Below are 288,358 nucleotides of genomic sequence, written 5' to 3'. Positions count from 1 at the left end.
TTTTTAGAGCCTCAGTTTTGTATTGGGTTGGTGGCCCGGTGATCCCCTCCCAATTCCTCACATGGCAGAGTCACAGCATGTTAACTGGAACCCACAGCCTCTCTGAAGGCAACTTTCTTGCCACCATCCTGCTCAGAAAAATGCCTCTGGGTACCCAGAAGCCAGGCCCCAGCAAGCAAAGGTCTCACTTGATCAGGCAACAACAGGTGCCCAATGGGGATTCAGCCATGCCCCCCTAGGATGAGGTGATCTTTTCCCATTTGACTCTTTGGTTCCTGGCCTTGCCATTCATCCTTTCATTCATCCTTTTGTGCCCATCCCTCCAGTCCTCCCCAGAAATAACACATTCTGTGGAAGTAGACAGAATGGTTTCTTTTCTCTTATCATCATCATTTTTTCCCTTTTCGTCTGCTTTGCCCACTCACAAAATCCCCCCGCCCCTACTCTGTGAAGCCACCAGCTTCCACGGCTTCTTTTTCAGTACTAACAATCTACTTACACTTCCTGATTGAGATTCACTGGATGCCTCAAAATGATCCTTTAACTTATTTCATAAATCTTGTCTCAAAAATAAAATTCTTGAAAATCAGGCAAAGGCATGTAGACTAAAATTCTAAACTACGTAACATTTAAGAGCATGAGCTCTGGAACCAAATGGCCAGAGTTTTCACCCCAACTCTTTTACATCCTAGCTCTAGACCTCAGTTTCCTCATCTGCAAAATGGGGATAATGATAGAACCTTCTTCAAAAGAGAGTTACATGGGTAAATGGATGCATTAGATGTAAATAATTTAGAACATGGGCCACAAATGTAGTGAGTCTTCAATAACGATATATAAAGCTATTTTTATTTTGACTTTCTTTTGTATTTTTTGTAGCTATGCATGTAGCCACTACTCAAAAACTGATCATCTGGAGAGAGAAGATGGCAGAGGAGGAGGATCCTGGGCTCACCTCATCCCACAGACACAAAAGAGATCAACTAGACGTTATGCAACTAACTCTGAATACAACCTGAGGCTGACAAAGCCGACTCCACAACTAAAGACATAAAAAGGAGGCCACATTCAAACAAAATGAGCTACTGGGACTTCATCGAGATAAACAAGCTTCTACACAGCAAAGGAAATGATCAGCAAAACTAAAAGGCAACTGACAGAATGAGAGAAGATATTTGCAAATGGCATATCGGATAAAGGGTTAGTACCCAAAAGCTATAAAGAACTTATCAAACTCAACACCAAAAAAAACCAAGTAATCCAGTGAAGAAATGGGAAAAATACATGCAAACCTGTGATATGTTCACAAAACAATGAAGCCAAAGAAATCTGAGCACAATACTGAAGAAAGTCATCCAACCACAAAGGAAGAGAACAAGAGAAGGAAAAGGGAACAGGGAACTACAAAAATGACCAGAAAACAGTTAACAAAATGGCAACAACCACATACCTGTCAATAATTACTTTAATTGTAAATGGTATAAATACTCTAATCAAAAGACATAGGGCGACTGAATGGGTTAAAAAAATAAGAAGACATAGATGACTGTAGTTGCCTATGAAAGACTCAACTCAGACCTGAGGACACACACACACACCGAAAGTAAAGGGATGGAAAAAGATATCCCGTGCAATTGGATACAGACAAAAAGTTGGAGTATCAACACTTACATCAGACAAAATAGACTTTAAAACAAATCCTATAACGAGGCAAAAAAAAAAAAAAAAGAGACAAGAGACGTTACATAATGAAAAAGGGATCAATCCAAGAAGAAGCTATAGCAATTGTAAGTATCTATGCACCCAACATAGAACATCTAAATATATGAAACAAATATGACAGGAGAAATTGCCAATAATGCAATAGTAGTAAGGGACTTTAACAGAAAATCAACAAGGCAACAGCAGCTTTGAATGATACATTAGACCAGATGGACTTAAGAGATATACACAGAACATGGCATCCAAAAACAGAAGGATACACATTCTTTTCAAGAGCACATAGGACATTTTCCAGGATGGATCACATCAGGCCACAAAAATAGGCTCAATAAACATAAGAAGATTATAAATCGTATCAAGAAACTTTTCCAACCACAACACTATGAACCTAGAAATCATCTCGTAAGAAGAAACAAAGCCACATACGAGTAGGCAACCAATGGGTCCGTGAAGAAATCAAAGAAGAAATAAAATGCCTAACAACAAATGAAAATGGGAACACAATGGTTCAAAATTTCTTAGGACACCGAAAAAGCAGTTCTGAGAGGGAAGACGATAGCAATACAGGGCTACCTCAAGAAACAAGAAAAATATCAAACGATCTAAATGTCTACCTAAAAGAACTAGAAAAAGAAAAATTAAGAAACCCTAAAATCAGCAGTAGGAAGGAAATAATAAAGAGTAGAGCAGAAACAAATGAAATGGCAACTTAAAACACAGTAGAAAGTATCAATGAAACTAAGCTGGCTAACTGAAAAGACACAATCTATAAACCTTTAACCAGATTAGCCAAGAAAAAAAGAGAGAGAACTCAAAATAAATGAAAGAAAAGTTAGAACTGACACCGCAGAAACACAAGGTAGTTAAGAGACTACTACAAAAATTATATGCCAACAAATTGGACAACCAGGAAGAAATGGACAAATTCCTAGAAACAAATAATCTTCCAACACAGAATCAGAAGGAAATGGAAAACATGAACAGATGGATTACTACTAGCAAAACTGAATCAGAAATCAAAAACGCCTAACAAACAAATTCTAGGACCATAGGACTTCACAGGTGAATTCCACCAAACGTTTAAAGAATTAATTACAGACCAATATCCCTGATGAACATAGATGCAAAACCTCTCAACAAGATATTAGCAAGCTGACTTTTAAAACACATTAATCACCATGGTGGGTGGAATTTATTCCAGGGATGCCAGGATCATTCAATATCCACAAACCAATCAACCACAAACACCACATTAACAAAACAAAAAACAAATTTCATATGATAATCTCAATACATTCAGAAAAAGCATCTGACAAAATTCAATATCCATTCATGATAAAAACTCTTAACAAAATGGATACTGAGGGAACATACCTCCACACGATAAAAGCCGTATAAGACAAACCCACAGCTATCATACCCAATGGTGAAAAAATGAAAGTTTTTCCTCTAAGATCAGAAACAAGACAAGGATGTCTACTCTCACCACTTTTATTCAACATAGTACTGAAAATCCTAGACACCGCAGTTATACTAGAAATAAAAGGCATCCAAAATGGAAGGAAAGAAGTAAAACTCTATTTGCAGATGACATGATAATAGAGAAACTCCTAAAGACTCCACCGAAGAACTATTAGAACCAATTAGTGAAATCAGTAAAGTCGCAGGATACAAAAATCAATATGCAGAAATCTGTCATATTTCTATGCACAAATAATGAACTAGCAAAAAAGAAAAAAAATTCCACTTATAATAATATTGAAAAGAATGAAATACTTAGAAATAAATGTAACCAAGGGGTAAAAGACCTGTACTCTGTCAACTGTAAGACTGATGGAAAAAATTGAAGACAATGCAAATAAATGGAAAGTTATATCATGCTCATGGACTCGAAGGATTAATATCATTAAAATGTCCATACAACACAGATCAATATACAGATTCAGTAAATCCCTGTCAAAATACCAGTAATATTTTCAACAGAACTAGAACACATGACCCCCCAAATTTGTACGGAACCACAAAGACCCTTTTTCTCAAGCAATCTTGAAAAAGAACATAGATGAAGGTATCATAATCCCAGATTTCAAACTGTACTAAACAACTATAGTACTAAACAACTGTACTAAACAACTATACTAATTAAAACAGCACGGCACCGGCACGAAAACAGACATATAAAGCAATGGAAGAGAATAGAGACCCCAGAAATAAACCATTCCTATATGGCTAATTAACCTATGACAAAGGAGGCAAGGATACGTAACAGGTAAAAGTCTCTCCAACAAATGGTTTGGGGACATCTGGACAGCTACCTGCAAAACAGGGAAACTGGACCACTTTCTTACACCCTTTCTTAAACTAACTGGATTAAAGACCTAAACGTCAGACCTGAAAACTCATAAAAGAAAACACGGACCTATTATCTCTTTGACATCAGTCTTGGCAATATTTTTCTGAATCTGTCTCCTGAGGCAAGGGAAACAAAAACAAAAATAAACTACTGGAACTCCATGAAATTATAAAGGTTTTACGCAGTGAAGAAAACCATCGATAAATGAAGAGGGACCCACCAAATGGGAGAACATATTTGGAAATGATACATCTGACAAGGGGTTCACATACAAAATATATAAATAACTCATACAACTCAACACCAAACAAAACAATTCAATCTAAAGATGGGCAGAGGACCCGAACATTTTTCCAAAGAAGAAATACAGATGATTAACAGACACATGAAAGGACATTCAACATCACTAATCATCAGGGAAATGCAAATCAAAACCACAATGAGATGTTAACCTCACACCGGTCAGAAGGACTAGGATAAAAAAGACAAGAAATAGTGAGGCAAGGATGGGAAGGATTGGCAAGGATGCAGAAGAAAGGGAGCCCTTGTGTACTGTCGGTGGGATTATAAATTGGCACAGCCAGAATGGAAGGCACTATGGATGCTCCTCAAAAAATAAATAAGTAAATGTAGAAATACCACGTGACCCAGCAATTTCACTACTGGGTATTTACCGAAAGAAAATGAAAACACCCATGTGAAAAGACACAGGCATGCCTATGTTTACTGCAGCAGTATTTACAATAACCAAGATAGGGAAGCAACCTAAGTGTCCATCAATAGATAATGGAGTAAGAAGATGTGGTTTTCTCTCTCTCTCTCTCTCTCTCTCTCTCTCTCTCTCTCTCTCTCACACACACACACACACACACACACACAAATATTACTTAACCATAAAAAGAGAACAAAATCTTGCCACTTGTGACGTGGATGGATCTAGAGAGTATTAGGCTAACTGAGCGAAGTCGGAGAAAGGCCATGGGATTTCCCCCGTATGTGGAATCGAAAAAACAAATGAACAAAAGAAACAGACTTATAAATACAGAGCACAAATGGGTGGATGCCAGAGGGGAGGAGGGTAGAGGGATGAGTGAAATAGGCGGAGGGGATTAAGAAGTACAAACTTCCAATTATAAAAGAAATAAATCATAGGGATGAAAAGTACAGCATAGGGAATATAGTCAATAATATTGTAACAACGTTGTACGGTGACAGGTGATGGTGACGCCCATGGTGAACGCTGCATAATGTACAGAATTCTTCAATCACTATGTTGCACACCTTAAACTAATACATTGTCTGTCACCTATATTTCAATTAAAAATAAAAAACTGATATCCATCACCTGTATTTCAATTTTAAGAAACTGACCTTCCTTCTTTTATAAATTAATGCAGCAATAAACAATGATGGTTTCATCCAAAACCACCTGCGAGGGTTTAGAGATTGAGGGAGGTGAGCAAAAAGGCAGGTCCGACCCTTGTCCTCAGGTTACCACCTCGGTGCGCAGGCACGAGAGACAGATATGGAAGAGATCTTTGCACCCAGTGCCACAGTGAAAACACAGATTCGCAATTAATTCACGGGAACGCAAGCCTAACCTCAGGAAAGGCTTCGTCCCAGAGAGGGAGGGGGGAGAAAAGGAAATCATCAAGTGGGGTCCTCAGGGCTCTAACTTTCCCCAAATGAAATGCAAATCTGTGTTTAATTTCAAGGATGTTGTAATAGGCAGGGCCAAAGGCAGCAGAACCTATTAAAAGTTTTAGGTATTTATTCCAACTCAAAGAACTACAGTTGGCCTCCTGAGCTCAGTAACTCACCAGCTCTAGCTATTGCCATAGTCTCCGTTCCATAGCTACTCAGCTTTTAATTTGAGTGCAAAGCTCAGGGGGACGAGAGAAGCAGCTGGTCCCTCAGACAGGAGTCCTCAAAGAGAAACAGATCAGGTAACAGCAGAGACTGGCAGAATGCTGCCCTTCTCCAGGGAAGGGAGGGAGCCTGCCGTCAGCCACTTCGTAGATGTTGAAGATGCAGACATAACCCTAGCGACCGCAAAGTAGCCATTGTGTCCAAAGCTAAGAAGTACAGGATGCCCCCAGGGAGGCAGGGTGCATTGAGGGCAGGCCTCTGATAATAATAACTTAGGCCTTCCAAATTAGGACCGAGTTCTTGACTCCGGAAATGAGGACAAGTAGGAACAAGATGTTGAGTCTTAACAGAGCGCTTTGTTTTCTGAGAGCAGAATTCTCTCCGATGCAATCCCCTCCTCTTAAGGAAAACCATACATTTCTTTGGGGTTTTGTAGCAGGGAAAAAAAAAAAACCAACAAAGGCATCCGATGCAGCGCATGGGTCTTAGGCGGCACAAACGCCGAGACCCTCAGGGTCTCCATCTTGCCTGCCCAGGGTTAGGGGCCAAACTGCCTTGTGGAAAAGTGCTTTTCCCCATTTGTGGATCTGGAGAGACTGGATCATCTCCCGGGCACACGTTTAGATAACGCACAAGTGAAAAGCTGTAAGTCAAGACGAAAAGCGTGGCAAATGGTTTGTTCTCACTGAAAACAAAAATGAACTCTGATTTATTTATCCAGGCTTCAACAAAACATTTTTCTTGTCTTTCAGTACTAGCTTTCTCACCCAATTAAAAGAGCACTTGACGAGCAAGGCACGGATGCACAGCAGCACGGCTTTCGCTAGTGTGGAAAGTAAGATGGTCTGAACAACGATGTCACTCCCATCCTCAGTTTCCCCTTCAGAAACAAGGCTCACGGCTGAGACAGACTTTAGACCAGAGGCTTACAAATGACCCTCCCCCTGCAACTATTTTCTGGAGGCCGCTGCTAAAATAAAATGAAGCATTGTTTTCAAATCTGCAGGAGAGTAATTACTTTTTTACTCTTGATTATTTTCCTGTTACAAATGGTCTTTTAATGCCATCTATACCACAAGTGCTATAATTAGCGTGCCTGCTTTTCAATACATTTATAGATACGGTTATGTTAATCCACTGATATTCCAGGCTTTACCTCAAAAAGCTCCCAGATGTTCTGTCCCCTGGTCCAATGGCGATTTCTCAATTTGTGAGGAATCCGCAACGGTGGCCACCCTAACAGACGAAGCACAGTTCTTCAGGGACAAAGACTCTTGTGCCAACACTAATTGCCAGCGCCTACTCAGCTCTTATCACCTGCCAGACTGAGTGGTTGAGTCTTCAGATCAGCCCGACAAAGCAGGTGTGTTTTCCAGGGGGAGAAAAAACGAGGTTCATGAAGTTCAAACACACGTGGAGAGCCACACTGCCGGGAAGAGCCTGAACCTTGATTTAGAACCGAGGCTTTCTGGCCCCAGAGCCTTGACTCAGAGCCACACTGTCCCAAGCAGAGATCGAGCAAACGACCACTGATGGTTTGATCATCGGGACTCAGCCTCCAGACTGCCGATCTTATTCACACTGAAACTCCTTCATCTAACTCAGTGCCAGGCACGTAGTGTTTATGGAAGAAAATAATAACCTCAAGGCCTTTAGCACTTAGAAAATCAGGAAACAGCCCACGAGTCAGGCCGCTGATACTGGAGGCCAAAGTTAGAACTGTGTGAATCAGAATTGCTTTACTTCACATGAGACAGGGAATTTGGCCACCAGGACATGAAAAACATCCATGGTAGATTTCCTCACAATTCTGTGGCTGTGATTTTACTTTGCAACCCCCTTGCAAATAAAGACATCGACTCTGGTCTTACATGCCACCAAGGAACACCACTGTCTTGGGTTGGGCTCTCTAGAAGCAGAACCGGAGACAGGGATTCAGATACAAATGATTCACTGGGCAAGAGCTCTCAAGAGAAATCTGTGAGAAAGAGAAGGGAGGAGGACAATGGAGGGGCAGGGAAGAAACGAGGAATCCAGATGGGTTCTCTGGAAATGCTAGCTTTGACCTGTTCCACAGGGGGCTGTAAGACATAAATAAACTGCGGCAACACCCGTGCCTAAAGTCGGGGGTGGGGGTGCTGGCCTTTTGCACATCCACACCAGTTAGTTATTGGCTACGGTCAGCCCCAGGAGAAGAAATGTACAATCTCCCGTTCCAGGCACTCCCAGCCTTCAGGGGAGACAGCTGTGAGCCTTCACCAGCCAGTGGAAACTGGGGGAGTGGGTTGTGGTTAAGGGAAGTTTGGCTGGGCACCAAGCATCTACTGTAGCTGTTACAGAGACTTGATCGTTCGTTGGATTCCTGTCTACGAAAGAGCAAACATTACGGATTCAACAAAATGCAACAAGTCCCTATCTGCACCGGGTGCTTGTTTTATGCTAAGGCTACAAAAATGAACAAGCCGCTGTCCTTTCTATGGAGAAAGGATATGTATATGTATACACACACACACACACACACACACACACACACACACACACACACAGAATTTCAGATGAGGAGTACCATAAGGAAAATTAATCAGGCCAAGGTTAGAGGGTGATCTGTAGGGCAGTGACTGCTTCAGAATGGGTGGCCAGGGAAGCCCTGTCCGTGGACGGGCTATTTGAGCAGAGACTGAATTGGATGAGAAGGAAATAAGCCACAAGAAGCCCCACGAGCACAACTTTCCTGGCAGAGGGAACAGCAGGTGCAAGGCCTCTACGTTGGAAACAAGCTTGTTAGCATCAGAGCCCTGAGCAGAAAAGAAGTAACTAAAGCACAGGGAGAAAATTCGAGCACGAGTCCTAACACGGAAGTGCAAAATAGAGGGATGACCACAGTCCGTCAGCACAGGTAAAGGCTACGCATCGGTGGCAATTTTCTACATCAGATGCTAAAAATAAAAAGATGAACAAGCTGTGGTCTCTGCCGTCAAGCAGGCCACAGCTTAATCCTGATATATATGCATAATCCTGTGCTTCATATACATATAAACAAAGATTTTAATTCACAGGACAAGTGCTGTGGGCTATAAAAACACCAAGAGAAAAACACTGGATGCTGCCTGATTATGGCAGTAAACACCCCCCAGAGGGGATGGAGGTTTTGGGTAGGGCCTTGAAGCATGGGTAGGAGCTTGCCGAAGGAGAAACAGAGGATATGACATTCCAGGAAAGAAAACAGCATGAGCAAACGGTACTAATCTGTAAGGTCTGGAATATCTAAAGTACACACAGCATATAGAGACTGGTGGAAAGGCAGGTGGTAAGAAGAGGGAAGAGGATTTGCCAATTTACCTGGAAAGGCAAACTCAAGCAGCTCTAAAGCAGTTGCCTGTTTTATTATTGTCCTTTAAACATCACCAGAAACTATTAGGTCAAACTTGGCTCCCAAGACAGCACTTCTCAAGCGTGGTGTGTGAACCACCTATATTGGAATCTCTTCCAGCCGTTTTCAAAATGCAGGTTCCTGCACCCCCACGCCCCTTCCGCTTTTCTTAGAAATTCTGGGTTATCATCTTTATCTAGAGGGCATATGCTTTCTACAATTGAAACATGCCTTCCCAGGTAAAAGCGAAATTGGGCCTCCCATTCTGGTTATTTCTAAGATGGATGTATATTTGCTTTCCACCGTATTTTACAACAGCAGGAAAAAAAGGGTTTGGAAAAAAGCCATTTTAGGAACTGGGAGGAGAGAAAACTTGCTGAGTTCTGTGGCTGGGAAACGTCAGCACCATATAGATTTCGTTTACTCCTCACAACAGCCCCCTGAGTGCCGGACTGCAATTATTCCCATTGGACAGATAAGTAAACCGAGGCTAAGAAAGGTGAAGGCACCCCGTCCAGGTTACAACGACGACAAACCCCTGCAGGAATTCTTGGGCAGAGGGAGCCCGCCCCGTAAGTCCTTCTGAGGGGGCTGCTTTAAAGTCGGGCAGTCGGCCCCCATTTGGACTAGCTTCCCCGGCCATCAAGGCTCCGAGGGGTCTCCTGGTCCCCGCGCCCGTCAGCCAGGCGTCCCCTGGCAAGGAAGTTCACCTGCAAGTGTACCTGCTGCGAGGTCTGCTTTAGGTTCAACGTGCGCATGAGAGCAAGAGACGGCTGGGAATTGGGTAGACGCCTGGAAGCCCCCTGCCCACGGCCCCCAGCCCCCTCAGAGACCAGGGGCCAGGCCTCTCCCTACACCCGCCAAGCTTGGCGGTTTCTGGGCTCCCCGGGCAGCCCAGGCTCGCACATGCGCAGTATGCACCCTGTCGACTCTGCGGGGGCCGCTGGGGTCCTGGGGGTTTGTGGAGCTGCGGTGGGTCCCCCAACACATCTCTACCCTTCTGGGTGGAGGCATCCCACCACCCCGTGCAACCAAAGCTCTTTCTTTTTTTTTCTTTTCTTTTTTTTTTTTAAGGTTTGTTATTTTTGAGAGAGAGAGAGAGAGAGACAGAACCGAAGCGGGTTCCAGGCTCCAAGCGGTCAGCGCAGAGCCCGACGCGGGGCTCGAACCCACGGACCGTCAGATCAGGACCCAGAGCTGAAGTCCGATGCTTAACCGCTTATCCCACTGGGCCGCCGGGCGCCCCCCGACCACAGCCCCCTCGAGGCTCCAGCTTTCTGGTAGCGCGTGAGCACTTACCCGATTTGGACTCGGAATCAGGTAGAAGCCTGTACCCCACCGACCAGTTTCCGTGACCCGGCCTCTCCAGGTGCCTCCCCTGGTCACGCTCGCGGCTCCTCGACCTGAGCAGCGCGTGCCTGCGCAGTACACCCCCACCCGGCCGTCCTTGAACCTTCGGGGGCGGGTGGGGGCGGGGAGAGGCCAGGCCTGCGGCGCCCAGGGCACGCCCCAAACGTCTGCACAGCCTGCTGGGTCGGCGGCTCCCACAGCTGTAAACCGTCCTGAGATTGGCAGCCTGAAGGTGGCAACGTGCCTGGCGGGGTCCCCCGCTCCTCCGGCCTTCAAGGCTCCCAGGTGTCCCTTATGGGAGGAGAGCCCAGCTGGTCGGCCAGGCTTGCCTCCGGCCCTGCCTTCGGGGTGAATACGCGCCTTCCTGTTAAGTTTGGGCTTGGAATGAGCAGATGCCTGACACTCCCAAGATCCAGCCACTGTGTTCCAGCGTCTCCGGCCGCCCAGCTTGTTCCAGATCCTTCTCTTCCCTGACCTGCAAGACCCGCGCACGAGCACTCGGCACCTAGCAGGACCAAGCTTCTTCCTGTCACCGAGCATCACAAAGGTGAGAGATCCAACATACATAGAAAAATAATTACGACCCTGAGCGTCAGGGGGCGCCTGTCGGTTAGGCATCCGAATCCTGTCTTCCCCGCAGTCCATGATCTCACAATTCCTGGGTTCCAGCCCCCAAGTGGGGCTCTGTGCTACCGGCTTGGAGTCGGCTTGGGGTTCTCTCTGTCTCCCTCTCTCTGAACCTCCCCTGCTTGCTTGCTCTCCCTCTCTTAAAATAATGAAAAAAAAATTAAAAAGAAGACACTGAGGGTCTCATAAATACAGAGAACAAACTGGTGGCTGACAGAGGGGAAGGGAGGTGGGGGATAAGCAAAATGGGTGCATGGGGAGTGGGAGGTACAGGCTTCCAGTTAGGAAATGAGTAAGGCAGGAGAATGAAAATACAGCGCAGGGAATGTAGCCAATGGCATGGGAATAGCGTTGGATGGTGCCACACTTGTGGGCACAGCATTCCCGCAGAGACTTGTCAAATCACTGTGTTATACACCGTCGACTAAGGTAGCATTGGATGCCAACTCTACCTCAGTCAAAACTTTTAAAAGACACGGAGGGTCGAAGGCAATTCACCCGAGTGTATTAAGATGTCACCTGCACTACTCTTCAGGGAGAACAAACTAAGTGACAATGGAATAGTAGTGAAGAATGAGGTATTAACTATCAGATGTTTTGCGTGCGTTGGGTTGGCAAAACATTTAATATGAATAGAGGACCGTGAAACACGTTGTGTTGCTGGGCATTGTATGGGAGAAGGCCGTTGGCCAGGACCTACAAAATATCGTAGAAGAACGCACCCCTTGACCTGGAAATTCTATTTCAGTCTTGCAGAAAGACTACCACGTCACTGGCTACTTAAAGTCAGGGCCCCGCGCAAAAGGAAAATTCAGGAACCTTGTTTAAATATGATTAAGAACTTCAACATAGCAGGGTGCCTGGATGGCTTAGTCGATTAGGCACGTGACTCTTGATTTTGGCTCAGGTCATGATCTCGCAGTTCATGGGATTGAGCCCCGCCTCGGGCTGCACACTGACAGTGCAGAGCCTGTTTAGGATTCTCTCTCTCCCTCTCTCTCTCTCTGCCCCTCCCCTACTGGCCCACATGCACCCTCTCTCTCTCTCTCTCTCAAAATAAATAAATAATCTTAAAAAATTTTTTTCAATTTAGCGACAGCAGAGCATTAAACTAAAAAGGGACGTCTTCTGAGCACAAAGCCCTCTTCGAAGGCGTAGATCTCAGGTCTATGAAAGCATCCTGGTTACCGCACGCACCAAATGGCATAGTCTAAGATGTGCACTGTAGACTCGCGTGTAATAGAAAAAGAAAGGAAACATCTTGAATGCCCAGCAAAAAGAAAATGGTTAAATTAATTTTGGAATGAATGCCCACACAATTATTTATTTCCATTAAAAAGAATGAGCTGTGTTTAACCACACTGCTAAATAAACCAAGTATGCCTCCCCCCCAAAATGGCCATAATTAATACTGTTTACAAGGAAAAAAAGAGAGACGTGTGTTCATAAACATCAATAAAGTGCCAGGAAAGGAGTGGATGGACACACATAACTTCTCACAAGGTTGGCAGAGACAGGGGGCTAGGATGCCCGTGTTCTTTTCATTAGTATCATTGGTGTTAGGAATGTGACCGAATACTAAATGTTTTTAACAGAAAAATTATCGTATAAAATTCCCGGATAATTGGGGGAGATAGAGCTAGGCACGCTGAACAAGTAAAAGCAGAGGAAAAAAAGCTAAAAGGCATAAGATTAAATAATAAAAACTCTAAAGATGCTGTGAGACTAAGATTCTCAGATAATGAAAACAAGAACCGTCACTTGTAACTTAAAAGAGCAGAGAAGTTAGAAATAGATACCGGACAAAAATAAATACGTTTCGACAGGTAACGGCGTTTGTAGGGATCAAGTATAACTCAAAGCAACAATTATTAGATGGGGAGAAAGAATTATTTTGTCAGGAAAAAGGTACAAATGTCTAAGAAAGACATAAATGTCACGAAGTTTTATGTACCGAATACCATGCCTTTGAAACGTATAAAGCAAAATTATTAGAAATCCGAGAAAACCGTCCAAAACAGCAGGATAGCTCATGCTCCTTAGATTGATGCTATATCAAATCAGTATAAAGATAGACATACGGTAAAATAATGGCACTGAGAATGCACATTCAGAGGCAGCATAATACAACAGCGAAAATGTGGTCTGCAACCCCTTGGCCTACAGCAGAATCCATTATCTGCCGCTTACCAGGTGTGTGACCTGGGACAAACATTTACCTACCTGTCTGTGCCTCAGGTTTTTCATCAGGTAAATCTGTCCAGGAAAAAAAAAAAAAAAAAAAAAAAAATATATATATATATATATATGTGTGTGTATATATACACACACACATATATACACACACATGTATATTATATATATACACACATATGTATACATGTATGTGTATTTTATATATTTATATATATTTTAATATTTATATATTTATATATAAATTGTGTATATATATATATATATACACATACACACAATAATGCTTAAACTATATAATGTGCTATGTAAAATAATTCAGAATTTTTGGTTAAACGTGTGAAACTCAAGGACACTATACATGATCAGAATTGGTGGCAAAGTATAAAAGTGGCCGCTTACTGTAGGAAGGACTGAAAGATTTATCTCCCATAAAGAGCAGTTCTCAATGATTTGTGAATCCTTCAAACTATGCAAGGGTAAGGATGAAAGCTATTTGAGCGGAAGTGGACAGGGATGGAGAGCTTTGGAACTCGTATGTAAACTGATACGAAAACTTGACAAAGATGTTAAAAAACGCACACGCAATTTACTGGCAAATTTTGATGTAAAATTTCCTAAGGGGAGGGGCACCGGGATGCCTCAGTCAGTCAAGCCCGAGGCTCCTGGTTTCCGCTCAGGTCATGATTTCATGGTTTTGGGAGTTGGAGCCCCATGCAGGGCCTGCTTGGGATTCTCTCTCTCTGCTTCGCTCTCTGCCCCTCCCCCACTCATGCTGTCCCTGTCTCTCTCAAAGTTAATAAATAAACTCAAAAAAAATTCCTAAGGAGGTAAAGAGTACACTTACGATGAGCACTGAGTCACGTATAGAATTGTTGAATCACTGTGTTATACACCTGAAACTGACAGAACGCTGTGTGCGGAATTTTAAAAAATAAAATAAATACCTGACACATATTTTACATAATGCTTTTCTAAATAAAAAAAATAAGTGACGGGGCTCCTGGGTGGCTCAGTCGGTTAGGCGTCTGACTCCTGATTTCGGCTCAGGTCACGATCTCACAGTTGTGAGTTCAAGCCCCACGTCAGCTCTCTCTCTCTCTCTTTCTCCCTCTCAAGAATAATTAAAATAAGAAATGTGACATGATAAAAACATCCTAATTAATTTAGGTAAATGTTTCTAACAATATCTTAAAAGTCTAAAACCCCCATTACAATTTTAAGTACAATTTATTCCGAGAAGCAAGCCTAATTCAAAAATTTAACCCCACTAATGTTATCATCAGCTAGTATTTAATACAAGACAGATGAAAATGACAATGCTATTATTACACTAGGTTTGGCCCAACAAACTGGTAAACGTTTCAAAGAACTGTCATACATGATAAGGTGACCTTTAAAACCAATGTACAAGCTCCTCTAAAAGATCACTCAAATGAAGCCACACCCACAGGAAGGAGTGAAATGGTGTTTGTAAGGACCCCTGAGCCAAAGAATGCACAGCATTTGAATAACTGCAGGGGACCCCCTGTGCCTCGGGCCCCCAAGAGCAAAAGGGGAAGATGTGAGACAGGAGATTGGACAGGAAGCAGGGGACCAGGCGAGAGGGCATAGTATTTCCCATGCATGGCTCTCCATAAACGATCCACAGAGGCCTGTTTCTTTCCTGGGCTAACATTAATGTACATTAACTGACTATTTAAGGCGTGGTGTAGTAGGATTTGCCATTTTGTTTCAGTTTTTCACTGAGCATTTTTATCATATGCCCTGTCTCCTCCAGTCATCCCACTTCAGGGTTGCCTCTCATTTCTGTTTTGCAGGAAAGGGTGAATTAGTGATGAGTTGGACGTACATGACCCACTCAGCATAAATCCTGCCGGGAGTTCATTTTCCCAACGGGTTTTTGCAGGGTAACTTGACGTGGGTAGCAGCGTTTCATAACCCTATAGATACGTGTACATAAACATGAGCATGCAAATGCCTATATATACATATCCAGACACCGGTACATGACTGTGTACACGGAGTGAGCTCCACGTACATTCGGTCATGCGCTGAGGTTCCTATCAGTTGCCATAATTAGTTCAAGGAGGCACAGCTAGGCGCAGCAGATTTTTTATGCTAGGCTGCACAAGTCATTTGTCCGATTATACTTGCTTGTTCTTTCTGGGGTAGCATCTTTTGCTCAGGGATGTCCCCGTATTTAGAAAGCAGGTGACTCAAAGGACCATTCTGGAAATAAATGCGGGTTCCAGGTAACTGGCAATAAAGAAGTGGAGATTGGCAGTTAAAAAACAAGAAACGAAGCACTTGTGTTCCAGAACTTTAATGAGTTTTGACCTGTGGCCTCAAAGACCTGCTGTGGCCTAATGGACACTCCTATTGGTGAGGAGTTAGAAAAATGAAAGTCTTACAAACCGGAATTTGACCCTGAGGAGCACACCGAGCTTCCATTTATGAGTCGAGTGGTGTTCACAATACAGTATTTCAGAACATATAGAATTCAGGGGAAAAACTGTAATATTTTTCTTTTCTTCTTTGAAGCCTCCTGAGAGCCCTCTTTGACAATAAAGTTTTAAAACTATTTAGTGATTAAATGCTTCTTAAAACATTTCCAACAGTTCCCCCAGAAGATCTTTGGTTTCCTAAGCCCACTGACCATTTCCATATCATTCGCATTCCTTTTTTATTGAGTCATATTATTATATTTTGCTTCACTTAGGTTCTATAGGTGTGAGTTTCCTAACCAGGAGACGGTGGGTATATGCTCGGGACTTGACTATTTCAGCGGTATTTTTTATTGAAGTGGTATTTTTATAATTGACATACAATGTTATGTTCATTTCAGGAATACAACATATTGATTCAACAATTCTACACATTACTCAGTGTTCACGAGGATAAGCATAGTCACCATCTGTCATAATATAACATTATTACAATATGCTTGACTGTATTCCCTATGTGGTACTATTCCTGTCCATAACATACGTATTTTATAACTGGAAGTTTTTACCTCTTAATCCCTTTTATCTATTTCACCTTCCTCCCACCCACCTCCCCTCTGACAACCACCAGTTTGTACTCTATTTAAGAGTCCATTTGGGTTTTTGTTTATTTGTTTCATTTTTAAATTTTTTTATTTAATGTGTTTATTTGTTTTTGAGAGAGAGAGACAGAGAGAATGCAAGCAGGGGAGGGGCAGAGAGAGGGGGAGACACATAATCAGAAGCAGGCTCCAGGCTCTGAGCTGTCAGCACAGAGCCCGATGCGGGGCTTGAACTCGTGAACTGCGAGATCATGACCTGAGCCGAAGTCAGACGCTTAACCTACTGAGCCATTTTTATTTCATTTTAGATTCCACATATGCATGAAATCATATAGTATTTGCCTTTCTCTGCCTGACTTATTTCACTTATCATAAACCCTCTAGGTAACATCCACGTTGTCAAAAATGATACAATCTCATTCTTTTTTATCGCCGGGTTATATATATCACATCTTCTTTACCCATTCATTTATCGATGAACATTTGGGTTGCTTCTATATCTTGGCCATTGTAAATAATACTGTTATAAACAGGGGTGCATGTATCTTATCAATTTATTAATTTAATTTTCTTTGGGCAAATACCCAGTAGTGGGATTACTGGGTCATATGGTGGTTCTACTTTTAATTTTTTGAGGAACTTCCATACTGTTTTCCATAGTGGTTGCACCAATTGGCATTCCCACCAACAGTGCATGAGGGTTCCTTTTTCTCCACATCCTTGCGAACACTTGTTGTTTCTTGTCTTTTTAATACTAGCCATTCTGGCTGGCATGGGGTGACATCTCATTGTGGTTTTGATTTGCATTTCCCTGATGAGTGATGCTGAGTGTCATTTCATGTGTCTGTTGGCCATTTGTATGTCTTCTTTGGAAAAATGTCTATTTGGGTCCTCTGCCCATTTTTAAAAATTGGATTGTTTGTGTTTCTGATGCTGAGTTGTATAAGCTCTTTATATACATTGGATATTAATCCTTTATCAGAAATATAATTTATAAATATCTTCTCCCATTCCCTAGGTTGCTTTTTTTGTTTTGTTGATTGTTTCCTTCGTTGCGCAAAAGTTTTTTTATTTTGATGGAGTCCCGGTAGTTTATTTTTGGTTTTGTTTCCCTCACCTGAGGAGGCATATCCAAAAATGAGTTGCTATGGCCAATATCAAAGAGGTTGCTGTGTATGTTTTCTTTTAGAAGTTTGATGGTTTCAGGTGTCACATTTAGGTCTTTAATGTAGCCTGAGTTTATTTTTGTGTATGATGTAAGAAAGTGGTCTAGTTTTTATTCTTTTTCATGTTGCTCTCCAGTTTCCCCAGTAGCATTTATTGAAGAGACCATCTAACCCCCAGTGTATATTCTTGCCTCCTTTGTCACAGATTAATTAACCATATTGGTGTGGATTTACATCTCGCCTCTCTATCCCGTTCTGCTGATCTATGTCTGTCTTTGTGCCAGGACCATACTGTTCTGATTACTACAGCTTTCTAGTATATCTTGAAACCGGGGATTGTGGAACCTCCAGCTTTGCTCTTCTTTTTCAAGATTGTTGAGGCTATTTGGTTCCATACAAATTTTAGGATTATTTGTTCTGTGAAGAATGCTATTGGTGTTTTGATAAGGATTGCATTGAATCTGTAGTTTACTTTGTGTACTGTGGATATTTTAACAACATTAATTCACCCAATCAATGAGCATGGCATATCTTTCCATTTGTTTGATTCATCAAGAGACAGAGAGGGCTCGCATAAATAAAATCAGAAATGAAGGAGGGTAAATGATAACCCACATCACAGAAATACAAAGGATTATAGGAGAATATTATGAAACGTGACACGCTAACAAATAGGACAAATTTGTTTGCCCAGAAACATATTAAGTTGTTGTTTGAATACTACCTTAATAATGACCCCCCAAAAAAGGAGTAGAGGCAGGACTTATTTTGTGAAAGATGCTTTCAACGTGCACGAAGGCAGATAGTAAGATGGAAAACGGGCGGGGGAGGGGGAGGGGGGCAGGGGCGACCATTGCACAGTACTGTGTGAGACAGTCATCTCTGTCAACTGAGTCATCAGTCAGCCCATTAAGAATGAGAGAATGCTGGGGCGCCCGGGTGGCTCAGTCGGTTACGCGTCCGATTTCGGCTCAGGGCACGATCTTGCGGTCCAGGAGTTCGAGCCCCGCGTCGGGCTCCGGGCTGACGGCTCGGAGCCTGGAGCCTGCTTCCGATTCTGTGTCTCCCTCTCTCTCTGCCCCTCCCGCGTTCATGCTCTGTCTCTCTCTGTCTCAAAAATAAATAAACGTTAAAAAAAATTTTTTTTAATAAAAATAAAAAAAAAAAGAATGAGAGAATGCTGAGCTGGGGGGAATAAAAAAAAAAAAAAGAACCACAGCAAGGCAGTCTAGCATGGTCCATCCGTGATGTTAATTTCATTTTAATTTGTAGGATTTTTTTTACTTGCAAATTTAATTTGTGTTTTTTTTTTTTTTTACACGAGCAAAGCCATAATTTTAAGAAGTATCTAAAACTTTAAATGTTTCTACTCATTTATACTTTGGCCGTGTACTTTTGCATCATAATAAAACCATCATAAATCAACCCGAGGGGTCTGAAATACATTGTTTTCCCTCAACGGGGTCTCTGTAGTTTGGGTTTAGAAGTCCTGCTCCTCTAGCCGTGTCTTGTCACTTCAATTAGATCTGAAGCTTCTCAAGGGGAAGCTCTCATTTCTGCCTCGATATCCTTCAGGTCAACAGTTGTTAAAACATGCTCATTAAATTACCAAGAAATAAATGAGACATGTTCTTAAAATGTTGTTTTATGATCTTGTGCACGTGAATGCTCCTTCCTGGGGCCCAAATGTTTACTCATGGCATATCATGGCTCCCCATCATGTTCCACCGGTAGGGATAGACGTGCTTGTCTTAACAAATGGAGAGGTGAGGCAAAATTCAGAATAAATTATCTCTAAAGTGTTCTCCAGCCTTTTTAATCAGTCCAATTTGTCCCCTATAGAAAACTGACATGCTAAAAGGTCTAAGTGGCTGCATACATTGATTTCATGGGAGTAAAATTTTGAAAGTCAGAAAAGCACATTCTTACATGCTTTGGTTTTTCTGGAAACTAACTTGAACTGTGTCCTACTTGGCTTTGCTGCAGTGACCCCCAACTCCCAAAGGAAGGACTGTGTTTCGAAGTAGTAAAACCTCTGATTCCCAAGTCCTGACACAGAACGGAATTTCCATGTGGAAAACTGAAACCCACCAATTAAGCAGAGACACAGAATAAAAATAGCTGTCCCATCTCAGCTATCACGCTGTAATGGGACAGGCTTTATAAATTTCCAGAAAGTGAAATAAAAGGATCAGTTACTGAAATCTTAAGGCGGGTGATGTACGATGTCATGTAAATAAAACTTTAAATCGTGAGTCACAGTGGTGCCACTCAGCAAGCCTCGTTGAGGAATGTTGGAGAAGTCCCTGCAGTGGCAAAGTCGCCCACATTATATCCTCAGAACCAATAAAAAAATACCCTGAGACACATATTTGAGTGAGACCAGAAGCCCGCTACTCTGTATAACCCTGCCGATGTGACATACACTATGAAAAATCAGTTCTTCCTCGGTAACTAGACTCCGGTTCAGAAATTCTGGGTCGATTGATCAGAAGGTTAAGCACTGATTTTTGTCTGGGGATTTTGTTTCTGTTTTTGTTTTGTTATGTAAGCTGGCACTGTATTATAATAATTGTATAATAGTAATTATAATAATATAATAATTGTGTAATAATTACAATAATTGTATAACAATTGAATAATAATTATTCCTAACCGTTCAGATACTACGGGAGTAGATGATGGGAGAGTTACAATTCCCCCTCTGTCTTCTCTCGAATCCACTTTCTAGAGCTGACCAACTGTTTACAGTTCGGTTTCATCTACCCAGACCACTGAGCACACACGGAGGTCGTGTTTGTAGACGTGTCGACACGCAGCAGTTAGACTCGCGGCGGGGAAACAGCGCCTGCAAATTAAAACGGCGAGTGGAGTTTATCCCCCTTGTTGCACAGAGTTGCATTCGGTGGGCTTATTCCGGCAGCCACTTAGTGAGCGGGCCCTGGGCTCCAGGCGTCCACCAGTTCAGACGAAGCCGTAGGGTCCCCCCTCACAAGGCCGTGTCACAGGCTGGTGGGAGCCGTCTATGGCAAGGAGCGGCCGGGCCAAAGGGTTTGCTGCTGTCTAAAGAAACGAAAATGCCCTCCCCACCTTCTCCTTGTACAGACTGGGGCTCTTAGAAAGCCAGCGAAGCTGCTGACGGCCTGTTGTGCCCACTGGCGATCAAGTCCAAAGGGGACGAACGGGAGGGGGAGCCAGAGGCGGGACGAGGCACCGCAACCTTGCGGGTGGCCTGCCGTCACCTCCTCGCTGCTGCTGACTTGCTTCTCCGGACGCGGCGGTCACTGTCCCCTTTCCCCCACCCCGTGCAGTGGCCTGGCATCCCTGAGGGCTGTCTGAGGACATTCCATCGGGACGTCCGCTCAGCAGCACAGATCCTGAGTCTCTAGTGTAAGGACACAGCTGGGGACACAGCTGGGGGGGGGGGAGCCCTTCCCCCTCTCCCGTGCCCTGACGTGCTCGTTGCTCGGTTAGAGACGTTTAGGAAGGGGCAGACTTCCCACATGCCGGAGTTTGCTTTAGGACGCTTTCACGATAAGTGGCCTATTGCCGAGCGATGCCCTTTCTTACCTGTGCCATCGCAACGTTTCATGTGTGAGGGTCTGTGTGTGTTCACGGATATTTCGACGGGAAGAGCATTAGAGAGCCAAACCTGCTAAAGATTGCAAGTGAGGCTTTCTGGGCTGTAGGAAATATTTGTTGCTGTTTTCCCATCCATCCCTCTGGGGCCGATAACCATGAGCCAGATAAAGAGAGGAAATGCAATTATTTTTGGTGTTTCTGCGCTGAAGCAACAAACCTCTCTCATGGCCTTTCTGTTGGCTCGGTGAATCTGCTCTGACAATTCTTCCGGCATTCGAGTTTTATTTCTCCAAATGCCACACGTGGAAGCATCTGCAACCCTTTGTCGTGACGGCCTCAGGAGGGGTATTTCCCCAGACACGCTCAGAAGGAGTTCGAGTTCTCTGCCACCAGCCACCAGCCACGATGCTGGGCAGGAGGGGATCCTGCCCACGGTCCCCCGCTGCCCTTCCCTGCTGTCTCCTCTCCTCTTTCCCCACAGCCCGGAGCAGGATGACCAGAGACAGTGGTAGGACATCCGAGACGAAAGCAGGCCTCCAAACAAATTATGTGCTGGAATGTGTTTTATTTAATTGGAAAAAAAAAGGAAAAGAGGAAAAAAATCCTATAATGGCGACGTAGAGACAGAGGAGCGGTTTTAACATTTTCTTGTTCGTTTGTAGTCCTTCTATTCTGTGTTATTCGGTAAAATGTTACACTGTAGGCAGTTTCTCGTGAAGTTATGTCATCTTTACGAAGATTGATATAAATGTCAGCACAGTAATTCATTAAGAGCCTGTTCCGTGGGCAATATCCCATTTGCCCGTGTTTGGGGATATTCAATTTTATTTTATTGTCATGCTTTATAACAGCACCATAAATGATATACTCATGTGTGAGTAACATTCTTATAGTTTAAGCAAAATTGTTTTTAGGTTCCCAGAAGCAAAATTCCTGAGTCAAAGGACTGAACATTTTTATAACTACTCAGATGGATTGTCCAACTGCTTGCTAATACCGTTCATGCTCTCAAACTTTGTGGGGTCAAAAATAACCAAATGGTTATTTTTTTTTATGAGTGAATATTTTTTAGTGTTTTTTACTTATTTATTTTTGAGAGAGAGAAAGGGCACAAGCAGGGGAGGGGCAGAGAGAGAGAGAGAGAGAGAGAGAGAGGGAGAGAGAATCCGAAGCAGGCCCCAGGCTCTAAGCTGTCAGCGTAGAGCCTGACACAGGGCTCGAACCCATGACCCGTGAGATCATGACCTGAGCCGAAGTTGGACGCTTAACCAACTGAGTCACCCAGGCCCAGTGAGTATTTAAAGGACATTTCTTCTCTGTCCTTGGCTCAGTGTTTGGTGCATCACTCGTTTGGACAACTACTGTTGTTCAGGTTTTCATCATTTTGAAATGATCCTGTCATTAAGAAAATATTGCACTGGAAAGAGGAGGTTTGTGCCAATGCCATGGGGACTGCTCGTGGATCCCTGCCTTCCTGAGGATGGTTTTGTTTACACAACGTGAAAGGGCTGTGCAGTCCTGCAGGGTGGAATGCTCACCAGCCGTGAGCAGAGTGCAGGGGAAGGGGCTCCCTGTGCCGTAGCCACTCTGCGAGGGACTGTGCGTCCCAGCCCTGGCCTCGTGTTGAGCCTTAATATCATACCCTGGAAAATAAAGGCGATTTGGAAAATCAAGCAAGAAACTGGTATCAGATAGACACACAGCAAATTGTGCTCCCCGCCCCCGCCCCCCGCCGTTAGGTAGGGAACGCTACTCTTTGAAGGAATTCTATATAAAGTCTTTCAAATGCTCACCCCCTCCCCTCCTGGCTCTGGGAAATCAACTCCATACTTCCCCCTTAAAATCCAGATGCATGTCTCCAAGTCCTCCCCCCCCTTACTTCCTACCACCTGCCCGTCCCTCCCACACGCTCCAGCAGCACTCGTCTGCTCTCAGTGCCCAGAACATGCCAGGCTTAGGGTGGTCTGAGGGTCTTTGCGCTTGGTTTCTCCCGCACAAGGTAACTCACTGGCCACCTCTCTTCTCGTCGTCACGCAGGCGGCAGCCAAGGTGTCCCCGCAGCCTTCTCTGTCTTCCCTGGCTGAGGCCCCTTCCTCCACTGAGGCAATCTCTACCCCACTGCTTGATTTTCCTATCTTCACAGACCCTATCGCTTCCCAGGATTATGCTACTCACAGAGGTGTTTACTTGCTTATCCCAGAAACCCCATTCGCTGCCAAATGCCCAGGGCCCAAAGCACTGCCTGGCACACAGCAGGCACCCACCAGCTACTTCTCGCTCCGGAGCCCGGCGGTAACTCGTGCGTAACATCGTGAGCAACAAAACTTGTTGACTGTTTTTTTCAACCTTGCCGAAGATTTTTTTTTTTTTATTCATCACCAAGAAATTATACGTGGCAGTGCACTTAATATGTCTGTAGCCCTGGTCACACTTCAGCTTTTGCAGCAAAACCCTCCAGATTCATGCTCCAACGGGCCCCGTCTCCACACTGCAGATCACTGATGTGAGAGAGCGTGCAGACGTTTACAGTGACCTCACCCGAAGGGGGAATGGCGATTCTTTTTCTCACCAAGTCTGCAAGGCTTTTACGTAGCCCTATCTTCCCGTGGTTGTGGAGGGAGAAACCAGCGAATTCAGGGGGCTTCTTTCTTGGGGACTTATTGTGAGATTAATCAAAGCTGTACTTTTGTTTGATTTTCGCTCGTGCCGGCCCATCTCCTTTGCCATCACGCCAGCCTGTAAAAATAGCCAGCACATAAATTATGCATCAAGCCTTTAAATATCCTGGTCTTTCTCCTTTCTTGCCCGAGGAGAGAGACTGCAATGCTTTTAGGAAGCACGTGTTGTTTCTACTGCTAGACTTTCTCTCATCGTACTAGACCATTGTCTTTTTTGAAAGAAACTGATGTGGGGTTTTTTTTTATTGTTTTTTCAATGTTTATTTATTTTTCAGAGACGGAGAGACTGAGCCTGAGCAGGGGAGGGGCAGAGAGAGAGGGAGACACAGAATCCGAAGCAGGCTCCAGGCTGCGAGCTGTCCGCACAGAGCCCGACGCGGGGCTCGAACTCACGAACCGCAAGATCACGACCTGAGCCAAAGTCAGACGCTTAACCGACTGAGCCACCCAGGCGCCCCTAAATGTGATTTCTAAAAATTATGGACAAACATACATAGGAACACAAAAGTTCACATTGGAATCAAGCAGGAAAAAGAGGTTAACTTGTGGATGCAATTACATGATTGAGTGCATTTTAAAATATACCCTAAATGAGATTTTCAAAGTCTATGAAAACCATTCAAATAGATACTTCGTGCTTTCTTATTTTAGAACTAGAGGTTCTTAATGGCAGAGGGAAGCAGAGGAATATTATGCGTATGAAGAAATCATATTCTCTACATTTATGTGTGTGTGTGTGTATGTATATATACATACAGATTAGTGCGTGTGTTTGTGTATTTAATTTAGCTACACTCAGAAATGTGGTTCCGAGACTTTTTATGAGGAGTTTTAGCATAGCAAGCAGCAACAGGCAGCCTTCGTAGAAAGGAAAAGATCAGACCACGTTTTCAAATGCCTTCTCATCAGAATCAGAGGTTTATAGTGAAATTCGGGGAGTCTGAACCCAATATCCCACCCTGCAGCCTTTTCTCAGCAAGGTGATGCCGCATAATGGTTTCGAGAAGGAATCTGCTGAGAATCCCAGACCCCAAAGCGGACCGGTCCCAGGAGTCCGTTAGCCCCAGGCAGACGTGGGGCCTGGCTGATTGTTTCTCTCAGACCTGCGGGACCCTCAGCTCAGGAGACCTCCCTGAGCCTGGCTGTGCCGAATGCTACTCCTTCCTGACGCCCCCTCCCTCCGGGGCCCTGCTGCGCCCTGTGACACGGTTCCTCCCACCTGTGTAGACACGATTCTCAGCTTCCTCTTCTTCTCCCTTTCGTGATCCGTCTTTGAGCAATTTGCAGATTCCTATCATCTGTCTTGCTAGAGCGGATCTCTTGCCTAAGCTCCAGACCCACCCCATCCAATGGTGCAGACTCTAAGAGGGTCGTGGTGGTCAGGCGTGACAATAAGCACACGCAGAGAGATCTGCAAGGCCGGTTTGTCCTTGCTGCTCAAACTTTCCAGCACGCTCTGGTCCATACGTGCTGGTGCCTCAGCTGGACGGGATGGCTTTCTCGTCTTACCGCCCCTGTTTCCAGACCTTCGAGGACACCCGCCAGATTCACGACGTTCCATTTCCTCTACGAAGGGCCTTCTTCCTGTGATGCTGAGAAGTGGTTCTCTGAGCCTGACCAAACCCAGAAGGACATAGCAACCTGCTCATCTGTCTTTCCTGCCCTGACCGACATTCCCTTTCTGTTTACACACCCATCATGCCCTGTACGTCCCCCCGCATTCAATCAGGCACAGATCCTCTCTCCTTGGGGGTCTCTTAGGCTTGTCCTCGCCTCCACCTTTCTATTCCCACCCCCGTAGTTCAAACCTCTATCACCTCTTACCTGCTCCCGTATCTGCTCAGCCCCCTCAAGGGGACGTTGTCTATTTCATACCCCTCTCGCCTTAAATTCAGAGGTGTGACCGGCGTCATCTTGCTCTCCAAGGCCACTTACATGCAAAACATGGAAACAGACGCGTTGTTTGCAGGCACTCAGGCAGTTTACCTCCATCCCTCCTGTTCTGAATAAACTTCCGGTCAGCCTCTTCATCAGTCGACGAATAGGTCACCTTCCATGTCCTGACGTCACCCTGGGCGACTTCCGGGTCCACCTGGACGGCACATGAGAGCATCCAGCTTCTCAGTTCCTCAAATGAGCCCACTCCAGTGATCTCCCCTCCGCTTCCTCCTAAGCCTCACGTCCCCTCGGCCACAGTCTGGACCTCTTCTTTTAGGCCTGGACTAATGACACCTCAGCCTTTCAGCGCTATTACTCAGTCCCTAAGGCTTCTAGGGTTTCTTAAACACACTCCGCTAAGAATCATTTTTCCAGCTCTCCCCCTGTCTCTCAAGCCCTTTCTGCCGTCACTTGCCTCAGTATCAAGGTTAGACCTCGGCCACCACCGCTTCGGACACAATCGTACACGTGGCGGTAACTCCCTCGCCCCTGCCTTTGGGTCACCCCTCGCCCCTGCCTTTGGGTCACGTATCCCAAAACAACCCTTGTCTCCATTTCAGTGTCTACACCCAGCAGAGGGATGCCACAGAAAACCACACGCTCATGCAGACCATGGTTTCCAAACTCAATTCTCCAAAACCAGACATAGAGACGCTCCTTCCCACGATGCCTTCCTCCACGCCATTCCACATCGCCCTCCCAGTGGCAGCTCCTGGAACCACCTCCACTGTCGGCTCTTCTACCTCAACACCTGCCTTCTCACCCTCTACCTACTTCTAGAAACTCAGATACAAAGCACTTCAACTCCCTGTCAACCTGCGAACCGAGGCCAGCACTGAGCTGGGCGCTGAGGGTAAAGGGGACGTAACTTGGGGCTCTGGGCCTGTGGACCGCGGTGGGGTCTTGCCGTGGGGGGAGGCACGGGCTCAAGGTCTGCTCTGCTGCACGCCTTACCCCACCTCCTTCATGACTTTGAACTGGAGAACAGAACGGTTGTAGGTTAACGCGACCTCTTGAACGCGTTACGTTAAATGAGATAATGTAGAAAACTGCGTATCTCCACGGTGGTTATTAAACATTGCCGCCCTGCCCTCGCCCTGGAGGAACCCACAGGTCGTTGTGGGCAACGAAGCCAAGCGAACAACCACCTGCGACGTGAGAAGGACGTCTTGGAGGTGTGATCACAACGATGGGAACTCAGAGGGCATGTTGGGGGGTGGGAGGTGTTTGGTCCAGGTGGGTTTGGGTTATGTATTCTTACTTTTGTATCCCTAAACTGTTATACACATGCATGGAGGATTTGCTTGGGTTTGAGAGAGAATTCAGGGAAAGGGGGGGGAAAGAAAAGGGCTGCCGTTCTGAGATCCGCAGGGGTTTTTATGTGATTCAGTTCAGGGAGTCTCGGCATATTTTTCTCAAGCAAACATAACGTGATTAATGTGGCTTATTATTGGAGGAAGAGCTCTCCTGACACAACTGTTGGTCCCCCTCAGATCCCGAGGGCTGCCCGGCAGGAAGCCCATCTCGGCTGGTAATTCAGGAAGAAGAAATGCATTTATAAGTGGCAGTCTTGTTTATGAAGAATCTCGCTGTCTGACCGAGGACAGCAGCGCTCTACTTTACGAAACATTTTGTGAAGCATGACAGATGTCCGTAGAGGGGCTGATGCAAACCTGCGTCTTTCCCTTTGGCTGGCTTCTCTCGGAGCTCAGGGTTCCCAGTCCTGTCCGATTCACCCCTCTGCTGGTGGTCCTGGAGCTCCCCAGGACGGGCTCTGGGCTAGTATGGATGGTGGCCAGAAACTCTTTCTGTCCCCAGGGACTATCCAGTCATTGTCCAGTGTGGTGGATTTCAGTTTTAGCAGATTTCCAACATCCTCCTTGGAACGTCACTAAAACGGATTACAATCCATAAAACGTAACAAGGAAGAGTAGTTCTGATTGGTGCCAGGAAGTAAGACCTAGAACTACCCTCTTTGGAGCAAACTTGGAAGGAAACGGGCGGTGAGTGAGGGTTCAGATGCTGCCAGAATTCGGGGGGGGGGGGGGAAACATCGAAGACCCTCGGGCATGGTGGCCCGAATTATGCCGTTGACAGGAAATCATCAGGTTAGCCTGACCCCCTCCGTCCCTTCCTGTAGATACCTGCCCCTTCTCTCCAAGTACACCTCCAGGGAGGGCGGCTGCTGTACCACAGGAAAGCTGTCCATTCATCCCTCTTTCACGCCAGAGTTCAAAGGTTTCCGTCTTTCTCATCGTACTTTCCAGCCTCTCTCTACCCACGTAGGAGCCTTGGATTCACAACCCTGCTCTGCGGAGATACTCATCTACTTCCTTCCGATGGTTGTGTCTGGGGTCTATGAGGACTTCTGTTCCATCAGTTTGCAGCGCGCCTCCTGCTCTGGGACACCGCAGGCTCTCCCACGGAAACCCTGACCTTCGCCGAGGGCGTGGTCATCCCGTCTAGGGTGACCAACCGTCCACACTTGCCAGGGACTTTTGTGGGGTCCAGCTAAGGGATCTCGGACCTTTAACTCCTCTTCTGTGGTGTGGACCAGGGAAGCGGGATGGAACTCTCTCTCCACCTTGTCCTGCCCTCATAATCACTCTCTCACCCCCCCATCCAGGATACCAAGCACCAGCTCCCCGTCCTGATGGTTACAAGGAGCTAATCCTGTCTACATTATCTGCCTTCCGTCCCGCAGAACCCCCCCCCCCTTGGCAGAGAAACACAAAAGCTGGCTGTCCTTTGATCACCAACAAAGAAAGGAAACCCTAAGAAGGAAAACAGCCCAACTAATCAGCCTGCCTGCCTTATAGGCAAATCATGGGGCACCGTGCCCGATCCGTGGCAAGCGGTAACGACGATTGTTTTTCCTGTGTGCCAGATGCAGTCGACGCAAACTGACACACAAGGGCCTCACAGTCGGGCAAGCGTTGCTGAGTGACTCCTGGCATTAAAAACTGTATCTGGCCTGGCACGTGTCAGGTGGGTCCCATTTTTCTGGAGTCAGGAAGACACTGATAGAAGAAGGCACATGGTCCACAGGATACGGGAGGACAGTGCTTGCCGTGGTCTGAGAGGCTGTGTACCAGTCCGCCTGTGCATGTTCGTGTCTGACGGTTTCTCCTCAGGGATGTGCTCACGTGGTTTCCCACAGACTTCTAAATCTTCCCCTGTGGCTAAAATGAACTCCTTCCGCATGTCTGGGAACGAAGTAAGAGGTTATTTCTCTAGATCTCCCTTTTATTGCTCTCAGTACGTGCTGCAGGGTCTGGGGACGTCTCATCGTCTATAGCTGATGGGGACAAGCTTTTAAAAGTGGCTTGTTCTCTTGCGCTTTTCTAATGAGGTCAATAAACAGATACACTCACGAAACGCTCTCTCTGCACGCTTCTGTTAGCTGTGCATCTAGAGATGGCCCCAGAGACCCTCCCTTTAATTAGATTCAGCGGGGGGTCTAGACCCTTGCACGGTCTGTAGAGTTTCTTGGTGTCCCTCTTCAGGCATGCGCTTAGGAAACTGCACTTAGCACACGACTCCAAAACAAAGCACATTAAAAATTCAGATTTCTTTTTCAACGCGCGAACAACATCGTCACTGAAGCTCCTCACGCGGCTCTGCTTTTCGGATGGTTAATTTCCCAAGGTGAGGGAATTCTGTCCCGTTCGCCACAACTCTGTGGACAAGAGTGACAGCTGACCGTAGCCTAGAGGAGAAACCATAGACCGTGGGTGGTTCATCCATAGGATCCACGACAGCCCTTTCAACTTACGGATCCGAGCATACGCCGAAACAGAAACATCGATTGGAAATCGAGGACGAAATGTATGGACAGCCCTGTGTTTTGATACTCGTGTGATTAAAAATAAGGACGGACTGTTCACCGTGATGGCATTCCAACATCTGAGTCACGGGAATATGATGATTTTTGCCTACCCGAATATTCTGTTTTCTCAATACGGGTCAATTGCCGGTGTGTGACAAACCAGCATAACTACAGTGGAAGAAAATAACATAAATTTGAAGATAGAAGTGGTTTTCTGTTATGGCGGAGAAGGTCTACTGATTCTAGTGCCCAGCGGACCTGGAAGGTGACTCACCATGGCAGGGACTCAGGGCACATCAGATCCAATGGGGCCCCGGAGACCCAGCTTTACTTCCTCACTTCATGGGGAGGTGCTAAAGCCCTCGCCGCCAAATGTCTGGCTCTAAACCCTCCTGTTCTGCAGTGCGGTAGCTGGGTTTTCTGACTCACGTTTGAACTGCTTTCACGTGGATCGCAGTCTTAACGAGAACGGCTCACGTAAGCCCATCAGCTCCTTGCCTGACACACGGTTAGACGCTTTGAAGAACTGAGGATAAATGTTAAATGCGGATGCTACCCACACATAAAAGAGTGGAAAGTCTGGAAGCTCCTGGCATGAGCCAGACTTGGCTCCCTAGACGGACCTATCTGGCTGGGGTCAGGCTGGGATGGTTGGGCTGAGGGGCTCCTCCGTCCACACGGTCCGTCATCCCCCAGCAGGATGGCGGCGGTCCAGGCTTGTGTGCGTGGCTCCCAGAACACGGGGTGGAAACTGAAAATCCTCTTGGAGGCTAGGCACGGAACTCGTGTGCTGCCGCGTTCACCACATTGTGTGGGCCAGAGCAAGCTGCAAGGCCAGCCCAGATTCAGGGTGTAAGGAAACGGTAGCTCTGTTGCTCGATGGTGGGAGCTACAAAGGAGTGTGGCCACTTACACAAGGAAAGCAGTTCCAACGGGAATAACCTAATGTGAGCCTGGGTTCTTCCGGCACCTGGACGGAAGCCCAGATACAAAGATGAGCCGATTAAACAGCTTATGATAATTGAGTCCCGGAGCTGGAATTCAGGCTGGGGCAAAGCAAGGCCAAAACGAGGCTCTTAGCTGTAATTCTTTACCGCTCAAGTCAAAGAGCAGCTCGTCCGAGTTATTCGTATACCCAGACCAGACATACCACGTGTCTTCCCTGGAGCCTCGGTTTATCTGCCAGAGTCCTTATCTTACCCTGCTAGGAGGAAAGTCATGTTCCTACCTTGATCCCCGATTCTTGATGTAAGCTACTTGAGGGCAGGTGCTACTGCTCGTCAGTCACTGCATCTCCTGAAGCATCAAGCATAGGAAGCCCACGGAAATGCACTGGCTACGCTTTTAAGACTTTGTGTGTGTGTGTGTGTGTGTGTGTGTGTGTGTGTGTGTGTGTAGTTGACACACAATGTTACATTAATTTCAGGTGCACAGCATAGTGATTTGACAAGTTTATACAGTATGCTATGCTGGCCACAAGCCTAGTTACCATCTTTCACATTATATCACTATCATATATTATATACCTATTATATACTCATTGACTGTATTCCTTATATATTATATAAATCATCGACTATACCCTTATGCTGTGCCTTCCATTTCTGTGACTTATTCATTCCATAACTAGAATCCTGGACCTCCCACTCCCCTTCACCCATTTTTGCCAAATCCCCTACCTTCCTCCCCTCTGGCAACCAGCAGGCTGCTTTCGTTATTTATAGGTCTGATTCTGCTTTTCGTTTGTTTATTCATTTCTTTTCAGATTCCTCTTATGAGTAAAACCATATGGTATTTGCCTTAGTCTGACTTCTCTCACGTAGCATAATACCCTCTAGGTCTGTCCATGTTGTCTCGAATAGCACAATCCCATTGTCTCGAATAGCACAATCCCATTGTCTCGAGTAGCACAATCCCATCGTTCTTATGACTGCATAATATTCCTCTGTGTGTGTGTGCACTTGTGTATATGTATATACACCACATCCTCCTTATCCATTCCTCTAGCTTGGCTATTGTAAATAATGCTGCAATAAACATAGGGGTACATGTATCTTTTTGAATTCATTTTTTTTTTCATTTTCTTTAGGTAAATACCCAGTCGTGGAATTATTGGGTCATATGGTATTTCTATTTTTAATTTTTTGAGGAACCCCCATACTATTTTCCACAGTGGCTCTACCAATTTACATTCCCACCGACAGTACATGTGTGCCTTCCTTGTTCGCCATATCTTCATCGCCTGGGTGGTTCAGTCGGCTGAGCTGCCAACTTCGGCTCAGGTCATGATCTCGCAGTCCGTGAGTTCGAGCCCCGTGTCGGACCCTGTGCTGACAGCTCAGAGCCTGGAGCCTGCTTTGGATTCTGTGTCGTCCTCTCTCTCTGCCCCTCCCCTGCTTGCGCTCTGCCTCTCTCTCTCTCTCTCCCTCTCTCTCTCTCTCTCTCTCAAAAATAAACATTAAAAAATTTTTTTTAGTGTTTATCCAGGTCCTCTGCCCATTTTCTGGCATTAAGTTGTATGAGTTCTTTATACATATTGGATATTAACTCCTTATTGGATATATCATTTGGAAATATCTTCTGCTCTTCCTTAGGTTGTCTTTTTGTTTTGTGATGGTTTCCTTTGCTGGGGAAAAGCTTTTTATTTTGATGTAGTCCCGATAGTTTATTTTTGCTTTCGGTTTCCTTGCCTTAGGAGACATATCTAGAATAATGTTGCTACTTTAAGACAGTCACATTTAAATTTGTAACTGAATTTGTTCTGTAGTTTATCTTCTATTTAGCTATCTTTGGTGGGCTTTTTAAACAATGTATATCTACTTTACAAAAATAATTTGGAAATTCCTTTTTTTGTTTCATGAAATAATTGAAGTACCATTGGAATGATTTCTTCCTTAAAAGTATAGTAGGGGCGCCTGGGGGGCCCAGTCGGTTGAGCGTCTGACTTTGGCTCAGGTCATGATCTCACAGCTCGTGAGTTCGACCCCCCAGTTGGGCTCTGTGCTGACAGCTCAGAGCCTGGAGCCTGCTTCGGATTCTGTGTCTCCCTCTCTCTCTGCTCCTCCCCTGCTCACATGCTGTCTCTCTCTCTCTCAAAAATAAATAAAGATTTAAAAAAAATTTTTTAATAAAAAATTTTAAAAAGTACAGTAAAATTCTCTGAAACCACCCATACCTTATAGGGAGGCAGCCTTTTGCCCCTTTTTAAAATTTTTTCTATCATAATAAACTTGTTCAGGGGTGCCTGAGTGGCTCAGTCGGTTAACTGTCTGACTCTTGATTTCAGCTCAGGTCATGATCTCAAGGTCGTGAGATCAAGCCCCACACTGGACTCCATGCTTACCATGAAGCCTGCTTGAGATTTTCTCTCTCCCTCTCCCTCTGCCCCCCCCCACAAATAAATAAATAAACGTTTAAAAGAATAATAACAAACCTGCTCAAAATTTCTATTTCTATGAGGGTTGATGGCAGTAATTTATATTTTCCTAGACAATCATCTTCTTTCAAGGCTCTCAAATTTATTGACTAGATATGAGTGAAATTGTCTCCAATCATTCTTTTAATTTATTTCCCATGTATCTGTGTTGACTTCCCCATTATTACTGCTAATTTTGGATATTTGTGCATTGTCTCTCATTTCTTTAATTGTAATTAGCTAATGATTGTCAATTTTGGTATTTTTCCAGAGGAATCAAATCTTGCACTTAAATATTAGCTTTGCCATGTTTCTATTTAATGTGATACTTCTATGCAGTATTATAAAATATAACACTCATACCTAAAGGTTCAAGGTAATGAAATAATGTATAACTTCATGAATTATTATTCAGTTAAAATTTATATAACCATCACTTAAGAAATCGAACATTTCCAGAAACCCAGAGCCCCCAGACATGACCCTTGCAATTTCAACATTATCCTTCCCCCTTAGAGCTAAACACTGACTGTTGCAGTCATCATTCTTTGCTTTGCTGAATAACTTTAGCAACTATGTTGACAACCTAAAAACCATAACTTAGCTTTGCCCCTTTTGGACGGAATGACACAGCGTGTATGCTTAGATTATTTCGTGTAGTTATGTGCAATTGAAGACTGTTAATTTTATTGCTAAATAACATTCCATTGTACGAATGTGCTTTTTTTTTGCTTATTTATCTTTTAATGAGATGGGTAATCTTCTTAACTTTGTACAATGACAAACAATCTTGTGAAATGTGGCCTTCTACCTCAACCCTAATGCGTATCTCCACAGAGATGTCCTTAACCCTTGGGTCCATGGATAGAATTCAGAGAATCCATGAACTTCAATGGGGAAAAATTGCATCTTTATTTTCACTAACTTCAATCTGAAATGTGGCGTTTTCTTCCATTACAGATGTAGACAAAAGAAAAACAAGGCCTATACCTGTAACTTGGTCACAGATAACTTTGTCGTAATACAAATAACAGATATTTTATGCCATGTTATAGTTGCAGGTGTCTAGACATATGTGTTCATTTGTGTCCATCACTATTTTGAAATCATGGTAGTTACTAAACCTACTAGCTGCTGTTATTTAATCTATTAACAAGGATGGACAATTTTTACTATAGCACAAATCTGTTGTTTTAATATATGACAGTGGTTTTCTGACACAATTGTTTTCCTTTGTAAATTCTATGTGAACTATGTATTTAAAATTTTTTTGAGTTACTGTGAAAAAGGATCCCTAGGCTTTATCAGACTGCCAAGGGGTACCTGTCACAAAAATAGTTTGGTATTCCAGGGAATGTAACTGGGAGGAGAATGGAGTTTATATATCAGTCAGGGATGAACTAGGCTAGGCTCTAGTAACAAACGATCCCCAAATCTCCGTGGTTTAAACAGCAAAGGTTTATTTCTCACCCACTCTACATCTCCCTGTGTCTATCTTGGGGAGCTGAGGATCTCACTCAGCAACGTAGAAGGCTAGAGTTTCCGTCACGTAAGAAATGACTGCTGTAGCAAGGAAAATGGAATATGGCAAATTATTGCATTCGACCTTAAGGCGTTCACACAAAAAGGAGTGACACATTTTGCTCTTGGTCACAGTTCATTGGCAAAAGCAAATTACATGATGAGACCTAACTTAAAGAGAGGTGGAAACAAAGAATTCCATCAAGTGTCCAAAAGAAGGAAAAACTAAAACTGTTGGTAAATAGCTTTATTGGCTATCGGACTAGACATAGCTTCAATTTTATGTAATGCCCGGCGTGTTTCAAAAAAAAGTTTGTCAGTGGACGTTCCCATCGGCACTGGAGAGAAATCTGTCTTGCTCTATATGCCCTCAACGACACTGGTATCGTTGCCCTTGTTTTCATTTCAGTTATTCAATTTGTTTTAAATTTCCTTTTCATGGGTCTCTTTACATATGAGTATTAGCCCTTCGGATATCCTGTTTTTTTAAAGTGCCTGTTCAAATCACTTGCCCAATTTTTTTAAAAAAAGATTTTAATGTTTATTTATTTTTGAGGTGGGGGGGAAAGGGAGAGAGAGAGAGGGAGACGCAGAATCCGAAGCAGGCTCCAGGCTCTGAGCTGTCAGCACAGAGCCTGACGTGGGGCTCGAACTCATGGACTGCGAGATCATGACCTGAGCCGAAGTCGGACGTTTAACCGACTAAGCCACCCAGGTGCCCCTTGCCCATTTTTAATTAGATTGTCTTTTTCTTATTTATATTTCCTACATTTATCTAACTTACATTTTATCCTTTTCTGTTGTCTTGTCCTCTGTTCCTCATCCCTTTTGTCTCTGTGCTTACAGAGACAATTGCCTCGCTAATTTTTTTTTTTAATTTGGGGAGGTAGATTTGATGACAGTTTTCATGTCTACCAATGTAACATAAATCTTTTTTATTTGTAATTTTCTCCCATTCCTTCAATCATCTGTTGTGGTAGTTTTTGTTTCACTGGTAGCATTTTGTGAAAGATCTGTTTGGGGTCCTTTTAATTAATTGCTCACAAGTGAATGAGATCAATTCTTCCTGGCCTGGCTAAAAGCAGGCAGCTGATTGAAAAGGCCATCATGTTCCTGACTTTGAGGAGTTCTCATGAAACAGCGTTTTGTGGATGGGAATGCAAATCTGTGGCCTTATCTTCTTCCCAGACCACCAAAATGGGCATCTGTGACTCCCACTGTGAGCCTCTCTTTTTAAAATTGCCTCATGAACACACAGTTTCCTGCATAAATGCTCAAGTATTTCAGATTTGGTACCAATGGAAATCTAGGGATGATCCTGCGGCCAGATCAGGCACCCAGCACCTGCTGTGACAAACGAGGGATTGTTAGTTTTGTACTAAAGTCCTGGCACACACATAGGGAAGTACCCTGATTTGGCTTTTCGTGAGCACTCTCTCTGAAGCGTCCCACACCTCTGTCGTACTAGAGTTGTTTAGCCTATTTACGGTGCAAGTTTTCAGGTGTATCTTAGTTCCATCAAAGACGGAGGCTGTCTATTTCTTATTGTCCTAGTTTTTACGAATACAAAAATAGACAATACCAACTTTACATCATCTTTTTGAAACCAGAAGTTCATCAAAGGTTAAAAAATGAGATGGGGCGCTGGGGTGGCTCAAGTCGGTTAAGCATCTGACTCGTGGTTTCGGCTCAGGTCATGATCTCACAGTTCATAAGTTCGAGCCCCGTATCCAGTGCTTTGCTGACAGTGTGGAACCTGCTTGGGATTCTCTCTCTTTCTCTCTCTCCCCTTCTCTCTCTCTTCCCCTCCCCCACTCTCTCTCTCTCTCTCTCTCTCTCAAAATAAATAAAAATTAAAAAAAAAGACTTCGTGTCTGTAATTGTGTCAATTGATAATAGCAATTTGTGGATCAGGACTGTTAGAGACAGGAGTCTCCAGATTTAAGAATCGGTAGAAACTGAGGGACAATTTAATGTGGTACGGAAGAATTGAGAGGAAAAAACATTCTCATGCTCACAGAATGTAAGAAGAACCTAGATAATTTTCCTCGTATGATATTTAGAGCAACTCAGAGCATATTTCCACATATACTCTGTACTCCTCTGAAATGTGTGTATTTACTGGGAAAAAGATGTCAATGCTAGCTAGGACCTGAGATATTCCAATAAAGACAACAATGTGAGTTACAACCATGATGCTGAAAGAGATGTTATTTCTGTGATAGGAGACACTCCTGTGGACTTCCTTCATTAGAATTCCTGAAAGATCCGTGACACTCTGTCCATCATTGAAATAATCCGACCCCTGACAGTCTGTCTAACTACTTAAGTCACTCTCACCTCGATACTTACGTTATGCTTACACTTACCTCTGCTTTCATTCCATTTAAAACATAAAGTTTCGGGGTGCCTTGCTGGCTTAGCCAGAAAAGCATGTGACTCTTGATCTCAGGGTCGTGGGGTCAAGCCTCACATTGGGTGTAGAGATTACTTAAATAAATAAAACTTAAAAGCATAAAAATTAAAAACTAAAGCATAAAGTTTTATCCCATTTCATAAAGATAGATGGATGAACGCACAGATACGCCCGTGGGGAATAGATCAAAGATCTCTATAAATGAAAGGTGTGGACGATGGTTATTTTAGAAATTCGTAGGATTACTTCTGACTCTGAGAACGACGGGGTAAACGTACCAGATGTACACTGCTTTGTGAAACAGCTGAAAATTAAAAATAAATAAACAGATAAAATAAGACAACAGTTTCCAAGACACCTTGCAGGTGACGTAAACAGCGATCCTTCAAAGAGGGAAAACAAATCAGTTGAGCCCCACAATGGCCCTAGTCTACAACCTGGAGAAAGTTTCCAGGAGTGCCTGGGGGGCTCAGTCAGTTCAGCATCCAACCCTTGGTTTCGGCTCCAGTCGTGATCTTCATTGGTTTGAGCCCCGCATCGGGCTCTGCGCTGGCAGTGCAGAACCTGCTTGGGATTCTGTCTCTCCCTCTCTCTCTGCCCTTCCCCTGCTCGCGTTTTTTTCTGTCTCTCTCAAAATAAAGAAAAAGAAAGAGAGAACGTTTCCAGTATGTGGTACAGGAGGGAATCCAAGCAGAGCCCAGCAGGCTCCCTAAATTGAGGGGATGGACTGGATATTCTTGCGAGATCGAGGCAACTAGAATTTGCAGAACAGAGTCACGGACAGAGAGCTGCACAGAGAGAACATGCATATCTTACAAAGATCCCGCCATCTATCTGTTCAGCAGAGATCATCCCATGGCATGTGAGGAAACTACCAGAAGCCAGGGAAGAGCCATCAGAGAGGATTGGAGGGGAACCAGGCTCTCCCACCCAAAGCTGAGAAGATCTCCCACTGGCCAGACTAGAAAAGCTCCTATTTCACAGGGCAATAAGCAGAATTCACAGAAGGTTCTCATCTTGGTGGTAGGGAACAATTAGCCCCAGACTACATGCTGCTCCCGTCCTAGTCCCACCTAACAAATCATAGAAATAAGACGTAAGTTATTAACGTAAGTTACCTGTTTGTAAGTAATTAACGTAAGTTACCTGTTTGTAAGTCAGGTAACTGTCCCAGGACAGAGCTTAGGAATATTTACAGAAATGCAAAAACGTCCAGTACCCAACAAGGTAAAATTCAGAATGGCTCACATCAATTCTAAGATTACCAGGCACTGCAAAAACAAACAAACAAACAAACAGGAAAATATGACTCAGATGAGGAAGAAAATTAATCACAACTGACACAGAACGGATAAAGATATTAGAAATAGCAGACAAGGAGATCAAAGTTATTAAAACTGAATTCCAGGTGTGCAAAAAGGTAAAAAGATCCCGTTCGAATCTCTAGAGATGAAAAGTCTGACGACCTAGATGAAAAAAAAAAAAAAAACTCTGAATGAGTTTAATGGAAGATTAGATATTGCCATAAAAAAAAAAAGGAAAAAAGATCAGTGAAGTCTAAGACATAGCAACAGAAACTATCCAAAGGGAAATACAGACAGAAACCATCAAAAAATGAAAACACCTTCAGTGAGTTCTGCGGCCCCCAAACATTACAATATATATTGAGGGAAAGGACAGAGGAAACAAGAAAATGATATGAACTGATTTTTCCAAATGTGATGAAAGCTGTAAAGACCCAAGAAACTCGATAAACTCCAAGCACAAGAAACATGAAGAAACCCTAATCAAATTACTGAGAACCAGTGATACAGAGAAAAACCTTAAAAGAAGCCAGAAGAACAACCACCAAAAAAAAAAAAAAAAAAGCCAGAAGAACAACAACAAAACACACACACACACACACAGACACACACACACACACACACACTATACACAGAGGAACAAAGAGAAAAATGACAAACATTTCTCACTGGAACCTGTCTGAAGAATAATAGCGCCCCAAAGATTTCCGTACCCTTAAGTCCTAAACCTATGAGTATATCCCTTTACCTCGACAAAAGAGTCTGTGCAGATGTGATTAAGGTTAGGACCTGGAGATCGAGAGATAACCCTGGTTTATCCGGGCGGGCCCAATCGAACCACGTGTTACAACCAGAGAAATCTTCCTGGCTCTAACTCGGGATGGGACCCGAGCTAGCTGTGAAGGTGGAAGAAGTTGCTCACAAACCAAGGAGGGCAGCGACTTCTGGAAGCTCAGAGAACAGCTCTGAGTTCAGAGCCAGCAAGAAAACAGTAAGCCTGATGCCACCCACTGCCAAAAAGAAGTTCATTCTACAAACGAGCCAAAAGGGCAGGAAACTCTGTCCTGGGGCCTCCGGAAAGTAACACCATCCGCCAACACCTTGATTTCAGCTCCGTGAAACCCACCCAGGACTGATGACTGACCGAACTGGAAAATAAGGGGTTTGTGTTGCCTGAAGTCCGGACTTTATGGTATGGTATGTTACAACAATGGTATGCAACCAATATGGAAACAATGCAAGGGAGAAGAGAGGGGAGCATTATATTTAAAGCAATTAAAGGGAGGGGCACCTGGGTGGCTCAGGGGGTTAAGCGTCCGACTTCAGTTCAGGTCACGATCTCACGGTCCGTGGGTTCGAGCCCCACGTCGGGCTCTGGGCTGACAGCGCGGAGCCTGGAGCCCGCTTCGGATTCCGTGTCTCCCTCTCTCTCTGCCCCTCCCCTGCTCGCAACTCTGTCTCTCTCTCAAAATAAAATAAAGACAAAAGGTATAGTCTACTTTAAAAAAAAAAAATAAAAAAATAAAGTAATTAAAGGGGAGAAAACAGTATCAACACAGAATAATTCAATGCCCAACAAAATGTTTCAAAAATGGAGATAAGGTAAGGTCGACTTCAGATATACAAAAGCTAAAGGATTTCATCACAAGCAGGCCTGTGTTGCAAGGGTTAAAGTAAGTTCTTCTGATTGAAAACGAGAGCCAGCCCAAAGGAAGTATGAGCACCAGAGATGGTCACTACCTGAGTAATTATATGAGAATGTTTTTCCATTATTTAAATCTCTATAAAGTTAAATTGATTGCAGAAACAAAAATAACAACATATTATTTATATGTTGCTTAATATTGTATATATAACATGCTCAAGTAAGATGTATGGCAATGATAACAGAAAAGCCAGGAGAGGGAAATGGAAGTAAATTCCTGTGAGCTTTTTATACAATATGTGAAGTGATAGAATGTCACTTGAAAGTAGACTGGGAAATCCACATGTAAGTGAAAGCATATGGTATTTGTCTTCCTCTGATTGACTTATTTTGCTTAGCATAGTACACTCTCGCTCTATCCACGTCATTGCAAATGGCGAGATTTCATTCTTTTTACGGATGACTAATTCCATTGTGTGTGTGTGTGTGTGTGTGTGTGTGTATATATATATCTTATCTTCTTTAGCCATTCATCAGTCGATGGGCATTTGGGCTCTTTCCATAATTTGGCTATTGTTGATAGTCCTGCTGTCAACATTGGGGTGCCTGTATCCCTTCGAATTAGTACTTTCGTACCCTTTGGGTAAATACCTAGTAGTGAAATTGCTGAATTATAGGATAGTTCTATTTTTAACTTTTTTGAGGACCCTCCATAAGATTTTCCCAGAGTGGCTGCACCAGTTTGCATTCCCACCGACAGTGTAAGAGGGTTCCCCTTTGGAGATTGGCATCTCGCCAATACCTATTGTTTCTTTAGTGTTGTTAATGTTAGCCATTCTGACTGGCGTGAGGTGGTATCTCCTTGTGGTTTTGATGTGTATTTCCCTGATGATGAGTGATGTGGAGCCTCTTTCCATGTGCCTGTTGGCCATCTATATGTGTTCTTTGGAAAAATGTCTATTTATGTCTTCTGCCCATTTTTTTAACTAGATTATTTGATTTTGGGGGGTCCAGTTGTATAAGTTCTTTATAGATTTTGGATACTAACCCTTTATCAGATATGTCATTTGCAAATATCTTCTCCCATGATGCAGATTGCCTTTTGGTTTTATTGATTGTTTCCTTTGCTGCGCAGAAGCATTTTATTGTGATTTATTTCGTGTGGAATCACGAAATTCTACACCTGAAACTAATATTACACTGTATGTTAACTAACTGGAATTTAAATAAAAACTTGACAAAAAAGATAGACTGTGATATTAAGGAGGTATACTAGAACCCTAAAGCAATCAACAATATAGAGCAAAAAGTTATAAGTAACCAATCCACTCAGATAAAAGGGAATCATAAAATTTATTCGACTGATCCAAAAGAAGGCAAAAAAAAAAAAAGAAAAGGAAAAGGAAAAAGGGGGTAACAAAGAGCAGATGAGACCAAAAAAAGCAAGATGATAGTTTTGCACATAATCATATCAATAATCACATTATATGCAAATGAGCTCAATACCCCATTAAAAGCCAGAGATTGTCAGATTGGATTAAAAATCAAGATCTAGTTAATGATACTATATTGTATATTTAAAAGCTGTGAAGAGAGTAGATCTTAAAAATTCTCATCACAAGAAAAAAACTGTAACTCTGTATGGTGATGGATGTCGACTAGAATTATTGTGGTGATCATTTTGTTTTCTATGTAACAAACATCATATTGTACACCTGAAGTTAATATAATGTTGTAATATAATATGATATAATATAATGTTATATGTCATGTTATTTAAAAAATAATTTTAAAAAATCAAGAGGCCGGGCACCTGGGTGGCTCAGTTTAAGTGTCTGACTTCAGCTCAGGTCGTGATCTGATGAATTGTGGGTCAAGACCCACATCTGGCTCCAAGCTGACAGTGCAGAGCCCACTTGGGATTCTCTCTCCATCTCTCTCTGCCCCTCCCCGCCCCCACACACGCACTCTCTCTCTCTCTCAAAATAAATACATAAAATCAAGATGCAGTGATATGCTGTTTACAAGCAACACTTAATATAAAGACACAAATGGGTGAAAGTTGCAATGAAAAGTATGTCATTTTAACACTAATCGAAAGAAAGGATGACTATATTAATATCAAAGCGGACACAGAGAGAAGAATGTTACCTGAGATAAACAATGTAAAACCAAAAGCTGGCTCTTGGAGATCAGCAAAGTTGATGAGTATCTAAACAGACTGATCAGAAGTAAAAATGAGAAGACACATGTTACCAATGTCAGGGATGAGACAAGTGTTGTTGCTACAGACACTGAAGATATTGAAAGGATAACGATGGAATATTTTAAAGATATTAAAAGGATAATGATGGAATATTTTCTGCAATTTTACGCCAATAAATTCAATAATTTAGATGAAACTAACAAATTCCTTAAGGACGCATAGTACCAAAACTCACGCAAGATGCAACAGATACACTTCGGCAGCCAGCACGAGAGCAATGGGCCTCTCTGGGGACGAGTGGCAGAAATGCCACAAGACTGGTGGCAAGAGAAAGCCCCACCACAGGAAGCAGAGGTATGCGCTGGGACCCCCAGCATACACACAGTCCGCGCTTTGGGGAGGGATGGGCAGAAAGAAGTCCCGCGCCTGGAGGCTGGACGTGGGGACTTCTCCTGGGGCTCCCAGTGTTGTGCACAAAACAAAGGTTGTTCCTGTTATTTACAGTGCACCCAGCAGCCAACTGGTGAGCACGAAGCCCCTGGTGAAGATCTTGCAAGGTGCTGGAGGACGGCACACCCTACCCACAGCGGTGTGGGTCCCTCCAGCACTGCCCCTGGGCCACAAGAAGGGGGCCAAGCTGACTCCCAAGGAGGAAGAGATTTCAAGCAAAAAACGATAAAAGCAAGTTCTCTTCCAGAAAATTGAACAGGAGAGTATCCACCCAAATGCCAATCACCTGTTACTAATTGTTGTATGTTGACATAGTGAAATATTACACAACAATGAAAACAGAGGGTCTACAATGGTATGCATCACACTAATAATTCTTACCAACAAATGTTGGGAAAAAGACTCCAGGTACGTTTGCATAACGTACGTGTGGTTCAGTTCAGCGGGTAGAAACAACGCTGATCTGTACTGTTAGAAACCAGGAGAGTGTTACACTTGGGAGGTAGAGGGTATCTCCTGGAAGGAAGCACATGCTGGCAATATTCTATATCTCCATCTGGGTGCCAGATGCGTGCCTGTGTTCATTTTGTGAAAATCTGATGATGCAGACACTTACAATAAATACATACGTTTCTATATATGTACGTATGTTCAATAAAACATTTTTTAAATGGTAGACTCGCAAAGCCTTTTTCAGTTTCAGATGTTCTGTGTTGAATTATGCCTGTTTTCGTTTTTCTAAGCATAAGGCAACAGATTTTCTAGCTTTCATGCTGTACAGATAAGTGGGTCTTTCTTGGAAACGCAACTTTTCCCTCATTATCTCTGTAACTAGATGATCTCTCACTCCACGAGCAACCCACAGAAAATTCTGTAACTTTAATATTTTTCTTGTTCTCTAGTTTTATGGGTAGTTTTCCTTCCTTACTTTGGCTCTGCAAGAGTTTGCTGCCACACAGCTGTGCTAAATCCAAGAGAACGTGACTTATCTGCTCTGTAAACACAGACAAAGCCAACACAGCTGATGTCCAAGTGTCACAGAGGGTGTTGTGAGCAAGAGATTTAAATCTAAAAATCTGAAATAATAAAGCCGTACATGAAATTCTTCAGCTGATTGAAGACACGAGAAGAAACGATTTTGTCTTCAAACAAACGTTCAACTGTGGCCATACATATTTTGTCTAACTTATTTTGGATTTAGGTGGTGGTTTTGCTGAAGAGGTGTTGGGGTCCTTGGCTGACTCTCAGCTGCTCCCAGGGTTTACCCCAGTTATCCCAACTTGGGATCCCAAGGAGAACGACTGTGGTCACAGCCACCTCACCTCCACAGTCCCAAATCACATCTGGCTACTGTGCAACACAAGTTAGACTGAAATGACACAGAGGAGAAAGCAAGACCAATGTATGAAAGTATGTGGCCAAAACCCTAAAAGCAATGATGGATAAGCCCTCCTATTTGTGCCTGAACATGAGAGGCTATAAGTAAATAGGCAGAATCATAGAAATACAACGTTGACTCCATTCTAGAAGGTTTGCTCTTTCATTTGGACATGACCACATGTTCTTAATATTGTGTCATTGAATGTTTAATTATATATTGGACAAAATATTATGTGTGCGTGCATAGCTTACATGTCCTAGTTTTAGCCTCTTTATTGTAATTCATAGAAAATACATGTTAGATCTTCAGATTTCCCTAGATTTTGCTATACTTTGCACATGGTGGTAAGATCTGCATGATGGCACCACCGTATAATTTCTGGATTTGATAATTAATTGGGATTTTCCTTGTTCTTCAGTTCGTAATGCATTTTTTACAAATGTCCTAAAACAGTTGGAAAAAGAGATTATAGATTTTTTTTTTAAGTGGGCAGCAGAATTTTGTGTTTCTATTATGTGTGCGTTCACCTCTTTAAAACAATTATGTAAGCCTCATCGGGGTTTGTTTGTTTTGGTTTGGTTTTTTTTGGTTTGATTTTTTTGGTTTGTTTTGTCTTGTGTTTCTGTCATAGAGATTTGTGCTAATCTCAAAATGGCAGTGATGGTTTTGTTAATTTATCATTTTAATGCTGATGACTTTCGTTTGATATGTTGATATATTGTAATTTTACATAGTACACTTCATCCCATTTTAGTATCATTATGGATTTGAATCTTTGAAAACTATATATGAAGTTACAGTTTTGACAATAGGATTCTAATTTGACTAAGATTTAAAAGGGGAAACCTAGTTTTCATATACTTTTATGGAAAATAGTTAAAGGTAATTTTACTTCATTTTTTGTCCTCCTGACTTTATAGATTAATAGATCTAAAATAAATCTCTACACATTTAAATGTAAATACATAATATAAATATAAACAATAGTATGTTATTATATTATTAATATAAATTATATAAATAAATACAAATAATATCTAAAATAAATAATATTTTATTTAGCAAGTCAAAGTAAACCTTACCTGATGACAGAGACTCAAAATATATAAAGTAAAAATTAACAGCTCCGCTAGGGGAGACTAAAAAATTCACCATCGAAAAACAAACAGAACTTTAAGTAGACGATTCGAACAGCAATGTTGACAAGATTAATCAATAGACATAGAAAATTAGATGCCACACATTTTTTTCACACACACAATTTTCAATGATAGACTACTTTATACCCCAAGACAAATCTCAGTGAAAATGTGTAGCATTGGAAACAATGTGTTCTCCAATCACCAAACAATTAAACTAGAAAACAATTTTTAAAAGGGTAATGAAAAAATGTATATATACATATATGCACACACATATCTATCTGAAATTAAGAAATGTTTCTAAATAAATAATGACTTGCAGAAATTAATATAAAAGTTAGAAAAATATTTAGGTGCAAAATATAATTCAAATACTACATATCAAAATGTGGAATAGACATAGAGCTAACTTTAAAAAAAGAAAATACGAACATTAGAAATTACTAGTGAAATTAACAATGTATTTTTTAAAAAAGAAAATATAGACCACTTCAACAGATGCAGGAAAAGCATTTCTGAAATTAAACATATATTCATGATATTTACTTTTTTTTTTTTTTTTTTTTTTGATAAAGAAGAATAAAAGAAAGAAACCACATGCTATCGGCTGGATGGTGTGCCCCCAAACTCACACTGAAGTCCTAATCCCGGTACCGCAGAATGTGAATATTTGAAGAAAGGGCCTTTAAAGGGGTGATCGAATCCAAGTGAGGCTGTAAGGGTAAGCTACGTCCGATCTGATCGGTGTCTTTGTAACAGAGGAAATTTGGACACAAAAGGAGACACCAAGGATGCGGAGCACAGGGAAGGGCCGTGTGAGCCCAGGGAGAAGGCAACCCTCTGTAAACCGAGGCGAGAGCCCTCGGCAGAAGCAACCTTGCTGGCACCTTGATCTCAGACTTCCGACCCGGGACAAAATAAATTTCTGTTGTTTAAGCCGCCCAATGGATGGTAGGTATTTTGTTATGGCAGCCCGAGCAAACTAAAACACCGTATGTTAAAAAACAAAATAGAACAAATATATTCTTTTATGTTGAAACGTCCAAAGCATTCCGTCTCAGATTAGGAACAAGGCGATGATAACCGCCATCAACTCCTTTACTCTGTATTTATCCAAAGTCCTAGTCAATGTCATAAGAAAGAAACAAAGTGGGTAATGATCAGAAAAGAGGACACACCGCTGATGCTTTTGCAGATGATCGGAGCCGCACATTTGAAAAACCCGAACACGTTATTAAAAGAGATGAGAGATTTTAGCAAGACTGGTTAGCAAGAAAACAATGTCACATTTTATATGCAGTGAACAATTGCATGTAATTTTATGTAATTGAAATGTAATTTTAAAACATTTGCAAAAGCATCAAAAGTATAATATACTTAGAAAAATACCATTAAAATGTTAATTTTCAGACAAAACTGTATAAAACTTTAATGAAAGTCATTAAAGAAGAACTGAATAAACAGTGATGCGTATTTTGTTTCTGGATAAGAAAAACCAATGCCATAAAGATGTCAATACCCCAAACTGTCTAATGGAGTTGATACAATTCTAACCAAAATCCCAAAGCCCTGCCCCTACCCCCAGGTACTATAAAATTTACAAGGAAAACCAAAGAGCCAGAACAACTAAGACATTTTGCAGAAGAACAAAGAGGAAGACTTGCCCTACTGAAAATCAAGGTGGATTTTAAAGCTATAATAATTAAGACAATATGCTAAAAACACCAAGATGGACAAATAGCACAGAATAGCAAATAAACAACAGGAGAGAATTTTGACACATACAGAGACTCTCACATATGTGGAAGCGTCCCATGTTGCACAATAAGCATTTCTGACCAATGGGAAAATGATTGATGTCTTAATGGCCCTGGGAAAATTAGATATCTATTTAAAGATTAGAAAATGGACGGGGCGCCTGGGTGGCTCAGTCGGTTGGGCGTCCAGCGTCGGCTCAGATCGCGATCTCACGGCTCGTGAGTTGGAGCCCCGCGTCGGGCTCTGTGCTGACAGCTCGGAGTCTGGAGCCTGCTTCGGATTCTGTGCCTCCCTCTCTCTCTGCCCCAACCCACTCGCATTCTGTCTCTGTCTCTCTCAAAAATTAATAAACATTAACAAAAATTTTTTTAAAAGATTAGAAAATGGATCCTTTCCGAAAGAAAGAAAAAAGGAAAGAAAAGAAAAGAAAAGAAGGAAAGAAAGAAAGAAAGAAAGAAAGAAGAAAGAAAAGAAAGAAAGAAAGAAGAAAGAAGAAAGGGAGGGAGAGAGGAAATGTGTGCTAATCATGTAACTTACTTAAAAACACCTCTAAGTGGCTTAAATATGTTAAAACAAAAGTAAAATATTTTAAACTTACATAGGTCCCTGGGTAGAATATGGTTTAAGATATAAAAAAGGAGCAAACCACAATGAAAAGACATATAAAATCAACTGCATTAAAAATAAGGTGTTCTATCTAAGTGTTGGTTTCCAAACTGGCCCTCGTACACATGCAGCAGGGAGAGACTGAAGGGACAGTCACCTGCAGGTTGGGAGGTGGCAGGTTTAACAAGAAGGGAACTTCAAGGCCAGGAGGGCTCTGCACCCACTGCTACAATCCTAAAGGTTTGCATACAGGCCTTGGTGGGACCCAGTCATATATTCTGTCCAGATGGTCCCCAAAACACCTTACTCCCTTAAGGCTATGACCTTGGAACAGCTCCTGCTGTGGAAAAGGCGGATGCAGCATTCATTCCAAGGACAGTGGATGAGGTGAGCAGCCTCTGAATGTCAGGGTCCAGCTCCTGGGTCAGCTGGGGTCACATGTTCTTGACCTCCAACAATAGTAAAAAAGGCAGAATATGTTTGCAAAAGCAGAAACTGATAGAGGAATAGTATCATAATTCGAAAAAAAAGTAAGAAAAAAAATTAGACAACTCGGAAGGAAAAGTGTGTGAGAGATAAAAACAGATGAGGAAATCCAAGTGGCGAACAAACATACGGTAAAAAAAAAAAAAAGTTTTAACTTCATTTGTTCTTATCAAAAGCACAATAAGGTACAATTTCACTCCATGTCACTGGAAAAAAATTTAAAGTGCTGTTATAAAACACTCTTGACATTTTTGATATACAACCACAAACACAACTGCATGGCCAGCTACATACACTATTAAAACTCTTGGGGCGCCCGGGTGGCTCAGTCGGTTGGGCATCCACCTTCGGCTCAGGTCACGATCTCACGGCTCGTGAGTTCGAGCCCCGCATCGGGCTCTGTGCTGACAGCTCAGACCCTGCGGCCGGCTTGGGATTCTGTGTCTCCTTCTCTCTCTCTGACCCTCCCCCACTCATGCTCTGTCCCTCTCTCCCTCTCTCAAAAATAAACATTAAAAAAAAATTTTTTTTTAAAACTTAAAAACATTCATTGAGTGAGACGTACAAGAATGTTCAAAGCAGGAAAAAAACTGGAAATCATCCAAGTATCTATCAAGCGCAAAATGGATTAGCAAATTGGGGCATGTATGAAAATGAACGGACTACCGCCACACACATCAATACAGATGGCACCTAAGAACTTACAGGAAAAATGCACATCCTAGAAGAATGTATTTGGTTTCGTTCCATGTATATAAACTACAACAGCAGGCAAAAACTGAGCAATACTTAGCTTGAGGAGACAAAAACGTGTCGAAACCATAAAGAAACCAAGGAGATGATTAACACAACATTTAAGAAATTGTTAACTTAAGGGGGGGGGGGAGTGGAATAAAATTAAAGAGACATACATGAAGTTTCCAAAGTACAGTAACATTCTATTTCTTAATCTGGGTCATGAGTACATAGCTGTTCATCTTAGTATCTAAAATATGTATCATTATAAAAATTATGAAAAAAGTTAAGGACCAACGGCCAATATCCACCAGGTACAAAGAATTTAGGAATTTGAAACCACTCGACCCTTTAAGGAAAACACAATGCAAACAAAATTTTTTCCGGAGTATCCAAAAAGAAAGAAACATTTCCAAAATACTTTTTAAACAACCCTATTTGAATACCAACCTATAAAAGGTAAACTAAAACACAGCAATATGGAAACCCGACCAAATTCGTCACTATTGGTACAAAGTATCCATTAGAACATCAGCAAACAAAAACCAGCAGCACTTGAACCCAACAGCACTTTCCTCCCATTAACGAAAAGATGGCTAAACGTTACGTAGTCTATTAATGTAAGTCATTGGCTCAATAAGTCAAATGAGAAAAAAAAATACGGCTGTATTCATAAGTGACAAAGTCATTCAATAAAACAGAAAAAGAAACAAGAGTGAAAATTTTCAGGTAAGAGAATCAAAATGAATCTTCAGCCCCCCCACCCTCCCCCCCGCCACCACCACCACCAAGAAAACCAACTAGCAAGTATCCAGAGACAAAATACCACTATAAAAATCCCAGGACCTAGGGGTAGGGCTGGAGCACCCCGTTGGATGACATTGATTTAAAGTGCTCACCTGCCGTAGAGAAAGAGAAACAAAGCAAAGTAGGGCAATGTGTATCCACTGACAAGTTATCGCTATTTTTTATTTTATTTTATTTTATTTTATTTTATTTTATTTCATTTCATTTCATTTTTAAACATTTATGTATTGATTTTGAGAGAAAGAGAGAGCAGGGGAGGGGCAGAAAGAGAGGGCAAGAGAGAGAGGTGAGTACTGTCAGCACATAGTCCCACATGGGGCTCAGACTCTAGAACCATGAGATCACGAACTCCGCTGAAATCAAGAGCCCGACGCTTAACCTACTGAGCCCCCCAGGCGCCCCTACCTATCATTATTTTAATACATTTGGTTTTTTAACTTCTAAACTAGAGCTCTAAAGATTTCTTATAAAGGTATTAAAATATAATTTGTATGTGACTTTCATGTCCTAGAATTTTCACATAGATGTTTTTCCTTTGATCCTCCTTGTGGTTTCTAGGTACAGCAACCATTTCTTTTTTTTTTTAACTTTTTTTTAATGTTTATTTATTTTTTAGAGTGACAGATACAGAATGCAAACCAAGGGGGGTGGTGCAGAGAGAGAGGGAGAAAGAATCTGTAGGCTCCAGGCTCCGAGCTGTCAGCACAGAGCCTGATGCGGGGCTTGAACCCGCCAACAATGAGATCATGACCTGAGCCGAAGTCGGACGCCCAACCGACTGAGCCACCCAGGCGCCCCTACAGCAACTATTTCTTTGACACTATCCTATTATGGGCAACAAGACTAAACCACGTATATAATTGAAAACTTTCTATATGTTGTACATATTATTCTATTCGAATTTTTTAATTTACTTCGGTCTGTATTTCCCTTCTTTTTTCCCCCCTTTTATTTTTGCTATCTGTTTTGTAATTTCCTAGACTGCCAACATTTTATTTTTAAGTCTTTCCAGAAAAACCCATCTTGGCTTTCTTGATCCATTTGGTGTCTTTTACTTCCTTGATTTGGTGCTTTTTAATTGTTCATTTCTTCTATTTTTTTAGTTTGCTTTTTTTCTTTACCAAGTCCTTTCAGCAACCTTGCATTTTTATTACTTTCTAGAGAATGCATAAAGTATCATAAACATGACCTTGGCAGGTGTCCTCACGTGCACTTGATGGGCTCCTTTACCTGAAAAAACCTGCCTTCCTTCAGCTTCACAGCAATATCCACTCCTCCTCCTCCTTCTCTGACTCCTGGCTCTTCTTGCTTTGTATTTCCATCCATCACCTGCCGCTCTCTCCTCCTCTGTGTGTGTTTTCATAGATACTAGATCTTGTATATTTGTCCTCCAAGCCTTATAATATTTAAATGTAAATAATATTAATAATATCTCTTATGATCCATCTTTTTGTGGGTTTGCTCTATTCTCAGGTATTTTCCAAACTTGAATAATAACGATTTCTCTCTCTCCCTCTCTCTCTCTGTCTGTCTCTTTTAGAAAGAAAGAGCGTGCCAGCAGCGGAAGGGAGAGGGGTAAAGAGAGAAAGAGAGAGAGAGAATCCTAAGCAGGCTCCATCCCAGCTTGGAGCCCAACGCAGGGCTCTATCTCACGCCCCTTTACTGAAATCAAGAGTCGGTCGCTTAACGGACTAAGCCGGGCAGGTGCCCCTGAATTTGCTTTTTAACTTTTGTGATTACATAGAACCCTAATTAGATTTGTTTCATGGAGGTCCTACCTTTTCAATTTGCTCTGAACATTCCATCTGGAATGTTCCTAAGGACTTATTAAAATAGCAACCTCCCAAGTTTGACATAAGAAGGAATTTTGAAAGCCAGCTTTGAAAAGAGATGTTGAATACCAAATAGGGAGATGGAAGCATGGCTTCAGGGACAACCAAAGAGAAAGAGAGTGTCCCGTGCCCTCTCTGCAACTTTGTCTAGTTTTCTCCAAGCCACGTCTACAGCCTGGCTTTCTTGCTGTTCCGTGTAACCACAAGTCTTAAGCATTTCAAAATACAGGTAAGATGAAAGGCTGTAACAAATACAATGAAACAATAACCAGAGTGGAGAGATTAAGAAGTAAAACTGGAAACTGGAAACAAAACCGGAAATTAAAGTGATTAGAAGAGAATTTTAAAAACAACAAACATATAAATCCAATAGCAAAAAAAATGATGTACAAATAAAACCTTAGGAAGAAAAGATAAAAAGCTGATCAGGCATAAAAGCATATAATATGAATGCGAAACCAATAGAGCATAAAAACTGGTGCCAGAATATTAGTTAAGAGAGAGAAAATGAAAAGTTAAGGATTAAGAATCAGAGGACAATTAACATTTTTTTAAATGAAAATGAAAATCCAAGTGTGTCAAGGGTCCCCCAAACCTTGCTCATGGTTCACGATTCACTAGAATGACTCATGGCACTCAAAAGCTGTGGGCCTCGTGGTTATGGTTTCTTACGGTGAAAGCACAGAATAAAATCAGCAAAGAGAAATGTACAGGGAGTAGCGACCGGGAAAAACCAGAAGCAATCTTCCAGCTGTCTTCTCCCAGTGGAGTTAGTAGATGGGCTTAATTCTCCCAGCAACGTCTGAGGACACGTGCAAAGGTTTGCCAACCGGAGAAGCTTGCAGGAGCCTTGGTGTCTACGATTTTCACTGGGGCTCCGCCTGTGGCCCCCTCGTGACTGACCTTATCTACCCCGTGAGTCCTGAGAGTCCAACAACACTCTCATCAGGCAGAATATCCCAAGGACCCAGCGCTCATTCTCCCAGGAACCAGCCACTGGGTCTTTCTTGGGAACGTACAAGGCTGGAGCAAGCCAGGCCTGCCGAGTTAGCCCTTTCCAGCACAGTAGGGTAGAAAAAAAGAAGAAAAGAAAACGGGAAAGAAGCAAAAAGATGGGAAAACCCAAGAGCTAGAAGAATCAAGTGATAAATCTAAAAAACAAAAAACTCAACATACATCTCAGAAACTAAATCTATCAAATCATGCCAAGATTGTGAATTGAAATAACAATACAGAGAAACAAAAGAAGGGAAGGAAGTGAGGGAAATCAGTTGGAGGCAAGCAAAGGGAGATTCGGGGGCACCCCCTTCCTTCCTCCCGCCTCTCTCCAACGGCACATGCCCAGGAATGTCCTAAGTTCTTCTAGCATCCATCAAGGTGCACCGCCCTGGTCGGAGACACCCCCCTCTCCAGCAGCTCAGCCAGCAACCACCTGTCCTATGCCCACCTTCCACCAGGACTGTTACCACTCTGTTGTGCTTGTAAACGATGCAGCGCGTTGGTGTAAGCATGTGTCTTGCAAGCTGTGGCTTTGCTGCTTCACTAATCATGTTAGTTACATCTGGGCTGTTTTCTCATCATGTTAGTTACCTCTCGGCTGTTTTCTCATGATGCATCACCTGCCCGGAGTCTACCCTTCTTCACCCCCATGTAACTACTTGCAGAAATGCAGAGACTGCCCATTAAGGACAGCAAAAAGCCTAATGAACATCATGTCATTGTAAACAGCGGAGGTCTAAAAGCTTCCATGCTAACCTTCGAGAGCAGGACAACAAAGAGAAAGAGAGAGTGCCACGGGCTTTTGAGAGCCTGTTCCACTCCACTGCAAAGTGAAAAATGCATTTGCTGAAAGCAAACTGTCACCACGTATGAAAAGCTATCAGGGCTCCGAGTCCAATTAGAGAAGAAGAAAAAAATCGATAGCGATTCACTTCCTTGTTAGAAGAATTGATTTTCCGGATAAAGTTCACAATATTCTTAGAGTTTGTCTTAATCATTTTCTGGCAAAATGGCCTGGTTCCAACTCTCCCCAAATTGTATAGTTACATCGAGATCAGTGGTGTAGCAAAGCAGGGAGTTGCAAATCAATCTCACCAAAGAGGACAACACATCCCTCGGACAAAAGGTGGACAAAACACCAGCCAGGCGTCCCGTTCCTGCCAAATACTCAGTTGTTCGTTTTATCTTTTTTAAAAATCGAGGCAAAGACCACCAGCTTCCAGTTTCCACATCAAAGTGCGTATCTGGTTTCAGTTTTCTCGTAATGACAAACAAAGCTCTGCCCTTGAAGCCTGCTGCATTCCAGCTGTGTCTCTCGCTGGTCGCATGACCTTGAGAAAATCATTTCACTTCCCTGAACTGCTTCATCTTTGAAAAAGAGGTTGGATTTGACGGTGTGTGCGCCAGATATGCGTGCGACTGTAAAACAGCGACACGTTTTCCCCGCTGTCCGAAAGTAGAGCACTCTTACGAAATCTTAAATCATAAACTGAAAGAGCGTAAAGCAGAGTGTCCCTTACTTTCTGAAGGTTCACTTCAGTTTCACAAAAGACCTACCTAAAATCTGTCACGAAAAGGAAGGTCCTCTTTGGATTTCTTTTGGGTAGCAGAAACGGGTACCGATGTAATTTAACAATTACATATAATTAAGCAATTATATGTCACACACACCGACCCTTCCCAACCACTCCATGAAAAAGCCAACATTAGAATGCTTTTTTATGCACGCGGGCGCAGGGGCTGAGAGAGGTATAGGTACTTTGTCCAATCTTAACCCTCACCTAGGGCGACGCGAAACATACACTCTTGACCCCTATGCTCCTAAAAAGGATTCTAGAACCAAATAAATTTGGGAAACACCCCATCCTATGGTCCCCTTTTGGCAATTTACATTTCACATCAGCCTATGATAAGTTCTGGGGCATCCCGAAGCAAAGACACCAGTTTATCTCAACATTTCTCAGCCAGTTGAATTCTAGAACTTGCTTTTTCATGTACTATCCAGCAACATCCCAAAGTATAGGGAAAAGAACACTGGACTAAGAATCAGAAAATATTTGCGTTCTTGTCCTAAACATATGCTACTAAATGTATTACTTGCAATTGCTGGGATTTCATTATTAAATTAGTGAGACACCTACCGTGGCAAGACTGGAGGGGCATTAAGCAAAATGCAACAGGGAGAAGCTTTTTTGTAAATAATACAATACTACACAAATACTAAGTGATAGTATCATTAATTCTTTTTTTTAAGTTTATTTATTTTGAGAGAGAGAGAGAGAGGGAGAGGGAGGAAGAGAGAGGGAGGGAGAGAATCCCAAGCAGGCTCCACATTGTCAGTGCCGAATGCGGGGCTCAAACTCACGAACCATGATCATGACCTGAACTGAAATCAAGAGTCAGACACAACCGACTGAGCCTCCCAGACGCCCCAATGGTTTCCCAGCCACAGCCAATACTTTGTCACTCAGTCATTCATAACACTTTTTTTATAAGACCCTTTTCTTTCTTTTTCTTTTATTTTTTTAACCACCTAGTCCACTCCGAAACATCCAAAGAGCAAATAATTGAATCCGTTCAAAGGCCTGTTTCTCTCACACTCATTTGACACGAATCCCCCTATTCAATCTTGATTATTTCAAATAATCGCCCTAAAAATCATTTGTATAAAACACACAGGTGTTAGTTGAGACTGGGTTTTAAAGTTGGCATATACATAAACCTAGTATTGTTCCAACAAATCACATACATGTTACCTGCGTATAACAACTTGGGTTCTGCGGCTCAGCCCATCGCACGTTTTATTCGTGTCCATCATTTCTTGGTTTTTTCCCCTATTGTGGCTGTCATGTTTTACACGTCCTATACATCGTCTAAAATACTGCTATGTCACTACTGTGTGATACCTGAAGATTGAGAATTCGGCATGAGGAAAATCTCTCTAGACTCAAGGAGTTTCAGTGCTCAAAGTGCCATGAAACATCCTGTGTGTGTGCGTGTGTGTGTGTGTGCGTGAACTGTGGTCCACAGGCCAATTCATAATCCTGCCATCCTCCTATTTTTGTACAGCCTGGTTGTTGAGGATAGTTTTTACATTTTTTGCTGGTTGCGAGGGGAAAGGATAAGTGTGTTGTGACAAACGAAAATGGTGCGAAATTCAAATACCAGCGTCCTAACGTTTCACCGGAGTGAAGCCGCACCTATTTGCTTCCTCACTGTCTGCCGTATGGCTGCCTTCACAGTGTAACAGCGGAGTTGAGTAGCTGGGACAGAGAGCGGAAGGTTGGCAAAGCCTGAGACATCTACTATGTGGCCCTTTACAAAAAAGTTTGCCAACCTCTGCCTTATGCTCAGGCTTTTCATCCAACGTGTTCCGGCTGAGAAAGTACAGTTATTCCACTGAACACACATTGGGGACAGATTTGGGGGAGTACGCTGAGTTAGCTTTTTACCTTAACTCACAATGGAGGGCAGTAGGGGTTAGCAGAAATCTCGCAGCTTTGGGCCGGGGTGTGAACCTTGGCTCGGGGTTTCTTAGCATGGTCTGTTCTGGAATATGCCGCCTGAACATCCCCATTCTGCATTTCCTCGTCCGTAAAGTCAGACTCACGAATTGAGCCCAGCGTCTACCACGAAGCAGTCTTCCAAAAAACGTCAGATTACTCTCTCGGGGTCCCAGCGAGGGCGGCAGGGGATACCTGAGGAGTGGACCCCAGAATTCAGTTTGCAGTCCAGACCACAGCACAGTGGGAAAATGAGGAGCAGACCAGCACCCCCCTCCCAGCCCGCTTCCCGCAGCCTATCCACAGCACTTTTGGGTCTAGCGGGCTGCAGAATGACACATTTCAGACCGATCACTCGATTTAGCCCTCCCTTCTTGTAAACAGTGACCTAGCTGCCCGCGCTCCTCTCTGGAAACGTGCTTCAAGCCAGACCCGCAGCCGGCAGCCTCAGAGGAAGAACCGTGGAGAACATCAGTGAGCATCCCTACAGTTGGGGGAAAGGCAGAAGGTGTGCGCGGCTGGTGAACTGGCTTCCCAGGGCTCAGACCGACCAGTCGCATGAGATGGACACTGTCTCTGCCCCCCAGCCGCCCCGTGCAGAAAACACAAAGCACACAGGCTTTGCCTGGCCGGGAGCTCAAGTGCTTTTATGCCTACCTACTCGCATGATTCACGGCTGCCTTCCTGCAGGGTCAGAAAATGTCCAGGGTGGCGCCCTCCCCCGGGCCCCCCGCGGCAGGCTGCTGTACCCACCCCCAGACTTCTGCGAGTGACCGCTGTTGCTAAGGGGCACAGGGGTCCCTGCTCAGGAGAACCGCCCTCCCCCGAAACCTTGCGGTCACGGATGTGCTCCCCTCCTCACTGCAGGAGCAGCCCCTGCCGAGATAACTGGAACAGGGGTGCCGGAGGCTGCACAGGATTGGACGGACCCATGCCCCGGAGGGTGAGGCAGGCCAGGACCGGCCTGGCATCGGACCCGCCTCGGAGCACCTCACTCAGCAGGCAGTGCACACGCGATCGACTACGGGGCCAGGTGTGGACATGGGTGGGGTGGGGAAGAACAAGGGGGCCTGTAAGGGAAGGAAGTCCAAGATTGTTCTTGGAAATTATAATCTTGGAGTTAACGCCTGAAGGCGCGGTAGTGGTTTAAAAGCCAGCACAGAGGGAAAGATGGACCTTTTGCAAGGCTAGGCCAAGAGGAAGGCCAGGGGAACAGCCCTGGCCGGGGAGAATGCTTACAGAAATTCAGCCCCGCCCTTGGTCAACCCGCGATGCTACTTGACCTCCAGCGCAGCACTAACCTGATTCGTAAGGGGGCTGTGCCAGGTCTGTAGGGAGCTTAAAGAGGACAGAGGAGGGACAGCGGAGTCTGCGGATCCTGAGGGCGACTGAATGGGTTTTGCTCCGGTGGCTTAAAACTGATCAAGTACGGGCTTGAGGTGATATCTGAGTGTGGTTTTGACTTGTATTTCCCTGATGAGGAACGACGTTGAGCATCTTTTCATGTGCCTGTTGGCCATCCGGATGTCTTCTTTAGAGAAGTGTCTATTCATGTTTTCTGCCCATTTCTGCACTGGGTTATTTGTTTTGCGGGTGTGGAGTTTGGTGAGCTCTTTATAGATTTTGGATACTAGCCCTTTGTCCCATATGTCATTTGCAAATATCTTTTCCCATTCCGTTGGTTGCAGAAAACAGTGTGGAGGTTCCTCAAAAAATTAAAAATAGACCTACCCTATGACCCAGCAATAGCACTGCTAGGAATTTACCCAAGGGATACAGGAGTGCTGATGCATAGGGGCACTTGTACCCCAATGTTTATAGCAGCACTTTCAACAATAGCCAAACGATGGAAAGAGCCTAAATGTCCATCAACTGATGAATGGATAAAGAAATTGTGGTTTATATACACAATGGAGTACTACGTGGCAATGAGAAAGCATGAAATATGGCCCTCTGTAGCAACGTGGATGGAACTGGAGAGTGTGATGCTAAGTGAAAGAAGCCATACAGAGAAAGACAGTTGCCATATGTTTTCACTCTTATGTGGATCCTGAGAAACTTAACAGAAACCCATGGGGGAGGGGGAGGGAAAAAAAAAAAAGAGGTTAGAGTGGGAGAGAGCCAAAGCATAAGAGACTCTTAAAAACTGAGAACAAACTGAGGGCTGATGGGGGGTGGAAGGGAGGGGAGGGTGGGTGATGGGTATTGAGGAGGGCACCTTTTGGGATGAGCACTGGGTGTTGTAGGGAAACCAATTTGACAATAAACTTCATATATTGAAAAAAATAAAGCAAAAATAATTATAATTAAAAAAAATAAATAAAAAGAAAGGAAGAAAGAAAAAAGACTGATCAAGTACTGCAGGGAGTGGAGGACGTTTAAAGCAGGTGAAGGGGGAGCCATGGAAATAGTCCGTCAGAGTAAAAGAACTATGGCTTCAAAGGCAGGTCGGGGATGCGTCCATAAACCCGTCCTGGGGCAACAGAGACTGAACCGGTGACCGAGGACTTCAGCGGGAGAGGGGGGAGCTGAGTACATGTGAGACGGCACCTGGTTTCACCGGCAGAGGAGGAAGTGACAAAGGGCCAGCTTGCCAGAAAAACCAGGGAACTTGCTGTGGCCTGGAGGAGAATGTTGGCTCCCAGGGAAATGTGCAAACGTAATTCCATGCAACCACCTTCTACACTAGACGGCAAAGGGCGTGCACCTTCTGGGGAGGCGACCGTGTAAGTTGAGGCAATGAACACACACTGGAAACGTGCTCATAAAAGGTCATCTTACCTAAAACATTAAGAAACTAATCAGTTGCAGTATAGTTAGTTATACAGTATAGATACAGTATAGATCAAAGGATCAAAGGATCAAAAAATCCTTGAGATCAAAGAACTGTATCAATGGCGTTGGTAGCTAATTGAGCAGAAACACTGATTTTCAAAAATATCAGTTTATTTGAGTGAAAATGTACCATTTTTATTTCTTACTAACCTACTTTTTTTCCTACAACTTCTTTATGAAACAAGTGTGTATGTGTGAGCTGGCAGGAGAAATAGTTTGCAGTGTTTGGACGAAATGTGCGAGAATTTTGAAAACTAAGTTTTATTATTTCCAGGATGGCTGATAGTCCTCAACTGTACCGAATTACAGTGGGCACAATGGAATCAACAAGAAAATCATTATCTATCACATTGTATTTTTCTGAATTATGTTTCCAGTCATTATTTCTGTGTGTTTTCAGTCATTATTTCCTGTATTTCAGGAATAAATTTGTTTTGGAAAGAGATTTGTTTGACCAAAGCTAAAAGAGACGGGAAAGAGCGTATATAGACCACTCGTTAATAAACGGCATTATGGTTTGAACAATGCTTGTCAACACGATATTTTTCCTAGCTGAACATTAGGAGGAATTTTTTCCATCTTTTGGCCTGTTTTAGAACCTCATACTGAGGTCTCAGATTCTGTGGCTTCTCTAGGAAAAGGTGATTTTAAAAAAGCAAAAGTCTCGCAATATAAGTTTGAACTGTTTTCCATTTGGAGACTTAATGTTAAAATCTTTTCATGGAAACCAACACATTTAAAGGTATTAGAAATATGTGTATGATATCACTTCTCGGCCTTTTGGCTAAGATCAAGTGTAGAAATATGTGTATAATAAAACTTGGAGAGCTAATACTAACAAATTCTCTCTCATACATTCCAAATTGGGTTGGAAAAATGTCTTAGGCGTGTTGTGAATTTTTGTGGGCACTAATCTGTTAGAAGTAAAGTTACTACAGAATATAAAATTGGAAATGCCCTAAAATTTATTTGACTTTTAACCTTAAATTAGTTTGCTCTTCGGTAGAATATTCGTCATGGTTCTCTAGAGAAACAGAACCAACAGGGTGTATGTATATAGAGAGAGATTTATTTTAAGCAATTGGCTTATGTGTTTGTCGAGACTTGCAAAGTTCAAAATCTTCAGGGTAGGAGAGCAGGCTGGAGACTCAGGAAAGCACTTCCGTTCAAATCCAAAGGTAGTCCTACTACCAGAATATCTTCTTGCTCGGGAAAGCCATTCTTTTTCTATTAAGGCCTTCAACTCTCTGGATGAGGCCCACTCACCTTATGAAAGGTAATCTGCTTTACTCAAAGCCTACTGATTTAAATGCTAATCTCATACATAGAAGGGCATTTACAGAAAAATAATGTTTGACCAAATATCTCAGTACTGTGGCCCAGCCAAGTTGACACATAAAATTATCCATCACAGGTGGGGAGGAAGAAAAACAAAAAAAATCGAAATACACCCAAAATGACCGGGAATCACACATAACGGTATTGGGGGATATCTAGATTTTAGGTGAATGTAAAAATAGAACTGAAATAGGCTATAACCACTTGTACTTGCAACTTTGATGACATGTTTTTGGTGGACACATCCATGTTTTGGTGGACATAGTCCATATTGTCAAAGTCACAAAGTTTTATTATAAAAACATTCCCTGCCAAAGTCTTCTGATTTTAATACGGGCTGTGTTTCTCTCACAGTGGAGTAATAAGAATTCTGTTTTCTGATACTTTCCAATCTGAACAATTTGGCATAGTGAAAGCTTCCTTAATAGTTACTCTAGGGGGCGTCTGGGTGGCTTAGTCGGTTAAGTGTCTGACTCTTGGATTCTGCTCAGGTCACCATCTCGTGGTTTGTGAGTGTTGTCTCCACGCTGATAGCCTGCTTGGGAATTTCTCTCTCTCCCTCTCTCTCTGCCCCTTCCCCTCTTGTGCTCTCTAAATAAATAAATAAACTTTAAAAAAATAGCTACTCTCTATATATCAGGGCCGCTAAGAAATTGAAATTCAATGCTAAGCAATCTACAGTAATTTTTAAGTCGACAGTGGCTCCAGTTAAAAACACAACAGGGAAATGGAGGGAAAGAGCGGCAACAGTCAACAGAGGTGGTTCCATTTATCATGGGGCCCAACAATCGCTCAAAGGCCCCTCTTTAGCAAGACCACGTGATTCCTGTTGCTCACAATGGACCATGAGAGAGGAGAGAAGAATTTATCTCCCGGTTGTCATCTCCTTTTGATCGATGGTTTAACCCATAGCCCGTTAAGTCTCCTGCACTCCCGGCTGGGGTAAGTGGGGGTGCCGGCCGGGGCCCAATGGGTCTCCTGTCTCAAGTGGGGAGACCAGGAGCAACATGCCTCCGTAGGGGCGTCCGAAGACGTGCGGTCTGGTGTGCCTGGAGAACGTTTGCTCAGAGCCCACAGGGTGGCTGTCGTGGGTTGGGCTCCCTGGGAACACAGCCTGAGACAGAGATTTACATACAGGTGGTTTGATGGGGGAGGGGTGCTCTTAGGAACACCACCACGGGGAAGTGGGCGAGGGAAGCAGGGGGCACCTGGGCAGCCCTCCATTTCAGTAAGTACCACAGTGAAGTGCGATGCCCAGGCCCAAGATCCTGGCGTCTGCTCAGGCTGAGAGAATCTGCTATGACACGGGAAGGGCTGTGTGACAGAAACCAGTCCTTGTACCATTTGGTTATGCTCATACCCCACCGTTACCTCTGGCTCGTCTGCTACACTATGTAGGGCCTCTGTTTTTGGTAGAACATACTATTACTTCTTCCCTGAGAAAATACAGTTCAGCAGCCCTGAGGTTTACTTTGAGGTTGGAGACCACCTCAGTCGTGTAAAACAGTAGAATTAGGAGGAATAAAAGAGGAGATACAGCACTGACACAGTTTGCCCAGCCCGGCAACCGGAGCCCCGCCCCTTGTGGAAAACAGGATTGAGCATGCCTCTTTGCCGGAGACCCAGGCAGACGAAAGCCCACAGGGGCCTGAGCCAGGTTCTACCAGCAAAGACAATTCATTCTGGCTCCCGAATAAACTGAACGAACAGAACAGACTCTCAGATCCCTTGTAAGCCTGCCCAGCACTCTTTCAAACAATCTGTCCATAGTGACTCACAATAAAGGACTCCGCTGTTTTTCGGGCCATGTCAAAAGAGGTTATCAGTGAAGAATAAACTAGCAAAAGGCTGAGGACCTGGCTTCTCTTGATTGCAACCCACTCCTGGGGACTCCTGACTCTGATGCCCACCCTTGCCGGGAAGAAGAGGAAGATGCAGGCCAGGTTCATTTTGCATGAACGGTGTACGGAAGTAAATGGGGAATCCTAGGACTGTAGTTGGTCACCAAGAATCCCTCCCAGCCAAGCTGGGTTTCATTCTTTGGCATCCGCGCACAAATCATGGTGATCATGGGGTCACCTGCATCAAAAACAAAGGGTTCAAATTACTTGAAGAAAGCCATCTTTGTAAACAAGTGCATTAAAAAAAACAAAAACAAAAATAGAAGTTTGAGGCAGGAAAACGCGACCCAGACATATTACAAGGAAGTAGGATGTGTTCAGAGATACGTGAGCCCCGCCGGAAGAGAGGATTCGTGGAGGTCCAATAGTGACAATTTAGTCATAAAAAAAGGAAAATGGTCCTTACAGTCAGATGGAATACATTGAATCTGAAGAAGGAGAGATTCATCTATAATGATACCCAAAAAAGAGAGAGGAAGATAGTTCAAAATGAGGTAAACGATGACTGCATTAAGTCACAAATTTCTGATATTGTTCATGAACTATGTTATGAACTGGTAAACCGAAATTATGAATTCTACAGTAGCTTTCCCCCAAAAAATGTTTTGCGAAGAATTCTCAAACATACTAAGAATTTTACAGTGAACATCCGTACGCTCACCCCCTAGATTCTAACGTTTTCCTGTACTTCCTGTCTCATGTATCTATACTTCAACCTTCCGTGCCCCTAGTGTTAGTTTGCTGGGACCACCAGAACAAAGCTCTACAGACCAGGTGGCTGAAACAACAGAAATTTATTTTCTCACAGTTCTGGAGGCTCGAAGTCTAAGATCCAGATGTTGGCAAGGTTACTCTTGTCTGAGGGCCTCTCTCGTGGGCTTGCAGATGACTCACTTCTCTCCGTGCTTCCTCTGTGCTCTGCATGCTAAGATACTCTTCTTTTATGGGATTAGAACCCACCTAATTACCTGCTTAACCTTTAATGACCTCTTCAAAGGCCCCATCTGCAAACAGGTACCTTCTGAGGCACTGGAAGTTAGACCTTCGGCACAGGAATTGGGGAGGGACACAATTCAGGCTGTAACAACCTCCTTGGACTCTTCTCGTGCTTTTCAAAATAAATTGAAAGCATCAATACTCTTTCTCCTGTGAGGGACTGTTGACTTAAAACTAGTTGAACAAACCCGGATGAGTTTCATGCAGACCAAGCCTTGCTTCCTGCTTTTTACAATTTTTTCACTTCCCTGACTCTACCGAGTTTCTGCTCACCCTCCCCGCCCCCCCATTTCCTCCCTTTTAAATGCCCAGTCACTGGGGGCACCTGGGTGGCTCAGTTGGTTCGGCATCCTACTCTTGATTTTGGCTCAGGTCGTGATCTCACGAGTTCATGAGATCAAGCCCCACGTGGGGCTCTGCGCTGACAGTACGGAACCTACTAGGGATTCCCTCTCTCCATCTCTCTCTGCCCCTCCCCTGCTCGTGCACGCACGCTCTCTCTCTCTCTCAAAATAAATAGGTAAACATTAAAAAAAAAAAAACCTCCTTAAAAATAAAATAAAGTGCCCAGTCACCTCTGTACAAGTCAAAATTGAGTTCATTCATGCTACACTCTTTTCACTATTGTAATAGTATATTACTAATTAAAATCTGTCCCTACCACTCTAACTAGTGTCCAGCTGTGTTTATCTTGGATAGAGGGTGAGTTAACAGTTAACAGGCTCTGTCATAAACATGGAGCATTTTATTATTATACAGGAAAATAGTGCTGAGGGGTGGGGTTGGGGAACAGTAAGGACAGACAAGAAACAATCATAAATAAAATTCTCTTCGTAGAGAGAAAAAAACATTTAGAAAAGCATGGAAAAGATAAGTTCTGTTGACAGGGCTGTGACGATCGAAATGAGGATTTATTTCATTGGAGGAAGCAAAGAAATTAAGGTGGCTTAGTCAAAAGTAACTTCAAGGAAATGGGTTGGTGGGTTCAAAAGAACGTGTACAAGTCACCATGGATGTTGTTACAGGCTGCACTGTGTCCCTCTTAGATTCATATGTGGAATGTCCCAGTGCCTCGGGACAGGGGGTGGGGTAAAATATTTTCATCTTTGTGGCCATGAAAGTTAGATGTGCCAAGAACAGTCTAGGTATGACAAAATGATGCAGAGGTCCGATGGAGGCAAAATGGAGGATACAACACCACTGATTGCATGCAGGGAGCCTCTTCACCATGCTAGTGACCATATAATAAGTGAGAAAACATTAGGACTGGGGACTGGATTGTGTCCCCCCAAAGTTCTCACCCTCGTGTTCTAGGATTCTCTCGGCGGGGTCTTGTTCTTCAGTAGTCATTAGTGGTTCTTCTTGTGAGGGAGAGTGAAGTTAGGAACAACCAACCTATGTTGTCATCTCGGTGACACCACTCCCAGGATTCTTGATTGACAGCTTTTTTTTTTTCCCCTCCAGCCTTGCTTCTGTTATTCCATTGCTTTCTGGCCTCCATGATTTCTGCTGAGAAGTCAGATGTTAATCTTATTGGGTTTCCTTGTTAATCAGGAGTCATTTTTCTCCTGCTCCACTCCCAGATTTTCTCCTCATCCTTGGCATGTAGTATTTTTGCTGTGATGTGTTTATTTGTGTATCTTTTTCACATGTATTCTACTTGGAGTGTCGTGAGCTTCCTGGCTAGGTAGATTGGTGTTTTTCAATAAATTTGGGACGGTTCTATCTTTTTTTTTTTTTTCAAATTGTTCTTTCTCTTTTTATTCCTCTATTTTTGGTACCCCAGATCCTTCATGTGATTAAAAGACCCTGTAGGAACTGGCCTCAGCCTTCCTCTCGAGTGTCTGTCAAGCCACCTGCTTCCCAACCTTGCTGGGCTTCTTTAATGTCCCCAGATGGCTTCTCAGCACCTTTATACACATGGTCCTACACCCTGAAAACTATCTCCTTCAGGCATGGCACAGATAACCTTAATTCATGTTTCAGGTCTCAGTTGAAATGTCACTTCCACCAGCCCTCTCCTGACCCTAAACTTAAATAGTCTCCTATGCTATTTAGGGTAAATCCAGCTGCTCTAAAAACTGGACTTCAACACCGGAATGGCTCAAACCCATAGAAGTGTGTGTCTCACTCACGTAGTAATTCAAGGCAGGATAATTCAAGCACACAGGTTGATGGGGTCTCCAAGTTCTTCAACACGTGGCTTCTAAGATCCCCGTGATTATTTCCATCCTGGTCAGCTAGACCAGGGTAAGAGCATAGGGAGTGTAGATGGGAAGTTTTATGAGCCAACACGAAGTTGGCAGGCATCACATCTTCTCACATTCCATTGGCTAAGATGTCTGTCAGGCGACCACGCCTAACTGCAAGGGAGATTGGGAAATGTAGTCCAGCTGTATTCCCAGGAAGAAGAGGAGAAATTAGATGTGGGCAAAAAGGTGGCAGGTTCTGCCATAAGGCTCCCTTCTCCCCTTTCATTATGCACCTGATATTTCCCTATCGTAAAGCTGAATGCACATGTTATATGAAAGACATGTAAAGTCTCTAAAGGCAGGGACGGGGTCTGCCTATTTCCACACTATATGCCTTGCAAGCCCAGCACGTGGCTCTCAGCATACATTATATTGAACTTTCTGACATTGCTGTTTTGTTTCTCATAAAATGTCTAATGTCAGCATTTCAAAGAACAATCTTTGAGACACATATCTGATGACCTGTGGTTCAGCAGTGCCTCTCCCACAGGTTAGCAGAAACTCAGAACTCAAAGGTTTTTTAGCTTGCTTCTTTCCTCTTGTCTTAAGCCGTGTTATGCAATTTAACTCCTTGCCAGGGAAACGCTTCTAGAACAAAATGTGCTATGGACTACCTTTGAGGCCAGTCTGGGGGAGGAGTGGGGGACTGGCACGCAGACCTCCACTTAGGTTGAGGAGAAAGCTTTGTCATGCATGGTTAATGAATGACAGACCCTCAGTCCTATTCCAATTAAGCAAACATTTGTTCAGCATCTACTATGTGCCAGGCACTGGATCCAGAGGCAAGGACACACGGATGATTACTGCCTTTGAGGAGCTTATAGACTTGCAAGGGGCTCACAGTCAGTTTGTTTTGGAAATACCCCTTTGGCAGTTTTCAGAAGAACAGGCCAAAGAGAACAGAAAACCATCTGGGAGATGATTTTTATAATCCAGGCAAGAGATGGTGTCGCATATTGTTTTCCTTCAGGGCTCTTTCTTGCTGGTTTTCTTTTTAGGGGGACAGAAGGTGGGAGGGGAGGTGGTGATGGGAAGGGTGAAGGGAATGGAGAAAACAGCTAGTCAAGGAGAAAGGCAGCTGTCCTTCGCCTGCTGATGAGAGACGAGGGGAAGCCACAGAAAGGTGTGAGAAATAAGTCTACCAACCCAATCAAAGGAGGGACACTCGGAACGCAGCAAAGCGAGACTTTAATCAATATTCTGGCAAGAACGGATGTCTGATGGACAGGCACACTCGGGGCAGTTACAGCAGACAATTTATCTCCTAGCGTGAAGTCCCTCCCCTGATTCCTCATTGGCTAAGTACTACAGAGGCAAGTCCCTCCCCTGGTTCTTCATTGGCTGAGTACTACAGAGGTTACGGCCTTACCCGGACAATGCCTATGCCCCCGTAAGGCAAAAAATAATTTGATTGGAATGCATGTACATTCCCTGAGGTGACGCAGAGACTTTCAGGCCCTCCTCCCTTTGTTCTTTGGCACATACTCATTGCAAAGCATGAAAATAAGCCTCCCAAAAGGAGAGGGGCAGAAGAACCAGGAAGGGAAGTGTCTAAGGGTCTGGGACTCCACTGCCAGCGGGCAATTCTTACATATTTCTAATAGGTTGTAAGCCTACTGTTAACCAGACAGCACAGCATTTATTTCGTATTCCTGAAAATGAATCATCTCCCTTCTCATGAAAAGGGGCTGTGCGGGTGAACGTTGGGGATGCCGGTGCCTTGTTTAGATGGTGCTTCAACAAAAAAGCTCCCACTCCTTTCCAATCCCTTGCAGTAGAGACATCTGCCTCTTAAAGTAGGAAAAACTGGGATCACAATGACGTCAGTAACTGAGGCCACACAGCCTGGACTCCCCCTCAATCCTCGTGAGTGTGGCGCTGGAGAAACGGGGAAGGAAAACCCACCCCAGGGTGTGTGCATTCCATCATTTGTCAAGCAGGAGCAGTCTTTTTGCTGGGTCTTTGTTGCTCCCAGGCTCTGAGCTAAAAATAGACTTTCCAAAGAAAGCTCCCTTTAGGTGGTCCTACCAAGGCAATTTACATTATCAGCTCCTAGCTTGGAGACTAATTTGGAACACTCCCGCATTTGATGTGCTCCGTTTTTTTTCAGGGGTGGCTGCTTTTTCACAACGAACTCTAAGGAGGTGCTCAGCACAGGGATCTCAAAATCTGGGGTCTGGAAATAGGACAGGAGGTGGGGGCGGGGCTAGCACAGTTTAGAGGTCAGGTAGACTCCAATCGGGTCCTCTGCACAGGGCTATCAAATTCTGCTGCCTATTTTTTTTTATTTAAAATTTTTCTGTTTTACATGTATTTATTTTTGAGAGACGGAGTGAGACAGAGCACAAGTGGGGGAGGGGCAGAGAGAGAAGGAGACACAGAATCCGAAGCAGTCTCCAGGCTCCGAGCGAGCCTTCGACACAGAACCCGACACGGGGCTCGAACCCACCAGCCATGAGATCGTGACCTGAGCCGAAGTCAGTCACCTCACCGACTAAGCCACCCAGGCGCCCCTCTTCTGCCCATTTCTAATCCTAGGTTAAGGTTAAAAATATCTGCCCACATAATTACACTCCTGGAAGCTTCCTACCAAACCCAGTAACTTTGTGGGGTCACAACTCCCTTTTAAAACGCGTGGGGGTGATGGGTCAGCTGGAGAGTGGTCTGCAGTTTTCACTGTCAAGGCTGGAAGAGCATTCACATCAGAGCACAGAGCTCCTCAAGGCGGTCCTCGGATTGACTGGCAGATCGTATCCAGGTCATCCTGAGCAGTGTCAGAGAGCCTGAGCCTGGAACCCGGCCGCATGGCTGCTGCCACTGTGGAGACCAGTCGCAGTGGGGAAGCGCCCCAGCCATCAGTAAATGATAAGCTGTCACTGTTGACCCTGTGCCAGTGACCCCTTTCAGTGGCCCGCCCCTGCCAGGTCTGACTTCTGTTACCAAAGGGCATGCGTATATAACCCATCACGTTGTGCAAAGAGCTTTCAGAGACAATTTTATTGCTTGGCCAGTTTGACAACTTCATGGAAGGACTTCAACTCTAAAGATGAGGACATGAAAACTTGGGAGGGTTAATTGACTGGCCCTGAGTTGAAGCGTGGCCCAATTTCAAGTATCAAAGTTCTGGAAATAAAACTGGTGATTCTTTTAGTGACCCTCGACATCTGGTAATACGTTCCTACCATCCAGAGACAGGGTCCCTCTCACCACGTGTTAAAATCTCAAATTTTGTTCTCTATTTACTGATTCAGCTGGTACGGGCTAAGGGCGTAGTTTGTGTATCGGGCGTGTGGTGGCTTTTGCTGTTATTGTTTTATTTCATTCATTATATAAATAAGTTCCATGTAATATTATCAAGTAAATTCCTTAATGTACCTTTAAAGTATTCCTGCTGTTTGAACAGAGCCTTGTTTGCATTATCTCTCTCACTTATTACAGGGAAAGACGAAAGCTATTGCGATTTCTGTTTTAAGTTTCTAACCAAGCGCCCAACTGAACTCTCTAATGAGGTTTCATGGTCTCTGAGTTAGTCCCCTTGTGTCTACTTTCAAGTAGACAGCTCTGTTATCCGCAAATAACGATACGCTTACTGTAAAATTCTCCTGGGCCTCTCTCTCTTACCTCCTTCTCCTTCCCTCTTCCCTAACGACCATCCTGAATTGGACTGCCTTGAATGGGTAGGAAGGAAAATGCTCTCTCTATGGTGGACTGGGGGCAGTTGAGATTCAGAGAAAAACTTCAAGTTTCAGTATCGCAGTGGCTTTCGGGAGTCGAGGAGAGGCCTCAAACCGGCTGTGGCCAGGTTTTGAGAAATACGCTTAGAGAGGAAGGTCTTTCTGGAAGAGCTGGAGGCAGTGGCCCATTCTGTGCACGGTTCTGACGGACCAGTGGGCAGTAAGGCCCTCGGCGAGTGACATTCCCTCCAGAACCAGAGAACGTCTGTCCCCTGTTCAGACAAACTCTGGCAACAACCAGATGCAGGATTTGCCCAGCAGAAGAGCAGACCCCCCTGCCCAGCACTACACAGACCCCCTGTCCATATGTTCACATGCGTTGGCTCATCTCATGTGTCTCTTGGGGCTGGTCCACAAGATTAAGAGCCACCCACCACTGAGGGCAAAACGTGACACTGTGGCATGATGGATGTGGCCTCAAACCCTGGTCCCACCACCTCCTTTCCGTGAGACCACCTGAGAAAATGCCCAATTTCCTTAGCTCTAAAATTGTGTTAATATGTGTTCCTACCTCACAGGGATTTAGGGAGGACCCGATTAATAAATATGTGTAAAGTGCCAAGAACAAAATCTGGCTTATAGAACGTGCCCAGCAAATCTCAGCTAGAATTGGGCCTGGTGAGTGAGCCTCATTAGAACTAAGGTTCTGGCATGCTCTGATGGGAAGACTTCCGGAAGGATGCTTAAAATTTCCCATGAATCTCTCTCTGAGCCCCATTTCCCTCATCTGTGGAGTTAACACCTTCTCTGTTTATCTGTTAGGAGGATGACTTGAGAGAAAGTATATAAAACGGCTGAAATGGTGACAAACTAAAGTTGGTTTCCTTCCCATTAAATATCTTTATTAGATCATAAGTTCCGTGAGGATGGAGACTCGCCTCGAGGCCTAAATATGTCAGGGACTCAACTAGATCCGAAGAGGAAGCAAGGTTTTGCGCTAAGTAAGAAGTTGTAGGAGTAAATTCCATTCATCCTTCACTCTGCAACGGAATCACTTTCTTTAGAGCTACCTTGACCTCGGTCTTGTCAGTGCCCCTTCAGTAGGATGACTGAAGGAGGGTCAATTTACCAAGAAACTATTTACAAAGCGATAAATACGATCGGAGGGCTTCGTAGGGATAGCAAGTAACACAGGGCTGCTAAAATCAGCACAGGTGTTCCTACCCCTCGGCCTACAGAATCAAAAGGCAGTGCTCGTCCCAGGAACCTGGAAGGAGAGAGTCTTCTAGAAAAAGTCTCTGTGAGAGGCGCTGAGCTCCAGGCAAGGAACAAAGCCAGCCCAAGGTCACCTTGCACAAAGGGAGGCAGAAAAATAAATATTTTGAACTCTCTCACCCACCTCTCGTCAGTCTCCTGCTGGAGCTCCCCTGTGGTGGAACCCAGCCAGAAGCCAGGTGGGATGAAATTAGGCTGGCCAGATTTAGCAAATCTTTAAAATGCAGGACACACGGGTAAATTCCAAGTTCAGATAAACCACAAATAAATTTTTAGCCTAAGTATATCCCAAATATTTCAGAGGACATACCTATGCTAAGTCCTTATTTGTTGCTGATCTGAAATTCAAATGTTAACTCTCCCCCCCCCCACCCTGTATTTTATCCGGCAATCCTAGACGAGACATCACTGGTGGTTTCCATATAGGTCAGCCTCCCCAAGCAGAGAGCAGGATGGAAAGCACAGGAGAGTGGTAGGAAGTGGTATTTGAGAGGCAAACGCAAGTCAATTCTTTTGCCCCAACACATTCAGGATTTTTCTTTTCTATCTAGAAAAGTTTGAAACTCTAACACAGAAAATACATGAGCTCGCAAACACCGCAATGGCATCACTGGGTCAATTAGGTCCTAGCCGTCTCTAAAAGCAGCCTCCAGAACCGTGAGAAGTAAATTTCTGTTGTTTAAAAGCTACCCCATCTCTGGTATTTTGTTACAGCAGCCCAGATAGACTGAGACACCACCATTTTCCTTCTCCACTGACTGGTCCTAGGAAATTCCCCATGAAGCCAGAGGTTGAGGGAGAGACAGTGAAGGTGTTGGTAACATTCTCTTTTTAAGCTGGATCACTTATTTGTACATGAATGTTTACAATTAATATTTGTAATTTCCATTCATGTTATATATCTTGGTTGTATTTGTGCAAAAATGAAAGAAAGAGAAAGAAAGAAAGAAAGAAAGAAAGAAAGAAAGAAAGAAAGAAAGGAAAAAGAAAGAAAAAGAGAGAAAGAAAGAGAAAGAAAGAAAGAGAAAGAAAGAAAGGTAGGGACAGGGAGGGAGGGGAGACAGAAGGGAGGGAAGAAGGCAGATTTAAAAAATATACCCAAGTAAGTAAAACATGTCTAGTTAATTAAGCAAGTGGTAGTTTTCTGTACACCAGTTACTAAAGAAAACTTGACTTTCTCTTTGATATCAGTCTGAGAACAATGTATTAGTCACTCACTAAATTTCAATATCGTAAATTTAGAATGGAATTCGTAGAACCTGGGTTGCAGGATTGGGAGTGAGTTTAGAAACAATACACAGAAACTAACACATGTTTGAAGCATAAAACAATTACTTATTAGCAATATTAAGAGTTCTTACTTAACACTGTGTCATTTTAATATATTCTATTGCTATAACACAATTATACCACATGTATTTTTTCCAGTTAATAAACTTAAATTGTGTGATGAATTGAATATTATAGTCTCGCTTGATCTTAGGGTTCTTGCAAACAAAAGATGATTTCAAAAATCACAAATCTCCAAGGATCATAAAGTAGGAATTACAAGGCCAAATACTCATCAGCATTTCAGTTTTAGTTTTAGAGGTTATGTCTACTTTTGGGGTTTTGTTTTGCTTTTGTTTTTTAGAAAGAGAGAGGCAGAGGGAAAGAGAAAGAGAATCTCAACCAACTGAGCCACCCAGGCTCCCCAATGTCTCCTTTTTGAACTTATTCTATTTTACAGCTCTTCCTCTGGGAATTAGTCATTGTGTCTATAATTCTGACAATGCTAATATTTCATTAATGTGTTCAGTGAATGAATACCATAATTTGGGCACCCACACAGAAAACGTCTAAAGAATTTCAATAGCATTTTAATGCAGTTAGACTAATAAGAAAATGGGATACTCACACGGGAAATTCTTTGCGATAGCACTTAAGGAATTCTGTTTTTTAATTTCAACTAGAAAATTAACAACGTAGTTAGTTGTGGGTGGAGAACGCATCAGGAAACAGGGATAGGATCATAGCACCAGAAGGATGCGGGTAGAATAGCAGAGAGTATCTCTCTGAAGGACCTGATTTGACCAGAAAGGAAATGGGTACCTGAGACAGTGAACAGACATGCCATACCATGGCAATTATTTTTGGCTTTATGTCTCACTGGGGTCAGGCGTGTCTGGAAGATTTGGGACGGTAAGTGGCCACCATAAGTCCCTACAAAGTTACACCAGCTGATCCCGTCAAGATCAGAGGCCAAGACACGTGGCCAAAGCCAGCTTTAAAAGCACCCAAGTGAAGAACTGAAACAAAATTAACATGGCAGCACCAGTGGCAGAATATGCTTGGAAGGAACTGGAGCTCAACAATCGTGGCCTTCGGGAAAGGGGTGCTGGTTTGGAAAACAGACTGGATTTTAGGCGCATGGTTTCATGGGATTTGTAAGATTGAGCGAGGCACTTGGCTTCCCTGAGGGTCAAGTTGGGTTAAGAATGGTGAGATTGGGCTTTGCACATAGTCCTCGTTCAAAAGTGTTATTTATAGGGGCTCCTGGCTGGCTCAGTTGGTTAAGTCTCTGACTTCCCCTCAGGTCATGATCTCGCGGTCCATGGGTCCGAGCCCCGCGTCGGGCTCTGTGCTGACAGCTGGGAGCCTGGAGCCTGCTTCGAATTCTGTGTCTCCCTCTGTCTCTGCCCCTCCCCTGCTCGCCCTCTGCCTCTCTCCCTCTCTCAAAAATAAATCAACGTTAAAAAAAATTAAAAGTCAGGTGATCGAAATATTTTTAAGTAACACCAGTGGAAAAATTTTAAAACCTACACCAGAATCATTTCCTTCACGATGACTGCAGCTGGGGAAGACGGCTCCTATGTGTGCGGATCGGGGCTGAACCGCACATGGAAAAGAGAAAGGAATTGGATTCGCCAACGGTGGCGGAGACGTGCGTTATTCTTTTTTATTTCTACCTGCCTGAATCTGTTCTTTCGATTACAGTAGCTTTAATTCAAAAATAACAAAATACAGAAAGTTAAGCTCAATGTTGAGATCTACACTGGGGGACGCTGACGTCGGAAATACCACCAACGCAACAGTTGTGCCCGTTCAGAGCGGATGACAAACGAGGGGTGAGGCCCAGAGAGAGGGAACCAGACAGACGAGCACCGAACTGGCCCGGGAGGCCTCCCAGAGGTGCCAACACTGGCCACGAAGAAGAAGGAAAGCACAAGCGAAGCCACGGTTCTCAATTTAGCCATGGGGTCCTCGGGGCAGTATTTCATCGTGGCCTCGCTATTTCCAGGAAGGAAGGAAGGGGCTTCCGAGGACGTGTTTCTCTTAAGGTGCTTTGAGCATCCTCCTTGACAATCACAGACAAGCTGGGGAATCTCAGCTGCACCCCCACCCCCCCCCATCCTTGATGTTACTGAACCGAGTGCAAAGTTGGCTCTTCATGCCTTTCTTGTTCGGTGCCTCTCATGTTCACGTCCCTAAAAAACTCACGTCGCTGGCATTACAGGAGCCACGTAAAATAAAAGAAGCAGCAGAGTACTTCTCTAAAATCGAGGGGCCGACAATCAAATGTTGACGACCGCCCTTGCCAAAGGATCCGAGCACGCTGAGCTGAAGGCGGCCACCGCGAGTGTGGCCAATTGACGTCAGGAAGAGGGCCGCAGCTGCTTGCCAGCAGGTGCCTTATCATGACTTTCTACAGGAAGTCGTTTTCGGTGCCGAGCCAGTACCAGAAACTGGGCCAAGCATCAGGGCCGTGGATACTAGTGAGGCCTAATCCCCGCCTCGTCTGGCGAGTGAACACTGTGTTGTGACAAGTGATTCATTCCGATGTGATCAGCGCTCCAGTGGCTGGGCGCACAGAACAGGGGTGGCCAGAGGGCAGCAGAGGGAGCTGGAGCCGAGCAGGGGGCGTGTCGCATAAAGAAAAGACGAGGTCCCTCCACAGTGGGGCGGTATTCTTGGAAACCACGAAGGGATCCGTTTTTGGTCAGTATCAGGCATGGGGGCTTTGGGGTCAGCGTTCAGAGCCTGGCTCTGGCACTTGCTAACTGAGGTCGCGCGTTTCCAAAAGCAGCACAAGTCCCCTGCTCGCCTCCCAGCGGGAAGCTCCTCCAGGCAAGAGGCGGCGTCCCCTTTACCCCCTTGCGCCTGGCATCGCCATGCCCCCTGCCTTGCGACACAAGCAGCAATCTGACAAGCCAGCCCTGAGCACCGCAGCTGGTCCTCTGCGGGCTCCTGGGACGCTGAGACCAGCCGGATCGCCCACTGTTGGCTGAGAGACGGCGAGACCCGGCTGGTAGGTGACCTCGGATGCGCGAGGGACCCCGAGGAGGCTAGCACTGGAAGCACCCAGCTAAGCCCACCGCGATTGCTCACCCACAAACTTCCGAACCGAAGCAACGGGTGCTAAGTGCTAAGCTAGGACGCGGTTGGTTGTGAAGAAACGCCAATTCATAGGCTCAGGGGCTCTGGATAATTTGCTTCGCCTCTTTTTTTTGTTTTTCGTTTTTTTATTTTGAGAGAGGCAGAGACAGCGTGAGTAGGGGTCAGGCCAAGAGAGAGGGAGGGAGAGAATCCCCAGCAGGCTCTCCACTGGCCGCGGGCCTTGAACCCACGAACTGTGAGATCACGACCTGAGCCAAAATCAAGACGTGGCCGCTTACCCCACTGAGCCGCCCGGGCACCCCATGCACCTCTTTAAACTCGGCTCCCTCCTCTCTAACGTGGAAATAATCAGAGCCATCATCTCGGAGGTTGCTGAGAGCATTAAATAAGAATTCACTCAAAGGCACTCATAGTGCCTGGCACATAGAAATAGTGACTATGCATAGTGGCCCTAGGGGACGCTACATGCCCTGTAACTGCTAGCACCATAAAATGTCCTGTGACATGTTTTAAAGACACACAATGGGAATTTTTATTTCTTTGTTTGATTTTTCAGTTTCCGTGGGTGTTTCACATGTCGGTCAATAGGTTTTGAAATGCTATTTGGTGAAGTGCTCTGTTTTTGTGGGGTTTTGCCCCGAAATCCAACTTCCTGTTCCTTTTTTAACCATTGCCTCTGCACCACAAAGTTGAGCAGCTGAATTTTCTGTTTTCTCTGACTTCTTGGCACATAATGGCCTCACATTCATCTCCCATGGGAGAGGTGGGGCGGGGCGGGTGGGGGGGGGGAGTATGATGTTCTCTTTTCAGTAATGTAGATTTAATATCTTTCAGGTAAGTTCAAGTAACATCTAATAGCCAAAAGTGTTTGTATTCTAACTGGAGTCAGAAATTGGCATCAGCTTAAGCCGGCTGCAATGACTGTATACTATTTACGTTTTGAAATTGTTCCTTCTGTGATTCCTGGAGTCCCCCTGACCTTCTCTTCTCCCCTCAATTGTAGTAATCCTGAAACATTAAAACCTTGCTGAAGGTAACACGATTGTCCTTCCGGATAGAACCATCAAAAGAAGCTTCGGTGATGCACTTATGAATGGCAGTTTCCTGGCAGGCAACAGCATCATTCTGACTTCTATCTGAACCTAAAACATGAATGTTTGTAAGAACACGCATAAGGGCTACAAAAATCAAACTGCCAGCCACAAAGACACCTAATGAGGGAGCTTTACATTGCCATGTTTCCATATTGGTAGCACCATTTTCTCCAATTTGTTTGAACTAACTTATACCTGGGCTCTAATTATCTATGCCTGTGAATGAAAGATAAGGTGTTTAAGTCACGAGGATATATCTGATTTTCCCCACTTGTATTCTCAATCCAGGCAGGGGCTCAGTTTGGAGGTGATATAACATAGGAGCGCTTGACTCTGCAGTTAGAATGCCTCCACTCAATTGCTCTGTGCCCTTGGGCAAGATGTGTTCCCTCTCTGATCTACAGGGTCCTCCTAGACTTCCTGTTGCTGTTGCGTTTCTGGTGATGGAAACGGCATGGCTTAGATCACTGTTTATGGGTAGGACACAACAGTCAATGTCAGTGCTCTATACATGGCTCTTTTTTTAATGAAAATGATATTGGAAACCAAGATCTGGGCACTTGGTGTGTTTGTTGCTACTGGGCGTACTTTCTTGTAGGTCTTCTAAAATAGCAAAATACAAATATGTGTGCATACCACCCATGTACATATGTACACACACATTAATAAGGTATACGTTAATATAAGTGATAAGGTATATGAGGTGTATACATAAAGTATGGATATAATATATAAAAGATATATAAATATATTTATATATATTACTAATCTCCACACGTAACCATCTGTGTCTATATTAAGTTACATATGAGCTCAGACGTCTCCAACTTTAATCCATTGCCATGTGGCTCATTCTGGTCCCTTCCCTTACGCATCTGTACATCTCATGCCAACAGTGGGAACCCCGGCTGCCACCATCATCTATCATCTGCTATCCGTTAACATAATGGTTCAATTTCAGTACACATGGGTAACCCTGGCAGAATTGTTAACCTCTATCCCTGTGGGAACAACCTGATCAACCAGAGTACGGTGCGTATGTCCTCCCCTCCAGGTCAGATAGGGTTCTGAAAAAGTGGTTTTTCTGGAGTTTCTCTGGAGCGTTTGACTTTGTTATGGAGAGTGCCCTGGGCCTAAGGCAAAATGGTTATTTTGCCCTCTCCCTGCCCAAAACATGAGGAGGTTTTTCCTGTGATCTTCACTGTGAGAATCCAGTGAGATTCATAAAAGTTAAGCCCATGAAAGTATGGGTCCCCCCCCAAGACGGAGTCCCCAGAGTTTCTCACTCTCAAGTTGTTCTACCCTCAGCTTCCAGAAGTTCATAAAAATTTGTATTCAGTCATTATTTCTAAAAGTTTATGGCCCCAGTGACTTGGGCTCCAAAGAAGCAGATCTTAGCTATGTATAGCATTTTTAATACTTGCTCTAGGAATTACATTATGTATACATGACTTAGCACAATCTACTGGTGTTGTCATTTGGCCAGTTTGAGTGAAATATTAAAACCTCGCCTTCTTTACATTCCTTTTACCTTCCCTCATTCATAATATGTCTTAAATATCCTCTCTACATACCTTTAGAACCCTAGAACTGTCACTGTTTTTCCTTTAGCAGTCAAACATAACTTATACAACTCAAGAAGAGATCGAAAGCCTGCTCTCTTTACTGATAAGTTTCGCTTGCTCTGTTTTTCTTCTTTTCTCATGCATCCAGTTTGCTTCTCTTATCATTACCTTTCCATTTGGAGAACTTCCTTCAGCCATTATTTACGATGACCTTCTAGTAACATATCCTCTGAGTACTTTCTAATCTAAGAGTGTCTTGATGTCCCCTTCATTTCTGAAGGGTATTTTCATCGATCATAGAGTTCAGGGTTGATGGTTCTTTCCTTTCAGTACTCGAAACAGATGCTACTTCTTTCTGGCCTCCATGATTCCTGATGAGAAGTCCTTGGTCATTTGAACTGGGTTGCGTGTGTGTTTTGTTTTGTTTTGTACCGTGGAAAAGCAAGTATGACAAGGGGCTCCACTTTGTTAGCCATCACGGAAACGCAACTAAAGCCACAGTGATAAAATAAAACATAATGCAGCATCCATGTTGAGGAGACAAATGGAACCCATAACCAATGCTTATGCAGTCACACCAAAAGTCATATACAAGAAGGTTCAAAGCAGCCCTATCTGTGGTTGGGAAGAAATGGAAACAACGTAACAGTCCATCCACACACAATGGATTAAATAAATTACGACAGATTCATACAATCAAATTCTAGACAGCAAGGGAAGAAAATACATTCAACAACACGGGTCATCATCCATTTTAAATGATCTTTCCATATGTCACTTTTAAGTTACTTTTTAAAATGAAACTGTTTTTCCTGCAATAAGTTAGAAAGACAAAATATGCTATAGTGCGATGTGTTTTATGTGATTTAAAACACTTATCCACATAAATTAACGCCACAGATTTCGCAGATAGGCATACATGTCTAAGGTGTATATGTGCAAAACATGATAGGGGGTGTCATTGAGGGAAGGGAATTTTGAGAATGAAGTGGGCTCTATTTGGAACAATTAATCAGACAAATTAAAATGAGAAAGGGGAATTGCCAGGATTGATGACGACATTTCTAGGTCCCTCCACTTCTCCCAGAGTAACAATAATATAATAAATAGCCACAGAAAACATAAGCAGAGAAGTAAGCTCATAGCAAGAGGCCAAGAATGGCCTTCCTCTTCTCCTTCTGGAAAGCTTCTCCTTACCTCCCAATGATAATGTTTTCCCCTTGGGTGAATCTTCCCCTAGCTCCTCCATAGAATTGCCTCTTTCCTGCCCTGGTTGCTCTCTTTTCATACTCGTGGTTATCAGTTCTGCCTTCCTCAATAAGCAGAATTTCCCTTTGGGTCAGAGAAGAGGCATATACCTCTCTACATCCTTGGACCTAATAGAGTGCCTTGTACATAGCAGGTGCCAGCCACTGTCAATAAATAAATCAGCAAATCAAGTAAGGACTTCATTTATCTTGACACCTCTACCTTATTTTGTAATCATCTATCTTTTTTTTTTATTTTAGGGGGGAAAGGGCAGAAGGGGAGATGGAGAGAGAGAGAGAGAGAGAGAGAGAGAACCCCAAGGAGGCTCAACACCCAGCACAGAGCCTGATGTAGGCCTAGATCCCACGATCCTGGGATCATGACCCGAGCCAAAATCAAGAGTCTGAAGCTCAAGTGACTGAGCCCCCCAGGTGCCCCACGATCTCAAATACCTTAAGCCGAAAAGCTCCTTCCTCCCATGACCACACAAGTGGTGGTCATGGCGACTCACTGGATAAGGTGGTTGAGGAAAAGCAAACAGTAAAATGCTGCAGATTTTATTTAAAATCTGGGTGTTTCTCTCTTTGCCTACCGTGGCAGCTCTAACTGCATTCTTGGGAATTCCGGGATTCCGCGCGGCACAAAGCCACCAGCCAGGCTGGGCATCCTCGGAGTACTAGGCCGTTGCTTGGTAGGCTCCTGCATTCTGGCAACTTGCATTTCAGGGAGGAAACAGGGGACCAGTCAACAACCACCTCCAAAGGTTTGTCCGAGTATTGCCACCGTCATTACTGACCCCCTGCATCATCATTACCTGCATCGAGTTATCTTTATTAACTGAGCAGACAAAATCCCCACTTTTCTGGCCAACTCCGCCAGAGTGAAGACAGATGAAACATAGGGACGCTTCCCAAGTGCAGGCTTTATGGCTAAGTTGCCCTCGGCTGCAGAGGGAAGAGAGTGGCATTTAAGGCTTAAGGCCTGAGTCATCTTTTCCAAGCCGATTGTCAAGTGCCTGACAGATGGCTCATGGCTGCCAAGTGAGTTACCGGAGGAACACAGAGGGTTACAGAAGGCAGAAGGACAAAGCAGTAATATGACCCCTCCCTGGAAAACAGTAAAGGGAATTTGCGAGGTTCATTTGCCCCCAGCATGACATCACAAGGTTTTAGAACATATGTCAAAGCAAGTGCAAAGCTTTGGGGATAAGGAGCAGGAACTATTATCCATTTTTGCTGGAGTTCTGGTTTTTCGTTTTGAGAGTCCCTCCTACTGCTCACTTCTAGGGATGTCATTTAGGATACAAAATGATTAACGGAGCCCACCCTGGATATTCATAATCCTCTGAAGGCTGTAAGTGTGCGAGTTACACGTGCGTTTGCGTTTTAGGGCCCCACAAGCGGAATACGTAGAAGTCTCCCTCACCGGGAGCCACAACTCTCTGTGTCGGCCAGGCATGAAGATCCTACGTGTGTCTCTTAGAACTCCGGACGCTGGCTCTTTCTTATTCTGTGACCCATCCAACCCTCCAGAAATCCTGTGATGCTTTTGTCGTCTCTTTGTTCCTAACCAGTGCTATTCCTCCCAGGCTGACTGGGATCCAACTTTCCCCACGGGCCGTTTGTAAGAGTATTCACGACGATTATTCAAAAGATTTCTCCAGCATTTCCCCGTTTTTTTGGTTTTTGTTTTTTTTTTTTTTTTGGAGCAGTGCGCGTGAGACCAGTGCATTTTACCCACAAAGAAAAAGGAACCATAGTTTCCTAAGAGCCAAACCTAAACGTCCCTGCGTGAGCACTCTTCCATCCCCGTGTCGATACTGTACATTCTGCTTAAGATCCCTTCCAGCAAAACCACAGTCACCTTTCAAATCCCACTGGAACCTTCCTAAACGTCCTTTCCACGGGTGGATTTTATCCTCTCCTGCCTGTGCTCTCAGATCATGTTGCTCAAGCCTCTGATACAGCAGCAGTCGCGCTGAGGGTCACGGTTGGCTTACGTGCCTGAAGTTTAGAGTCTGAAGATGTGGGCGGGAATCCCTACTCCGCACTTAACCATATCCCATTGGGGAACTCACAAAAGGCTCTCAGGCTTCTGATGACCTCATCTGCAAAATGGGTCTAATAGTACTTACCTTGCCGGGTTGATGGTTAGGAATACCAAAGAGATAGTGAGTTTTTAATTGCCCTCTAACAGTTCCTAGCAAAAATCATAAACATTCCTTCATAAATAAATAATGGCACATTTATACAAATGGGATACACACTCATTTGAAAAAGCATAATGCATACTTACAGTTATTGAAACAGATCTATCTCTATGACATTTTATTAAGGGAAAGGAAGTTATAAAACCACTCCGTGTCCAGAAATCATTTTTATGTAAATACACATAAATGTAAAATATACCCATATATACATGTGCTTTGAGAATGAGGCTTACCAAAATGCTAACGGTTGTTACCAATAGGTGGTAGAATTTTGGAAGATTTTTAATTTCCCTGGGATTCTTTTTGATATTGGTAGAATAATGACAAAGGTATTGACTTGGAAAAGAGTATTTGGAAGTTCTTTGCCCGGTATCACAATAAATTTGAAAACTCAGGAAAGAAACATGTGCCATTGGTAGTTCATTCATATATTCCAGATCTGAATAAAGCAATGAACACTGGGGAGCGGAAAGCGAGTAGACAGACACTGGTTTATTGTGCCATATATTAACTGACTTTGCACAAGTGTTCAACCTACGTGAGTTTCAATTTTCCCCTCTACAAAAGAGTTTTTCATCAGACCCGTAAGCTTCTCTCCAAACTGACATGTTATCTTTCACTCACTTAATGAATATTAACTGAGCACTATTATATGAACACCTAAGCACCAAAAACAGATGAAGAAGAGGAAACACGAAGTCCTCAACCTCATGGAACTTAGATTCTAAAGGACACGAAATAAGAAAATAAAGAAACTGGATTCTTTAGATGGTAGGCTCTAAGGTCCAAAACTAGCAGAGAGCTGTCTGTGGGGAACAGTGGTAAGAGATTCTCAGATGCAGAAGATGGCAAGAAGTACCAAAACTGGGAGAAAGAATAAAACAGGCATTTTGAAGAACAAAAAGGCCAGGGTGAAGGGGTTCTCCTGTCTCTTAAACTATTACCCTGAACTCATAGAAGAGGATATATAAAGGTAAATGCTAATTATTAATCAAAAGACTAAAATCTGTAAGAAATTGTAGGTATCTATTGCATCTGAAGTTTCCAGTTAGGAGCTGTTCACAATTTTAGAAATGTGATACCTCCAGCTTGTTGCTACTTCTCAAGGTTAGTTTGACGATTCAGAGTCTTTTGTTTGGCCATAACATTTTTAGAATTCTTTTTTCTAGCTCTGTTAGAAATGCTGTGGGTATTTTGATGGAGATTGCATTAAATCTGTAGATTGTTTGGGGTAGTATGGACAATGTAACAATATTGGTTATTCCAATCCATGAGCATGGGATATCTTTCCATTTGTTTGTGTCATCTTCAATTTCTTACACCAGTGTTTTACAATTTCCTGAGTTCAAGTCTTTCACCTCCTTGGTTAAGTTTATTCCTAGGCATCTTATTATTTTTGGTGCAAATGTAAATGGGGTTGTTTTCATAATTCCTTTCCCTGCTATTTCATTAATAGTGTATAGAAATGCAACTGTTTTCACATTGTACATGCATTTGGCTGTAAGGGACAGAAAACCCAACCCAAAGTGAACATTTTTGAGCAAAATCATATGACTCATGATGATGATGATGATGATGATGATGATGATAAATCATATGAGGCTAATTTTGACCAGGCATTTAACCCTCTAATCTTTACAAAAACTCTGCGAAGCAGGGATCATTATCTCATTTTAGACTTGAGGCAACCAAGGCTAAGACAGATCAAGTCAATTGTCTAAGATCTTGTTGCTTTTCAGTGGAGGAGTTGGGATGTTTGAACATTAGGCTTATGGCCCTTCCACTCAGTCCAAAGATTCAAGTCTCCCTCTAATCTCCCAGAGGTTATAGCCAACTAGAAGCAGCCCACCAATTTGCCTTTGAGAGAACAGATCTCTAAACCAGCTCTAAGAGGCTGCCTTTTGTAGGTCCATCCAGTGGGAGATCGTTTCTACGCAAACAGTGCTGTTCAAATATAAGCTGCTATTATCAGTGCTGTCATTATTATTAATTGGCACTCCAAAAAACAGGTTAAGGACCAGGACACTGAATCTCATTCGCCCTGACAATATGAGTCTCCAAATTAAATGATTAGCTCTGATGCTGAGGAGAGACTAATCAGGAGTCGTTGTGAGGACTCGAGTCTGGCATGAACCGTCGCTCAAAGTAGGGGCTGGTGGTGTTAGCGGTAGGACTTTGGGCAAAGCATTAGGTTTCTCTGGCACGCGGGCAACTAACTCCCTCAGGCAAGGTGGCCGGAGGTGACGACTATTGCTGTCCCTCCCGGGGCACTTAACAGGTTGGATGGTAGCGATTGGTGCCTCCTGACACATTTGTCTTGACTTCTTGCCTGTCGCCTCCAAAATGTAGATGTGGTTATTATTCACTTTTAAGAACGGAGTAGGCAACTCGTCATTCTTTGAGGACCCTCCCTATGCTGCCATTATGCTTCTGGCTCGCAGTCCGCGTGACTCTTCCCTTGAAGGCCCGCAGCCTCTTCACCAGGTCTGGGTTCCCCATTTGTCTAAGGGGTGGCAGAACAGGGCAGCCCAAACTTGGCCCAGGAGCAGGATGTATCTGATTCCAAGTCCCTGTTCCCACACTCACTGTGGAACCTAGCATAACCATTTTATTACATGAAAGATGAAATGAAATAATATATAGAAAACTTCTACGACATAGAAGAATCCCAGTACAGGTTAGCCATTATTAGTATCATCAGTTGACTGCCAAACCCCATGCCCTTCACATATCTAAGATATTCACAATGACTATGATGCATGAGACAAGGAGAACCAACTGAGACCCTCTCTCCTTTATTCTTGTCAGTTCCCCATCCCCTGGTCATTCCGATCACCCTCTCTCTTCCTTGCCTTGCTATTCTTTTTTGTACCCTTCATAAGCATGGCTTTTGAAGGTCGTAAATAGTCTTGCTAGTAGCCTTTTACCAAATGGCTCTAGAGGAAGTCAAAGTCCACAGCTTGAAAGTCCTGTCCACGTATCCAAACTTGGATCAGAACAATGGGAGAAAGTCGAAAGCATGAGACACTTTTCTGCTCAGCAGCATTACTGCAGGAAGAGGTTTCAGGCTGTCACAAGCAGGGCTTGGCCCTCTTTACAAATTAACGAAATGCGTAAGTGACCCAGGAGTGGTAGCTCACAGATCAAGTTTGGAGACATATTCTTGCACCCCTCACACTTGTGCTGGCTTGATACTTAACTAGCAACCAGAGAGAAGTGGACCATGAAGGGAATGTACAAAAATCACAGGGTCCCGTTGCAGACTCAAGACTTAGGATAATTATTTGCAACCTGAATTTCCTCAGGCTTCCCCTGCCTACAGTAGAAATGAATAGCCATAGCTAAAATGTCACTGCAGCTTCTGACGCCAGGTCTTTCTTTCTCCATCTAGTGCGTGCAGGGCTCTCAGAGGAACCAATGCCTGGGCTTTCCTAGGAGCCTTTCCTTCTCTCACCATCTTGTTTGCAAACATTGTGTCAGGAACTGAGGAAACAAGATAACACGACAAGATCCCTGCCCAAGCGCGGCTCACAGGCCAGGGGGAGGACAGGATGCTTCGTCATTGATAACTTGGGATGGGATGCCATGTGTGTATGGCGTTGCTTTGGGAATCTCAAGCAGACCAAAGGGGTCAAGAGAGGAGCTTTCAAGAGTAATAAATGTTTGGAGATGTGTTTTGAAGCATAAGAGAAGTTAGCTAGGTGCCCAGAAAAATAAGATGGAAAGGGATTTACGTGCAAGAAATACATGAGCAAAGGCTGGATTCGTTTGGGCAACTACAGGTAATTCCACAATCTCCTAAGAAAGGTACCTACTATTTCTCAGACCAAGGCATTCTGTTACTAGGGCAGAGGTGGGGTGAGGAACAAGGACATACTAGCTTCTTTCCAATTTCCCTCAGGGGGACAACATTTAACTTGTACCATTGGCTAATGACTATTAACCAGAGCTAAGCATTTACGAAAATGCAGAGTGATATCATACAGCTGCCCTTCAATCCTTAAAAAAGCAAACAAGATCCAAAGATGAAAAATTCCTTGTATTTGTGACAATGTGCTTGCCCACCAAGATTGGACTTGCCCATTGGCCTTGGGGGGAGCGAGGGGGGGTTCACTTCCTTGGAAGACCATTCTCTGCCCACACCCTTACTCGGTCCCTGCATTTGTGTGCACTCATTATGTCCCTATACTTTTCTCCATCACAGTTCAAAAAATGTGTGTGTGTGTGTGTGTGTGTGTGTGATTTAATTAATCTCTGTCTCTCTCTCTCTCACCAGGCTCTACATTCCAGGACAAGAGACTGAATCTGTTTCCTCCCTGCTCCATCACGATTTTCTAGCACCAAGTCTGGTCCAGAACAGATGCCTAACAAAGATGTGTTGAAACTGTCGCCCCTGTCATTGTGTCCTCTGGTTGCCACTCTTGTGGTTTCGGCTGCTCGAATTTCGTACCTGTTGAGCAATTAGGAATTGCACTTCGGAGAGGAAAGAGCTGTGGCCATTTGGGTTAGCCCATCTGGCCTGGTCCAATGAGAAGCTACGGGCCACTAGGGTATTCGGAGCTCTCTGAGAGCCAAATGCCCATTAAGAGCCTGGCACTTAGAACAGGAGCTTTTAATCGATGTCTACGATAGAGTAGTAAGTTCTCTCCAAAGGACATCAGCTAAGGCAAACACGCAGGACCAAGATACACGATCCCCAGGATCTGATACCAAATGAAAATGCAGGGCCCCTTGTTCAGATCTTCTCAAGAATTTCAAACAGACCCATAAATCCAGAGAACAAACTGGTGCTTGCCAGAGGAGAACGGGGAGGGGAAGTTGGGCGAAAAGGGTGAAGGGGAGCGAAAGGCACCGGCTTCCAGTCATGGAGAGAGTAAGTCACCGGGATGAAACGCGCAGCACAGGGAATATACTGAGTGGCACCGCAACAGCATCCGATGGTGACACAGGAGCAACGCACGCGGCGGGCACAGCGCAGCGAACAGCGATGCTGAATCACTGTGTCCTACAGCTGAAACTAATGTAACATTGTGTGGCGGCCACCCTCCGGCCGAAAACCATTTAAAAGTTAAAAAACAAGAGGACTTCAAGATGGTGACAGGAGAGCATCAGAGCAAGTACAGCGGCCCGGGTGAGACCGCACAGGTGGCGTTCCCACGACGCTGGCCTCGCCCAATTTACGGCTGATCAGGAAAAGCTGGACACAAGGTCACGATTTTCTGTTACACAACTGAGGGAGGTTTGCATTTATGAAAATTAAGGCCTTTTAAATAGCCAGATGTATTTCCTTTCCCTGCAGGCTGAGGAGGGGTCTTGGGAAAACTAATGGATCCTTCCGTCCCCGTACCCAATGGGGCCACCTCTGTGTTTCCAAAGGCTTCCTTAAGGCAGACTGGTTTGTCCTTCTGCGAACAGCCCTGAACTCCTTGCTATCCGGCAAAGCCCCGTGGGCTCTTCGGCCTTGCAGAACCGCCTCCACCTGAGGGTCCAGGGTCCAAAGACACGGATTCTGAAGCCAACACGGGCTCCAGTCCCAGCGCCGCTACTTACAACCCAATGACTTGGAGCAAAGTACTTCGCCTCCCCAGAGCCTCGGTCTCCTCGTCTATAGAGTGGAAGCGACGGTACCCGGCCCAAGGGGGCGGCCGCGAGGACCAAACACCGGACAAAGCGCAGAGGGCTGCGCGCACGAGCGCACAAAACGGGGACGCAGCCTCGCCCGCACCGCGCTTCTGCTTTAGTCCAAAGCCGAACCGGGGAGCGCAGCCCGCCTTCGAGCAGGGAAACCCCGGCTCTCTCCCCACGCCCGTCGCTGCGCCCTATAAATAGCCGAGCTAAGTCACCGTCTCCGCTGGAGTCGCTGTTCCTTGGGGTGAGGAACCGGGCGGCGGGCGCAGGTGCTCCCTCCCGGCCGGCTCCTCTTCGGGCGTCTCGTCCCCGCACCGCCCCTCCTGGGCACCCCCGCGCCGCCCCCGGGCGACGCGCGTCCGGCCGGGCGGCAGGACGCCCCGCGCCTTGACCTCCGCCCCCCGCGGCGGCCGCGCAGCCCCGCCCCGCCCCGCCCCGCCGCCCCGCCTCCCCCGCGCCCCGCTGCCGGCTGCCAGTCCCGGCTGCCAGTCCCGCCCGTGCGCTGGGCCGGCCGGGGGCCGCGGGCGTGCGCACCGGCGAGTCCGAGGGAGGGCGCGGGGGCGGCGGGGCGGGGCGGGCATGGGAGCCCCTGGGACCGGCCGCTGAGCGAGCGCGCCGGCGTGCGGCGGGAAGGCCAGCCTCGCGGTTCCTCCGGGAGCCCAACTCCGTTCCCGCGCCGCCACGATGATCCCCCCGAGCGGCGCCCGCGAGGACGGCGTGGACGGGCTGCCCAAGGAGGCGCCGAGCGCCGAGCAGCCGCCCTCTCCGGCATCCACCGGCAGCCAGGAATCCAAGGTACCGCGCGCACTCGCCCCAAGAGAGCACGAACTCACTCTCCTCCTGCCCTTCTCTGTGTCCACCGTCGTGTCCCCGGACTGGCGCCGGTGCCGGCGGGAGACGTGCCCCTAGCTGGAGCCGGGCTCCCCCGAGACCTGAGTGTCGGGCAGGACGCGCAGGAGAGCTGCTGGAGCGCGTCGCGTGGACCCGGCCTCCTGCCCACGCAGACCCGAGGCTGCGCGGGCTTCTCCCCCCGGAGCGCACGCCGGGCTCAGAGAGACCGCTTTCGCGGGTGGTTGGCGGCTGGGCGGTTCCGCGCTTTCCGCCCGCCGGTGCCCCAAGCGCGGGGTGGGTGTCGAGCGGCTTCTGAAGGCTGAAGGAGGATAGACAGCGAGGGATGCACCTGCGGAAGGGCTAGGGCGCCTGCGGCCGGCCAGGGGTTGTCTGTGTCCCGGGCGTCTCCGAGACGAGACGTTTGGCTTAAGTCAAGGGCTCACCCCTGACTTCGGAGAGGCCGAGCGAAGGGAAGAGCCGCGTGCGTGGGAAAGTTGCTGTTCCTCTTGTGGAAGTTAATACGTGAAGAACTTACACTTGCTTTGGCGAGTGGCGCTAACGCACATACACAGAGCCACCCCCGCAGCACCCCTGCCACGGTTCCGCTTCCTCTGAAACGCTGCTGGGTGCCAGGCACGTGCTTGGGAATCTTGGACGCGGAGGGCGTGAAACGTGGCCGCTGGCGGTGACCCGCCACATGGCCTCGCGGCCCGGGGTGAAAATCCTAAGATGGAGCTTGTGGTCGCGAGCATTCCTTTACGTGCAGGGCTCCTGGCGCCTTGTGCAGATCTCCTTGAGAGCTCCCCAGGCATCTTCGGAATGCTGGGCAGTTGCTGTGCAGGAGCGAAGGCAAGGGGGATGCCGGTTCGGAGGGCAGGTCAGACGGGGCAGAGACGAGCCTCATCCCTCTGTCCCTTTGCATACACCCGTCACAGCCGTTGGCAAACCAACAGATCAAAGTCCCAGCTAAGTGGCTCTCGGTGTAAGTGATGCTGGGCTCTGGGACACATCTCGGCCTCTGGCAGTAAACCATCAAAGAGAGCTTGGCATTTTATTTTACTTTACGTTATTTTCCTTTATTTTATTTTACTTTATTTTATTTTATTTTACTTTATTTTATTTTATTATTTTATTATTTTATGTTGCATATTTTATTTTATTTTACTTTATTTTATTTTGTTTTGTTTTATTTTATTTTGTTTTATTATATTATTTTATTTTATTATTTTATTTTATTACTTTATTTTACTTTACTTTATTTTATTATTTTATTTTATTATTTTATTTTATTATTTTATTTTATTACTTTATTTTATTTTTATTTTATTATATTATTTTATTTTATTATTTTATTTTATTTTGTTTTATTTTATTTTATACTTTATCTTATCTTGTTTCATTTCATTTTATGGCCGATGTCTGATCAGGGATATATGTGTCAACTTGCCTAAATCTCAGTTGGAAATGGGGCAGAAGCCCCACCGCCCCCCCTTCCAGAACCACTGTTAAGAATTCATGAAACGGCCCAGTACCTGTAAGAGCTCCATCAGGGTTTATCCTTTTCCTTCCTGAGCTGAGGCGGGTCCACCCCACCACAGATGATCCACCCCGAAGCAGCCTCACACCCTGCACACACACACCACCTCTCCTCTGACTGGAAGTTTCTGGGCATCTCATCACTGTCTTGTCACTGGCCGTCAGCCACCTAAGGGCCGTGGGTGGTGTGGGTTAGTGGCCGTCTCAGAGATGATCTAGAATACGGTAAATGAAGGCAGCAGAACTCAAGAGTGAGACTAGTACTCAACTTTGTCAGTTGGGCCGGCTGCTCCCGCAGTAGGCGTGTTCTGGAGAGGGCTTAGCATTTGCGGATGCAGCAGCGTGGTTGAAACACACTGTATGGATTTGCTATTTATAGATACCCCGATGCAAATTCCTTGGCAGAGGAAAAACTACATATGCGATACCCATAATTATCCACTGATTTATCTGACTGTGGTTTCAAATTTTGCACATGCCAGTTTTTCTCCAAGTGGCCTAGACACCTGAAGTGCGCGTATGCGGCCCGAAATTTATGGTCGGTGTTCTTGTCAGTGGAGATGGGCCGCCGGGGGGCCATGAAGCCCAGGAAGCTGAAGGCAAAACAGTGTGGCTGAATGTGAGTTTTTGGGGGTGGCATTGGTGATATTCTCAAAGCCCTTGTCCCTCAGAAAGGCTGAACCGCCTACACCTAAGAAGGCTCTATTTATTCTACACCAGGAGTGTCAGATTTGAAAGCTCACGGCTGTTTACACGGATGTTCCACCCTGAGGATGGAAGGAAAGTAGGAACAAGGCATTAGTAGGCACTTCTGAGATGATCTGTGAAAATACCACTAAAATGTTTTAGGTCCCTCTGAGCACTAAGCTTCCTCAAGAAAGACTTTTAAAATTACTTCCTAAAAAAAAAACAAAAACAAAACCCCTTTTCTTCTCTGATTGGAAGGGTGACAAATACCCTTTGTAGAAATTTGAAAAGCCCAGACCAAAAATAAGAAAGAAAAAAAAAAGTCCCTCATTGGCTCACCATCCCGAGGTGACTACCGATAACATTTTGATCTATGTCATACATGTTTTTGAAGGTCTGCTTTTGTATTCGCGTAGCTGAGCGAACTATGGTCAGCATCTGCTGAATGTGTGCCGTGTATCAGGTACAGCTTGGATCTTCACAATCACCCTGTGAGAGGGACTTATTTTATGAATAGGAAGCAGAGCTCAGAAAGGTTAGGGGACTTGCCCAAGATCACAGAGCTAGCTGAGAGCCACAGCTAGGCCAGAGCCCCAGGCGGCATAGCTCTGGAGCCCAGCCCTCCACCACAACTCCCTGTCCCGCTTGGGCACTGTTTGCCTTCCTCCTGGTTCCCCTAACACCCCACTCAAGTATGCCACACGCCACTCAAAGTCATCTACAGCAGTATTTCGGGCTTCTCTTGAGAAGAAATCTTTGAAAATAAATTGAGCCACATTATCATGTGAAATGATGAAAAACCAAGTCTTGTCCAGCTTCTTGGTGTTTGGTTTTTCTACTGTCCCCCTCCCCACCCCTGAAAATATACTTATGGAAACAACTAAATGGGATGTCACAGAATCATCTAGAAAGCGGGGCCTCAATAAATCCTTTGGTCGAGAGAGTCCATTAGGAGAGGACGATGGTGGTTCAGTGCCCTGAGCCCATAAGATGTTTCCAGAAGTCTACTTTTTTTGCACACTGTTTGGAATGGTACATCATAGATTATGGGCGCTGGGAACACTGGAGATCATCTACTCTCAGTGTTTTTTTAAATTACAGATACTTTCTATTGTGTATATTAATTTTGGTACGGAAAATGTCAACATACACAAAAGCAGAGAAAACAGTATAAAGATCAGTCGGTCTGTGACTAATCACCTGGCTTCACCAATGACCGATTGATTCATGGATGGTCTCTTTTCATCTCTTACCTCCCACTACCGCCGCCGTCCCTCCTCACACACACTGGATCATTTGAAACCCAGTTCCAAACATCAAATCATTTCATCCATAAATATTTCAGGCTGCATCTCTGAAAGCTTCTTTGGGAAACATGACTATCATTATCACATGCTCACATACTTTTCTGTCGAGGGTCAGTAAATTCTTGGGGGGGCCACGGATGGTCCTTGGGAGATCCGTGAACAACCAGAACCGGCATTGAGCATCGTGCAGTTACGTGTAGATGTGCAGCATCCGGGGAAAGGATCCATGGTTTAGGTCAGATCAGTAAACTCTCTGTCACCTTCACTGGTTATTTAAATATCCTCTCCTTTTTTCTCTTGAGGAAACAGAGGCCAAGAGGAAGAGGCAATGACTTGCCTAAAATCACACACATTGCTAAGTGGCAGTATTTTTGCTTGAGAACCCTGTCTTGGAGTGTAGTCCCCAGGGCACATTCCTGTAAACAGAAGTAGTAATGTAGTTCATGTGGTTTTCTTTTTCATAAAATTAGTTGCATTGAAGAGTTTGAAAGCCACTGATGAACCTCGCCCTTCTGTCTTTCCATTAACTATTCCAGAAAGACCACAACCTCATTTTTTTTAAGTGCTGACGGAGAGCATGGAATACTAAGAAAAATGTCATGTTTCAGCATCTCTTATTTCAATGAATATCTTTTCTCCTACCGACTTATTGGCAACATGGAAAACCTTACGAGGGTCTAATATGAAGGTTTAATATGGATGCCCTTGGCCATCACTTAGATGACCCAAGGTCATGTTTTGATGATGTGGAGAGATTATAGGTTTTGAGGTCCAATAGACGAGAGTTGAGATCTTTTCTTATCAGTTGCCCTGTGACTGTGGGATAGTTGCCTAACCTCTCTGAGCCTCAGCTTCCTAATCTCTAGAGTGGGCATGCTGATACCCAGTTGACATGTTTTGTTTTGTTTCTGTAAGGCCAGTGACCTAATACATTTTAAGCATTTAAAAGCGTGTGACATTGTTGACTTTCTCTTCCTGCTTCACATTAGATGACTTCTGTCACCAGCCAACCCCAAATATCACCGGAATCATTTCAGTAACCAAACCCGATACTGCAGTAGTATAACTGAGTTTTTCTCCCTTTGGACTATACCGATGCTGTTGACTGTAGAGCGTGTTACACCTTAGCTGTTTTGTATCCCCGGGAAGATAAGCCACAGACTCACCAGCCTGTGGCTTCAATTTTGAAAGGGTGATATAAGCCACCCAGTGGCCCATTGGAGCCAGGAACCAAGGACTCCCCTTATTCCTGGATAGTTCTCTCTGAATGTGGACCACCATCCAAGTTAGGGGAGAAAAATCTCTTCACCATGAGAATGCGTCTCCTGGAAAGGGCGTGTCCATCAATCAGCAGCTGTTTATTGAGTGCTGTCTTTGTGCCCAGCTTGTCCCATACACATATATGAAGCTATCATTGGTAAGGATTTTAACTTCTACTCAGGGGAGATGATGGCACCTTGGCTTTGCATCCAAATCTCTTGGGGAGTCCAGTCCACAGGTTAGAGTGCTAAACTGAAATCTCTGAACAAGGGTCCCAAGCATGAGTATTGTTGTAGAGCTTCCTTAGCGATTTCATTGTACAGCCAAGTTGGAGGAACGCTGGCTTAGACCATCAAAGAAACCGAAGAGAGAATAAGAATTGAGTACGAATTGTAGATTGTCGAGATTCTCTTCTTTCCAACCACCGTACCTGAAGGAACCATTTGTGATTACTCCTCTTCTTCCCTTCCCATTTATCCTTCCTTTCCAAACAAATGGCTCCGACAGGTGACCCACTGTTGACTTTCACACGGCCAGATAATCTTAAGCATGTCTCAGATGCAGCTGGATTTACAAGGCTAGCTATGCTCTTATTATGTTATTTTCATGATCAAAAATAAAAGGTGGAAGACAGAAAACTATAAAGACAAAAGTTCTTTATCATACAACCTAGATATAAGGGTTGTTTCGTTACTTGCTGTATTTTTCCACTTACGTTTCCTTTATATGTGTGCACACATGTACTTGACACAAAATTGGAACAGTGTATACGTAAATGCACGATGTCCTTTTTCTTGAACCTGATGTTATACAGAAATTTCCCATGTACTCTGAGATAATCAATAACATGAATAATAAAAATAGTACAACATTCTACTTCACCGTTAGGCCGCATCTATTTCATTGGTCCCTTCTGACTGCATATTTAGGTTCTTTTTACCTTTCACATATTTAAAAACATTGAAATTTGGGGCACCTGGGTGACGCAGTCGGTTAAGCATCCGACTCCGGCTCAGGTCATGATCTCACAGTTTGTGGGTTCCAGCCCTGCGTCGGGCTCTGTGCTGACAGTCCAGAGCCTGGAACCTGCTTCAAATTCTGTGTCTCCCTCTCTCTCTGCCCCTCCCCGCTCTCACTCTGTCTCTCTGTCAAAAATAAATAAACATACATACGAACATACATACATAAATAAATAAATAATAAAAACATTGAAATTTATATCCTGATACATAAACATTTGAATATATTTCTGACTGGTTTCATAGGAAGTAGAGCTGTTGGGTCTGGATATAAACACTTCCAAGGTCTCGTATTCTCATCGACACGGTGCCCTCAAGAAAGACTATTACCGTAGCTTTTCATCTCTTAGTAAACTTTTTTATTGAAATATGGCATCCTACCAAAAAGTGCACACACCATAAGATTCCAGCTTAATTAATTTTCAAACAATAAACTTTTGATCTGTCTGTAACCAATGCAGAAGTCAAGAAATCAGATGTTACCAGCACTGTGGAATTTCCCTCAGACCCCCTTCTCTCATCTCTAGCTCCCCAAAAGTAAACGATATCCTTCTAACACCATAAATTAATTTCAGTCATGTGTGCTTTGTGGAAATGGAATCATGTAGTGGAGACCCTTTTATGCCTGGCTTCTGTCACTTAGCAGGATGTTACGAGCTTCATGTATGCCCGTGCGTGTAGCAATCATTTTCATTTTCCTTGCTGTATAGCATTCCACAGTAGGAATGTTCACTGTGTATCCACTCTACTGATGATAAACATTTGGATTGTTTCTTGGTTTGGGCTGCTTCAAGTAGGACCCTATGATCATCTTATATATGTCCTTATAGATATCTTATATATATCCTTATAGATATTTTCTATCTATCCTTATAGATATCTTCTATCTATCCTTATAGATATCTTCTATCTATCCTTATAGATATCTGTTGGAGCAGCATTGCTGGGTTGTAGGGCAGACATGGGTTCAGCCTTGGTAGGCATTGTCAGCTTTCCAAAGTAGCTGTACTAATTCATACTCCCTCTAACAATGTAGAGTTCAACCTCCTCCTTATCCTACCAATACTTGGTATTATTGTCTGTCTTTTTCACTGCAGCCGTTGTCATAGGAGATTAATGGCATCCCACTGTGTTTTTAACTTGTATTTCCGCAACGAATAATGAATTTAGCAGTTGGCAGTTTTTGTGCTTTTTGGCATTTGAATATTCTCTTGGGTGCAGTAGTCGGTCAAGCCTTTTGTTTCTTTTCCTGTCAGGTTGTCTGTCATTTTCCTTTTAATTTACAGGAATTCATTACATGATTCTAGATACAACTACCTTCAGAGATAAATGTATTGGAGATATCGTCTCCTACTCTGCAGCTTACCTCTTCTCTTCTTAACAGAAATTCTTAATTAGTTTATTAATTCACCCTCTTATGGTTGTTAGTGCTTTCTGTGTTCTGTTTATGAAATCTTTGCTTACCCGAGAGGCATGAAGGTATTCTCTTACATTCTTTCCCAGAAATGTTATGTTTTGCCTTTCACACATAGGTTTATAATCCACTTGGAATTGCTCTTTTGGTATGGTGTGAGGTAGGGGTCGAGATTCATGATTGAACTGAATTGCCACCTTTGTTCTACCCGTGATATAGACCACTCAAGTGTGTTTGCTTCTGCAAGTATCCCAGGGTATCATTAACTGAGAACCCAATTTTCTGTTACGTCTTCAGTTTGGGGGTTCTCAGACCAAACTGTGTTGTAGAAATTCGAGCCTCAAATCTATGTAAAGGCAATCTGTGATTATGAATTCTCAGGAAATATGTATGTTTGTGTGTATTTTCCACTTTATGGCTATGCTAAGATTGCTTTATCATCAACCCAAGTTAGTGAGAAATTTGTTTCTAGTTCATTCTTTCTTTGTTTTTCAAATATCCCTCTATCCAATCCCCCTAGGTGGTTTTTTTTTAATTGGTGGTAAAATATGCATAACATACTATTTCTCATTTTAACCATATTTTTAAGTGTACAGTTCTGTGACATTAAATACATTCACACTGTTGTGCAGCCCTCACCACCATCCATCTCCAGAACCTTGTCACCTGCCCAGACTGAAACTCTGTGCCCATGAAACAGTTATTCCCCATCTCCTTTCCCCGGCCTCTGACATTCTAGTTTCCAATTCTATGAATTTGACTACTCTAGGTACCTCATATCAGAGGAGTCACGTAATATCCGTCCCTTTGTCATTGGCTTATTTCACTTACCATAAATCTTTAAGGTTCATTCAGGTTTTGGAATATATGTCAGAATCTCCTTTTGTTAAGGCTGAATAGTATTCCATTGTATGAATATGTCACATTTTATTTATCCATTCACCCATCAGTGGACATTTGAGTTGCTTCCACTTTTTGGCTATTGTGAATAGTACTATTACAAACTTGGGTATATAAATATCAGTTCAAGTCCCTGCTTTCATTTCTTTTATGTGTATAGCCCAAAGAGTGATTGCTGTGTTACATGGTAAGTTTTTTGTTTGATTTTTTGAGGCATCATCATACTGCTTTTTCCCCACTGGCTGTACCATTTTAGACTCACAGCAGCAAAACCCTTGTTCACAGGAACCAGGGTTCCAGTCTCTCTGCATCCTCTCCAACACTTGTTATTTTCTGTTTTGTTTTATTTATTTTTTATCCTCCTGGGCATTAAATGGTATCCCATCATGGTTTTTATTTTGTATTTCCCTGATGGTGAGTTGAGCATCATTTCACGTACTTATGGCCGTTGTATGTCTCCTTTGGAGACATGCCCATTCAAGGCCTTTGCCCGTTTTTAAATCAGGTTGTTTGGGCTTTTTGGTTGAGTTATAATATCGTACCCTTTTACATCAGAAAATTTGAAGGACAGAGACATATGGGGTTTTCTTATTGTTTTAACTACACACAGGGTTATTTCTGTGTTTTAAAAACTAGTCTTTCTTTTGCATATTATCTGCTCATGTCCTCATCCATTTTAATAGAACATTCATCCATTTCCTATTGATTTTTAAAAATTCTTTATAAATATTAAAGCGATGATCTTTCATAGATGTTGTAACATTTTCCCAGACTGAAATTTGCTTTTTGATTTTATTACATTTTCAATCTAGAAGATTTCTTTTATGTTGTTAAATGTCTCAGATTCATTTAGCTGTGGCTTCTTTTTTCCATATATTTAGAAGAGTCTTCCCCACCCTGGGAGCAGATAAATATTAACCTGTTTGTGTCTCTAGATTCTTAATATATACTTGTTCATTTTATCACCTTAATCCATCTGGAATTTATGGTGTTATGTGGTATGGAAGAACTCTAATTTTTCCCCCAAGGATTAATAAGTATTTCTAAACCATTTATTGAATAATTCATCCTTTTTTTGCTGATTTGAAATGTTACATTTATTATGTAATAAATGCTAATATGTACTAAGTTCTCCTTTAGAGTTATCTGTTAAATTCTAGTGATTTTGCATATATTACTATAGAGTATTTTGGCATAACTATTATAATGTTTTAATTATTGTAGCTTTATAATAGATAATTGGCAATACAGGTACCATCCTGGGAGTTTTATTTACTTAGCTGCATGCCTTTTTTGTTTTTTCATCAAGTTACAAAAATAATATTTGGAAAGTACTTGCATGAAGCTTTGAAGATCGTTTCAGTGAAATCTTTACAAGTGACGGGATTTCATATCCAGGAACATAGTATACGTATCTTTCGTCGTCGATGTGTCTTTTATGACATTTGTAAGTGCTTGGGAGTTTTCCTCAAATACTTTTTGCCCAATTCTCTGTTACGTATTGTTTGGGTATTTTATACTCTGTGTTACCGTTATGAACCATCCGTGGTGAGAACTGACATACAGGACATTTGTTTTATATTAATTTTATAATCTAAGATCTTTTAGGTTCCATTTCATCCATTCCATCAATAAGGAAATACAGCGTCGCTTAGTGGTCCAAATCCCACGGCGCCACTTTGAGATGCCGCTTATATAAGCTTCCCTGTCCTTCCCTTTCCTGACCTTCACTGTTCTTTCTGGAAAGTGAGCATAATCCCGTCTGCAGCATCATCGCTAGGGTTAAATTAAGGAGTGTATGCTAAGCGCTTACCACAGTGTTGAGCCCATAATAAGTAAATGCTAGCTATTGTTATTAGATTATCATAATACCTGCAATAATAATTTTGTCTCTCTAAATATAACTCTCATTTTGGGAGGTGGGGGAGTAGAGTAGGCTTGGGATAAGGCGTATTGCATGAGAACTCCCCAAACAGGGTAAATATGAGCGGAGGTATGGAGCTAATACCTGGCCCACTTTAAATGCCAGCAATATTTTACTGTAAATGGACACTGTCTATAAGTGTTTATTGTACAGTTGTTGGTACTACGGGGTGGCCTTAGCACTCTTGTTCATCAACCCACTGGGAAAGCCACTACAAACTTACACATTCCGCCTAAGAAATACAAGGTGGTGTTTTGCAAATTTAACTCCAAGACAAATCCATTTGCAACCAAATCATTTCCTAAGACCTCCTTCTCTGCAAATCCCAGACTTCCCACTCCTGTTCCCAATTAAACTGAGACAGTCTTTCTCGTGTTAAGATGGGGAATGTTCTTAGCTTACTAAGAATTTCCATCAGGAATGGACGTGGAATTGTTTCCAGCGATTTTTTGGCAAGTATCGAAGTAATCATGTGATTTTTTTTTTCTTGTCCTTTGGCCTCTTTATGTGATGGATTATATTAATAGATAGCCTAATATTAAACCCTTCTTACATTCCTGGAAAAGATCCTACTTGGCCATGAGGATTTTCTTTTAATAAACTGCTGGGATTTGATTGCCAATACTGTATTATTTTTACATCCATATACATAAGGGAGATTGTTCTGTGACTGTTACTTTGTGTTCTTGGTCAGATTTTATTTTTAAGAATATGCCAAGTTTTAGAAATCAATTTGAGAGGACGTCCACGGAGACTTTCACTTGTTTTGTTTTTGTTTTTTCTGTGGAACAATTTGTAGAACCCAGAGCCCCTCATTTGATGTGTGGGGGGAAAAAACCCTGCTAATAATATCTAGACCTAACACCTATTTTCAAATAGATTTTGAACACATTGTTTTTTATTTTATTCTCTTCTGTCTTTCTCTCTCTCTCTCTCTCTCTTTTTTTTTTTTTTTTACAAATTGGCATGATTCAGGTTTGTTAATTTGGTTTTTTCCATAAGCCTATTCATTTCCTTTAAATCTTAATAGCATCTCTGGATGAGTTGTCGTAGAAGGAGCCCTGCACCTCCCCTCAATCTCTCCCTATCCTCACTTTCTCTAGCGGGGTGCCCCTGCGCTCCCGTGCTGTGCACACCCGGTTTTGTAGTTCTCTGTGTTTATACAGCATCGGTGCCTCGATCCGGGTTGGGATCGGGGGCTGTGTTAAACCCCAGTGCCCCCTCCTTAAATCCCTCACTTCGTTGATTCCCTTCCTATTGGTAGAACAGTTCCTCTCTGGCCCTTCAGGCTGTCACTTCCCCTCCAGCCGTCACTCCCGTGTTGGTCCTCCCCAGCCTCCTGCTGTCAGCCCTCAGTCCCTTGTCACTCTCCGTCATCTCTCTGCGTGCCTCCTGGCACATCTTACCTGTTTCCATTTCACCCACCGGCCGGTAGCTTGCAAATCTGCATCCAGCCCTGACATCGGTCTTCTGAGCTCTCGACTGACATACCCGGCTACCTTCTGGACAGCCTGTCTTGCTCTCCCCCCCCATACCTTTTCAATTCAGCCCCCCCTCAACCAAACCCCTCGTTCTCAACTCAGATGCCAGCCCAGTTCTTTACGTATTCTCACCCGCATGTGAGCATGATGCACGAAGTCCACCAACCTGAGCCCGAAAACCAGAAGTCATCCTCGATGACCCCCCCAGGAGACAAGATGGCTGTCAGCCCCCGGGGGGTGCTTCATTGATCTGGAAACGAAGCTTGTCCACGCTGCCTGTTGCTCAGGGCCCCAGAGCTTGAAGTTCCCATCGGCATGTTTCCCCCAGGGCCGGCCGCGGCTGTGACCACGGCCTGGAGGACTGAGTTCGGACACAAGAAGAGGCCCAAGAGGAGGGATCCAAAACAGGAATGCCACTGTTCTTTGCCCCCCAAACCGACATGAGGGAAAGGAGTAAGAAGAGGTGCTAGAGGACCCCCGGCTGCCCTCCCTCCATCTCCAACACTCTGAGTTTTATCAGAGCAGGGTAACTTGGAGAACTCGGGGAGGGATCCCCACGGCCCCTCGCTCCGGTGATGCTGGTCACTGGCAGTAGCCCTGTCACCGTGTGCCCGCCCTCCACACAGATCTGCTCGCCTGCTGATCCGGCCCTGTTTGCCACCCTCCCCAGGGTCAGCACCCCTCCCCCTCACTCCGCAGTCACCTGCCCACCCTGGCGGGTCTGTCTGACCCCCGCGATGGCAGAGCCAGGCCCGCTGTCACCCGTTGCAGCCTCACTTCTGGCCTGACCGTTGGCGATGTTCACGGGCTACAGGTGACTCTTCCGGATACCCTGGATTTTTCAGTCCTTGAGCTTTTCTCCTCCTAAGGTCTCATCTTCCGTTCTCTTCTACATCCCCACCGGCTTCTGTGATCATCCCCGAGAGGCTTCCCGTCCTGTGACCTGCACCTGGCATCTTTCCATCTAATCCCCTCTGACACCTCTACTCCAGGAGTGTTTCAGCCCGACCAGACCATAAAATCCCTTAGCCGGCAAGCTCACTGCCTTTTATTTGTCCCTCATGCATTTTAGGTTCCCAGATTCCTTTTTGTCATCATCGTAATTACTCCCTCGCCAACACGCTGAACTCCTGCGCCCTTCTGTCCCTTTGTTCAGAATCGCCTAGAGAAACCTCACCTCTGCCTAAAGCCAATTTCCCACCTACTCCATACCCACACTTCTGGAGAAAGTAGAGAAGACAGATAACAAACAAGGTGACAAAATATGTAACGTTTATTTCAGGCAGTGCGCAGGCTCTGTGGAAGGGTGCAGCGTGGAAGCGGGTAGCATTAGAGCTTTTCTGATCGGGGACGGATTCTATGAGAAAGTGACCTTGAGTCACAGCCCGGAATGGAGTGAGGGTGTCAGCTGTCATTTCAAGATCTAGGGTGAGAGGAGAGTAGGGGAGAGATCTGGACAAAGCCCTGGGCGGGAACAGGTGTGTGTGCCTTGAGGAACAGCAAGAAACCTTGGGTGCTTGTGGCTGAGTGCTGAGCCCAGAAGGCGATACTCACCTCTAAAGAGGTAAGTCCCGGGGCTAGAACCGTACTGTCCAGTATGGTAGCCGTGACGTATGTGTGGCTCCCTGATTTTAAATCCATTAAAAACTCAGTTCTTTTGTCACACTAGCCACGCTTCGAGTGCTTGTAATCATCTATGGCGAGTGGTTACCACAGTAGACACCGTCGATTACGGAACATTTTTATCATTGCGGAACATTCTTCTAGACAGCGCCAGCTAAATCCCGTGGGTCTGCAAGGGCCATGCTAAAGAATCTGGATTTTGCTCTCACTTGGAGAGACCGCCACTTGAGAAAGCCCGGGAGGAAGCGGGTCTGGACAGTACCGGGTTTACACCGTACAAAGGTTCCCGAGGCCGCTGCACGCAGTGGGACTACAGCATAGCAAGGGTGGAAATAAGGAGGCCACTTAGAAAGCTAGAGTAGTCCAGATGAGGGAGAATGCTGTGTGGGCACAGGTATTAGTTGGCGGAATCTCTAAGAAGCAACAGGCTTCAGGATAACGTTGTGAAAGGAGAATCCATGAGATTTGCTGGGAGTGGTGATGCGAGGCGTGAGGGGGAACGAAGAACTTGGAACGCTTCCTAAAAAGTTAAAGGGAGGAAGCCCTGTGCAAGCATGTCTGGGTAGCAACCGCAGTAAACTTGAGCAACGGATGACCTTTCAAAGATGGAGACAGTAGGATTGGCGTGATTGATTTTGCACATGGGGAAGAAGGCGCAGGTCAGGAAAGTTGACGAGCTCAGATGAACGTCTTAGAAGCCGGGCAGAGGAGAGAGTTAGATTTGAAGAGTGAGGACGAGAGGAGCCATAAATGCTGTACCAGGGAAGTGGCTGGTGGACCGGCCTGGAGAGAACCTAAATCGGGAAGGGGAACAATCCAGTCTCAAGAACATGCAGAGGGGAAAAGGGGAGGAAGAGGAAAGAGCAAGCCTGAGAGGACTTTCAAAGACCAGGGTGAGCGCCTGGTTCCTCCACGGAGAGCCAGACTGCACGGGGGTGGAGGCCGTGTTCAGCCAGGAGGCCCCTTAATAAGCTGAATGAGATTTGCAGACTGATTTCTTTAACTACATCTCTTTAGATGATATTAAACCGAGGTTTCTTCGGGTGGGGTACATGTGACTTCGATACACATACGAAAAAACATTTATAAATTGGATCTCTGTTCATTGAACAGTCTTTTCCTACTGACTCTTGTTAAGAAATTTGAGACGAAGTTCCTGGGAAAAACAATAATAATAGTCACATGATACAGATGCAGTAAATCTTTTAAATCAGGTTTATGATTGAAAAATGCTAGGGATGATTTGCTGATAACATTAATACTACCATGCAAACTCACTGACAACGTTTTGTTCCAGAAGCATTTTCTTGGAGTTCCATATCTTGGGGGAAGTGAGTTCCTTCCACCTCAGAGAAGTACCAGGAAACCTTATCAGGGAAGGACGCTCAGAAAGGGGTCGTCCTAGATGGTCAAACCTTCCTGATAACAGAGAACATGTCCTCGTGTGTGCCAGGCGTTTCCCTGTTGAGAATCGTCCTTGCAAATCTCTCTCTAGTCTGGCTCACCTTTCCCTGCCTTCAAACCCAGAATATGCCACATGGAATTTCATTCACTTATAACAGAGGTGCACGTGCTCTGTCAGTTTCAAAGCAATTACATCGGTTTTGTACTTGGCTTTTCCTAATTACTCGGGATTCCCATGTAAACACAAGTTATTGAACTTTATGCACGTAGGGGAGTTTTTGTCCCTTGTACCGAGGATTCTGCACTGCTCTCCTGGCTCTTGTGCCCAATTCCACCATTTTTCTAACCTTCCTTCTCGAAGGCCAGTTCTCTCTGCAGACTGCTTTGAGGCTTTCAACTTGCTTCTTCTAATTGGCTTTCGTGTTGGAAGATCAATCAATCATCAAACTGGTTGGAATTTCATGTTCCTTAAAACAGAATGGAAACTGAACCCTAATGGACTACCAGGTTAAAAAAAAAAAAAATCCATGCTAAAGAAATTGACAACAGAGGGAGATAAATAGAGGAATTGTTGTGTCTTCGGGGTTTGTTTCCTTGTTTGTGATTTTTACTTAGTGATTGGTCTGGAAGTTCATCAGGCATTTGCTGATATATCCTGGTTCTTGGCTGCATTTTCTACAAGCCAGTTTCTGAGTTCCTGATAGGTTTTGTGTTTCTTAATTCCTGCTTAAAAGGCAAAGCTGGTATCCATTTGTTTAATTAACACATTTTTACTGGATGCTTCATATGTTGGTCAGTTTGTTGGGAATCACTCCCGGAGGACCTGACCTTCCAATTGAAACATTTGAAAAGATAAGTTCCGAAATACAAGGTCTCATTATCGTCAATTACTGTAGCGTGAATTTTTTTCTAACTGCCATAGTGGACTCTTTATATAGCCTGTAGATATAGCCAGGCAGGTACGTAGCCTATAAGCGAAATGATCCAGATAAATGTTCCATGAATAAGTTACGTGAGGAAAGAAAAGGAGCAAAAGGAAAAAAACATCCAGCTTACAAAATTAAAACGTGCAGTTACAGTTCTTCTGATGAATTCGAGGAAGCACACAATGTAAAATCAGGAGGCTTCACATCAGATCACGACTCGAGCCACTGAAACCCCTCAAACCCTCAAATGTGCAGATTCTCGCTATGAATGCTCTTTTTTCCAGAAGGAATACATTCAGTCTGGGTCTGATAACCCAAGTTCTCTAGAATTTCATGGGTTTTATGAACTTGCCTGAAAAAGCAAGATGTGCTGTTTCCTAGGTGATTTGTTTGTTCCTGTGGTTAGAATTACTTCGGCAAAGTTCCTTTCATAGACTGCCCATAGGATGACCTTTGCAGATAGAAGGAAGTAAAAAAAAACCTGATTCTCTAATTCATAATAAATCATAGGGTCGAAGACGAAAGACATTTTAAACTGCTGTAGGGAGCCAAGAGCAAAGTGCCAAGCCCATCAGCTTCGTGGAAGGACGCTTTCTGGTTCTTTTTTTTTTTTTTAATGTGTAGTTTTGAGAGAGAGAGAGAGAGAAGAGAGCACGAGCAGGGGAGGGGCAGAGAAAGAGGGAGACACAGAATCCAAAGTGGGCTCCAGGCTCCAAGCTGTCAGCACAGAGCCTGATGTGGGGCTCGAACTCATGAGCCGTGAGATCATGACCTGAGCCGAAGTCGGACCCTCAACCGACTGAGCCACCCAGGCGCCCCGACACTTTCTGGTTCTTCATTGGACCTTCACTTATAAGTCTGTCCATAGCCTGTTGGACATCAGTCCAGAGAGCCTAAATCTCACTCTTAGAGCCCGTGCACCTGGTTCCCAGGCTCTGGACAGCAGCTGTGAGACTCACAGTGGCCATTGAGGAGCCACAGCTTTGACCTCGTCCCCTGTGGTCAGATTCACCAAATCATATAGAGGCACCTCGGAGGAAGCCGGCTTCCAGCACATAAAGTTGATGTACCTGCAGAAGTTACCAGGCTTCTCTGTTTTTGTTTTTATTATTATTATTATTATTCCCTTATCTTTCACCTTAAGTTGGGGTCTCTAGAAGCAAAGCATGAGCTTCAGAAGCATGTAATTTACTGAAGGCATGCTCTTAGGGAAAAACCTACAAGAAGGGAAGGAAGCAGGAGAGGACAGGAGACGGGACTGAACAAGAATGCGGCCTACGGCGAAGTCTTCCCTGATCCACAGTGGGACTCTGGGGCATCAGCTGCACCACCGAGTTGTCCCTGTCTCAAGGCGACATGACTGGACTGTGTCACTCTGTACGGGTCAGTCTTTGACCGGAAGTGGAGGGGTGGGTGCGGGCACGTACATCATCTCCTACAGGAGACACTTCCCATTGGCTGAGGGCAGTTCCCAGAAGAAGGAGCCATCCGCAAACCAAAGCAGCTGTGAGGTGGGCTCAGGGGCCCCAGTAGAGACGACTCGGGTGGGGGACCCACGGCCTCCCCCCACCTCTCCCTCTGTTGTTTTAGCCAGAGTGGCCCTTTCCCTCTTTCATGCTCCACACAGTTAGGAATTTTGCTAACATCTTTGGTCAAAAAACAAAAAACAACAACAAAAAAAGTGCTGCATTTGAAGACAGTCTGACAGACACCAGATGAAAGCATATAACAGCTGCTGGCTGGGGGAGCTGGTCGCCTACGCCATAACGCAGCAGGTGACGCAGAGCAGGAGAGTAAGCTAGGGATCTTGGTGGGACTGAGCACTGATGGAATCCCATATTCCACCCCACCCCCCCCAGGAAGAAAGGGCATTTCAAGGAGAAGGATGCCACGTGTTACAATTTCAGTTGGCCAACTTGAAGTGCGGAAAGAGCCAGGGGCGGCCCAGTTGCCTTGCTCCTCCAAGATGACCTTAGTGGTCTTACCTCTAAGGATAAGTGGGCATCCTTTTAGCCTCAAGATAAAGACCCCCCCCCCCCCCCACCGAGAAACTTGCTGCTACGAGGAAACAAACTCCAGACCCTTAGAAAGATTTTAACTAACATGACTTGCATACGTCGGCAGGTTTTTAGGGAAGTTCTTCCGACTGACTTAGAAGTCGTTGGAATCAGTGCCCGGAGCCATCTACCTGGACGGTGGCTCTAGCTTTCATGGGTTTGACTGCAGAACCATCAGTTCTGGGCCTCACACAGCCCCACTCGAAGTAGGAGCACTTGTGCTCGAGTGTCGTGGGGAATATTGGGAGAGATGGATAAGGAAAGAAAGGGATGAATGTGCTTTAAAAGGGGGTGGAGATAATGCTCAGGTTTGTGGGTGTAAGGCAACAAAGTAACCGTGGCTGCCCTTTGGAAGCTTTCAAGTTCCAGACCCGGTGCTGGACACTGTATATTCATCACCTCCCTTGCAAATTTCCCAATTTGACAGATGATAAGTAGCCGGTAAGTGTCAAATTTAGGTCATCGGAGTCCAAACCTGGGCTGCCATGTTCCAGATTCAGCTAGACCATAAGACAGGCAAATAGATACAGAAATAGAAATATATAAATAGATACGTTGTAATAACTGTTCATCCATCTGCTGTCAGATGACCATCTGTCCATGTGTTCTAGAACTGTCTGAGAAGGTCACTGGATCGTTTTGAATCCTCGAGCATAGAAAATACCACGTGGAAAGAATGGATGAGATCATCCCAGACAATCCCATAGCTTCAGGGTTGGGGAAACTGAGGCCCAGGGAGGTTGAATTCTTCTCCCACTTCCACAACAAGAAGGACTACCCAAAGCCGCAGGACAGACTGTTTAGGCATCTACACTGGGTTAGGAAGCCTCATGAATCTCTCCAAAGAACACCGGAGAGCAGTTGGTTGCCACGTGAGCGTGCACCAGCATCATGCTAGGGAGGGGAGGCTGTGAAAACACAGACGAGACCCTGCCCCCAGAAGCTCTGATCCGGTAGGTCTGGGATGGGACCTATTTTGCAGTTCAGACAAGGTTCAGGTGATGCTGACACTGTGCGTACAAAGCCTTTTTGAGAACTGTGGCCATTGAAGCAGCTGCCTCTGTGCATCGCTCTGGCTGTGCTTATATACAGGGGTTCTCTTGACTCAAGATAATCTGCACGTATGCAAGGGCTCCGGCCGCGGCATCTCTCAACCCATAGATGGCCAGAATTAATTCACTGGCGGGAGGGAAGCACCAGGAGCACGCTGATGACCCAGCGTCTCTCAGCCTCCTGTACCGACCGCCTCCTTCACCGGCTGTGGGCTCGGATAAAGAAAACAAAGGAGGTTAGCTTCACGGGACTGAGGTTTTCCTTCCCAAAACGCCCAAACTTTTGCGTCAATTTTGAAACCACCAGGAAATCAAGCCTCTAAGAAGGTTGCTTTCCCTTCATTTTGGAGTCGTATTGGCTTGTGAAAAGCAGTCTGTGTCCCCTCTGGAAACAGAGAACAGATGGCCAACTGGAGGTTCATGAAGGAGGCAGGGGAACCTCCCAGCTATGCATTTCCTTGGCAGGGATTTCACATCCAAGGCCACGCACAGCCTGGGCCTGCCTTTTCCAGCATATTCATGGAGGTTTTCTCATGCTCAGGAAATACTCTTTTTTTTTTTTTTCAAAGTCATAAACAAAAAGGCAGTAAGGCGCATCACTTCCGAAGTCTTGCAGAGAGATACCTTAAGAACCCAGACAGAAAATACCAAGTCGAATTGGAGCCACAGTTTTCAGCTGCCGCAGGGAACCCAACAAGCCTGCGCTGACTGCTCTAGGGACGTGGCTGGAGATGAAGCTGGGAGGGCTGTAGCCACAGGACTCCAGAGCTGCTGCCTTTGGGCACCTGGGGACCTGCTTCCTCTGCCGCTGGGAAGACAACAGTAGGGCTTCTCCCGCGCGTTGTGTCACAGCGAGCAAAGCCAGCCACGTGATGCACGGGGGCTCGGGCAAAATGAAACTAGGAGCTCCTTGTTCAAACGCCGTGAAGCATTGTAAGACCGCAGCAGAAGAGAATTAAACCAAATGCAGGGCCCCTGTAAGTGCGACCACACACAGGCCTTCACCGACGAAGCCGTCCCTGCAGGAGAGCCTGGCGGGGCAAGAGCGCGGGCAAGGAGGTGGGGGGCAGACCTTTCCCGGGGACTTGCTGTGCAAGGCGATCTACGCGCATCGTTTCATTTATCCTCATTTTACGGTTGAGGAAGCCGCAGGGGCCCAGGCCCGGGGAAGTGACCTGACCTGCCTGGAGGCCTGTGGCTGCCAGGGGTCTACGCTCAAGTTCATACCCAGTTGGCGGCTCTAGTCCCGGCCGGTTGGCTGGTTGGTTTTCCTTTTTCCGTATCCACATTCTCAAAGCGGCGACAGCTTGTAGGGGAAGGCTTTACATCTGTTTTCACATTTTATTCCCCACAAAACCAAAGTAAACATTTAATATATTTTTTTTTATTTTTGTGCCTTTTTTTATTTATTATTGAGAAACAGAGAGCGTGAGCATGGGAGGGGCAGAGAGAAGGGGAGACACAGAATCCGAAGCCCGCAAATGGTAGCAGCAGGTGCCATTTGCTGGGTCCTTGTTTACCGACTGCTTGCTACTCACCGGGCTCTTTAAATCCTGCCTGCAATCCTGAGAACAGCCCCCTTGTCATAGGTTAATACTCAGTCCGAGGTAACCAAACTGAGGCTGAGAAGGTAACTTGTCCAAGCAAATGGTCAGCCCTGCGTTATAGGTCATTAACGTCTTGGGGCGCCTGGGGGGCTCAGTCAGTTAAGCGTCTGAGTCTCGATTTCCACTCAGGTCATGAGCTCACAGTTCGTGGGATCAAGCCCTACGTCAGGCTCCCTGCTGACGGCGCGGGGCCTGCTTGGGCTTCTCTCTCTCCCCCTCTTTCTCTGTCCCTCCCCCACTCACTTGTGTGTCCTCTTTCTCTCTGTCTCTCAAAATAAATAAATAAACTTAATAAAAATAAAGATCATTACAGACTCGCCATTCAGAAACCAAACCAGGTGTAGGTGTTTAATTGTCTTTCCTCTCAAAACTCCCATTGGCGTAGCAGAAACCGTATGGGAAGAGATCACATGGCTGACAGTGTGGGAAAACCCGGAAAGATAGCGTCAGCAGGCTGGAATTGGTGAGAAAGTTGTGGAAGATTGGAAGCAGAGAGCATTGAGGTAACGGAGAAAGCAGATGAGAGACAGCTGTCGTCCAAAGCAGGGTCTGGAGTTGGTAGTTACACACACGAGTGCAGATGTCACCAGAAGATCCCTGGAGACTGAGTCAGCAGCCGCAAAGAGCAGGGGTGGTCTCAGCAGGCCCCCAGGTAAGTCACGAAGAGCTGCCCACCTTACAGAGTCCCCGTCATTCCTCCTCATTCTCCAAATTTTCAAAGAGCTAGAAGCACGGGCTTCTGCCCGAAGCGAGCACCTCAGGAGTTGAGTCTGAACAACGCAAAGCATCGGCCTAGGAGGTCACCCAGAATGGATGCAGGGCCCAGGCAGAGGGCCAGAGCCCAAGATAATTCTAGACTTCAAAACTCCTGACTACAAGACAATAACAGAAGACAGCTCTACCCAGGAATAAGATATATGAAAGCATTCAGTTCTCCAAGTAGAATCCTCCAGACGTTGGCATTTATGGGAGTGTCCGTCCTGCCTACTTGATCCCCAGCCACGTACCCCAAAGCAAAGGCTGCCTCTCCACATTCCCGAATCTGACAGACGCAGGGGAGCAGAGGAGACAGACCCCAGCCCCCCACATGATCATGCTAGTTCGTCGCCCACAAGTGTGAACAGAAGCACGTACGAGAAGGGCCAGCATACGAAAACCCGGCACACTAACCCGGAGAAACGAGAGCTAGCACAAGGATTATGGCCACACGTAAAAACTTCCCAACTGGCATCTTCAGAGACATTCGCATGTACTGTGACCATATCAGAAGAATGTGTTTCTATTTAAAACAAACCATCAGTGGATAGGAACAAATTTTGGGGAAAAAGTGGGGTTTCCAAAATAAAAACAAAACAAAACGATCGGTGCAAGGTCTCAAAAGTAGGATAAACAACTCTGAAGACAGAGCAGCAAAGGTGGAAGGTAATGTGTCCCCCAAAAGATACGCCCAAGGAAGGTAATTTATAAGAGAAAAGTCTCCTATTGAAAGTAGAAACGAGACCAGCCCAATCATCACCACTGAGAGAGAGCAGCTGAAAAGAAATAGAAAAAAAATAATAATAAGAAAAAAAGTTAAACTATGGAAAAGAAAGTGGGTAGAAAATTACATGAAATTGGCTTTATATGTTCAGATCGGAAGGCCCCAGTCCATGCCGAGCAATAAAATGACTTCTCATAACCGAGGAGAATGTACCCCCAAAAAAGCAAGGGCAGTGAAACACAAATAAATATGTAATCCCCTTCTTTGGTAGGAAACAGGAGAAAATTGCTTTGGCTCCACTGCTGCAGGACCAGTTGGGATCCCTGATTACCGAAAAAGATCCCTAGCAAGCTGGGATGTATTTACTTGCTGTAGACTATCCACCAGAAAACTGCAGGAACCACCCTGTGAGTCCCTTTAAAGGAAGGAACAAGGCACACACACTCACCGTTGCCTTGGAAGTTCCAGGATGGGAAGCATAAGCAAGAATTAATATTAGAAGCAAAGAGACAACGCTTCCATCCCTGAGCAGTTGATAAGAAAGTCTATCTGTTTAAAATAATCAGTTGGAACTCTTACGACTAATAGGATACTTGGGTACGCCACAAGCTCAGAATCAAAACAGAAAATCCGTCCGTTGCCTTCGAACCAGCAAGAACGACTGTGACATACCTCGGAATGTCTTTAACGGGAAATCTGCACATCCAGTGTGACGGAACCGGCAAGCGGTATGGAAAGACAAACACGTGTTATTTAAGTAAGTGAAAAGACATGACATTTTTATCCACCTGTTCATCTTAAGTAGGCTCTGCACCCAGCATGGAGCCCAGTGCCGAGCTTGAACTCACGACCCCGAGATCAAGACCCGAGCTGAGATCAAGACTTAGATGTTTAACCAACGGAGCCACCCAGGCGCCCCAAGACAGGACGTTTTCTAGATGGGCAGACTCAAATACTGTAAAGATGTCAGTCCCACTCAAGTTAGTTCTGATCCTATAACGACAGGACGTTGTTTAAAAAATGAAACTTAGTGGCGCACCTCGGTGGCTCAGTCGGTTAACCATCTGACTTTTGGTTTCAGCTCAGATCAGGATCTCAAGGTCCCTGAGATCACGCCCCACATTAGGCTCTTAGCTGACAGCATCTAGCCTGCTTGGGATTCTCTCTGTCTTCCTCTGTCTTCCTCTGTCTTCCTCTCTCTCCCTCCCTTTCTTTCTGCCCCTCCGCTGCGCTCTCTCTCTCTCTCTCTCTCTCTCAAAATAAATAAATAAACTTAAAAAAAATGAGAATTAGCAAGTCCAGTGCACTCTCCTTCTTGGGGAATTAGTGGCAGTTTCCTGAACCTCTCTTAGGCACAGTCTCTTCATTTGTAGTATTGGGATCGTTAGGAAACCGACTTCAGAGGGTAATTGAGAGAATTAAATGAGTAACACGTGCAAGCCCTTAGCACAATGCCCGACCCACAGCAGACCGCAGACAATTCAGTTTTTATTATTATTACTCAATGTGCCTGTGCATTTGTGTATACAGATATGCATAGGGTAACGTTCATTGCTGCAGTGCCGACAAGAGCAAAAATTAGAACCACCCCAAATTGCCACCAATATTATAGTGATCACGTGTAATACACTGTATCCACAGCATGGAAAAATATTAGTAAAACTTATGATGCATATATGACTGTAATCTGATGTGGAAAGAACAAGTCATGGAACGAAATGTAAGATTACTCATGTATTTAAAAAGTATTGAAATAGGGGGCACCTGGGTGGCTCCGTCGGTTAGGTGTCCAACCTCGGCTCAGGTCATGATCTCACGGTTTGCGGGTTCGAGCCCTGCTCTGTGCTCACACGCTCGCTATCTCTCTCGAAATAAATAAATAAACTTAAAAAAAAAAAAAGGATGGTGATAGAAATTATATAAAGTAATTCTCTTTCTTTATGACACACACAGCAATCCCCCTTTACTGTGGGAGATGTGTCCCAGGACCCCCAGTGGACGCCAGAAACTGGGGAGTAGCAAACCCTGAATATGCTGTGTTTTTTCCTACACTCACATACCTTAATTTACAACGTAGGCACAGTAAGAGAGTAATAATAATAACTAATAGTAAAATAGAACAGTCATAACGGTTTAGTATAATAAAAGTTATGTGGATGTGGTCTGTCCCAAACCCTCTCAGCGTACTGCACTCATTCTTCTCGTGATGACCTGAGAACATAAAATGCCTGAGAGGAGGTGAGAATGACGTGGGCATGTGACCCAGGGCCAGGCCGCTGTTGACCTTCTGATGATTTGTCGGGAGGGGGAGCCTCCCGAGCTGTCAGCCCCCATCACCTCCTTGCTTAACCCCCCCACCCCCACCCCGGGTGCAAGCCCTCGCAGCCAGGCGCTCTCCCTTCTGGCTTCTCCGCTCTGGCCCGGGCTTGCTGTCCCCGACGTGTGTGCCCCTCTCCGAGGCCCAGCCTCCCGCTGTGGCCTCTGAAACCTTGAGGCAGGGTGGCCATGCTTGTGAGGGGCTTCATATTTCCTCCACCTGGTGGCTCCCTGAGGCCAGACCTTCCCCAAGACATGCAGCCCTCTCGGTGGGGGCAGCTGCAGGCCCATACCCCCACCTCGTGGTCTGAAGGAGAAGGGTCCAGCCTCCCCCCTGCCCCCCACCATGCCCGCCTCTTAGCCGTGAACCCACCCTCACTTGTAAAAAATGCTTGCTCTCGAAGCCTGGCGTGGCCTCAGCCACGCGTGACACTCCAGCCACTGTGAACCACGTGTGGTTCGTGGAGTCCCTCCTGTGTTTCTCGATTCCCTGTCTCCGCCCTTGCTTTTCCCTCTGACTGGAAGCCTCCTCCGCGTCTCCCAGGCGCCCCTGCACACAGACTCAGAGGTGGAGAGTCGCCTGCCAGGAGCTCCTTGAGAGGCGCCCTTGAGGACAGTCCCTGGAAGAGACCAGCAGGACCGAGCAGAAGGACGCGTTCTGCTTTGGTGCAGTGACCACAAAGGCCTCAGCCCGCTCCCTGGGGAGCTCTGAAGCTAGGGTGGCCCATCAATTAAGTTGCCCCAAATTGAGGGAAGAGCACATCGACCACGCCTCAGCAGAGAAGCAGTGTCCTCGGTCGAAGTAGATCCCTTCACAGAGAGCCTGTAGCCACCGGCATCCAGACAGCAGGGGGCGGCTAACCAGGCTGTGCATTTGTACCTTCCTCTGGGGGGCCCTTCTCCATGCTCCTGTGTGCGTATCTCGCTGCACTTGCCAGGGCGTGCCACGATTCAACCGTCTTCTTGCTGGACCGGGGAGTCCGCAACCCGTGAACCAAATCCAGACCCCCGCCTGGTTTTGTGCCTGGCATTTTATTGGAGCCCTTCCGTGCTCACTCGCTTACGTATCTCCTGCGGCCATTTCACACTATCACAGAGCCGTTGTGAAAGAACCGTGGCCCCCAAAGCCTAAAGTAGTTTTTAAGTGGCCCTTTACAGAAAAAGTTTACCAACCCTTGCTCTATTGTCTTATGTATCACACCATAGCTGGTGCCTGGAAATGGAATTTTGGACGAATGACGAATGACTCCACGTAGGGATGAAAGACCGGTCCATACACGTATCACGTATGGACCGGGGTTTGATTCTCGGCTGTGCCATTCAAAAGCTGTGATCTCAGGCACGTTGTTCAACCTAAGTCTCAAGTGTCTCATCAAGAAAATGAGATCTATATTACTTCCTTTTCAGGGTTGTGGTAAACACCAAGTAAGGAAGGCATGTGTAGGTTACCAGCACAGTACCTGGTATTTACTACATGTCCATCGCGGTGAAAGCCATCAGGTCTATTCAAAAGGCTACGTGACATTTTTAACAAGCCTGAAGGCCTACTAGGGTGGACCAGATGTTCATGTGTTTGCTTTATTCAAAAATAAATAGGGGCACCTGGGTGGCTCGGTCGACTGATGACGCGTCCAAGTCTTGATTTCGCTTCAGGTCACGATCTCGTGGTTCATGAGATCGAGCTCCGCGTCCGCTCTGGGCTGCCAGCGCAGGGCCTGCTTGGGATTCTCACTCCCCCCCTCTCTCTGTGCCCCTCTCCCCCCTCTCAAAATATAAAATCAAATTAAAATGAAATGAAATGAAAACAAAGTCAAATAAAAACGTTAGCACCTTCCAGAAATGCAAGATCTTTTCCGCTGCCTAAATGTGACACACAGCCCTGATGATCCTCACAGATATCATGCTTTATGCATCTGGCCCGGATTATAACTAATTGGAGCAAACCAGAACCCATAAATGAAAAGTGATGCCGTTTGGAGGCGACAGCGAATAAGTCACTGCTCTTCCGAATTCCATTTCATTAGCAGGTACAGCCATGCTACAGGCCAGCCCCGGGAGACCGTCTCTGTGACAAGATTTCCAGAGGAGACAGTCCCTAAACATTTGATGGGGCTTTTGCTGCCTTTACAGTAGCAGTCTTGTTAATACTACATTGTGATTGGTTAAGGGAGCACTAGTTGCTATGAACCACCAAAGCTTGGTGGCTTAACTTGCAAAGAGTAAGTTTATTTCCGGCTCATCCAAGAGTCCAAAGTGGGCGTATTCATTTCTATCGCATGACAAAATACCACGAGTTTGGCAGCTTAAAACTCCCCACATGTATCCGGTCCCCGTTCCTGTGGGTCAGGAGTCTAGGTGCAGGCTAATGGGCTCCTTTGCTTGGCCTCTATCTTAGCAGGACAAAACTGAGGTGTCAGCCAGCTCTGCAGTCTCATCTGAGTTCCAAGCTCACTGGTTGTTGGAGGAATTCAGTTCCTGGCGGGTGCATGGCCAAGGCCCCCATTTTGCTCCCCCCAGGCCAGGGGGGCTTCCCAAGGCCTCCCTCTAGTCTGCTAGGATGACATTTTATGTAACATAGTAATTCAGGGCGTGATCTCCCCATCATCACCTTTCTCAGAGAATGTGTCCTAGCCGAGGCTGAGGCCGTGCTTCATCATGTTCACAGGCCCCAACACACCCTGGGGCAGGGGTTATGTATTTGCACCCCTAAGGCTTTGCCTTCCTCTTCTGTGTCTCCCCTCCTTCCCGTCATTCTGTACGGGGGGTCCCTGTACATTTAAGAGACCCTGGGGGTTGCCTACCCATAGCCATTTACTCCTCTTTCTCCTAATGAAATGCTAATATCGCCTTAGTAGTCACCCTAGTGGCAGCCCGTTGTTTGTTTTTTTTTTTTTCAGGAAACACTGTGCTCAGCTCATGTACCAAGGAGGTAAATCCTGACTGATCTAAGCCAACCATGGCAGTTTCGTTCTCCTTGCCAGTGATTGGGGTAGGAGGGACACGTGTCACTGTTCTCCGGCCAAGGGGCGGAGGGCAGTCTGATGACGAGCTGCTGGAAAAGGTTCTCCAGGCCAATAAGATCAGACATAAGGGAAAATGTCTGGTCTGCTGTTCGATAGGCAGCCATTGTTTGACCATGAGGGAAGCTAACTTTAAGGCTGGGATGACGAAGGCAAAGTCACATGATGAAAAGAACTCAACTTCTTGGTGATGTTATTCTGCTGCCGTCCCTTAGTGACTCCCTGCCTTACAGCCTCTTGTTATGTGAAGCAATATCCTTATTAGGTTGAATCTAGGTTTCCTAATACCTGCAGTTATAGGTACTAAATAATCTGGGTGTGTGTGTGTGTGTGTATTAATCTTAAATTGTGGCACCTGCCCTAGATCACAGTGAATCAGTGTCAAATATTGTATTTCCTTTATTTACGTACATACTGTAGCTGCAAATATTAATAACAATGTTGATGATGATGACGACGGCGCCAGAAGCATAAAGAGGAGGTCCCTCTGTCCAGGGCATGGTGTCAAAGTCACCAACATGACATTTGCAAAATCCTTTGCCCTCAGTTTAACTGAATGACATCTAGAGGATATACATATAGATTTGGCATATTTCCAGTAGCCCTCGAGATTCAGTGCTCCCCGGTTTGAAGGTCCAGAGTGAGTGTGCCAGGACAGATTTTGGAGGAGCCGGTGATGATTTGGTACTTAGGTCTTGAGAGAATGACTCTTTCCAATCCAGATCGGGGAAGCAGAGTGATCCACAATCGGAATTAGCTGGTTTATGCACATTAAGGTGGTAAGGAGGTAAATAGAATTCAGGCTCAGGCTCTGTTAGCATGGGGACAATGGTGTTGATTTTCCCAATATAAAATGCATTCTAAATATTGTAGTGTTTTGAGGGTTTTTTTTGGCTTTTGTTTTTGCCATAAGTATATGCGTCCCAGCAGTATGGATGATGTGAACTAAGTGGTCCTTGACCCAGAAAGTCAAGCGAACTCTTGGGGAATTGTATGGTGAGACATACATGTATATGTATGTTCAAAACTAGGGCATTTTGAAAAAAGAGAGAGAGAGAGAGAGAAAGATCTGTTCATTTCCGTAGAGTGACATTGCTCGGGATAGGTTAGCAGTAAATCTCTGAAAAGAGTGGAATTTTTCTCTTCCCTTCAAGGTGTATGGAAATGAGAATTGAAGGTAAGATCATCTGGGGTGGTCTATTTTTAGAGAATGTGATTTGCTGAGGGTATTTGTCATTCACTCAGGAGGACACCCAGCTGTGAACCACGGCAGACATCCGTAGTAAAAGCCAGCTCTTGGGGAGACAAAAAAGAAAATAATCTTTCCATTCTTGAAAAGCATTAAAAAGGAATGTTATCAAGCCAAAGGCGGGCGAGACAGGCAATGGGGGAATGAGAAAATTCAAGGCATTTTCTGCATCTGTGCGTGCGTGTGCTATTTACCGGTGTGTGTTTATCCGTGCATGGGTGTGAAGCTACGTGTTCAGTGGGTTATGAGCGTCCGTGTTGCGTGCTCCTGTAAATGTAAGCAAATCATGGCTAATATTTATTAGGTTGATACTTTGCCCCAGACTCTGGGCTAAGAGCATGTTGGAGATTCTCTCTTTGAATTCTCTCAACGGCCTATGTTTTCGATTCACAAAGGAGTGAATGAAGCTATTAGGAATGAGAACCAGAATGCAGACCCCAGTAGCTTGACCACTGGGAGAAGTCCGCTCCCCAGGGCCCTGGGCACTTAATCCATTACCATGCTGAGTAAAGTGTAACAGCCTATGTTTGTGTGTGTATGTGTGTGGGTGTGTGTGTGTGTGTATTTTGTTTGTTTCGGAGAAAATCTTAAAGGGAAGCCGTTCTCTCTGTTGTCTGCATTAAAATCCAACCGGCACATTCCTCAGGCTGAGGCAATTGACCGAACAAATAAATACACCCATCTTTTCGGTCATGTATCAGCGGGCTCGGCAGCAAAATGAGTTGCAAGGCTAAAATCTCAGGATGCGTGTTGGTTAATTCCTGACTGATCTCTGTCTTCATCTTCAAGTGCGTCTTATAACCTATACAGCTCAGTCTGGTGCCTTGCCAGCTGGCCTCTGGCTTCATCCGAATAGTTTGGTGCAATGGTTGGGACTGTAAATTTAGCGGATTTGAACTCTCTGTATACCACGTCTTCACATGGGGATCTAACAGTCATCTCAAAATCAACCCAGCGAAGTCAGTCGCCCTGTTTCCATCCCCTCCCCCATCACATGTGCTTCTCCCCACCGTGTGACATCTCAGTAGATGCCACTCCTCAAATGGTGACGGCTTGGGACACGTTCTTGTCTGTATCCTTTCCTCCTCCTGTCTTTCCCTCAGTTTGTTCTGGTCACTGATGTTCAAGCCCCTTGGCGTTCCTCGAACACACACAACAGACTCCTGTCTCAGGTTGCGAGGATGGCCAGGCGCAAAGGGTGCTTGCTGGTGGGGGATGTTCTCAAGGTGCTTTCCTCTCTGAGCCTCGGTCTCCTCGTATTTCAAAATTTTGCAGGGCTGTGCTTCCCTACAATAATATTTGGGGTTTGTCGAAAGTTTGCATATAATCTTGGGAGTATGGTATATATACTCTGTACCAGTTAAAGACATCAGCTGGATGAGTTAAAGATAATTTTGGCTAAAAGTGACAAAAAAAAAAAAAAAACCCACCAGGCTTCCAGTGATAAACAGCTATGGGTTTGTTTTTCTCACGTAGCAAGAAATCTCGAGATGGGAAGTTGCTGGCCTTGGCACAGCTACTCAGCAAAGCTGTCAGGATTTTCCCCTTCTCTGCTCTGCCGCCGTGGCCTGTTGGCTTCCGTCCTTGTGTTTGATGTCCTGAGATGGCGAGGTGGCACTATAATTTTAGACAGCGTGTCTGTGTGTCAGACAAGAAGGAAAGAGGGGAAGGCAGGGTCGCATACGTCTTCCTTCTTTTGTCGGGAAAAGGAGACTCTCCGGAGACACCTAGATCGGATGTACATTTCCTTGGCCACAGCCCTGTCGTGGCCATTTCACGCTGGACCAGGAAAGCTGGGCACCCTGTTGTTCCAAGAAAAATGGAGGCTTTGCAAGGAAAAGGGAAGCAGAAACTGGAAGTCGGGTACGTAGCTAACGGAGTCAGCCAGCTAAGACTCTTACAGGGGAAAAAGACTGAATACTGCTTTGGGAGAGGCACAATTGAGAGCTAATCCAATCTACAAGGAATTTATAAGCCTTGGGTGGGCAGACACAGAAAGAGAGTGGATCATAATACCCTACAAGGTGAAATAAGAACTATAGTTGGACTACAAGCATTAAGCTACAGCAGACCCAAGAAGCAGTTGGTTCTTACGGGAACAATGGAAGAATCTTCATGCATCCAGGAAGCCGTGACCTTTGAGCACTTCCTGTATACCGGGCATTTCAACACCAGTTGCTAAGGTTTCCCAGTGAACAAGACAGAAAGCCTGCCTGCACTTCAGGAGTTCACATTTTCGGAAGGATATAGACGAGAAACAAACAAATGCCAACTGTTGCAACCCTGATGTAGCAGGTGGCTTTCTGAAAGGGTGAGAGGGTGTTCCCAGGCCGAGGAACGGCATGAGCAAAGGCTCGGAGGCAAGAAAGCGCCCCCTGCGGGATAGAGGGACGTGGTAAGACTGGGCTGCCTGCGAATGTCTGGCTTGGTCAGAGTGAACAGAATTGGTTCCCGGGTTCACCACTTACTTGTACCCATGTGCTTTAGCACTCTGAGCCTCAGTATCTTCATCTATCTCAGAATAGCGGTCTGTCATAGAATTGTAGAATGAGTTTAACGGGAGGGTGTATGTAAGTGTCACAGTATGTAACAGTATGTATGTAAGTACTCAGTAACTTCCCTATGAATGAAATCTGGTTACAAGCAATAGTGTTCCGTTCATTGTTCCTCTTCTTTTGAAAACTGCTAAATTAGCCGTCCCCACTGAAGCCACTCTTTTCCCAGTTAATAGAACATTTCCAGTTATATGCAATGAGATAAGACTACACAACAAATAGAAAAAAAAAAAAAACCTAATTCATGCTGATTAAAAGAGTCATTTGAACTAACTTGCTTATTCATTCTTTCCTTCAGCGTCTTTTAGCACCTGTAATATTCCAGTCATTACTCTAGGAAGCATTGTCCGATAAAAATATAATGCAAGGCATTTAAGCTTTCTAGTGGCACATTATCACAGATTTTTAAAAGCAGATGAAATTAATTTCAAAACTATATCTTCCTTAACCCAATATGTAAAATACCATCATTGCAATATGTAACCGATATAAAAAATTATTGCAGAGAGGTTTTACGTTCTTTATTTTTCTCTTTGCACCAAGTCTCCCAAGTCAGGGTGTGTTTTACATACAGCGCATCTCAGTTCAAACCAGCTACGTTCTAAGTGCCCTACGGCCATATGTTGCCTTTGGTTCCAGGTCGGGCAGCACAGCTCTGTGCGCTGGGCAACCAGGAATGAACAAAACAGACAAATCTCTGTCTGCTCTTGAGGATTTTACGTTCCAGTGAGAATGACCAAACTTGCCTCTCTAGATTTTTTTTATTAATTCGTGTGCAGAACTTATGCCTGGATTTTGGTGTGGTAATACTAAACTACACAACAGACAATGTGTTCTTCAGTACCTTGTATGTCTAGCAGAGTCACCTGTTAGCTTTCCATTAAAATTCCAAACACTGATCTACCATTTCACTATTAGACATTCGCAGCTCTGTTTTACAAACAGAAATCCCCAACCTCTTGCCAGACCCCCTGCAATCAGTACCAGACATAAGCCACACTAACCTTCTCCATTTTGGCTTGCTAGTTGCATTGGTCAGTTGTGCAACTACCCTGACAAGAGTCCCCAGGTCTCATGGTTTATCATTGCGAATGTTTACTTCTCACTCCCATCAAAGAGCAATGTCAAGCACATGCCAGAAATTGTTGTTAATGCTATAAAACCCACCAGTATTTTCTTGCCTGGTTTATGATGACTGGGTCTGTTTAAGAGGTTTTCCCTACCCTGGGCGCCAAGATACTCTCCTTCATTTTCATTCGTTAGCTTTCTTCTTCCACATTTAGATTTTTTTTTAATGTTTATTCATTTATTGTGAGAGAGAGGAAAGGGGCAAAGCAAGAGAGAATCCCAAGCAGGCTTCTCACTGTCAGCACCGAGCCCAACACAGGGCTCGAACCCATGACCTGAGCCAAAACCAAGAGTTGGACGCTTAACAAACGGAGCTACCCGGGCGCCCCCACATTTAGATTTTTAATTCAACTGTGAATGTGTGTGTGGTAAAGGAGAGGAAGGAACCCAATTTGTCTGTCTCTGTGGAGTGCTAATGTTTTCCTGACAAACTGTTGTAGCACTCACACAGTTCTTCACACACCCACACACTGTTTCAGGGTTCTATGTTTAATTTGGGTCCTTTGCTTTGTAAAGTTATACATAAATAACACGTATCTTTTTATTCCTGTGGCTTTGTAGTATGTCTTCAAATCTGGTTGGGATATCACCATCTTACTCTTCTTTTTAATAGTGCCTTTACTCTTTGTTCTGATCGTTTAGTCTGTAGGGTAGTTTTTATACTATATTCAGATGTTAACCTGTTCAAGATACCCTATCGGAATTACATTGAATTTTTACAGGAATTTGGAGAGAATTAACTTAGTAAAAAATGTTAGGTTGTGCCATCCATGAACATGGAATACCTTTCTATTTATTCAGGTATTTTTAGATGTCCTTTAATAAAACACTTCACTTGCCTACAGAAAAGTATCCTCGCTGCTGTCAGCCTTTCTCTTGAGTTCTGTGTATCAACTCTTAAAATTTTTATATTTAGTGTCTCCACATGTCTAATTGGTTCTCTGTGACAGTTTGCTTATTCCCGCATCGTGCTAACAGTGTCCCTTAATTCTTTGGGATATTTATTATGCCTGTGCTAAATTTGCATTCTATTCTGGCCCATTAATTTTCTTCACTGTATCAAGTTAATTTTCCCCGTGAGCTAACATTATCCTGGGAGTATTTGCTGCCTTGGCTAGTGATATGTAGCTGGTGGGAAGTCCATCAGATGCAAAAGCCCAAGCTGTAGACCATGCCCCTGATGAGTTTTAGTGGAGAAGGATACACCAAGAGCAGACAACCTCTGGTATTGTTATCTAGACTCAACCATTTCCTGTTTACAGCCCCCCTGTCCCAACCAGGTCACCCTGCTCTTCAGGAAACTCCCCCACACCTCTACACTGGCATTTCTTTCATATCAAGAGCTGCCATATACCCTACATGTAGAGGGGAAGTCAGGGAGGAGTTCGGGTGAGTCTGTGGCTTGCCCATGGTATCTCTGTCCCCAGTGGCAACAGGCATCTGGAGATCCCTGATGTTACCCCACGCCCCCAGCTGGCCCCAAGCTGGCATGGCCGTTTCAGTGCCCTGCATGGACAAGAGTGTGGGAGACAATGAGCTTCCTAAATCCCTGTAGGAGAGGAAAAGGGCCTAACGAAGTGTTTCCCCATGTGTCTCATGGTGCTCAATTCTCTTCCAAGTTTAAGCTGTTTGTGTGTTTGTTTGTTTTCCAATACGATGGAACCCAAAGACCTGCTGGTTTCTCTATTTTCCCATGTTGGGGAGCCTTGTATGTGTGTGTGTGGCACCTCCAACCCCTGGATATGATTCAGGAGAATCAGGGAGCACAGTCTGCTTAGTCTTCTTTTGGTGATAAATAGTATGCTTCATGCACACACATAGACACACAGTGACACACAAATACACACTCACAAAAATTTTCTATTGTTTGCTTTACTGTTGATGGCCAGAATTTTTCAGAGCAATGTAGTAATAGTCTATTCCTAGAATAAGCCCTCATTAACCACAAAATATAATCCTTTCAAGCAAACAGATTTATTTGATTTCCTCCTATTGTATTTAGAGTGTTCCCCCTCTGTATTCAGAAATGAAATTAGTTTGTAGAATGTGGATGTTTGGACACTTTGGGGACCATTCTCCTCATAAAGTTCAAGCAATGGTATTTATAATAGGGTGAGGAAAGAATGAATTAGAAAGTCACCCATTTGTATCTATACTATGGTGTAGCTCACAAGGTATAGCATTTATTTGTTCCTTCAATTTGGTGGGGAGGGGAGGAACCTGCCCATGAGACACTGGATCCAACCACCTTTTTGCAGATGATTATTTTCTGTATTTTCTATGGTAATTGAGCTAATTCACTCTTCTGCCATTTCTAAATAAATCTTAGTGATTTATTTTTTTTTCTTAGAAAGTTATCTTTTTAAATTTAACCAAATTTTCAAGTCTGTTATTAAAGGATTGCAAATCACTTGCATTTGTGATTATGCCTCCTTTCTTATTCTACATTTTGTGTATTTAGTGGAGATGCTTTTTTTCCTCTTGATCAGAATAAAGTGTTTTCTATTTTCATATTTTTTAATACACTAGCTCTTGAATTCATCTATTCTCTGATTTTTCTTTAACTTCTGCATTTATCTATTAAACACTGTCTCCTGGTTTCCTTGTACTCATTTCCTTGTTCTTTATTTTTTTTAAGTTACATTCTTAGTTTGCCAATTTTCACCATTTCATCTGTAACAATAAAATCTTTTATGGCTTTGGAGTCACTCCTGGATATATATCCCCTAGATTTTTATAATTATCATTCTCATCATTATTTTCTGAGTATTCTAAAACAGAAGTGGGTGTGTGTGCACCTGCAAGCTGATGAAATGGGAGGGGGAAGAGTTCATTTCCAAATGTTTGGGTGTTTTTATGTCGTCCCTTATTTGCCTTCTGGTTGTTAAATTCTTGTCCTATAGCTCTGTGTTCATTGTACATGCCCCGTCTAGTTATCTATGTTGAGGAACTCATTGAGGATTCCTTTGTGGTTGCTTATAAGATAATATTTGTGAGTGTTTCGTGGGCCCCTGAAAAGAAAACGTATTTACTGACATGTAGAGAACCTGATACTCCCAATTAAATCAACATTATACATTCAAATGTTCAGGTATTTTATGTTTCTTTTACAATGTTAGATTTGTCCTGGATTGAAGAAAATCTGGTAAAGTCTTTATGGATTCATTTCGTTCTCTTTCTTTTTAGAGTTTCAAAGCTTTATACATTCTAATGTCTTGTTATTTGGTGCATAACAGTTCACAACTGTTTCAGCATCATTATGGATTGTGCCAGTAACCACCCACTTCCCATTCTGTCCCACTCACATTTTTCTTAACTTAAGTTCTACCCTGTGTGATATCAATACTGCGCGTATCCCTCTCCTTTGTCGGCATTTGCCATTCTCTTATTTAATCTCTAGGAGGTATTTTTGTTTGGGTGGGGCTCTTCTAAAGTACATCTTAAATTTAAGAGGAACGTAATCTATTAGCACTTATTTACATGCGTGTGATTTTATCTCTGTCATTTCATTTTCTCTTTCTAAACGTTTTCATGCTCCTTGCCCTTTTCTTTTCCTTTCTTTTCTTTTTTCTTTTTTTTTTTTTTTTTGAACTATTCTTTGCTGTAGGAATTATTTTTCTGGTAAGTTGAAGACAATACAATTTTATACTATACTAGTGGCTACTTTTTAATTTTTGCTAACACTTATTGCAACTATGTGAATTATTACTGTTGAGAATAGAATAGCCCCCACTGCTTGTGTTTTGTTACTACAAGTCATGAGGTTTGCGCTCCTGTTAAAACACTTCTAAGGGCACCTGGCCGGCCCTTAGAAGAGGATGCAACTCTTGATCTCAAGGTCTTGAGTTTGAGCCCACATTGGGTGTAGAGATTACTTAAATAAATAAACAAACTAAAAAAAATTCTAAATCATCTGTCCTCTGTTTAATTATAAATTGAGAACAGGTGACTTTTCTCTGTGACCTGTTTGTACCAGTCATTTTAACTTACCCATGTTTAAATTATTTCCAGCAAAGTCCTTTTATTCCTTGTGTTCTCCATATTTTCCCATCCTTTGCTTTCTGTGCTCCTGAATGGTCATTTGTCTGGGCTTGAGAAGATGTGGGCCATAATTTTGTCTTAGGGTGTTTCAGGTGATAGAAGAGAGATTTGAAGTGAGACTGAGGTCTCCTTCTGTAGGGATGACCCCTCTTCCTGCCTGTGTGCCCAGATGTCCTTCTTTACTGTTGACACCTCACCTTTCTGACAGGATACTTGAACATTCCGGCAGGAGAAGAGATATCTCTTTTCACTAGGCTGACCCGGCACATGGTGATGCCCTCCTTGACAGATTTGGGTCTGTTTTCCTCATTTAGCCAGGAACTCGCTCTTATCTTTGAGCAACGCAGCTACATTAGTCATTCTGAAGTCTTCTTCAGGATCCAATTAGTTCTTGATAGCTTCTCTAATCTTATCTGCTCTAATGTTTTTCAGCTTACTATATCCTGCCTTTGTTTTGCGTGGGATCCTCTCAAACATATTCGCCCACCACCCACCCCCCGTGTCACTGGATCGATCACCTTCCTGCTTTCACTTCTCCTGTTGTTTGATCTTACTGTGCTTTTACTGGTTTGTGACAAATTCTTTCCTTAACTCTTCCAGATCCCTCCCCCGCTAATCTAGTTTGGTCACTCCAGCTCACGGATCTCACTTTGCAGGGATCGTATTTCCCCAACTGGGTTGAGCGCACAGAGTAGAAAGTACATGCGATTTATTTTTTATTCCAGTAGTGATTAGGTTCTTCCTATACTATCTGAGTGCTATAATCTTTACTCCTTTTATGCTTTAGAAGTTTTCACAGGCACCGTATTATTGCTTTGGGTTTTATGGCCTTTCATTTCTAAGGCAAAAGAGTTTTTCAAGATCTGGAATTTGTACCCGAACATAGTGAGGAAAGCCTCCTGTGAACACTTTAGTATTCCTGTTGATTTTGTTAGAGCTTTTTTTTTTTTTTATATCGTAAGCTAGAAGGAGGTCAGTGGGAGTGTATATCATGAGTTAGGTGATACACAGTCTCAGGGACCACAGAATAAGCCAACAGTAAGTCCTCAGATCGTGTAGGCCATTAGCAGCAGCCGATGATAAACTTGACTCCAGGAAAAATTTTAATTCAGCCACTGTAAACACATTCTGGGAATAAAGTCAAAGATAAATGACGAATGGAGAAAAATATGTACTACACAAAGTAAATTTATAAATCTATAAAACATTTATGTGTCAATAACAAGATTTATAACCTACTGGAAAAAAAAATTACTGTCTTGAGCATTTAGTTTCTGCTCATTTATTCCACATAAATCAGCTTGTCAACATAAAAAAATTTAGTCCTGCTGATCATTAAGGTATGGAAAGTTTTTAAAGTCTGGATACCATTTTTTACCCGTGAAATTGGCAAATACGTAAAAAATATATAACAAGCTGGCCAAGGTATGGAGAAAAAGACACTCTCTCATATCAACCAACGGGACTGTGAATTTAAAAATAGATATTTGGGGGTGCCTGGGCGGCTCCGTCGGTTGAGCCTCCGACTTCGGCTCCGGCCATGATCTCCCAGTCCGTGGGTTCGAGCCCCGCGTCGGGCTCTGTGCCTACAGCTCGGAGCCTGGAGCCCGCTTCGGATTCTGGGTCTCCCTCTCTCTCTGCCCCTCCCCCGTTCATGCTCTGTCTCTCTCTGTCTCAAAAATAAATACACATTAAACACAACTTTAAAACAATAGATATTTGGCCAAGCAAGTCTACTTTGAGCACTAATGCTTTTAGATATGCAAAGATGTAAGTACAAAATGTTTGCACCAGTATTGTTTGTAATCGGAGGTACACCAGTGAGGGTAAGGATAGGCTGCTGTAACAAAGAAGCCCAACAAATACTCAGTGGCTCAGGAAATACTTATTTCTTTCTCTCATAGTTTCAAGGAAAACTGTTCAGGTAAGCAGGGCAACTCTACTCCTCGTGGTCATTCAAGGACCCATTTCCTTCCACGATCCTGCTCTCCCATTTTCTAGCATGGCCATAACCTCCATGGTTGAAGCAGGATCAACACCACAGCCATTTTGCAGCTGGGGCGGAAGGCGGAGAGAGGTCAGAGCAGGCGTGCACACAGCCTGACAGCCTAGTTTCAGAAGTGATACATACCTTGTCGTTATACTCCATTAGCAACAGTGCTGTCCCACTTGTGCGATTGTCTGCCGAAAGCTTTGGGAAATGTAACGTAACCCTCTACCCAGTAAGGAAATGAAAATGGATTTTGGCAAAGCAGTGCAGCTCTCTGCCTCAAGAATATGCTAGAAACAATCCAATGTCTGGCCCTTCTATTTGATGAAATATTAGATGCGCGAGTAAAGAATGAGTTAGATCTCCCATTCTGTTAGATACGTGTGATAGAAAGATCGCAACATACCTTATGAAATGGAAAAGCAAGATATGGATAAATGTGCACAATATACTCACACTCGTGTTTTTCAAATGAGGATGTGCTGCACACTTACATGCAGGTATGTGCACAGGACATTTCTGGAAGAAGAAGCTGTTAATGCTCGACTCTGAGTTGAGCTAGAGATCTAATGTGAGAAGAAAACTTACTTTTCAGTAAGTCCCTTTTTGTATTGTACAATATATATATTTGTTTACCATATGTATGCATCAGTAACTTTGTAAAGTGTAAGTATATACATACAAATAAGTTCTTCCCTTATTAATTCTTGCCAGCAATTATCGGTTGCTATAAGCTAGTGTCCAGGCTTATTGTCAAGCTCCTTTCTTCTTAGGTCCCTGTCTGCCTCTTACGCCTTTAGACTTGAAGTTCCTTTCCTGTGCTGGTCCTCATTTTCTTGCCTTTGCCTACAAATAGTCTATCAGCCTAAAATATTGCCACCCCCAAACCCTGCATTTTCCAATATTCTTTTTGTTTGTTTCTGGCTTGCAAGACTGAGTTTAGTGCCATACTAATGCCATGGATCGTCTATATATCCCCCCCAAGATGAAAACAAGGACAAGGGGCATGGGGTAGCCCCCTCATCCCTAGCAGAAGGGGTGACAAATAGCAGGCAGCTAATAAATATGTGTTGAAGTGAAGAGATCCTTTCACCCACTTAATTTAAAAAACATTTATTAAGGGCGCCTGGGTGGCTCGGTCAGTTAAGCGTCCAACTCTTAGATTTCAGCTGAAGTCATGATCTCACGGTTCATAGGATCGAGCCCCACATCAGATTCTGTGCTGACAGTGCAGAGCCTGCTTGGGATTCTTTCTCTCCCTCCCTCCCTCCCTCTCTCCCCGCTAAAATAAATAAATAAACATTTTCAAAAGCATTTATTAAATGACTACAAGATTCCTCTCTTAAGTAGCTTCTCTGCTCCTTCATTTTTTTTCTAATTTTTCTCTTTTGGCCTGTATATTTTCTCCCAACTAATTTCCGTTTCTTTCTCAAGGACACTAACTTCAGAGTCCAACCATGCACGTGTTCACCAGGGAACAAGGAAACATTTTTTTTAATAAGTAAGGGAGTACATCTATATGAACTCATGGTTTTTAATAGTTATACAGATAGATTGATATAAAAATAAATACACATATATATATGTGTGTGTGTGTTTGGGTATATGACTACTCATGAATATATTTCCCAGTTCTATCTACTGAGAGAGCCTCAGATGAGTATCATCCCAGTGGCAATGAACACATCTAGTACCTAGATGTCAGTTTGTAAGAACCATTACAAAATGAAACTAACCAGGCTTCCTTGGAGAAATGGCTGACTGCAAAATTGGAACAGAGAAAATACGAGATATGCCCAGAGAGTTCTGCAGTGTTAGAAGGTAAGGAAGGATTCAAAAATAATTGGGGCATGTCAAAAAGGACCAGATGCCAATCTAAAGGAGCTCCCAATGACGAAACCCGGGACAGTTTGAGCAAGAAAATAAATAATGATGGTAGCAAATTGTAACTCATGGAATAAAGCACGTGTTCCTCAACCCACACTAATAGAAATGAGTAACTGAGTGAGTAAATAAATAAGTGAAGGAGAATTCTACAATAGACTGCTAATTAATAAATACAGAAGGAAAGGACTGATGGAAATCAACATCGCCATTAGGTAAAAACACCATGTAATAAGTTTTGCAGGCAAGAATCCCCAATAGATCCTGAAGTGTGTGATGAGAAACAGGATATTTGCACGGTCTCAAAGTATTTCTCCTCCACGAAACTCATTCATTACGGGTACAGAAATATGCAGTAATTTTACGGTGGAGCCACCTGGCAGGAATCACCTTAATCCAGCGACCAAAGTTAGTATCACCAGTAATGGGACATACTTGACATCAGGTACATCCTAATATGTTGCACTGAGAAGAATGTATCATTTTTGTCCTATTGTTATGAGAAATATGTAGACTCAATCTAATAAGAAAACATCAGACCCAAATTGAAAGACGTTCTACAAAAATACTGGCTAGTAGGGCTAGTAGTCTCCAAAAGGGTCAAGGTACAGGAGATAGACTGAGAACCTGGTATGGATTGAAGAAACTAAGAAAACAGGACTAGATGCCCTATGGAATCCTGGATTGGATCCCGGGATAGAAAAAAGACTTTCCCGGACAACTAGCAAAATTCCAATAAGGTCTATAGATTCGTTAGTTTTCTATCGGTGTTCATTTCCTGGCTACAGTTTACTACAGTTGGGTAAGATGTTAATAGTAGGGAAACTGGGTGACAGATAGATGAGGACTCTACTATTTTGCAACTTTTCTGTATAGATAAAATTATTTTTAAAATAAAAAGTTGAAAAAAAGAAATAGGTCATGCAGTTTATCACTGGGTTACTTACTCTCTGGTAGGTGAGGGAGCCCAGAGCCTTGAGGCTGAAAGTTCAGAATAATTCCCCAACACCTAATGGCTAATGTTTAAAATCAGTAGTGTGTTGGTTTGTTTTTTTTAATCCCCCTCATTTAGTGTCATCTAACTCTGGGTTTGTTTTGTTTTGTTTTTTGTCTTTTTTTGTTTGTCTTTTGTCTTTTTAGTTATCCGGAAGAAGCAACTTTTTTGTTGTTCATTCGGCAAAGGAAATTGCCCTTATCTAATCTTTAGCTAGATAGATTGCTAAACCCAGAGAAAGTGCCAGATGAGGCTCTAAACAGTGGGATTCTTGCTCCTTGCTGCTCTGATTCTCCAAGCTGCCTTTAAAGCTGCAAGCTGTTTAATCGAAAACCATTTGCTAGTAGGTTCCTGTAAATCTAATGGGCAGCTTTAGACGTGCTCTACAGTGGTTTGAAAATGAAAAGTCAAGGATCATACACAATGTATGAAATACACATAGGATTCAGCATGCAAACTGACTTAATCTATTAGCCACATATTCAAGGCATATAAGTAAGTTTTTCCTGAGTAAATACAACACAAAAGAGCAGAACCAGGCTATGGGAAAGCTATTCAGGTGGGAACTCAGAGCTTGGGTTCAAGTTCTGATCCCGTCACTAATTATATAGCGTCTATGAAAACAAGTCTTAAATAGGGATAGGGACACCAGTTTATTAGGTGTGCAGAACCCAGTGGGGTGCCCTCAGCTCTCGGTTTTATTTTTCTTCTTACCCTCCTCTCACATGGTTGGTTGGAATTCTGTTCGTTGCCTCTTGACAACGTTTTGGGCAGATGTCATGGCTTCCTCCATTGTTGGTCATAAGAGTCTCATTTTCAGGTAATAAAAGTTCTCCCCATCTGAAACACAACGTAAGCCTGACCTTTACTTCACTGCCCTTCCATTCATCTGCCTCCAAGCCCCTCCCTGCCTCCACCCACAAACACCCCCACTGAGGCTGAGTTCAGCCTTTGTTCGAGAACTTGCACCGGGAAAGTGAGCTGTGGTTGCTTCCTTCCTTCCGTCTCCATCTTGTTGATTCGGCCTTCACACTCACCCTTCCCCTTGTGAATCAGCGGGCATTTTGCACACAAGAGCTCTGGGAGGCCTCAGTCATGTCCCGCTCTGACAGGTGATGAGTAGAGCAGACCCTCTTAACGGTTGGAGGGCTGATGGCACTGATCGGAAAGTCTGTGAGCCTGGGGAGCACCTCGCCCCCCTCCACCCCTATGAGTGTCACCTAGCCTGACTGCCTGCTGGCCCAGTCTCACACACCCTTCCCGGCACCACGGCTCCCTGGGCCCTGCTCTGCACAGCCTCCACTTGGCTGCTGCAACATTCCTGCTAGGTCAATCTTGGAAGTAAGTGCCTGAGAACCCCAAGGACGCATATACAGGCCTCATCCCGGCCGCTCAAGGTGTCTCGAGGCCGCCCGGCATGTTGTAACTGCTCAAGAATATGTAGGAGAAGGAACATTTTCTGGAATTCTCTGGAGGATGCTGGGGTAAGCAGTTTTTCTGGTTTAGAGTGAGCCACACCTCTCACTATTTCTTGAGCACCTATCACGTGCCGGGCTTTGTTTGTGGCTCTGAGATACAGAAGTTAATGGAACAGTGAAACTTGTCTGCCCTCCATGGTGACTACCTTCTAGTTTGGGGGGCAGATCATCAACAAGTGAATGGATGAGTATATAACATAAAACGTAAAGTGACAAATAGGTATCATATGGCCCCTGATATGATATATTGAGAAGGTCATAGCATCACTTTTATGATATTTCTGCCTAAAATGCATAGTCTAAATCTTTGAAGACACATCAGACAAGCCGAGGTTGAAGGACATTCTGCAAGACAGAGACATTCTTCAAGCTCTGATCTATCTAAAATAGAGCTGTCACGGGGTTCGTGGGTGGCTCAGTCGGTTAAGCATCTGACTTTGGCTCAGGTCATGATCTCACAATTCATGAGTTTGAGCCCCACATCGGGCTCTGTGCTGACAGCTCGGAGCCCAGAGCCTGCTTTGGATTCTGTGTCTCCCTCTCTCTCTCTGCCCCTCCCCAGCTTGCGTGCTCTCTCTCTCTCTCTCTCTCTCCCTCTCTCTCTCTCTCAAAAATAAATAAAACATTTCAAAATAAAGTAAAATAAAATAGGGCTGTCCCAAAGACAAAAGCTGAGCCACTATTCCAAATTAAATGAGACTTCACTGCACTTATCATGGTGAGCACTCAGCAATGTATATAGAACTGTTGAATCGCCATGTTGTACACCTGAAATTCATAGAACATTGTACGACAACTGTCCTTCAATTAAAAAGAAAATACAGGAAAACTCAAAGCGGTGAGTAATCTTAGATTAGATCCTCAAGGGTTGTCAGAATTTGAATATGACTTGCCTAAGAGATAATAGTATCTCATCAGCGTTAGTTTATCGCATCGCGTTTACGTAACACAATGCGTATCTTTGTTCTTGGCGGAGACATACTGGAGTATTTAGGGATAGAGGGTCACGGCATCTGCAGCTCATTCTGAAATAGTTCACTGATGAAAACAATAGCAAGGATGACAACGATCAAAACAATACCTGTTACTGAGGGAGAATAATAAGAGGCAAATATTGCAAACATCCATAATTGGCGAAGCTGAGTGTAGGGCGTGAGCAGCATTCGTGGAACTATTCTTGCCGGTTTTATGTGGGTTTCAAGATTTTCAGAACAGAAAGCTTAACTAAAGTAGCAAGAAGCATTCTGAAGAGGGTCAGTGCGGGGGCAGAGCCTGGGGGTCAAGGAAAGTCTCTTGTGAAATGACCTTCGTGCAGAGAGCTGGTGGAGGGGAGGAGTCAGCTAACCGTGCAGACCAAAGAGCGTTGCAAGAAGAGAGAACAGGAGCAGAGGCCCCGATGTGACCGTGTTCCTGGTGCCTTTGGGTACCAGCACAGAGACCGGGGGCCCCCGGGGCAGAGTAACGGATGAAGGACGGCGGTCAGAGCGGTCACAAGTCCGCTCACCTCGGGCCTGAGAGGCCCCCAAAAGGACGTGAGCTGCATTTTCGGCGCGACGAGACACTCGGGCGAGGTTCGGAGCCGGGGCGTCCAGCGGCCTGACTTCCATCTGACAGTCACTTCGGTCCACTTTGCAGGAAGGAGAGGACGAGGGGGCAAGCACATCGGTTGCAGCTGATGTATTGTCCCGGGTGGCCCCGAGGAAGCCGTTGTGTGGGTGAGACGGGATGTCAGGCTGGACCGGGAGAAGGGCGGAGGCAGTGACGTGAAGGGAGTGGATTCTGCACGTGTCCTGACAGTCTCGTTGGCTAGTCTGTCGGCTAACGGACCCGATACGAAGTGTGAGCGGGAAGCTGGAGTCGAGGGCAGTTCTGAGGTCGGAGGCCTGATAAATTCGATAAAGTGGCGTGCCGTTGACTGACTGGGGGCCTGGAAAGGGAGGGAAACCGGCTGGGAGACTGCTTCCTGGGCCCTCCAGCGCACAAGGCCACCGGGTCAGGCCCTGTCTCCATGGGAACCCGACTCTCCCGTATGTTCCGCCAACATGCCGCCAAGAAGCCTTGGTTCCGCCAAGAAGCCTTGGTTCCCGGTGCCTTCTCCATACAGCAAGCGAGAGGGAAGCAGAGCAGACCGCTGCTCCCGTGGCCTGCACCCACCCCGGTGGCATCCACCCGCAGGGGGTGGTCTGGGAGTGACGGGGCCCATTTTAGAACCACAGCTGCCTTTTTCTCTCTGCCCGTCCATGAAGGCCGACATATATACTGTAGAAGGTGCTCCCTCCCCCTGCAGGTCGTTGGGTCATCTTACGGCCATCTCCTGGTTTTTGGGGTTTAGCCCCCTCATCGGCCTCGCCCGACCACCATCGCAGCTCTTCAGCCTCGCGTGTGTGCCCTCGCCTCTCTTGCCCCCTTTGAATGTGAGGAGGAGAACTTTCCCGTTGGTTTCAGGGCTCAAGGTCAACAGGCACACACTCATCTGTCTCCTTCCGTTCCACCCCCTCACGCCACAGACTGGCCGGACGCACCCCTGTGCCTGTTCTGGATCCTTGGCGCCAGCTCCTGCCTAAGCCGGGCAGGCAACCCTCCCCAACCCCTGGAAGAGAAGCCTGCACAAGTGGGCTGTAAAGGGGGAGACCAAAGCCACAACGCAGCGGGAGAGGGTCAGAGTTGGCGTGGCTTGGAGAGAAGCGGGAATACAAGAGACATTTGCACAGGAAAAGGGATTAGCCTTGGGTACTGGCAGAAAATGGCGTTCAAGATCAGGGATGAGAAAAACTCGGAGAAATCTTCCAGGAGATTCTAACAGGCCAAAATATCGAAAGGATGAGTCTACTTTAATGTTCTCACTACCAAACGGGGACAGCTCCGACACGTAAGGCAGGAAGTCGTGCATTCACGTATTCAACACAGAATGCCCGTCCCCATCCCCAAACCCACACCTGCGGGCTGGCGATACGAGAAGGAAGAGAATAGCTCTTGAGCGCAGTGTATAGACTGGAAGCATGCAGAGGGTTAATCGTGGTGGCATACTATTCCTACAGGGATGGCGAGACGCCGGGAGCTGCACAGAAATGGAGAAGTCAGGGGAGACTTGGGACAGGGCGTGGGAAGTTGCAACTTAGATAATGGACAGAAGGTCTCCAGGGACGTGTGTGAGGAGGGACAGGCGCCGGCAAAACGGCATGGCCAAGCCAAGCCACCCAGGCCTCCATTCTTCTTGTAGAGACGCCAGTCAGACTGGATTAGGGCCCACCCTAAAGGCCTCGCTTTAGCTGAATCACCGATTTATAGGCCCTGCCTCTCGGGTGCCTGGGTGGCTCAGGTGGTTGAGCATCCGACTCTTGATTTCAGCTCAGGTCATTACCTCACAGGTCACGGGTTCGAGCCTCGCATCAGGCTCTGTAACGTCAGCGTGGAGCCTGCTTGAGATTCTCTCTCTTTCCCTCTCGCTGCCCCTCCCGCTCATGCTCGCTCTTTCTCCCTCTCTCCCTCCTACCCCCAAAATAAATAAAATTTTTAAAAACCCTTTAAGTAGAAAGAAAGAAAGAAAGAAAGAAAGAAAGAAAGAAAGAAAGAAAGAAAGAAAGAAAAGAAAGAAAGAAAGGCCCTGTCTCCAAATATAGTCACATGCTGAGGTTTCGAGGGTTAGGGCTCGAAATACATATTTCTACATATATTCTATCTTTTAATATATATATTAATTTGGGCTTCTATATATTAATTTGGGGAACACAATTCAGCCCGTAATAAGTCCCTACCATTTGCAAGGCACTGTGGGAGGTGGTGTTAATAAATGAGGCCCAGCATAATCAAGTGTAAATACTTTTGTTCTTTCGTCCGTCACTTCATCAGGAGAACCATTTAATGTATGAATCAGAATCAAGAACGATCCCCATTCTAAACTCATTTGCCCCGGAAAAAAAAACAGTTTTTCCATCTTTTAGAAGTCACTTTTCCATTTTCTCCGTGTTCATTGGCCTTCCTGGGGCCCAGCCCTCTCTCTGCTCGTGGGAATAAAAACCATGATGTGGTCCCTGGGGCTGTATCCCTCCTCGGAAGCTGTCACAACGGTGACAGCAGCAGCAGAGAGGGGACTGGCCACGGCATCAGAGGGCCCAGTGTGACTCCCACTTGCTGGGCCATGTGGTTCAGGACCAGGATTCTCAGTCCCAGCCTCCTGGTCAGGCAGGCCCTCTCCCTGGCGGGATTCCGGGGCTGGCGAGTTTACTCCCAAATGGGCCCACGGGTTCCACCCTAATCCAGGCGCTGGTGCCTCACGCCCATATCCTCCCTGAAAAAGGGCCCCCTCGCCAAAGTGTGGGTGAGAAAGGAAGACTTCCGAAGATTCCGAGAAGAAGAACGGGGAGGTTTATAATGCATACCCTCTCCAGTAGCTGTCTGACTCCGGAAGCCATACCCCCTCTGAATTTATTTTCTCATTGCCTTTTCCCCGCACGCCTCCCGCATGGCAGCCTGCCCCCTCCACCCAGCTCACCTCTGATGTACGTCGTAGTGCAGCTCAGTCCCTCACACTGTAAATCTCAGCCTCCTAAGGGCTTCCCAGAACACAGTGGCATCTCATTACTGTTATTATTATTGAGTTCGGTCTTTGAGGTACCATCTTCCCTTGCCTCTGTCTTCTGAAAAAGTATTTCTTGTGAGCACATGTAATACTCTTTCCCAAGCGGAATCTTGACCCACCCCTGAAGGTGATGGAACGGCCCCGGGATTGTGAAATGGGCATCCACACCAAGGGGAAGGATAAAAGCCATGCTCCCTACCTCATGCCAACCAGAAAGGGCAGTGGTGTTCGGGGGATTTTGAGACGTTGAGCGTTAGGACGTGGCCCCTGAGTGCCAGGGTTATGCCACGGGTTTTAGATGCTCCTCGTACTTAATCCTGCATAGGCAGACATACCTGCAAGGCAAGTGTTCTTATCCCCATTCTGTGGATGGGGAAGCCGAGACTCAGAGAAGTTAAGTAACTTCCGTGTGCTCACGCTGCTGGAGACCCACAGGCTTAGAAGGGCAGAGCCTTGAGTGCGTCCTCCTCGGTTTCGGAATCATCCTCTGTCCCTGCACATAAGATGGTCCTTAAAACTGTTCGTCTCCTCCCCATTAAGCACGTCCTCTTCGGTGCTCATTCCTCTTCGGGAATGTCACTTCACATCTTGTGTCTCGTTTGTTCATCTGTCACTTGGGGGTGATAGTTGCCCTACTCAATTCACAGGGCTGTTTCGTGGAAAGGTACGTCAGATAAAAAGTAGGGTGTGTGTGTGTGTGTGTGCGCGCGCACGCGCGTATCGCTATACCAAAAGAGTGAGGTATCAATTATTACCTTGATGTTTGCCATGAAACAAGATCTAACCGACTCACTGTTGGTGAGGACTGTTCTCAGGACAGAACCAAGAAAACCCCAAACAAGACTTCCACCACCTTTAGGACTTCCAGAAAGGAAGATGCTGGTATCTCGGGAAATTGATGATCTTCAATTTCTCCGGCAAAGAGGAACAGGTGAGGAGTAGGCAGAAGCTGCCTGCGACCACAACCTTCCTGTTCTAGCCTCCGTGGACCTGGGAGCTACGGAGAAACACCTTTGGAGGAGACACGGCAGCTAGCCTGACGGCCAGAGGGAGCGGCTTCCCAACCTGTCCGTCCCCGGGGTGTGCCTCTGAGACGCCCAGGTCCTACCCCGACTTGGCGTTCAGAGCCAGTTTCTTCCTCCGGAACACCTGCCGTGGGTCTCTGCGGCTTACCATACTCTACACTCCTTCCACCTGGCTGCCGTCCTCGCCTGGGACACCTCCCCACCCGCACCCGTACACGTGGCCTTCATCACCGTTGTTTCCCACTCTTGCCAGCACGCCTGGAGGACCCGTCGGGCCAGCTTCTCGGGAAGGGTGTGCCACACACCTGGTACGTTTGGAGTCCAGTTGTGGGCACCGCTTAAATCCCGTGGGGACCCCGGCGCACCTGCTCACGACGCACTCGCTCCTGCTTCCGCATCCAGGTCTCCAGTCTGGCTACGTAACTCTTGCTGTTCATTCAGTCCATCCATCAGCCTGCCTGGCCATCATTTAACAAACGTGTAGAGGCTGAGAGCTGGGACTCTGAAGTCAACCCGTCCTGGACGCTAATCCTGACTCTGCCACACTTTCTGGGTGTTTGGGGGCACGTTATGCCACGTTATTTCAGGGTTAGCACGAACATCAAAAGGTGACTTACATACACCCTCAGGGCAGAGTCTGGTGCATAAGAGGAGCTGGATAACTATTTGCCAGGGTAATGAATGTCATTACTACGTGCCAGGCACGTGTCAGAAGTAGCCTGCTGGTCTGGAGAGGAGCCCAGAGCAGACGGCAGGAAGGACGGTGAGATGTCTCCACTCTGCACACTTGGGTCACGCAGGAGAGAAAGTCCCTGTCCACCTGCTGGGAGGGTCAGGCAGGAAGCCAGAGAAAAGCCTTCAAGGACAATGAGGCATTTTCCAGGTAGGCTGGAGTGCCATTTCCGGGCAGAATACAGGCATCGAAGGCTTATGCATCACTGAAAATTTGGGGGCTTCTCTTACTGTGTCTGCGCGCCTGGGATGGTGGAGGGGTGACTAGAGTATGCCGGGCAGATGTATGTATACAAGGGTCTTGTATCACACAGTGAGGATCCTGGGTATATAACCTACAGGTGAATGGGGCAGGGGGGCACTTACACGGTTCAGTTGTGTGTCTGAAAGTCAGTTCACCCTTTACGGTTTGAAAGAATGTCTCCGGACTATTCCAGACGCCATTGAAAGCTCCCGTTTCTGACATACCAGAATAGGCCATGATGAAAACACTCTACTTATCACTTGATAATATAATTTAGGGTCTTGTGTCACCCTTGGACCGTCTTAAGCATTGCTACTCGTCTCCAGAGTTAGATCTTAGACTTCCTATAAGTGGAGACCGTTCAAAGTCTTTTGCATTCCTTCACCGCGCTGACTTGCCAGAGCAGGAAGGGAACTCAGCAACCACCAAGCCCTTCCTCTCTCTTTACTGGATAGATTCCAAGCTAAGGAGCTTGAGAGCCTGTCCAAGCCACACCGCTCATTGATGGGCCTTCAACCGATCACACTCGGTAACCGTTGCTTTGCCGACATACTCACAAACAGCCAGTTCTTGCTGGTTTTGACCAAGCCGGGTAGATGTAAGAGGACTATTAACCGACTTTGAAGTCACATCCAAACTGAAGCCAATCAGGACCTGGAATAGATTGTGTTTGTCTTAAAAGAAATCGGGCTTCGGGGCATCTGGGTGGCTCCGTTGGTGAAGCGTCTCTTGAGCTCGGCTCAGGTCGTGATCTCACAGTTGGTGAGTTCGAGCCCCATGCTGGGCTCTGTGCTGAGCGTGGAGTCTGCTTAGGATTCTCTCTCTCTCTCCCTCTCTCTGTTCCTCCCTGCTTGTGCCTGAGCACTCTCTCTTCGTCTCTCTCTCTCTCTCAAAATAAATATTTTTAAAAAAGAAATCAGGCCACGAATGGGTCAGATGTTGGTGAGATTGCCTCAATAATCCACATGGATGATCGTACCATTCCAGCTGGCACCAGGAAGCTGGGGCACGCCAAACAGAGGATTTTTTTTACCGGGAGGACGTCAAGGGTGGAAAACCTTACGAAAGTCCATTTGACCGAAGGGGCTCTGGAGTTGAGAGAGCTCTGGATATGGATCTTCATTCCACAGCTTACAGCCATTTCCCGTTAAGGTCCCCCAAAGACATTGTCCAAGCCAACCCCTAGCCCTCACATGACTTATTGGATAAGCTTCGTTCTTCTCTTTTCCTCTTGAATCGTTTTATTCCCGGAGCTTCTAAAACCTCCCTCTCTTTCTTCGCCAGTGTCTCCTTCTCAGCTGCCTTTGTTTTCCCTCAACCTTCTTGACCTTGTAATATTTCCCTCATCTTCTTGACCTCCAGGTCTCCTTCCTCGGAGCACTTCTCTTCAGCATCGCACTAACCGCAGTGATCTCATCAAGTCTCTTGGTTGTGAGTACTCCCTACGTGCTCATGACTTGCACATGTATTTCCCCAGCTCAGACCTTTCGCCTGAATCCAGGGGTCACATATCCAGCTCCACGTGAAATTCCACATAAGCACGTCAAACTCTCACTTTCCCCAACGCAACTCTGCCTCCCACTCCACTTGCCCACACCAACTTGCTTCTTGTCTAGGGCTCTTTATTTGAAAAAATAGTCCCTCCATTTGACCACTTGCTCAAGCCCCAAACCTTGAAATCATTCTTGAGCCCCCTCGTTCCTTCACACTCCACGTCTAATCCTTAAGCAGGCCCAGTTGGTCCTACCTTCCAGATATACCCCAAATTCAACCATGTTGTACTGTAACTCTGCTAAGCCAACCCAAAAGTAATTCTCCCAGGATAATTGGAAGAGTTTCTAACTGGTCTCCCAGCTTCCATCTTGGCCTCCTATAGTCTGTTTTCTACACAGCAGCCAGAGTAACCCTTTGGAAATTCAAGCCAGACCTTGTCACTTCCCTGCTCATACTATCACCCTCAGGATACGTTCCAAGGCCCTTGCCCTAGCCTGCCAGGCCTAGCATGAAGCTGACCCTTGACCTCTCTGCCCTCTTTCTCTTTCCACCTGCTGCCCCAGACACACTGACTTCCTGGTATTCCTCAAACAGCCACCTTGTCAGGGCCTTTGCCCTTGGTTTCCCCCGCTACCCAGGATGCTCTTCTCCACAGTACCTCATGACTTCACTTCTTGTGTGCCTCTGCTCCAGTGTCACCAGTCAGAGAAGCCTTCCTTGTCACCTCCTAAAGCCTGGCTCCACTTCTGTTTCCTTCATGGCTCTTATCCTTACCCAAATGCTATTATATACATCTCTGATTATTTATTTACTTTCTATTTCTACCCACTAGACCTTAAACCCTTAAGGGAAAGGATTTTACTTTTTTACGCTGCTGTGTCTGCAAAACCAAGGTCAGGGCCGGGCTCATAGTAGTGACACAATAAATATTCCTTGAATGAATTATTGAATCAGTGAATGATCTCTTACTCATCACGTCACGAGGATAATAACATGAATTAAAGTATATAGAGCAGTTTCTAGCAAATGGAAAAGTACTCAAGAGTATCTGTTCCTTCAACCATTATTATTATAAAAGGAGCCGGGCTGTGGCAGTGGGGCATGGAAGCTAATCATTTTGTGATGCCCGCTATTATCGGGGTTTGCTTCTATTTCTGCATTGTGTATATTCCCATCTGGCTTCTCCTCTTGGGAATAGATGGAGAAAGTGTGTTCCTTTGAGCTCACTGCTCAGACTTTGTTTAACTTGTAGGCATTTCTTGTAAGCTGTCCACTTGAAAAAGAGCTGTCACATTGGCTTCCGAGGCAAATTCTCCAGCTCTACAGGCAGGCAGCCTCTGAAAAGTCTGACACAATTTCCAGCCGCGTCCCCCAGGACAAGGAAAATGCTACAGGTGTCTCGGCATCATGCTAACCTTCCAGGGAACACAGAATACCGTATTTGGCAGGTTCTGGGGGCAGAAATAAAGCACATGAGCACAGGAGGGAGACCAGACCGGAGGAACATAAGCAACACCCCATCACCTTCCCTGTCCTAGCAGGGAAGAGAGGCACAGCACAGTCTGTTAGAGAAGCCTTAAAGGGGAGTCTGATGCTCCCTTTGATAAAAAGGCATTCCCCCCCCCCCCCCCCCCCCCCCCCCGCTTACTACTTCTGAAAAATTGGAAAGACATAAAATAAAGGAAATAGCTCCCAAAAATGTACATTTGCTTTTTGGCTTCACCTCCCTTCCCATTCTAAACGTACACCAAGAGTAGTTCCATCCCCCCTGGGGGTGAGGGGTAACTCTCCCTCATCCCGCCTCCATCACCTGTCAGTCACTGGCAGTGCAAACACGGTGGGTTTAGAGGCAGGTAAATTTCATTCTGAACCTTGGTCTTGACTCACGTGAGCTGTGTGACCTCGGGCAAATCCCTTAACCTCCCTGGGCCGTTTCTCCAGGGGCAGAACAGCAGTGCCTTCTGGATGATTGGGAAGATAAAGAAGGGGCGCCTGGTGAAGCCCTCTGGGTAGGTGCCATTATTATCATCAGAATGGGTGCTATTGTTCTGTTTTGGAGACTAGAGTAGCCCATTTATTGAACCATCAGAACTCCATGGGGGGCGGGGGGAGGGGAGACAGAAAAAGACTTTATTTTTCTATGTGATGATATTTAGTCTGATAAACCACCCTCGCCCTAGGTTGCCACAGCCCGTAAAAAATCTTGGCAGATTCCTTAACTTCCTGGTCACTTGAATTTAATAAAACTCTGTCTAAAATAAAACTCTCATCCCATCTATTTAATCCCTCCTTCCTCCAGCACCCGCCCAGTTCCTAGCTGGAAGGAACGGAAGTGAGGAAGGTCTGTTCTGCTCCTTTATGGTTTCCCGGTCCCCACCTTGGTGTGGCTGTTTCAGCGAGTGCTTTTCATGCCCCGTGTCACTTAGTTTTGCTAGATAGGGAAGGTCCTCTTCACAATAAATGCAGGGCTCCCAAGGACGCGTGGCCCTGCTCCCCTGTATCAGTCAGGATGGGCCAGGTTATGGTGCGAGAACAAACAACTCCCAAAGAACTCGCGAGCTTCTCCTCCTCTTCCTTTGATGTTTCTAGCTCCTCTGGTGGGTTTGGGCTGTAGAGAAAAGGGCCCACTGTCTCTGACCTTTTAATGTAGGGTGTTGCTGCTTCTCTGGCCAGAACTTTCTGGCTAATGATGCCTCATTGCTGGCCTTAGTGGGGCTCCGCTAGAGGGCCCTGCAGGCCTCTTCCCTGGATGGCTCCCTGGCTTCACACAGCCACAACCAACATCTCCTGGGCAAGGAATGACAATCCCACCACATTCCAGGAAGGTGGGAAGAAGCAACGTATTGCCTTCTACACACAATAGACACCCAACCTAATGATTTCAAACACCAGTCATCTCTTTAGTTGATGGTTCTGTGGGTTGGCGATTTGGATGGGGCTCAGCCCGACGGTTCTTCTGGTCTCATCTAGACTCTTTATTGCACGCAGGGAAACAGGGTGGCTGTGCTTCAGGGGTCTTCCTCATGTGATGGGAAGTAACGGGACTGTGTGCCCGTCATCATCCTTCAGGCGGCACTGGCTTAGCTCCTATGGCAGTTTGGTTTCCAAGAGGGAGGACAGAGCATGCCAGGCAGCTTGAGGTCTGGGCTCGGAACTGGCTCGGAACTGCTTCTGCCCCCTTCTGTTGGTCAAATTCCCCAAACCAACAAGATCCAAGGAGTGAGGAGATACGCTACCTTGGACTGGCGGGTCTGCAAAGTCACATTGCAGAGGTGAATGGGGAAGGGGAAGGGTAGAAAATTGGGGCGTTTTTGCAGTCTACCCCAAGCACCGAAGACCACATCTTCCTGATCTTCTATGGAAGAGGATGGAGGGGAGATGCAGAGGTGACTAGGTTTAGCATGGGCTTATCAACTCACCTTGGGGGGTTGACCACACTTGCAGGGGGCCTTATTAGACGAGTGTGCTTTGCCACCTTTTTATCTGCAGCTTTGGGTCAAAGACATTAATTCCAGGCGACAGGCAGAGTCCCCATGGACATTCAGTTACGAAAGGAAACTACCTTCTAGGTAAAGTGACCTCTCGCAGACCACACAGCCACTAAGCGCTCCGTTCCTCTTATTTGGGCGAAAGGGAAACATATGCACAAAAGGGACAGTGAGGAGAAAGCATAGTAAATATCACGGACTTCTAAAAGGCCACCGTGGCTGCCATGGACAGAGCAAGGTACACGCTGGTGCAAGCTGTCACGGGGACCCAGAATCTGCCAGTCCCTGGAGCCCATGACAAGGAGCGTCTCTTTAGATTTAAGAACAAACGAGACTTCATGAAGTTTCAAGAAACTTCACGAAGACCCCCAGGCTCACATGCTCACATCTGTGTTTCCAGAAGGCCCTTCTGGCTCCAACGTGAAGGCTAGATTGGTGGTACAGACCGGACCAAAGCCAGACCTTTCAGAAATTAAGGCTTTGCCAAACCCACGTTTTAACCCTTCGTAATTCCAATTCCGAGGGCAAAGGAAAAACGATCCTGTTTGCCATGGCCAAACCCCAGCAGCAAAGCGGGACAAGAGCCGAGAAGGGCAGACAGACAATCCCACGCACACGCCCACGCCCAGATTACCCGTCGGTACGCCTCAGACCCACGCAGGCTTGAGAGTTTCTAGTTCGTGTTCCGTGGATACTTTGGCCACGTGGATTCCCAGTCACGCAGTGGCCTCTCTTGCTCTGCTGTGTATAGAGATGGGTGGCTGCTAAGTGACCATACGAGAGAACATCCAGCAGAGGTCCTGGCATCGCAGACGCGGCCACCGAGCCCAGAAGGTCGAACGGGTTCCAGGGATTCAAATTCAGAAGGCGGGTGGTGTCAAAAGTCCAGCGTCACGGCACATTCTGATGGCACGCCAGTAGGACCACCAGGAGCAGGGGCAGAAGCACAGGCGTCGTGCGTGCTCTTTGGGTCTTCTGGCTCGGGAGGGGGCGGGGAGAGAGCAGGCCAACTCCCTCCAGGCCCTGACCTCGCCCCACCCACGCGGGGACGCGCGCGAGCCTCCTTGCGTCCGAGGGTGTCCCGGGGGGGGGGGGGGGGTGGCACAAGCGTCTGCAGCCGACCTCACCCCCACAGCCCGAGTCTGCACGATCGATCGTAAGAGCGTGTTCTGTCATTGCATTGCAGCTCCAGAAACTAAAACGATCACTTTCTTTCAAGACCAAGAGTTTACGGAGCAAAAGCGCCGACAACTTCTTCCAGCGGACCAACAGCGACGTGAAGCTGCAGGCGGACATGCTGGCCGAGGTCAGCCCCAGCTCCAGCCCGCTCCCTGCGCCCGCAAGCCTGACGTCCACACCCACCAGGGCCGCCCTGCACCCCGGGGCTGGCGGCAAGGCCCACGCCTTTCAGGAGCACATCTTCAAGAAGCCCACCTTCTGCGATGTGTGCAACCACATGATCGTGGGTAAGGCCTCCCCCACCCCCACCTCCAGGTCCCCGCGCCCGCCGGACAGGCCGGTGAGAGCGGTGCGGCCCGGGTCCGGGTTCCAGGACGGTTCCGAGCCTCAGAGGCGTGCACAAGGGCAGGTTGTTTGGGAGATCGATAGCTGGGCAAAGGGAAGGGAGGCAGGACGGGGCAGAGGGACGCGTTGGATGGCAAAGCAGGTACAACTTGGGCCAGGTCCCCGGGGAGCCCTGTATGGCCGTCTGCTTGGAGGCTGGAGGTCCGGGACTTGGTGCCCCTGCCTCACCTCTCACTGCGTACGGGCAGCCCTTGGGGAGGGGCATGATCCTGAACGGAGCAGCTCTTTTCAGCCAAGGGCAGTTAGCAGAGAGGGAATCGGTGGGACGCTTGGGTGTGGAATTCTGCAGGGGGGCCCGAGTGACACATCACAGCATCCGCTCCAGGGCGCACAGCGACGTGTGTCTGGGCAGCCTGGGGAGGGGGGTCTGTTGCTTGGTGAATTGTAAGCGGATGAGCCAGACGGGCAGGTGTGGGGGGGATGATTCTGGGGGAGGCACTGAACGAGGCGGGAAAGGTGATGGAGCCACCATTACGTCTCTGTGCCTGGCACGGACCCGCTCGAGGCGGCAGCCTGAGAGTCTTAGGGGGTGTGCCCAGATGACAGGAAGGACCCCCCAAAACGTCCCAGCTACAGGCAGTTCGGGTGGGATTCAGAGTGAACTTGAACCCGTTGTTTCGAGAGCAGCAGTATACCCTGGTAATTGACCCGTCACTGCAGAACAGGAAGAAAGCGCAAGGAGACAGGCCTGGATGTCCCCCCCCCCCGCCACCATCCCTCCGCTAGGAGATGGGAGAGGTCATCCCAAATGGAAGCGAGGCCGAGAATGAAAGATGCAGGGCCGATCCAGTTGTGCACAGCCTTCCTGAGATGCCCCTGACCCTCCAGAGGTGTCGCTGGGCCAATTCGTGGGGTGCCCTAAGTACTCTGAGGCCAACAGGTGTGGGAGATCTGCTCCCGCCCGTTGACGTCCTAGATGCTTCAGAGTTGGGCTTGGCCACGGATGTTTCAGGGAGGGACGCTGTTAAGGTCCAGAACCTCAGACTCGCAAGCCAGGCCCGGGGCCCAGCGAGGTCCCAGGCAAAAGCTGGTATGTTCTCTAGCCTCATGGCCCAGCGCCCCTACCCTGACACAGGCACTTCTGTCCGGCCCTGCCGTGTCCCCTCCAACACCAATTTCCTACAGGCTGGCATCCCTTCTGAGGGTGACCGTTGCCTCAGGTCACATTCCCTAGAAGCAGAGCCCCAGAGGGGAGTTAGACATCTGGGGTCTGTTGAGGGGGCACTCGGGGGAGAAGGGGGAGGGAGGAAGCAGATGGGGCAGGGAAGTCGCTAAATAAGGAAGCGGTCCCCGCCCGGCGGGAGTCTGGCTCCAGGGTTACACAGCCGGGCCTTCCTGGAGGCCAACCTTTTGTATCCTGCTGGCAGTGGCCCCTCCCTCCTCCCATGGTGGAGGCCCTTTCCTAACCCTCTGGGTCAAGTGGTTCATGCTCTGTTGAAGGCAGTTTTCTGGAGAAAGGGGTCGCTGTGAGCCATCGGGAGCCAGCATACGCATCTCGGGAGCAGTCGGGGCTTTTTGCTGCTGTCACCGATTATCACAAATCTAGGAGGTTAAAACGACACAGAGTCACTGTCTTACAGTTCTGGAGGTTGAAAGTCCACGGTGGGTCTCAGCGGGCTAAAACCAAGGTGTCGGGAGATACGTTTCTTTCTGGAGGATCTAGGGGAGAGTGTATGTCCTTGCCTTCTCCAGCTTTGATAGACTGTCTACACCTTGGCCTGTGGCCCCTTCTGTGTTCAGAGTTATGATGGCAGGTACATCTTTCTCACACTGCCGTCTCCTTGGTCCTCACTGCCCCTCTTGCACCCATCTGGATGATCCTTCCGTCTCAAGGCCACCTGACTGGCGGCCTTCCTTCCATCTGTAACCTTGATTTCCCCTTGCCATGTAACGTAACATGGTCACAGGTTCTGGGGATTAGGAGGGGGACACCTCTGGGAGGCCGTTCGTCTGCCCCCGGACACCCGGTAGGGGTATCTGGGCAAGGCATCAGCAGTGTCCACCACAATCATAGAAGAAAACTTTGGTTGAAGGTCACAAGACTGGCCTCTGTTGGTTCCTTTCCATCCTGGTTCTGAGGCCAGTCATGTGATTGTCGTACTCCAGCCGATGGCTTTGTCGTGTCGCGTGGTGAGAGGCCATTTTCATTTGGAGTGGGCAAAGAGACGCCTTTCTGGTCAGTGCACAGAATAGGGAGAACGCTGACCCGTATTTTTCTCCTGCGTATTCCCATGACATAATTAGCCTTTCCCTTCCCAGATAAAATGAGGTGAGGGGGTGAGGATAGTAGAAAGACTCCGTTCATGGAATCAGCCTGAAGTTGAACCCCATGCAGCCGTGTGACCTAGTGCAAGTGACTCACCTTCTCTGAACCTGTGTCCTCATTCTATACAGCTATGAAAACCTCAGGGTTTTGAATGGATTCATGAGCTGGCAGATGGGAAGCACCAGGCATCTAGAAGGTTCTCCGTAAAGGGAGCCCATTGGAGTTGGTTATCATTAGAGGAGAAAATAGTCATTACTCTCCTGAAGCAGAGAAATCTATTCACAGGATAAACCCAATTAGTTTTACAAAAAAAAGTTAAGCTTAATAGGCATAAATAGTTGGAAAAATAACGTCCACACGTTAAGAAGCCCTTTTAGGTTCACATCGAGGATTGTCTCTAATTCTCCATTTCATATTTTATAAGGGATATGGACAAGCGAGTGGGTGTCTAGACGAGTGATCGGAATGGTGAGCGGTGTGTCCAAAGAAAATCATAAGGAAGCTTTGGGATTTGGTGTGTACGAGACTTGGGATGTGCAGCTGTGTTTTAAAGTACCATGTTGGGAGAGTCAAGAGACTCATGCTATGCGGCTTTAGACGAAAGGGTTGGGAACAAGGAGCAAAGTTAAAAGGCAAGTTTCAGTGAGACTATAACCCACTTACCCAAGACACTTGACCTGTGAATGAATGGCTTCCCTTGTGAGTGCTGAGTAGTTTAACGTCTGTCAGGCGGTGGTCATCCGAAAGTCTTTTCTTACTTCCTTATCTATCTGATAGCCTTCACAATGAGATTTGAAATGTCTGAGCTTCCCGAAGAAGCCCACATCTGTCATCGCTGAGCTCGGACCTGTCAGTGGTTTCCAATGTGGCCAGGAAGGCAGGATTCTACATTTCCCTTCACGCTTGGCCGAGACCCGGTTAAGGAGTGGGATGTTCAGAATGGGGAGGAACATCTTCCCGTCTTGCAAACAGACACACAGGGCTGTCCTCATCTTCAGAGAACCATTATCCATTCACCCTCTCATTTTCTAGCCACCATTATTCATGTCCTTCCTTAGAACAAGCCACATTTCAGAGCAGCGCTTGTATCACTCAGGGGTTTCTCGGTAACGCTGTGTAACAAACAAGTCCTCTCAAACGCCAACACTTGGCGTAGCCTTCTTTGACTCTTATTCGGGCATCTTCAGATCAGCTGGGGTTTGGCTGCCATCGCATATGCTTTTCTTCTTCTCCTACCCCTTCCTTGGACGAGTGGGCCAGCCAGGTTGTGCTCTCCTCATGGTGAGGACAAGTGGAGGCATACAAAGCTTCTTAAAGCCTTGGATTGGTGGCATTCCACCAGAGCGTGGACCCAGCCCACACCAAGGAATGGAGAAATGCTCTCAGCCTCTAGTGGCAGGGACTTCAGAGCCACCTGGCCAGAGGCACAGGTACAGGGATGGGGGAAGAATGGGGTCCATAATCCAATCTTCCTCCGTGCTTACTTAGGGTGGCCTCTTGATTATCGAACCTCTTTTGTTTGGTAGACTGCACGAGTCTTGGGGGCTGTACCACCCTTCCATTCCATTTCTCCATCTGGAAGTGATGATTTGGATCTGACTGTGAGCATGGTGGGAGAGGGTCTCGTGTTCCATGCTCAGGACACTGAGGAAACTTGGCCTCCAACCTAGTCTGCGCGTCTGCCTGACATTCTTCCAAGTCCAATGCATCACTTTCAATTCCGCACAAATTTGCACCAGGCCTTTTCAAGGCAGTGCTATTCATAACCCTTAAATGGGTGATGCTGTGTCTCTAGTTTAAATCTCACTGTGACGAGTGTGAAAAGACAAAGGCACATGTGTTTTGAAAATGAGTAACAGAAATGAGTTTGCCTCTGAAGAATGTCACAATCAATACCCTAAGGGAGGATTTAGGTACTTCTCAAGTACAGCAACAATTTTGAAGGACTCCCATCTTGAAAATCACCAAGAGATGTGCCCCGTGCTAAAGAGAATTCTTACTGTACTTTTCCTTTATCAGAATTAAATTTATATTGTAGCTGCCATTTTACCTTGAAAAAGACAGAGGGGTGCCTGGTGGCTCAGTCGGTGACGCGTCCTACTCTTGGTTTCCGTTCAGGTCATGATCTCACAGTTCGTGAGATTCAGCCCAACCTCAGGCTCTGCGCTGACAGCACAGAGCCTGCTTGGGATTCTCTCTCTCCCTCTCTTTCTGCCCCTCTTCTGGTTGCGCGCTCTCTCTCTCTCTCTCTCTCAAAAATAAAATAAATGAACATCTAAAGAAATCATCATCAAGGCGCACTGCTCTTTTCCAAGATGAAAGCGAAGTAAAGAAGGCAGGCTCCTTCTAAGAAAGAGGAAGGAGAATGAGAGAAGCAATTTGAGGCAGGAAGAAGGGGGAAAGGGAGGTGGCCAAGGAGGGAGGTGAGGAGAGGAAGCTATGTGAAGCAGAGGCTGGCAAATGTTCTCACTTCCTGAGACGAGGCACGGAGCACGCTAGTCTGGGATCACAGGGCACAGTCCATCTGTCCCCTTTCTCTTTCCTTACTCTTCAGACTTAGCCTCCTGTCTCTACATGTATCACCTGAAGATTCGTTTCCTTCCAGCCACAGGTCATTTTCATATCCCAGATTCCAGGGAAAGACTATCTGCTGCTATCTCCTGAGAGTGACATTTCAGAAAACGTATTAGAGCAGGGTTTTTTTCCTTTCAACTGAGGACCAAAGGCTACATCGTGATGGCCAGGAACAGTCAAATCTCATTTGTGAGGTTTTCCAGCTGATAGATGTTTGTTTAAAAACAAAAGGAATCTGGGGCGCCTGGGTGGCTCGGTCAGTTAAGCATCCAACTCTTGGTTTTGGCTCAGGTCATGATCTCATGGTTCATGAGTTTGATCCCCACGGGGGGCTCCATGCTGACACCATGGAGCCTGCTTGGAATTCTCTCTCTCTCTGTCTCTCTCTCTCTCTCTCTCTCTCTCTCTCTCTCCCTCTCCTTCTCTCTGCTCCTCCCCTGCTCTCTCATTCTCTCTCTCTCAAAATAAATGAAAACTCTTTAAAAAAATAAAAAGTAAAAGGAACCTGGCATTCTCACTGTCTAGGATTTCTAATTTGGAATGGACACTCATTGGGTTGACAGGGCGTCACATTTGTTCCTTGCCTGTCTGTGCCCTAAAGCTGGGAAGGCTACACATTTTCATCTACCAGTGAAAGTAAACCAGGACCCCACCCGTATGTTGCTAATTTCGCTCTAATTTCAGCTAATGAAATATGTTGCTAATTTCAGCTCTTTCACTCTATGGCTCGTTCCCAGTCACCAGCTTTGCCCTTGTCCTCAGATTTGCACCTCCCCTGCATATGTGGCACATAGACCCTTGGGTTGAACAGGCACTGTGGCAGGCCCTTCTGCCAGTCTGATCTTGCCTCCAGGACATGGCTACCTTTTACGATCACCTCCTTAGGCTGTCCCCTTCTAGAAAAATGGGTCAGCTCTGCAAGCCGAAGACGGTCAACCCAACATTTCATGGGACATAAGAGAAATAGGTAGGTGTACCTCAGCCCCCAGTGCTGACTTTCCCAGCCTTTGAGTCAAGAAGACTGATGACCCAGCCTTAGACTGGGAGAATCCTCTTGGTTTAAGGGACATCTTTTCCCCACCAAGCGGATCGACTCTGGCCACCCTCAGGCTTTGGCCATGGGCATGAGGGGTGGGGACTCCTCTGCATCGTGTATCAACTTAAATGTATTCCATCAACGGCACCCTCATTTTGGGAGAGCATTGAGTCTGCTTGAGGTAATCTGCCTCTCGTTGAAATTTCAGAGACTTGAACAAGTCAAAATAACTATCACCATATCTAACCTAAATCACCATAACTATCTCAATGCATGAGTCCACTCCATCAGTTAAAGAGGTTTTTTTTCCAAAGGACTCCATTCTCCTGTTGACTGTCACATGCCTTGTTTCCCAAACTATTTTTTAATTAACTAAATGTTCTTAGTCGGCATCCACTTAGAAGACAGCCTATTCAGTGGGCTCATATTTCCTAAACACATATTTAGCAAAACATCTGGATGTCTGTGCTTGACATATCAAGTTGCTTATACAGTCACTGCTCAAAGAATCGTTCACCTTCAAACCGTCCGAGTGGCGACTGCCGGGGAAAATAACTCTGGCTTTGTTTTAGGTGAGCAGCCCTAGAACTGGACCTGAGGTAGAGATTCTTGTGAGAGTGGTTTCTTGTGGAGCATGCCCTCAGGAGAAGGGATTCGGATTCTGCTGCCCTGCGCAGAAGAGGCAGGGCAAGGGTGTGCTCTCAGTCGGAGTTGGCTTCAGACCGAACAGTCACAGCATCGGCAGGAGAAAGAACTCAGATCTGGACAAGGCACTCACAGCATCCCTATATCTGTAATCTTAGATGCAATATAAAAGCGTCCTCCACTACGAATGAATATAAAATGCAGATGGATCGTGGCCTTGATGTACCTATAACACCGTGTTACCATCAGAATGAACGGTCACATGGTAACATTATAACATGAGGATATCTTGCATGACACCGAGTCCAAGGCCTGTCTGCTAATGCTCGTTTGACCATTAGTTTAACTGTTTCCTGACCTGTCCTGACGTCATCTGATTGCTCAAAAACAGCCATAAAATATTAACCAAACGTTGAATGGAAGAAAAAACTACACACACACACACACACACACACACACACACACACACAGACGCATATACATTTGTACATAAAGCTAAAAAGACAAGACAGTGTTGACTCACCAGTGAAGTCGTCTCTTGATGGGAAAGGCCAAAACAGAAATCAAGGGGAATATGGAAAAGCAAATGTCACATCTGTGTGTTCTTAGAATAGAATGAAACCTCGGAGCTGTCATCAGTCGGTTGACCAGACGATTGTTTTAGCAGCTGTACAGCTTCTAAATGAGAAAAATCACAAACGCTCTCTAGGACCTTTTTCTTAAGTTTCATGTAGATTGCTTTCTTTTGGGTCATGGTACATGTCCGTCTTAAAATCCAGTACGGAGACCTCGGTGCTTTGTCCAACGGGATCCTTCTCCTCTGGTGTCTTCACTGCTTCCAAGTAGCACTAATGTAACTGCTACTTTTTTTTACCAGAGGACAACCTTGCAATAACGCCCGGTCCGACAGAGGTCATTTCTTTGTATTCTTTGCTCCTCTGGCCCCCTTGAGAGAATCGTGTTGATGCTAGGGGCGTATTTGACTGAAAAAAATACAGAGCACAGGTGGGGTGTGGAGATGGTGACTCTACCAGATGAGGAATGTTCGCAGGGCGTGGCTGTGTTTGGCCTGGAGAAACCTTCGGGGAGCACGATCAGGGTCCTCCAGGAGCTGAAGAGATCCCATCCAGAAGAGGGTTTAAACTCGCTCGGGGTTCCCAAGTCCACAATGATGAAAGACACCGAAGGGAAGAGCTTCTAAAAATAACTCCAGAAGCGAGCTCCGCAGATTTGGGGAGGGGGCGGATTTTCCCCCAATAAAGTGTATGTTTGGAAAACGCTGTGCACTGTGCTCCCTCTGGATATTCGGAGCCCACGTTAGCATTCTGAAGTCCTGCGATGCTGGAAGCTTCCGAGCCTTATCAGTGGAGAACAGGCAGTGGAGCAGAGGGATTATAACCAGGGAGTGTTCTATCCCAACACCTACTTTTCCCCGATTCCACTTGGCTGCTGTTGAAGAGTGTGGGGCTTGTATCTCAATTCAGAAAGCCCTCTCAGTGCTCACAAAGGCAAATTCGTTAAAGAGTTCTTAAGACTCCAGTTCAGGGCCAGTGTTCTCAGAGAGCATTGGACTCCGTGCCTTTCAACTAAAGGGGCAGAGAATACTTTTAAGCTGCCGTCTTCCGTCGGTTTCCCAAAATGTGATGCCTGCTGCCACGTGCTAAGCCACCTCTCACAGGAAACGACTTACAAGAAAAAATAATCCACGCTCCTTCCAGGGGAGATTGAACAGCCATGGATGCTGGTGGGCTCCAAGGAAGGAGGTTTCTTGGAGTCTCACGCAGACGTGGAGGCAACCGGGGGGGTGTGGGCTGGTGTTAGGCTCTGGGGCATCTCGTGGGACCTACACGTCATTGCCTTGAAAATGAAAGATCCTTGACCAGCCCCCCTCCCTCAGACATCCTGCTCCCTGGGGACGGTCCCGATCGTGGTTTGGGAGCCCGTTTTCAGTGTGCTGGCGTTTTGTCTTTCCTTGTGGAACATCTTTCCTGCTCCACCTCTTCATCTGTCCCATTCCGAGATCTGCGAAGACCCAGTTACAGTGCTTTCTCGAGTTCCTTGGTGGCCACCTACTTCCCTGAACGTTCATACCGTTCCTCAAACAGCCTAGACTTTGGTGAGCCGCTTGAAGACGTGAGTCCCCCTGATGTGCCCGTTCCCATAGCAGGTAGCACATACATTGCACGAACGGAGGTTTTAGAAAATGCTAATTAGCGGGTGGGAAAAAACCAGTCTGCCCTGAAGTACGCCAACAGACGTAGAAGCGAATTGGAGCACCTGGATGGCTCAGTCGGTTAGGCACCCAACTTTTGATTTTGGCCCAGGTCATGATCTCATGGTTCGTGGGATCGAGCCCAGCATGGGACTCTGTGCTGACAGTGCAGATCCTGCTTGGGGTTCTCTCTCTCTCCCTCTCTCTCTCTCTGCCCCCCGCATGCACGTGCCCTCTCTCTCTTTCAAGATAAATAAATAAACTTAAAAATAAAAGAAACAGAAGTAAATTAAAAACAAAACAGAGAAAGGATATGGAAAATTCCTAATCCCTCTGAAAGTTATCCCCAGGTATATTAAGGCTTCAACCTGCTTCCTAAAGGAAGCTTGACACAGAAGCCTTATTTCTTCCTCTGTGACATTTCTCTTCATTTCCCCTTTTTGTTGCATATTTTAACGCAAAGGTGGCGCAAAGGGGGTCATAACAGGGATATCTTTATTTTGCATTATAGCCACATACAAATACAAGGCCATCCCATCCTGTTTAACCCTCGTGTCCTGCCTTCCCACCGTTATAGTAAAACTCCCAACTTCGTTTTGTGTATATTTGCCTTTATCCACCTTTGACTTTAAACCTTTTTTTGTCACGTTATCTAAGTGCTGCTTTGGCAACTCAACATAATTGGACTTCAGACTTCTTTTTTTTTCCCCAACTTGAATTTTTATTCCAAATTCGAAGAGATTTATGGATTCGCATTCATTGCTCTGAGTGAAATAGTTGGCTTTCCTTCTGTCTGTTACTATACAGTTTCTATTGTGTGCTTTCTGTTTCCTTCTGGTGTGTGTGTGTGTGTGTGTGTGTGTGTGTGTTAGTCATGTGGTTTGTGTGTTCTTTTCCTTTTATAACTTCCCGTGTTTGGGAAGATATGTAATGTACTCTTGTCCTAATGATTGCCTCGGAGGTTTTCCCAAAACACCGTTCTTCCTCGCCTCTCAGGTTATTAAAAGGTGAAAATACATATGGCATTTTGATTTCTCCGTTACTCCAGATAACTTACCAGATTTCTAATCCTGACTCAAGTAAGTGTGTCCCTTTTGTCAATCCAGACTTTTACTTGTACCTCCAATGTTTGGCAAGTCAGACCTTTGAGAGTAAGTCTTAAGATATATGCACACCTTATAATAAGATTATACGTCTATTTAGACGGTTGTAATTGTAACTGATTTCAGTATTTACTATCTGTCCTATTACATAACGTCTCCACTCTTAGGCTCTGTTTTTGTTTCATGTCTCAGTTGCCCGGTGTGTATTTTCAGTACCAAAGGCATACGGGAGAGAATGGCCACGGGGCCACTTGCTTGGCTAATAAACCTCTTGCAGATTGGGGCCGACCGAAGAGCAACTCAGGGTTTCTCGCAGTTTCTGCAAATATCCCTCAGCCATGTCCTATGGCTTTGTCTCCCTGACCAGTCTGCTTTCACTGCGGCTAGTGGCTGGCTCTCCCCGTTTCTATTAGTCTGTGAAATCTAAAGATCTGGAAACGGCTGCCCTATGACAATAATTGGATCATCCGGGGTGGCAGTTCCTGTCTGGTAGTACCTCTCACAAGGACTTGGATGGTGACGTCCCATTCCCCGCTTCCCTGTATTCCCCACCCATTCTTCTGTTTTGATTGAGCACCGACTGTGTGCCCGGCCCTGTGCTGATGTCTGACGTCTTCATTCATTCAGGTGGGGAGCCTGGGAGGTAGCAAAGGAAATGAGAGAGAAGGTATCTAGAAACTGGAAGAATTGACCAGGAGCCCCTCCCACTTTAAGCTAAAGACCCCTTGGGCCTCCTTCCATGACAGACCATGGCGTGCAGTGGACAAGGTGGGTTCAACGGGCCTCTCACAATGCTCTCACGGGCTTCCCAAGCTATCCCCCCACCCCCATCCAGGTGACCCGACTGGGATGTCCTGAAGCCAGATCACTGTTGGAAGAATAGCTGAACCCCGTTTCGGGACCAGTTTGAGGAAGTCAGGAAGCCAGAGGAACTGTCAGAATCTAGTTTGTGTAGACCTTAGTAGGATGTTGGTCATACTTACGCATATGCTCCTAAATCTGTTTTTCATAATGTACCCAAGCTGGTATTAGGAAGACATACACCCTGTTTCCCTCCTACACCCCATCCTTAAACATCTCATGACTACTCAGAAGAAGAAAGGGGACCAAGTGGAGAAGGTCTCCAGAATATAAACATTTCCCAAAGAGAAGGCATGATTTTATTTCTGTGGACTGTTTGTTTTACCAGTAATTGGCCAAAGTCTTTTTTTTAATATGAAATTTATTGTCAAATGGGTTTCCATACAACACCCAGTGCTCATCCCAACAGGTGCCCTCCTCCATGCCCATCACCCACTTTCCCCTCCCTCCCACCCCCCTCAACCCTCAGTTTGTTCTCAGTTTTTAAGAGTCTCTTATGGTTTGGCTCCTTCCCCCTCTAAGTTTTTTTGTTCCTTCCCCTCCCCCATGTACCAATTGGGGGGAATGTCATTTTTAAAGCCAAAAGAAAACAACTGTCCCTCTCAAATTATAGATCATGATGTTTGCAAATGCCTTGGTGATTTCTTGAATCACAGCATAGCAATAACTTCCCAGAAGAATAATGTTTTGTGTGCCCCAAAGAAGATACTGGCATTTTTGGAGTCTTTTAAGATTATAACTTAGCAGAAAGAAAGGGACAATACGGGAAAGTATTTTCCCCGCGTGAATAACCCATCAGAGAGGGGAGAGTGATAATTTAAGGTGGTCTTTTGTTCAGTTTTTAGCCATTCCCTGTAGATCACCAGCTAGGTGATCTAGTAACATTCTAGTAATATCATAGCAAATATATGCTGAACATATGTGTTTCCATGTTTTCCCATGATCCACTGGGCTTCAGACATTTTTTTCTTGTCCCATCCATCAAGAAATAAAAAAGGTGCCCAGGACAGAAGGAAGGGAGAAGGAATCGTCCCAGGCAGACTCGGAGCAATCAGAAAGCGGGCGCCTCTCCGAATCCCGGATACACTTTGAGAGTTTTCTAAACCCGAGATGGCGAAACCTTTGCCTGACTGTGATACTGCTGATTCATGCCTTCCTGCTTGAGGTTCAGACCAAGTCACGACAAATATAGGGAGGCCGCCTGCCCTTGGATCCGTTCCATTGTTAATTCTGTGTTCGGAGACTAGGGATCCATGGGAACGGGCCGTCTCCTGTTGTGAACACGGGAGATGCAGACCTGTTGGAAGATGTGTATCCTGCGCTTCCACTCGGCTGCTTTCATGGAGAATGTTCCACTGACCTACTTTAGAACGTTGCTTGTGCAGCCGCAGTGGATACCACATGATAAAGTGACAGAACTAGGCTGGTAATAAAATATAGAGCAGCGCTTTGTGTGTATCTGGGACTCAAAGCATCAGGCAGGGCGTGTGTGTGTGTGTGTATCTATGGGAGACACCTGTGCATTGGGACCCAGCTATTAAGGACTGCAGATAGGGGTGGGGGTGGGGGGAGAAATCCATTGCTAAATACTATGAAAGCATTTCCTTCGTAGCTTACCAAACACTGCCTGGTTGCTGAAGGAGAGGAAACAAAGCCTAGATTATTCTATCACACTCGAAGCTTACCTGGCAAGAAAATGCAAAAGTCTATGGTTATCCTGCCCTCCACACCCCAACAACATGACCACAGACGAATGCGGGAGGGCCCCCGTGTGCGCATCACACGTGCACCCACGCCCTGGGTCAGGGAGAGGTGTGCTGCCATTGCCACAGCAAGAACATCGTTTAAAGAATTCACGTCGCTTCAGCCTGTCCACGATGCCACACAGCCTAAGACCGAAGCGTCACCTTTACCCTGTTCTCATGCCACAAAAGGGAACGAGAGTTACTCATTAAAACCGAGGTGGGGCACTGCACCGGCCTCCGTGTGACCCCGAAGGCCTGTATCACTTTGCATGCGATCCGCCTGGTATCCCTGTGTGAAAAGGACGTTTCGGGGAACATCGGCTGAGCATCTGTTTTCCCATTTTAAAAATAGAAATCAAAACTGCCTATCTGGTAGATTTGGGATAAAGATTAAATGAGACCACGTCCAAAAGCAGTAGTGTCCGGTTATAGTAACTTTCCTTGCTTCCCCCCATTTCCTGTCCTGCCACCCTCCCCCCCGGGGGGGGAGGGAGGGAGGAGGAGGGGCTGGGCTGCTGCCCGCCTGCCTTCTCTCCGAGGGCCCAGTCTCTCACTTCGACGGCCAGAACTTGGCTGCCCAGAGGCCTTGGCGATGCCAGAATTCTCGAATACGTCCACAGTGGAGCAGAGCAGCATCTCGGCCCATAAAATCTGCCAATTCACCGAGGGACCATTCCTGCTGGGGCAGGTGGCTCCTTCACACGCTCACCTCCTGGCCAGGGAGAGCCTCAAGGCCGTCGGTGACTCCACCCTGTCCCCTTCCTCCAGAAACCCCATCTGTGCACACACTGACCTCTCTGCGGTCAGGCCGGGCCGACTTCTCTCCCCCGCTGCCCCCGCCCCAGCCCAGGCTTCGTCCAGCACATCTCACATGAACTAGTTCAAGAAGTCCCTCAGGTGTGTTCTTTCAACCCATCTCTCCCTCCTCCTCTGTTGCCAAACCTCAGCTGAAAGCAAACTGACAGCGAGTTCCTGCCTTTCTCAGGAATGCTCCACTCTCCCATTGCCTGAAGAATTACACGGAAGCTTCCCCAGCTTGACACTTACTCTAAAACCTCCAGTAGCCAACAAAGACAAAGGAGCAAGGGCTTTGTCCCATTAGATTTATAGGAAGTGAAACTTTGCTCACTACCCCTGACAGTAGTGGGCGCACTAGCAAACATCTGTTGGTGGATCACTGCGAATAAACCCAAAATACAGACCTGCGGGAGAGAGCAGGAGGGGGGCAGAATGGGACAGAGGAGCTGGGGTGGTTCCGCTTTTGGTAGAGCGAGTGACCTCGGACGGCTGGTAGACCTCCACCGACTTGTTGGGATTTACTACTAACCAAATAAAGTGATACGTGTGAAGATTCCTTGTGGACCGCAAAACTCAAAAGCTGGTCACTGTTATGAAAGCCGTCTTTACGTACAAAAGGTTGGTACTCCCAGGCAGGCACTTTGGGGATGGAGAGAAGGAGAAAGCCTAGACTGACCAGTCCCTTCTAGGGACCCCTCAGGAGAAATGCCAGCGCTCAAGCCTTAAGCTAGAACAGTTCTGAAGAAAGCGAATGGGAGTGTGAAAACCAGAGACCCCGGACAAGGCGGCAGACAGGGTAGCCGGGATCATCAATACTGGGGTCAGGGATGTCAAGCTCAGATAGTTCCCAGATGGTCGTGGGAAAGTGGTCATTAAGGAGGATGTCTTCTCGCAAAAATTTAAGCCAAACACACGTAATAGAAGGAAAGCGCGGTGGCCAGGGTATTGCGACGTGAACTGGTGACCCAGAGGGCAGAGGCTGTGGACTCCAAACACAAAGCCCTGAGCCAACCCAACTCCCGTTGCTATATTTAAAGCTCAGTGCGGGAGGGGCGGGGGAAGTGGGGAGAGTTTTTCCACTAGCAGTCAGGAACCGAAATAGGAAAGACCAACAGAGAAGCATTTATAAACAATGAATGCCATTAATTTTTTTTGAAACTAGAGGGGGTTGGAAAGATGTAGTGTAGCAAGGAGTGGGGAGTATAGGCGGGGAAAGATGGCCCAGGGGTCTGCCCGGTGTTTAGTGGTCCTTTCTGCTTGCTTGATGGTGTTTCACCATCAAGTAGGGGAGAGAGAGGATGGGTTATTTTTAATCAAGGTCCCGTGACTAGAGTTCAGCTGCGATGGAAAATATGTTCCCTGGTTTTCCCTTTAGCAGAAAACTTTCTAAGTATTGAGCGATATCTAAAGATTGGGGGCAATTGAGGCCGTCTTGCTCTAAGTCCAGAAGCGCTCGAGCTCTTTCTGATACACCACAGCACGAGGACAGTGACAGGTAACCTAGGGTCTTGGGGGGGGACGGTGAGAAAGAATGATAGGTCCTGGTTCGAGCTGTGTCTGCCTAACTTCCCAGCACGGTGGGGCAAGAACATGAGCACAAGAGGCTGGACAGTGGTAGTTTAATATCGTCCCTGCCGTGAAGGAGGGGGTTAATGTTGGTCAGACCGCTTCCCTTCTTTGGGCCTGTTTCTTCATCTGTAAAATGAGAGCGCTTTGCTAGATCTGGGGGGAGGTGCAAGTTGGTTTCCATACTAATTGATTGGCAGTGATTGCCCAGAGAAGCTTCTAGCTGCCCTGTCGTGCAGTGTGAACGCTATTGTGATGGGTGAGTGATGCCTGCCATGTATGCGGAATGAAGCGCTTCTTTGGTCCCTGTCCCGTGTATTTGCCATCCCTGGGCTGCTGATCTCAAAGGCAGGACTTCTCACAAGTGGAATACGCATGCAGATCACCTGGAAGTCTTGGTGACTTAGCTGATTGAGCGGGTCTGGCTGGATCCTGAGATTCTTCGTTCCTCTCAGGGTCTCAGGCAGTGCCGGTCATGCTGGTCTGTGGGCCACACTTTCAGTTGCGAGACACCAAGGTATCTCCCGACTAGATTCTGTGACACCCTTCACTCAGCAAGTCGCTAAGACTTACGTGGAAGGCCTTGCCTTAGGTGCCTGGGAAAGAGAAATGAGGCACAGAAATCGAAGAGCTAATCTTAAATGTTCATAAGATTTCTAACTTTTTCTCTTGCATAGATGTTCTACTTCTTTTCTTTCCATAGATAATAAACATGGGAGGCTTAATAAATAACTGGGGAGACACATACACATGTAAATATATGCACCAAGGCATATAAAAAGTGCCAGGAAAATCCAATCGAGGAAACTAATAATAGTTCTACCCGAGAAGGAAGAGGTCAATGAAAGTCCCATAAAGAACTCAAGTCAGCTGAGCGTCCGACTCTTGATTTCAAGCTCAGGTCGTGTTCTCACGGTTTGTGAGTTCAAGCCCTGTGTCAGTCTCTGTGCTGGTAGCATGGAGCCTGCTTAGGATTCTGTCTCTCCCTCTCTCTCTCTCTCTCTGCCCCTCCGCCACTCGCTCTCTCTCGCTCTCACTCTCTCAAAAATAAATAAGCTTAAAAAAAAAAAAAAGAATGTGAGATTTGAGGTGGGCCTTGAAGGATGAGTACGAGTTTACCACTTCCTACCAAACTCATTATAGTTCTTGGAAGCACCTCCCCATTGGGTACAAAGAAGCCAAGTTATGCCATGTTTTCTTTTTAAAACATATAACAGGGAATCGGCTCTTAATTTCTCAGAAACTGATGATAAAGCCTACAGATTTGTCCAGGTTAGCCATTGCCTCTATGTTCTTTTGGTAGGCTCGTCGCATGGGAGGCACCATGTCTGCAAAGCAAACCGGTCGGTTTTTGTCTGAAATAGTATTTGAGAAGAGTTCTGGACCAGTTCATCCTTTTACCCCTGGCTTTCGAATGTATGAATCAAAGCTCTGGGACGATGAAACCACAAAATGTAGCTCGAAGATTTCAGTCAGACCTAGTTGATTGAGGAAAAGAAACACATTAGCAAAGGACACCAGCCAGAGATGCAAAATAAGGATTAAGTCAGACCTGCTTTAGGATTCCAGCCCTACCACTTACGAGCTAAATATACTTGGGTAAATTGTTTAAACTCTCTGATCCTTAATTTTCCATCTGTTAAATGTGGAATAATAACTAACTTCAAGGGATTGTTGTGTTACAGAGAACATATGGAAAGAACGTAATCGTTGGTGATTCAGAGCACCGTCTGCATAGTGGCCCTGACCCCAGTGGTCTCTCCATTTTCAGCCTCTCGGGAGAAAAGGCGAGTAGTTCTGTGTGCAGGAAGAAAGAGGAAATTTGTCATCAGGAAACCTGGGTTCAGATCTCTCCTCGGCACTCTTGTTTCCGTGTGGCCTTGGACCAAGGATTTCTCTCCCCCAAAGCTTCAGTTTCCTCACCTATAAAAGAGGGCTGAAAATAGTTGTTGCCTTTTGTTCATGGTTCTCAACTGGGGGCGATTTTGCCTCCCAGAAAGGGTTTCAAGATTGAGCAAGTAAAAAGACAGGACACCCAGTTACATTTGAATTTCAGAAGAGCAACCAATAATTTTTTAGTGTGTGTCACAGGCAATATTTGAGACCCAGGTGTCCCGTGCAATATTTGAGATATTCTTATATTAAAAAATAATTTGTCGGGACGCCTGGGTGGCTCCGTCGGTTAAGCATCTGACTCTTGATCTCGACTCAGGTCACCATCTCATGATTTGTGAGTTTGAGGCCCGCATAGAGCTCTGCACTGACATTGCAGAGCCGGCTTGGGATTCTGTCTCTCCCTCTCTCTGCCCCTCCCCTGCTTCGGCGCAGTCTCTCTTTCTCTCAAAATACATAAGTGAACTTTAAAAAAATAATCATGCGTTATCTTAAAATTTAACTGGGCTTTCTGCGTTTTATCTAACAACCTTGTCTCCAGGGACATTTGACCACGCCAGGTGGTGTTTCGGTTGTCGAGATTCTGGGCAAAGGGTGCTACTGGGCAGAGGCTAGGGACACTGCTAACCATGCTACAATGCACGGGGTAGCCCAGCACACACACACACACACACACACACACACACACACAGCAAAGGGTTATCAGGCCCCAAATGCCACTAGTGCAGGGGCTGAGAAACTTGGATTTCAGAAAAACACTTTGAAATCTCGAAAGCAGTGAAAGCCACTCATTGAATTTGGGGCCAAAGGCGGGGGTTGGAGATGGGCACTTTTCTCTTGCCATCCAGAGGGAATCGAGACGGAATAGTCTGGGCAGTCTGCAGACTGACGTTGTGTCGCACAGTGAGTCCTGAGGAACTCGGAGGGAGGCCCCACCTTGAAGGATGTTGTTCCAGGAAAGGAAAACAAAGCCCGCTGTGCATGCCCGCAGGCTCAGGGCGCGCGTCACGGGAGCCAGTGGGCGCCGGGGACTTGCCGAAGTGGCAGGACTTGGCATCCAGGACCACACTCTCCACGCTACCCGAGGCCCAAGTGGTGGTGAGTGGGCATGGGGGAGGGTTGCTGCCCTCTTTTTCCCCCCAAGCTGTTAGGCTCCCGACCCCAACCGCAAATTCCCGACAGTCGGAACCCCCAGGGTGATTCCTCTCACCTCGACATGACCTGGTTTTTCTAACTCTTCACAAATAACACCACTTCCTTTCAAAAAATACGTAACGTCTTGGACCGCCAGGGTGGCTCAGTCGGTGAAGCGTCCAACTCTTGATTTCGGCTCAGCTCATGATGTCGTGGTCATGAGTTCGAGCCCCAGGTCAGGATCCCTGCTGAGCACGGAGCCCGCTGGGGATTCTCTCTCTCTCCCCCTCTCTCTACCCCTCCCCTGCTCACACTCTCTCTCAAAATAAGTCAATAAACTTAAAAAAATGGAGTATCTTACTTCTCATTGCAGAAGGGAAATACACTCTTTATAGAAAATGAGAAAGTACAAATATGTAGAAACAAGAACTAAAAACTGTGTATAATTCCACCCCCAGACAGAAATATTAATGTCTTACATCTGCTCTGCCAGACATTTTTACATGTATGTTTATGTTCATCTTAAATGAGAGATTTCTCAACACGTGTATTACCCTAATTTTGACACTTCGGCCTTATAGTGTGAACATCATATCCTGCCGATCATTATTCGATTAAAAATTGTCTCACTAGCCAAAAAGTATTTTGGGTGTGGGTTTACCAAGCTCTTATTAACTCATACTTTATGCTGGGATATTCTACTTATTCCCCATTGTGTGGTATTATTCGCAAAGTGATGGTAAGCGTCTTTGGAGTTAAGTGTTTGCAGACATATTTAATGATTTTTAAGACCAATTCTGAAATTGAAATTGCCGTAGCGAAGAATTACGCATCTGTTTCAAGTTTTTGGTGCGTGTTCCCAAAGTAACCGGACAGTGGTGCTGTCATACCTATCGCCCACATCCAAGCACTGATGGTTTTCTTTTTTTCTTTTTTAATCTTTGCACATGTGATAGGAGAAAAATGGATATCTTGCTATATTTACTTCCAGCTATTCGATTACTAATTAAATCTGCCATTTAAGGTGGCTTAACTTTTTTTAAATATTTAAAAAAAATTTTTTTAGTATTTATTTATTTCCGGAGAAGGAGAGAGAGACAGAGTGTGAGTGGAGGAGGGGCAGAGAGGGAGAGAGAGAGAGAGACAGAATCCGAAGCAGGCTCCAGGCTCTGAGCTGTCAGCACAGAGCCCGACGCGGGGCTGGAACTCACAAACCGCGAGATCATGACCTGAGCCGAAGTCGGACGCTCAACCGACTGAGTCACCCAGGCACCCCAAGAAATGCTTAACTTTTAATTCCATTTCTTTTACATGGTCTCATGTTATGCCTTTGGACCATGTATCTTTTGGCTTATTTATATATTTTTTTAATTGGAAAGAAAGGCTCCTTAATCCCATATGTTACAATATCCTGAATTTTATAAAGAAAATATTTTCTCCAATATATCTGCCTTTCAACTTTGTATTAGTGAGCATATTTTCAATGTAATCAACTTTATCAATCTTTTGGTATATTGTTTTCTTTCATAGAATCATTCTGAGAAAGACTTTATTCAAGAATAAATAAGCTAGTATTTATATTTTCTTCAATTAATTTAATAGTTTCAACTATTATGTAAATTCCATAGCCCATCTAAACTTTATTTCAGGATATGTTGGGAGTTATGTACCTGGTCTTTTCCCCAAACAATTTACCAAGTGATTCACCAATATTTGTTTTACAATCCCACTTTTCACTGCTGATTCAAAAGTCACTTTTATAAAACATTAAATTCTTTAAAGATACTTAAAGTATATTTTTTGGTTTTCAGTTCACTTTATCGGGTATTCTGTTTGTTCAGCACCAATAGCCCTCTGGCTTAATTATTATTATGGGTTATCATAGATTCTTTTTCAAAAATGTTTTGCTATTCTCGGGCATTTATTCTTCAAGATTAATTTTAGAATCATTTTATGAAATCCCCCACCCAAATCCCATGGAGATTTCAACTGGAATTCTGGTAAATTTGCAAAACTATTTGGAGAAAATTGGCATCCCTCCATTTCTTATTTAATAATACCGTGCTGAGTATTCCTAACATCAGACATCTTTGTCTTCTTTCAAACTTAAAAAGAATTCATTCAACAAATATTTGTGGAGTATCTCCTTTCTGTTAGGTTTTGTTCTAAGCACTTAGGATGTATCAGTGAATAAACCAGGAAATGATCTTGACTCTTGTCAAGTTGACATTTTGGTTGGGGAGACAATGGATGGATGGGTGGATGGATGGATGGATGGATGGATGGATGGATGGAAGAATTCTCTAAGGTCATAAGTGATGTAGAAGGAAGAATAATGTAAAGCCAGGTGAGAAAGATCAGGAGTTCAGAGGAAGGGACAGATTTCAGTATCACGGGAAGTGCTCAGGTAAGCTTGTTGAGATCAGACCTGAGTAAGAGGCGCAGAAGGTGAGAGAACTCTGGGCAAAGAGCATTCCAAGTGAAGGAAACAACCAGAGCTCAAGACTTAGGCAGGAGTATGCTTTGTGTGTTAAGTAATAGCCCGGCAGCCAGTGTGCAGTGGACCAGAGTGGATGATGAGCAGAAAAAGAGATCGTGTGTAACCCTGGAGACGATTGTGAAGACTCTCACTTTTACTCTGTAATGTAATTGTATTTGCAAAAGGTTGCTTTAGCTGCTATGTACAGAATAGCAGCTCCTAAGACTTTGGAGGGAGGGGGTAAGGATTGAAGCAGAGAGGACAGACGAGAGGCTGTCACAGCAGTGCAGGTAAGAGAGAAGGGTCTAGATTCCTGATACATTTGGAAGGAAGTGCCCAGCAGGATTTTCTGCGCATGGGCTGCATGAGGAAATCAGCAGACAGGAATGCTGCCCACAAAGTTTCTGGCCCAAGTCACTTGGGAAAATGGTGTTGCCATCGACTGCAATGGGGACACAGCAGGCCGAAGAGGTTCTGGGCCATGTGTTGAGGGAAAAGGATCACTCATTCAGTCTCAGATGTGTCGGACTTTGAAATGTTTATTTGACAGCCAACTAGAAAAATGTCAAGCGGTCAGGTGTGTGAGCAGATTTGGAGTCTGAGGGGCTTGTCTAGGTAAGAGATACAGATATTGGAGTCATCAGCCTGTGAATAGTATTTAAAGGGATACGGTTGGAGGCTCTGACCAAAGGAGTTACGGGTAGACAGAAAAGAGCAGACGACCAAGGATGGAGCCCTGGGACTCTCCAGGGTTAAAAAGTTGGAGAGAAAAGGAGGAGCCAGTAAGAGACCAGGAAGAAGTGCCTAGTGTGGTAGAGATTAACCAAGGAGATGTAGCATCTTAGAAGCCAAGAAAGAAAATGTTAAAGAGAATATCAGCCTTATTACATGCTACCGCTGGTAGGTCAATTATGGGATGAACTTCGACTACTAGATTCATCTGGTGTCTGGTAAGGGTGAGAGCAGTTTGGTGGGCTGGTGAGAGAGACCTTCCAATGCTTCCTCATTAAGTATCAGAGAGACTCCCCCTTTATTATATTATAGAATATCCTTCTAACCCACCTTCAAGAAGAGCTTACATCAGGGGCACTTGGGTGGCTCGGTCGGTTAAGCGTCCGACTTCGGCTCAGGTCACGATCTCACGGTCCGTGGGTTCGAGCCCCGCATCGGGCTCTGTGCTGACAGCTCAGAGCCTGGAGCCTGTTTCAGATTCTGTGTCTCCCTCTCTCTGTGACCCTCCCCGGTTCATGCTCTGTCTCTCTCTGTCTCAAAAATAAGTAAAGGTTAAAAAAAAAATTAAAAAAAAAAGAGCTTACATCAGAAGAAGTCTAGTTCTATGAGTAATTAGATTAATAGCTATTTCTAATAATAAACTCTTTTGTATATTATAAAATATATAATATACATATATATGAATATCCAGCCGTAAGAAGGAATGGAAAATGGAATACTGATACGTGTTACAAAGGGGATAAACCTCGAAACCAAACTTAGCAGAAGAACCCAGACACAAAGGCTACATCTTGATGATTCCGTTTACATGAAATCGGTAAACCCATAGAGACACAAAGCAGATTGATGGTTCCCAGAAGCTAGGGGAGGGAAGGATGGGAAATAATTGCCTTTTGGGTATGGGGTTATTTTGGGGGTGATGGAAACGTTTTGGAATCAGATAAAAGTGGTGGTGGCACAATATTGTGAACGTACAGAATGCCACCAATTCTTCACTCAACAGTGGTTAATTTTGTTATGTGAATTGCACCTCAATTCAAAAAAAAAAAATGTACTGGGGAAAAGGAAAAAGTTATGACCCACAGGCCAAATCTGGCCCCACCACCTGTTTTGAGCCAGGAGATAAGAATGGTTTTTACATTTTTTAATTGTTGAGAGAAAATCCAGGGAAGAGTATTTCATAACACATGAAAATTATATGAATTTAAATTTCAGCGTCTCTAAATAGAGTTTTATGGAGATACAGCCACACTCACTTGGTTAGTTGTTATTTGTGTCTGCAAAATGCTACAACGGTAGAGTGGGATAGATGCAGGGAAACCGTGTGGCTTGCAAAGCCTAAAATGTTTGCTCTCCTGCCCTTTACAGAGATGCTTTTCTGGCCCCTAGTCTAACTCCTCACAAAGAAAAACCAAACTAAAATGAAAAAGACAAAAAAACCCAAAAACTCCTTTATGGCCAAGCTTTGCGCTGTTGACGAGTTTTCTTCTGGAGGAATCCTCCATTCTGTTGCCAGAATCTCCAGATTCTTGAAATATGTTTTTCAAAAAAGGAATTGGAATTGGGAGTTATCTGCCTTCCTTCTGGAAATTATGCCTTCCCTTGATTAGCTTGCAAGATAACATTTTAAAAATACTGTACAAGATGACAAAAGAGCACTCCTAGCGCTGTGGTGAATGTCATGAAAATGTCACCGGTGGCGTGCTTGGTGTGGGCAAGATTGGTACCAGAGAGTGAGCACGGAGGAATAATTCTGTCCCCTCTCCATCCAGAAGGGGTAAACTCCAGAGCAGGCTAAGCTCCATGGTCCTCCCCAGCCCTCAGCCTCTTTTTTCTCTCCCACTTCCCTAAAATCAGAGTGGCAGATGAGGACAAGGGAGAGACCCACTCATGTCGATAGAATGGACCTTCTCAATTCGGACAGCTTCTGTCCACAATCCCTGCCGGAGCTTTCCAAATCCTAGTCTGATCTGAAATGTGCAGCTTGACTTCTCAGTGGCCCGTCTGTCCGTAGGATGGATGAAAGTGCATACCTATTCATTTTGTCTTGCTCTGGGGGATGTGTGCTTGTTTGTTTTAATATTCTCGCTCTCCAACCTTGCCCAGTGTGGCCCTTTCATACAGATCGTCTAGGCATACACGTGGTCCTGTGATACACAGAGATGTTCCAGAAGAAAGCCCAACTTTGCAGTGCAGGCGTTCTCCCAGGAAAGCGGAGGGATCGAGGTCGTGCACACTGATGGTGCACAGGTACTTTAACCTCTAGTTCTAAGTTCTAATTCTCTCCCTTTGGCCACGGCTCCTAAAACTTCCATCCGTTCGGTCTGCATCAGGTTGTTAGAGGTCCTTAAATGGTTAGCTTATCACATTAATGCACAAAGAACATGTCATCATTATACATTATTATATTTAAGTGTTCAAGTATTATTGAAATAAAAATGTTAACGTAGTTAATAAATATGAATCTTATTTGTAAAAGAACAATGGAGTGACTTCTGTAAAGAATACACTTCTTTAGTATTTGATGCCTTATTCGTATTTAAAAGGCATCTGAGGTCACCTTTTACAGAGCAAGGCTCAATCTGCTTGTTTGTAAACTGAGTGCAGGAATTTGGGTGGCGTACACACAGGAGAGCAGAAGGTAGGCTGTGTGCTCTCTGGGTCATGCCTCATCAGATCCTAAGTTTGGAATGTCCAGTTCAACCTTCAAGGAATTTGGAAATCATGACCTCAGGGAGAGCCACCGTTCAGACCTGCAGGTGGGGTACTTTCTAGCCCTATTACTGTTTCCTTTTGCAACTTGAATTGCACTTCCTAAAGAGAGGGCCCCTTGCTTTTCCCACTTTGTGGTCAAGATGCCCTTTCTCAGATGGGAGACTGAGGTCAGAGAACAAGGTCCCATCCAAGGTCTCAGAGCTAAAGTCTAATATCTAAATCTTCTGATGCCATAAATCCAACCTCTTCCACCTCGCCATGGTGCATTTGTGTTTTGTATATGCGTGTGTTGCACACGCATATCCAGATCCGAACACACAAATCTAATACAGTCTACGCATGGAAGTTACAAGTTGTAGAACAGCTGTCCTGCTTTTGTGCTCTTGTATTCTTTGGTTTATATTTCTCCACGTTGGCTCCACTCTTCCTTTTAAAAGAATCAACCGGGGCACCTGGGTGGCTCTTAGGCATCCGACTGTTTATTTCAGATTGGATCGTGATCGCACGGTTTGCGAGTTCAAGCCCCACATCGGGAGCTGCGCTGCACAGACCCTGCTTGGGATTCTCTCTCCTCTCTCTCTCTCTGCCCCTCTCCCCGCTCATGCACTCTCTTGCTCTCTCAAAGTAAATAAATAAACATTTACAAAACAAAATAAAAGGATCAACCAAGATGAGAACATCTATGACATCAGTGTCATCTTCCAAACAAAAAATCAGTCCCTGAATAAGTGCGTATCAAAGCTAGAGACGTCAGTGTGGACTTATATTGGCTAATGCGTTTGCAGCCTTGACTCCTGATGCATTAATGATCACGTAAGTAATCGCCGGCTTAGCGGGCTTGACAATTAGCATCTACAGTGGGAAGGACTCTGTTTCCTTCTGCGTGTATCCAAGAGCGTGCGCTGAGCTGCGGAGCCGTAGAACCTGTAACTCCTTGCACGTATCTCCTACGTGGACCCGCAGCCTTGGCGGTGGCTGGCTCATCCAGAAAACTCCTGTGCGCCCCCGTCAGCTGTGAGAGCCTGTTTGTAACCCACCACATGTGATCAGAATGCCTCTTCCAAAGAGGATGCTGGGACAAGAACCATTTGCAGACCCAGAATCTCCTCGGGGAAACTCCTTGTTCCTTCTCGTCTGGTCTTCCAACTCTACCCTCATGGACCGAGGTGACACATTTGTATTTTCATTCTCTCATTCTTGTAGGTAGTCAGAGCTGGGAGGACCGTGAATGGCTCTGTAATGTTTCCCATTCAAGTTCGGTAGAAGAAGAAATCCAGACCAGATCAAGGTAGAGATGCCAAAGTGCAGATGGCTGGCAGGGGGCAGCAGGGGTGAGGGAAGAGAGCCGGGCTTCCAAGTTGCGTAGACCTGGACCCTCATCCCGTCTCTGTCCTCGCTAGTCCTGTATCCCTGGGCTTCAGGTCACTCTCCGTAGAAATGAGAGAACAAAAATCCCTACCTCATAAGACTGTGGGGCTAAAAAAAAAGGGGGGGGGGGAAAGTTGCAATATTGAGTTCCACAGCTAGTGAGTTACATATTCACCCCAGCTCAACATGTCCTCTTTCTTTGCCGTTGAAGTTCTCAGTTACCCCTGCCTTCTTCAGTTAAAATGATGCTTTGCATAGAACAGGTAATAATTAGTAATTACATCAAGAGACCTCCAGGAAAACTGCCTAACACTACACAAGAGCTCGATAATTTTTAATTCCTCCTGCTATCCATTCTTCCTGCAGGATCAGGATGAGAATCCATTTCTGACTTCTAGTACAGTGGTCTTTCATCTCAAATGTGTGTGTGTGCGCCCACGAGCGAGCGTGCAGGCATGTGTGCGTGTGCAAGTGTGTGTGTGCATTGACTGCCAGGCTCCTTCCGTCTTAACTGTGCTTGGTTTTTCCTCCACTCATTTGGCTTCCTCTCAAGTCACCCATTGTCCACGCGGGAAGAGACAGTCGCGCCCAGTGACTCCATTTGGCTTAGCTGATGTCGAGGAGCAGCGTGTGAAAGTCATGGAAACACCTCCTGCGTTCTGCATGGATTATTTTTAATTCTACATGGAGCTTCGATTCCTCCGAATCGTCCTATGTTTTTTGGATTTGGAAGCACGGTTGCTAATAAGGGCACCAAAGTTCTAGATTTTAAGCATGCCTATCCTGGAAATCAACACGCCGCGGGTGATCCTTCAGGCCATCATTTACGTGGCGCTGTTGGTTGTGATTTCATTGCATCGTGACGGGAAACCTTGACCGAAGTTTTGTTTACCCCCGGCTATAATCAGGCATGTTTAGGTAGGGAGGGGCAAGATGTCAGGGTCATATGTGTGTGGTAAAGGCAATGATGGAAATCTGAAGCATCTCTCCGTCAGGATAACAAAGACACAGACAAAATGATACGAGTCAAGGGGCAGGGCCAGTTTGATTCCAGTCCAAATAGTTTTCAACAGGTGCTCCAAAGAGGGTACAGAGAGCCGGTAGTAGAAACAGAGGGAGCGATTCCCCGAATCAGCTTTCAGCTCACTTCCTAGGTCAGGCAGGCATCACATGGAACAGTGTCTGGCCTGGATCGTGGGGTCACCCAGACCCTGGGGCGTTCTGAGTCCTGGCGGGCCGGGATGCAGTCACGTTGGAACGTGGGTATGAAAAGGAGGACCAGCTAGGCAGAGGCCCGTAGAGTCCAGATCTGCGGGCAGAGTAGAACCCCAGAGTGACACAAGCCTCCAGGATTCGAGACCACAAGGAGAAATCTAGCTCTTTCCATAGAATGAGTGGGGTGGACCCCCAGCATTCTCTTCGCCTGGGCACTTCTCTGGCCCAGGCCCGGGTGGGCTTTCGTTCCTGATGGACTGTAGCGTCCCGAGCCAAGCACTTTCCTGGCCACGAGGCTTCCAGCGATGAATGAACTGCCCGCCCTTACGTGTCAAGGGCCTGTCGTGAAAGGTACTCTGGGAACAGTAAGGAGCTGCAGAGAGTGACAGGTCCCGTATAAAGGAAGGGGGCAGGGTGTGTGTGTGGGCGGCTCTGGAAAATACTTCAGAGGGGTTCCGGATGGGAAGCTGTTTAGTAGTTGAACGAAGAAATGCAGAAGAGGCCGTGTGAGCACGCTTCAGAAGGCTAATCCAGCCACCTTTGCCAAGAACCACAAACGATCTGGGAAAACGAAGGAGGTCAAGGTGGAGTACCCTGAAAATGAAGCAAGGCAAGCAGGTGGGGCCCCGTCACTGAGGGCTTCTTAACAGATTCCCACCTAATTCTTTCCCATCCCTTGTGGTAGTGTTTATCCAGGGATAAAGGGCCGTGGATGATGCCAGCTGTATTATACTGCCTGTCTTTATTATCCAGCAGAGCTTTTGTTACAGCCTTTAGTTTAAAAACACTGTCCTCTTTCTACGGTTCACGGTTCACATAGTTTCTAGCCCTTAAGTGCCTCTGGTCTTCCCAGGCACCAAAAAAATTCACCAGTTGCTTTTGCTTTCATCTCGCTGGCCTTGAGACCCTTCTGTGACACGAATCTCTGGTATCCGCACACTCCTGATGCTGGGATGTCTTGCCATTTCTTCTCCCAGCCGTGGCGTGCCTGTACTGGTGGAGATCAGAGGTGGTTAGTACCTAAACCCTTAGGGACAGGGGCTGGTATGTCTTTGAACTTTTCTTATCTTTATTCATCTGTGAATTCTTTATAGATACTTCATGGAATCCAAGAACTATTTATGGATCTCTTTATAGTCATATTTTTATGTACTTAGTTCTAATTTTTTTAAGTTTCTTCCCCAAATCACAGTGAAGAGTCTTTTTTATTGTCTAATTTACATTCATTGTAACCAAGTAAATTGTAGGAGTAATTCCGTGGCTGTAGAATCTGGAAGCAAACGAATTATTACCCACAATTACAACTATTGTTCCCTGCAGAATTAAGTACTGTATTATGATTCCATTTCTTTTTCTATACAGGCTTATTTTTACTCATTCCTCATACCATTTCTCTGGTTAAGTGGTCCCGATGGTAAACCCTTGGTTTCTCCTGTTTTATCTTTAACCGATAAAATACGATATTTGGCCAAAAGTTAATCAACGGCTTAGCGGCAGAATCTTATCAGAACGACTCTGGCCAATTGTTTTATAGATGCACGTGACCAATTTTATTTTTCAAATAAAAGGAACCTGTCATCCAATGTAGCTGATGCATTTGCATTGAGAAAACCCCTTTCATATTTCTCCCAACATCGATGTAGAGAGCTTTATTCATGAGAGTGTCAACTCTTCGTTCTTCTGTGGACAGCTCACTTATCCCTAGTGGTAAATGATACCGTACTCATAACACAGCCCAGTGCCTGACAGTTCATCAGTGTTGCATCGGCTTGCACGGATCCATTCCAAGCCCCATGTGAGTATAGGAACTACCATTCTTAACAATTTTCAGCTGGAACGCATAGAACTATCTTAGAGTTATCTCAGCAGCTCAGACCCCACGGAAGAAACCAATGGTTATGGGATCCGTTGGCTGCTCTCACCCCTCCAGTACCCCTTGCTTTCCCCCTCTTCCTTGCTCTCATCTTCCCAAGTAGTTTTGTCCAATTTTGTGTTAGCTTGATAGTTTTATACACTGTCGTGACTGTTTCTGACTTCTGATTCAAATATGATACCGTGATTACATTTTTTCTTGCACAGCTTCTGTATTCCCTCAATTGGAAATTGCCGTTTTGGGACACCTGGGTGGCTCATTCAGTTGAGCACCCAACTCCTGGTTTCAGCTCAGGTCATGATCTCGTGGTTTGTTGCATCGAACCACACATCAGGCTCTGCCTGATGACAGCACAGAGCCTGCTTGGGATTCATCCTCCCCCTCTCTCTCTCTTTGCCCCTCTCCCGCTCATGCTCACTCTCTCAAAATAAATAAATAAACATTTTTTTAAAAAGAAATTACCTTTTTAACTCTCTTGACTTTTTATGCACCTATAACTGTTTTTTCCCCCAGATGCTTCCATGTATCTGTCAAATGCCATATCTGTTGCACTGTCCAAACCTGAAGGGCATTAATCAACTTGGAAGTTCCATTTGTTTCCCAAGAGTATGGCCTTCATCTTGTAGTGCCCATCTAGGGCCACTGCAGACCTATCACAGGAGCATGTCATTTCCCTCTCCTCTGTGTCAGTCCTTCTGTCGTGCATTGGATCCAACAATTTCCTCTTGCTTCTGGTATTCCCTCATCTTTCTAAGGCACTTTCTTCAGTAGTTTTCTGAGAAAGAAAAGATTTCGAATCCCTGAGTGTGGTCCCCGAGTATGGGTGTATTCTGCCTACATAATTGTTGGTAATTTGTGTGGGTATAAAATTCTAGGTTGGAAACTATTATCTCTCAGAATTTTGAAATTCCGCAGTGTTTGAAGGTCCCTGACTTTCCCGTTTCCAAGTTGCTATTAGGAAATCCAGTCCTTCTCTTTTCTGCTAAATTCCTTGCCATTTTTCCAGTTGATCCTCTAAATACATGTTGAATTCTCTTCTGCTCTGGCCACTTCTCCCAGTAACCTTGTGATTTGGGGGCTTCTATCACTTTTTTTTCCTGGTATGAATAAATGGGAATCTCGTGTGGCCGGTCCACCATGTTTATTTAACGTCCAGTGCCATCTTTATGTTTCCAAGTATTTAAACCCATGAAATCCCCTTTGCATATCTTTTGACACTATTACCATTAGCAACCCTAGGAGTACTTAGTAGTATTCCCATATGATAAGGACACAGCTGAGGCTCCAGGAATGTTAGTAGCTTTCTCAACTTTAAGGAGCCAGCATGTGACAGATTCTAATTTAAAATCGTATTTCTCCCACTCTTACTGAAGCATCAGGGTGCCATTAAGTGATGCCTTTGTGATGAAGGTCACTAATAATGAGTCAGACCAGAGCTTCCCCGAATCTTGCTACGGTAAACGGACACCACTGAGTGATGTGAATTATTCCTTTGAACTATTCTCTGAGCCACAAAATACAGGCTTTCCTCTTCAGTCACTCCTGTTATTGCACAGGAGAAATAGGAATACCTCAAATCAAATAATTGCTGGTGATCTGACTCAGATAGTGGAGTGTATTAGAACAGACAAGGAAAACTGAAATTATGGGATGCCGGTCTGAAGGAAAATAAACTTTACTGTATAATGGTGCTACTTCAGAGTTCAGCACACAATGAAATAACTCCTCTTCGAAGCTTTTACTTACATTCTCTCCCAGGGCACAAATAGCGTTCTCTAATTTGAAAACAAAATATAAGGAGTTGCTTTCAAAAGTCCAATATGCTGAAGACGTAGTCTTTTGGCTAAGTGGTTACTCTCAAAAAGGAAGAGTGGCTTTCCAGCTAGTATTTATGACTAAGCACACATCCCCAGTAATTTCTGGTTTGTTTACATGTCACTTTGACGTTCTGTGGTTGTAAGAGCAGACACGCTTTGTGTTCAAGGATATGTGCTCAAAGGGAGTTTTCTGGTAATACCTCCTGAAGGGCTTGTAGGGTCCTTGTCAGACAAGAGTTTGCCCATTGCTTTTCCCAGCTGAATATCGTGTTCTTGTACTTCCTTTTTTCTTTATCATCTAATTAGCCCCTTTCATATCTTCCTGTACCTTAACCCCGCTAAAGCAAGGAAGCTTGGGGTCAAGTAGTGGAAAGGTGAAACTAGGCAATACATCCTCTGACCTGGACCCTCAGGCTTCTCATCTGCGAAACGAAATCGTACATACAGATGATCTTCAAGTCCTCTCCCAGCCCTTGAATGCCGTTTCTACACCATCAATGAATCAACTCCACTTCATTATCTAAAGCAATCACCCCTGTTTCGGTACGTGTGCGACCATGAGAGAACTCGTTCATTAATGTATTTAACACATATTTATTGGATGTTGTAGTCAGAGCTGGGTACACAGTAGCAAATGAGCAAACACAGCCCTGAGCCCCCAGTGGGTTCACAGCCCAGGAGGAAAGGCATACATAAACAAACTCTCGAATAAATAATTGTGATAAAGCCTGGGGAAAAAATAACAACAGAGTGCTGTAAGAAAGAATTAAAAAAAAATAAAAAAGATCATTTAGACAGAAAAGGGGGAATGTTGCCAAGAAAGCTTCGTTGAAGAAATGGCAAGAGACCCAAAGGTCTCTTCACTGGCTAGCCAAGTGGAGAGTAATAGAGACAGTGTTCTTGGCATGTAGGGGGCGTGTGTGAAAGACCCTGAGGAATTTAAGAGCTTGTGCATCCAGGGGATTTGCAGAAGGCCATGTGGCTAGAGCATAGCGAACAAGGGCATGGGCCTCAGATCAAGGCAGATACGGGCTCCCACCACATCATCCAAAGCCTGCCCACCTTGCTGAGCATTTTGTATAATGTCAGAAAGATGGGAAGAACCTACTGAAAGATGTTTACACAAGAGGGAGGTGATTCAAGTGCGTTTGTAAACGATTGTTCTGGTCCCTGTGTGTGCACGGGAGGAAGACAAAAACAGATAAACTAGTTCAGTTAGGAATTTGTCTGGACAAGAGCCCAGGAGGCAATGGCAGAGAAGAGGGTTGTGTTTCCCACATGACCTTGGGGTGGTCTCCTCATTTCGCTTCGGGAGTCAGCTGCGGGTGCCGTGGGATACTTGAGGCCTCACGTCTCAGGGTATATGTACGTATTAATAATGCCTGTGAGATGTAGGGAGTCCCATGGCCTCCCCAGTGGTCTTCTTGAACAACATTCTTCGTGTGAACATTCCTCGTTCACAGCCACAGCTTTGGGTCCCACAGGCTCCAGGAGACAGAAGCCAAGCTTTTAAAATCATCTCCTTAATGCCACTCTAAGTAAGACTCGGTAGAGAAGAAGGCCCTATCCTTCTCATTTTGTGGAAGGGGCATGATAAAAGTAACAGTGCCTCAGTGGCTCCACAAGGGCACCCTCTCCAGCCCCCCACCTTTCTCCCTTTTCTTTCTTAAAAACTTTTTTAATGTTTATTTTATTTTTGAGAGAGAGAGCATGAGCGGGGGGTGAGGAGGGGGAGTGAAGGGCAGAGAGAGAGAGAAGGAGACACAGAATCCGAAGCAGGCTCCAGGCTCTGAGCTGTCAGCACAGAGCCCGACGCGGGGCTCAAACCCACAGACCCTGAGATCATGACCTGAGCTGAAGTCGGACGCTTAACCGACTGAGCCACCCAGGCGCCTCCCTCAACCTTTTCTAATGTGCTTCATGTGCTCGGTTATCCAAGAGCTCTACACTCCATTTTGGCAGCCCATTTTTGAGGCCTGTTAGGAGCCGACCAGCTCGCCCTGTTTTGCACCTCTTGTCTTGGACCAAGTGGAGACAGACAAACGTCCCACACTGATATCTTCACCTAGTCTCCCTGCAACTGCTCTGTAACACACAGACTGCAGGTGGCCGACACCCCTCCCAGCTCCCTGAGGCCCCCGCACCAGCCGTCTTGTCTACCCCCCAGCCCTGCTGCCTTGAGCCTCACTGCAACAGCGTGGTCCCCAGGGTGCCTCTCTCCTCTCTCCTCCTCTCCTCCTTTCTTCCCACCCCATCATGACACCCTGTCCCCTGATGCTTCCTGTCCCAGGAGGCTGTGTGACTCCTGTAGCAGTGCTCTCACGGCTGCCCACCTCCTCTTCCTCTTTTGCCAGACAAGGGCTGGTGTCGGATCCAGTGCCCTGTCCCCACGCTAAGTACCGTCAGCCCCCCTCGCACACAGACCATGCTCTTCCCCCTTTGTCGGCCATTTTTCTGAGAATCTGTCTGACAGCTCAGACTCTGTGAGAGGAACTCGGGTAAAAATGGGCAAAATTTCCAGCACTTCCACTGCTTGGCAAGACGTACAGAAGAACAGAGACGGGCGGCCTGTAGGAAGGGTAGAGAGACCAGCACTTACCAGCCTGAGCTGCGTGAACCATGGAGGAGGCTGAGATTTTCTGGAGCGATGGGGAGGAAGGGAGTAGGAAGAAAGCAGAGCTGGTACCTTAGTAGAAGAGGTGGGAGAAGGGAAAAGAATGGGCCACAGTATCTTGTCCATTCCAAGACATCATGCGACAGTGACAGATGAGAAGAAGTACCTGGGTTTGGGGAGCAACCACTCTTTCAGGGACTTGATGCGAGTCGGCCAGGTAAAGGGGTGTCTCATCCTAACCGAAGCTCGCGCGTGTCTGACAGGAGCAAACGCTAAGCATGGGCTGCGCTGCAAGGCCTGTAAGATGAGCCTCCACCACAAGTGCATGGATGGCCTAGCACCCCAGCGGTGCATGGGCAAGCTGGTAAGGGCTGGTGCCAGGAGTGAGCCCAGAACCCCCCGCACGTCCCAAGGTCCCTCCCCGCGACACCCTGGTAGCCGGACACTAGGAAGGCGGCCCCAGAACCCCAGGGCTGCCAACTGGGCTTCCTTATTGGCATGATGATCAACCAGAAGAGGAGCTTTATCAACCTAAGAGACAGACGCTCCCCATGTGAAAGGGCTCAGGGTCTTTAACAGAGTGGCCAGCTTGTCCAGGGTTGGAACTTTTTCAACGTCAGCACCAGAAGTCCCACGTCCTGGGACCGTCCGTGTTTTAAAGATGAAAGTTGGGCATCCCGGGAACCCCGTCAGCCCAGAAAACCTAGGGTGGCTGGTCACCTCAGTGCTCCATTGGCTGACAGCACCGGGGATGTCAAGAAGGGGAGAGAGATTAACCACCGCGTTCAAAAATGGGGAGAGTAATAAAAATTGACACACCACTTTGACAGTTCTTGGCGGCCAAAGCCAGGAAGGTCAGATGGCCCTGGCCCATTCTGGGCTGGTCTACCATCTTGGGAGTGTGGGCTCGGTACTGCCGCCCCACGTTGATTAAAAGGAACCTCTTTTGAGGGTATTGAAACTAGGATGGCCAAAGAGCTGTCGAAGGGACGAGAATGTCTACCCTAGAGGTAGATACTTAGGCTATGACAGCGATCTTCAAAAAAATCTAAGACCTGAGGAATTCTATCCTGCTCAAGGAATTTATCCTTGATTAAAAGGAACGTCTTTTGAGGGTATTGAAACTAGGATGGCCAAAGAACTGTCGAAGGGACGAGAATGTCTACCCTAGAGGTAGATACTTAGGCTATGATAGCGATCTTCAAAAAAATTTAAGACCTGAGGAATTCTATCCTGCTCAAGGAATTTATCCTTGATTAAAAGGAACCTCTTTTGAGGGTATTGAAACTAGGATGGCCAAAGAACTGTCGAAGGGACGAGAATGTCTACCCTAGAGGTAGATACTTAGGCTATGACAGCGATCTTCAAAAAAATCTAAGACCTGAGGAATTCTATCCTGCTCAAGGAATTTATCCTTGATTAAAAGGAACGTCTTTTGAGGGTATTGAAACTAGGATGGCCAAAGAGCTGTCGAAGGGACGAGAATGTCTACCCTAGAGGTAGATACTTAGGCTATGACAGCGATCTTCAAAAAAATCTAAGACCTGAGGAATTCTATCCTGCTCAAGGAATTTATCCTTGATTAAAAGGAACGTCTTTTGAGGGTATTGAAACTAGGATGGCCAAAGAGCTGTCGAAGGGACGAGAATGTCTACCCTAGAGGTAGATACTTAGGCTATGACAGCGATCTTCAAAAAAATCTAAGACCTGAGGAATTCTATCCTGCTCAAGGAATTTATCCTTGATTAAAAGGAACGTCTTTTGAGGGTATTGAAACTAGGATGGCCAAAGAGCTGTCGAAGGGACGAGAATGTCTACCCTAGAGGTAGATACTTAGGCTATGACAGCGATCTTCAAAAAAATCTAAGACCTGAGGAATTCTATCCTGCTCTGTGGCTCCAGGGAAAAGACTGAGGATCAGTAGATGCCAAGTCTTGCCAACCAGAGACAGTGTCACCAAAGGCCTGCCTTCAGGGTTACTGAGCACTCCTCCCACCAACACCCCCCTCCCCATCATGGGCAGTATTCAAAAAAAGGAAGATACCACCTTCCAGGAATATCGGAGAGGATTCTAGACTTGTAGTAGGGTCTGGGCCACAAAATTCCCTTCCAACACTGGGATATAATTAGTCAGGTTCTTAGTGAGTTCATCTCCTTACTCTGGTTGGCAGTATCCTCTTTTCTAAAACCCCTGCCTCACCTGATCCCGTCCTCCTCCTCGGCCAATGGAGATGCCCGCAAGCCAAAGCAAAGACCATGAATGAGGGGTCAGAAAAACATAACAGAGTCTAGAACACAAGGCAGATGGCTCTGGGGGGAGCTTGTCATGTACACAAGGGCCTTACGGCCTCCCTCTCGGGTCGGCTTCCACTCTTCCAGGCCTTTTATGATTTTAATAAACCTCAGTAGTAAGCCACGTTGAAATAATGCATGCCAGTCCATTTGGATCCTGGGAGATGAGATGATGGGAGAGGAGTCTGGGCACAAGGGAGGCTGCTATGGTCTGAGAAGGAGGAGAGGCAAGAAAGGGAAGGACAGGGCTGGGGCTTGCTTTCTAGGTGCAATTGTAGCTTGCTTACTGCCACCTGTACCTCCCGCCCCCCCCCCCCCGGGGATAACTTGTAGGACAAGCCAGCATCTTAAAGGGCGACAGAGGGGTGCCCCTGGCGAAACCAGCTGGTGTTATCTTCAGAGCTCTTGTGTGGTTCTCTCCATCTCATCAGTGACATTAAGCCCTTCTCTTTCTCATTCTCTCTCCAGCCAAAAGGGTTTCGGCGTTACTACAGCTCCCCTTTGCTCATTCACGAACAGTTTGGATGCATTAAAGAAGTTATGCCCATCGGTGAGTTGGGACGCTGATGGGCCGAGCTGGGTTTTGAGCAGCATGGTCCGCATTCACGGCTGCTGTTCTCCCAGGACCACAGGCCCAGTGGGGTGTGTTTGTGCGTCTGTCTGCTGGCTGATTGGGTTACGACTGTTGGCTTTGCTGGAGGGGATACATTAGGTGGAGCAAATTCTCCTTTCCCTGATGAAGCTTGAAAAACACCCAAGTCCCAAAGGCTGCTGATATGCTATTCCTTTGGGAATGCTGTTCCTTTGGGAATGCCATTCCTTTGGGATGGAATAGCATGGAGTGTAGCATCTCACAGAGCCGACTCGAAGCCCAGCTTCCCCGCTGACCCACTAACTGTGTGTCCGGACCCTTTACCCAACCTGTCAGACCCTGTAAAGAGAGAACAGCAAAGGCTGCTTTTCATAATTGTTGTAAAAAAAATAATTGTAAATGATAGACCAATGTTTAGAAGGAACTCTGTGAATATCACTTATTCTTTAATGAGGACCAAAAAGATGTCTTGTATGTATAGATATTTCTGGCTTGAATTTATTCTTTAACAATATCTTTCAGTTTACTTCCATCTCTCTCTCTCTGTCTCTCTGAGAATCCCTACATCTATTTTTGCCTTTGGATGGGGGGCGAGTTTTAAACTAGAAATGGATAAGTCAGAAAGCTTTTAAAGAGAAATTCACGAGGCCTGGTGATGCCCAATTCTTTCAACACTTGCCTCCTACTGCAGACTTTGTGTCTCGCTCAAGGCTTCACACCTTGGTGAGCAAAACCTCACCGTAGAGGAAATAAAGCTGGTCCCTGGGAAGAACCTTGAAGTTGGAGTCCTGGGGACAGATAACAAATGAGGAAAACCAATGAATCAGGAAGTGTCTGGGAGCAGAGAGCTCTGGTTGTAAGTGATGGGTGCAGGGGAAGGACCTGGCCAATGAGCACCTATTACAGGGGTGGGAAATCTGCCAGGAAAGCCCAACCACACAGAGCTCCATTTTCCCAGGGATTAGTGGGTCTTCCCCACAAAGGCTTCTTCTCAAGGGCTGTTGACCCAGGAGATGTGATAAAGGCTTGGCTGCATCCCTGATGGTAAGTTGAGGAAACCTGTCACTCAGACGACCTTTCTCTTCCATTGCAGCCTGTGGCAATAAGGTGGACCCTGTCTACGAGACCCTCCGCTTCGGCACCTCCCTGGCCCAGAGAACAAAGAAGGGCAGCTCGGGCAGTGGCTCTGACTCGCCTCACAGAACCTCTGTAATTGTCCCCTTCTTCCCTCGGTCCACCTGCAGAGCTCTGGGAGGGAGGGCCACGGGCACCGTAGCAGCGATGGGTTTCCCCCTAAATGCGTCAGGAGGGCGGGTCTGTTGGGAGTCAGGCAGCCTCTGAAGGGAAGTCCCAGATGCCTTGGGCCACTTGCCTTTCTGTGGCCAGCACCCAGGGATCATTTTACTCTCATCCTCAAAGACCATGCTCTTGGCCTCTGCTCCTTGACTGTCCATGCACTTCCCCCATCTTCCCCTTCCACCGATAATAGATAACAACATGTCGGTCAACACACAGAAAGGTTTCACCCAACGAGTAGCGGGAGCAGGAGAGTCCCAGTTGTGTCCAGTTCTCCTTCCAGCTACATCCCAGTTCAAAACTACAGCTCTTTCTCGGTCGTTTCTCCGTATGATGAGTTACTTCCCTGGGCTTCACACGAGAGCTGCCCCCTCCCCTGAGGCGCTTGAGCTGTATCATTAGTGGGGGCCTGGTTCCATGGGACACTCACCCTCCCAAACACCGCTTCTACATTTTACTTGCTCTAAAATCACTGTTCCCATGCATCCCCGCTGCATGCTGTCATCATCCTATGGCTGGCTACCCCAACCAGGATTTCTATAAATGCCCCAAGATGCCATACAGCTCTGCAGATCACGCTGAAGGCCACCATCCCTCCGGCAGAGGCAAGGACCTGCCAGTGCATGTTCCGGGTAGGATAGCTCGCCCCCAACTACCGTCGCATCCCCTATTAGACTGGGGCTTCCGGGCACAGATGAGCCGCCAGGTGGTCTGCCCGGCTGGGTCCCGTGGATCATGGGTGAAGGGCGGGGCTTACCCCTGAGAGGGGTCCTCAGGGGCTGAGTTGAAGCAGCTCCCTCAGTGGGTGCAGGTTAATCCGCAGGATAACCTAGATTGTGGTCTGTGGGTAGATATGGAGGTCGGGTGGCTGAGTAGGTAGGATTGCAGGTCCTCTGGTGCCACATGGTTACCCTAGATGCCACCTTTAGACTCCCCGAAAGCCCTGTTCTTCATGCATCCCGCTGATTGCTAAGAGGGAAGAACCAAAACTTGTTCGACTCTGTGTCCCGGCTGAACACAAAACTGACGTCCATCTGCTCTCCGTCTTACTCGGCAAACGTGAACGAGGTGCCCCCAGTTCACGAGCACCGTAGAGGACACCAAGAAGTGGAGGACGTGGCTTGTTACTCTCAGAATTCACAACTTGTCACAGGAGACCAATGCAATAGAGAAGAAAGCGGGTGGCATTCTTTAGCATTTTTTAAGAAACACACTCTTACAGGTCTTGTACCGTTTTTCTTAAGAATAAGAATGTACGTGTGAAGGGTATGATACCAACTAAGTCACATGAGCGCTGCGGGATTTCAGAGTAAAGATGGAGTATGTTTCGGCAGATGTTGCGGTCAAGCAGCGCAGGTGTGAGTTGTGACATTTTAAGGTCCTTGACCCTCATGATCTCCCTCGGGAGGCTGTACATCAAATCGGCAGTCCCTGTGGCAGCGTTAACTCATTTCCTAAAAGAAGGGTAAAAGTGCGCTCAATGTGATGAAAACATACAGAGTACACGTGGATGGGATTTATCTTACATACACATTGGTTACGGCTGCTACGTGGGTTGGTTAATAGTAAGAGTATACGTAAAGCTTCTAGCATAGGGCCTCGCACCCAATACGTGGCAGTTGCCGCTATGTTATTTTCATTAAGCATCTAGCCCTTGAATTTGAGTTGTTATTATGAAGTGAAACAAGGGTGTAATCCATTAGAAAGGCAGGTGTGTTGTCCGAGAAGGGCAGTTCCCAGGCCATCCCCGAATGGGGCCGATTACTGGGCTCTGTAAGAGGCTAGACACCCCCCCCCCCAGGGTTCCACCCTGCTCTTCCGCTCAGCCCGTCTCCTTTGATGTTCCTCCAATCACTCCTTAAGCCAGAGCTGTTCGGAGGGCTCTGCTTTGGCTTGGCCATTCTGTGCCCCATGCTCTTCCTGGTTATCTCGTTCACATTCCACTGGTCCAAGCACCATGTCTAAAGCTGATGACTCTAGATACTTATTGTCCTAACCTCCTGTCCAAGTACCAGACTGGTTCTACAGAAATCTCTAAATCAGCATGTCCAAGCTAAACTGATGTCCCATCGGTGATTGGGTCCTGTCACTCAGAACTCAGAAATGTGTATCAAAAGTGCCTTTTGTCTCTGTCTCCAGTGCTGGAGGTTTGAATCCCACCATCTCTCACCCAGATTATTTCCAAGAAATAGCTGTGTTCCCCTCTTCCTTTCAAGTCTACTCGTATCAGTACCTCCAGATTTGTCTTCTTTTGAAGAAATTCTTTGTGCAGGGTTCCTAGTTGAAACACTGTATTGATTTGCTTATGCCCAGACTCTAGCATGGCATATGAGGCCTGTCACTGCCCTGAAGACCCACCTTCCCTTGAACGCACCAAACTCTTTGGCACCTCCATCTTAGGACTTGCCGTTCCCCTAGTTGAAGTTCTTTAAGACCAACTTGTTGGTCTTTTTTTTTTATACAAACCATGAAGAGTTCTCAGACTCCCCGAAGCACGATGAATTGCTCCCCGCCTGGATCTTCAAAAACTTCCTTTCTTATAGGATAGAGACAATTGAAGCATAATTGTCTGCTTTTGCCTCTCTTTCCAAAATTACAGACCCAGCGACTAGACATCAGGGCTCTCTGTTCCCTAGTCATCTCATTATACCGGGGGCTGGCACCTCCATTCCCTAGTCATCTCATTATATGGAGGGCTGGCACCTAGGGGGCACTCAGGAAATGCTTGAAGAATTAACAAGGGATTCTTCAAGGCTGACCTCAGAACCCTCAAAGATACACGCAGCCTCTCGTTACTCATGTTCCCAGCACTGAGCACACTTTGCAGCTCTCTAGGTAGCCACGTTCTTCCCAGAGAACTGGTTGCTTTCTGGAGTTTTGAAAAAGTTGATTTGGACGCTTTTTGCCCGTGTTCTTGTGTTTTTCACGGGGGAGAGCATTTTTGGATGTCCTTATCCTTTATTCCCATTCACATCGCCTGAGTGTTGCTGGGCCTTGCCCACATCTTGTTTCTACCTCTGTGTAGACAACATCTCTCTTCCAGGTCTGGGTCAGGTGCCCTTTCCCTGGGCGCCCAGAGCAACCAGTTCATGTATCACAGTGATTTGCAGATTGCTTGGTATTTTGCACTTTCGTGTTTCATTTTTCTCTCTCCTTCAACTAGACTAAGCTGCCCAAACACAAGGACTCTCGATTGGCCTCTAATTTCTATTGTTTTATATCACCGATTCTCAAACTTTGGGGGGAGGGGGAGTATCTGGATCCACTGAAGAGCTTTGTAAAAATATAAAGAGCAGGGCCCTGTCCTGCTGCAACAAGCCTGGGGCCTCTGTGTGCTTCATTAGCCCTCCGGGTGATTCTGATTACCACCCAAGTTTGAGAACCACTGATCCAGGTACAGATCATGTCCTTAACCCCACACACCATGTGGCATCTTCTTTGTTAGGAGAGTGAGAAGGGCCATCGCTGCCACTAAGGTGCTTCCCCCAAGGCCACATCCACCCCTTCCGAGTCAAGACTTCTGTCCAAAAGAAAACTACAAACTGCTCCGGCCAGAGTGGAGGGACCCCCGTCCACTTTACCTGCTTGCTCGCATGGGCCTTTCTCAAGTCTCTGGTGACAGCCAGCATATCCTCAGTCCACGTGCAGCACGTGTATCTCCCATGCTTGGCTGATACTTGCACTAGTGGAAAGGCAAATGGAAAACCAGCCCAGGGAGGCAAGAGCAGACGGGGGGCTCCCCAGAGGTGGCCCCGAGGTGGCCGCACCAGCAGCACACGGCTGTCCCTGGCCCCTGCCGTTCTGAACTGTGCTGAACGCATGATGAGGAGACCCCCTCAGAAACACTCCACCGTAGGCAATGAACATAACGTGTCCGCCTCCATATTTTTTAGTCATGGTAGCAATGGCAGGACCATCAGGGAGACAACTTACGGATGTCCGGTTTGCTTTTCTGTCTAAAGTGGTTTTGTTTCTAGCCATGTCTGGACCCTACAGCCTGGTTTCGAGGGCAAAAGCCATGGTTTTCTGCATGTCAATAAGGTATCCATTCATCACAGCCCATTCCAACTTCCTGCCACCGGCTCTGTTGGGAAATTTTCTCGGAATTGTGCTCTCTGAAGGCGTCGTTCTCAGAGCTGCAGGGAGACAAAGACAGATCAAATTGTCCTTAAGTATCTGTCACTCCCCTCTTTCCCCAGAGTCCACTTTGCCTCAATGAAGAAAACAGAAACAATTGATCGATACTTTAAAATGATGTTGCTTCCTTCCTGCAGGGTCACGTGGTAATGAACTTCAGTCGCTTGCCTTCCTTGCAGTTCGTTATGTCCTAGAGCTAACATATTCCCACATAGCAAAGCTCTGTCCCACGCGTTTATTGTCTTCCAGAGCTGTCGAAGCACCGGCTTTACTTTGTAGGCAAGTCGCTGCCTGGCTGTTTCGAAATCATTATGTTTCCTTTAATGTGCTTTCAAATGTCCTAGGGTATAAAAGGCTTGATGGCTTGGGAAGGCCAGCAGAAACCAGATTCAAAAACTTTCTGGGAGTTGGTTGGCTAGTGTGCGAACACTCTTCAGTTTCACCAGATTAAATTAACATAATAAGAGCAACTTTTGGTCAGAAATAGCCTCAAAGGAGCAGGGGATGCGTGACTTAGAGACCCCGTGACATCTGTGTTTTTTTCTTCTTTTCTGATGTGTCATGAAAGTAAGAATGGCTGGGGAAAAGCCTAAAGCTAAATTGTGAGAAAAATCAGTCTCTAGAAGGTGATGCTAATGTGCTGTAGCCCCCTGGATGGGCTGGGAAGGCAAACTTGTTCCTCTCTGTTAAGATACAAACAAATTGTTTTAAAAATGTGACTCTCCTCTGAGGCCGCCTGAATTCCCCTTTCAAAGAGGAGGGAGCCAGGCAGATGAAAGCTGGGGCATCGGCAATCAGGGGTACGCTCCTAAGTGTTCAACTGGCAGCTGGGGCTGGTCTCTGATCTGTATCATTGGCCAATTTCGGTGGTGTAAATACTCCCACCCAGGCCTATTTCAGGCCCCCAATGGGATGGCCATGAAGGCTGTCACCAGCCCATGTGAGCCGCTGCCCCACATCGCTGGAGAAAGCACAGTGCATGAGCTCTGGAGACAACACGGGAGGTTCAAACCCCAGCTCCAGCACTAGTGTGGGACCTGGAGAAGAGTTACTGATTTCTCCCTGGGCTCCACATCCCTACCTGAAAGGTAGGTCTAGCATAGGATTACTGTGAAGAATAAATGGATAATATACATATAGAACATAAAACAGCAAGTGGTAAATGATCAGTAACCATTAGCCACTTAGAGGAGATGTGGTTGTTATTTCTGTAACCTAAGCAGGTTAGGTTGACCAGCTATAAGCTATAATGACTATAGCTTCTCGTATTAAAAGAAGAAAAAAAAAAGAAGGGTATTACATAAACAATTTTGCAGCAAGGGCAATAGCATTTAACTCGTATCTAGGTAATGCATCCCTCAATACTCCATCTTGTTCTCTATAATTAATACAAATCTTCCTCAACGTACAGTGGGGTTACATACCGATAAACTCATCATAAGTTGAAAATGTCACGTCAAAAATGGACCCACTACACCTAAGCTCCGGAACGTCACGGCTTACTTAGCCCGGCCCAACTTTAACGTGCTCAAAACACTTCCATTCCCCTACAGTTGGGCACACTCATCTAGCAAAAAAGCCTATTTGATAATGAACTGGTGACTCTCTCATGTAATCGATTGGCTACCGTACTGAAAGTGACGAACAGAATGGCCATGTGGACACAGAAGGGTTGTCAGTGTACCTGTTGTCCACCCTTGTGATCAGGTGACTGTCCTAGAGCTGTGGTCACTGTTCCGCGTCACCAGAAAGGATCATCCCACATAACTCCAGCCCGGGGAAAGATCCAAATTCAAAATTCGATGTACAGTTTCTACCGAATGTGTCTTGCTTTCGCACCATCGTAAAGTCAAAAAATCAAAGTCCAACCATCTTGGGGACTGCCTATATTTAGAACTCACCTACAAAAGAGCTCTAGTTTTAGTGAGAATTTGACATGACAGGGTACGGGCAGGACTTCTGAGTTCTCTCTGTTGTCTCTTCCTGGGAAGAAGGCTGACTATGACCTGTGCATCTAGACATTCATGCAACGCTCACTGAGCGCCTATCATGTGCCCACCCCCTGAGCCCTGCAAACACACCTGCAGGGAGCCATGGTGCCCACGAGGGAACACACACCCTTTCTAAATTTAGCCAAATAGACTGGACAGCAATGATTGGGTTCTCAATCATTGAGAATCAGGCAAATTCTTCCTTAGTTCTTCTACTGACGTCAAAATCTGTGCCCAGTTGGCCCACCGAAATGATTTTGTTCATTCCAGCTCTTCCCTCTTTTCTCTAAGACTTCAGATCTCGTGGAGGTTCCTGAAGAAGCTGACGGGCCAGGAGGCGGGTATGACTCACGAAAACGCAGCAACAGCGGTGAGTGGGGGGCGGGCGTTGCCCCAGCACGAAAGTGAATCACACTGTGCATCGAGGTCTGCGGGCAGGGAGTGTTGACTGCCAGGTGTCTTCCTTCTCTGCTCGCTCTGGAATTCGGTCTTAGCAAGTGTTCAATATTCTGGAGGCAAACTGGGCATAAGTACCGATGGACTTCCTTGATGTGACTGCGACGTTCCCTTGAGTTCTGTCTCCTGGGTTGTCATCCAGGACTAAGTGCGGACTTAGCTACATTGGGGTCCAGGAGTCACTTCTGGACCTTTTTGTTAATGCATCATTTCCCCCACTGACCTACATTAGATGAGCAACCTATTCTGGAAGAAGCTACTCCCCGACACAGCTGAAGTACCTCATACCAAGGGGGTGGTGGTACCAGGCGAGTATGGACCTCCCATGTGGCTTCTCCCCAGCAGAGATAACGAACACGCAAAAACTTCTCAGTATGATCTAGCCATAGCCAAACGTTCCGTATTAATAGTACTTAATTTTCTAATAGCTTAGGCCTTTGTTACGATAATTTCTAAAATTTACATGGAATGCTAACTACGTATGTTGCTTGCTAACATTAAGAAAGAACATTAAGCCAGAGTTTAAAGAAACAACCAGCTCTTATGGATGCATCTTGCCGAGCCTCTCTGATGCCGAGCCTCTCTTAATCTCCACTCACTTATGCAAAAGGTATTTATGAAGTGTTTACCATGCCCTGCAAAAGTACGTGAGTCACAAAGCTGTCCTCAGGGTGGCTCGTGACCTAGCAAAGTGGTGGGTTCTGATTTGCGTTGTTAACCTGGGCTGAATGCGTCCTCCGGGGCGGAAGTTATCCCCGCCAGCTCTCATCCCTGCATGGGAAGCACGGGGACGTGCTGTCTTGGGTAGATCTTCCACTTGACTAGTTGCCTCTGCCTTTGCCAGATTGGGAGCAGAAGGTCTGCAATCAGCCCTCCGTAACTGCTTTATCAGCAGCTGTCTTACAAGCTATCGCTTCTGCTTCCTTAGCTCCAGGAGTTCATTTATGTCTCTTCTCTAGTTAGGACGGTGTTTCTGTGATTCCCTAGGGAGAATCCTCCACGACTCCTTCCTAAATACGCATCAGTGTTCACCAGAGCCCCCCCCTTACCAAGCCCGCTCACATCTGCTAAAGCTCACTGCTAGGGCAAGGATGCTCTGGCATCATATGGGGAGAGTGGCACTTTCGGATCAATGCGGACGTTCACTGAGCGCTTGGTAGCACCATCGGAGAGACAAATCAGACGGTGCCGGCCGCCAGGGGAATGTCACGGCCGGGCAGTGATGCCGCAGGAGTCTGTCTAGCAGTGCGGATACAGCCACTGAATTTGGTCAGCAGCCCCGGACATCTTCAGCAGCTGAGCACAGACCCACCAGACGCTGGTATTAACCTAGACCTTCATTTTAAGACTTCTAGTCTGATCAGCTGCTCTGTCCTCTGAGCCTCACTTCCGCCCCCATCGCTCACTGACACCAAATCGCCAAATTGCCGATGGTCTGCTCGTCACTAACTGCACCGGATGTATTTGGTCCTCGGCCCCTCCTCGCTCTGGAGGCTGACCGCTGAACTTCACTCAGCGGTCCTGTGGCCTCCAAGCCTTGCCCTAATCTCTCCGTCCCCATCTCCTCCTTTCCGAAACGAAGATAATGATAATACCGAATCCATGAGGTGCTGTGGCCGTTAAATGAAAGAACCAGGGTAAATAACTATTCCATACATCGATGACTCTGAAATTTCAGGCTCCTTGCTGCCCCCAGGTGCATATCGCCCGCTGGAGTTGGCCATCTTGCATGTGAAGTCGACATCGTAACGTTAACACGCCCAAACCGGACCCTTGGTCCCCTCGCCCGCCTCAGCCACGCCATCTGGCTCTCAGTTGTCTCTGCTCAGTAAATAGGAGCTCCACTCTGCTAGTTGACCAAGTCGAAACTTCTGGCATCAGACTTGACTCTGCCCTCTTGGCCAGTCTCCTAGCCAGTCTGTCAGTACATCCTGTTTTCTCCTCTCCACAGTCATTCCCAGCATGTACCCACCCCTTACCTCCCTGCCTCAGGCATCCTGGCCAGTGTTTCTGGCACTCTTGCTCACCCATTCCTCAGTAGTTAAGGTCTCTATTTGCCCCGGGGATTCCTCAAAAAGTGCTCTTCAGTAGGTTTTTATAACACGAGGAGCTATATTTAGGAATCATCCAAATGAAGCATGTTGCTTTTAATCAATCCACCATGAGGTCATCAAGTGTCAGAGGGGCAGCCTAGACCCTCACTGCTCTCAAGTGTGGTCCATGGGCCAGCAGCCTGGGCATCACTTGAGAGGCCGTTAGAAACGCAGCACCTCAGGCCATTTCCAGAGCTGCAGAATCAGAATTTGCACACGAATCTTATTAAAGTTCAAGAAGCAGGATAAGAAGTCATTTAGCCCAACTCTCTCCCCTCCAACACACACACACACACACACACACACACACACACCCACACACACACACACACACACACTGTATAGATAAGGAAACGGAGGCACAAAGTAATACACTGAAAGACACAGTTGAACAGTTGCCATTTCTTTTCTGTTAAGAGGCATTTTCAGAGCCTTATTCAAAGAAATCTGTTGGAAGAATTTAGCAAGCAATAAACCTCTAAAAAGCTTTGGAGATCTATTAACTATTCCTTTGATCAGCAGGAGCTTTCTTTACAATGTGCCCTTGGAAGCTAGAGGGATTAATTATGTAGCAGTTTGCCTCAAAACATTTTCCTTTGATTGGATTTAATCCCCTGTCCATGCAATTTGGGAAACAACACAGAGAAAACAGTCTGCTTGTGTATCCAGGCGGCCACCGGCCTCCCCACGGCCATGGCGAGGAGGGTGCTGGCTTTTCAGAAGCAGTGCGTGGCTTCCGGTCACAAGCTGTTCTGTGCGACATGTTTCATTTGCGTTCTAAAAAATACACAGGGCATACAGATACTGTTTCTGCCAGCCAAGAGTCATGTCAAAATCCTTGAGGAAGATTTCCAAAGGCACCTTGGAAGAGGGTACTCTTCCTACCCCTTTCTTCCTCACGAAGCGTAAGAAGTCTCTGTGTTCTCTCTCATGGAAGACTTTGGGAAAGTCTGGCTGTCTCTGGTTGTTGTTTACAACCCTGCTTGTGGATGCACCAGAAATAGAGAAGCCCGTTTCAGCTCGAATAACGCCAAGTAATGATGTTACCCGGTGCCTTCCATAACTGCATTTCGGTATGACTCCATGTGGTTATAGCTTTCTTGGAAGAGAAGCAGAGGGAATAGAACATAATTAAGACAAATTCCTAGAAATATTCTTTAAAAAAAAACCGGGTTAGTCACATCCACTGGAGGATATCGCAAAGCCCCACGGTACCTTACTTTTCACTAAAGCAACGAAATTTTGCCCGGAAGGGAAAAAAGGCAAGCTTGGATTTGGAAGATTTATCCTTGCCTTTAACATGTGCTGGGGTTTTTGTTTGTTTTGGCTTTTTGATAATTTTTTAATGTTTATTTGTTTATTTTGAGAGACAGAGAGGGAGGGTGCGCAGGGGAGGGGCAGAGAGAATCACAAGAAGCTCTTCTCTGTCAGTGCAGAGCCCTTACACAGGGCTCCATTTCAGAAACCACCAGATCATGACCCGGGCTAAAATCAAGCCTCAGACACTTTTAACCAACTGAGCCCCCCCAGGCGCCCCTCACACGCCCTGGTTTTATCTCTCACATTTTGGTTTGTCACCCAGAAAACGGAGCAAATATTTCAATGGCTTCCTCAGCAGATACCTAGAATCCAGATGTGCGGTCTCTCCAGCAGGTTAAGGTCTGTTTAAAAGCAAGAAGGACTCTCTTTCCGGCTATGTGGAGGGCTGGATGTTTAGAGAAATTTTTTCCACTTTAGCGCACGCCTCAACTTGCTGGGAAAAAGAATTTAAAAGAAAGTTCTAGTTAACGCGTGGTGGAGCTGGCAGCAAAATAAGGCAATTCGTTAGCGTCTAGAAATAACAATAAAGCAGGAATCCAGAGACATAAGCGGGTGAAGACCGGTGTTTACTCTGCACATCCCCGGGGCCTCAGACTGAGGAAGAAAAAGGCCCATGAGCGGTCAATAGAGGACAAAACCCGATGAGCAGGCAGAGCGATAGGTGTGATGAGAGGCCCTTTGGGAGAATGCCGACACCCCAAAGTAAGTACCTTTAGCGACACCAGGAAAAAAGAACGCCCTGCAGAGGAATTTAGTAAAGAAAAATGCTACATTGACCTTAACTCGCGTGGGGAAGAAAAGGAAGAAATGGGGGAGGAGTAGGAAGGAAAGAAAAAAGGAAGCAAAGGAAGGAGGAAGCTCTTCTTACTTGGGTTGAGGGCCTAAATTCGTACTACCTCTATGGGCAAAGTAGAATAATGTAACATTTTAGTTTAATTTGTTTAAAGCGGCCCACTCGGATAAATGCACCAGGCACTTGGCACAAGTAACCCAGATGCCCTCTGAAGTAAGAGAATTTAAACCCCAGACCTGAGAAATTTCCAGAATTGAAATTTCTGTAGTTTCAGAATTGAAATACACCAAGTATACGTGAAAATGAGCCACCATGAGTAAGAGTGAGCTGAAACAACTTTTTTTATGATCAGACTGGTCAGAGATTGTCTATGTTGGAATTATCAAATAAAGAAATATATAACTACATAGCTATATGTATTTAAAGGTATGAAAAATGGACTAGAACGTATAACAAAGGAGTAGGACACCATCGAAATTGAACAGGCAAATTTTAAGAAAACCAAACAGAACTTTTAGAAATTTAAAAAGAGAGAGAGAGAAATTTGATTGTTGGATTCGCTACCGTACTGGATATAGCTGAGGAGAGAATTAGTGCTGTGAAATACATAGCCAAAGAAATTGCTTAGAGTATAGCCAGGGTGACAAAGTGATAGAATTCACGACAGTAAAAGAGACACAGAGGATGAGCAAGAAAGTCCAATGTGCATCTAACTGACACTTTAAAGGTACATAAAGAGAGAATGGGAGAGAGACGATGTTCATGAAGATACTGGTTAATATGTTTCACAATCGATTACAGCTACCATCCCTCAAATTCAGAAGATTTATACTGAGACCATCCTAGCAAAACCGCACAATTTCGAAGGTGAAAGAAAATGCAGACCGAAAGATCACCTGCAAAGGAATGGAACCACATGGAGAGTAGAACGGAACCTTCAGTAATCTGGGGGAAAAAAGTAACTCTTAACTTAGAACTATAAATGGAACAGCCACAAAACTGTCTTCCAATATACGTATTCAGGCAAAGGCTGTGTCTCCACTGCCATGAAGAAAGACCAGCTCAAGAAATTTCACAGTGATGTACTTCAGAGGGGAAAATGTGATCTCAAAGGAGGGACTGAGAAGCAAGGAATGAAGCACAAAGAAAGAACCAAGTGAACATTGGCCACGTAAAAAGATAATGTTAGCAAAAAGCTGTCAGTAAGACATTAACTGAAATACGAGACATCTCAGTGAGAAATGGGCATTCAAAGATCCTTGTATGAATTGGAAGGAAATGAAGGGTACTATTTCACTTTAGGTTTTGTTAAGTAACATACACCTCGTAAAATGTTGAGTAGCCACCAGAAGATTAAAAAAATAGATTCAACCGTATAAACTAAAAGAAAGAGGGAGAGGGGGCACAGAAACAAAGCATACTTCTCTCTCTCAAAAATAAATAAACAAATAAATGTGGAAAACTACACCTATTTTTTTAAATTTTTTTTTCAACGTTTATTTATTTTTTTGGGACAGAGAGAGACAGAGCATGAACGGGGGAGGGGCGGAGAGAGAGGGAGACACAGAATCGGAAGCAGGCTCCAGGCTCTGAGCCGTCAGCCCAGAGCCCGATGCCGGGCTCGAACTCGCGGAACGCGAGATCGTGACCTGAGCTGAAGTCGGACGCTCAACCGACTGCGCCGCCCAGGCCCCCCTACACCTATTTTAAAAGCTCCTATGGGCAAAAGATTGCATAGCTGTATTAATGTGTGGAAAAATGGACTTTAAGACCAAAAAAGCATTACTAGAGAAAAAAATTATCATTACATGATCATGCCTACTTCACCAGCAGACACAAATTCTAAACTTACATCTACTTACTGTACAGCCTTAAATGACAGGAACTTAAGGAGCAGTTGACAGAAACATTAGGGAAATTGACATTCCCCTTTATAGTGAGAGGTGGTAACATGCCTCTCAAGTCATTGGCAAAGCAGGTGCATAAAAAGATTCAGGATTTAGAGGATCTGACGACACATTTGACAATCGTAATTAAGTTAAAAAGGGCACTCCATCTAACAAATGGAGAATTCACATTCTTTTTAAGTACACACAGAACAATTATGAAATTGATTACCGGCAGACCATAAAGTGAGCTTCATAAATTTTTACAGAATTAATATGAGATAGAATATATATTTCTGACTATCATGCAGATGAGTTAGAAACCAGTAGTCAAAAGATACAGAAGCAACCATAATTTAGGAATTTAAAACATACTTTCAGAAAGCTCATGTGTCAAAAAGGAATTCATGATAAAAATTGGAATATGCTGAAAACTAAGTCATAATGAAAATACTACATATCAAAATTTGTGAGATGTAGCTAAATTGTGACTAGAGTATTTAGCTTTGAAAGTATTCCATTAAACAATAAAAAGGCGGGGGGCCCCTGGGTGTCTCAGTTGGTTAAGCATCCAACTCCTGATTTCAGTTCAGGTCACGATCTCACGGTCTGGTCTCGTGAGATCAAACCCTGCATCAGACTCTGCATTGAGCGTGGAGCCTGCTTAAGATTCTCTCCCTCCCGCTCTTTCTGCCTCTCCCTCACATGCATGCCTCTTTCTATCTCTGTCTCAAAAATTAAAAAAAATAATAAAAATAAACAATAAAAATTAAAAGGCTGAAAAGCAAACACCTGAGCATCATACTTAAGTCAGAAAAAAAGATATAGAATAAACCCCCAAAAAGCAGTAGGAAAAGGATAAAAAGGTGGTAAGAGGAGAAATTATCAAATGACACAGATAGGTTAACCAGTTTTAAGGATAGTCCTTAAAAGAGGTAAATAAAACTTACAATCACAATTTTTTTAAGAATAAAAGAGAGTGATGAAGCAAAACGCAATAATAAAAAAGGATGAACACAACAGAGATTGAAAGGAAAATAAAAGACTCCCATGACCAACTTCATGCCGATAATTAAAAAAAAATTTTTTTTAAGCTTATTTGTTTTGAGAGAGACAGAGCACGAGTGGGAAAGGGCAGAGAGAGGGAGAGACAGAGAATCCCAAGTGGGCTCCACATTGTCAGCTCAGAGCCTGATGAGGGGCTCGAACCCACAAAGCTGTGAGATCATGACCTGAGCCGAAACCAAGAGTCAGATGCTTAACGGACTCAGCCACCCAGGTGCCCCCCAATAAATTTTGAAGGGGCAGATACCAAGAAACATATCAGTGACTAAAGTCTGACCTAGGAAGGAATAGAAAACTTGAGAACTTGAATTGGCTTCTAGTCACGATAGGAACTGAATCAATATTTTAAATTTTGCACCCTGAAAATACGAGGCCCAGACAAACTTTATAAGTAAACTCAACCAAACAGATAAGGAATGGAGAATTTCCAGATGATGTGAGCTCTTTCAGGGACACGAAAAGTTGCAGAGAAGAGGGCTGCCCCTTTCTTTTAGTTTATGAGGCTAGTTTAATACTGACCTCAAAACCAATTGTTCTTGATGAAGAAAAACCACTGGCTATTCTCTGTCATGAAAAAGGAAGAATATAGGAAAGGAAAAGAGGAAAGTCTTTTGGGGAGGTGGCAGAAACTAAAGATTCATTTGCTTCTGTAATATTAAAAAATACGCCTTCTTGAGGCCCCCCGGGTGGCTCAGTCAGTTCAGCGTCTGACTTCGGCTCAGGTCATGATCTCAGTCTGTGAGTTCGAGCCCCATATCGGTCTCTGTGCTGACAGCTCGGAGCCTGGAGCCTGCTTCAGATTCTCCCTCTCTCTCTGACCCTCCCCCATTCAAACTCTGTCTCTCTCTCTCTCTCTCTAAAAAGTAAATAAACGTTAAAAAAATTTTTTTTCATATGCCTGCTTAATGGACATATTCTTTGAATAGTTGTCATGGGTGAAATCAGTAACCAATTTTTTTTTTTAATTTATTTGGTTATTTTAGAGAAAGCACAAGCAGGGGAGGGGGCAGAGGGAGAGAGAGAACTGGAGAGAGAGAGAGAGAGAGAGAGAGAGAGAGAGAGAATCTTAAGCAGCCTCCACGTGCAGCACAGAGCCCAATGCAGGCCTCGATCCCATCACCCTGGGATCATGACCTGAGCCGAAATCAAAAGTCAGATGCTCAACCGACAGAGCCACCTAGGTACCCCAAATTATTTTTAAAAAAACAAATTTAAAGCACTAAATGTAAAAAGCATATGGTGTATTTGTAGTAAAATAGTTACCTTTTCCTTATTCTTTTCCCCTCAAATCAATGTCTTAGAAGTAGCCCACAGGAATGGGTTTTAAAATCTTTTTTTTTTTTAGGGGCGCCTGGGTGGCACAGTCGGTTAAACGTCCGACTTCAGCCAGGTCACGGTCTCGCGGTCCGTGAGTTCGAGCCCCGCGTCGGGCTCTGGGCTGATGGCTCAGAGCCTGGAGCCTGTTTCCGATTCTGTGTCTCCCTCTCTCTCTGCCCCTCCCCCGTTCATGCTCTGTCTCTCTCTGTCCCAAAAATAAATAAACGTTGAAAAAAAAAAATTTTTTTTTTTAAATCTTTTTTTTTTTTTTTTTTTTTGCAGTGTTATGCTTTCAGTCATATAGCTGAAAATACATTTGGGGTCACTTCAAATAATTTGCAGCATAGTTCACAAAAATGGTACACATTTTGAACCAGATGGCTAATCGATATTCAACAAAAAGCTACAATAATGTGAAATTGCAAAATTGTAAAGCCGGTCCAAACTGTTATGTACCCTATGTAGTCTCCCTTTGTATCTCCAATCAAGAATTCTCTAGAAAGATTTTCTGCTCTTTTCATTCAGATATCCAATATTCTTATAGAAGTATCCAGTTTTATGCTTATGGGATCAAATATTTACCCTGAGGCTTTAGGGAATCACATAATACCAGGGAAAAGTGTTGTTGGCCTCCATTCAATTCAAACTAGTCAGGTAACTAGCCAGGTACCGAGGCAGAGAAGGTCCATAGGATCATTTCCACTTACCTACAAACCAGACTTCCTCCAATGACTGCATATTTATGTCTAGGCTTCAAAGGAATCATAGAATTTTCCTGCACAGGCTCTGAAACTACACTGTGGAGAATAGACATTTACTAAGCATCACTACGTTTACAAAGGCTCTTGTTCTGAAGCATGTTTTCTGCATCACAATTATCGAGTGCATTGGAAGGACCGTGGAAGTGTCAGTGCGTAACCGAAATAGATTATAGGGCTTTCTGTGGTGTGTTTCTCTTCCTTTACTGGTATTTTTTAAAATCATTTGAAGGGAGACCAAAGGGAAGAATAAAGCAGCAATGTGTTATTTTTCAATGTTAAGTCACCTAAGCGGTAGGTTAATTTAGACACCAAAATTCCATTGTGCAAACTTGGAAGCGTTTGCCACATTTTTGTTTGAGGCAGATCCACGCGGTGAGGATAAGGCCATCACACTGTGTCACTGAGGTAAATGTGGCTGACCGAACTAGCTAAGGCAGAGCCCTCCCCCCAGTACCCATCGAGCACCTCCCATAGCTGTGCCTGTGGACAGTGAACCGTCCTGCCCATTTTGGGAAGCTTTGTTCTTTACTGAAGACCGCAGAGTGGCTGCTTACGTGCGAAAGGAAGAGAAGGACGTATTTCAAAACAAACTAAATGAGAAACCACTGTTTATTTTTTATCCCAAATAACAGCCCCAGTGCATTGGCAGTAAGAGATGGGGGACATATTTTGAAGTTTAAAAGCTAAAACTTGGATGTGCAAAATAGAAAATAAATAGCTATCAGGAAACTGGAACCGACACATTGGAAACAGATAGAAGAATCTGGTATTTCGAAAAGGTAATTCGAGTGCAGTTAGGCCATACCTCCCCCACCACTCCATTAACCTACGAGTTTCCTACTTTCGACAGAGATGAGTAACATTGTTTCAAGGATGAATGAAGGGCGTTGCCAAAGGAGGCCAAGGGGCGGACAACCAGTTGCCAAGTTCAGGAGCGTGCTAGCTGGCATGTGCCGGGGTGTGGGCATGCAGAGAAGGGGGTGCAGAAGGCCACCTGGGAAGGCCGGGGAAGCATCATGCGGGAGGTGACAGGAAGGCAGGGTCGCTGAGGATGAGGACAAGGCAGTGAGGAGTAAAGTAGAAGCTGTTGAACAGGGAATACATAAACCACGTCTTCCAAGCACGTTTCCAAACCATTCATGAAGCACCTGCTTCTTCTTGTCTCCTACAGTGTTTACTTATCCCGAAAATGGCACTGACGACTTCAGAGACCAAGCAAAGAACTTACACCACCAGGTATTTATGGCTGCGTTAACCTTAAACAATCATTCTACCAAAAACGACATATATGGGTTTCTTCAGAAACAGCAGGAAATTCCAGTGCGGGACAAGCTAGCTAGGACAAAACCACGGGCAATCCCACCCAACAAAGCAGAGAACTGCTCTCCTAGGGACCAGAGGGGGAAGTTGGGAGGCTCTTATAGAGGAGAAGTCCACCGGAGAGACCTGGGAGCTCTAAGCGTAGTAGCCCGTCGTTGGCTGAGCCGAGACTGTCTCTCATCGGTTGGGCTGTTAGCCTGCCTTCCTCCTTCTGGGATTGTCCGAGAAAAGAGACCAGGCAGGGTCCTTAGATCACACTGCAGATCGCCACCTAAGTAGGTTACGAGATCAAGATAGTAGGTCTAGAACAGGATAGAGTGCGGAATGGGAGACAATAACCTAGCCTAATGCGCCATGGCACAGATAGCGTGACAACTAGAGAGCGCTAAACAGAACTGTCGCAGTGCATCAGAAGTAGAAAGGATAAGTACTGTGTTGTATACTTTTTGTTTCTATTGTACGTGTTACATACAAATTGACACATACTATAAAGTGTGTAAGGTACACAATTACGGAATCTATTATGACCATATTTTATAGTATAGAAGTACATATTTATTCTATTTTATTTCATTTATATATAACATATGTAATTATTATATAATTAGAAAAGGATAGACTAGGACAGAAATGTATATAGCATAAGGTACTCTTGAGCTTTGGATGCAGAGTGAATCAGTTGTGTACAACTTCTGTTTATGTCTGATATATATTGTATATATTTATCATATTATGTGTTTAAATAGATTATACAATAGTATATCACATATATAATCTAATATGCACATAGTAATATGTTAAATAATGATATATGTATATATTACATATGCCATGTTGTGTATTGTTACACAAGAGTAATATTACACAATTATATTTTACATATTATATAATTTACATTTATTGCATATATTGTATATATTATGAAGTATATGTAGCATTGATGTTCATTTGGATAATAATCATGGGTAATATTTATATACCGCTTGTAAGACTCTTGTATAATCTCTAAGTTGGGGACAACAATTGGGGGCTGTTGGGAGGTTCAAGTATGCTAATGCATGTTAACATAATGCCTGGCACACAGAGTAAACTATCAGAAGGGTAGTTTTATTATCATTATTGCAAGGTTCATAGGAGATGCTGATTCTATGATAGCAACTAAATCAAGCTGATGCCAAAAACCATGTTTTTTCCACAACGTGCATGAACTAACTGCCAAGTGGATATACCTTAGCCCCTTTGATAGGCTAGATACCAAATTTTAGGCTAATTGAGGAAGTGAAATCCATTTGAGGAAGTGAAAGTTGTTTACTACTCTTCCTATGTCCCTGTTTCTATAAAGCCAATATTCCCCTTCTTGGGCCCAAACCTGGCACCTCTCGTGACCAACTATAGCAAAGGAAAAATTCATTTGAAGAAATTTGTACTTATTTCTGACAAATGAAAGCAAACCTAGCTAAGAAATGTACAATAGACCTCTGGTGGAAACAAAGCCTTTAATAATGGTTAGATATTTTAACATTTACAATCCGTACGCTGGAATTACGTTGCATTCACTTACTCATTTTCTAGTTTCTTTCTTCTCCCAGTTTCTTCCTCCTTCCTTCTCTCATTTTTTTTTTTTTTAATTTTCTCTCTCAGGGATCTCTTTCCAAAGAACCATTACAGATGAACACCTATGTTGCCTTGTACAAATTTGTACCACAGGAGAATGAAGATTTGGAAATGAGGTAAAAAAAAAACAAAAACCTTTTTTTTAAAGAAAAACTAAAAAGAAAATTTAAAGTCCATGTTTTTCACGTGAAAAAAAGAATGAAGCAGTGATTCTCACATGTCATTGTGCATCCAGTGACCCGCTGTGCCGGTTAGCAGACGGATTGCTGGGCCCTCTCCCTGCGGTTTCTGATTCTGCAGGTCTGGGGGGGCACGAGGGGAGGGCTTGAGAATTTGCATTTCTAGCTGGTGGGCAGGTGGTTCTGATGCGACTGATCCGGAACCACACTTGAAGAAGCATGGTTCAGCGCATCATCCGCAGAACTGCCAGTGGGTGTTTTCGTGAAGCTTGAGCGTCCAGTGCGCTTGGCATCCTGGGGGGTCTAGTAGGGAATAAAAAGACATGTACGTCCCTCCAAATGAACATAGATTGAAGGATCAGACTCCAACCACGCGTGGAACCTGCGGAAGAACAGCAACTCCCCACCGCTGCCCACCCTGAGCTGGGCTTTTGTTTCATGGTCCCTCCCAGTTCATGGCCACTGGGAGGAGAAGGTGGGATTGGGGTCCCTCATGAAATCTGAAACTTTCTCCTGACCGGTTTGTGTTGTTCCCGTCTCGGGGGTAGTTCAGCTGGAGTCAGTGCCGCGTTCACATCCTACTTGTCGTGTGACCTTGAGCAATTTTACAAACATCTCATTACTCTGATCTCCTTATTTATAAAAGAATAACAACGACCCCTGCACCCTGAGTTATTTTTGAGGATAAAATGGATAAGCTTCAGAAAGCATAGAGCACAGTGCCTCGGCATTGGAAACACTCGGTATCTGGTGGCGATTACAGGTTTCGTAACGTGCTGTTTACCGGCTCGTCTCAAAGAAGACGCCTCACTCCTCTCCTGCCTTCACGACCCCAGAACTTAAGGGTTCGGTGCTTTTTTAATCCGAGAGCAGGAGAGAAGGGGCCGCTTGCCTAGTCAGATGCCCCCTGGGAGATGGGCTGTTTCCTCTTCCAAAGAGAACAGAGAGCTCCAGGACGCTGAAAACTATGTCAGCACATTAGAGAGCCAGCCTCCATTGGGAGGGGGACCCCACTTACCCGAATAGCATGCAGGCCAAATTACAGGTTCCCATTCACTCCCCTCGCGTGGCTTCCGGAAGGTGTTGTCTTTCCACCCTGGAGCTCTTTGGGCTTCTCCTCCTCGGGTTGGGCCATTGCCCGGGGAACGGTGCCCCCCACACTTGGCTGAGTGTGGTCTCCCACTTCAGTGAAATCGGCCTCTCCTCTTTCACTTTGCCCAGAGCCCCACAAAAGGGGCTGCCAACAAGGCTCCGGTTGGCCCCGCTTTCCCAGGTTCTACGTGCCATGAGGTCAAGCTCAGCAGCTCGGCTGCCCCCTCGTCCAGCGGGACTCCACAGCTGACGTGTATATCCTGCCGGAGTCTGGGTCACACCCAGGGTCAGCATGGTGTCAGCATTCATTTGCCATCTTCTCCCGAGTGATTCTTGGGGCCTTCCAGAGCAGAGCTCGGGGCCCGAATCCTGGCACCTTAGATTTGTTCAGACAATCGGGCTCTTGTAACCGGAGTTTTCTCCATCGCTCGTTGAGAATCGCCATGCTGAACTCGCTGGCTGGAGCTGTAAACGCACCCGAACCATCAGGCGTCAGTGGGGAGGAGGTGGTGACATTTGCCAAGGGAGGCCCCATTCTAGCAGAGGTATAACAAGCCCTAGAGGTTAGCGCCTGCCGGGGGGGGGGGGGGTCATCCCTGGAGGGGTGTCTTGCCTTCAGCTGACCGTCCACAGTCAACTACCTGCCGATGAAGGGTGATATATATTCACTTTGCAATAAATACAGCGTACCATGTCCTTGAGCTTGCCATTTGGATATCTAGGACTTAAACTGTAACAACTTCCTATTGTGTCAGTCCCACCATTTTATTCTGAAGCCGTCAGATGAAAAAAAAAAAAAACAATTTCAGAGAAATATAGGATGTTATTAGGGTACTGAGAAATGGCGCCTAGCTGCCTGGTGACGGTCATAAATTTTCGTGCTTATTTTAGGCAGTGGCAGGTCATTAAAAGTCAAGTCGTCTGGTCGCGAATCAAACATTTACAGTCTGCTTTGAGGCAAACAGGACTCTTCATTCCCAGGAGTGAAATGCCTGCATTACATAGACTGCAAGATTGGAGTGATAAATCATACTTTCTTATTTCTTTTTCTTTTTTTTCTTTTCTTTCCTTTTTCTTTTTTTTTCTTTTCTTTTCTTTTTTTTTTTTTTTTTCCCAAAAGATTGTGTATTCCCATTTTAAAAGCCAGGCACTGGATTCAGAATGTGTAAAGCAATGCCTTGGGGACTTGGTATGATTCCTTGAATGAACTGGGGCTTCGTGAATTATCCTTTTCTCCGTAAACTGTAAAGTAGGGGGAAAAAATCCTTTGAACAAAATATCATTCTTATCCGCCTGAGTTCTCGTCCAGGGGGAGAACGCAGGTGTTCTCAGGACAGAGGACAAATGAGAGGAAGACACAGGGAAGGTTTGGAGTGTAAGCTTGAGGTCGAAGAAGACCCAACTGGCAAAGCCAACAAGCCGTGGATCAGAGCGGCTACCCCATTGCTTCAGCAATGTTGTTTCTCCTCAGTAACAGGGAAAGCTCTTCTGCCAACAGCTAACCATCCAGACCTTTCTACCAACCTCCAGATTCACATCCCTACTGGCCCACCCTAGGCACACAACAGCACCACCCTCGCTCCCACAAGCCTGCTCCTTGGGGTGAATAATGTCATCGTCTGTCTGCCCGGGCTCCAAGCCAGCCACCAGAGGCTTCCCTTCACCTTGCGTCCAAGATGTATTTAATGTTCAAGTCCGACTCGTTCTCTTTGCCTGAGTCTACTGCAACCATCCTATCTCCATCCCTCCCCAGACTGGGGCTCCAGGCCCTGCCTGTTCTCTGTGTTTCCAGCCTTGCTCCCCATCCCTCCCTTCCCATCCACTTTGGGTGGAGAAGTCACCAAGGTGACAGTACATCGTGCTGGGGGTCGTCTCAACTTGGGACTCAGATAGAATGAACTCCTACCCTGACCCCTCTCCTTTCTAACAATACGACATATTACCTACCTTTCTGAACCTTTCTGTTTTGTCATCTTGAAAATATAATAAGGCTCTCCCTTATGGAATCCCTTTGATTAAATAAAATAACAGTATTTGGTACAGAGTAGGATCTTGATAGTGTTAAGTCCGATCGGTTCTAATCCTCCTCCAGAAGTGGGACTTCCAGTCCAGTCTTAAGAAATGAGAGACAGAGGAAGACAGAATGAGTATATATCAACAGAGATTCGCCGAATGCTTAAGAGAAAAAAAAAAAAAAAAGTGTGGGCATCGCTTGATAAGGGTTTAGCTCCCAGCCAAGTCACTCATTAGCTGTAGGACCCCCCATGAAACCCAGAAAAGTTATGCAAGCCCCTGCTTCTTCACATGTAAAAGGAGATCATCATTATGCCTGCCTTTGGTCTGCTCACAACACACACATCTTTGCTTAAAGGTCTCCAGTGCCCGGGGTACCTGGGTGGCTCAGTCGGCTGAGCGTCTGACCTCAGCTCAGGTCATAATCTCACAGCTCATGGGTTCGAGCCCCACATCGGGCTCTGTGCTGATCGCTTGGAGCCTGGAGCCCGCTTCGGATTCTGTGTCTCCCTCTCTCGCTGCCCCTAACCCACTCACATTCTGTCTCTGTCTCTCTCAATAAGTAAATAAAACATTAAAAAAAATTTTTTTAAAAAAGTCTCCAGTGCCCTCCCATTCCCCTTGGGTGAAGACCACAGTGTTCACAAGGACCTCCAGGACCAGCACAGTCTCATCCGTGGGGACCTCTCCGTTTCGTCTTGTACCACGGTTCCCTCACCTCTCTGATCCCTCCACACTGGCTTCTTTTCTTCCCCAGAAGGACCACACTACTACCTGCCGAGGGATTTTCCTTCCTGCAGGCTGGTCCCCCCGCCACCCCTCCTGTCCACCCTCCATCACCATCACAGGCACCCACATGCATGCATGCCCTCACAGATCTCAGCTGGGATTTCGCTTCCTCGGTACGCCCTTTCCTGATACCCCCAGTCTGGGTGAGATTCCTCTGCTACCTGCTTTCATGACCCCATGTATCTTTCCTTTAAAGCCCTTACCTCAGCTTGTATTTATATATTTCTGGGATTATGTGGTGAACCCCTATCTCCCTTATAAATTCCATGAGAACAAATATCTGCGGTTGCTAACCTACCCATCCGTGTAGCCTGGTTCCTGAAACATAGGAGATGTTTAATAAATACGTCATGAAGAACGGATGAACTAATGCTGTGCCTGGCACACACAGTTCGTGGGCATATCAAGTGCATGATGATATAATGAAACTTATAGAAGAGGAAGCAAGCTAAGCTCAGAGGGCTTAGTCAGGGCCTGTTTCCTGGGGGAGATGGGTCTCGAACCCGTGATGAATATTATTTGCCAAGAAGAAATTGTAGGAAAGGAGCTCAAAGGTTTAAGATGGTTTGGAAGGAGCCCTGCCGAACCCTTACTGGACATTCACAGTTGAATGGGGGACTAAGCCTCAGAAAGGAGAAGCTGGGATGCCACCCCCCTATTCTTAGGGCAGTGAGTACTCCTCTTAGAAATACCATGGTCCCGTCATGGGTCTCCAAATGCTGTCGGAAGGCAGAGGCTTCGCACAGTCTGCTTTGCTACCGTTTCAGTGCAACATCAGCTTCCCTCGTAAATGTGTCCACCATTACCTCCCCAAATGGCTGGAGTTCTCTCGATAACACTCTACCTGTCCATCAGGTGCAGAGCGCAGGGCAGAAAAGAGCAATGACTGGGAGTCACATAGACCTGGGTCCTCCTTCCAGCTCTGACCCTTCCTAGCTGCATCTCCTTGAGCCAGCTACTCAATCTCTCAGGGTCTCTGTTTTCTTCTTCGAAGGGAGACTGAGTATGCAACTAGATAATGTAAATAAAAGGTGGGATTTCATGCCCGGTACGAAGTAGAGTACACAGTATATTTTAGATAAACTTCTCTTAATTTGCATCTTTTCACAATATGTTTGGTGTCCAAGTCTCCTGAACCTCATTAACCCTACCCTAAGGATATATAGTTGCAAAAAACACATTCAAAGGCTCTCTCTGGCCTTTGAGCACACCCAAGGGGACTTGATCCAATTTGTCCAGCAATAAGGAGGCTGTGACACCCTGTCCTTCATCTTACGAGTAGATTTTGCAGTTCCTGGTTTGTAGGCATGACGTTTTACCACTGACATGAAAGATGTGGGGCCGTCGTGCTCTGGATCCCCTAACCATCACAGACCAATTTGAGGTCTGATAACATTAAAGAACACCCCCATCCCTCTGTCTGAGTGTGATGAGCTTGTACAGTAGATAAGCTTCTGTAATTAGTCTTAAACAACTTCCACCAATGACCTTTATTTTCAGAATTTTTAAGAGCTTTGAAAATTACGCTGTATGCACGAACAGCTGAGTACACAAGCAAAGATTTTTAAAGTGCTACGTGAGGGGCGCCTGGGTGGCTTAGTCAGTTGATTCTTGATTTCGGCTCAGGTCATGATTCTAGGATTGTGGGATTGAGCCCTGCATCGGGCTCCATTCTCTTTGTCTCCTGCTGCCCCTCTCCCCCCTCCCCCGCTGGTGCTCTCTCTTTCTCAAGATAAGATAAGATAAGATAAGATAAGATAAGATAAGATAAGATAAGATAGGATAGGATAGGATAGGTGTGTGTTACACTTACCTATGCACATACACTCCCACACACTCACAGTCAGATATACACAAACACATTCATACACCCATGCACACTCGAATACACATTCATACACACACACACACACACACACACATACACTTTGTTAGCAAGACACCACACACCTAGCTTGTTGATGAAAGTGAAGTGTGCCTGTCACATTTACCACATAACCAGTCCTATTCATTACCCAGGCTGATTTGGGATTCAGAAGTCTGCAAAATGGTGTTAGAGCCATTGCTCATTATTCACACCAACGCGCCTTTTAAAAATCAATAAGAATAATTTTTATGGCTTTGGCATGCTGATGTATCATGTAAATAAGCAGCAGATGTAAATAACTCCGAGTAAACACAAGCCCCTAAAATATCTTAGGGGCTCTGAAATAAAGGATGGGGAGTAAATAAAAGACAGAAGGGTTCAGATGCATATTGTAGTGACCATATAATGCCTATTCCAAAGGACCCATTTTGGCTTCCCACATTGAAGTCATTTTCATTTTTATTAGTTCTCCCCAAACAAATTTATATGATAATGGCCATGTTTCATAAGGGGCCAAAAAAGAGGAAAAAAAAAAAAAAGAAAAGACAGCTTAGGAGCCAAGAGAGGGAAAGAGGGAGCTGCTTTTCCAATATTGTTAAGTTCTGAGAAAGATACAAATTAATTTCCACTTCAGTGTGTATCTGAACACCTAAATCTGGGGGGGCGGGGATCAAAGAAAAATGTATTTTTTTGTAATCCCAAATAAGGATTTCGATTCTTGAATCGCCAGCCTCTTTCTCGGAAGCAGCGAGTCTCAGATTTTTCCGTGGTTGCGTCTGAATGAAACCAGGCAACCATTGGTCTCATTAGCTAATATTCATGAGAACCTCTGGAGATGGGATGGCCTGAATTCATCTCTCTCTGATTTTTCCAAAGCTTCCCTCGAAATCGAGTTCAAACTGATTTTAACCCTTGTGTGACCATTCTCAGAATTTGTGTCATCTCTTTACTGCTCCCCACGTAGTGAATGAGCATCGACTTGCTGCTGGGTGAACAATTCGCAGACCCTGCCCTCAAAGAGCTCAGGAGGTCATGGGCTGGGCGTAGCAGAAAAGTGGACGAGAAAGCACACTCCATTGTGAGCTCTTGTGGGCGGGGATGCTGCCAGATCCACAGCACTTCAAGGAGACGTCAGAGCAGCCTGGGGAGGTCTCGGGAAGGCTTAGCAAACAGGTGGCATTACAAGCAACCCAAGGCTTCCAGCAACAGGGGCCCTGGGTGCCTGTGCAGCTTGGTTAGCGAGCATTCATTCTCTCTTTCCAGTCAGGAAGGGGTAAGGAAGGATGGCTTGTGACAGAACATGAGAATCACTTTAAGAGGTACCGGATAGGGGGCAATTGCCAACCCCATCACAAAGAGGTGGTACACATTCTTTTAGGGGCGTTAAGCCTATTTTCATAACTACTATTCCAGTCCTCATTATGGAAAGACCATCTTCAACTTCAGTAGGGCTTAGTGAGTGGACACGTAGCTGTTATAGTTCATATTCCAATGAGACAGTTTATGGTTCTGATGAAGTTTTGGGGTGGTGGGGGTTTGTGGGGTCCAGAGCCGACAGCCAAGAAAGAATTCTTGAAGACATCTTTGGTGCAAAATGGTGATTTTATTAAAGTACGGGGACAGGACCCGTGGGCAGGGACAGCTGCACTGGGGTCGTGATGGGTAACTCATTATATACCCTCAGGTTTGAAGGGGGTCAGGGGTAGAGTAAGTCTCCAAGGAATTCTGGAAGCAAGGTTTCCGGGACCCTGAGGGGCTAACTGTTGCTAGGGTAACACCATTTATTACCTTTAAATAAAACCTCAGTCATGAGACCCTTCAGATGCATATCGGGGGGCCATAAGCTTGGAGTATGATTGCCAGCATGAGATCAAGGAAGTAGAATTACAAGGACCCTCGAGGTTGGGATGATGTTAAGCTAAGGTTCTCTTTTGCCCCCCGAAAAGAGTCATCATCGAGGCAGCTGAGCTCCTAGAAGGAGGTCACTCTGCCAGTTTCAAGGACTTGTCAATGGGCTGTGCCAGTTTCAAGGACTTGTCAGTGGGCTGTAGGCAGGAAGGGAATTTAACTTTCCTTTTGCCTCCATTTCCCACCTCACCAGGGCAGGCACCTGAACCCCTTTCCTTTGTTCTTGGGTAGCCAGGAGTGTCTGAGGAAGATCACCCATATTCCACCTGGAGGGGGAGGGGCGTGCCAGCCTGAGTTTTGCCCCTTAGCCTGCCTCACGCTCCCTCATCAGTTCCTTACTTTTTGGGGGGTAAGTTGGGAAAGCCAGGGCCAAAGACTGACCGGAAGAAAGCAGAGACTCACGCTGAAACCCAGGGAGGCCAACTCTCAGCCCACTGGCCTTGTTCCCACCCCAACCTCTCCATCCTGCATTGACCGTGTGGGTTCCCTCTGTGATGAGGTTGACAACTTGTTCTCATCAGCAGATTGAGACGCTGTATTAATTTAGCCAGTGTGGGCCACTCTTACCACTTCTTACGAGTTTCTTAGGATTGTTACATCTTGCTTTTAGGACCAGGAAGCTTGTGATCTATAGAGTGCGTTATGAAAAATCACTCCCGTTCACTGACCATTTTTTTTAAATTAAGATAAAATTGGGGCACCTGGGTGGCTCAGTTGGTTAAGCGTCCAGCTCTTGGTTTCAGCTCAGATCATGATCTTACGGTTCATTCATAGGTTGGAGTCCCGCGTGGGGCTCCACACTGACAATGCAGAGGCTTCTTGGAATTCTCTCTCTCTCTCTCTCTCTGTCTCTCAAAATAAGTAAATAAACTTTTTTTTTTTAATTAAGGTAGAGTGCCCAGGTGGCTCAGTCGGTTGGGCATCCAGCTTCAGCTTAGGTCATGGTCTCATGGGGTTCGTGAGTTTGAGCCCCACGTCGGGCTCTGAGCTGACAGCTCGGAGCCTGCTTCCGATTCTGTATCTCCCTCTTTCTCTGCCCCTCCCCTGCTTTTGCTCTTTCTCTCTCTCAAAAATAAACATTACAAAAAATTTTAATTTAAGGTAAAATTATGACTCTATAGAAATATAAAATGAACACATATCGAAAATTTTATTTGACTCATTAATTAACGAGAGAACCAGTATAATGTCCCAGGCGGTACAAAGGGGAGCTCAAACATCCCACAAGCAGGCAATCGGGAGTGCTGACGTGAATTTACAAATGCATGCTGAACTGGTCAGTACTTACAGGTAACTACTGGGTGTTTTCCACCAGACAAAATTCACATGCATTTCTAGGGACAAGAGTCATTTACAGTACCATCAGTTTTCCTGAAAAGGTAAAACAGCTCACATGACAAGGAGTTGGCTGGGGGAAAGGGGCGCTAAACACCCAGATCACTACTATTTCTGCCTGTTTCAAAGTCTTCCCAATTTTCCCAATTTTCCCCGACATCCCCTTGAGTTCTTTTCGCAAATCTGTGAGGTTACCCCAGCGATTAGTATTCTACAGGGGAGGAAACTATGGTTAGGATTGCCAAACCACTTGTTACAAGCCCTAAGAACCTCCTGGAGAATATTATCAAAATAGAGATTCCTAGGCTTCCCCCCGGCCTAGGGGGTCAGATCCCACTCGGAAATCTGAATGGTTAAGTGTTCCCCTGGATTCCGAGTTATCTGTGCGACTTGAGAACGGCTGTGACATCCAAAGATGCGCGGTGAGCCAGCGGCATACCCAAGGCCACAAGGCAAGTTCCCTGATCCTCGGTCGTGTTCAGGACTCGGGACTGCATTCGGGTTCTGGCCTACAACTTGTGTGGCTATGTCCTTCACTCTGTAAGGCTTTATAACTCCTCCATAAAATAAGAAAAGGAGAGCCCTGGAGACAGAGTAAGAGAGAATAAGACTCCCTCGGTGTCTCGATTCCATTCTCTAAGCACATTACTGCTTGGCAAATGCATCAACTTAATTAAAACTAAATGTAATTCTAATGCACCAATTTGATTTAAAAATAATCTTCACGGTCACCAGGACATCAAAATGCAATTAAGGCTATTTGAGGAAAGTCTCTGATGCATATTATGTTCCGATGCCGCACTGTGTCAGGAAACCCAGACCCTCTTGAATGCCACTAATGTGCTTTGCGGCCTCCCTCTCACTCAGATGCCTCTTTCAATTAGGTTCCAGAGAGCGTGATCCGTGACAGTTCAGGAACATTTACCAAATCCCATCCAAATGGCCCTTGCGCCGAATGTCTTTTCTCTGAGCTGGTCTCGGCACCGGGGGAAGCGCAGGCAGTCTCACGGACGCCACGATTAAGACAGAATCAAACTTCAGGATTCGGGAGTTTCTGGTCACCTGCTCCATGGGCACAGCCTGTAAGCTCTGGAGCAGGATGGTGGAAATTGAGAAGCGGGTCTGGTGAAAAATTAGGCCGTAGATCTGAAGTTAACGGAGCAGTCTGGATCCTTCTTATGTTCCCCTGACCTGGTTTTTCCAGGACATCTCTTTTGGCTGAGTGACTCCGATGGCTGTAAGATTGATTGGGTTTGTGCTCAGTTGTTTGTTTTTGTTCGGTTGGTTGGGTTTTTTTGTTTCATCGGTTGATTTTTTTTTCTCCCTAACGAATGGAAAAGGGTAAGAAAGGCTAAAGAGATCTCAAAATACTTGCCGAGTAAAATGGGCACTTCTGGTGAATTTCCACAAGGCATGGGTGGGTGGGAAAGGCAGCTTGATTTAGTGGCATTAGTAGTGGATGCAGATCCACTGTAGCTGGTGAAGTCTCTGTGAACCTTCTTACTTGTGTGCAGATTGAGCGGGCCACGCCTGCTTCATTCACTGAACCCGCTCTCCCTCGCCAGACTGGTTGACTGTCCTCCCGCACTATTCCCACACCTCCATTGCCATCGGCCCCTGGGCACCGCAATGCGAGCTCTAGCCCCCAGCCCTTGCCACGTTTCTGGTCACTACGCGGGGCCGAGGGCAAGAGGGATGGAGGGATGTAAAGAGAGAAAAGCTTTTTCAAAGCTCTGAATCATACTGAAGCCACGTAAGAGGCCAAAGATGATTTCATGAACCAACAGTCCCTGCCAGAAACCGAAGGGAGCACTCATTTAAGAGGTAGTAATCATTAGATCTTCAAATTTCCAAGTGAAAAAGTTACACTTTTAGGAAGAAATTACAATGTGCAAGCCCTTATCGTGTGTCAGTCAGCGTTAAAGACCAGCACATATGCCTTAGCGATGAATCTGCACAGCAGCTTTGCGAAGTAAGTATAGTTCATTCTGTATTTGTGACGTATAGTGTGTAGTTATATAAATACAATTGAAGTCGCTGAGTCTCAACGAAGCCTCTGTATTGGGGTTTTTGCTTGGGGTCATTTCTGCATTTGTCTGTCCCCCTCCCCTGCCCCAGCGTATTTCTTCTTGTCCGGTGACGACACTTTGGTGTAAATTATCACCTTATGTCTTTCTTTCCCCCTTAAGAGTACCAGCATCTTCCTAGAGTAAAATCTCTTAGCTCTTTTTTTAGTTTATTCCTTTATTCTGAGAGAGGGGTAGAGAGAGCAAATGGGGGAGAGGCAGAGAGAGAGGGAGAGAGAATCCCAAGCAGGCTCTGCGCTGTCCCCACGGAGCCCAGTGCAGGGCTCGAACCCGCAAACCGTAAGATCATGACCTGAGCCAAAATCAAGAGTCAGACACTTAACCAACCGAGCCACCCAGGCTCCCCTAAAATTTCTTTACTATTAAAAAAAAAAAGAGTATCAGCATCTTGAGGGCAGTAACTATGCCTTAACAACAATACCAGCTACCATCTGTTGTGGGCTTGGCTAAACGTGCCGTACAAGGATGACCTCACCTAATCCTCAAAAATATTGATGAGGTACATACTATTGTTTTAAGAGATAAAATATTAAGATGAGGAAACCAGTGCTTAGCAAAATCTTTTCATTTTGTCCACTCAACACACGCCCCAAACCTACCGTGTCGCAGGCATTCAAAAACTACTGGGATGTCCTATAATTTCCTTTGGCTCAGTTGGCAGAGCTAGAGGGGTAAAGGAAGACCAATGTCCTTCGCATTCCAAAATATTCGGTATATCCAGAGCACTGTGAAAACAAAGAGGGCCCTAATGGAGGGCCAGTCTGAGATCTCAGGTTGTCTGAGACTGTGGAGAAGGGGCTTCCCAAATGGGGTGTCCTCATCAGGAGGGTGTCTGTGTCTGCACTGCTAGGAATCTGAGCTCCACGCGGGAAATGGAGAGACGTGGCAGGGGGCGCCTCAGGACAACTCCCCCTCCACCCTCCAGAAGCCCACCCCTAGAAGACCAAGCCGTGTCCCTACCACCTTGCAGAAGATGTCCCTGAGGCTGACTGAGCTTAGCTGACCTCGTCCACACCCTGTGACACTGGGCCCTCTAAGTCCTGCAACCAGTTACCTGGTTGTGGAAAAGAAGGCTTCCTATGTCCAAGTGCAAAACTGGGAAATGAGGGAGGCAGAGCGTGGCTGAAAATGAACAGACGGCACCCATGCAGTTCCCATGCACAGACGCAGACGCACACACTCGCAGGTCAACGCTGTCCCCTCTCTGCTGAGTCATAGTTCTACAGTTAGCTGCTATGACTCTGTTCCTACTCTTTTTGGTAGCCCACGGTTCCTTCATTGTGTCAAGACTTTCCAGGGGCACCTGGGTGGCTCAGTCAGTTAAGCATCCGACCCTGAATTTCGGCTCAGGTCACGATCTCCACGTTCTTGCGATCAAGCCCTGAATCGGGCTCTGAGCTGACAGCGTGGAGCCTGCTTGGGATTCTCTGTCTCCCCCTCTCTCTCTGCCCCTCCCCTGCTCATGCTCTCTCAAAAATAAACAGGTGAACTTAAAAAGAAAACAAAGGATTCTCTCTGTCTCCCTCTGCCTCTCCCCACCTCAAAAAAAAAAAAAAAAAAAAAAAAGACACTTGAAAAGACTTTCCAAACACCAACCCTTCCTCTGGGTCCAAGCCCAGTTTTACTGAGCAGACAAAAAGAAAAGACCAGTTGCGGTGCTCTGATCAGTCTGCACCAAAGAGGAAGCTGATGCCTTTGTTGTTTATGAATCGCATTGTATTTTGCATGCGTGTAATTCCCGATTACGGTGCAGCGCAACGCTGACCTGAATTCAGGAAGCTCTGATTGAATTAAACAAAGGGAGTTTTTTGTTTTGTTTTGTTTTAAATATTTGGGGGCCTGACAAATTCATCCTCAAGAATTTGGAAATAAAGAGAGTTAAAGTAGAAAATCTCCGGGCCTGCTCGGCCACGGCAGCGTGAAGCCGGCCGGAGGGTCGCGCACGGGCAGTGTCCATCCCGAGAGCAAGCGGGGGAGAGGGGGACTTGGGGTGCCAGGCCTCCATTCCTCCAGGAACCCTGGAAGCGCCCTCCCTACGTGCAGCGAGTGGGCAGAATGTTTGGACTGAGCCCCCTGGTGGCCGGACATCACGCACCGCCACCGTGGTGGGGGAAGGAGGAGAGAAGTGAATCGAGAACGGGCTGAGCAGAGAAGTCACGGTTAACAGCGGAGGGCTGGCCCCAGGGCCACCGGGCTTGCAACTGGGATTCAGGGGGACAGCAGACCCAAGCTGGAGGGGCAGCTTAGGTAAGGCCAGCAGCCGGGGTCCCCCGGTTTCCTCCGCGCCCTGTGCCTAGTAAAACGGCTCTTTCAGAGTCGGCCTTCTGGAATATTCATGGAATGGGTGGGTAAACAACAAGGACAACAAAAAAGGAATGAAGAGTTGAGTGTGCCCCTTCTCCCTCACCAGGCAGTTTTCTGATCCTGACGGTGCTTTTATAGGATGAGACAGAATCCACATCACTCTCGGGAGTGTGTCTGGTATTGCTCATGAAATTATGGCTTGGATTCCAGCGAGTGCCTCATCCTAGTATGTGGGTTCGTTAACACGGGTCCTGCGCTCAGGGACTGCCCACCTCTGGGCATGGGAAAGAGCGTGTCCCTCTCCAGGCTGTAAAGCTGCATCAAAACTGTATCAACTGCACTGCCTGCCCCCCAGTCTCCAGCATTATCCCCTCCTTAGCACTTTCTCCCAGACCATCAGCAACGTCACTGCAGTTGATATTAACGTGCGGTTCCCTAGGTTCTTAGGTTGAGTAAAATCTGCTAGGGCTGGAAAGATTGTTCTACATCAACTTCTGTCCTTGCTGCTTAATTAAATCCTTCACCTGGGAAAAGAGTGATTTTGAACCACGTCGCTTTCCGTGGCATCAGCACGAATCTGTGACTCGTAAAATTCCAAAACGCCTCTGTGTCTGACGCTTCAGGTGCAACAAGGGCTGTAGGAATCCCCTCTACAGACATTAAAGACAGATATTAACCGAGAATTGAAAATGACAGCAGAGGAGATTGAATCGGAATGGCAAGACGAGCACACGGCCCTCCTTCCCCTCCTGCTCCAATCCCTTGAAATGGCAGAATATATGTATATGTATATACACATATATATACGTATATATACATGTACATATATATACATGTACATATGCATATATATGCATATATATACATATTTATATGCATATATATTGCTTGAAATGTCAGAATATATATATATATACACACATATATACGTATATATATATACATGTACATATATATACATATACATATGCATATATATACATATATATACATATTTATGATATATATTGCTTGAAATGTCAAAATATATATGTATATACACACATATATACGTATATATATACATGTACGTATATATACATATACATATGCATATATATACATATATACATATTTATATGATATATATTGCTTGAAATGTCAGAATATATATATGTATATACACACATATATACGTATATATATACATGTACATATATACGTATACATATGCATATAAATATGCATATATACACATATATATACATGTATATATATACATATGCGTATATATGCATATATATATGCATATATATATATTGCTTGAAATGTCAGAATATATATGTGTATATACACGTATATATATATACATGTACATATATATACATATACATGTGCATATATATATTGAGAATACATCCATAATGGTACTAGAAAACAAGAAATAATACTATCAGAGACCCCCAGATTTGGAGACTTTCCTGGCAAAATGCAGCACATAGAAGTGAGAAGAGAGAAGATGCCTGGAGACCACAGTGCTCAGGAAAGAATGACTTTAGATGTAGGGACACTTCCAAGGAGACGCTGAACTCACAGCAGATTCACCGAAGAACACGAGGCTGTCTGTGTCCAGTGACTTGATCGCATTCATGACCCCAATTCCTGTACTCGTGCCCTTGGCCGTGACGCTTCACGGTTTCCGTCACCACAGAAGGTGCATCTGTCTGCCATCCCTTGAATCTGGACTGGCCTTATGACGTACTTTCCCCAATAAAATGAGGCAGGAGTAACCATTTGTCAGTTCCAAGCCCGGCTTGAGAGGCCCTTAATGTGTTTCTCTGCATGTTTCCATTTGCCGCTCTTGATATTCTGGCACTGTCACGAAAGTCCAGATTGGCCTCGTGGGGTGTGACAAACCGGAAATAGGGCGACGTCTCCCCCGGTCAACCTAGCCAACAGCCTGCCGCCACCCGGGCACGCGAGGGAGCCACTGAGGTTTTGTGGCAGTATGTTACACAGCGTTGTCACGGCAATATGTAACTGATACGGACCCCCAGCCGTGTGCACGACACCCCGTCACTGCTTATAACGACTAGCATTTGATGCCAAAATCGAGGAGTACCTGTACTCAAAAGAAAGAGAACCCAGGCCTAGGGAGGGCTCCTGTGTGAGCACAGAAGTCTCACAGAAAGGAGAAAGGGAGCTGTGTTTAGATGAACTCTAGACTCCAGACTTTCTAGAGAGCAGGAGGAGGGAAGGAAAAGGCGGCTGTACTTAACGGGCGAATAAACTGACGTCTCCCTCAACAGGGTTAAGAGAGTCCTCCTATTTTAGCCATGGGGTTAGCGGTCGGAGGCCCCAGACCGCTTGCCTCCTGCATTTTCGAGCGTCCAAAAATGAGACACCCCAGTGGATGCACTCTGCTTGCTTAAACAGAGCCTGGAATTAGCTCTTGTACTTGGGAGAGAGACCCAGTGCAGACACAGAGGCAGTAGTAGTAGAGAAGCTCACCCAGCGGTCCACACCCGTCTGCCTCTGTCGTCAGCCGTTAACGTAAAGGAACAGCCAAGGGACACGATGTTGGAGAAAATCTCGACACGAAGGAGGAGCCGTAAAATAAAGACGAGGCCAACCAATTCTAGAGGAAACAAAGAATTTAATAAAGGAAAGAAACATCATTTTAAAAACATAGTAATAGCCTCAGAAAGATCATTATAATGTCACATCCATAACAGAAAGTGGCAAATATGAATAGGAAATTTTTCTAAAAGAATAATAAAGAACCCTTATCTGTCTGTAAAAATAGAGCTACTATATATTTTTTTAATACGGCACAGAGAGGGCACCTGGGTGGCTCAGTCGGGTAAGCACCCGACTTCAGCTCAGGTCATGATCGTGCAGTGCAGTTTGTGGGTTCGAGCCCCGCATCGGGCCTTGTGCTGACAGCCTGGAGCCTGGAGCCTGCTTCAGATTCTGTGTCTCCCTCTCTCTCTGCCCCTCCTCCACTCAGGCTCTATCTCTCTCTGTCTCTCAAAAAATAAATAAAACATTAAAAAAATTTTAAATACAGCGCAGAAATAACACTTACTTTGAATATATAACAAAACTATTTTTATGGGTGGAAAGAACTGGTCAAATGTCATAATTATTTCACTTCTGTTTATTTTAGGATTATTTGTATAAACACAAAACTATTGCTTCTGACTCTAAAGTAATCATCTTTTTTTTTCTTTTGGTCCCCCCTCTCCTTCCTCCCTCAACTCATTCTGTCTTCATTATAGGCCAGGAGACATGATTACTCTTCTAGAAGACACCAATGAAGATTGGTGGAAAGTAAGTATTTCTCTTTCTTTAAAAGAAAGAGAAATTTATTTATTTGGTAACTATCTGGTAACCATCATTACGACAGATGTTACAATTGCGGATGCATGCCTCCTTTTTCCTTTCAGGGAAAAATTCAAGACAGGATTGGCTTCTTTCCGGCCAACTTTGTTCAGAGAGTACAACAAAATGAGAAGATTTTTAGATGTGTTAGGACCTTCCTTGGGTGTAAGGAACAGGGGCAGATGACACTGAAAGAGAATCAGGTGAGTACAGCATGCATGCACACAGCAGGTAGGACTAAAACAGAGTCACGGTCACTAACAAACATAAATCTAAATGAATGCAGTCATATTCAAAGTATTCACTTTGAGGAAAGGTACAGACACGCCCGTGATAATTGTGTAGTGTGTAGGGTCTAAACCCGCAAAACCAGAATGTTCGCAAGTTTAGCTGGTGGGGTCTGTTCACAAAAGGAAATACACATGACATCGTAGCAGCAGAGTAAGGACTCTGGTCCTGGTGCTTTTCTCTGAGGACCACTCGTCTCTGAAGTGGACCCCTGCTCCAGTCCAGTTTGGGCTTTTTGCTGGTCTCCACCAATGCATGGTTCGCAGTCTCTTGGGAATACATTGCTGTTCCCCACTGACGCGTTGCACAGTTCATTGCATTTGCCTCCGGTCACGAAGACCCTTCTCAGTAATGTCTACTTGTCCAGACTCCAAGCTCCTGCCTTTTCACTGGAATGCAAGACACCTTCACATGGCTGCATAAAACAGTCAGGACGTAGGTAACCAGGGACTAGCTCACACCAGTGCCCGAATAGCTCCCTACATCTAATCTAGAGGTGTCTGGTGCCATCTTGTGCCATGTTGAACTTGGAGTTCACTGTGATACCGTTGATTTCCTGAGAAGTAAGGCCTTGTACCTATATGTCTTCAGGCTCCTTGCTTCTTCCTCTCCCATCTCACTTCTGGAATGTTGACAGACACAAAGGGAGAAAACACACACGGCTCAGCTCTTGGTCCTAACTCTGCCTTTCTTGGCCTTCCTCCAGCCGAGAGAGGGGGCTTCCTACCGCCCCTTCTTCTCTGACTCCAACTTCCTTCATGTCATATCCTGTATCTTTGCTACAGAGCAAAATAATGTTAAGACCTCCAAGTTTGCTTTTGGTGTATTTGGAGATGATCTGAAAAATTCAGACCGTAGAAATTTCTTCTATTTCCTAATAGAGTCTCACAATTGACTCTAATTTCCAATTTTGGAAATCAAAACCTTGCCTCTCTTTTGTCTCCATTGTTGGTATGGTAATTCTAATATCTCCTGAGGCAATTAAACCTCTGGTTGGAAATGATGAGGCCCACTCTACAAAGAAGTACAAAAAGAAAAACACGTTAATGGCTTTAATACTATCCCTGTTCAATAATTGCCCAAAACACATCTTGAATGTCATTTTTGGAATTGCCTGAAAAGATAGTTTCTAACTCCCATAAAAAAAATCAGTCATTACTTCGTAATTATATCTGATTTATAATTTTTAAAAATTGGTTTTCCTAATTTGATCAGCAATTTTATATGCCACACATAGATCAAAATACTTGATCATTTTCAAACAAATACACCCTCAAGAAATAATGATTTACCTTTTCTTTATGGCTATTTAAAAGAAAAATATTTAGCTCCAGCCCCCAGTTGAGAGAGAAGGAAAGAATAAATTGATACAGTCCTAGACATCGTCACAATGATAATTATTATAAGTATCATGATTATTATTACTTATTATTTAATGATGTCATACATATGTATTTATAAAGTATATATACCTACAGCATTTTACTTGAGATCCCAAACAAAAGCTCATAGAAGATTTTGCCTTGCTCAAGGGGGCAAAAACCTGGTAAGTAGCCAGAATGGAACTTAAGCATAGATCTGCATGTTCTAAGCCCATACTTTCCGTGGAGTCATGTGCCCTGGACCATGTGGACCAACTTCTGAGCAGGACAGCACCATTTGCATAGTTTGGCTCCCAAGGAAAGCAAATGTCATAAAGGCAGGTGTCCTAGGACCAGAGAGCCCCTTGAAAACAAATTCTTGCTCATATGAGTGCCCTGCTGGGTCATTCCAGGCAATGGAATCATCCTTGTCAAACTGAGACCCCATCTCTAATCCCACACCCCCCCCTCCACAAAGCAAACACCTACTTTCCCGCTGGGTTCCATGCCAATGCCTCAAATTTCTCCAAGCTCACCAAATTATATCCTCCCTGGTCCAAAAGCTTGGAAAGCCTTTTGAATGAAATAAATTTGAGAAGGCTTTTCATCTTTATTGGCAAAGTGTTATTAAATAATTTTGCTAGCACGCTTGATTTTTTTCCTCAGAATATTCTTGTGCTTCCCCACTTGAAAGTAAATGTTGTTTTTGTTTTATTAATATACAAGTCCGTGAAATCAGAAGGCAAATGAAAACTTGCTCAAGTTGATCAATTCCCAGAAGCAGAACATCAGCTCAACGACTCCTGCCAACTCCTTGGCCTTCGTCCCCCAAATTGTGTTTTCTGGGAATGGGCTCACACCTGCATTCTGGACTCTTTATGGTTGAACTGACCATCTTCCAGGATGGGTAGGGGTGAGACAAACAATCCAACCTCTTCAGTTAGACATGCTGAAGACACAACACAGCCTGAACCAGGAACAAACTGGATCTGCTCATAATCCTTTTAAAAAAAAATTTAAGTTTATTTATTTATTTATTTATTGAGAGAGAGAGAGAGAGAGTGCGTGTGTGTGTGTGTGTGTGTGTGTGTGCAGGGGAGGGGCAGAGAGAGAGAATGTCACGCAGGCTCTATGATGTCAGCGCAGTGCCCGACTTGGGGCTCAAGCTCACAAACCATGAGATCATGACCTGAGCTGAAACCCAGTCAGACGCTTAACCAACTGAGCCACCCAGGTGCCCCTGCCTATATCCCTCTTAAAAAGTTCCATAACTTTGCCCAGCCTGGTGTTTCTGGGAGTGTGGTCTTTGCACCACCTGAATCCTAATCACCTGGGAGGTGGTTGAAAATACAGACTCCTGGACTCCATTCCAGACCTGGTGAAGCAGAACTGCTCAGGGTAAAGGCAGGGAATCCCTTTACAAAGGCCCCAGGATCGAAGCTGAAGTGAGAGCACGACCTTCATTTCCATGACCTCACCTTGACGTCCTGCAGTGGTCCTGTGACAACCAAAGGACACCATGGCTGTGACAATGCCAAGTGGAAGGCATGTGGACGTAATGGATTCCAGTTCCAGATGGGTCAGCAAAAGGCACCTAGGGCTCGTTAGCCCCGCACGATTTTCCGTTTTCGATCTTTGTCATCAGCATGGCAACCAATTTCGGAAAAATGTCAGCCACTTGAAAGAAAATTTACATTTTAAAAATCTGTTATTGAGAAGGATTTTTTGAAATTCTGGCTCCACTTTTGTGGCCTCCCATTATTTTAGGTGTCAAATTTCAAATAGAAGGAATTCGATTCTAAAAATAATGCAATGCATCTCTGATTACATCACATTTCTGCCTCTGGGGTTAATTTGTCTCATAATTCTATTACTTTTTCGCAGAGCTCTTGTTTCCAAATAGAATCAAGTTATCCTTATGTTGCGAACACAACTAGAGTTTGCATTAACACCAAAGTGTGTTTTCTGCATTTTTGAAATTTAAAAAATACCCTCATGAAATCAACTTTAAATACCATAACAGTATTGCATTAAATTCATCCAAAGTTCTGCCATCCCCGTAAAACTACTTTTATTGATTCTTTGTGTTTTCGTCAAAGCTTTCAAGACAAATAGGTAAATTATTTTTAGATTACAAAACTGAAATGCATTTATTGTGGAGAAAATTTGAAAACTACCCCCAAGAAAGTATAAATGCTTTGTTTGGTACCTTCCATGGCACATGTGAATCCTAACTGAATTGATCGTTGCCGGCGATGGTTTTAGTGGTTGGCCAGTCCCCCAGTTCCTGTCAATGGGAGAAGTCAGAAGGTCAGCTAAGGGCATCCGCTGGGCTCAGTAGTGCTTGTGTTCCTACACGTTCTTGGCCCCTCCAGCCTCTCTGACTTTTTCCCACAGATTCCCCACCTCCAAAGTGCCACACTCCCTTGATACTGAAATATGTTCATCTCCTACTTTTCCCCCCTCGTTTTCACCTTGCCATCTTTGCTTAAAGGCCTCTTCTTTAGGGAGGTCTTTCTTACCCCCTCGGCCAGATCAGATTGCCATAGATACTCACATCAGCACCCCTTTCCCCATGAGTGAGGAATTAATTCATTCAGCAATGTGCTCATCACATGTGTAATTACTCAGTGAAATACCTGTCCCCTAGTTCTGCCCAATAAGCTCCAGGAGAGCAGGGATCTGCCCTTTTTTCATCAGTTTCCAAGTTTCTGGAGTGGTATCTATTACATAGTAGGCACTCAATAAAAACTTGAATGAACGAATGAATGGATGAATGAATGAATACAGGAAGTGGGGTATCTTTCACGTGGCCTGACCAAGAAAACATTTGCTGGGATAATCAACAGCCCCACTTGGTCTCTGGGACTGATGAATTTCCTGCGATGTAGGACTTTCAGTGAAAAGATTGAGAAAGTCCCTGGCAAACCAAGACAAGTTGGGTACCCTCTTCATGGCCCTCCGAACCAAAGGAGTTGCTGTGGTTTCCCTCACCTCCTGCCCTTCTCTACCCATAATCTTCTGGGCTCATCTTTCCATTCTACCTCGAAATGCAATGCTTCCAGCCCGGTTACTGCTTCCTAAAATGGTAGGTAGGTTCTCAAGCGTGGCGAGTTACGTTATTTGTACCACCAGAATTTTAAATTCTAGACCCTTCATTTCTGGGAAGAGTACAAACCACTGAAGCCTATTTTCAACCATTTCGGTTCATCTTTTTTCAACTTCCTTTAGCTTCCTCCTCTGTTTACCCATTGTCTGCTCCCAAGACTGTCCAAGGAGGGCATGGTGGGTACCGAACTCCTCGTCCTTTGGAAGGTCTCCCCAGATCAAATCACTGTAGGGGTGCCAATTAGGAGGTGCAAAGTAAGTCCATACATGCAACAAAGCATGAGCATTGGTGCTTCTAGGCCTCCCTACTCTTTGAGACCCCCTCAGACCACTCTTCCATTGCCTCTACCAAACCATGTTTCACTTCCATGCTGAAATCTCAGGAGAGAGAAGGAAAATTAAAGGTAGTGTGTACAGACACACGGTGGGATTTTGCTGGAGAGACTGAAATTGACTGCTAACGTAAATAGCGGAAAACTCAGAAACAGACCCAGAAAGCTAACAGAGACCCAAACTGCAGTCATTTTTGGTATGTTCTCAGGCATGGGGTAATGGTGTAAGGCTCTTAGCTCTGGCCAGAATTTCAGTTTTCTGATTCCTTTTCCAGGGTTCTCCCTATTAGACATCACCATGATAGAACATCTGTGTGTGTGTATGCCAGTAAATTGTTTTCAGGTTTGATTTCTTTATTTAACTATTTCAAACTATAAACTCAATTTTTAAAATAAGCATCTAGAACAAATCTGCACGAGGAAGCAGATGTTGATGCAGATTGCTTAGACTAATAGTAAAGGTTGTCGAATTTGGGACATATGTCAAGAAGGAAGAAAACTCGTCTTTGACGGGTTTTAATGGTAAATCCTGCCCCCGGGGCATTTTAATGGGTTCTTTTAAGACATATACTCCCTGCCCATCCCTAGGGTCTCCTGCCTGCAATGTTTCTGTCATGGGCAATGACAGGCCTTAGTTTTTGGAAATCAGGTGGTTCACCCTCCTTTCGGGGGTCACCTTACCCCATCAGACTCTAGTAGGATCTAACATGGCCCCTGGGCTATTCCTTTCTCACAGATCACCTCTGGCCTTCGTGAAACAGTCAACACATCTTCTGTTAAATTAACTCCTGTCTCAGCCTCTTTCCAGTCAAGCTTATCACACAGCAAGTTTCTGAAACATGAACCAGATACCAGCCTGTTGTGTGTCCCAAGCCCCAGGAGTCACAAATGAAGCTCTTTAAGTGGCCTGTTAATGCCTGTCCTTCCATGTGAAGGGGTCTGTATTGGGGCCCTGCCCACATCCCCTTCTCTAGGTGGGTGCCCCTATCCCCCGGTCACTGTGTCGGCTAATATCTCACAGCTGCCCTTTGTCCAGCTAATCCCCCTTCGTGGAACAAGAGCTGCCTGGCCTGATAAGTTGCATCTCTCACAGCCCACGTCAGCCAGTGGCCAACGACTGACACACAGGGCCCAGAAGACCAGACCCCCTGCCTCAAGGTGGGACCGCTCTGTGGTGCGCTTCATGCTCCAGAGCTCCCTGCGGGATCGGGCTCAGGCCCGCCTCCAGCTGAGACCTCACCTTTGCTCAGCTCCTTCCACTGACCGCCATGCTTCCCTCGCTTCCCACCTCCCGAGAGCACGCGCTCAACAAGTCCCTTCACGAGGACTCCTGTCTCAGGCTCTGTTTCTGGGGAATCCAACCTAAGACATAACCTACCACCCACGGAAGCAGGTCGACTGGGTGAACTCACAGCACACCAAAGGCTCTTTTTCAAAGCCTCTTCTGTACCTCTGACCACACCCACCCTTCATGCCGTTCGGTGGCCTGGCAGTGGTAAGTGACAAGCATACCCAAATGGATTTTAAGCACCTCTTGTTAAGGCCGGCACAGGTGGACTAGGGGAGACGTTAGCATCTCTTTGCTTTGCTTGGGGCCAAGAATGGAATAGCTTCTTTGGATTTTCTGATACGACGTATATAAATTTCCAAGCACATGACAAGAGCCTGCTGAATGGTAGCTATTTGTTTGGATCTTTAAAACGTTTTGAGGACTCATTGCATGGCACGCGCTAGGCTCTATAGGAAGCATTATTTCATTCTGTCCTCGTAGTGACTCTTCAGAGGGACACAGTATGATTAATTCCATTTTATTGATCTTCGTTCATAAAGCTGAATCTCAGAAAACATATGACGCCTGCGCATAGTTCCAAAGCCAGGATCTGCCTAATATTTATTCAACCTTTGTCTTACAGAGCCAGTCCCACTCCCTGAAACTCCTCTCCCTTTTCCAGTTTGGTGCTCCTGGCCTCAGTCTGCAGCGATTCAAGCCATAGTAGCTTCTAGCTTCTTCCTTGTTGACCCTTTGGTGTTTTCTTCCTTGGCATTCAGATCTGCGTGACCTCTGAAGAAGAGCAGGACGGCTTTATCAGAGTCCTCAGTGGAAAGAAGAGGGGCCTCGTCCCCCTGGATGTCCTAGAAAACATCTGATTGCTGGCCCCCCTGCTTTTGCAGTGGATGGGCTCCGCCGCGATGCCTCATCTCACACTGTGTCCACACAGAGGAGCTGTCGCGCTGACCCTCCACCCGGGAAACAGTGAGACAAGACTCACGGATCTGAGACTGGAGTCCCAGCCACAGGACAGAGGGCCCATGTCACAGCATTGCCGGGCTGCCCAAGGTGGGGGCGAGGCTGAGCTGAGCACTTTGCAGGTGGCGGTGGCGGTGGCGGTGGGCAGTAGCCACAACTGTCCCTGAGGATTCACCTCAGTCCCCATCCATGTGATGTAAGTTAGCCCGCTGGAGTGTGCTCCAGCTTGTGGTATGGGCCCTGTGCAAGGCTCAGATCCCTATAGCCAAGTGTGATTCTGGTTCCAGACCTGTGTCCCCAGTCCCGGCCCATCCACGTCACCACGTTTGCAGTCTCTGCATCAGGAAGTCCTGCTTCCCAGCCCCCAGCATCCTAGGGCTCCTCTCAGCCCCTCTCACTTTGCATTTGTACTGTCTCTTCTGTCCTCTGAGTCAGTCGTGGGGTGCCCTTGAGGTGTGAGGGCTGAGCTGGTGGCACCAACCACTGAGAGAGACCTGATCTGCCCAAAGGTAGCCGACAGGCAGTCCCTGCTGCTGCTTTAGTTACCAACAGAGGTGACAGAGCAGGACACGAGGCCCGACAAATACAGAGGGCGAAGCGTAGGGTAAGGTGGGGCAAAGAGCCCTACTTATTGAAGAATATACAGCCCTTCGGGTTATGAAAGCATTTCCCTGAGGCGATGGGCCTGAGGAAGAGAATGGGGCAAAAAATCTCAGCGATCAGCCCTGTTTCATTCCACGTCCCCTGTACTAGGGGCAGCGTTTTCCCTCAGGCCATCCTATAGGACCCCCTTTTGGAGGCTGAGCCCAGCTTGTAGAGAACCAGGAACCTGAAGGAGAACCAACCGCATCTTAGGAGAAAAGGAGCCAACTCTGAATCCGTTCCTCTTTAGGGCAGTATATTATACCCTAGCCGATGTAAAGTGGAAAAGAATCTTTTAGTGCTTCATCCCTCAGAAAGTAGAGGAACTTGGGGCCTCTTTGCCATCAAGTGGGGAGTCCCTCTTACTCTGTATTTGTACTAATGTTTACAAGCATTCAATATACTGTGATGCCTTCCTCCGCAAGCCTCCTCCTGGCATTCGAACTTGCATCCGATTACTGAGTCATTAATACGGTTAAACTTCAATTCACAGTGACCTTGGAACCCATGTCAGCTCGATTCATTTTGTTACAGAGCAATAAAAGCATTAGTACAACTGGTTTTTAAAAGACTTAAGTGGGTGCATCTTCTGCATGTAAGCATTGTTCCCCAAACCCTAGTATCATTAGTCTCCATTTATTTCTTTTGTTACTACTCAGCATGATGTTGGGAGCTGAGAGAGGATGGCTGCTGGTTTCACAGTAGTTTGGATGCCTTACTGTCGTTTTAAAGCCAGCATCCAGAATTCCCTCCCTCTCCGGTACAACCTGCAAAACTGAGTGTGCCGAGACAAGATGGGTTCTCTGAGAGCCAGGGTGGATAATAGGACTGCCATTCCCTAAAACGGAATGGCAGAGTCCAAACACTTTCTGCCTCTAATTCTGTATTCCATTTAATAAAGACAACACAGTGCTGGAAGGAGCGTAGAAAACATGATCTCTTCTTTCTGGCAGAAGATCCACTGAAGCTTTTTGGTATAGCGGTGTCACATCCTAGGCAAACTTAACTTGCACTGAAAAATCAGTTTGCCTTTGGAAGCTGAATAGAAGGAGGCTGTTGTAGCCTGCCCCCAAGGCGTTCCCCCAGGGGTCTCTGCCTTCTGATATCCTTGCCTTTGTGTAGCCCGCTCCCACACTGAATCAGGGCTGGTCTTCTGTGACCAGTAGAATACAGCAGAAGTGATGTGGCATGACGTCTGAGTCTAGGCCAAGACGTCCTTGCAGCTTCCGCCTTGCTCTCTGGGAACACTCACCCTTGGAACCCCAAGCCACCATGTAAATTCAACTCTGAGGCCACCATGTGGGAGAGGCCCAGCGGCGAGACCACACGTTTCTACGGCTGAGATCCCAGACATCACAGAACAGCAAACATCCCTGCTGGGCCTGCCCAAGGGATAGCTTTATGAACAAAATAAATACGCTTTGGTGGTTTTTAAGTCACTAAGTCTTGGAGTGCTTTGTTATACAGAAATAGATAACCGGAACAGGGACTTTGCAATTCGAGCCAGTGTTAGAAATGAGGCCCAAAAGTTTTTACAAACATCAAGTATTGGGGGGCAGCTAACCCTCCAAATGCAGGATTTCTAGTGTTCCTTCAAGGTCTGGAGTCATGCAGATATCAGAGAAAAAGATAGATGTTGCTGCTGGCACAGATTGTCGCAGATGTTCACACACGTGCGCGCGCGCGCGCGCACACACACACACACACCCCGACACACAGATTTTAGGAACCACGGCATTATTCTTCTGCTTGTCTACGGAAATGGCAGGAACAAGGATAGCTATGACCTACCAGAGTCTTGAAGGTTTCCCAGACTCAAGAAATGGCGGGGAGAAGAGCCACGGTTTTGGTATGGGGACGAGGTGAAGACTTCAGGAGACTGACTCTGGAGAGGGGGCAGGGGCAGAGAAGAAATGCTGATATGAAGGAAAACAAGGGGGGGGATCCGGGGGGATCGTCTTCACAGTGTGAGAGAACAGCTTTGTAGCCCCTCAGCTCCTCCCCCTGCCCAGCTGAGGGTTGGCGCATATCTAACAGGCGCTGTGCCCTACGCTCCACCACCAATGCTGTAGGACTGGGATTCTGTCGTGAATTTGAAGTGAAGAACCGGTCGAATCTTCCTCAGGGCCCCGGGAGGTAAAGAATAGAACATTTTTAACCCCATCACTAGCACAACTGAGACACCTTTAGTGTGGGCCATGGGCTGCAAGGAGAGCCCTGTGTGGATGTCCAAGTGACTACGAGTAGGGTTGATTTCATAGACCACCCTCCTCCTCAGCTCTAAACACACACACACACACACACACACACACACACACACAACTCCCATCGAGAATAAGAGTCCAGCATCTGGGTTACATATTTAAAGCAACTAGTGAGACGGTACTAATTATCAGAGTTAGTGTTCTTTGTTTTTCTTTTTAATATATGAAATTTATTGTCAAATTGGCTTCCATACAACACCCAGTGCTCATCCCAAAAGGTGCCCTCCTCAATACCCATCACCCACCGTCCCCTCCCTCCCTCCCCCCATCAGCCCTCAGTTCGTTCTCAGTTGGTTTTTTTTTTATTTTTTTTCAACGTTTTTTATTTATTTTTGGGACAGAGAGAGACAGAGCATGAACGGGGGAGGAGCAGAGAGAGAGGGAGACACAGAATCGGAAACAGGCTCCAGGCTCCGAGCCATCAGCCCAGAGCCCGACGCGGGGCTCGAACTCACGGACCGCGAGATCGTGACCTGGCTGAAGTCGGACGCTTAACCGACTGCGCCACCCAGGCGCCCCAGTTCTCAGTTTTTAAGAGTCTCTTATGCTTTGGCTCTCTCCCACTCTAACCTCTTTTTTTGTTGTTGTTGTTCTTTGTTTTTAAAGGGAGGAAAACAAAATCAGTGGAAAGATGACAGTACATATAAATAGCCTGGTGTCAAGTGTTGCTAAAAGGTAAAAACACACACACACAAAAACAAAAAACAAACAAAAATAAAAAACACAGATTTCCAAAAGCCAGTCCAAGGTCCCTGGCTGTCCCAAGGAAAAGGCAGTCGGGAAGGAAACTTACTGGTTGGCCCCAGCCTACAGCCAGGCCCAGGCGGCTGTGAAAAAGAATTTTGTGCTCGGGGCGCCTGGGTGGCTCAGTCGGTGAAGCATCCGACTTCAGCTCAGGTCACGATCTCGCAGTCCGTGAGTTCAAGCCCCACGTCGGGCTCTGGGCTGATGGCTCAGAACCTGGAGCCTGCTTCCGATTCTGTGTCTCCCTCTCTCTCTGCCCCTCCCCCGTTCATGCTGTCTCTCTCTGTCTCAAAAATAAAAAAATTAAATAAATAAATAAATAAATAAATAAATAAGAATTTTGTGCTCAAATAGTGTAGATTTAAATAAAATAAACCAGGCTTCTTTTCTCAGGACTTCTCAGAGCCTTTAATTGCCTAATTTTGACAGTAAATCTATAAAAAGGGATTTAGATCTACTGAACACCTATTAGGATCAACTAGACTATTCCAAGGCACATAGTTTGGAAAATGCTATGGTAGTGAATTCTGATGTAATATTGGGTCCACCTAATACCCCCTCTCTTCCTACATCTCACGAAAATACCTATGAAGTACTGAAAAGGACAAAAATGCATAATCATAGTAACAATGGAAGCTCTGGAATCAGTTTGTAGGGAGTAGGAGAAAGTGGGATCTGTGTCCCCAAGGGGTGAAAAACTCAAAAGAAGAGTAGCTTCCTCATGGCCAATAGCTTTAGCAAAGACTGACCATCCGGGCGTAGGCTGGTATAAATCTGGGAATAAAAGAAAGTTCAGCACTGCCCAAAATAGTCTCCCCAGGAAACCGAGTGAGCAGGTGTGTTCCACAGATTTAGCACAAAACAAAAATCCTTACAAACAACTTGGACCAGAAAAAAAAAAAAATTGGTTTAAAGATATCCTGTAACGGTCTCTTAGATTTTGCCCAGTTGCTATTCTGTTGTGTGTTTTGTAGAACACCTGGTGTTTTTGACCCTTAGAACATGTTGTTGTTGTTTTTCTTAGCTTCCAGTAAGGAGTTTTAAATAGTCCTCAATCTTCCCCTGGGCAATAGAAATTTAACTGTACCTCGAAATATTAACAAGATAATAGCAATGTATTTTAGAGTTCTTTTTTAAAAATAAAAAAGTAGCAGACTTTTTTTTATCATCGCACCAGCAAGTTGAAATAGCTATTGAACTTCTTCCATGTCTTCATGGAACTCAGGATGTGCTGAAATCCTGAAAATACACCTGGAAAAGTAGAGTACCTATTTCCAAGAAAAATGGTGGGTCATCTTTAGATTTTCTCCACTGACCTCATTAACTCAGGTTCTCAGGTTGCACCTGACTCTGACTGTTTTTGTGCATGACAATATCTTTCTTTTCTATCTTCTCCTTTTAAACCAGCTGCTTGAAAACCATTTGCTTAGTTTATTTACTTTCATTCTTATTAAGGTAAAAAGAAATCATCCAAGGTTATGACTTTTCCTCTGAGTTCAGCTTTGACCATATGGAAGTGTTCCCATTTTCATTCATTTCTAATACTCTGTAATTACAGTTTTGATTTTCTCTTAGCTTGTGTGTGTGTATGTGTAGCTTGTGTGTGTCATTAAAACCATTGTGCGTTGTGGTCAAAAAATATCCATAGGGTTTCTGCTTTGACGAATTAATTGGTATTTTATTTTGTGCTATAATATATGAGTAATCTTTAGGAATGTCCAGTGGATGCTGGTAAAAAAAAGAAAAGCCGTGTCTTCAGGATGTAAAGTTGAATGTGTATCTATGAGATAGGCACCCATGTGTCTCTCTCAAAGACAAAGGAAGTCAAGAATCAGCAACAGTGGACTGAAATAAGAGACAGCCCGCAAGGGTCTCCAGTTGCTTGCTTGGTGCCGGGCCTTGGAGGGAGGAAGTGCTCTTTGCCACAACTTCCCCCTTCTACATTTAGGAGGAATCACTAAAAGCATTTCCTAAGTAAACGTTCTCTTTAGTTCCCTGGAGGAAACTGTAAAGGAATCACTTGAAAGTGAAGAGATTCCAAAAATATTCCCTGAAAACTTTAGTACTGGGACAGGGAGTCTTGAGAAAAACTACAGTGAAACGCAATCGCTGTTGGGTAGGGACCTCCCCACGGCTCCAACGCGTCCCACCCACGAGACTGGTAAGGGTGGAAATCATATCATAAGCTGATGAAATGTATTTGCACCTAAGAGTCTAAATCCAAACGTGGTGGATCGCAAGCTGCTGGTTTCAAACATGGGTGTTTCTTGGGTCATTACATGGTTGGCATTTTTGCAGTCAAATCAACAAATGCTCGCTGGAGTCCACTGGGAATGATTGTCATCAAACAAGTAACACTGAAAAGGGATTATTAGTGCTACAAGAACCATGAACCACAAGAATATGCCGGGGGCGCCTGGGTGGCTCAGTCGGTTAAGCGTCCGACTTTCGCTCAGGTCACGATCTCGCGGTCCGTGAGTTCGAGGCCCGCGTGGAGCTCTGTGCCGACAGCTCGGAGCCCGGAGCCTGCTTCTGATTCTGTGTCTCCCTCTCTCTCTCTCTCTCTCTCTCTCTAATCAATATTAAAACAAAATCTTTAAAGAATATGCTGGAAATAGGCTAATTTCATTAGGAACAGGGTCTACAAAAACTGAAACCTGTCAGGCCAAAAATGTGATTTTAGACTGAGAGTGGTAGTAATGCAACTTTTCAGCTCTCTCTTTTGGAATATACCGACACCTGAAGCAGGGCAGTCTCACTAGAATTTAGGGAGAGGAGGGAGGAGATTTTGTGGACACGAGCTGTGTTAACCGTCAAAAATGAAACTGCCGGTTATTTTGCCATCACAAGTGGGCGTACTCGGGAAGAGCAGAGAATCGCAACCCCACGCAAGCAAGTTACGGCAACACCATAGGAAGTCGGTGGAACCCAGGGGAGGACCCCTCTTTCTGTAGCGGAAAGGAGGAGGGGAGGCTGTTATAAACAAGAAGTCCATTGGAGGACGCCGGGAGTTTGAAGTATAGTGGCTTTTCATTGGCCGGCTGTCGTCGTGCCTGTCTCCCATTGGTTGAGCTGTTACCGGGGGAGAAGGGGGCCGTCCTCCCTTCCTTCTGCTGGGAGGTCGGTAGCATCCAGCTGCGAGATGCGGTTCTGCCGTTGACGCCACGCGGGGATGACCGCCTTCCCTGACGACCTCCTGACACCGTGCTAGGCAAGATTTCCTTTTATTAATTTTCTCAGGTGAAGCTAGATTTTGTAAAGCCGAGATCATTCTTCCTATCTTGTTAGTATGTCTCCACCAGGGTGCTCCCTCGATGTCTAGGGCCCCAGCAAAAGCGATGCAGAGAATAACAGAGTTTAAACGTCATCAAAATGGAAACACAGTAGAGACGTCTTCACAACAGGGGGGACCTGGGAGTTTTTTAATCACAGACAACGTGTGATTTGGGCCAGATTCCTCACCCTATTCATGATGAGCCCCCCAAGAGTCTTCCTGCTATAGAGAGATCACGAAACTTCTCATCCCAGGACTGCAGAAGTTTCTTTTTCCTCTTTCCATCACCGGGGGGGGGGGGGGGGGGGAGTTAAAATCTTAAGTATTCAGAAATCGGTTTTACAGAATCTGTGACTCTTATAGGCATGTGATATTAAAACCATAAAATTCAACGCAATGAAGCAGTGGAAGACAAATTTTCTTGAGCCAGTGCTGAAAGTAATGAAACCCGTGGGCTTTGGGGACCAAGAAATGTTACTTGTACCCAGGAGGGTCAGCCATCAGAGGAGTATCATTTATTCCGTGCAAAGGGCGTTGGGACAGTGAGGGCGCCAGGACTTGGCGGGGGGGAGGAAGGCCCAGGAACAGAGCTGGACTCAGAAGAGATTCCGGTTCGTGCATTCTGTAGGGTGCAAGATGGAACAGCACCAGGCGCTAAAGAATCAACTAGCAAAGAAGCAAGACCTTGCGGACGGTATTTCTCCGAACTCTGTGGCAGAGATCTGTGTTGGCAGAAGGGCAAAATTCTTTACAAGCCCCAGGAGTGTGAGACCCTCAGGAAGGAGCCGACGTAACAGCAGGTGGATACTAACCCGACGTTTAGAAAGGGTAGATCCTGGTATCTGCAGGGTTTTACTTTTGCTCTGGGAGCCTGCAAGCTGGGCTCCCACAGAGCTTCCTTGAACCTTAGGAGAGACAGCCCTCCGGGCTCTACTCCGGTGAGACCCATTTAGGACTTTTGACCTCCACAACTGCAACAGATGGTAACTTTGTATGGTTTAAGCACTACGTTTGTGGTCATTTCAGCACCAAAAGGAAACATACGGCCTCACACTGCCATTCGGGAAGGGGGAGAGATGATTGCGGAAGTCTAACCCAACGTCCTTGTTGCCTGAATGTCTTTAAGAACATTGCCAAGGAGGACCAGAGCCTGCCAACACAGATTAGGAGCAAAGAGCTCCCCAAAACTCGGAAAAAGCTAACCAAAGAGACCAGGAAAATGCAATAGCAAGGTATTAATATGTAACCAGCGTAGGAAGCTATCGGTTCCTTTCCTGGGTAGTAATAGACCAAACTAGCCCCTGAGGATGAGAAAAGTAAGAAAGGTGCCTTAGATTGGCCAGTAAGACTGCAATCCAAGGGTGCATAGGGTGCACACATACACACACGTTCAGGTTGTGCACTGTGCTGTGCTACAGATTTAAGTGGCTGTACGTTCTTTGATTCAGTTCATTGGTTTCAAAGCTATGCCTTACTCGTTTTTTACACATGAAGCAAAGTGTCACTGCCCTAGAGGGTGTCTCCCCTGGACCTCTCTTTTCTTTCTCACTTTAATCACGTCGTCCTCCACTGTCCCCATCACCACCACCACCCAAGAATCATCAGTCCCTACAGAAAAAAATCCAGCCTCCTTAAGTCTCGTATCTGGAAAATTTCATAGCCTCAGGAGATGAAAGTAAAGGCTTTTCCCCCTCCCCATTTCGGTTTCTCCCGGAGGGGAATTTTGGTCTGGTGACCTCTGGCTTTGAGCGATAAGGAGGTAATGGGATCAGTCAAAGGTGAGTGCACTCACAAGGAGACGGTTAGATGATGGGCACTCCACCCCCGGCTGTCATTTGTTTTTCCAATGCACTTTATATTTCAAGACGGACGCCTGAATGCAGTGATAAGTAATTTATAAAGCACAGGGGAAAGGAGATGTCTAATTGTGCTAGGAGAATATAGCATGATTGGGGTGAGTCAGACAGATGAAAAAACCCAAGAGGTTTATGAGACATCATAAAATCTGGCTGAGATCAGTATCCTGTAGGGGGTGGGGTGGAAACAGAACTGGCACGGGGAGAGCTGGCATGGAAGGGAAGACGCTCCTGGGAGCGAGAGAGAGGGCAGGCTAGAAACAAAGGAGGCCCGTGCCCAGTGGCAGTCCGTAGCCATATAGGGCAAGGACAAGGGGCCTGCGGCAGCACAGCAAGTTTAGCCAGCCTGCTTGGCAGCCTCATACTGGCACCGTGTGCTCACGGCTCCCCCACCATTGCAAAGCCTTTTTTGGTGGGGGTTCTCCTTCAGGGTCAACCTCAAAGCCAGAATCGTCTTCCAAAAGCACCACTTTGATCCCGCCGCTGCCCTGCTCAAAACCCTCCGGGGGCCCCCCAAGGTCCACAGAAGCGGGCGCGGCCCCTTCGGTGGAGTCTTCTTCTCCGATGGCCCCAGACCAACCTCAGTGCCTCTGAAACTGCACAGCCCCGACCAGACTCACTCGACTGGCGTCTGTCACTTCTTTCCTGACGGCTGGTGACTTTTCAGATTCATTGCAGTAAATCGCCTGTATGTTCCTTGAGGGCAGTTCAGGGCACCATGGAGTAAGGACATCAATCCGCAGCCCCTCCGTCGTGACCAGCACAGCGCCACCTCTTAGCACATCTGGGTGTTTGACTGGATGGCCACGGCCTCTGCTGATAGCAGGTTGGATCAGTCAGCAAAGCCCACCCAAATAGATATTAAATGCAAGACCTGGACGAGAGCTTTGGTTTTGTCCCCTCCCTTGGCCGGGAACTCAGCTGCAGCCCCAGTCACGAGGGGTGTGATGTGGCAGGCCCATCACACCCCTCCCCCCCCGCCGGAGAATCAACTACAAGAACACCTGCTGGACAGGGCTGCCTCCACACAGGCCCCTTTTACTGCCCTCCCTCTCCACCGCCTTCAGAGACAACTCAGGTTGTGGGGACACGAGGGGAAAGAATGTTAGGACTTTGCAGTCTCGAGTTATGACGGAGGTTAAAAGCAAAGCCTACTGAACAAGTCTGTGTCTTAGATCAACTGTGAGACTCGCGTTAGAACCCCGAAGGAGAAACGGTGAGCCTTCTACCCAGGTGTTCCCACCAACTGTCCCAGCCCCGTGTGGCAGAGGGACGGGCGTGGGCTCTGTCCTCAGACCAGCTGTGTTCCAGTCTGGCTCGGCTCTTGCCAGGTGTGTGAACTTCCAGCCCGTTTCCTCAGCTGTAAAATAAATACCAAATAATGCCCATCCACAAGGCCGTTTGGAGAATTAAATAGAAAGATCTTAGCACAGGTTATGGTTCATAGGCAAGTACTCAGTAAAACGTATCTGTAAATACACATCACACGCGCGGCGAGAATCACCTCCCTGCACCTACTGCCCGTTTAACAGATCACCCTCTGGCTGTCTACACCCCGCCAGGACTTCCTACTTCCTCTGCTTTGTAAACTAGATGCTCACCTGTCCCTCTCGCTTACTAGATTATAAGCAGCTGAGGGGAAGGGACTGATTTCTCTCACAGTTTTAGCAACACACGATGTGAAATGTCCAGGTAAATCTCTATTTTCTTTGCACCCGGCCCGGTTCTCTACGTATGGCGAACATTCAATAACTGCTTTTTGGATGAAACTCAATTTGTCTCCAAACCAGAGGTGCTGTCTGGAGTTTTTTCAACCTCTGAAATCTATAGAGGGTTCCTTGGGAGTCTCAAATCCATGGGCCAGAAAAGTCTATAGCCTTCATTACTGGGAATATAATTGGTACAGCCACAGTGGAAAATAGTATGGAGGTACATCAAAAAATTAAAAGTAGAACTACCATCTGATCCGGCAGCCCGACTTCTGGGCATATATCCAAAGGAAATGAAAACAGGATATCGAAGAAATGTCTGCACCCCCATGTTCATTACGGCATTATTCACAACAGCTAAGACATGGAAAGAACCCAGATGTCTATCAATGGATGAACTGAATGAATGAATGAGTAAAGAAGATATGGTATATATAGATACCTCTGTGTCTATGTATTATATACATATAATTCCAATATTCCAATAACATTCCTGTGTGTGTGTGTGTGTGTGTGTGTGTATTTTTCAGCCGTATTGTTCAGCAATAAAAAAGAAGGAAATCCTGCCATTTGAAGCATTGATGGATCTTGATGGCATTAGGCTAAGAGAGATAAGCCAGACAGAGAAAGACACATACTCCATGGTGTCACTTATACGTGGAAACTTAAATATCCAACCAAACTCATAGAAATAGAGCAGAAAAGTGGTTGCCAGGGGCAGAGGGGTGTGGGAAATATGGAAAGGTTTGAGAAGGGTACAAACTTTCAGCTCTAAGACCTAATGTATATCATGATGACCACAGCTGCTAACTCTGTATTGTATATTTGAAGTTCTCTAAGGGAGGAGAACTTAAATGTTTTCACCAAAATTAAAAGAAAGGCAAGACAGAAAGGAAAGGAAAGGGAAGGAAGGAAGGGAGGGAGGGAGGGAGAGAGAAAAAAATAAATATGTGAGGTGATAGATGATTAATTAACTAGATAGGGAGAATCATTTCACACTGCATACATTAATCGAATCACAACGATATACACTGTAAGTGTCTTAGAATTTGGCCATTTGTACCTCAATAAGCTGAAAAAAATCAAAGAAATATTTTTAAAGAAAAATTATGCAGCCAGTCCTGGTTATTGCGTTTTAATCACCACTTAACAAACTCTGAGCTCAAATTAATTTACTCAACTGAGCCTCTATCACAGTCTCCAGAAATTCCCCAAGTCCTGTGTTTCTTCTGGACCCCCTCTTTGCCTCTCCCTGTTCCTGTTCTCTCGCAAAATCCGTTTCTGTTCCTATCTCAGGCGGGATGCTAAACTCAGTCTTGTCACCAGTGTTTACAAGAAATCCACTCCCATAAATCACGGGCTGAGGTTCCTACGCTTGACATGATGTCAGCAGGAGACATAGAGAGGGGTCCTGGCACGTGACACTCCATCAACTCCCTGTCCCCTCACCCCCACCCTCCTCCCTCCTCCTTCTGCTTCCTTCTGCCTTGCCCCCACCCCAGAGCCCCACTCTGTCCTTCCCTTTGCACCTCCAAATGCTCAGCAGGGTAAAAGGTCTTCTTTCTGACGACACCTACTCTCTGTCCAAAGACTTGGGACGACCCTTAGAATGTAAATAATGAAGGGGCGCCTGGGTGGCTCAGTCAGTTAAGTGTCAGACTCTTGGTTCCAGCTCAGGTCATGATCTCGCGGTTTCCGTGTCCCGCTCTGTGCTGGCAGCTGGGACCCTGCTTGAGATCCTCTCTCTCCGCCCCTCCCCCACTCTCGCTCGCGTGCTCTCTCTCTCTCTCCAAATAAATAAACGTGAAAAATAATAATAACAATAAAATAATAAATAAGTAACAAAAAGACAATCTTTAGTTACCAAGGAAAGCCTCCAGTTAGAACAACACATGAGAACAGCTCTGGGGGGTGTCTCCCCTCCAGGTCGTGGCCCGGCACCAGCCCGAGGGGACACAGCTTCCTCCTCCACATCTCAAAAGGACACTTCCTACACCCTTGATCTGTGCAACAGCCAAGCCAACTAGGATTTCTCTCCCCTGTTTCCAGGGCATCTTCTTGAAGGTTTCCCCAGGTCAGCTCTTCAGCTGACTGTCGATGCGAGTGAAATATATGATGCTCATTTGTTTATTAATGTCCTCCTTTCATGCTGAAATCAAAAGGATTTTCACTGGGGTTCCGATCTGAGATCTGGATAATTATAACAGACGACTTTTGGAAAGTCATCTTTCCAACGCACCACAGACAAGAAACAGGGAGCAATTCTTGGTGATGGCTCGCTCTTGGAGAAATAGAAATGATACTCGCGACCAGACAGCAGAAATGGGATGGTCTGAAACACCATGATGTTACCGCACTAGTAGGCTTTTTGTTTTGTTTTGTTTTTTAAGTAATGCTCCTGGTTTCTTTTGAACATTTGTATGATTCAGCTCCCAGGAACTTCCTTACCAGAACTGGATGTATTTGGCCTCCCTGTCACATGAATTGCCATTAACACAAACTTTCTTCCAAGGAGTATAATCTGTTTCACAAAGGCACAAAAATAGTGACATCTTTGCTCTTTTAAGCCTAGGTATGCTATTAATCTAACCGTTTGCTCTAAAATATAATACCTATAGTCCTTAAAAGATTTTTATCTTTTCCTGTATTGCCACGTTGTCACATAAGAACATAAATAGTAAATGCTTAAGAGTATAGCTGTTGACCTAGAAGACAACTATTAGTGTTGGATAATATAGTGAGAAGAGCATGGATTGATTGATTGATTGATTGACTGATTGATTGATGAGAGAGAGAGTGTGGGGGGAGGGGCAGAAAGAGAGAATCCCCAGCAGGCTCCACACTGTCAGCGAGAAGCCCAATGTGGGGCTCGATACCACAGACCATGAGATCATGACCTGAGCTGAGGTCAAGAGTCAGACACTTAACCAACTGAGCCATCTAGGCCCCATGGATCTTTTTTCATGCAAACCACTTAAGTTGGAGCCCTGACTTAGTTCCTTCCTAGCTTGTGGACAAATTCCTTAATCTTTCTGAGCCTGAGAGATAATAATACCTACTGGGAAGAATTGTGGAAGGGGTGAAGGGAGAAATTGATTGGAAAGGCTTATAGTGTAGCGACCGGCACGTGGAAGCTTCCAGTTTTTGCCGTTGTCCCCTAAGAGTGATATCTCTCCAGTGAGAGGCTGTTACCCTATTGTAACCTGTTGACTAAAAGGATCCTCCTTCTTTACAAGACAAATGTTTTCAGAACATCTTTGTTCGGTGGGCGAATAGTTAATAGTTAATAAACCAGCATAGTATACACTGATCTCCAATTGTCCCCAGAACACAGCAAACAGTAGCCCACAGCCCTGTTAACTGACCAGCGCCTCCTTCAAGAGCTATGGGCAAAATTCTTTATGCTTATATGGTCCCTATGTCTGAAACACTCAAAGCATTTTTCCAGAGATTAAATCAGGGCGTTCATATGACCCTGGTTAATAAATGTCAACTCTCCGATGTGAAACCTCAAAATATCCTTTTGAGGAAGGTGGCTGACAACCTTATCTCCCATACAAATAAACTGAGGCATGGAGGGATGAATCAGAGGGCTCATTACAGATTCTTCACCCCTCGTGTACGCGTTTTAGTTTATCTGTGAAGACCAGTGTTCATGGGAACGCGGAGTGTCAGCAGGGATCCCCAAAGAGCCTGGTTGTGGATTCTTGGAGAAAAGCAGCTTACCTTTCTCTACCGTGGCTGGGAAGGTTATGGGACACAGCGGCCACGCAATGTGGAGGCAGGCGGTGCCCTAATTGGGTAAAGAGTCTGAGCCAGTGGGGCGCTTGGGTGGCTCAGTTGGTTAAGTGTCCGACTTCAGCTCAGGTCATGATCTCGTGGTCCGTGGGTTCAAGCCCTGTGTCGGGCTCTGTACCGACAGCTCAGAGCCTGGAGCCTGCTCCGGGTTCTATCTCCCGCTCTCTCTGCCCCTCACACTCTGTCTCTCAAAAATGAATAGATGTTTTTAAAAAACAGATTCTGAGTCAGGGATGTCAGCACAAGAAGATAAGCCAGAACTCCAGAGGTGGGTGGTTGTGGCACCTCTCATGGAAAACCCAAAGTTCCCATTTTGAGCCACCATTTGCCTCTTTTCAGGAGGAAAATAGAGCTCAAGAGGTGCTAGGAGGGGGGAGGCTTTTGCGCACAGAGAAGGCGAGAGTGCTCTGATAGGCAGATGTCAGAGGACTGAGGTCCAACCTGGCTGCTTAAGACGGTGTCAGCACCTATGACATGAAGAAGCAGGACGATTTCCACCTCCCACAGTGACCACGTCCACCTCCAACATGCACCTCCAGTGGACGCTTGGGGAGGCCCACCGTTTGTCCCATTACTGCTTTTCTCAAAGACCGTCTACCTCTTTCACGAATCAACAATACCAATAAAGTGTATTATCATTTACTCTATGCCCACTCTTTCACATGTCACGCTGGCTTTGTCGGCTTTGCTCTGTAACAACATAGAGTCACAAGCTAGAGTCACGTCTCCCGGAATTCCCTTCCCTGAATGGTTCCATGTCAGGGCAAGCCACAGGAGAAATTCTGCTCGAGACTTGAAAAGTGGGAGGAAATCAGCCTCCACATTTTGTATGCTCTGAGGTCAGGATAAGGCAGGAGACACTATGGCAGCTGGCTCACATTGTCTCTGTCACTCCCACTCCTGCTCTGTCTCCTCCCTCGACTTCCCTGTGTGCAAGTATGGAATCTCAGGGGAGGGTGCGGGCTCCCCCTGCATGTCAGGCACGGCGTGGAGTTTGCAGGCGGGTGTCAGTTCATCTTCGTGGGTGCCAGTTTGTCTGTACTCTCGACTGCACTTGGTTTTCTTACCTTACTGCCAAGCTGGTTAATCTAATGCTACTATAGCCTCAGCGCCAGACGAAGAAACAGCCCAGCCTAGTTGTCAGTTTCTACGATGCAGAGTCCAATCCTTCGAAGGTTTGTTTTCTCTATTACTTAGAGTAGTTCTGTTTCTCTGATTGAACCCTGAGACACACACATTGTCTCACTGAATCCTCACAACAGTCCCAGAATACAGGCACTCTTACTATCCCTATTTCACAGGTGACCAACCTGAGAAACAAGGAGATTGTCCTTTGTCACTTAGCTGCTATGTGGTGATGCTGAGATGTGAACCCAGACGGTCTGACACCAGAGCCTGAGTTTCACTCCTTACTCATTTTTTCCCAGACTCTGTGTAATCTGGCTTCTGTACCTCCAGGTTCTTTTTTTTTTTTTTTTTCTTGAGAGATGTGTCTCAACGCTTCCCAAAGAAAACGTTCCCCTGTCGTTCTCCTTCTAGACCTCTTTAAAGCCCCTGATATCTTCCTGTGTTCTTCCCTTTGACTATCCAAAGTTTTCTTTTTCGTTTCCCTTACTAACTCTTCTGCCGTCTTCTGCTGCATAGCACACACGCACACGGGTGTGACCGTGCCACTCGGGCTTCAAATCGCACGCTCATCCCTTCCGACTGCTGGCCCAACGGTGAACCATCAGCCCCTTTGCCAGCCCGAATCCCTGCCATCTGCCACTAGGGGCTGCTAGGGACCCTACCCCCCGCCACCCCAATAGTAAAACAGAAGTGATCAAGCATAAAACACACAGAACAGAGACCGAATGGGAAAGAGACACAACAGGGAAGGGAGGAGGGGAAACTGGGAACATCGGCCAAAATAAAGCGGGGAAGGATCCCGGGAGGTCTTCAAAGACAGGAATAAACTTCCATAGAGAGAAAAACGTCCACGATGCTTTGATGGCTTTTATAAAGAGAGAAGGGGCCAGGTCCAAAGTCACAGAGACAAGGGAGAAAAAATACAGATGTCCCAGAGAAGCGGACTCAGAATGACGACAGCAGGATTCTTGGTGGGGTCAACCGAACAATGAGAGCTGCTCTAACATGAAACTGATCAACAGAGGGAGAACTAAGCGATACCTTACTCATCCCAAAAGTAGGAACTGGAGCTGAGCAAAGCCAGAAACCCAAGGAATAGATGTAGTGTCTGCACCTGCTAAGTCAAGGGAAGTGGTCACCAAGGAAGAAATTGCAATGTTCTGCGAAACTTGGTTAAGTCAGGAGGCACGAACCGCGCATACCAAGGATCCCAGCAACCCTTGAGGACAGGCAGGGATGACCGGCCCAGGGACCTGTCTTTCATTGACGACTGTCCCCCTCCACCCCATCCATTTTCCTCTGGGGATGGAAAATTGCAATTGTCCAAGAATGAGACAGGGTCCCACATCTGTTTTTCCACCAATGTGAGAAATGCAAACTCCAAGAAGTAAACAATGAAATTCACACCAGATCCAGGAATAAACCTTGACTGTGTTGACTCAGTTGACTTGGTAAACCTTTGCAGAGGAAAACTTAGCTGACAAGAAACTGAAGGCATCCAAAAAAGAGGCAAGAGTGGGAAAAAAAAAAAGTGACACTCGTAGTCCTTAAACCCAGTGATCTCAGACTCAGGAGTTCTATTTCTGAACCTCATAAACAGAAAAATACTAAACAGAGAGACAGCTTTTTGCCCAAAGTTGTTTCACTGCTACTTATAATAGCGTAAAATTGCAAACTGTCTATATATGGGGCAAAGGGGAATGGTTCTAGAGTAATATAAATAAACAATACAGTACCACCCTACTATGAAATATAACGCAGGCATTAAAAAAAACGAAGTGTGCATGTGTGTGTGTGTGTCCTCTTACAGGGGTGAGAGAAGAAACGGAGAACAAAAGAAATATTGGTACGTGAAAAGAGAAAGTTCCCTTATGCTGTGTAAAGCATGCACTCATTTTGGTGAGTGTCTCTGAGAGGGTCTGTTTATCTCTGGTTACGTAAACCTAGTAAAAGTCCCAAGAAATATTACAAACCGTTAATCGTGGTGACCTCTGGGGGCAGGAGGCGAGAACAACAATGCCAAGACATCCATCTTCCTCATTTTTATACTTCCAAATTGCTTGAGCTTTTTTAGATGTCAAGCAGACACCTGTCCCTTAACATCTATTCACCCCATACATAGCCGCATCTCAGAAGCTGCATAGTTTACGAAACAACTACATTTCCCAGTACCCTTTGGAATTAGATGCGGCCATCTTTGCCAGAGCATAAGCAAGGATGTGAACCACTTCTAGGTCAGGGGTTACCAGAGACAGTGAGCCACTGACACACATTCTTTCTCCTTCTACCAGGGTGACTCTGGACATGGTGACCCAACCTCTGGACATGGCGACCCAAGGTCCACAAAATAGAAGGAACAGGTCCCTGAATTATCATGGGGAAGAACCCACCTGGGACTGATACATGAATGAGGAACTAACTTCTATTTTATTTGAACGAACCTCTGGGCCTATGTACGTGGATGTTTACGGAAGTGCTATTTACAATAGCCAAAACTGGAAAGAAGGTAAATGCACTCCAACCGATGAAAGGCAACTTAGATTAGCCTAGCTAAAATGTCCAGTGTTGCTTTTTGGTCGGCTTTTTAATTAAACTTTTTTATTTTGAGGTAATTGAATATTCACATGCAGTTGGAAGTAATACAGAGAAATCCTGTGCACCCTTTACCCAGTTTCCCCCCCACCATGGTAACATCTTCCAAAACCATAGCACAATATCACAACCTGAATGTTGCCCTTTCACCCTCCAGCCCCCATCTCCACCTTAACTCCTAGCTAATGTATTGCCCATTTCTATAATTTGTCATCTGGATAACATGATAGAAATGGAATCATAGAGCATGTAACCTTTTGGGCTTGGTTTTCTGCACTCAGCATAACCCTCCGGAGATTCATCCAGGCTGTTGCATGTGTCAATAGTTTGTTCCTTTTTGTTGCTGAGTAGTGCTCTAGGGAATGGACATACCACAGTGTGCTTGCCATTCATCCAGGGATAAGACAACTGAATTGTTTCTAGTGATGGGCCACTGCGAGTGACGTTTCTGTAAACATCCATGAACTGACTTTGCTGTGACTGGAAGTCTTTATCTCTCCGGGATAAATTCCCAGGAGTGCAACTGCTGGGTCATATGGGGGCTGCATTTTTCATTTTTTTAAGAAACCGCCAAATTGGGGCACCTGGGTGGCGCAGTCGGTTAAGTGTCCGACTTCAGCCAGGTCACGATCTCGCGGTCGGTGAGATCGAGCCCCGCGTCAGGCTCTGGGCGGATGGCTCGGAGCCTGGAGCCTGTTTCCGATTCTGTGTCTCCCTCTCTCTCTGCCCCTCCCCCGCTCATGCTCTGTCTCTCTCTGTCCCAAAAATAAATAAAAACGTTGAAAAAAAATTAAAAAAAAAAAAAGAAACGGCCAAATTGTTTCCCAGAGCGGTGGTAGCATTTTACATTCCCACCCACCACGTATGAGTGGTAGTTTCTCCACATCTTCATCAGCATTTGGTGTGGTCACTACTTTTTTATTTTAGTCATCCCAACAGGTGTCCAGCGATGTTTCCTTGTGGGTTTTATTGGCATTTTCCTAATAGCGAAAGATGTTGAACATCTCTTTGTGGATCTATTTGCCACCTGTATATCCTCCTCTGAGAAGTTTCCCTTCATGTCTGTTGTCCATATTCTGAATGAATTGTCTGCTTTCTTACCATTGAGTTTTGAGAGATTCTTATATGTTTTAAATACTAGTCTTTTATTGGATTGTGATTTGCAAATACTTTGTCCCACTCTGTAGCTTATCTTTTCATCCCCTTCACCCTTGCCCTTCACAAGCAAAGCTTTAAATTTTGATGACATCTGATGTATCAATTCTTCCTTCACCTGGATCATGATTTTGATATCAAATCTAAGAACTCTCTGCCCATCCTTGGATCCCTAGGATCTCCTTTTATGTTTTTTCTAAAACTTCTATAATTTTGCATGTTCCATTTTCAGTTCACATTTATATAAAATGTGAGACCTACATTGAGGTCCATGTTTTGTACAGTTGAAGTTCAAATGCTCCAGCACCATTTGTTGGTCTCCCTTCCCTCCATTGACTTGCTTCCGTACGTTTGTCAAAAAAAAGAGAGAGGCAGTTGGGTATATTTGTATGGTTCTAGTTCTGGGTTCTCTGTTCTGTTCCACCGATCTCTGTGTCTATCCCTTGATATTGTAGTTGTTTAGTAAGTCTTGGAAGTGGCTCAACTGATTCCTTCCATTTTATGCTGCTTTTTCAAAAGTGTTTTGGCTACCCTACTTTTTACTCATACAGACTTTAGAATAATCTTGTCTACATCTACCAAAAATCTTTAGGGATTTTGATAAGAATTTCATTAAACCTGCATATTAATTTCAAGACAACTGACTTATTTGCTACGTTGAGTCTTCTAATCCACAAACTGGGAGTATGTTTGTGGATATGTGTCACCTTTGATTTCTTGCATCAATGTTGCGTAGTGTTGTATAGTTTTAGTCTTGGATATTTTTGTCATTTCTTGACCTAATGTCACTAAATATCCCACTGAGATTGGTAAATGTTATTTCTTTTTGCACAGGTAACAATATTTTCGTTTTTTTCTCAGAATTGATCTTTGTTTCCGACTCTAGCATTTTGAGTTCAAAATATTTTCTTCCAGGGGCACCTGGGTGGCTCGGTCAGTTAAGTGTCTAACTTTGGCTCAGGTCGTGATCTCACAGCTCGTGGGTTCAAGCCCTGCTTCTGGCTCTGTGCTGACAGCTCAGAGCCTTAGAGCCTGCTTCGGATTCTGTCTCCCTCTCTGCTCCTCCCTAGCTCACACACACACACTCTCTCTCTCTCTCTCTCAAAAATAAACGTTTAAAAAGAAAAATATATATTTTATTCCACTCAGAAATTTGTTAACTTTTGACTCTGATAATATTTTATGCTTAGAAAAAGTTTACAACAACAGTACAAAGAACTCCTACATATGCTTTACGTATGTTCACTAATTTTGCTGTATTTGTTCATTTATCTCATCCCTGTATTTGTCATTCACTTGAAAGTAAATTATAGACAGAATGCTCCTTCATTCCTGAATATTTCAGTGTATATTTCCTAAAATCAATGATACATACTTCTATCACAACTGTACTATTACCGAGGTCAAGAATTTTAACATTGACATACTTCTATTATCTAACCATCAGATCTTATTTAAATTTCACTACTTGTCCCAATAATGACTTTTATAATAATTTGTCTCTTAACATTTAGTGTAAAGCCTGATGGCCGTCTATTTTTTTTTTTTTTATTCCTTTTTAGGTTTGTTTTTTTTTTCTCCTGTCTGGAAGGTTTGAAGATTTTCCCTTTCCTCTTAAGGTTATAAAATTTCACCAGACTTGGACAAGATTCAATTTATCTTCCTTAGCACCATGGAGGAAAATGCACTCTGAAAACGTGTGCCTTTGTTCAGCCCAATAAATGTTTCACCTTCAGTTCTTACATTACTTCCTTTCGTCCATTTTCTCTGTTCTTCTGAAACTTCTGGCGTCTCATTCTTTCAACCAGAATCTATTAGGGGCATTTTGTATGCCAAACACCGCTCGGGGCGGGGGCGGGGGGGGGCGGAAAAAATAATTTAACCTCAGACCAAGCAATTGGCTGAGCCGATCATTCACCAGCAAAAACACAAAGCTTGGAAAATTGCAAGGCAGGACACGCATCCTTCCAGGGACTTGTGCTCCTAGAACAGAACCAGCGTGCCCCCAGACAGAGGAGAAGCCGTTCAGATTTCCTTGCATCTAAACAGGGTACTTTGAAACCTGAAGGCTGACAATCCAGAACCTTTGACCAGTGCTTTATCACTCAAAATAACCCACCTATACTTATACCCATTACACACAGACAGCCTGGATGTTAGGAACTTCTCTCGAGAACTTGCCCTGGAAACATGTAATGCTGTGTGTCCTCTCTACACCAATTTAAAAAAACAAAACTTGTCCTGCCATTATCAACTAAAAAATCTGTTCTTATTCTTTGTGGCGTGGCTTACCAAATCTCTGAAAGTAAATAGTCATACTGTAAACTTGGAGCTTTTGTGGATTTAGGGACAAACCACATTTTTTTTTCTTACAGAATTTCCCCAAACCACTTGCCACTTGCTATAGGGAAACTACAAACACACTCCTGTAGTGATTTTCTTCCTTGACTGCCATAGCTCCCTTCTGGAGGTTTGTGATGTTAAAGCTAGAGAGAGAACGCAAGGTTGGGATCTTTTCTGGTAAAGATGGAGGCTGAAGCGGGTAGAGAGCTTGGGGGGACCACCTATCCAGACCCCCGATCTCAGCTTTTCAGATCCAAGAAACTCAGCTTTGTCCTGGTCTCCAGAGTTGGTCAGTCTCTCATGGGCTTCCTCAGACTAATCAACCTCATGAGCATCTGAGAGAGAAACTAGGTAAATGAAAAATCAGAGCACCAGGAATGCCTTCGCTCTTCAAAGACTAAGCCAATCTCTCAGCTCTGCCGCTTATAAGAGTGGGGTCGCGGGCAGTGACTTAACACTTCTGAACCTTGACGTCCTCCTTTGTGAAATGGGGACAGTAAAAATACTAGCTCATAAGGCTGGTGTGGGAGAAATTAGTATAATATGTACGAAACGCTTACCACACTCCTGGCACCGTGATAGGCACTCCGTAAGTGATGACTACTAAAAAAAAAATTCATATTCATAGTCACGGGTGGATACATTTTCCCACACAGGCAAATTCACACGGTAATATAAATTACAGTCCCAAGGTTGTACAAGGCACAGAAAAGCAGGGGAAAGAGGAGACTGTGGCAAATCCCAGGACCTGATATTCCTATCACCCAAAGGCAACATCACAGCCAAGTTGACTAGAATAACTTGTATTTACAACACACTTACTCCTGGGACCTCCTTTCCAGAACTCGAAGATGCTCTTCTGCTCCCTTGTTGTCTCTTTAGAATCTGTTATGCCAACATTTAAGCTGACTTGTAGAGGGCTCGCTACTGTTGGTTTACTGTGATCCCTCAAAGGATCACAACGTTCTGGTTTTGCGAAGGTCCCTCCCTGACCCATTACAGAGTCACCCAAGCTAAGGGGTTATTTTTGTCCAATGCCCAAGCCTTCATTTCTCTATCTGTTGACCCATAACCTCATAAGAACTGATCAATAATTATGACAAATAATAGGTAATTTTTAAAATAGGTATCTTGTCATCATTCTCTGGGTGCCAAGAACCCGTGGTTTACATTTGTACCACAAATCACTTTATAGAACCATGGAAGTATGAAAGTTAGCTTGCCTAGTGATAATAAGATGAAAATTCAAGAAGTTGGGGCTTTTTCCTTCCTTACTTCTTACAGTTCTGAAATAGCTGTAACTCTTTTTGGAAAAGATCGATTATCTGCTCCTTTGGCTGAATTACAATGTATGCCAGATGCTTAGAAAAACAGGCTTATTTCCTCTATTTCTTAACTTAACGTAGCAAATGCAGGAAGAGTGTGGAATCATAACATGAGAACACTTACAATAAAACCTAACTCTTTTTTACTAATTTGGAATCTCCCCCAAAATACTCTAAAATATGTAAGACATACTACAAGTTCAATGTATAAATACATTATAATTATTAATCATTAACAATGAGTCTTCTCTATGCATTTTGCCAGGGGTTAATACACAACATGATATATATTCAGAAGAAGTAAAATGAGTATTTTTAAAATAAAGCTTTATGACAATTTTCAGCAATTCAGATAGAACTCGCCCACACTTGTAATACAATCTGTTTGTTCCAAAAGGTATAATCATGTGATAGCCTGGGTAGTAAATGCAGAGAAATGTCTGTCCTGCCATTGGTTTCTGAAAGTGTATTTTTCCAGAACAGTTTAGAGTTATATAGGAATTGAAATCCAGTAAACAGATCACATTTCTGTTTTCTTTCCTGAAAGTTGTTAACACACAATTTAAGAACATTTCATATGCCATCATTGATGACTTCTCTCTTCCTACCTTTAAAAAAGGCTGTATTCATAGACATAAAATCACTGTTATGTTCCCATTTGAATTTTCCTTCAATTGGACTTTCTAAAATACTTCTCTTCCTATGTTTCTATAAACAGAAATATAGCATCGTGTTTAAATTTGCTTCAACTTTGAGCTAAGATGATAAATATTCAGGCCAGAAGGAAGAACATTCTGGACTATGGGGAAAGATGAGGTGACTAGGGAGGAAAGGAGAGAAAGATCAAAATCTCTTTCCAGTTCTACCATTAACAAACTGGAACCTCATTTTCCTATCCATTACTAAGCCTTTACTAAGGTTGTTTTCAAGTCGTTCTAATGTTCTATGATGCTAAATTATTTCTTAATTTTTTGAGAGAGAGAGGGAGAGAGCACGAGTGGAGGAAGGGCAGAAAGAGAGGGAAAGAGAATCCCAAGGAAAGCTTCACGTTCAGTGTGGAGCCCGATACAGGGATCAATCTTATGACCGTGAGATCATGACCTGACCCCAAATCAAGAGTCGGATGCTCAACCGACTGAGCCACCCAGGCACCTCAATGACTCTAAATTATTTCTTAAAATAGGTTCACCCAAACCTGAGACCCTTGCCACTTCATTTTTTAGGTAGAGATGATGCCTACAAAAGAAAAAACATGTCCTGACTGACTCTCCCATAAACTATACCTTTGGTACAAGTCAGTTTTCTGGAAACTTCTGCCTTCTGTTGGGAGTTTACAATGCTGGGAACCCTGGCCTGGACAGGATGATGCCGGTTAAATAGGTCGTCCATACCAAAAGCTTTTTTATGATGGGCAAATCTCATTTCATTCCTGTTCATGACGTGCCTTCACACCAAAAGGGGGCACCATCTTAAATATTTTCTTTCTGCTTCGTGGGTACGTGCGTCTCCTGTTATAAAGCAGTGAGGTCATTACTCGGCCAACTCTCTGAGGTTTCCTTCAAATGAAAGGGATGGTAGGGTTTCCCGTGGCACCATGTTGAAAACCTCCATCAGGTTTCAGCTCCACATCCAACTCCCCTTTGGCCTTTAGAATGGAGTGGGGAGGGATGGGAACACCAGAAGCAAGGCTTTGTTCTGAGTGGCCTTTGGTAAGTAACTTCTGTTGAAGGAACTTCTTCCTTAAGAAAATACTGTCTGCAGAAATGCCCATAATTGTCTAAATAAGAAAGTTTCACTGTTATCATGGGGCCACATGACTTCCGGGCTAATGATCTCACTTAGTCTCTAGGACCCGCTGATCACAACCCCCTCTTCTGCTATTTTGCTGAACGGATGGAAAAACCACAGCCTACTGTCACAGGACTGCCCGCCAGTTCTGCTCTTGAACACGGCCCAGCACAACAAGCCACAAACCCATCAAGTCATACAAACAGGTGTCCAGCCGGTGGCTGTTTCCCCACAGGATGTTGAGTCATGTTCTTACAATTCACAACAGGGTTTCTCTAAACTTGCAACATTTTCCTAGGACCTAAGTGCCATGCTGAAAAGAAAAGAATATACCTAAACCCGATCCTTTAAAAAGCCCAGCTGATTTCTGACAGCACGGATGCACCTAGAGGGTATTAGGCTAAGTTAAATAAACCAGATGGAAAAAGGCAAATATTGCATGATTTCACTCATATGCGGGATCTAAACCACAAAACAAACAAACAAAGCAGAAACAGACCTGTAAACACAGAGAACAAACTGATGGTTGCCAGAGTGGAAGGGGATGGGAGAATGGGCAAAATGGGTGAAGGAGAAGGGGGAGGTGTTTTCAGGCTTTCGGTTGTGGAATAAATAAGTCATGGGGATAAAAGCATGAGGAATATAGTCAATGGTGCTGTAATAGCCTTGTATGGTGACAGATGGTAGCTACGTTTGCGGTGAGCGTAGCATGAGACACAGAGTTGTTGAATCACTATATCGCACGCCTGAAACGAATGTAACGTTGTGTGTCAGCTCAACTTCAATCCAAAAAGGGCAGAACAAAATAAAAAGACTGGTTGCCCCCAAACAAAATATCGTAAAAGTTACTCAATTCTGATATTTCTTCAGGAAATAAAACGATACTCTTTGGATGGGAAAGTCACATTCTTACAGCTGTGAAAACCTGAACAACTGAATAGGTATGTAAGCGCCTTCAAACTCATAGAGGAGTAATTCTCTTTCGAACACTCCCCTAGGAAAATCCCCTAATTTAGGTTGATCGCCGTGGATAGAAAGAGCCCCAGGCAATTTGTCCAGTAAGCAAATTGGCACTCGAGCCCGGATGTCCATGTCTCAATCAACATTTCCTGTTAAGGGAAAATTGTTGCTGTTCTCCATTAAAATGGGTTCACTATTCCATTTCAATTTTTTGTGTCAAATGCCAAAGTGGAGGGAACTTTTAATGTAATTGGAAAGCTTTCAAGTGAAGTTTCTTGTAGCTCCATGCACTAACTGAAACGTGGCTGAACCCAAGGACATGTTTCTCCTACAGCCCTCTTAGGAGGTGGCTGCGTTTGTCTCCCAGCCCCCAAGTCTCTCTCTATCAGGGAGAATAAGGTAGATAGGTGTCCTTCCAGCAACTCATTGCTATTTGTAGACTTTTCTTCTCTCTTCTTGCCACCTGCCATTCCTACTTCCTGTGGCCACCTCCTGACTTTTTTCTCCTCGATTCTTGTCATTGTTCTTGGTCACTCCAACATCCATACGGATGATCCAGTCAACACCACGGACACAGTTCCTTGGCTTACTTTCAACGTTCTTTTGGTCCACTCTACCTCGACTGCTCATTTCATGTCATCCCCTAAATCTGAATGGCAACCTTCTCATTCTCCACACACCATCTCAACCACCCTTACTGGGAACGTCCAGCTAAGCTTCCTGGCCTCACCAGGTTGTAATACAACAACATCTTCAAGAAGAAGGCATGAGTTAGAAGAAGAAAAGCGAAAGATGGGAGAGAGTAATAGAGACCAGAAGTGGCTTTGAGAGACGAAGAGCAAACCATAAGAAGAAAAAAAAAGATAACAGATGCTGGCTACAAAATTCAGATTCCCCTCTCCTGGCACGCCCTCCTGGGCCACAGATCTCACCGGTGTGAGTCTTGGTCAAGAGTTGACTGGCCAGAGGAGGGAGACAATCAAAATAACAGTTCACCGGAGACGATTGTGGGGTCCCCTCCTGTATTTAAGGTCCCAGGGACTGGGGAAAAGTGCCACAAGTGGGGTAAAAGATGGCTGTATGGGTCCAAGAGGAGACAGAGCACAGCCATGGCAGACAGAAAATAGTCCCCCGAACATAGGAGTCCCCTGGGACACGCCATTCATACCAGCGGGGGAAGAGGTTGAGCATCAGAACCTGAGGGTGAGGAGAAGAATTGGAAAAGGAAATCTCCCAGTTACTGGAGAGTCCAAACACTGTTGACACCCCTAACATTTGGAATGTGTCATCTGTGTTCTCTGTAAGTTTCTTTCTTCTCCTGTCACAAGAGTACTTTTTAATTTTTTGTAATTAAAATTAATAAATTTAAAGTGTAAAATTCCATGACGCGATACTGTACAACCACCTCCTTTCTCAAGGTCCAAAACATTTCTGTCACCTCGAAAGAAAATCCCACATCATGAAGCAGTCATTCATTCCCCTTCCCTCCTTGGCAGGCTCCTGGAAACCACCAGTCCATTCATGTCTCCACGGATTTACCCGTTCTACGTACGTTATGTAAATAGAATCATATAATTTGTGATCTTTTGCTCCTGGCTTTTTTCACTTAGCATGTTTTTAAAATTCATCCACAGTGTAGAACATATCAGTGCTTTATTCTTTTTATGGCTGAATAATATTCTATTGAATACATATACAGAGGATTGTCAGAGTGCTATTCCCTAGTTACGTGGAGAGGTGATATAAAAATGCGTGGCCCACACGACTGAACAATCCACGTAAATAAGGCATATGGCACTGGGTCCTGGTCCATACAATTCAGTCAGTGTTCACTACCGCCACTATTGTTATTATTGAGATGGTAATTTTTATTACTTAACTAGCTTCCATTGTAAAGTCTGCAAATTCTAATTTAAGATCAGCTCATCTCTCTCATCCCCTGTGATGGCTGGTTTTATGTGTCAACGAGGCTAAGCCATGCCACCCGTTTTGTTAAACACAGGTCTCGATGTTGCCAAGAAGGTATTTTTAAAATCAATTTTGCAGAGAGGTTAACATTTACATCAACAGAGTTTCCGGAAGCAGTTTACCCTCCATAATATGGGTGGACTTCATCAGATCAGTTGAAGCCTTAAGAGCAAAGACTGAGGGTGCCATAAGAAAAGGGAATTCTGCCTCAAGGTCACTATAGAAATTCTGTCTGGGTTTCTTGCTTGCTGGCCTGCCTTACAGATGTCAGACTTGGCTAGCCCCACGCTCATGTGAACCAGCTCCCTACACGCACACACGCACGTATATGTACGAGTGCATACATGTATGCATGCATGTATGTATACACTGGCAGAAATATATGTATATGTATTATTATTTTATGTATATGGTTGCACTGGTTTCTCTGGAGGACTCTAACACATCCTACCTAATCAAGAAGGGGAGCCAGCCCACCCCTTACAGTCCTTTATCTCCCAACAGTGAGCAGCTCCCATTCAAGGCTCATTCAAGTAGTTTCTCTTTCTCGCCGACTGTCTTTAGATCTGCGTCATCTCACCTAGTTCATACAATAACATTCAAAGTCAGCATCATTAGATGATGAGGCTGGGGTTCAGAAAAGATGGGCAACTTCCCCAGGCTCCTACGATTTGTCCATTACAGTGCCTGATAAGAATCGAAAATTATGTCAGTGAAAGACTCGTGCTCTCTCCAGTTACCTTGCAGGTAGGTATCTGCATCGTTGTAAGGCAGGCAGTATCCGGCACAAGCCTTGCCAACTAGTAGGCACTTAACAAGTGTATCTTTCGCCCCATATCAAAACTGTCGTGTTAGTTCCTTCACTGGAGAGTGTCATTCTAAAGACTCATCTTTCCGATGTCTTGCGCCTCTTGACCTGTTGCACGAATTTGAAAAGTATCCTTAGATATTTTCTGTATTTTCCAACAGGTGATCGAATGCTTATGGCTGTCACACAAGTCATTAAAACCAAGTGCTAATGTCCAAGACTTGGCGATAATAATCTAACCCACTTATTCACTCCCCAGAAAACAGTCACCCATAGGTTATATCATAAGTTTCAGGAATGTAAAAAAGTAAACAAGAAAAGTATTCATTCAAATGGTGACCCCTGTTGTGTCTTTCAGAAGTTTGGACTTTGAATACCTTCTCTTGTCCTTGCTCTGAGGCAATGATGCAAAGTCTTCTAGGGTTTACATTTAATGGGGAACTATGTTCCCTCATCTGGTAAGTTTTGCGTGTTTGTGGACATGTGTTCAATAAAGATGTAATCCATAATGAGTTTTCCATGAAAGGATCCAGTTTTGAGTTGTAAGTCCATTTCAGTTCGTGGTTTCCTTTGGCACATCGTTGTTTGGAGTGGAAAAAAAGAATTGGTTAAAGCCCCACTGGCGAATGAGTATGTGTTTAATGTTTCCGGGTCAACTGGACGCTTACCTTTTTTTTTTTTTTTTTTCAGTTTTAATTGTGAAACCATGTTTCGTGCCTGTGATTCTTTGAATTGCAACTTTCTGCCAGTTACGGGTTACCCAGGCAAGAGAAGCTCCAAGAGTAATTCTCACCTGTCCGGAGAACAGTGAAGCACGAGGAGTCGACAGATATCGTTTACCTAGTACAGATCGTTAATGGTTTGTTACAATTCAAACCTCCTATGTGCCAGAAGCCAACCCGGTGGCTACAGAGAAGTGTACAGTCCTCTTCCACAGTAAGTAGAAAATCTAGCGGGAGAGAGAGCTAATGTTTCTAAAAGGTACCTCAAAAACAAAGCAGGAAGTGTAAAATTGCCAGCGGGATGGTGTGGAGGTCGGAGGGCAAACCTTGGGCCACCCCCATCACTGATAATCCAAGGCTGATGGTGCTAATCAAACTCCCTTTGCACCATGAGCCTAGATGAAGCCTCATTTCAATATCTCCTCAGTACAGTATCCCTGGTAACCACTACCAGTCACTCGCACTAGGAAATGCAACGTTTGCCCTTTCTTTCGTTCTTTTTTTTTTTTTTTTTTTTTTTTTTTGCCATTTTTGTATAGATAATGCTTAGAAGTTCAAAAGAACATGTAGACCTATGACAATGAAGCAGACTTCTTTTCCTAGGTCAGGAAAGCAAATAGAATCGATACTAATTTCCTGTCCTCCTCCTCCTCCTCCTCCTTCAAGGATTTTGAGACTCAGAAGGACACATCCAGAAGAAACCCTGCCTCCAAACACGAAAGGGCGACGTTCTCAGAAACCTGCCAACTTCAAAAAACGTACACCAGCCTACATCATTTACTCTAAATACATCGGACATGAAGTAGCTCAACACTCGGACCCCTAGTCTGCAACAATTTCTATGGGATTTGTTGTGATGCCCCAATTTCAGCTCAGACTCCAATCAGGATCCTTTCAGGGGAAAGAGAAAGCCCTTGTAATGCAGAACACAGCTGCAAAGCTGCAACACAGGGCTGCTGGTTCTGGACAGATAGCAAAGGCCCCCATCGCAGAGAAACTGTCCCCAACCATCAGGATTCAGCAGTTTTCCAATCATTGGACAATATTGAAAATAAACTTCAAACCAAGATATAAGGAGAGAATAAGACTCAGCATTCTGATAGGAAAATTCTGCTTCCCTTGCCTTCCTGCAAAAGGCAAAAATGGGGTAGGCCAAGAGGAGTGATTGACACTCAGCAGAACGCGGACAAAGGAAGAAAAGGATGTCCAGACTGGATGACAAGAGAGAATATGCCCAAAGCGCCTGGCCGGCTCAGTCGGAGGAGCACGCGACTCTTGATCTCAGGGTCGTGAGTTTGAGCCCCACGGTGGGTGTGGAGATTACTAAAAACATAAATAAATAAATAACTCTAAAAAGGGGAGAGAATATGCTCTTGGAAAAATCTACCTGATCAAAGATTCTAACTAAAGCTTGAGAGAAAAGGGAATTCAAAATTAGTATATGTATGTTTCATACGTATATGTATAATGTATATACATATTATAGCATACGTGTAATTATCTACAAATTAGTTTATGAGCTCCATTAACAGTTTCTATAGCTGTTGCAAATACTTATGTGTGAATTCACTTTTTCAAAAAGTCTAGATGGCTGTTATTCTATAAGTGGTTTCAGTTATTCTCAAATGGCCTTTTTAATGTCTCCTACAATCCATTAAATGATTCCTTCGGATCATATTAGGAATGGCTATTAGAACAATGTAGACATTGCTCAGCTATTGCATTCAAGAGTCTATGCTCAGGGTGAACCAAATAGGTAAGCAGACTATCTTAGGTCAATGTCCCTAGAAGCACAGCCTGAGACAAGGATTCAAGTACACAAGGATTCAAGTACACATGGAAAAAGCACTCTCAGGAGAAATCTGTGAAGGAAGGAAAATAGCAGGATAAGGCAAGGGGAGAAGACTGAGCAAGGTTGTGGTCTCAGGTATAGTCTGGCCTCGTCCTGATCTACAGAGGGGCTATCGAGCAAAATCCATACCCTAGAGGTCTCCCTTCTTAAAGCAAAGGAGGTTATACTTGCTATTCCGTAGCTGGCCATAATGGTACTAGCCATTCCGTAGCTCTTCCAGCCAGATAGCTTCCTGCAGCCCCAGACAATTTTCCAGCTGTGAAACATTAGCAGCCAGCATTCACAGAAGCTGAGAGAATGGGTGCAGCAGCCCGATGTAAGGGATATGGGGGGACATCACAGTCCCTTTGGAGAGTGTTGCCTTCTTTGGCCTCATTTTTGTCTAGCAAAAGTCTGTAAGCAGCACTGCTGGAAAACCTTATTCTAGCACCTTCAGACTCCTTTAAGGTCCTTTGGGAATAACTCTATGGAACTAGCCTCCAAAATCCCATTTCTGAAATGCATTCTGAAGTAGAAACAATAGCAGTTAATGCAGCGGTATACATGATTGCTGTCAGACAAGTTTTTGTTATGCTAGAGAAACACACTAGGACTTGTCACAGAGTACTGGAGACCAGGGAAAAGAAGGAACCCAGGGGGAAATGGGACCAGGGGATCGACCCCATGAATTCCAAAGTGAGTCGGGCTACTATTAGAAAAATCACATCTTCTAGAGTCAAGTATATACACTTGCATTCCAAGATCTGCAAAATTATGGATACTTTCAGACCCATAGTCTGTCCATTGGTTACAATGCCGTAAGATGTGTCTTGCACATCCATTGGAGGAGAAAGTGTTTCAGAAGCCCCTAATGCTGTGTTTGGCTCCTTGTGTGCACCGCTCAATAAATGGTATTTTATTACCATGACATATATCTCTGCTCTCCACTCCCACCCACTGAACCGCTTCATCCTCCAAATCCAAATTGCTGGATTGGATTTATCCAATGCAGAACCCAAACCAAAGCCACAAACACTCAAATACTAACCAAAAAAGCATGGCCAGAGCACAGATCATGAAAGTAGAGTTGTGTTCTTATAGAGCAACTTTCCCTGTCTAAGAGATGATATTAAGCCCTGGGGAAAGGAGGAGGAAGACAACCCTGCTGCCATAGAGAGGGTAAAATGGAGAATTTGCAAGCCACATCTTGGGCCTGGATCAGCTCAGCCTTGTAACACCAGCATTGAGCTTTGAGTAAAGATGCTAAGTTGTTGTCTTTTCCACTGCCTTCTGATAAGGACCACAAATTGCCAGCAGCCAACCCATTGCTCTTGTCATCTAGCGTGGGGTAACACTTGTGTGATCCTGGAGATTCTCTCCAGCCCCCATCCAAACAGTCTCATATGGACAACCACCATATCCGATGACAAGGGTTCCTCGTAAGTCTGGTTCACCTCATCCCCACCATGGATGGTGAGGATGAATATTAGCGACCGTGGAGATGAATGGAGATTATGAAATGCGCTTCCCCAACATGACCTTCTGTCTTGCCCACAGTTGGCCCTTCACATTTACTCAACAAGACTCCAAGAAGCACCCAGTGCTGTTGAAAGCCATATAACTCCACCACCCAGAGGGAACTTGCCCAAGGTGCCAATTCTATCCCACCTTCAGAGCTGTTTGGGAGAAGAGCGGTGGGGTTAACAATTTACACTAGAGTTTTTCTTTTATTTGTTCAGAATTTGGTGTCCCCTTCCATTTCTCCTCCCTCTTCTTTTGCCCCAGCTCCAATTAGAAAATTCCATTGTACAAAATCCCACTCCACAGGAACCTATATCAAAACGAGGAAGCCATTGGTGTATAAAGGACGCTCATTTCAAGAGGGTAGAACACAGTGTGCCATGTAATCAAAGGCAATTAAGGACATTCATGCAATTGTGAATATACACCCTTTGCATAAACAATTATGGAGAATTGTTCACAAAGCTTACATGCTGTGGCACTGGATGGTTTCCAAATGGCACTTAAGGCATAAGAAGTACTTATTTGGGGCTTGCAAACATGAGTTTTGTTTGTGTTCTTATGCATGTTTGGCAAATACAATGCAGGCTCTGTTTTCAGAACATTTGGCCTTAAATAAAAAGCAATGTGTCAAGCAAATCCACCAAGAAGTACACTAAATCTAAAACTTCTTCTGTTGGACCCAGAGGGAGGCTGAGGTAGACTCTTCCTTTTCCAGTTAAAGGCAACATCTGGATCCAATTGCCAAGAGTTCTGGCTGACTCGGCCACATCTAGCAGAGAGGCAGAAAGCCTTACCCAAGACTCGTGCATTCGCTGTGAAGCTGCCCACTGCTTATAGCACACCTGGAATCAGTTAAGAGGGCAAAATGTCCATGTGAGCAGGATGATCTCACCCTGTGCCTCTCGATGACCTCAAACATTTGCCATCTGCTCCAAGACATGCAAAGTACTACCTACATGCATATCGGATTTCCTGGATGGGGGCAGAGGTGGGGAGAAGGACACGTTTCTATCGTCTTCACTTAGCAAATAAAAAACAAGCCAAGAGGGGCACCTGGGTAGCTCAGTTGGTTGAGCGTCCAACTTCAGCTCAAGTCGTGATCTCACCGTTCGTGGGTTTGAGTCCTGCATCGGGCTCTGTGCTGATAGCTCTGAGCCTGGAGCCTGCTTTGGATTCTATGTCTCCCTCTCTCTCTGCCCCTCCCCTGCTCATGTTCTCTCTCTCCCTCTCTCAAAAATAAATTAACATTAAAAAAAAAAAGCAAGATTTTACAGTCCATCTAATAGGCTGAAATACCAATTCTGCTTGCTTTGTGTCTAAGCAAGTTATATAACATCGGCCTCACTGTCCTCACTGGTAAAACAAAGGTAATAGCACCTGCTTCATGAAAGCTGTTGAAGACTAATAAGATGACAAACATAAAGTGACCACACGCAGTAGCCTTTCAGAGAATGTAGGCTAAAAGTATTAAATTATTATATCATATTCTCCCTATGCTTTCCCTTTTGCCTCTATGTAGAAAAATCTCCTCCATTAAAAAAAAAAACAAAAAAACTTGGCCCACCACTCACCCTCACAATGTACTACACATCCATTTCCTTAAATGCCAAGTTCCTTAAAAGAGGAGTCTGCACGTGTTGTCCTGCCCTCACTCCCGTTCACCCTCAGCACCTGCCCTTCCCCCACAATGAGCGATGAGGATCTTTCACCCACAGCCTTTGCCCCTTGACTATGAGTGTGTCCCAAGCTACCCCACTGACGGGCTGGCCACCTGGCTGCCGTCAATCAGTAGAATGTGGACAAATATGATGGCTGCCCCTCGTGAGCAGAAATGTTAACTGTGCCTGCTCTGTTCACTTTGGCCTCCTGCGTCCTTGCCTCCTTCCATGAGAACAGTGTGAAACAGAAAGGCTGCTCTTTAGCCTGAGCCTTGGAATAAGAAGATGTCTAGATTCCGGGAGAGCGCGCTAGAATCACAGCCAACTCACAGCCATCATTTAATGTCCGAAGGAGATAAGTGTTCGGTTTTATTCTGTTGAGAATTATGTTGGTTGTTACTGCAGCAAAAGCTGCTGACTGATACCCAAAATCTGTTCGTCTGCCTACCAAATTATCCCCACTATGGTGGTCAATAAGGGATGATCTTCCAAGGAACAGTTCTTCATGGAACTCCCCCTCTAATCCCATTCGCCAGTCCCCATCATACATCATTCCCCAGAATCCTGCCATGTTTGTTACTGTTGGCCCCCCAGCCAACAATTATTGGCTCAGGTGTGGGCATCTGACCCAGTCTACAGTGGGAGAAAGGCACAAAGCCACCATACACACAGAAGCGGAATGAGAAGGAGCATCCAAGGTGACTTGAGCCATTGGCTAAGACTGTTCTGTTTCTACTGCTAAGTGTACATGCACAGAACAGAGTTCCTGGCTACAAGGAGCAGGGCCAGGATGACCCCCACACATGGGCAGGAAGGAGGAAGGTCCTTTGTTCCCACAGGAGAGACTTACCATGAGCCGTTTGGGGTTGGTGGACAGTAGCTTGAAAAGTCAGGTCCAGACAGAACAGACTGGTATGGAAGTGGTTTAGAGCCAAGTCTTTCAAAGACTCAAAGAGCCATCCAAATATCTCCATATGGTGAAACTAAATCTACAGAAAGAATCTGAGGGCCCAAGGAAAACTAACGCCCCTCGGGGGTGGGAAGAGGGTCATCAGACACCTCTGGGACACCGGAGGAGCCATCAAAGCACCAAACTTCTGACAAGTCTACCCAGGACTGTGGATAAGAGTCTTTCCCACCCTCAACAGCAGCTTCTAGAGCCACCCTGGGCCCTCGCCTCCAACTTGTTTCCAACAGAGCAAATCTAGCCAGAATCAGAATTGCTGTGACCTCCCAGACACCACTCTGATAGTTCACAGGAAAAGGTTCCAGACCAAACACAGGAAAGTTCTGGGATTTAAGGGTAAAACAGTCCCCATACCCCATACCCCAACTGTTTTTCAATTGTGGTAATAAAAAGCGATGTGCACCAATGGAGGTAAGTATTTTACAAACCTACCATCTTCCTTCTTTTATAAAGATGGAAAGGCTAAAGCAGGCAGGGCACCCACCAATGCTCACCCTTAGCAGGGTATCCTGTTCAGAAACCTGTAGGTTGTTGGGTCAAAGACTAACTGGGGTGTTCTCCTGTTGGCTCAGCCCTTGCTGACTCACGTGGGGGTGCAAGGTACACTCCAAGACAATTACAACCCCCAGATCCTCCTCCTAAGGCTCCTGGAGACCTTGGATGTACTTGGTCTTACCACTTGGACTTCCATGTTTATCATGGAAGATGACTGCTGGGGGAGCCCTGACCAGCATCTGAAAAACCAGAGGAATACAGGCAATAATGAGTACAGCTGGGTCAGATTACAGGTTATAGAGAAGGGCAGTACAGCCATAATTGCCAACACCTGGGTGATAGATCACAGGCGATGATCTAAATGTAACATAGAAGATTTATGATAATCCTTATAACATCCCCATGAGACAGATGCTATTGAAAGTCCCATCTTCCAGATGAGAAACCTGAAGCATGAGAGAGTTCAATTAACTTCCCTAAGATGTATTAAGGGAGACTATAAAGAGGTAGACAGAGGAATATTCATCACAGCATTATTTTTAATAACGTAAGGCTTCCATAGTGATACTGTAGACAAACTTAAATGTCCAACACTAAGAAGCTGATTACATAAATTACAATACACCCACATTACATTAAAAATAACCCTGTAGGTGTGTGGTTTGGAAACGAAAGTCTGTTATCATGTATTATTCAGTGAAAAAAAATCAGGGCACAAAATAAATAAAGGCATAATCCCATACTTTGGCAATTATAAATATATATGTGCATTTTTTAAAGTTCTGGAAGAAAATGCATCCAAGCATTACCAGTGGTCCGCAAATGGTAAGGTTGTGGATGCTTTGGATCAGCCTTCTATTTACGTAAATCCCAATTATGCAATCCCAATAAAAGTGGATTGCTTTTTCATGACAGAAAAGTTACATTAATTAAAAATTGTTTAATGCTTATTTATTTTTGAGAGAGAGAGAGAGACAGAGCCCGAGCCCAGAGAGAGGGGGAGACACAGAATCCGGGCTTCAAGCTGTCAGCACAGAGCCCGACCCGGGGCTCAAATTCACGAACCGGGAGATCGTGACTTGAGCCCAAGTCAGACACTTAAAGGACTGAGCCACCCAGGCACCCCTATTCTTTGAGTATAGTTAATACACATATTAGTTTCCGGTGTCCGACATAATGATTCAACCTTTCTATATGTTATGCTGTGCTTATCACCAACATAGCTGCCATCTGTCTATAAATAATGGTCTACTACGTAGCCATAGAAAGGGATGAAATCTTGCCATTTGCAACAACATGCATGGACCTAGCGGGTATTATGCTGAGTAAAATAAATCAGACTGAAAAAGGCAAAGATACCATATGATTTCACTCATGTGCGGAGATTAAAGACAAAACAAATGTATAAACAAACCCAAGCAAAGTCAGACCGATATACAGAAAAACAAACTGGTGATTTCCAGAAGGGAGGGGGAGTGGGGGGATGGGCAAAATGGAGAAGGGGAGAGAGAGGTATAGGCCTCCAGTTATGGAACGACCACATTATGGGGGGGAAAAGGTATAGCATAAAGGGGTACCTGCGTGGCTCAGTCGGTTAAGCATCTGACTTTTGATTTTAGCTCAGGTCACGAACTCACGGTTTGTGAGCTCGAGACCCACATTGGGCTCTGACCACTGACAGTGCGGAGTCTGATTGGAATTCTCTCTCTCCCTCTCTCTCTGCCCCTCTCTTGCTTGCTCGGTCTCTCTCTCTCTCTCAAAATAGATAGATAAACTTAAAAAGAAAGAAAGAAAGAAAGAAGAAAGAAAGAAAGAAAGAAAGAAAGAAAGAAAGAAAGAAAGAAAGGAGGAGCTGTTTCCTCCAGTTAAAAAAAGTGCAGCACAAGAAAATATGGTCCATGGTTGGGGCGCCTGGGTGGCTCAGTCGGTTAAGCATCCGACTTCAGCTCAGGTCATGATCTCGCGGTCTGTGCGTTGGAGCCCCGCGTCAGGCTCTGTGCTGACAGCTCAGAGCCCGGAGCCTGCTTCGGATTCTGTGTCTCCCTCTCTCTCTGCCCCTCCCCCACTCGCACTCTGTCTCTCTCTATCAAAAATAAATAAATGTAAAAAAAATTTTGTTTTCAAGAAGATACGGTCGCTGGTACTGTAATAGCCTTGTTTTACTTTAAGGCAGCACTTTCCAATTTTCCTTCATCACAAAGCTCCTTTACGCAGCACCTATTTATAGTTCAAGAAATGCTTACCCATTCTGGAAGCCGTGGCTTTGCTCGCCACTCACCCTTCTGTGGAACATACAGCCCTCATACAGCATAACCTATATTTGCATATCATGGAGCTTGGAAACATCACACAGTGTGGAGCCCGGCATTCACCTCCCCCCACCCCCTGCCCCAGCTCAAAGCCAATACCCTCCCTGCTTCACAGGACAGCTCCCCGGAAAATCAAACCATTCCAACCACGGCCTCATAGTCTATTCCAGACAGTGACGTCTGAAAGAATTAAATAGAGAGAATAAAAGACAGGGAGAGCAAGTTAGAAAACGTAAGAAGCTTGCCTACTTACTAGTTATTCTCATGTTTCAAAATGAACTTTAAGAAATCAGATTTTTTTTTTTCTTGCTTCTTCGTTTCTTTTTAAGACGGCGGGTGTTCGAAATGCCATGAGGGAAGACAACACAGAATGACTGCAACGCTGTGTCAGGACTTATTTTCTGTTTCCTCATTTCTGAGGCTTTTAAGACGACACGACTGGGATCCGCTCGGCTTCTGCGGTTGGTCTCATTTGTGCCTTTGTGGCATTGTTTGAATCCTTTTCCTATACTTTGGGGAATGTGCCACATGGTGGGACCTATCTGTGCGAGACAGAAACTGGCCTCCCCCGCAATTAGGGCTCAAGGAAGTGAACCCGACCCACCTCCAGAGATTTCAATGACAAACACGAGACAAGCAAGGATGCAGCCCAGAATCCGTTTTATTGGAAAGGGAGAGGGGGCCGGGAAGAGAAATATCAAGCTTTCAGAATCTGGAATGTCAGAGAACTTCACAGCGGTGTCGCCGGTCTCTGTTTTTGGTGCGAACCGGGGAACAGGGGCGAGGCGTGTCCGGCCATCATGGGACCGTCTCTGTGAGGAGTCCTGGGGAATATAATTTGGGGGGTTTTCCTGACCGCAGAGACTCCAAACCTGAGTCTCTGAGTTTTCAATAACTTCCTGGTCTACTTAAATGAGCTGGAATGGGTGAGCAATGTGGTGCTCCAGAACCAGACGTTTCCACACACCGCCAAGTCTCCCAAACACGTAGCATGGCTGTCCCACCGTCTCGTCTAATGCCATCAGGCTGCCTCTCCTCACAGGGTGAACGAGGGATGCTAGAGAGGAGACAGGTTCATTTTCCCCTCATATTCCAGTGTTCACTGGATGGCCGTTCACTCTATCCCCTCCAGTTAGAGGGCGTTTTATATTTGGCTGGGTGAATTGAACCTACTCCGGAAGATCCAGATTCCCTACATGGCTCATTTAACGCCACAACTAAACCAGTAAGAGTGGCTTCCACCCCTTTCCCGTCCTGGATGCTGTCACATGTGATATCCTATTTTTCCCCCTACATAATCGACCCCTTCTCTGCTTCTTGGCACACTCTTCCTCCTCTCCCCGAAATGTCAGTGTTGGCGTTTCTCAGGACTGGGTCTTTGCTCTTGGAAACTCAAGGGTCCTAAAGTTTTCAGTCGGACCCGTATATAGGTAATCACTACGTTCACTTCTCCACCCTCAAGCTCTCTTGTGAGTTTCATACTTCATATATCACCAGAAGATTATCTAAGCAACATCTCAACCGTAACATATCCAGCGTGGAATGTTCACATGGTGTCGTCATTCACCCAGTTGCTCACATCAGACACCTAAAGCCTTCTTTCATTCACCTTTTCCCCCTTTGACCTACCTGACTCAAAGAAATAGCAAGCGCTTGAAAGAAGCTGCTATAAAACACGAAAGAAATTTTCATAATGGATCTAATTTGGGCTCTCACTAAAATGCAAGAATGTATCAACTCCATCTTTTAAGTGAAAAGTAAACAAGAAACGAACAGACTAAAATATGGACTGAGATTACAAGCCCGCTAGGATAAGTGAAGAAACCACTGAGAAAATGATGCAAGAAACTGAAAGCACAAAATCAGAATGGAGTTCTGGTTTGATGTTCATAAGAAGCAGGATCAAAACGACTGACAATGTGGGGAGTCTGGGTGGCTCAGGTGGTTAATCAAGAGCTGACTCTTGATTTTGGCTCAGGTCATGATCTCATGGTTTGTGGGATCGAGCTCCACGTCAGGCTTTGTGCTGACAGCCAGAGCCTGCTTGGGATTCTCTCTCCCCCCACCCTCTGTCCCTCCCTCCCTTGTGCTCTCTCTCTCTCAAAATAAATAAATAAACATTAAAAAAATTCTTCTAAACCTGATATGTAATGTCACGAAAATTATTCAACAGTAATAGTACTCCAGATTTATAATTGCAAATCGGGGTATCAGAGATCAGGAAACGGTACGGCGAGCAGGGGTAAATGCAAGCAATTTTAATACTAAAAGGACATAACAACAACCTGTCATCATTGAATTGATCTCAAGTTTAAACACTAGGGAAATAGAGATGAATGGTCAGAAAGGTTGCACAGTGCGATCAAAACGGAAAGCATTCCACGCACTTAGCAAGTGGCTGCACAATAAGGAAAGAAAACACGTAGACAGGCAAGCGGACAATAAAATTGACAAGGGGCTACATGTTTCCATTTCATTCACACAAATGGCCATGAGTTAAATATCCCTATTGAAAGGGGGTAATTCTCCCATTGGGTTAAAAGGAAACCCAACTATATCTTGCCTATGGCAACTCCTAAAATAAAATGGTACATAGAAGTTAAAAGTTAAGCCGTGGGCCAGAAAAACAAAATAATAAAGACAAAAAAAGCCCCTGATGGCGATATCGACATCAAAGTAAACAGAGGTAAAGGCATGAACGTTCATTTTAATTTTTTTTTAATATTTTTATTTATTTTGGAGAGAGAGAGAGAGAGAAAGAGACAACACACCTATGAGCGGGGCAGGGGCAGAGACAGAGGGGGACAGAGGATCCGAAGCAGGCTCTAGGCTGACAGCAGCGGGCCCTATGTGGAGCTGGAACCCACGAGCCGAGCCGTGAGATCATGACCTGAGTCCCAGTAGGATGCTTAACCAACAGAGTCACCCAGGCGCCCCCAAGTGGGTCATTTGACAGGGTACGGTCTATGAATTAAAATGAAACAAAACTGTGACGCTTTCTTAATACCCTCAAGGTTGACAAAAGAAAACTTCTGCTGGGGCGCCTGGGTGGTGAGCATCCAACTCTTGATTTTGGCTCAGGTCATGATCTCACGGTTCGTGAGTTCAAGCCCCACGTCAGGCTCTGCGCTGGCAATGCAGGGCCTGCTTGGGATTCTTCTCTCTCCCTCTCTCTCTGCCCCTAGATAAACAAACAAACAAATAATTTTTTAAAAAGATAATCTCTGCAGTTGGTCTGGCTGGGGGTGAGGCGTCAGGGGCTGCACCACCTGCCCTCATGACTCCCGCCTCCCTCTCTCTTTCTGCACTGAATTGCATTCTGCAAGCCCAAGGAAACAACCTTTCAAAAAGAGGGGTACTGACAGTCCGCTGAAATGAGATCCCCAAGCAGGAAAGTACAAATGTTCTAGCAGCAGTAGGTAATAGAGAGAACGCATTGTCACAGACTCGATTTGTTTGAGAAGAAAGAAGACAGTGGGGATTTAAAAAAATAAATAAAAGGGGCGCCTGAGTGGCTCAGTCGGTTAAGCGTCTGACTTCGACTCAGGTCATGATCATGCAGTTCGTGGATTTGAGCCCCACGTCGGGCTCTGTGCTGACAGCTCAGAGCCTGGAGGCTGCTTTGGATTCTGTGTCTCCCTCTCCCTCTGCCTCTTCCCTGTTCATGCTCCCTCTCTCTCTCTCTCTCTCTCTTTCACTCAAAAATGAATAAACGCTAAAAAAAAAAATTTATAAACAAATAAATAAATAATGACTCCATTTTCCCCTGCCAAGGGACCCAGCATGGACTGGAGCTAAGAATTATTCACATCCGCTTTTAAAGGGAATTCAGGCAGAATCTGCTCAGAACGGGACCATGGGTATTAAATCCGACTCCTGACAAAAGGTGAAGACCAAAGTCAGAGGGCGCCCATTATTCCAACAGCAAAAAGAAAAAAAGTGGGCACTATTAAAACTACTTCAGGCGAGCCTGGGTGGCTCAGTCAGTTAAGCATCTGGTTCTGGATTTCAGCTTAGACCGTGATCTCATAGTTCGTGACTTCAAGTCCTATGTTGGGCACACTGGAGCCTGCTTGGGATGTGCCTGCTTGCCTATGTGTGGAGCCTGCTTGGGATCCTCTCTCTGCCCTTTCCCCACTCATTCTCTCTCACTCTCTCTCTCTCTCCCAAAAATAAAATAAAATAAACATCAGATAAAATAAACTGCAAATTTACATGAAAAATGTAAGTGAATATTTACCCCAAACAGAAAACAGAATCCTGTGAAGTCCCCTGAAAAGAAAAAGGGAAAGAAAGAAAAGCATGTGTGTGTGTGTGTGTGTGTGTGTGTTGACTGATGATTGATTAATTGATTGATCGATCCTAAAACAAAGTCCCAACCTCATTCTGCCAACTGAAGTACGTCATCCGAGCCTTCTATATATTCTGAAGGGTGAACTAAACTAAAAAGACAGCCCTGGGAGCTGAAACGCAGCTCTTCGCTCATGGGCACAAGGCAGTGGGTCCGATGATTTGAACAGCATGGTGTAGACCCCTCCGATCTTTCCCTGGAGTGCCTGCTGGGAATAAGAAACAGGATTAGGCATGGAACGTGGGAGAGGCAACAAATAAAATAATAACAGAGACGCAGCACGGGGAGTAAGGATAATCATGTGCTATAAATAGGGGTAGGACTGATCATTCCAATTCTTCATGCCGGGGAGGAAAACACGCTTCCATCGGATGCCGGGATAATGTATGTTTTAATGCTTACAACAGTCTGAGGTACACATTATCCTCATTTGACAAGGGAGTGAGACAGATGAACCTAAGCTAGGTACCTAGGGGTGCCCAACTTCACCACGTTGACAAATAGGGATCAAAACCCAACCCCTGCTTAACTCCGCAGCCTGTGTCTCACCCACGACACATGAGACACAAAGAGTTTCTCTTTGTCCTTTCTGTGGGGGGACCAGATCATGCTTATGCTGTAGTAAAGGGCTCTCCCCACGGGCCACGCCGACTCCATTTCTCCTCTGCCTCTCAGTTAAATTCCCTGCATTCTGTAGGTGGATTGCACATCTGTAACTGGGAGCTGGAAGGAAGCTTCTCGCTGAAGACCTTTTTGGCACAGTCTGTGTAAATGTACAGAAAAAGTATAGAGCCAAGGCCCACGTCTCTCAAAAAGAGTGTCTAGATGATTCAAGTGACTATATGACGACTTCTACGTGCTGCCTCGCTTTGCTGGGTAGAAACCACTGCAGAAATCCTCACGGTCAAAGTCTTTCTTGGAAATCCTTACTGTGTCTTCTTACAACCCACCACGGTTCTTCCAAAAAGAAGGCATTTGCGAAGTCTTTGGGTAAACCACAGTGAACAAGCCCCACTCCTCCTCATAAATCATGCTACTGTTCAGTGATGCACGGACGACACAGGCCACATTTATCTCCCCAAAGCAAGCCTGGCAAAAGTATGTTCAGAAACTATTGGTCACGTTATCTTTCCAAAAGGTTAAGAGAAAGATTTGCTTACCTATCATGATTTATGGAACTGACAAGGGGGTATACACACGCGGCCGGGAAACACCTGAGAATAGACAGGATGGCTTAGAACGAAATTATGATGTCAGGGCCCGAAGCTGATAGTTGCGTTCTCCAATGGACCAAAAACAAACCTGGGATTCATACTTTGCATCTGTGAAGAGTAAATACAAAAGAGAACTGGATGACACCATCGCTCCTTGTTTCCCTATCACAATTTGTTGGCCTGCCCTGCCCTGCCTCTGTCGGAGATGAGGCCTTCTACTGCTTTCTTCTAGCTCCAGATTAGGTCGACACACCAATAAATAAGACCCTCTGGCTTCGGTTCGCGTGTCCTGCCCATATCTGACGTGCCAAGTGATTGTTAGATGGTGTTCTGCGACTGGATGATTTAAGCCGTGAACAAGCATGTCTGAGCAAGACCCCACGTGGGTCCCACGCAGTGACGAAGCCCTCAGTGGCTGCCACAAGAATGTCCCCATGCCAGCTCTCGTTCTACAATTGCCCACCTGGGCGACCCCGGACGCATTTTCTAGTTTCACTTCTCTCATTTGCAACACTGCTGACAAGTACATCATCCATCCACTTGAAAAGCCGAGGTCACAATCCGGAAGAAAACAGGAGACACTGTATGAAATCATACCAGCGACTTCATACAATATTCAATAGAATGAAGAGCCCATAGCTCTTTCATTGCCAAGCAGATTGACAATAAAATTGACTTGAAAGACAGGTCTCCCAGCTCGAAATGAAGAAATGAAATATGTACACACACAGCGTGTGGGTCTTTTGAATTCTGGAATTATACCATTGAACTTGTACAGAGGAGTCGCTAACCATCTGCTGATTTAATTGACATTTGAGCACCAACTGAAGTGTTCTGGAATAAAAATATTGTATGACTTCCTGGCTCTGGCAAAACATTCTCTCCTTGCGTTGTACTGTGGCCCTAACAATAATTCAAAGACAAACAAATTTCAGTACCAACCCCCTCCGCCCCCCAACAGTCCATCGTGCTATTTTAAGCTCTAACTGCACGGTGGGGAGCAGCGGTCTAAGCACCTTCGCCAGGAAAGCTTTATGCTCATTCCCTAGAGAAGACAGCTAACCTCCAGGTGTTCTATTCAGTGGATAATGTGCACGCTGCGATGCGTATGCACTTGTTTTTATCCATTTTGAAGCCTGAGCTTGGAACAAACACCGTTTGCAGGATTAAAATGTGAAAGGTATCATTAGATCAGGTGCTGGTGCTCTGCCCCTTCTCTCCAGCTTCTCCCCATTAAGCGGCCCACACAGCTCCAAGGAGACGGCCCCCCACCTCATGCTGCTCCTTGATCCTTGACCCCAGCTCCGTGCCTGCCCTGCTGGTTCCCTTTTGGCTACTTTCATCTCCCACTTCCTGGTGAGCGTTCACCTCCCGAAACGGACCCAGCCACCGCCATTCGGACTTTGTTGCTCTTCCTGGGATGAAGGCTCATACTTGCTCTGCAGGTGCGTCCAATTTCCAACCAGGTCACCCCATCAAGGCCCGGCCCTCTTAGCCTATGTTGCATGGCCCTCCCACACCCAGGAGGAGCCCGCCGCAGAGTTGGAACTCATGGACCGTCAGGTCATGACCTGAGCCAAAGTCAGACGCTCAACCGACTGAGCCACCCAGGCGCCCCTAAATTATCTCCTGAATTGAACTATAGCCTATAGAGAGAGGAGTTCAGAATTATCCACTTGTAGGTTGCTAACTCATCTCAAAAAAATACACCCATCTATCAACCACCCAGATTCAGAAATACATTACCAGCCAGAAGCCACCCTCACATAAGAAGCCCCTCCTTCCCCCTCCAAAGCAACCAATATCATGACTTCTGTCCCCAGATGTTAGTTTGCCTGTGTTTGAATTTACGTAAATGGAATTGTAAGTCATGTATTCGTTTAGGTCTGGCTTCTTTGGCTCAACATTGTGAGATTTAGCCACATCGTTGCATTAGATTATTTTCATTTCTGTATAGTATTCCACTGAAGGAATGGATCCACCATAAGCTATGTATTTATTCTAGTGTCTATGGGTCATTGACTTTGCAGTCTGGAGCCAGTACAAGTAACACTTTTCTGATATCTTTGCACTAATTCTCCGGAGACGTATGTTCACGCTTTCGTTTGGTGCATACCTATGGTGAACTTTCTGTCACAGGCCCCAGCGGAGGCTGCGAAACAATTTTCTGGTGTTTATATCAATTGATACACAATTTATTACCAGTGGCATTTAAGAGTTCCAGAAGCCCTATTTCTCACCCATGCTTGGCATTGTCAGTCTTTTTAATGCCAACTCTTCGGGTGTATAAATAACAGCAGTGCTACCTAGACCCAGGCAAGAATGGAAGCTTCTGGGCTGTAAATTTGAAGGCCCTGGTAGGCCCCTCCTATTGTCATACCTACCCCTGGAAGTCCCCTGGGCAAAGGCAAATTGGGCAACGAAAGACTCGACTATCAGAACATGCGAGGCCTCGATGATGTATGAACTACATTCCCTGAAGAGAGAAAGTAGATCATTATTTTTCCTGAAAAAAATTTATAAAATGCTTTTTAAGAAACTTTATTATAAAAATGTTTTTACAAAAAAAAAAAAAAAAAAAACAAACATGAAGAAGAAATCCTAAGTGTAAATAACTAGGGAAAGAGATAAAACTTAAAGATTAACTCTAGACTACGTTACTCAAGATTATAAAAAACCGGATGAGGGGCACCTGGGTTAAGCATCCAACTCTTGATTTCAGCTCAGGTCATGATCCCAGGGTTTTGGGATCGAGTTCCCTGTAGGACTCTGAGCTGAGCATGGAGCCTGCTTAAGATTCTCTCTCTCCCTCCCTCTGCCACTCTTCCCTGCTCGCTCTCTCTCTCTCTAAAAAGAAAGAAAGAAAGAAAGAAAGAAAGAAAGAAAGAAAGAAAGAAAGAAGAAAGAAAGAAAGAAGAAAGAAAGAAAGAAAGAAAGAAAGAAGAAAAAGAAAGAGTAATAATAATAATAATATGATATAAATATACTTCAAGGAAACATGGGTGAATTACTTTATAATCTTAAATCGGATGAGCCTTTTCTAATTTTGACTCCAAATTCAGAATGCTTTTCTCCACCTCCCCCCCAAATGTTAAGCAAAATACTCAGTTCTCATGCGCATGTTATGGAATCAGAACCATTTAGGGGATACAAGTTAGTGAAAGTAACGCCCTCAAGATTGCCACTAGGAGACAGCCATGGGACATCAAGCCATGGGATACACTTTTAGGTTCCCTCTTAAAATAAAATCCTGACACCTCCTGAGCACGAAGGCTACTACACGAATCCAGGTATGGAGAGATGGTTTTTTTCCTTATAAAAATGAGGAAATTGAGAAGAGGATCCAGTTGGATGGGGTGACTTGAGGAGAAGGGGTGACTAAATTTGGTTTGAAATATATTTCCTTATCTCTCAACAGTTGACTGTCAAAAAAAGCTACAAGAGGTTCACAAAGTTGACTTGATTCAGTCATTGAGGTTGTCAAGGCAAACAGCCAATCATTAATAAATGCTTTGGCCATGTGCACTCCTCTCTACTTGGCAATTAACCTGCCAACAGTCCATCATGGTGAGCATTTAGGATTGTCCGCAGTCACCAAAATAAAACCAAAACACTATGGTTTGGGACGATGTTTCCCTGGGTACCACCCAACATTCTGTTCTTGTCTAGAGTTTGAAAATGACCTTATGATGCGGGATTTCCAAGACAATTCTGCTTCCCTTTGTATGCCAGCCCTCTAGAATCCTAAGAAATGAAAGCGTCTGGTGCAGTGCATATCACATAGTAAACAGTCACGTTATAGTCAGGTCTTTCCCAAATTCAAGGAAGACTCAGAATACCCTGGAGAGCCTGACCCCAGACAGTCTGCTTCAGGGAATCTGCATTAACACTCCCAAAGTGATTTGGATGTATGTGCTCCATGGATCTCATTGAAGAAATACTCCTATAGAATTGTTTCCCTGTCTTTGTGGTGGGGAAAAAAAAAAAAAAAACACTTTTCTTTCATTTCCAGCCCACTACAGACTTACAGTTTTATAAAATATAATAAAAACGAATTGCTAGAAAAATGACATTTGGAAAAAAAACGACACTTGTATACAAATATAAGTCCAAATGTTTTATTAGATTCAGCGGGTACAACATTACATATCCACAAATATGTCAATTCATTGATAAATATAATCAGAACAAATAAGAGAAGGGAAAGAAAACATCTGCGTGTCGTGTTCATTGGAAGGGTGCACAGAGACAACAAACGTAGGGAATCATTATTACAGTCGTAACTTTGTCACCCCATGCTCATAACTAAACCAAAAATTATGAGTTAGCCGTTCCCCACCTTAAACGTCTACGTGCACATTTTGGGCAAACACCATGTACAGCGCCATTTAAAGACTTTAACGTAACAAATGGATTTGCTACCCTAAATCAGGTTGACAAAGCCATTCACAAGGCATAGAGTAAGTCTAAATTATTTCTGTGTCTCGTTTTAATAACATTCACAGACTCGTAGTAGATAAACCAGTCCCACGGAGGTATGTTGACATAAATGGAAGAAGGAGGTTTCAAGCAATTTCAACAGGTTCAAGTTGTTCATTTATGTGGCCCTTCTGGGCATGACTACTTTGCAGCTCAAAGTGACCACCCGCGACTCACCGTGAGGCCACCGCAGAACTGGTCTAGGTTCTGTTCAAAGACAAAGCCGTTGATCATCGCTTGGGTGGCAGCAACGTCAGGTTGCTATCAAAATTCTAAATGTGTCCTCTGTATCTCCTTCCTCTCCTGCTAGCGGGCTGGTCACCAACAGCAGGCCGACTAGTGTGGTCCTCAGGCCACACTTTGAACAGCGCTGGTCTGGGGGGGGTCCTGAAAAATCAGCCCATCAGTTTTTCCCTCTGCAAAATCTCAAGGTAAATGGACACAACCTCTTTTAAACATCAGAGAGCTACTCAACTGTCTGCAAAAAGCTAGCATGTTTGGGGCAGAACATGTAACCGCTCAGTGCATCCAAAACCACGCGTATGGGCAAAATGGCCGACAGACATTCCTGTCTTGCATTTTAAATTTCTGTCATTTCCACACCACATTAACTTTACATTTATTTATAAGCGGTATGTTTTGTTTGAAATTCTTGTAAATGATAATTGTCATGTCACATTCATAATGACATCAGAAGACAGCTTCAGCCAGACAAATCCAATTAACATGAACACATTGCGATTTTGCCAGCAAAGCAAGAGAGAAACCACAGGGATAAACTGGGACCCCAAAGGAGGAGCAGAAGTCAATTCTAAAGGTTCACATCAGTTCACGCGCTGACTACTGAAGCCAGCCCCGGCAGCTGGAAAGTTCCAGCCTCACTGTAACAACCCAGCTAATCAACTGGTGTCTGCAGTCAGTCCATACGTGGGGCATATACTCCCGCCCCATAGGACACCAGGGAAGCCAGGATTGGAGGCCATAACTTGGCTTGGGAATCGTTTGCAATTGTTTGACTTCTGTGAAAAACAGACTTCTTGTGGACCCATTGAGCTCTTCCACAGCATGGAAAGATTCTCCATCTGCCCCTGTGCAGCTCAACTCCCACTTTGGGGCTCTGCGTGTCTCTACCCGACCTGTCTGTGTCACTGACTCCCAATCCCTGCACCCCAGAAACAGTCACTGCACAAGCGTGCCCCCAGGTCCTTTGTGCACACTTCCTGAATTCCATCAGCGTCCTCATGACAGAAACAGCTTGTCACCACTGTCTTTATCTCTGAAATGGGTATATGTACTTGCTTTTGGGACCTAATTCACAACACTCATAAGAACTTCTTCAGTCATGTTAAAAGCAAAGAGGGGGGCGCCTGAGTGGCTCAGTCTATTAAGTGTCTGACTCTTGATTTCAGCTCAGGTCATGATCTCACAGTTCATGAGTTCAAGCCCCCCATCGGGGTCCGTGCTGCCAGTCTCCTGAGCCTGCTTGGGATTCTCTCTCTCCCTCTTTCTCTCTGCCCCTCCTCCACTCACATACTCTCTCTCTTTGTCTCTCAAAATAGATAAGTAACTTAAAAAAAAAAAAAAAGAACAAGAGAGAAGAAAAGGAAACTAACACGACAGAGCTGCTACGAGGCGTCAGGCACCTTATGATCCTACTAAGGCTAATCTTCCCAGGGACACTGTAGTGCTTTCTTATTAACACCCGCCTTGTCATTTAAGGACACTGAGACTCTAGAAAGTCAAGTGATTTGTCCAAGGTCATGCAACCAGACCAAGATCAATGCAGATACACACCCAAGTCTCTCTGATCCGGGCCAAGGCTAGCCCCCCTGCGCAACTCCAGCCTTCCCCCAATTTTCACCCTCGCATGTTCTGCACATTCCTGGCTGTTTTGACGCATTTTCATACATAGTTACTTAGTTGGCTGCTTTGCCTTAATATAAAAATTATTCTTACCTTTTGCATTCAGGAAGTTGTCAATCATTATTTGGCAAACGAATGAGTGAACCCTGTGTAGCCTTTCAAATATATAACTAAATCATATATTTCAAAATGCCATGCAAGAAATCTGCAAAAACTTGTTTACTTAAACTCTGAAACTTGACCATTTTTATCATGACAAATCAGAGAGTTGGCAAACTATGGAATGTGAGTCAAACCCGGCCCACACCCTGTTTTTGTATAGCCAGCAAGCTAGGAATCTTTTTTTTTTTTTTTTTTAATATTTAAAGAGTTGTTAAAAGAAAAGAAAAGAATATGTGATGGAGACCAGAGACCACATACGGCCTGCAAAGCCTAAAATATTTACAATCTAGCCCTTTACAAAATAAATAAATAAGTTGCTGAACCCTCCTATAGACGCTAAGAAATTATTATGCTATAACTATGCATTCTTAACAGGGACGATAGCACATAAAATTGATTTTCAGGGGAGTAAAAAAATTTTACTCATTTTATGCACCAACACTGACACACAATATAGGACATAAACAGCTACACAGTGTATGTGTGGTTTGAAATTCCAGGGGGTGGGAACAATTAGGGGGAAATGTCCAAACAGCCTCCTTAAGGGACCATAATGAAAAAGAGGTTGGGAAACACTATGTCCCTTTGTAGGGAACATTCACGGAAGAGTTGTTTCCATGTTCTTTCAGCCCACTCCAACCCACATCCCTCGCATAAAGCAGCCCTCCCTGTGGCATCAGCGGGCTCCACAGTGACATCTACAGTCAATAGTCTCATCTCATATTACTAGGCCTCTTACAAACTTTTGGAATTTCCTCTTCTTCCTGCCATATTGCTCTCTTCTTTTCAGCAGCTTAACACTCTGTTGACTTGCCTCTTACCTCCCTGGCTCACCCTTTCACGGTGCCTTTTAAAGATGGTTCTTCCATCTGAATTTTGAATGTCAAAATCCCCAGGGCCACCCTAGACCCTTCCTCTTCTCTATGTTACATAATCTGTCCCTAGCTCTGAGTGTCAGCTGCATGCAGAGGAGCCCCAAATTTGTATCTTTTCACCTCTCCCTGGGTTCTGGGTCCATATGCAGCCACCCTCTTGACATCTCCATGTGTGTTTTTTTGTTTGGTTGTTTGGCTGGTTGGTTGGTTTTGGCTTTTTGGCTGCAGAAGAGCTGCATTATATTTCTATTTTAAGTCACAGATAGAACATGAGGATCTTTTCACCATGGTTTCACTCTAACTGATATAGCCAGTCAGTGGTGAAACAGGAAATGAACCTATGTCTGATTCCAAGACCCGTGTTGGCCCTTCTATGTCTTCCTGATGTTCCTAGACAGGTGTGAGTACGACTTCTCAGTATGATAATATGGCCTCTCCCATTAAGGAAGATGTCAAGGAAGACTCACTCTTTGACACCTCTAGTTTGGTATCTGTAGGATACCACAAATGGTTGGAAATGTCAGGAAACTGTATTTCCCTCTGCTTCCAACCAACCTCGTCCTAACCCAGATATATCGGTTAAAGTCTAGTCAAGAAAACAGAATCACTTTAGGTCTTTCCAGAAGAGAGGATTTAATACCAGGAACTGGCGAGGCAAGCAATGGAAAACAAGATGGCGGAGCCACCCATAGACTTGCCACCTAAAGGGCCGGAAGGAAAGGAGAGATGAAGGTGTCACCAGAGTCCAGAAGCCAACCACAGGGAGAGTTGGGCCCATGAAGGCTGACAGAAGCTAGAGCCATAGAAGAGACAAAGCCTCTGCTGGGGATTTCTAATGAACAATGAGAGCAAATGCCCCTGGCTTCTTCCTTCTTCTTGCTAATCAGTCTTCTGCCACTACCTCCATTGGCCAAACCTACCAAAACCCAGCCGACAAAGGAGTCTGGGGAAATAAGGAGTCTTATAACATGGAGCATAGCATGGTTAAGATGGAGAAAAGACAGAAAACCAAGTAGGAAGTGACCAGTCTCTCCTTCCTTGGTGAATGGCATGATCTCCACTGAATTACTAAAGCCAAATTATAGAAGTCATCCTTAAAGCTGCCTTTTCTTTATCACTCATTTATAAGGCTAGTATAAAGTCCTGAGAATTCTATCTCAGAAATACATCTGTCAGGGTGCCTGGGTGGCTCAGTCGGTTAAGCGTCCGGCTTTGGCTCAGGTCATGATCTCGCAGTTGATGAGTTTGAGCCCTGTGTCGGGCTCTGTGCTGACAGCAACTAGCCAGGATCCTGCTACCGATTCTGTGTCTCCCTCTCTGCCCCTCCCCCACTTGCACTCTGTCTCTCTTAAAAATAAATAAACATTAAAAAAAATTTTTTTAATCAGTCTACTTCCCTCCATCTCACCCATTCTCACCCAAATCACCTTTATCTCTCACCTGGCCATCTGCAAGACCTCCACTGGTCTCCTTGTTGCCAATCTTGCCCTGCTTCCAACATGTCCATAGCCAATGTGATATTTTTTAATTTAATACCAAATTATGTCATCTTCTGCTCAAAATGTTTGGTTTATTATTTTTTTATTTAAATTTTAGTTAACATAGAGTTCAATATTGGTTTCAGAAGTCGAATTCAGTGATTCATCACCCACATACAACACCCAGTGCTCATCACAACAAATGCCCTCCTTAGAGCCCATCACCCATCTAGCCCATCCCCCACACCTCCCTTCCATCAACTCAGTTTGTTCTCCATTGTCAAGAGTCTCTCGTGGTTTGTTTCCCTCTCTTCTCTTTCCTCGCTGCCTTCCCACAAGTTCATCTGTTTTGTTTCTTATATTCCACATGAGTGAAATCACACGGTACCTGTCTTTCTCTGATTGACTTATTTTGCTTAGCATAATATATTCTAGATCCAACCATGTCCCCGCAAATGGCAAGATTTCATTCTTTTGATGGCTGAATAATACTCCATTGTGAGCAAAGAGGTAAATATATGAAGTTAAGATATATAACTAAAATATGTAATGTCTTAGTCTGTGATCCCCCAGAAAGTGGATTTTGAGACAGAAACATAAATATAATTTATTTAGGGTGATAATCCTGGATAGAGGAATGGGGACTGGGGAAAGCAAAACAGGAAAGGAGCAAAAGCCAATGAAAAGTTTCATTAACGAGCAGTTCACTTCTGTGGACAGCTGGAGCTCAGTCTCACCAGGGCCTCCAGAGAAGCCACATACAATTGTCCACAGGAAGGGCAAAAGAGAGGTGTACTTATCGACCAGCTTCTGTCCTCAGTTTGTCATTAACCATCTCATATTTCTGAACTATGGACACATGAATACTAGGCAGGTTCTTGCAAACAGGGAGTGGGCTGTGAAATGTAAGATGAAGCATGAGAACTATTCAATATTTATTGTAAGACTATCAGTCCAGTAAACAGAACTAATGTGTCCTCAGGTCTTTCTCTTTTCTGGAATGAGAGTAAAGGTATCGTTTAGACTTTGATAAGGTAATGCTTCCTAAAACAATTTTTATTTTTTTTTCTTTTCTTTTTCTGGGGATGGAGGAGGTAGGGCTGGGCTAAAACAATTTTTAGAGTAACCACTAAAAGAATGTGAACACTGTCCAAACTTACAAATGAAGGGAAGAGGAATTTTTTTAATATTTAAACAAAAAAAAGTGGGGGAAAAAGGGTTACAGAATATAAAAAATAAACACACACACACACACACACAAAGCAGGACATTTAAATCCAGGTACATCTGTTTTTATATTAAATATAAATAAGTTAGATTTCCAGTTGAAAGGTAAAGATCATGAATCTGAAAGGCAAAATAAATAAATAGTAAAATTTCACCATGGGGTATAAAACTGTTAAAATGATCAGCATTTGTTATCAAATTAAACACCTATGTAGTCAAGATGGCAATCCTTCCCAAATTAATATATAAATTTAATACAATGAAAATGAAAGTAGTAACAAAATACTTTGGAAAAATTGACTAAATAAATTCTAATTAATCTGAAGAATAAGAACATTTTTTAAGTAGAATAATCATGTTTAAACATCAGAACTATAAGATGATGATGTTAAAATATCAGTGAAACTATAGAATAGACAGACATAATCACACCAATGCACATGTGAATACTACTCGACAGTTTTCTGAATATGTTTACCTTTATTATCTCAATTGATCCACATAATAAACTTTACAAACCAAACAGGCATTATATACGTTTTAAAATGTTTATTATTTATTTTTGAGAGAGAGACAGACAGACGGAGCACGAGTGGGGGAGGGACAGAGAGAGCGAGACACTGAATCCAAAGCAGGCTCCAGGCTCTGAGCTGTCAGCACAGAGCCCGAGGCAGGGCTCGAACCCGTGAGCTGTGAGATCATGACCTGAGACAAAGTTGGATACCTAACTGAGTGAGCCACACAGGCGCCTCAAAGAAGCATTACATACAGGAAGAAACTGAAGCTCAGAAAGAGTGACTTGTGCAAAATTACCCAGAAAATGATTGAGCTAAAGGTCAATTCTGGCTCAGACTTCCTCCTGGTATGGTGGTCTGGCTCATCTCCTCCTTCAAAGATGGCTATCCTAATTAATCAGCTCTCCTTTTGAAATCAGGTCACAATTTATAACAGAACAGGCAAAATGGAGATGTCAATAAATGGCCTTTTATTAAACTACTGCTTTCCTTTCAGCACAGAAGTAGAAAGGTGTTGATGCAATGACAATTAAAGCAGCAGCCTCGGGTAGAAATCTCCACTGAATTTCTAAAATCTGATCATAATCAGCTACTTAGCACAAGCTTTAGGAGTTGATTTTCCCTTAGAAAACATTATGAAGCTGTCATCTTTTCTATTTGTATTAGAACCCCCAGAGGTTTCTGTATATGTTTGCTACTATAATTGTTTGCTTGTTTGTTTGTTTGTTTGTTTGTGATAGCAGCTTATGGGTACAAAGCGTGTGAACTGGCCCAAGGCACGTACCTTGCACAAACCACCTTCTGCTGGTGCACTTACACACTTGCCTGACACGTGCATCCTCCCTATCTTGTTGGGAAGACGAACAATCAGCAGCTAGTTAAAGCTGATTTTGTGACTGTCCGAAAATCTTGCACAGTACTACATCAATATACAAATATATGAGTAAATAAATCTGTCATGTCTTTAAAATGATGATAATGATGATGTTGGCGATGATGATAATGATTGATAATGATGATGACACCTCCCGCCACAAGATCAGAGTATAGTGAACTATTTTCCCACCTTCTGATAGAAAGTAAACACAGGAAACTATACAATACGGACTTTTTTCAGCAATTATGCTTCCTATTCTCTCCACTTCAGATACCCTAACGAGATGCGATAGTCCGTATAGCAAGTGGGCATCTCTTGCAGAGGATAGGGTGCTCAATAGGTCCCATAAATATCATAGGGTTCAACTTGGAATTAGTTTTAGATTTCCAATGAATTGAACATGAGAAAGTGGAGAACCATTCATTTGAACATTTGCGGTAAACATCAAGAAGCCTAGTTACGTACAATTATTTTTTTCCTGTGTGTCTCAAAATATCCCGTTTTGAACCAAATGAAAATTTTAAAGGAGTCTTAGGTGCAGAATACAGATAGTCCTTTTCACATAGTACTACAGACAATTCTTGAATGTTTATTTTATATTGAAAAAAGTTACTTACATCATTTTATTATGTGAAATTGGCAGGTGCAGTTATGTGACTTCAAAGGAATTTCATAAAGTCATAAATTCCTCAGCCTCTGCCTACCTATCTCATGCATCCCATGTTTTCTCACCATTACTTATCCAACTATGTTTTATATTAAAAATAATGGCAACGAGAGAAGGGAACCAGGCCTCCTGTACAAAAACAAACCCATATTTCTTTTCTCAAAAACAAAAAAAAAAAGGAATTGTCTATCTCCTTGGGAGACCAGGCCGTTCTAATGAATTACGAGGTTCTGAAAAATCCCAAACCTCTTTTCAACCTCAAGCTGATCATCTGTGTGACTCATTCACAGTAAATCTATGCCTGGACATACTCAGTTTTAACCAAATGGTGCCTCATTATCCCCAAGCTGTAACTACGCTGAAAGCTCAGCCAACCTCTCGCTTTCCTTTGACGACAAAGTTGTCAGAAATACAGTCACTTCTGAGTGACCTTTTTATCACTCTTTGGCTACTGATTACTCTCAGACTCCTCTGCCTTTGAGATTGTGTTCTTGCTTTGAATACGTGTTCTCCTCTCCTCTTCTTTCCCTGGCTGCTAGCCCTCCACCTTTGCACACACATCGGTCCACAGACTCAGTTCTGGCACCACCCTCGATGCTTCCCTGTAAAACCAGAGAAGTCCAGGGGCTGCCAGTGGACTTGGGAGACCAACTTCTTCAGCCCCGAATTTTAGGTAAAGGCTGAATGCCATCCCCTCTCCCACCAGAGGCCCTTGAGTTCCTGAGTTTGACCGTCCCGCCTGGGGGTCTGGAACCAAGAGGGAAGTTCTGCTGTGGCCCCCTATGACTTGCAGACTGAGTCGTGCTTTCCCACCTCCTTCAAGACGGTCCAGTACTGGACTAGGTCTTATTTCTCCTCATTCAAGCTGAATGACTGGCTACAGCCACAACAACTAACTGATCCTCACATTGTATCTGTGCTGTACCTGCCTCGTCCTCCAGGACACGATGCACTTCCGGTAAACACAGGAAACTATACAATATGGACTCCATGACCTGCTGCAAGGAGAGTGGCCATGTTCTTGCTGAGACAAAGCTGAAGAGTGTGATCCTCACCAGGACCCAGGCCACTTCTCTGTGACAAGCTGTCTCCCTCCTTCTCCTGAAAGGACCCCCCCCCCTGCCCTCTTCATCACTCCTGGCCGTCCACCCCCGCCCCCTTTGCTCCTGACATGCTCCATAGCCGGCGTCTCGACCTCACCAAGAGTTACACTGCCTGGGGGACCATCAGATAGGGTGTCAGAGAATACGTCTAACAAAGGAGAAATGGCACCGAATTCAGGCCTTAAACTAGGGTAACTGACCCTTGGCAGAAGGCTGTGGAATCTTCAAAGCCCAAGATAAACATGGTACAGCTTCTTGGGGCATCAATCTTACTGAACAGCAGTAGCTTCAGACTTGTTAAATATTAAAGTAGGAGTTACTGTGGTGTAAAATACGGGAGGCATATTCATTTTTAAAGATAAAACCCAAGATTCGTAGAAGATTTTGAAATCTGGGTGGAAAATATCAGCATGATTCCAGACCGCTCACATCACATCTCGCGCCAACCCTTTACCCCTAGGGGCAGGCATTCACTCTTTTCAATACTGGGAACACTGGAAACACCAGGCTGTATGACTGCTCCCCATTGTTTAAGGTAGCTCCTGTTGACAGGAGTAAACTTCACATTTTATAGATTTGGCTCTTTCCTCTCCAGCCCTGCCACCGACCATCTTCTTGAAGACATTTGATGTTGTGCTTTTGAGAAGAGTTGCAGGGCTAAAGTGGCTTCAGAGTGTTTTCCTCTGGCCTGACATTTGCAGTGGAATTATTTTGCGTGAGGGTTGCAAAGAAATTGATATCTCAATGATAATTATGGATCATTATAATTTTTCCCTTTTTTTGCTCTATAAACATAGCTGCGATGAACGTTCATATCGTATCTGCGTCTGCATCATTAATTATTTCTCTAATGATAGCAGGGGAGGTGGCTTTTTCTACAAAGTAAAACTTGACCTATTATTTCTATATTTCTGTTTTTACAAACCCTAGGGCTAGGCCGTGAGTGTGAAATAATTCTCTTGTGCCAGAAAGAAGTACCTGTGACTACCGAGGTGGGACTGAGGTTTCTAGGGTATTATCTTCAGGTCCCCTGGCCATATCTGACCACAGCCCAAATCACTCAAATATCCCAAATATAATGAGAAACAAAAGTAAGGAGGAGACTGGATCCCAATGCCAAGCCTCTACCGCCATGAATTCCAGCTACTTTTAGTGCTTTGTACTAAATCTAGCTCTAATACCAAAACCCAGATGAATGGTATGGATAAAATTACCACAGAGAGCAATGCCCTTGAGGGCCACACGAGAAGCTGAAATTGAACAGACAAAATTATACCTTTCTTTCTCAAATTGCAGGTTCTTTTAAAAATATGGAATAGCACGAGAAAATGTGCATGTAACCCATGCAACGATATGTAACCAATACTCGTCTCGTTCTTTCCGTGCTCATCCTACAAGCCCACACTCCTGGTTTCACTAGCTCTGAGCATCACCTCCACCCATAAAAACTGAGAGAGCATTTCATGACACGCCGGCACCCTTTCCCCATCCTGGGAGTGCCTGTTGAATATGTATACTGGTAGGGGGAAGGAACTCAAATTGACATTGGTTGAGTACCAGTGTGCTGGTGCTTCGTACTTGCTGACCATTTTATTCTCACGACCCCCACAAAAATTAATATTCTTATCGTCACCTTCCAGTTAAAGACACCAAAGGTCATGGGAGGCGTGGATTTGTTGAACAGATATTAAATTTGACCTGCAGTCCCAAACACGACACAGATACATGATTGTAGAGGCTGACGTGCGGGGCCTTTCTAAGGTGGTCATAAAGAAATAAGTAGCCAGGAGCACAGTCATGACCCATTGAAATAGAGATCAGTGTGGCCAGAGTTCAGAGAGGGATTGCATAGAAAATTATGAGAAAGCCCAGAGTCCATCGAAATCTCACAAAGGCCCTGTCTGCAATCTTGTTTGGGGCCAAATTATGGCTCTCGATTTATCTGATGACAGGTAACTCAAGTAATTTTTCAAGGTCAGTATAAGCAGCGCAATCCAAGCCATAGCCCTGTTGCCCCTGAACCGCAACAGAAAATAATTGCACCACATCTAGAGCAGCTTTGCAGCGAGACTGAAAAGAACGTTACCCCCTCTGCTTCCCAAATACCTCAGAAAACAGCAAAGACCAGAGGAATGTGGCATTGCGCAGAACGGCAAAATAACGCAATAGTGTGATTTTTATTTTCAGGTTGTTTAAAGACGTCACCTTGCCTCAACAAGCTTCAGGAACTGCCCAGATGGATCCTTTTTTCTCATGACTCATAAATTACACAGTTCGCTGAATCTATAATTCACAGAAACATATCATGGTGTCAGCCTCGTAAATGCCAATGCCAAGCCACCAGCGCCTTTCATTAGATGCTGTGATTATGGCTTAAATGATTTCATAAACATATTGGTTGTTTCACATTTGGTATGAGGCTGTCTCAGAGCCCCTGCAATCTGTCATCGCTGTTAATGAGATATCGACCTCCTTGTAATCCAAGCAAATAAAATTCTCCTTTGAATGTCAGCCAAGAAGAAACTCCAGAATTTCTGCAAATTCCTCTCAAACACCATATGAAGAATGGCCTCAGAAAAAGGGCCAGCAGCATGACCAGATGACAAGGGTCACATCAGTGCAACATAAAGTGATGACTGGGCTCCTTTCTCTCCCCAAGGCAACAAGAACCACCTTAAATGGGTGAAGCCCTTAAGGTAGGTTTCTCCAACATTTCACTGAAGGGTCCCTCAGAGCAGAAAATGGTGAACTCAACACCCACTAGTCCTGGAGGTAAGGCCTCTAGATCCTACCATAATTTCAAAATGTCCTAGAAATCTTGTGGGATACCTTTTAAATTGTGTCATATGTCTTGCACCCTATTCCACAATATATCCAGACTTAATTTAGTACTTAAGTGAAATATTCCAGAAAGTGGAACAATGTTTATCCCGAACATTGAGTAGGCTCTAGCCTTCACTCACACAAAAGCCCCAGGGATCTACATACCCCACTTTAAGATCTTTAGTCTTAGGGGGTTTCCTGAAAGGAGCTAGTTTCCCTTACTATCCAAAATGGGGGAACTACCATGATTGAACACAGTCTGGGGTTGCAGAGTATTCTAAATGTCTTCTTTCATAGATGAATTAAGCCATCCCTCTATATTCTTGCCAGATTTCATTTTCAAATGCTGCCTTTGTGTTGCTGTTGGTAGAGCATGGGGCAAAGATCTAGATCACTGGAGTTCTATATACGTGTCTTTTTTAACAGTGAAATTACAGGGTGGGTGGGACTTCAAGAAGCAAGGCCAGAAAGCAGATCAGATGCACTAACCTTCATGTGTAGAACAGTGTTTAGACGAGGGACTCCAGGGTCTTTAAAGGTCTTTGTACCCAAGCATCTGTAAGATATCCTCCAGTTGTATATAACTATGGTGGTGGCCTTCAAGTTCTTGTTCACATGTTACCCTAAAAGAAATTTGAAAAACACTGCACCTAGTCACACATTTTTCTTTGTAAATTTAAATAATTGCAAAGGATAGAATATCCAGTATATGTATTGGTATTTTTGAAATCAGACTATTACATCATTCATTTAACTATTTCCAATGGAAATTACATATCATGTGATTTGATATTAACTCCCACTATTTTTAAAAACTCTCATATTTAAAACCATTTTTTAATGTTTATTCATTATTGAGAGACAGAGAGAGACAGAGCATGAGCAGGGAAGGGGCCAAGAGACGGGGAGACACAGAACCTGAAGCAGGCTCCAGGCTCCGAGCTGTCAGCACAGAGTCTGACGCGGGGCTCGAACTCACAAACCAAGAAACCATGACCTGAGTCAAAGTCGGACGCTTAAGCAACTGAACCACCCAGGTGCCCGAAAACTCTCATATTTTTAAAAAATACATGAACAAGCTCTTGTGTTCTGGTGTCTTCTTTTCTTGAATTTGTATTTTCATCCTATTTTCTCCACAGAATTTTATCTAAATGTGACTCTATATTTTATTCTTGAAAGTTCTGCATTGATTACTCTAATACTGTCCTTTACAGCAAAACAGGTATACAAATAGAAGTTTTGATCCATGTATTTCATTTGGCATACATCTCTAAGTTCATTAAACAGGTTTTGCTATAATAATGCTACATAACAAATAGCCCCAGAATCTCAGGGGCCACAATAACAAATACCTATTTTTCTTGCTTAAGAGCTTCTGGAAGCTCAAGCACCAGGACATCTGAACTTGGCTCTAGATCTTGGTTGGTTTAGTTCTGTTCTCCGTCCTTCTTTTACAAGGGCCACACAGGGCATTTTCTTATCAGCGTGGATGACAAGTTCAAGAGGTGAGATCAAATCACACAAACACATTTAAAATCTTTACTTGCATCACACCTGCTAAGATTCCATTGGTCAAACCAGGTCACATGGTCAAGTTCACCATCAGTAGAGTGGGGCAATGTACACCCTTCACTGCAAGGATGATGAGTGAAGCACTGAGAACATAAATCCAATTGATCATCTAAGATTTAAAAACTTTCTTCTGGTTGAATTACCATTATAATTATTGAAAATAAATATCAAAACAACAAAAATATATTATAATTTCTGAAAAATAATTGTTAAACATAAATAACAATTTTTTATGGAAAACACATCTTTAACAATATGAAATTTTATTTATTTTTTATTTTTTATATAATTTATTGTCAAATTGGTTTCCATATAACACCCAGTGCTCATCCCAATAGGTGCCCTCCTCAGTGCCCGTCTCCCACTTCCCTTCTCCGCCACCCCCCATCAACCCTCAGTTTGTTCTCAGTATTTAACAGTCTCTTATGGTTTGCCTCCCTCCCTCTCTGTAACTTTTTTTCCCTTTCCCCTCCCTCTCCCCCATGGTCTTCTGTTATGTTTCTCAGGATCCACATATGAGTGAAAACATATGGTATATGTCTTTCTCTGCCTGACTTATTTCATTTAGCCTAATACCATCCAGTTTCACCCACGTTGCTACAAATGACCGGATTTCATTCTTTCTCATTGCCAAGTAGTATTCCATTGTATATATTAACCACATCTTTATCCATTTGTTAGTTGATGGGCATTTAGGCTCTTTCCATACTTTGGCTATTGTTGAGAGTGCTGCTGTAAACATTGGGGTACAAGTGCCCCTATGCATCAGCACTCCTGTATCCCTTCGGTAAATTCCTAGCAGTGCTATTGCTGGGTCATAGGGTAGATCTATTTTTAATTTTTTGAGGCACCTCCACACTGTTTTCCAGAGCGGCTGCACCAGTTTACATTCCCACCAACAGTACAAGAGGTTCCCGTTTCTGCACATCCTCGCCAGCATCTAGAGTCTCCTGATTTGTTCATTTTAGCCACTCTGACTGGCATGAGGTGGTATCTCAGCATGGTTATGATTTGTATTTCCCTGATGAGGAGTGATGTTGAGCATCTTTTCATGTGCCTGTTGGCCATCTGGATGTCTTCTTTAGAAAAATGTCTATTTATGTCTTCTGCCCATTTCTTCCCTGGATTGTTTGTTTTTCGGGTGTGGAGTTTGGTGAGTTCTTTATAGATTTTGGATACTAGCCCTTTATCTTATATGTCATTTGCAAATATCTTTTCCCATTCCATCGGTTACCTTTTAGTTTTGTTGATTGTTTCCTTTGCAGTGCAGAAGCTTTTTATCTTGATGAGGTCCCAATAGTTCATTTTTGCTTTTAATTCCCTTGCCTTTGGAGATGTGTCGAGTAAGAAGTTGCTGCGGCTGAGGTCAAAGAGGTTTTTTCCTGCTTTCTCCTCTAGGGTTCTGATGGTTTCCTGTCTCACATTCAGGTCCTTTATCCCTTTTGAGTTTATTTTTGTGAATGGTGTGAGAAAGTGGTCTAGTTTCATCCTTCTGCATGTTGCTGTCCAGTTCTCCCAGCACCATTTCTTAAAGACACTGTCTTTTTTCCACTGGATATTCTTTCCTGCTTTGTCAAAGATTAGTTGGCCATACGTTTGTGGGTCCAATTCTGGAGTCTGTATTCTATTACATTAGTCTATGTGTCTGTTTTTGTGCCAATACCATGCTGTTTTGATGATTACAGCTTTGTAGTAGAGGCTAAAGTCTGGAATTGTGATGCCTCGCACTTTGGTTTTCTTCTTCAATATTACTTTGGCTATTCGGGGTCTTTTGTGGTTCCATACAAATTTTAAGATTGCTTGTTCTAGCTTTGAGAAGAATGCTGGTGCAATTTTGATTGGGATTGCATTGAATGTGTAGATAGCTTTGGGTAGTATTGACATTTTAACAATATTTATTCTTCCAACTCATGAGCACGGAATGTTTTTCCATTTCTTTATATCTTCTTCAATTTCCTTCATAAGCTTTCTATAGTTTTCAGCATAAAGATCTTTTACATCTTTGGTTAGGTTTATTCCTAGGTATTTTATGATTCTTGATACAATTGTGAATGGGATCAGCTTCTTTATTTCTCTTTCTGTTGCTTCATTATTGGTATATAAATATGCAATTGATTTCTATACATTGATTTTGTACCCTGTGACTTTGCTGAACTCATGTATCAGTTCCAGCAGACTTTTGGTGGAGTATAATGATATGAAAATTTAAAAGATATATCCTGTATCTGCATAAATATCATAAACACCAAAACAGCAAGAGTCAGTATTAATTTCTTAACTAATTTTCATTTTTATAGACAAAAGCATTGAGAAACTTTGTTTACATAACTATAACTATAAAGAGATTTGTATAGCAGATGTACTCAATTCTTTGAACTCTTTGTTATATACCAAAACTCACATGGTGATTCACCATTAAAAACTAATTTTACCAGGGGCACTTGGGTGGCTCAGTCAGTTAAGCATCTGACTTCAGCTCAGGTCATGATCTTACAGCTCGTGAGTTCGAGCCCCTCGTCAGGCTCTGTGCTGACAGCTTAGAGTTTGGAGCCTGCTTCAGACTCTGTGTCTCCCTCTCTTTCTGCCCCTCACCCACACATGCTCTATTTCCCTCTGTCTCTCAAAAATAAAAAAATGTTAGAAAAAATTTTTTAAAAAGATTGTGGGGCGCCTGGGTGGCTCAGTCAGTTGAGCATCCAACTTCGGCTCAGGTCATGATCTCACAGGTCATGAGTTCGAGCCCCGCGTCAGGCTCTGTGCTGACGGCTCAGAGCCTGGAGCCTGCTTCTGATTCTGTGTCTCCCTCTCTCTCTCTACCCCTCCTCTGCTCATGCACTGTCTCTGTCTCAAAAATAAATAAAACATTTAAAAAAATTTTTTTAACTAATTTTAGTGGCCTATATGCTGACAACTTAATTTCAGTCTTCCTTCAATTTTGCTGAAAGCAAAGAATAGGAAACTATGTTTTTTGCAAAATATTTTATTACACAGCCATTATATTTATTTACTTTTTCAGTTTCTAGAATGTACATGTAAGAGATTTTATCAGGACCTGTCAAGTGACTGTTAATTATATCTGGTTATTCCTGATACTATCATTATGGTCACCTTGTTTAACACAGTATACTCAAAAAAGGATGGGGAAATACAACATAGCTAATTTTAACTTAACTTTGCTACGGCAATGTTTTGTGAGGGGATGCTTTTACTTTATAATTAAAGTTGTAGCAGCAGGTAAGCTATTTTCATATGATCTGATGATAATGCCAGCCCTAACATTAAACCAATCACCAAATCAGAGTTCCTTTCTATGAAGTTAGACAGTCTAACTTCATTTTTCAATTCAAATAAACATGTTAATTTAGGACCCAATGACTCCTATCTCAATTTGGAATACAACAATAGTCTAGATTTATTAATATTGACCAATTTAATGGCATCATCCAATGGTATATGCAAATTGTGACTTAACTTTTTGGAAATCAAACTTTGGGTGTGTGGAAGATGGTGTTCCCAAATATAAGGAGGATTTAAACCACAGATATGAAGAATAATACTGGTGTTTGCCCAGACATTGAAACACTCAGTGAGGAGAGAAACTTACATACTCTTTTTGGCAATTCCTTCAGCAATTTTTCTTTTTTTTTTTTCTCCTTCTACCTTCTTTTTCTTTCTCTCTTTTTTCTATGGAGGGAATATCATCATGCAATGAATTTTCTATTTTACAAAAATTAAAGATTTTTATCCCTATTATCCTATTTTACACAGCTGAACATGAGATTCAAGACTCAAGGGATCTTGCTTTCAATGCACAAAGAGACTGATCACTACATTACCATTAATCATTATCACCAGTCCTGGTTGGCAGAATTCTAAGATGACTGTGAACTGACATTTGCTCTAAGTCCTGCCCTTTGTAAGTAGGTGGAACCTGTGAATGTGGTGAGAGATTCCTCTCATGATTAAGTTATGTTATATGGAATGGTAAACTTTAAGAAAGGGTGATGGTCGGGGCACCTGGGTGGCTCAGTCAGTTGGGCGTCCGACTTCCTCTAGGGTCGTGATCTCACGGTTCGTGGGTTCGAGCCCCACATTGGGCTCTGTGCTGACAGCTCGGAGCCTGGAGCCTGCTTCGGATTCTGTGTCTCCCTCTCTGCCCCTCCCCTGCTCACACTGTCTCTCTCTGTCTCTCAAAAATAAATAAATGTAAAAAATAATAAGAAGAAATAAAAGAAAAGAAAGAAGGGGAGATGGTCCAGATGGGCCTCACTTAATTACGCGAGTTCCATGAAAGTGGAGAGTTTCCTCTGGCTGATGACAGAGCAGGTCAACAACCCAAACATCTGGAGGATCCCACTTGCCACTGTTGGCTTGAAGATGAAGAAAGCTGTGTAAGAAGACCCTACAAGCAACTTCCAGTTGCTGAGCATGAGCTCCCACCAACAGCCAGCAAGAAAACAAGATCTCGGTCCTACGACCACAAAGAACTGGGGTCTACCAAAAACCTGAATAAACTTGGAGACTGAGTTTTTTCCCTGGAGCCTCCAGGTACCAACGTGCATGTGCGCCCCTGAGCAGAGATGTAGCACCATGAGCACCATGCCTCCCACAGAACTGTGAGCTAATAAGTAGGTATTGGGTTACATTTCTAGGTGTGTGGCAATTCGTTATTCAGTAACAGGCGACCGATATCCCTGTCGTGGATTTAAAATAAGTGTAGTCACATGAATATAATAAGATCAGGGGGAAAAAGTTCAAGAAACTTGGTTTCTCCTGGTAATTCAGTGACTAGACATCAACTTATAC

The 288,358-nt window shown here is 45.0% G+C and overlaps 3 protein-coding genes and 2 long non-coding RNA genes across 13 annotated transcripts in view; 3 read left to right on the top strand and 2 right to left on the bottom strand.

Annotated features, from left to right (window-relative positions):
- LOC128315341 (uncharacterized) overlaps window positions 1–11,219 on the bottom strand; it is a 139,654-nt gene extending 128,435 nt beyond the window's left edge. Inside the window, exon 1 of one of the 4 annotated variants that reach the window (XR_008298094.1) lies at window positions 10,037–10,171. Coding sequence is in view for 1 of the 4 variants with exons in the window: in XM_053221713.1 (XP_053077688.1) it covers window positions 10,614–11,204 (591 nt within the window). In the remaining 3 variants the exon portion in view is untranslated. Of the gene's footprint in view, window positions 1–7,100; window positions 8,094–10,036; window positions 10,172–10,613 lie in introns of those variants that run through there. The other 3 variants (XR_008298093.1, XR_008298092.1, XM_053221713.1) reach the window with 3 other exon arrangements.
- A 31,291-nt stretch (window positions 11,220–42,510) lies between these two features.
- Window positions 42,511–42,912, top strand: LOC128315397 (40S ribosomal protein S8-like). The gene has a single exon (XM_053221914.1). The coding sequence runs from the start codon at window positions 42,511–42,513 to the stop codon at window positions 42,910–42,912; it is 402 nt and encodes a 133-aa protein (XP_053077889.1).
- Window positions 42,913–86,860: 43,948 nt separating this feature from the next.
- Window positions 86,861–224,041, top strand: STAC (SH3 and cysteine rich domain). Of its 4 annotated transcripts, XR_008298088.1 has the most exons (12): window positions 86,864–87,119; window positions 142,236–142,515; window positions 175,543–175,643; window positions 178,040–178,121; window positions 179,257–179,372; window positions 185,879–185,957; window positions 196,450–196,514; window positions 198,240–198,328; window positions 215,047–215,098; window positions 215,215–215,352; window positions 216,916–221,733; window positions 222,288–224,041. XR_008298088.1 is itself a non-coding variant. In XM_027040622.2 (11 exons), exons 1-11 carry the CDS (start codon window positions 87,009–87,011, stop codon window positions 222,384–222,386), a joined length of 1,179 nt encoding a protein of 392 aa, XP_026896423.1. In that variant the 5' UTR covers window positions 86,865–87,008; the 3' UTR covers window positions 222,387–224,041. The 4 variants fall into 4 exon arrangements, 3 of the variants coding, with proteins under 3 accessions (XP_053077687.1, XP_026896423.1, XP_026896422.1); XM_027040622.2 differs by lacking the exon at window positions 216,916–221,733 and having other exon boundaries at window positions 86,865–87,119; window positions 142,269–142,515; XM_027040621.2 differs by lacking the exon at window positions 216,916–221,733 and having other exon boundaries at window positions 86,867–87,119.
- LOC113594121 (uncharacterized) lies at window positions 213,144–261,024 on the bottom strand. 3 transcript variants are annotated; one of them, XR_008298091.1, is made up of 4 exons: window positions 260,600–261,022; window positions 219,008–219,085; window positions 218,277–218,475; window positions 213,146–217,799 (listed from the first exon to the last, which is right to left on the bottom strand). It is a non-coding gene; the product is annotated as an uncharacterized LOC113594121 (long non-coding RNA). The 3 variants fall into 3 exon arrangements; XR_003414413.2 differs by having other exon boundaries at window positions 213,152–216,451; window positions 260,600–261,023; XR_008298090.1 differs by having other exon boundaries at window positions 213,144–218,475; window positions 260,600–261,024.
- LOC128315340 (uncharacterized) lies at window positions 246,050–256,809 on the top strand. The gene is made up of 4 exons (XR_008298089.1): window positions 246,050–248,045; window positions 251,199–251,298; window positions 251,531–251,776; window positions 252,229–256,809. It is a non-coding gene; the product is annotated as an uncharacterized LOC128315340 (long non-coding RNA).
- Window positions 261,025–288,358: the final 27,334 nt, after the last annotated feature.

Source organism: Acinonyx jubatus, chromosome C2 (genome assembly GCF_027475565.1).
Source record: "Acinonyx jubatus isolate Ajub_Pintada_27869175 chromosome C2, VMU_Ajub_asm_v1.0, whole genome shotgun sequence".
Lineage (NCBI taxonomy): Eukaryota > Metazoa > Chordata > Mammalia > Carnivora > Felidae > Acinonyx > Acinonyx jubatus.
This window is presented reverse-complemented; position numbering and strand designations above follow the sequence as displayed.

Coding starts and splice junctions, on each gene's coding strand:
- LOC128315397 (XM_053221914.1), top strand. CDS start 42,511: ATGGGCCTCTCTGGGGACGAGTGGCAGAAATGCCACAAGACTGGTGGC.
- STAC (XM_053221712.1), top strand. CDS start 87,009: ATGATCCCCCCGAGCGGCGCCCGCGAGGACGGCGTGGACGGGCTGCCC. Junction 179,373..185,878: donor ACTCGCCTCACAGAACCTCT/GTAATTGTCCCC, acceptor CTTTTCTCTAAG/ACTTCAGATCTCGTGGAGGT. Junction 185,958..196,449: donor ACGAAAACGCAGCAACAGCG/GTGAGTGGGGGG, acceptor TGTCTCCTACAG/TGTTTACTTATCCCGAAAAT.